The 285,398-nt window shown below is 50.6% G+C and overlaps 2 protein-coding genes across 5 annotated transcripts; one reads left to right on the top strand and one right to left on the bottom strand.

The window, feature by feature from the left end:
* Positions 1 to 56,033: 56,033 nt before the first annotated feature.
* CACNA1A (calcium voltage-gated channel subunit alpha1 A) lies at positions 56,034 to 260,966 on the top strand. Of its 4 annotated transcripts, none has more exons than XM_054563540.1 (47): positions 56,034 to 56,326; positions 95,083 to 95,188; positions 97,542 to 97,681; positions 147,977 to 148,068; positions 150,722 to 150,874; positions 154,754 to 154,947; positions 167,372 to 167,475; positions 168,744 to 168,859; positions 170,205 to 170,261; positions 171,248 to 171,337; positions 179,039 to 179,248; positions 182,516 to 182,628; positions 184,262 to 184,374; positions 184,517 to 184,648; positions 184,951 to 185,023; positions 186,710 to 186,827; positions 186,946 to 187,013; positions 190,312 to 190,418; positions 192,011 to 192,820; positions 200,739 to 201,202; positions 202,733 to 202,868; positions 204,454 to 204,583; positions 208,569 to 208,628; positions 209,322 to 209,428; positions 217,870 to 217,969; positions 219,652 to 219,812; positions 221,556 to 221,693; positions 223,185 to 223,386; positions 224,465 to 224,629; positions 226,876 to 226,986; positions 230,241 to 230,324; positions 237,721 to 237,837; positions 237,979 to 238,044; positions 238,214 to 238,329; positions 239,607 to 239,757; positions 243,493 to 243,620; positions 245,755 to 245,851; positions 248,238 to 248,343; positions 254,487 to 254,594; positions 254,726 to 254,826; positions 255,814 to 255,923; positions 256,019 to 256,157; positions 256,305 to 256,418; positions 257,686 to 257,721; positions 258,737 to 258,923; positions 259,195 to 259,439; positions 260,188 to 260,966. In XM_054563540.1, exons 1-47 carry the CDS (start codon positions 56,034 to 56,036, stop codon positions 260,860 to 260,862), a joined length of 7,443 nt encoding a protein of 2,480 aa, XP_054419515.1. In that variant the 3' UTR covers positions 260,863 to 260,966. The 4 variants fall into 4 exon arrangements, with proteins under 4 accessions (XP_054419515.1, XP_054419512.1, XP_054419514.1 ...); XM_054563537.1 differs by lacking the exon at positions 245,755 to 245,851 and adding an exon at positions 244,849 to 244,945; XM_054563539.1 differs by lacking the exon at positions 245,755 to 245,851 and adding an exon at positions 244,849 to 244,945 and having other exon boundaries at positions 170,205 to 170,262; positions 171,246 to 171,337; positions 260,193 to 260,313.
* A 22,314-nt stretch (positions 260,967 to 283,280) lies between these two features.
* IER2 (immediate early response 2) lies at positions 283,281 to 284,988 on the bottom strand. The gene has a single exon (XM_054563587.1). It carries the CDS (start codon positions 284,881 to 284,883, stop codon positions 284,203 to 284,205), a length of 681 nt encoding a protein of 226 aa, XP_054419562.1. The 5' UTR covers positions 284,884 to 284,988; the 3' UTR covers positions 283,281 to 284,202.
* Between the last annotated feature and the right edge of the window lie 410 nt (positions 284,989 to 285,398).

The following is a 285,398-nucleotide window of genomic DNA, read 5'->3' as shown; positions in this document are numbered from 1 at the left end:
TGTCTGAGTCCAGAGTCCGACCTCTTAAATCCTGTCCTTGCAAGATCATGAATTTGGAAGCGCCTGGCACACAGAGTGAACGAATGAACAAATGAACGAATGAACGAATGAAGTGTGATCATTAAGCTTTTCCCTGCTGTTTAGGAATTAAACTCCATGAAGCTGAGGTCCTTTTCTTATTGATCCTTGGATCCTTGTAACTGTTCAGCAGAGAGCTTTGCAGGTAAAAGTCACGCAATACCTGTTGAACTTGTTTGTGTCAAGTATGAGGCAAGCTCATAATGCAATGTATAAAATCCTGAAGGCAAGAGTGGCACATGTACTCTGGTCTCTGAATCCTGGCCGCTTGAGCCAGCTTAAAGGAGGCCAAACTGGGCAAAATAAAATGAAATGATTTCTTACATTCTAATATTTTCAGCTTGTTACAGCCCCTTTGGGGAGGTGGGCGGCAGTGCAGGTAGAAAATAATCTACAATCTCCCCAAAAAGCCACTTTCCAAAGCAGATATGTTCCTTGACATACCAAGAAGGCTGTTCTTGCCTTTTTTCAGTTGTTCTGGAGGGTCCCAAACATGGTACAAAGGACAGGATTGGCAGCAAAAGGAGCTGCCTTCAAGTCTCAGCCCATCCCATTAGAGCTGGGTGACTCCGGGCAAATGCCGCAGCCTCTCTGGGTGCGTGTGGCGTTGGGGGGTGAGATTATGGAAGTCCCTGGTGCCGAGTCTGGGAGGGCGCCCTGATGAGGCCAAGTTAAGATAAAAGGACCTTAGAGGATAAGTCAGCCTCGTCTTTCCCCTCCTGTGGTCTGAGGACACCCTGGGCAATATTTACGTGTAGTTCTTTCAGTCTGCATCTTAGATCAAGGGGTTCTGAATAAGAACCCACACAGCTTTGTGGCTCAGGAGCCAGCTTGGCTGGATTCATAGTCTAGTTTTTTTTACTTGCTGTGACCTTACACACGTGACTCCACCTCTCTGAGCTGCAGTTGCTACATCTGCAAAATGCAGAGTAGACTAGCACTAGCCTCACAGGGTTGTTACAAAGATTAAACATTTGAAAAATGCTTAGAACAGCGCCTGGCATGTTATAACCCACCCATGCCCCCTGCTGTGACCTCCAAAAGGGCACAGGCCCTATCTTATTGAGTATGTGTCACCAGCGCTTAAGCACATGGTAGGTGGTCAGTAAGGGTTGGATGGAAGCAAGATATGAGATGGGGATGAGTTTTTGGCTAAGAGATAAAGACCTGACCTCTAACTCTGGGGTATAAACTTCCGTAAGGAGCCAGATAGTGAACATTTTCAGTTTTGGAGGTCACTTGGTCTCTATTGTGACAACTCAACTTTGCCCATATTGTGTGAAAGCAGCCATTGAAAGTGTGTAAATGAATGAGCATGGCTATTCATTTACCAATAAAACTTTATTTATAAAAACAAGTAGTGGGCAGTGTCTGGCCTAAGGGTTGTAGCTTGCTGACTCCTGCTCTGAATCATAGTGAGAGGTTAGTGGGAACAAAAAGAAGATATTTCATGTGGTGTTTTCTGTAGAGATGGTGATATCAAAAGCCACCAAGGGTATCCCTTAAGCCTCAGATCAGAGGGTATATTTATTTACATTATTAATACTTATTAAGCACATATTCTGCTGTTTGCATTCCAATCATTGTACAGGTACTCTCATACTTTAAACAAATTCTTTAGAACAACCTTGGTAGATACCTTTAATTATTCTATTCTCCTTTTTAAAATCAGGAAACTAGAGCCCAGAGTGGTTAAGAAATTTCCCAAGGTCACACAGCTCAAAAATGACATTCCAGCCCAGCTGAATTAGTTTCCAAAGCTCTGGCCTTTTCCTCCCTGGCTAGAGAGGGGCTGGCGCCTTCTTTCAAAGCTATCATTTAAATGTCCCCAGCCACACGTGCACACCCTAGAAGCAAGCCTCTGATCAGCCAGACACAGACACAAATTCTCTGAGGCTTTCAGCAGACACACACAATGGAAATTCTTCACAAATGGGTGCGGAGCCTGTGCACTGGGTCTGTGGGTGGGCCTGCTGGAACATTCTGGAACTCTGGCTCTTGCTTCAACAGGGGGATGCCCTGTTTAAGAGAGGCTTCATCCAGTGGGATCAAGCTGAAGAACTCCTGGGGTTTCTCGGTCATGAAAGGTGGGACTCTTTCTCCCACATTTTCTTTCCCAGCCTTGACGAGAACCCTCACATCTACTGAAACTCCAGCGTGGCTGGTTCCTACAAGTGCAGCCACTTATCAGTTGCTGACCCATTCTCTTTTGCTCTGTGTCCAGAATCTCCAGTCCGGAGTTCGGCCCGTTGCTGGCCTCCGGCTGACCTCGGCAGGTTGCCAGGACAGCAGCCCACGCACCCATGTGGCCCTGGCCGTCCTGTAGGGTCCTCCCCTGCGGCCTTGAGCCCACATTGTCGCCCCTTGGAGAGCCTGTTAAAACACAGGTACTGCAGGGCCCACCCTGAGTTTTTGATTCAGCAGAACTGGCAGGGGCCCGAGAATCTGCATTTATCATAAACTCCCAGGGGCCGCCGCTGCTGCTGGTCCGGGGACCACACTTTGAGAAGCACAGCTGGAGGCCATTGGCTCCCAACTTCGGCTGCAGACCAGGATCACCTGGGGAGGTTTAAAAAATCCCAGTGCCAGGCTGCACATACCCAGTAAATCCCACCCTGGGAGCGGAGTCCCGGGCACTGGCATTTAGAAGGTTTCCAGGCTATCCGACACGTAGCTGGGCATGAGAGCCGACGGATATGTGCAGGTTGTCCCTGTGCTTTGCTTATGGCGCACTCAGGTGAGACCCCCACAGTTACATGTAACTTGGACATTTCAAATCTGCTGGGGGATGAATAAAAAAGCATGGTGTCTAATCCTTATCCTAAGCCAGGAATTATTCTCATATGATTCACGGTTTGGATCCTTATTCTTTTGGCTTCAGTGATCTCCTCTCCATGTTTTCAGAGCAGATATTCGGCTGGAACACATTGGTGCAGCTGATTGTTAAAATATTAAAATATTTACATACCAGTTAGTCAATAGCTGTGGCCTGGAGTCTCCCCCGCCCCGCCCCCCACCCTCCCCCGGAGTGAGCTTCCCTGCCCACCAAGTTCCTTTCCTGGGCCCTCCCTCGCCTTCTGATGACCACGCCCCAGGGGTGGTGCCTCTTGCTGGCTGCTGGAGTATTTTAAAGTTCACCCCAGGGCATTTGACCTGCTCTCCCATGTCTGTGTCTTTAATTTTCATATCTGAATAGACAGGTATCTCAAATATGTAGGAAGTCGGTTTGCAAAATTAGGAGTACAGTAACACGCCTCTGTGTTTTGAGAGGAGAGCGGCGCTGTTTCCCATCTTGGTGGTGACATTGACCAGCTGGGGAAGTCGTCTAACCTCTCTGTGCCTCCGTTGGGTCGAATGAGGCTTATGTAGAATGGATTCATGGACAGGTCTTCGAAAGGGGCCTGACGTGCAATTAGCATCAAGTGCTAGTGTGTTTGTATCAGTTACCTACTGCTGTGTAAGAGATGGTCACAAGCCATGTAACACATTACCACAAACTCAGCGGCTTTCAATAACACACATTTATTATCTCAGCTTCTGTGGGTCACGATCTCTGTGGCTCAGCTGGGTCCTCTCTTTCTGGATTGCTCACAAGGCCGTAATCAACATGTTGGCCAGCATTGGGTCTCATACGAAGGCTGGATGGGGGATGGATCTGATTCCAAGAACCTCTGGTTCTGGGCAACGTTAACTCCTTGCAAACAGTTAGGGCCTCAGTTCCTAGCTGGCTGTTGACCACAGGCCACCTTAAGTCCCTCCCAGTTTGGCAGCTTGCTTCATCGAAGTCGCCTTAGGGAGAGAGCCTGCTGGCAGCACAGAAGCCAGAACCTTTTGTGATGTAATTATGGGAAGTGGCATCCCCGTAACACTGAAGTAGCCCATTGCTTAGAAGCAAGTTGCTCAGCAGAGGGGGTCATGCAAGGCTGTGGCTGCCAGGAGGCAAAGACCACCTTGGCCCTCTCAGGAGCCGGCTGCCGTAGCAGCATTGCTGTGTTCATTCCTAGATGTAGGTGATGTGACCTCGGTCATCGTTGCTGCCTTTAGGCCATGGGTTTTATGCAGCATCAGAGCAGCCAGAAGCCCCTTCTGTCATCAGTCCACCCTGGTTACCTTTGAGACCCTCCTTTGTCCCATCCTGCAGGGTCCCCTCAACTTAGAGACTCAACTGCTCCTGAGACCAGTAGGGAACCCTGGCATCTGAATCCTTCCTGAGGGTCCAGCCACCCCAGGCGCCCCCTGTATCCTTCTGCTCTTGGTTCCCTCACCTCTGTGTCCTCCCACATGGTGGCCTCAAAGGCACCCTCTTCCCTCTGTTCTTGAGCACAGCTGGTCTAATTTCCTCAGTGAGATCAGGGTGTCCTAAGAGACAAGAGAGGCATGAACTTCAAATAATGTTTGTTCTGAGACAGAAGACCACAACTTCTTATAATAGAGAGTGTTGTGTTAGCGGGATGAGTAAAGTTGAGGGGGCACACAGGTTGGGGAGATCACCTGGGGAGTTGGGTGGGTCACAGAGGTGGTGATGAGGGTTTCTGGGACAGGACATGGGGCGCAGGGCTGGGGAGATGTGCCACAAAGGAGGACCAGCAAGAACACACCTGCCGGGGTGGGGTGGGAGGGCAACTTTGCGGATTCATCAACTGAGGAAGAAGTGAGTGCACTGAGGATAAGGCTGGCCAAGTTTTCAAAGCCATTTAAAGCAATGACAACTTGTGTGTGTGTGAGAGAGAGAGAGAGACAGAGAGACAGAGAGACAGAGAGAGATTCTTTAGGTCAGGCGTTGTTAGAACTCAGCCGGTTGGTTCCGCTGGGGTCTCTCACTTGGCTGCCTTATGCTGATGGCTGGGCTGGGCTGGACAGTCCGAGAGGCCCCGCTCACGTGTTTCCAGCGGCCTCTGTGGGGTGAGCTTGGGCTTCCTCAAAGCGTGATGGCCTCGGGGTAGTTGGACTTTCAGGAGGCTGGATTTCAGGAGAAAGCCTCCTGGCTGTTAAGGCAAAAGCCGCATGTCTCTAAAGAGAGGCTCCCAGGTTTGAAGGAGCTCATATAGCAGGTTGGGAGTGTGGAATTTAATCTGTTGGGCTGGCTATAGGAGGCCTTTAGGTAGGAGGCAACAACACCGTACTGGTGTTTTACAAAGCCATCACAGAAGAGAGGACAGTCCAGTGGGGGGGAAAAAAGAGGCTGGGGACAGAAACACTGGTAGTCTTTTTACTCTGTGTGACAACACATGTGCTATTTAACTTCCTTGAGCGCTCAGCAGTGTCCTCTGTGAAATGGGATAATAAAACCCCCACTTACAAACCTCATGAGGACAGAATAAGGAAGTATTTTGTAAAGTGCTTTGTAAAGCAGAGTCGGACAAACTCAATTGTCAGGAAACAGATGATTGGGGCAAGCTTGACGTAAGGTGATAAGATTCAGCGAGTGCTTCAGCTTCCATGCCAGGGAGGCAATAAGGAGTGGTGAGACCTGTGGCCGACTGGAGAGCTCCGGCCCCACTGGAAGGAGACACCATCATTCGATAAAAGCTGGTCAATGTCATGAGGGAACATGGGCCTAGTGTGGCTGAATCTTCTGATTTTATATGAAAAGGCAAAACTCCAATTTTATGTGTCATCTTTTGACTTGTTCTCAACATTTCTATCTTAAGATGTAGATAGACCAAGGAAGCAATTTGTGAGCTCTCCGTTTGTGACACCTGCTGTGAGGCCTAGTACTTAACGTATTCAGTATTAATTTTTGTCATGGAGTCTTAAACCTGGAAGACAAGCTGAGCAAGAGAAAGGAAATGCAGCGAGGCAGGGCAGAGAAGCGGTGGATGGGAGTTAGGGCAGAGCGTTGGGAGAGTGGGCTGGGCGGGCCCAGGAATGTTTCAGAAGGACAGGCCCTAGGGCTCACTCGCTCCTTGGCCGGGACACAGACTCTCAGCGTTTGCTGAGCCGTGGAGCCCTTTGCAGCCCAAGGAAGCCAGGAACCCTTCTCAGAGCGGTGGTTTTAGATGCATAAAACCAGACACAAAGTAGACTATAATGAAAATTATTTATCAAAATATCTTCAGCAATGGATTTGGGTACTGTGACAAACGTGTTTCTTTAATAACACGAAAAAACAAGATCTAGTGACAGGCTTAACAGTTTTAAGGTGGTGAGGAGAATCATGGATACTTCAAGATATTTGGAGTCATTGTAACGTGATATACAAATATGCTTTCTGTTTTTCACAAAGTCACAAGTGCTGCTGACGCTGTTAATAAAACTGCCATTCATTGCCTCCATTCATAATTTTAGCTAAAGTGAGTAAGAATGAAAATGTGATTTTTTTTTTACCCCAGCCAAAGTCACAGACACCCTGAATTAAAAACAAGTTGATTTTTCACTCACCTAGGGAGTGAGGGAAGCGGGGCTTCCGGGGGGTCCCGGGGAGTTGTAGTCTGGGGAGGGTCGGGGTAGAGCTACCTGGGAGACTGTAAGAAGTGAAAGGATAGAGCAGAGGGGAGCAGAAGCAGGTAAAAATAGAGCTGGGCAGGGTGGGGGGGGACGTTGTGAGCACTAGAGCAGAGTGACTGAGCCTGTGAGTTGGGAAGCCCAAGTACCTGGGTTCAAGTCACAGCCCAATTTTTTACCAGCTTTGTGATTGTAATGGGTGCAACAACAGCCCACTTCTGGTACCAAATCCAGGCTTTGTTGCCTTGTATGTCAGTGACTGGAACAACCTTTTGTGCCTCAGTTTACCCAACTATGAAATGGCGATGCCAATTGCATCGCCTACCTCCCAGAGGTATTATCAGGATTAAATGAGTTAATTAACACACGCGAAGCACTTTAAACAGTACTTGGCACATAGTGGTGTTCTATAGCCACAGCCATTATTATAGAAGTGATAGAAGTGGATGAAGTTCATTCATCATTCATTCAACACATATTCATTCAACACTTTAAGGCAGAGAGGAAATCAGACAAGGACTCTACTCTCATGGGGTTTAAATTTTATAAGGAGAGGCAGATAATACAAAAGTAAATGGATAATGGAGCAACTGTGGGTGGTGGTAAGTGACAATAAAACAGGGTGATGGAGTGAAGCATGACTGGGACAGGAGCACCTTAGAAAAGGTCATTAGGGATGGCCCATCTGGTCAGCTCACATTAGAGTTGAGTCCTAAATGAAGGGGAGAAGGCACCTGTGCAGAGGTCTTAGAGAAGAAACTTTTGGACAGAGAGAAGAGCAAGTGCAAAGGCCCTGAGGCAGGAGTGTTTGAGAATAAGCAAGGCAGACAGTGTGGCTGGAGTAAGGTGAGTGGTGGGAAATCATGTTGGAGAGGTTGGTGGGGGCGGCCCCTGTGTTATATATCAGGGATCTAAGGATGAATATGTCCTCATAGGTACCCTCAATGAGTTCAAGTCAGCTGTAGACTGTTCCAATGAGGTAGATGCTTAAGAGAGGCATAATCGAGGGATTAGCAGTAGCTTCCTAAAGGACTCATGAGATAAGACCAAAAGATAAGCAGGAAATCCCTGCCAAACAGAACAAGAAAGAATAGACATAGTCCTTGGACCTAGTTAGAAGAACTTGCTAAAGAGATTACGATCAAGTCAGGAGAAGGGGCAGGTCGAAAGAGTCTGGGAAGAAATCAGACACTGACCAAGTGGGGCGAGCAAGGCTCACAGTCGGATGATTCTGTCATGGGGACTGAGGGGGAGCTGCGTGAGAAGCACAGCTGTCTTCCGAGTCACCAAGTGTCAGGATACGAGAGTCATGCTTTGACTCATCTCTTTCTTCTAATACTGGGAATTGGTGTGTCATTGAGCACTTTCTGCCCTTGCTATGGAATGCCTTGCTCATCCGCCATTGGTGGGTATCTGAGATCCCTGCTTCCGAAGACGGAGTTCCGGTCTTCATCAGCCTGCATGCCGATGACGGCGCCGGCCTCTTTGCTCTTTTCTCACTTGGTTGCCTCCTTCCTCTGCTTATCACTTCCATTCTGCAACATGCTGCTGCCCCTTCGCATTTGAGTGTCCATCAGACATTTACTCTGCTCCTATGTTGTTCTGGGCGTCGGGGCAGGGATCGGATAGTGATTGTTCCCACTTATCAAGCAATTCCTGTGCCAAGTCAACTTGGATGAGGTTCTTATCCTTGAGGAGTTGACAGTCTAAAGGAAGAGCAATTAGGAAGGCAACAATTAAGATAGTCACTGGGGATCTTCAACACCAGGGATATTTCTGGCACTCTGCTCCCTGCACTTGGAGCATAGGTGTGGGCATACAAATTGCTTTCAACAAAAGATAAGTGGAGTGACTTGAGTCATTTCTAGGTGGGAGTTTAAAAAGCAAATGTGGGACATGCCGCATTTCCTTCTTCCTAATGTCACAAGATGGACTTCTATTATTCTGAGTCCAAGTCAGAGCTTCCTGTTGCCAGTGTTGGACATGCAACAGGAGCAAGAAATAAATATTTGTCTTGTTAAGCTATTGAGATTTGGGATGTTTGTTACAGCAGCAAAATTGGGCCATCCTGACTACGATCAGAGTATTTGTGACTTCCTCAGACACTGCACACTAGTTCTCTTTACTATATATGATCATATTCTTTTTTGCCTCTCATTCTATTGATTCTTTATAAATATTAAAGCCTTCTTTAAATTTTCATAACAATTACAACCTCCAGATCGCTATTTAACACCCAGTTGTTGACTGTGGTGGATACTTTGCCGTGGTTTCATAGGTTAGTCTTGTTTGACTATTATGGCCTGAATTATGTGTCCTGCCCCCCCCCCCACTCCCCTGTCCATCCAATTCATACATTGAAGTCCTAACCCCCAGAACCTCAGAATGTGATGTGTTTGAAGATAAGGCCATTAAAGTGGCAATTAAGGTAAAATGAGGTCGTACGGGTGGGCCCTAATCCAGTATAACTGGTGTCCTTATAACAAGAGGAGATTAGGACCCACATAATGCGATGACCATACGAGGACACAGGGAGAAGGTGGCCATCTGCGTGCCAAGGAGAGAGGCCTCAGACACCTGACCTCAGACTTGCGGCCTCTAGAATTGTGAGGAAATGGGTTTCTGTTGTTGAAGCCCTCTAGTCTGTGGTACTCTGTTACAGTGGCGCTGGCAAACTAAGGCTTTTACTATGCAGACCGTGAACTTGAATGCTGAGCCTTTGCCCTTTCCGTTCCCTCGTCCTGAAATGCTCTTCCCTCAGAGACCCTGATGGCTTCTCCCTCAGGGCTTTACTCAAATGTCATCTTCTGAGTGAGGCCTTTCTGACTACTCTGTCATTAGACCCACACACATTTCCTATTCCCCATTCCTTTGAAAAGAAATATTTTCCTTAATACTCAGCCCAGTCTAATACAGTATACATTTTACTTATTTATCCTGCTTACTGTTTGTTTCTCTCCACCCACACTTTAGCACATCAGCCCTCCCTAGAAAGGGCTTTGTTGTATCCTGACATCTGGAACAATGTCAGGAGTCAGTAGGTATTCAGCAAATATCTTTCAATGAATGAACAGATAAATGAATAATGAATGAGAGCTTTTATGGAACTTCTTTTAAAGCCCTCATATTGCCTTGTGCAGTGCAAAGTATATAGCAGTTGCTTAATAAATACAGACCTATTACATTAATGGCACCACAAGTTCTTCCTGGGAATGTAGATTTTTTTGAACAGAGACTTCTATTTGGAATTTTTGTCAGAGACCTGCTAATAAAAGTTGAGATCAGGAAGGTGTAGTATGTAAGCTGGTGATGTGAATGAGTCTGAGAAATATGGACACAGAAAATTGTGTTCAACATTGTGGGAAGCGGAAAACCCAAATTTTGGAATCAGAGGTATTGGTTATGAAGCTTTTGGCTGTGAGTAACAGGAAACCCAGTTCACACCATTGTTTTTGAAATTGAAGTTTAATTCATATAGTATAAACTTAACCAATAACCATTTAAAAGTGTACAGTTCAGTGGCATTTAGTACATTCATGATGTTGTCTAGTTTTAAAACATTTCTCTTACTGCAGAGGGAAACACCATGCTCATTATTTTTGGTTGGTTCCCATAAGCCTAGTGGGATGTGGGCTTCAGGCACAGTTTGATCAAGGGCCCAGCTTTATTTAACTGCCATTCTCTTGGTATTTGCCTCCTCTCAGGGGCTAGTTTCATTTTCACACTGGCTTCTCTCAGCCTGAAAGATGGTTGTTACTCCAGTTAACACATGTTCCCATTTACATCTAGGAAAAGGGAAGGAATTGGCTTCCTGGGGTGCTCTCTTTAGAGCTAGAAGCTTCCTTCCAAGAAGCCCCCATAAACCACGCTGGCCCACGCTGCCCATCCATAAACCAATTAATAACATTGAGGTTAAAGTCGACCATAATCCACTTAGATGAAACAGTTGGATGGTTTGGTTCTGGTCCATTGCCTGAGGTGAACCTGGGTTTGCATCCCTACTCCATCACCTCCTGGCTGTATGGTTATGCACCCATCACTCAATCTCTCTGAGCCTCAGTTTCCTCATCTGTGAAATGGGCATCAAATCCTACCTATCATAGAGTCCTCAGAAGGATAAAGTGAGCGATGGATACACAGTACCCAGCACAGTCCCAGACAATCCTTCCCACAACCAACAGCTGGCAGATAAATGCCTTAATCAGAGCAGCTATCGGCTGCTATTTGCACAGCGCCAGGGCACCATTTACATGAACTCTGCATGTGATGGTACTCCCTGGAATTGTACAGCTTGGCAGATTTGTGAAATGCTTTCCAAGGATGAACCTAAGTAACCTTACCACAACCCCACGAGCTAGGCATCATCATCATCCCTGTTTTGCACGCAGGGAGACTGAGGCACAGAGAGGTTAGGTCACGAGCCCTGGGTCACACAAGGCACAAGTGGCGTTAACCCAAGCAGCCCAACTGCAGACCTCGCTCCCCTGCAACCCCTGAGCTGTCGGTCTCCGCTAGCGCCAGCCCTCGTGCCCAGTCCCCTGCATTTCGTCTTTTACGGAAACCCAGTGAGGCAGAAATCTCTGTGCCCACGTTCCCGGGCAGGTCAGTGGCAGGGGCTGGGATTGAACCCACACCGGCCTGATCCCAGCTGGCAGCCTCTTAACCCCGTGCCGGCAGCCCCCAAAAGTCCCTGCACCAACCCGAGCTCCTGGGAGGTGACTAAGATGGAAGTCTGAGTCATTTTGGTGATGGTTGCAAAATATTTTAGTGAGTGGGTTTCAAGCACTATAAACAGGGTTAGTCTCCTTCCGCTCCTTTGTGAAGAGGCAGTTTACTCAGAGCAGAGGAACCCAAGCTAAATTTAACAAACCAGGCTGGTGAGTGACCCCAGGAGCCCTGAGGAGGAGCCACTGGGCAGCGTGGATAGATGGCTGGGGGCTTGGGAGGCCCCTGGAGGCTGCTCTCTCCCGCTGGCTGGTAGGGGTGCCGAGTGAGGTCCCCGTCAGAGACATCTCTATTGTCACCTATTGCTGGCAGGGGGGACAATCCTAAATCATGTAGAAGGGGCTTTCTTTCTCTCTGTCTCTCTTTTTCTCTCTGTCTCTTTTTCTGTCTCTTTGTCTCTCTGGTTTGTCTCACTGGTCTCTCTCTCTCTCTCTGCATTCCTCTTTTATTTTCTCCCTTGGTCTTCCTCTTACTCTCTCTCAGGGTACCTCTATCTCTGTCTCTTTCTCTGTTTCTCCCTCTTTCTGGTCTGTCTCTCTTTTTTGACGTCTCTTTGTCTCTATTCCTCTTGTTCTCCCTGCGTGTCCGTCTCTGCCTCCCTCCCTCGCTCTCTCACACACATACACTTTCCCTCGTGCCCTCTTTGCTCACCCAGTTTTTACTGCTCCCTCTGCATGGCCAGAGTGCCGTCCTGGCGGTGGGGTGGGCACCAGCACAGAAGAGGAGTTTTCGGAGTCCCCATTGTAGGATCTTAGCCCCTGGAATGGCACACTATGTGGAAAGCATGTATCTTGGGTCCAGTTCCCTGAAAGCAGAGCCCGAGATGGGGTTTCTGGGCGGGGGATTGATGGGGGGGGGCAGTTCTCGGGAGCGACCTCGGCAACGCCTCCCGGCGGCGTGGGCCACGCATTATAATAACCTGGGGAGGGTCTCAATGATGCTGCCGGCCCGCCTCACTCCTCACCAACTGAGTCAGAACCTGTGGGGTGTCTCCAGTTTGAGAACCAGAGCTCTACGCAAAATGAGGGGAGCAGGAGAGAGCAAGGGGAGAATCAGATAGAGGATGTAGGTTCAGCTCAAGTTCAGCCTCTGGAGCATGGAGGCCGGAGACCACAGACCTGACTCCACTCAGGGGCTAAGGGACTGGGCTGGGGGCCGTTAGCAGCCCCACGCGGCAGCCTGGGCATGAGCGGCCAGCCTGGAGAACAGGCTGACGCCCTCCTTTCAAGACATAAAAATAGGTTCGCTCATAGAGGGCCAAAGATATTCCAAGGTTTACGTGTTTGTTTTGGAGTCCTGTGCCTTCTGTCTCAGGAGGCATATGCTCTTGAACAAAGAGAAAGCCGAAGACGCTGATGGGGTGAAGTTGATTCATTTATTGAGTTCCCATGACGTGCCTGGCCCTTTGTGGAATTGACATCCTCACAGGGAAGACAAACAGTAAACAACTGATCCCAAGCGTACCCAAGCCGTTTCAGATAGGTGCTAGGAGGAGAGATGCTTTCAGGGGTCACCACGGGCGGGACCGGGGAGGGGAGCGACAATGCTCAACAGCGGGAGGGCAGAGAAGGCCTCCGGAGAAGGTGGCCCCGAGGCCTGAAGGAGGGGAAGGACAGGAGTGCCAGGCCGTGAGAACAGCAAGAGCAAAGGGGGCGGTGGGCTTGCTGCATCTCAGGAGCGGCAGGGAGGCTGAGGGTGCAGCAGGGGGCGCCGGAGGGGAGCCGGGGGAGACGAGGTCGGCGAGAATCCGATCGAGCTGAGAGGCCGGGCTCGTTTTCTAAGTGTAATAGGGAGCCACTGAAGGTTTGAAACAGGAGAGGGCCGTGATTTAATTTAGTATTTTAAAGATGTAAAGTTCAAGTAACATAAAACCAACCATTTTAAAGCAAATATTTAGCACATTTATGATGTTGTGCAAACACCACCTTTATCTCTTTCCGAAACATTTTTATTGCCCCAAAAGTTAATTCTGTACCTGTCAGTTAATTCCCATTGTTCTACCCATGCTGGCCCCAGGCAACCACAAACCTACTTTCTGTCTGTATGGATCTACCTATTCGGGACATTTCATGCAAATGGAATCATGTTATATGTGCCCTTTTGTGTCTGGCCTATTTCACCTGGCAAAATGTTTTCAAGGTCTATTCATGTTGTAGTGGATATCAAAGCTTCCTTCCTTTTTTCTGGCTACATAATGTTCCATTGCATGGCTGGGCCACATTTTCTTTGTCCATTCATCCATTAAGGAACATTTGGGCTGTTTCCACTGTTGACTCTTGTGACTAGTGCTACTATGAACATTCTTGTACATGAACTTGTTAAATACTTGTTTTCAATTCATCAGGTATTTCCCTAGGAGTGGATTTAAAATTTTTAAAAGGTACGGCTGGCCTCTGCAGGAAGAAAAGATCGTTGGGGAGCAAAGGCAGAGTGGGAGGCCCAGGAGGAGGCTATTGCAATGGTCTGGGTGAGCATCCACGGCAGCCTGGCCTTGGGGCGTGACCGTGGAGACGGAAAGATGTCAGTGGGTGGTACTGGGTGGGACGCTGGAGCTGCCAGGAGTTATCGATGGAGAAGATGTTGGGGGGAGCTTCTGGTTCAGTGAAGATCTCCCCAAAGGTTTCCTACGATTCTGAGGTAGAAAAGATCTGAAAGTAATGGGAGCAACTCTTTACTGAACTCCTTAGAGCCCTTACCACTGAGCTCTTCTGTCCCTGAGCAGAATTCTCCCAGGATTCCTGCGCCTTCCCGCTTCTCTGATTCTGTCTTGCCCACAGCCCTCCCTGTTTCCCAGCCTCCAGCCCCAGCAGCCTTCGTCTTGCCCCAAGATTATTCTGCTCCAGGGCCTTTGCACCTGCCACTCATTCTGCCTTGAGCACCACCCCCCACTTCCCGCATCCAAATGGCAGCCTCTTTTCAGTATCAACTCTGAAATCACCTGCTCAAGAGACCTTCCCTGGTCTTTACCATTCTCTACCCCTATGTTCCCATTTTTACCCTGAAGACTATCTTTATGGTATCTGAAATTTTCTTTATAAAATTTGTGGCTTCATTGATTGTTCTTCTCAACCCATTGAAACATCAGCTCCTTGAGGGCAGGGAGCTTTGCCTTGTTCACCGCTGTGCCCTCAGGCCTAGAACAGTCTGGTACGCAGTAGGTGCTCATTTGTTTTCTCTCCAACGGGCGTTTTGATTGATTGCTCCAAATAGTTCATTAGTGTGCATTGCAGTCTGCCCCACCTGAAGAAATCCAGAAGATTCCGAGTTTTTGAGTGAAAGAAGACCTGAAAACAGAGCTGAAGGAGCCAGTGAGGCCTACGCTCTCATATGACGGCTACGGTTCCGACAAGGGAGGCTGCGGGGAAGCCTACCGCCCTGGGAGGGAGGCTGCTGTGTGCACGGGAGAAGCAGAGAGCTGAAAATAATGCGCAGGCAGAATTTCTTGTTTCATGGGCAAGTGCGGTGGAGCAAGGCCGCCCAAGGGCTTTGTGGCTCCAAGCCCAGCTGCAGGATTGTTAATTGGCTGTGCACCTTGGGCAAGGTCCCTGGCCTCAGTCTCCCTCCCAGGCTTAATAGGAGAACCGTAGGAAAGACTCTTGCAAGAGTGTTTGGTGCATAGGAAATAAACTCTCTCCAAATGACGCAGTGTTGAATTACTTTTACATCCAAACTAATAATGGTTAGTAATGAATGTCCATGATAATTAATATTGGTATCATTATTAGACTGATCAATAATAGTATCATATCCATGATAGTAATAGGGGTAGCTCTACCACAGCAGTTCAGGACTGGGTTTGGGTCCTAACTCTGCCACTTACTAGCTGTGTGACCTTGGGCAAGTCACTTCATTTCTCTGGGCCTTGGTTTCCTCATTTGTAAAACAGGATCGTAATCTTAGCTACTTCCAAAGGTGGGTTAATACATGTGAAGTACCTGGCATGCAGAGGGTGCTATTTCCTATTTATTCTTATTCCTATTTTTGTCACTACTATGAGATCTGTCAAGTTTGAACCTGCCACAAAATTTGAGATATTTTCTCTGTGCATAAAAGTGGGTGGGTAATGTGTTAAAATAGCTCTTTCCAAAATAACCTTGTTGGATTGTGTCTACAGCCCTGAATGGTTTCCCTCCCGTCTCCTCCATCACTCCCTTCCCCTCCCCTGGTTCTCGGGAAAATGGTGGAGGTCTAAATGGGGTAGGAGGGCCCATGGAAGTAAGAGACCCACGCAGATCCAGCTGGGGCTGAATCAGTCTAACTAAATCTTGGAACAATTAATGCCTCTGATAGGTTTGCATTCACACAGCTGGTAAGGCAGTCGGCCATTTGTGCGTTTGGAAATGGTCACAGCAATTGTGACCAAAACATTGCATCCCCAGACACGCCGTGCCATGGTTCCTGAATGTTATTGGCCGAAAGATTTCCTTTGGATTGTCTATTTCACAAACCAGAAGGACACAAGAAACAAAACGAACAAGACCAAACTGGATGCTTTGTCAGCAGCTCAGCTTGAGAGATACTTGCCACCCACATCTATTTCCTCTACTTTGCTTCCATCTTGTGTCTTCTTTTTTTTTTTTTTTTTAAGATTATTTATTTAAAGACAGAGGAGAAGGGAGAGAGAAAGAAAGGGAGAGAAACATCAATGTGTGGTTGCCTCCTGCACACCCCCTACTGAGAACCTGGCCTGGAACCCAGGCACGAGCCCTGATTGGGAATCAGACCTGCAAACTTGGTTTGCAGGCTGGTGCTCTATCCACCGAGCCACACCAGCCAGGCCATCTAGTCTCTTGAAAAGAAACAAGAACTGTTTTCAAGGGGGTGGATGGGGCAGAAAGAACAGCCTGGAGGAAAGGAAGAAGCAGAGCCCAGGATGTGGGGCGGGGATGGGGTGGGGTGGAGAGGAAACAGCTCAGTGCCTTTCAACTCCCTGGGCCTGAACCAGTCCCATCCAGCAGCAGAGAGAGAATCCGCACTTGTAGTTGGGGAACCACTGGTCACAAAAATTTTTTAAATTTATTTTTAATCATATGATATAATTTTAGTTTCAGGTGTACAACATAGTGATTCAACCTTTATATATCTTGCGAAGTGATCATGACAATGTCTATAACCATCTGTCGCCGTGTGCAGTAACTACAGTATTATCGGCTCTATTCCCCGTGCTGCACAATATACCCCCCAGCTTCTGTTGTAACTGGAAGTTTGTATTTCTTAATCCCCTTCCCCTTTTCGACTCGTCTCTACCCACTTTCCCCCTCTGGCAACTATCAGTTTGTTTTCTGCGTCTATGAGTTTGTGTTTGTTTTGCTTGTTCATCTGTTTTCTTTTTCAGATTCCACGTATTAGTGAAATTATATGGTATTTGCCTTTCTCTGTCCAGCTTATCTCACTTAGCATAATATGCAAGATTTAAGTCATAGAGAATGCAAGGCAAGGCCTGGACTAGGGTGAGGTGTGGGAAGCATTCGTTTCGGGGGCAAACTGGAAGGGGCACCAAAAAACCCAGTCATCAAGGTAAATATTTTAATGCAATATTTAAAGAAATAAAAATCAATACAGAAATCTCTGATGTGCAAACTATCACAATTTTAAATATAGGCGAGATCAGTATTTCTGATTTTTCCTTTGGCTGCAGGCTCCTACAAGACTTGGCCAGTGTTATGGGCCGAATAGTGCCCGCCCCCAATTCCTATGTTGAAGTCCTAACCCCCAGGACCTGAGGAAACAGGGTCCTTGCAGATGTAATTAGTTATGTTAAGGAAAGGCCCACTGGAGCAGGGCGGGCCCTAAGCCAGTACCACCGGCGTCCTTAGGAAACGGGGAAACTTGGACACAGAGACGTGTGCGCTCAGGGAGAACACTGTATAAAGGCAGTTATGCTGCCACAGGCAAAAGAACCTTCAGAAGCTGGGGGAGACATGGGAGCAGATCCCTCCTTAGCAACTTCAGAGAGAAGGGGCAGAGAGAGATGGGCGGGCATGGGGGTGAGGTGGAAGGGGAGTGTTGATCTTGGACTTCAAGTCTCCACAACTGTGAGACAATCAATGGCTGTTGTTTAAGCCACTGAGTTTGTGCGCCGTATTATGGCAGCCCTAGCAAAATAATACAGCTGGTTGTGTAACTGTGAACTCTTGTGCTCAAAGTGGTGCTTTACTCTCCTCACCCTTATTCTAGTCCTACAGCCAGAGGTGTTAGGAAATGGGGTTTAGGCCTAATCCGTCTCTCCTTCCTTCCCTCCCTCCCCCTTCTTTCTCCCTTTTCTTCTTTCTTTTCTCTTTCTTTCTTTCTTTCATTCTCTTTCTTTCTTTCTTTCTTTCTTTCTTTCTTTCTTTCTTTCTTTCTAAATAAGTTTTCTTGACATATAATTCACACACCACAAAACTCACCCCTCTAAAGTATACAATACGGTGGCTTTTAGAATATGCATAAGGTTGTGCAACAATCCTTACCATCTCATTCCAGAACATTTTCATTTTCCCCCAAAGAATCCCGTACCCAGCATAGGCTGTTGTTTTCTGGGTTCAAAATGAAATAAAACAAAAAAAACTTAGCCCAGACTTTCCCTGACCAGTTGAGATAAGGCTGATGACACCCACTTTGGTGTCCCCGCTGAGGACTCACCTCCATGATAACCAGATCTGACACAGGCATCAGTCAGGTGCGTGGGGACTGTGGCTCTGGAGCAGGGCCCAGGGGCTCCTTGAGGTACCCAAGCCACCCCTTTAAATGCTGGATCAAGGGGAGGCTCAGGAAGCACCCGTGCAGCAGATGTGGGGCCCTCAGGGAGACCACGGAGGTAGTGGCGATTTATCAACAGGAATAAAAATATTTCACAACTGTTAACAGCCCAGAGGGTGAATGGTAGCCGTGATTATAATCTCCCGGTTGGTTTGGAGCTTTTCCCTTTAAAAACACCAGCCTCCCAATTACACCTTGAGATATCTGAGAGTGGAGGTTTACCCCTCAGTTATTTATGTGGCCTCACTGTGTGCGTGGCATACCATGGTGCTCAGTAGATGTGGAATTGAAATAGAAAGTCTGGAGAGTAACAAGTTTTGGCGGGGGGGATGATGGTAAGGCTGGTTTTCCCCATGAGGTGCTTGCAGTGAGAGGATTCCCTCACTGGGGGTATGGGGGGTGGCATAGCTTGTGGGACAGGGAAACGCCAGGATGGGAACAGGGAGTGAGGCTGGGGAGAGAAGGCAGCCCACGAAGGGAACGTCAAGCCAGTTACCACTGTGGGCAACTGGGGCTCAGTTCCACCAAAGACCCCTGGGGGGCAGCAGAGAGCACGCTCTCCACCAGTTCTCATAGGTTGAGGATGTTAATTGCTTCTGAGGATGTTAACTCCCCAGCACTTCTGGCTGTCCTCCCTCTCTCAAAACTTGTTGGGGGAATATTATGAGTGGGACACTGATGGCATCTGGCCTGGGGTCCTTCTGAATGTTTACTGAGATAATGCATAAAAACCGCAAGTCTTCAATGCTGGGTGCGGTTATCTCCGCAACTGTAGTTCCCAAGTTCAATGGAAAGAAGTTTGAGATGTTCATTAGGGTAAAGCCAGATTGCTGTAATGAAGAGGCCTGATACTAACCCCGTGCCTTAAGGAGGGTAGCAGTTTGTTTCTCTCATTCGTCACAGTCCAAGGTGCACCGTCCTTGCTGATGGGGAGCTGTGCTCCAGTCTCCTTCTGTTGTGCCTCTGCCGCTGTTGCAGACAGTGTGGTTGTTCCACCCACACCCCCCTTGCACTTACCATTCCTGGGCCTGCCGGCCTCATTCTCAACGGACAGCACCTGCATCTCCCCGCCTGAGAGCCTTTCCTGGCAGCTGGAGTTCAGTGTGTGTACCAGCAAGGCAAGCTAAGGGGCTGGGAGCTTACCCTTCCAGAGAACAGCCCCAGTCAAGGGCCGCGGAGTCCTGGTGGATAAATACCCCAACCCTCCCCGTTCGGTGGGGTAGTGCTGAGGTGTGTGTTCTGTGCTGCCTTCCAGAACTCTCCAGCAGGACTGAATCCCAGGTGCCCATGGTGGTCATGGTTCTGTCTCACTTTCTCGCCCTCCTACTGGTGTTTCCTGGGGTCACTTCATAAAGAAACGCTTACACTTGAATCCTTGTCTCAGGGTGTCCTCCCAGGGAACCTAAACCAAGATACCACCCTCTAGGAATCGTCATTTGCTGGCTCATCAAGGATTACAACCAAATGTGAAGAGATGTCCTTTCCCTTAAGGTCCAGAGTAGGGGCTGCACCTTTGGCTCTCATTTCATGGGTCCATGACCAGCCGGGATTGCATGGGCAACTGGAAATGTAGTCCATCCTCATGCCAGGATGTTGGCGGACATGAGTAATCTCTTCCACAAAGGTGATTAAATGAGAATGAAAACTCGAGGACCTTATTCATCAAGGGCATTATTCACTGGCAGGTAACGTCACGTTCACAATCACGTCTTCCTTCTTGGGCTAACCTAAAAGTTCCTTTCTGGCTCATTTCCAGGAACACGGCCAGTTCCCTCCCCCGAAATCTTGGTGCTGTAGCAGTTGAACAGTGAAGCAGACAGAAATCTGACTTTTTATCTATTTAGAGGACACATCTATGGATTAATCGCTTGGACCCTAAGGTGCTTGCCCCCACCCAAGCCTGCTGACCAGTCACAAAACAAAAAATATGCATGTGTTTCTTCAGTTAGGTTGACCTAGTATTTGTACCCAATTTTCTTGGGAACAAATTTTCTGGCTAAATTTTCTTTAGAAGGTTTTAAAACATTTTTAAAGTGAGATCTATTTTCTTTCTTCTTTTTTTATTTTGGTAGGGGGAGGGTTGTTGGTGAACCTTGCACATTGTGCCTCCTCTTTTCTCTAAAGGAGGCAGAGATGGGTGGGAATGTCTCCAGCCTGCCAGGCAGTGAATGCGCCAGAGCCCAGAAGAGCTGGCTCTTAATCCTTTTTGCCTTGGAAGCATTTTTTTTTTCCACCACCCAAGCATCTTGCCAGCCAGTTCTTCCGTGCTCTCTTCTTCCTCCCTTGACTTGGAGCCTTTTTCCAAAGCTCTCAGATTAAAAAGTGCTGAGGGCAGTGTCTCTAAGTGCTCTGCCCGCCTGTTGTCATGGCAAAGGGAGCTGGCAAAGATGGACTAACGCCTTCCCTCTAAGGGGGACCAGCAACCTGGGGCCGTGGTTCAACCTGGGGCTTTTGCCCCTTACAGTTTTCAACAGCAGCCCTCTTTTTTTTTAAATCCTCACCCAAGGATTTGTATATCAACTTTAGAGAGAGGGGAAGGGGATCAGGGAAGAGAGAGAGAGAGAGAGATCTGCTGCCTCCCGTATGGTCCCTGACCGGAGATGAAACCCGCAACCTAGGTATGTGCCCTGATCAGGAATTGAACTTGTGACCTCTCGGTGCATGAGACAAAGCTCCAACCAAATGAGCCACCCAGCCAGGGCATTGGCCCTTTTAATTATTAACAGCAGCAGCTTGTTTATGATTTTTTTTTTTTTTGCATTTTAAAAGTCTTTTTTAATTGAGGTGTAAGATGCATTGGGTGAGATGTATAAAACACACATGCCTTAAGTTTGTAGCTTGATGAGTTTTTACTGAGGTACACAACTATGTGAACATCACATTTGGAAGAACCACCCCACCCTTTACAAGGTTGCTTGGTGCCCCTTTTCAACCTATACCCCCTTATGCTACTACCATTGATATTATTCTTGAACTTCCAATAAAGAGAAACCCTCACTGTGTTCTTACTCTTTACCACAGACAGTTGCCATTTTCCTAGTTGTAAGTGTGAATTAAAACATCTTCAGGAAAGCCGGCTATTTTCATTGGTGTGGGACTTAACAACAACGGCAGCGAGCATTCACATAGTGCGTGCTGTGTGCCAGACACTGGTCCGCCCGCCTTGCATATATCGACTCTTTTGCTCCTGCAAGGTAGGTGCTAGTATCACACCCACTTTCCAGATGAAGACATTGAAGCACATGCAGAGAGTTAAGTGACTTGCCTAAGGTCACACAGCTGGAGTCAGCAGAGTTGGGAACAAAGCCCAGGCATTCCGGCTCTGGGTTTAACCATCAAACTTGCAGCCTCTCCATACAAATGTGAATGGTCCCAGTGATCCCACCTCTCGGTCCTCATGCCCTTGTGTACCTCGCTCCCCTGGTGCATGCTGGACCTAAAGATGACCTTCTCACAAGGTTACAGCGGAGCGATGGGACGTCACTCTTATTTGCTGGCACCTATGGAGCCTGCTGCCGTGTGGTGAGCTGCCTATGGAGAGGCCCCCATGGCGAGGAGCTGAGGGGGGCCTCTGGCCAGCAGCCCGGGAGGAAGTGGGTCCTGTCAACACCGTGTCAGTGAGCTCGGAAGGGAGTCCTTCCTCAGCTGAGCTTTCAGATGAGACCGTAGCTCTGAATGATGACATCCTGATGGTGCCTCAGGAGTAGAGGCAGCCGCTAAGCCGTGCCAGAAACTATGAAATCATACATGTTTGTCGTTTTACACTGCTGAGTTTTTACTTGTAACATAGTATCTGATAGCTTATTAAACAAATAAAAACACTGGAGTTGTACAAATGTGACTTCAAGACACAACCCCCAGTCCCAAATGCCAATCCAGTTGATGCTCCTAAGCCTTTCAGTGGAAACATTCCAGAGCTGTTTAAGCTTCAAGCCAAGTTTAATACAAAAGCCCAAGTCCACCCTCAACCCCAGTCGCTTGGTCCAACATTGTTAACAATCTGGCTGTGACGGTCTTGCGCTAAGGGGAGCAGAGAATCTCGCACGTGCTGTCCTTCTCCCACCGCATCATGTTTTACTATGAAGCCAACGAATTCTTACCTTTTAAAAAAGTCAGTTGTTTTTGAAATGTCTAAATTCACCCCTTATTTCCTCCTGAAATAATCCCCATTAATGGTGGGGATGCTCTTTCAGAATTTTTCCTATTTGTGAACTAAGATAAGCAAAATTAGCATCCTACATACCTATTGCTTTGAGACATGTTTTTTCCCACCTAATAGGAATGACAACGTTACATTTACGACGCAGGCTAGGGTTTCTATTGAATCGTCATTCCACGTTGTTTGGTGAGCACCTTCTATGTGCTAGTTTGTGGCCCAGAGTTTGGAGCCCATCCGTGCCCTCAACCGAAAATCTTCTTTTTGAAATCCCTGCTTTACTTTTCCTTCCCTTTCTCATCTGTAAAATAGGGATAAATGCTAGAACCCCCCTCAAATAGTTTTGAGGCAGAGGAACTGAGTGGCTGAATGTCCGGTTTTCAGCCAGCTGCCTGGCACACAGTAGGACCTGCATTTATTAGCTATTGCTATGACCATTTCTCCTCTATCTTTCCCCTTCTTTTCTTCCTCTGTCCACTTCTCCCTTGCATACCTTTTCCCTTTCCCTTTTTATCTAGGGAGGAAGAGTGGTTGAATCTGTCAGTGCTCTGTGTGGGTCCATGACCAGAGGCTGGGGAAAGAAGAATGAACTAAATTAGAAGATGCATTTGGCTAGCTCAGGGGGCAGTGGCGAAGAGCAGGAGCCAGCTGGCATGGAACGGACACTTCTTCCTCCCGATGCCCATCCTCTTCCCCCACCCCCTCCTGAGACAAATTATTTCTCATTGTTTCTGGAGATCCAGAGGGGCTGAGCATGGCAGGTGGGCAGTGGGGGCAGGGGCTGGCCCCACGGCAGAAGATGAAAGAAAGGCCTGCTGCTGGCAAGAGCCACCCACTCCTTTCTCTGCCTGTCTCCCGAGGTCCCTCTGCTTCCGGCCCACACACCTTGCCTGCTATTTAACTAGAGGAGAGAATGCATGCATCCGCCTTGCAGCCATCATCAGTGGTACAGCCTTTTGTTTTTTGTTTTTTAATCCTTTTTAAAAATAAATCCATTGTCAGAGGAAGGTGACACTTTACCATTTAATCATTCAGTTATTCATTCAACACAACAGCTATTTACCGGGGGCAGCTGAGGTCAGCGCTGGGAACACAAACATGGAGACGCCATAGTGCTTGCTCCTCTGTGCACGCAGATCAACAGTCGCCAAGTCGGGGTGCTGCAGGGAGAAACACTGGGCACTGGGGACCCCTGGATCTGCTCTGTGAAATCAGGGAATCCTTCCCTGAGGAGGAAGCATTGTGCCAGAGTGTAAGTGATGGGACAAAGCCTGTCAAGCCAGGTGTGTTTGTCTGGGGGACAGCCTCTCATGTGGCTGGGACAGCCCCTGAGCATTAGCCAGCATGTATTGCATGTATGTATGTATGTATTTACATTTATATTTTTAATCCTTACCCGAGGGTATGCTTATTGATTTCAGAGAGAAAGGAAGCAGCGGGGGGAGAGAGAGAGAGAGAGAGAGAGAGAGAGACATTCATGTGAGAGAGGAACATCTATCAGTTGCCTCCTGTACATGCCCTGACCAGGGATTAAACACACAACCCAGCTATGTGCCCTGACAGGGAATCGAACCCACAACCTCTTCTGGTGCTTGGGATGGCTGTCCATCAATTAAGTCATCTGGCCAAGACAGAATTCTTTTAGTTGTAAGAGATACAAACACAATGGCAACTGACTCCGTTTTTTAAAAGGGTGGTGGTGGAATGTATTGACTTGAGGAATTTAAGTGCGGTTTTCAGGATTGGCTGCATCCAGGGGCTGACATAAGGTCAGGTTCCAGGAATGGTTGCATTCAGGAGCTGAAATGAAGTCATCAGCCCCTGGTATAATAAAAAAATCATTTGATCTTTGTCCCCAGTTCCCAGAACAGACCTAGAACTCTCAAAACCTTGACAGTGATGCGTGTCTCAGGTGTGCTATTAAGACGACCCTCCGCCCAGGGGTTCCTGTTTGCCAGGAATGGTTCTAGATGGGAGGCCGGAGCAAAGAGAGTATGCAATCCCTCCTCTCGAAGGGCTTATGTCCTTGGGGTGGGAGGCAGCCCTTATGAGATCAGGTTGCCCAAGGACTCCAGGAAGGTCTGGCTGATTCTACTGAGAAATATTAGAGAAGAATTTGGAAAGCGTGTGATTCTTGATGTGGTATGGTGTATGTCAAACACTCAGGGAGAGAAAAGGTTTTTCCAGAAGGGAGGGAGCTTGGCACCCAAAGGACTAGAGATATGAAACTCTTAGGTATTGGAGGAATGGAAAGAGATTGAGCGTGGATACCCGAGCCTTTTCACGCAGTCTGCCCACCCGATGCTCTGGGTAACTCGGACAATAAAATGCCGATGCCAGGGACCCACCCTAGACCAACTGAAATGGGCCCTTGCAGGGTAGGTATTTTTTGGAGCCCCTTTACCCCGAGGACTTGTAATGGGCCTCCAGCTGGACTAGAGTTTATATCTCAAGGGGGATGCCACAAGATAGGGACCTGGTAGGCGAAAGCCAAGTCAAGTCTTCCGGCTTTATTTCAGTGGGCAGAGGGCAGCCTCTGGCAATAGTGTGGAGTGGCAACGGCTGAGTAGGAGACCTAGCGCAAAGAGGTTTAACTGAGAAGCAAAAGAGAGCCATCAAAAGAATTACCATATGACCCTGCAATACCGCTCTGGGGATATACCCAAAAGAACAGAAAGCAGCCTTGGCCAGTGTGGCTCAGTTGGTTGGGTGTTGTCCTGCAAACCAAAAGGTTGCAGGTTCAGTTCCTGGGTAGGGCACATGTCTGGGTTGTGGGTTGGTCCCTGGTCGAGGCGGGTACAGAGGCAACTGATGGATGTTTCTCTCTCACATCAATTTCTCTCTCTCTCTCCTTCCCTTCCCCTCTCTAAAATAAAAAAATTAAATTAAATTAAAAAATATATAGAAAACTGGGCCTCAAAGAGATATCTGTTCATAGCAGCATTATGCATAACAGCCAGAGGTGGAAGCAACCTGAGTTTCCATCCATAGGTGGATGAACAAATACAAAGTGATACATACATATAATAGAGTATTGAAAGGAAGGGAAATTGGGCACATGCCACAACATGGATGGACCTCGAGGACGTTATGCTCAGTGAAATAAGCCAGTCACAGAAGGACAGACAGTATGTGATTTCACTTACATGAGGTCCCTATAGGAGTCAAACCCATAGACAGCAAGTACAGTGGCGGGTGTCAGGGCCCGGGCGGAGGAGCGGAAGGGGAGCTAGTGTTTAATGGGGACGGAGTTTTTGTTGGGGAAAATGAACAAACTCTGGCGATAAATGGTGGCGACGGCTGCGCAACAGTATGAATGTACTTAATGCCACTGATCAGCACACTTACAATGGTGAAAACAGTAAATTTTATGTTATGTGTGTTTTACTACCATTTAACAAAGGAGAGACAGAGAGTCACTGAAGAATTTTGAGCCAGGGAGTTCCTTGATCAGCCGTGCAAGGTAGATAGAGCCCTCTGAGGGCAGCGTGGGAGGGATGGGAGCAGGGAAATGATGCAAGAAGGCAGGGAAATTAACAGGGAGGATACTGCAAGCGTCCAAGCAAACGATGCTGGAGGCCTAAACTGAGTGGCAGTGAGTGGAAGGGACAGGTGAGGGAGTGCTTGACGGTCACTGGTTGATTAATTGAGTAGTGGTGGTGAAGAGCATTTTGAATCTGTTTAGACCTAGTATTAATGTTTGTAAAAACTTGCATCATCTGGGCTTTTCCTCTCACTTTGAAGAATGAGGGACTCTGGCCCCTTCGGTCCCAGAGTCAGGTGTGGCTGGTGCAGTTGCCTGGGGCTGAGAGTGACGGCCCTTTCAGACGAGGCCTCTCAGGCCTGCGTTAGGGAATGGTGGGAAGTGTGGCAAACTGCGAGGCACATGCCCTGTCATTTACCAGGTGACGATGCCCTTGCCGAGTACCTGTGAGCTTCTTTGGCAACTTCAAAATTAGTTGCTATGTTTCAATAGTTTATATTGTACATGTACATGTACATTTCCTGCTCCTCCCCAAAGAGCCCCGTTCCCCTCCCCGCTTCCACCTCCTACCCCTGCGATATTTATCAGTGTCTTGTATGTCTTTCCAGAATTACTTTGATGCTAACACATGAAGTGTGTACAAAGGTAAATATTTATTTTAATCTCTCCTTTCTTACATAAAAGGGTATATATATGCATTTCAGTATGTTGCTTTAACATGTTCTTGGAGATCTTTCCAGGACAGTTTGGTGGGAGCTTCCTTATTCTTAGAATGGTAGTATTGCAACTGCATGGTTGAGAGTTCAGGGGTCACCGAGGAAGAGGGAGGAGCTGAGGCTCCCCCTTCCAGCCCAGTCCTGAGTATCTCCTTAGGGGCTTGACTGTGCTCAGAAGGTGACCTTACCCCGCCTCTTCCCCTGCTCACTGTCACTTGTTTTTCCTGTGCCTCAGACAGCTCCCTTGGTCTTCTTCATTTTACAGCCCCATAGCTGTTCCTGCTCCCAGGCCCTCAAGTCACCTCCTCTCCTCCCTGACCTGACCTGCCTTCACTTAGCTGTGTGATCTTGGACAAGTTACTGACCCTCTCTCGGCCTCAGTTGGTTCACCTATAAAATGAGAGGGTTGTGAGGATGCACCTGGTTCAGCTATGATGAATGAATACATATAACACATTTAGAATAGTGCAGGGCATGAAGTGAGAGACGTGTCTAAGCTATGATTATTATTTTTCATGTGGTGCTCTAGATTCTATTAAACCAGCTCTTACTGGTGGATATATGGGGTCTTGCATTTTGCAAGTTTTTACAAACATTAATACTAGGTCTAAACAGATTCTGCCATTATGTACAATGGTGCAACAAGTAACTTTGAACCTATGTCATTTTTAAAAACATCAAATATAATGCCGACAGTGGGATAAATTTGGAGACGTTGTGTTGGTGGGTCAAGGAGTAAAGAAAGGGGTCATTTTGATTGGCGCTGCTAGATAATCCTGCATGAGGCTTGCAGCAATTTCCACTCCTGCCAGCAATGGGCGAGACCGCCCGGTGCCCCTGGGCCCCACCGGCAAAGCACGTTGTCATGCCTTCAGGTTTTGCCCTTGTCATAGGTGGAAAATGGCACCTCAGTACAGTTTTAATTGTTTTTCTCTTATTAGGAGTGGAAATGGGCCCCCTGGCATCTGTTTAAAGGCCATTTGTATTTCCTCAGGCACCTGGGGGAAGTGATTGCTGAAGCAAAAGGCAGGACCCACATAAGAGGTTGACTGGTCTATTTTTATATCCCAGCCTCTACTGCCAGTCAACACATTCTGATTACCCTTTGGTTTCATTTTTGGTGTGGAGTTTGCAGCCTCACCTGCTTCATTTTCATCTCAAGGGCTTGAGGTCCGGGGTTCAAACATCACCTCCTTCAGTCATGTGTTGTGTGTCATCTAAACACACTATCTGGTTCGCTTGTGTGTTTTATATTGTTGTTGCTCCCTTACCATCTTCTACTCCCCTCCCTGCAAAGAGAATACAAACTATAAAAGCAAAAATGAGCAACAATGTCGCCTCACTGAATGTCTGGCTTTAGGGTTGTCAAAATGACAGCTATCTCTGATTTCCTTTGGACTCATAGATTCAGACTCGGTGTCTTGGGAGAAATTCTTCCATCCATCCATCCATCCATCCACTTATTGAATGATATCTTATCAAGCATACGCTATACATCATGTCCCATACTAGATTCTGTGCGCACAATATTGAGCAATACAGATGTAGTCCTTATTGGCCAGCATCCCAATCTAGCAGGTTATTGAAGTGCCCTGAATGAAGAGCAAAGTTTATAATTGCAAGGTCAAATGCAGCCTAACAAGCTCTAAGAAAGCTCCTTAGATAAAGGAGCATTCAAGCTGAAACCTGGAGAGTGGGTAGAAGCTCGGTGGGGAAGGCAGAGAGGAAGGGAGGGTGCATATAGCTATGGGGTAGTATTGCAAAGGTCTGAAGATGGGAAAGAAGATGGTATATTTAAAGGATTGAAAGGAGTCTGGGTCAACTAGAATGTAGAGCATGAGAGACAGGGGGCCAGATCGTGGATGGCCTCTGGGCCATGTGAACAGAGTTGGAATTTATTCTAAGAGATGATGGTGGCTTGAAATATGATGAAAACAATGGTGATGGAGATAAAAATGGATGGATTTGGGAGGTGTTTGGATGTAGGACCAGTACCTCCTGGTGACAGATTGAATAATGGGATGAAGGGGAGGGAGAAGTGAAAAATAAATCCCAGTTCTTTGCTTCAGCAACTGGGTTGCCTAGTGGTTAGAGAGCAGTATCACCAAGTCCAAAGTCATAGGTATGATGCTTCCAACGGGCCTTTTATCTGTCCCACAGCAGCAGACAACACCTCTGTCCGTTTAGACTGAAACGTATGCATTGTGCACCGTATTTCTTTGACATTCGAGGTGGAGACGAGGTCAGGGCAAAGACATGGAGGTGAGAAACAGCTTGGAAAGGATAGTGACAGAGATGGAAGTGCCTAGAGGATGGTAGAGATTCTGCACGAATGGTCTGAGTCTCAAAGGAAGATGGGCTTTTTCTCCGGGGCAGGAAAGTGAACGTTTAGAAGCAGAATTGGAGAGAGCATCAACTCTCCTCAAAACTTGCTGGCTACGCACACCATTATTGAAAGGATGTATTAAGCAGGATAAGCAATGCTAGCTGCTATAACAGATAATCTCTGAACTCTCACAATGAACACAATGAACATTTCCTTGCTCACTCAACTGTCCAAGATGAATGGTCCTCCTGGGAGCTTTTTCTCCAGGTGGTGACTCGGATATCCAGGGTCCTCCCATCTTGTGCTTTTGTCTTCTCCTGGGTAGGGCTCCTGAGTTCTCCAGTGGTTCTTCTGAACTTGGCTGGCAGATAAGGAAAGAGAAAGACATTTCTTATGCATCAGGCGTCACTTCTGCCTAAATGTCATTGACCAGAATGCAGTTTCAGAGCTCCCGCCCGGCTGCACAGAAAGCTATTTCCTTTTCCTCTTTGCTGTATGTCTAGGAGGTAAAGGAAATAGGATCTGGCAGACATGTAGCATTCTCTCTGCCACACATGAGACCAGCAAGAGAGGGTGGCTGGATAATCAAAATCCATCTCCGTGATTTACCATAATTGGAGAAAAACACACACATATAAATGGTGGCCGTTGGTGGTAAAGGGCCAGGAACTTATCTGTGAAGATGGATTGCACTTTAGAGTCAAAAGCCTTATTTCATTCTATCAAGTCCCATTTAACATCAGAACCGACTTTAGAAATACTTTTTTTGTTTGTTTGTTTTTTTGTTTGTTATTTTTTAACATACCCTCCTTCTGTACCGGCTCCAGAGCCTCTGCTTTGCCAGAGACCTCACACTGTTTTTCTCCAATGCGTGACTCCTAGGCTGATTTTTTCTTTCAAATGTCTCCTTAGTCCTTGGTCCTTTCTCCAGCAAAATTGGTTATTTTCTTTGCCAGCCCCCAGGCAAGAGAGAGGGAGACTGAGCAGTTGTGTACTAATTACTTAGCTATTATTGTTATTATTCAGCTGTGGAAAAGAGCATTCAGAAAACCCCAAATATAATTCGCCTTATTGACATCTCCCTCTGTCTTTCTATTTCTACCTCCCCTTCTCTCCCTCCCTCCTTCTTTCTCTCTTCCTCTGCCTTCCTCTCTGTCTCTCTCTCTGTTTCTTTCTTTCTCTGTATCTCTTATCTCTCTCCCCCACACCTCCTGTTGTATACTTTGATTGTATTACATGTCTTTCATTACTTTTGCCAACATTGTCATTTAGCTTTTATTGATGTGATTTTTTTCATTCATATGAAGATAAGGTCTATGGCCAGTTTTGCTCCTAATGCACCCCTAGCACAGAACAGGTGCTCAAAAATTTTATTAATTAATTGATGCACAGCTGTTAATACCTAATAATTAACATTCCTTTCTTAAACTTTTCTTATTCTTGTGATTTATTCCTGCCATCTGATTGGCTCTTTCCCTCACCTGCTTCAGGTGTCTATTCAAAGTCACCTTCCCTGATCCCAGCCCCCTATGTTAAATTGCAACTACTCTGCCACCAACAAATTTTCCCATCTTCCTGTCCTTCTTTTCTTTCTTTTTTAATTTTTATTTTGTTTTTGTAATTTACTAATATAAATTCATCTGATCACTCAAGCACCGATTTACTTATTATAAGGAAAAATTAATATAGATGCAATTGTTTTGATAAACATGTACTTTTGAAGTCAAGAGTTAAGATGCAGTTATATTGATCCACTTCTGTACCCTTTTGCATTTTTTTAAATTGGGCCACCCCACAGAAAATTTCACAGATCTTAAGTGTAGGGCTCAATGAATTTGAGCATGTGTAGACACTTGTGTAACCACCATTAGTTCATGATTAACGCATTTTCTATCACCCCAGAATGTTACCTCCTGCCCCGCCCCTGAGGCAGCAGCGGCTCAGATCCCTATCAGCATGGGTTGCTTTAGCCTGGCATCGTTGTGTGGATCAGTAGTTGTTCTTTTCCATTGCTACATCATATCCCATTGGATGGATACTCCACGACCTCTTCACAACCATAGATTAGCTGTGTCTGCTTTTGAACTTTAAATAAATGAATCATCTCTGTTTTACCTTTACCCTCAGTAATTGACACCCTCTCACATACTGTGAATTTTACTTATTTATCTTGTTTATGCTTCTTTTCTCTTTAGAATGGCAGTTCCCTGAGGGCAGGGTTCATGTCAGCCTTGTTCATCACTGTGTCCCCAACATATAGAAGTTGATGCTTTTTGAACGATTGAACCAGTGAAGCTAACATCTTTAGTGACAGATCCCACTACGCTTAGAGAGGAACCCTGCGCGCCACGGGCTTCCAGCCTGTGGGGTGCGGAGGGAGCGGAGCATGAGAAGGAGGAGTCAGGGGGATAGAAGGCATGTTGACATAGTGATTTATTTTTTGATAACATTATTTTTATTGTTTATTGGGATTTTGGGGTAGAAAACAGAGAGGACACATCCCCCATAATATGGATAGCAGCAAATTTTCATACTGTTATTTTAATGGCTCTATAAGTTTCCTTTCCTTAGAATAAACTTGATCCCCATATTGCTGGGCATATTTTGACATTACAAAACAAAATGTTAAAATAAAAATGCTGTAATAAAATTTTTACATACCTTTTGCCATCACTTGGATTATTTTCTTTGTATAGATTCCTAGAAGTAGTTGTGCTGGGTCAAAAATAAGACTCATTCTAATGGTTTCTAGAAGTTTTCTGTTGTTGTTTTTAATGTTTTTTGAAAGATTTTATTTATTTATTTCCAGAGAGAGGACAAAGGAGGCAGAAAGTGAGGAAGAGAAACATCAATGTGTGGTTTTCTCTCACATGCCCCCAACTGGGGACCTGGCCCGCAACCCAGGCATGTGCCCTGACTAGGAATTGAACAAGTGACCCTATGGTTTGCAGGCCGGCACTCAGTCCACGGAGCCACACAAGCCAGGGCTTGTTCTTGTCGTTTCTGATACATATGGCCAACTGGCTTTCCCACAGGGTTGTACCAACTCACCAGCAATGCTTGAGTCTACTCATTTGAATGCACACTGACCAGCATTGAGCATTAACGTTAAAAATATTTTTATTTTATTTTATTTATTTTGACTAGTATTAATAGTCAAAAAAGGAATCACCTTATTATTTGATTTTATTATTTTAAAAAAATCCTCACCTGAGAACTTGCTTATTGATTTTAGAGAGAGAGGAAGGGGGGGGGGAAGAGAGAGAGAGAGAGAGAGAGAAAGAAACACCGATGGGTTCCCTCTTGCATGAGCCCTGGCCAGGGACCGAACCCACAACCTTTTGGTTTATGGGGTGACGCTCCAACTGAGCAACACTGGCCAGAACCATCTTATTATTTTAATTCTGATTTGTTTGATGGTAAGAGAGGCCAGTTATTCCACAGAGATTTATTAAGCCACTTCTCCATGCCAGGCCGTGGGCTGGGTCCAGGGCACTGGCGAGTAAAGTAGCTGTGTGCTCTGTGCTCTTGCAGAACTAACACCTGGTAGGTGTGGTGTGTCTCAGGATCCAAAGAGGAAACAGAATTCATCCCCTGCCACACCGCCAGATGGTTCGAACGAAGAGGCTCTAAGGAGGCGCTTCCTTGAAGATGTGTAGATAAAGTTAAGGGAACCCACAAGGGATGGGGGCGCCCCCGAGCCAGCAATAGCGGAGAGCCCTTATCACCCTGGAGGTGAGAAATGGTGTCGCTAGCGCCAGGGAGGGCTGGGCCTATGGAGTAGGAGCTGCCTGACTAGAGGTGTCACTGTGAAGGGAAGGACCCAGCCACTGGCCAGAGGTCTGGCCCTAAAGCAGAGAGGGAGTTGGGAAGAAAAGCCGGGTCCTCTTTCTCCTCCTTGCCTCCGAGTTTCTGCTGGCGTCTCCCCATTGGCTGAGAGCCCCAGGAACCCAGAAGGCCGGGGAACTGGGGGTGCTCAGAGCAGAGAAGAGCACGGAATGACTGGGTTTGGCTTGGGTGGGGTGGGAAAATGAAGAACAGCCTTCTCAGGAGGAGATGCTCAGGAAAGAAATGAACAATTAGTTATGAAGAGCGCTATGAAGGAAACTAACAAGGCGGCAACAAAGAACAGCGAGCGCGGTGGGGGTGGGGGGCGGGGGGCAGTTAGGGGTGTGGGACGTAAGAGCTACTTCCCTAGGGCTGTCAGGCAATAATATTCACACCAGCAACTCTGAAAGGTAGCACTTACAATAGGACAGATCCCATTCTACCTCTTGTGGCTCTAGGGACTGATTTGATTTTTACAAAAAGTTAATCTGTGGGTACTGTTATTATTCCCATTTCACAGCTGAGGTTTTCCAAGGCTTTAGGAGCTCATTGTGGAAACCTCGTGTAGCGGGGGATGGACCCCAGTAGACATTTTGTCATTCAAAATCTGGCCTGCTGTTTTTCAATTGTAAAAGTAGAGCTACATCTTTCATTCACTAATTCATTTGCCATTTCTCGAGAACTTACATAGCTAAATAAAACTGGTTTTCGCACTCAAGTTGTTTTGTGCAGAGAAACGGTCAGGTAACAGGCAGCTTATTCAGACTCTTTGTGTGTGTCACCCATGCATTGTATTTGACTGTATAGAAAATAAATGCTATAGGCGCCCAAGGATGTCACAGCCAGGGTCTTCTTGGTCTTTCCCTTATGGTCAGTCTTAAAATGGCTGCTGCAGCCCCAGCCATTACGTCTGCATGTCAAGCAGGAGGGAGTTCAAAGGCCAAAGCTCAGCTGAGACCAGTGCCCTTACGTTTCACTGATCAGCATTGCTTACATGGCCATACCTCCCTGCAAAGGCCCCTAGGAAATATAGCTCTGTTTTACTGATGGAAAAAGGGCATGAGTAACTAATGGATGGGCACGTGGCTGTCTTTGAAACATTCTATCTCGATGTCTAGTATAATGCCTGGAGCTTAATGATTGTTTGTTAGAGGAATAAATAAACAAGCTGGAATACAGTGGGGCTGTCATTGAAAAGGCACCAGGACCGAGGCGGGTCTGCCCTGAAACCCCAGAATGTGTGGGTTCTTGACTTTGTGCGGCAAAGATTTCATAACATGAGTCCAAGTGATTTTGCGGGTATGTTTATCTCAGGACAATCACTAAGATAAAGGTCACTGCAAACAACAGACCTAGTGATGAGGACTCCAATCCAGCGCTGGCAGAGGGGAGGGGTGACGAGGGAAAAAGAGCGGGGCCTGCAGTGAGGGGAGGCAATGAGGTTTAATCTCCTCCTTCTAGTTTGAGGTGCCCTCGTTCAGTCTGTCCTTCAATTGCCACATATCCCACCCCCTCCACTTCTTGTGTTTCCCCCTCCAGTCCTTCTTCAGTTCCAGTGTGTCTGTCTTCATGTTCAGATGATCCGTGGTGTTAGAAAAGGCAGATGAAGGAATGATAAGGTTAAATAGATTCTCCCACGAGGCAGAGACTTTGCCTTTTTCCACATCCTCCCTGCCGGCATTTATTGGCTTTGATAGCTGTAGCAGCTTAGTTCGGGATTTTTTTCTGGCAATATTCCCAGAGAGCAGAGTTTATCTAGACTACCTAATATGCAGCATTTGCAAATAATTATTAAGAGATGTTTGCGTTCTCATTCTCTATGAATGCTGCTGAGGGGTGATTCTGTAATTCAAGGGGAACGTGGTAAGTGTAGATTGTCATCCTCACCAACACAACCCCTCCCTCAGTCTTTTCCACCTCAGCTGATGGCAGCTGTGTCCTTAGGCTGCTCACGTCAAAATCCCCAAGGCAGCCCTGACTGTTCACCTTCGCTCATCCCCCAGGTCCACTCTGTAAGAAATACCTGTCTGTTTCACCTTCAGAATATATGCGGAAATAACCCTCCCCGGCACCCGCGTGGTCACGGCCCCCATCGTCCCCATCTGGGCCAGTGCAGTTGCCTCTTCCTTAATCTCCCAGCTTCTGCTTTTCTTCCCCGCTGTCCTCGTGGCCCAGGGGGGGAGAGGCGAACACCTGAGTCAGGTCACATCCTGCCTCCGCTCAGAAACCCCTCATGGCTTCCACCTTACTCAGGATAAAGGCCAAAGTCCTCGCTGTAACCCACAAGGCCTTGCATGACTATCTTCACCCACTCACCTGTACATACCAAGCGTGTACCCACCTCAGGGCCTTTGCACTTGCTGATCCCTCAGCCTGGAATGTCTTCCCACAGATTTTTGATGGCTCGCTTCCTTCAAGTTTCTGCTTGAATGTTACCTTGCCAAGGGCCCCCTGATCACCCTCTCTGTAGTCCCCACTTTGGTTTTACTCCCTTGCCCTACGTTATGTTTCTACACCATGACTACAGTATTAAGTAATTATTGCTTTATTGTCTGTTTTTCCCAGTTAGAATGGCAGCACTGTGAGGGCAGGGATTTGAAGCTGTGTTGTTCTGGGCTGTGTCCCTGGTGCCTCGAATAGCTCCTAGCACATAGTAAGTGCTCAGTAAATATATGTATTATATGAGTTGCAGAAACAGCTCTTCAAATGTTTTTAAAATTATTTTCATTGTTATTCTGTTACATTTGTCCCAGTTTTTTTCCCCCTTTGCCCTCCTCCACCCTTCCTACACCCTGCTCCAGAAGTCACCTCTCACACTGCTGTCCGTGTCCTTGGGTCACTCATACATGTTCTTTGACTAGTCCCTTCTCCTTCTTTCCACCATTATCCCCCTCTCCCCTCCCCTCCGGTTCCTGTCAGTCTGTTTCATGTTTCCATTCCTGTGGTTCTATTTTATTTGTTAGTTTATTTTGTTCATTAGATTCTGCTTATAGGTGAAATCATATGGTATTTGTCTTTCACCGACTGGCTCATTTCACTTAGCATAATATTCTCCAGTTCCATCCATGCTGTTGCAAAGAACAGAAGTTCATTCTCTCTTTCTGCTGCATAGTATTCTATTGTCTAAAGGTACCACAGATTTTTGACCCATTAATTTACTGATGGGCACTTTGGCTGTTTCTAGCACTTCACTCTTAGGAATGTAGGGCTGCTATGAATATAGGGGTGCGTAAGTTCTTTTGGCGATTTGGGATTCTTAGCAGTGGAATCGCTGGGTCAAAAGGCAGCTCTATTTTTAGTTTTTTGAGGAAGTTCCACGCTGTTTTCCACAGTGGCTGCACCAGTCTGCACTCGCACCAACTGTATGGAAGAACATACTTGCTAATGATGTTTCAGAGAAAGGTTTGATCTTTAAATGTTTTGATGGCAGAGCCCATTTGCGCAGACAATTTGGAAAGACATTTGAAGTATGTATTAAGGATCAGGCAAATGCAGCAATTCCACATCTGACTCAGTAATTCCACCTGTGGGTCAATATCGTCGTGTTCGACAGGACATTGCTCATTGCCCTATTACTTTTAAAAGCATCTAGTTGAAAACATCATTAAAAGTTTATAAAGGGCCCTGGCTGAGTGGCTCAGTTGGTTGGAACGTCATCCTGTGCACCAAAAGGTTGCGGGTTTGGTTGCCAGCCAGGGCACAAACCTAGGTTGTGGGTTCAATCCCTGGTCAGGGAGCATATGGGGGGCAACCAATTGATGTTCCTCTCTCACCTCAGCGTTTCTCTCTCTCTTTCTTTCTCTCTCTCCCTTCCTTTCTCCCTAAAAATCAGTGAACATATCCTCAGGTGAGGATGAAAAAAAGTTCACGAAGGGGAATAAGTAATAAGTAAGTGATGGTTATAGTAGATATTAAGTGGGAGAGAGAGAAAACCTCTATTCTTTGACAAAGAGTGAGTTGAAAATTAATATTTTATCTGTGCATAATTTCCTACCAAACAATGGAGAAACCTCCTTCTCCTCTTTGACCTCTGTGTGCAATCGAGGGGTCGTTTTTGTGAACGTAGGCAGGGTCCTCATCAGTTTTCCCAGGGGACCTTTAAAATCATTTGCTCATCGGTTCATTTTCTTTTGAAGCATTTTTCCCTGTCGTGGCTCATTTTCTGCATTTCAGTTATTAGCAAGACTCACTTTACAAGTTCCTTACTTGTCAGCGGCACCCTTTGCATTGCAAGCGGTCACTTCCATTGACTTCATGAAATCCTCCTATCTTTTGCAGAGATTTCCAATTTTCACATTGCAATTAATACACATGGTTTCCAATTGTACTGCCGAATTTCAAACAATCATCAGCAATCAGAAATAAACATTGGCAAACACATTGATCTGATGGGCTCCAAAGTGATGTTTGTGTTTGTCTGGAACAGAGCATAGTGAAGTTGTCAGTTCATTAGTGAATATTTTCATGTTAGGATGACTTTTGCTTCCCTAAACTCATAACTGGGTGGATATCTGGATAATGAACCATGTAATGAATGCTCAGGTGATGAGGAACTATTGTATATAAAATATATTTACACTATAATTACCCCTGTAGATGAAATAAAAACATAAGAGGAAAAAACTAGACAGAAATACAAAATACTCACAATGTCCATGTTGTGGTAGTCACAGGATGGTGGCTTAAAATATTTTTTAACATGAAAACTACTTTTGAAAATGTATAAGAGCAAATTGAGAATTTAAAGTCTCAGACTTATTTGGGAAGAGGGGAATCTGTTTGGTAATGAAAAAATGACTCCAGATTGAAGGTAGTGAAAGTTAGTAACACTAACACCCAAGCTCTGCGTCTAACGCGCTATGTCACTTAATCATCACAACCAGCAATTAAGCCAACATTGGAATTTCCCCATATAAATGAACGCATTGACCCAGAGAGGTTGAGCAACTGGCCCAACGCCATGCAGCTCAACCACACATCATGCTGCCTTGTAACACATCTTTGAGATCAATTAAATCTCTTTTGCTTCTGGACCCTACAGGGTGACTGGTTTTTGGGGGGTTTTTTTTCTTCTCAATTTGGGAATTCGTAACACTTTGAGATGAGCATTTGAGGTATAAGAGAGAAGTGATTTCTGTTCGCGTGGGATGAAAGCATTTTCTGCAACAAAAGACACAAATGATGCTGGAGGAGGGTGTAAAAGAGACGTGGAAGTGAGGGGTTTAATGTTCTGTCCACTGTGGTCTCTCTGTGGGATGACATGCATTCAATGGCCTGCATGTAATTCTTAGGTGGAACTTTTATTCCCTTCCAGTGAGTTGTGGGGATCTCTTTCCTGCTACTTTTATTTGTCTGTGTCTCTGATGGGTCCCTCCTGCTTTTGCCTTCCTTGCTCCGGGAACATCAAACGTCTCCTTTGGACATGAGGTGCGATTTCACTGCATGCAGTGCACATTGTTATCAATTTAGCCAGCATCTGTCCTTCACTGCCCTGTGCCCAGCCACCCCGTGCAGGGTGCCCTTTATCCTTTCACAGTCCTAGGGGTGCATACTGCCCTCGCCCCCGTTTTGCCGGTGAAGGAAAGGAGGCTCGAGACATTAAATGACGGGTCAAGCTCACGCAGTAAAACGTAGCTTGGACATTATTCCTTATTGTTGCCGTGTTGTTTCTAAGTGAGGAAACCGCCTCCATGGTTATCATTTCCTCCTACAGTGAATATAAAAATTACGAATAAGACATTTCAGGTGTTCTTCTTCTAAGTCTTCAAAATCTGCTACATATTTTTATACTTATGTCTTGATTTGGACCAGTCATGTTTCGAGTGCTCAGTGGCCACACGAGGCTTGTGCCAACATTTCGGAGAGTGCAAGTCCCAATCTTTTGACAAGGAGTTCTAGGATTTCTTTATTACACAGGGAAACTGGGGTAGTACATCTACTGGGGAGTACCTGACGTATACCCAACCTCTACCCCACAAGCCCCGTAAACAATTTTTTTGAAGAAGGAAGGGAGAGAGAGGAGAAGGGGGACAAGGATGAGGAAGGGAGAAGGAGGAGGTGGAGGAGGAAGAGTAGGTGAGAAAAGGAAGGGAGGGAGGGACGGAGGGAGGGAGGGAAGAAGGAATCTTTCACTTGCCTAAGATTTTTAAATAACAGAATCTTTCCAACTCCATTGTCTTAGTTTGGGTCCCCCCTCCCCAAAGTAGATCTGGAAGCAAGATAATTCCTTTGGGGAGAGATTCTAGGACACACTGGAAAAGGAGCAGGAAAGGGAAGAACCAGTGATGGACGTGCCATCAAGCAAGTTAGAACTGTGAGCAACTGGGACTCAGTACCAGTGGGGGCCTCTGGGAGGCAGCGGAGAGCCCATTCCTTAGGGTGACTACACCCTAGGACCAAGGGAGCTAGCTGTTTGTCCACCAACTTCCACCAATCAGTGGTTAAATGATGCTCAGGAGCATTTTTTTCTAGCACCCCAGCCTGCTGAGTGGACACTGCGGTGGCCAGAAAAAGATCCCCCCGGGGTCGGGGGTACTGGCAGCAAAAGTCAGACATCTGTGCACTGAAGTAATCAGGTCAAGGCTGGACAGTGACACCCACACGTGTGACACACCTACCTTCTCATAAATGCAAAAGGCTTTCTTTTTCATCGTGAGCATTCCTTAACTTCAAGCGCATTAATTTTGTGACAGTTGGGAGCCACACGGAGCGTGATCTTATTTAACTGTTGTCATCTCGGTAACAGAGAAGGCCGAACAGCTATGGACAGACATCACAGATAAATGCACATATTTACATGAAACCTTGCAAACGCATGTGTGTTCCCATTCATGCTGTCACCAGGCTTAACTCTTACCACATTCTCTGTTGTGTGTGTGTGTTCCCTGCTCTTTTTAAGTCATTGAGCAAAACAGAAGAGAATAAAAGGAGTAAATCCATGTTTCCCAGGGAGATAAGGCTGATCTGACTCTAACCAGGTGTCAGGATCGGATCCCCGCCCCGCCCCCGCCCTGCTCTGTCCCCAGCCCCATTCTCTTGCTCTCCTTATTGGGAAGTCTCTTGCACAGGTCTCCAACTTATCTTTTGTTTCTTCTTAAAGATCTGAGTGAATGTTTTGATATTTTCATGAATTCTGCTTTTCTCCCGCAAAGGTAGTCCTTGTCCCGCACTCCTCCGCAACGTGTCTTGCCACTTTTTGAGGCATTGGGCCCCCGTTTTGGCCTCCCTCGGTTGCTCAGGCTGGAGCCATGAACAGGACAGGCAGGATCTTGAGGTCCTGGGACTCCAAACATTTTAAAAGCCATGATGTGACTTCTCATTCTAAGAGGAAAAGTCTTTTAGGCACGTTTCGTAAGATAAAGATATTCACCATGTGTTCTGGATGCTTTGAAGTCTGAACCTGGAGGGACTACCCCTAACAGCGTTGGCCAGTCTCTTGGGACAGTAAAGGGCCCGCCCGTGAGCACCCATTTCAAATACCAAACAAGCAGCTCAGGGCCCACACCCCCAGGTGCCTCCTCCGACAGGCCGTCACTCTCAGGGCCACTGTCCTGCCCTTGTCACCCCTTAGCCCGGTGCCCCAGAGCTGCCGAAATCATTAAAACTAGCCCAGCCTAAGCCCACATGCATGCCTCGCCTGTTCCTTCCTGGGGAACCATAGGACGGCTCCGCCCGTGTGTCCCCCTTCGTCCCTCTGCTTCCGGACCAACCCCGGTGCTTCCCCATGTGGCTCTGCGTGGCATGGCGGGTCCCCTCCTCTGGGATCTGGACGTAGAACAAGCTATCTTTCCTTTTCTTTTTTCAAATTTTCCTTTTCAGTAACAGTTGACATTCAATATTACTTTGTATTAGTTTCTACTGTAGATAGTCGTATGTTTTACAGAGTGGTCCTTCCAATATTTCAAGTACCCACCTGGCGCCGTACATAGTTATTGCATTATTGACTATATTTGCTAAGCTGCACTTTACATCCTCGTGACTGTTTTGTGACTAATGATTTCTACTTCTTCATCCCTTCTCCTTTTTCACGGACCCTGGCCCCCTGCCCCCGCCCCCAGCAACCCTCCTCCCCCCTGGCAACCGTCAGTCTTAGAACAAGCTCTCTTTTCAACGGTCATTGTTTCTTCATCTGCTGGCCTCATAATGCCTGAATAATAATAAAGCCCATGTTTTATAACAATAAAGGGCCAAGCGGGGCAACAGCCCCGCCTTGCCCATCACCTCCCTCCCTCGTCTCCTCTCACCCACCGTCCCTCCACTCCAGCTGCGGGAGCCTCCTGGCCGCGCTTCAGGCACCCAGGTACCGTCCGCAAAGGCCTTCGCCGTCCCTGTGTCCCCCGCCTGCAGCGGTCCTCCTCCCGGTGTCTGCATCTCTGTTCCATCCTCAGGTCCTGGCGTCAATGTCTCCTTGTCAGAGAGGCCTTTCCAAAATAACTCCCATTCCCCTTTTTCCTGAGCCCCCGCCTGCTCTGTTTTTTCTATAAAAACAATCTCTTATTTGATATAAGATAGATCTAACCAAGCTGACTCATTTTTTTTTTTTTTCCTGGATTCTCTGTCCTAAGCATGAGTTTCTTATTTTTTCTCTTTGTGGCTGTATCAATCCCCAGTGCCTGCCATAAGGCCAGAAATGTAACGGCTGCCCAATAAACATTTGCCAAATAAATGAATAAGTGAACAAATGAAACTGATCGTTTTTCTCAAGCATTCCAGGTGAAATGACACATTTGATTCTGTCATCTGTGACTTTTGCCTTAAAATATGGTAAAACTTGTTATTTTGCAAATTATGGGAACCTAGCTTGGTTTTCAACTCAAGAAAAACCAAGACGGGAGTTTCTATAAGCAGATGAGGTTCATTTGATTAAATTTCCCTTGCTAACTTTCCAGGATCCACATGACTGTATAAGTAAGCATTTAATCAAGCTCCTGACTTAAAAGAGGGGTGAGATGCTGAGCATAATTTTTAATTACTTCAGAATATAGTAAGGCTGAGTACTTTTGTTTTCATAATTAATTGTGAGGTACTTGTGGCAGTGTGAATCACGAATAATTTAAGTACATTATATGAAAAGATCTTTTTCTCTTGGAAAAGTTCAAATATATACAGAAGGGGAGAAAATCGAATGATAGCCCTCCCTGTTCCTATCACTCGTCTTCAGTGATTATCAACTCCTGCCTCTTCTTGTGTTACTGTATCCCAACCTTGAACATAACTCTGCAAATTAAAACAAACTGTTAATGTGCTTTAATACAACCTTGGGTTATGTTCAAGCAAATCTCAGATATCATATGGTTTCATCTGTACATATTTTAATATGTACTTCTGCAGCTGCTGGGGAAAAATGGTCTGGAGAGTCCTCAAAAAACTAAACATAGACGAATCCCACGACCCAACAACCCCATTTCGGGATGTGCAGCCCGAAGAACTGCGAGCAGGGACATTAAGAGATGTGTGCACACCCATGTTCACAGCAACATTGCCCCTAATGGCCCAAAGGCAGGGAGCGGCCCCGTGTCCACGGAAGGGTGACTGGATAAACAAGCGTGGTCCTCTGAACATAGAATGTTATTCAGCCTTGAGAAGGAAGGCAGTTCCAACACCTGCTACAACGTGGATGAACCTTGAAGACATTACGCTACGTGAAAAAAGGCAGTTACAAGAGGACAGAAACCGTGTGATTCCACTTACATGAGGTCCCTAAGCAGAGTCAGGTTCATAGACAGAAAATAGAATGGTAGGTGCCAAGGGCCGGGGAAGGAATGGGGGTTAGTGGTTAATGGGGATAGAGACAGAGTTTTGTAAAGTGAAAGGAGTCCTGGAGATGAACGCTGGGGATGGCTGCACAACAATGTGAATGTGCTTAATGTCACTGAACTGGACAATTAAAATAGTTAATGTGGCCAATGTTGTGTTATACATATATGTACGTATTTTACCACACACACGGAAGCTAAGCGCTCATTTCAGACACCATGACTGTAGCGCTATCATTACATCTGCGGCAGGAGCACGGCGGTATCTTTCAGTCCTTGCCTTGCTTCGGGTCTGTCAGCGTTTAATACCGCCTGCCCCACCCCCGGGACTTTCTGTGGCTCCGCCCACCCGGCTTTCCGCCCACCTCCTGCAGGGTGCCTTTCCAGCCTCCACGAGGGGCTTCTCTCTTTCCCTGCTCTGCCCTTAAAGGCTGGCACCCCTCAGGGATCCTTCCTAAGACCTCAGCCCTCTCTGGGGCCATTGTTCAGGATGATTTCAGCCATTCCGAAGGTGTTCGTCACTGTGTGTGTTCTGAAAGCCCCCGTACTTGTCTCCTGGGGAAAGTCATAAAGAAAATGCCTGCAAACTAGGTAGCTTAAAGCAACAGGAGTTTATTCTCACTTTTCTGGAGGTCAGAAGTCCAAAATCAAGTGTCAGCAGGGCCGTGCTCCCTCCAGATGCTCTAGCAGAGGTGTCTCGTCTTTGGGCGCCTCTGGGCTGCACTGAAGAAGAGTTGTCGTGGGCCACACATTATATACAGAAACACTAATGAACACTGATTTAAGATTTTGTGTTGGGCTGCATTCATTGCCACCCTGGGCCACATGCAGCCCACGGGCCACAAGTTGGCTCCCCAAGTCATTCCTTGCCTCTACCTTAGCTTCAGATGTTGCCTGCAGTCTTTGATAGTCCGTGGCTTACATACGTATCACTTCAATCTCTACCTGTGTCTTCACATCACTTCTCTGTCTCTGTGTCTTTTCTTCTTCTGTCTCTTAAAAGGACACTTGTCGTTGCATTTAGGGCCCACCCGGATAATCTTGGATGATCTCGTCTCAAGATTCTTGACTTGATTGCATCTGCAAAGATATTTTTTCCAAATAAGATCACAGTTTTAAGTCCTGGGAATTCAGAAGTGGGCATGCTTTTTGGGAGCTACCATTCAACCATGACAGCCCCCAAATATACAATATCCCTGTTGCCACATCTCTGCTGAGTCTAGAGCCATACATCCAACAGGAAAATTTCCAATTTTCCAGCTGCCAATCCTTTCCACAAGGAAATCCCTCTCTGTCTATCCAGACTTTGTTCCCTTCTTCCTGAGGATGGAGCAGTGAGGTTAAAGAGGTCAGGCTGCCTGGATTTGAAGTCCAGCCCTGCTCACTGATCATGTGAATATAGAAAATTTACTTAAGCTCTTTATGCCTCATTTATAAAATGCAGGTAATAATAGTAACTATCTCATCAGACTGTTGTGAGGGTTAAATGAATTAATACCTGTAAGACCCTTAGAACAATTGACTAAAAATAACAATATTAATATTATAATAAAATAATAAGGCATCTAATTAAATTGTCAGTATCTTGAGAAACTACCATACAATTTTGAATCTGTCTTTCCAAATTTTATTTGGGCTTTAAGAAGCATTATTCTCACATGACACCTCCCCCAGGAAGCCTTCCCTGACTATGCCAACCTCACTGATCTCCCTCTTCCAGCCTGTTTGTAATATAGTCCGCAGTGTAGGACTGACAAGGGCAAGATGATTTAAGAGGAGCAGCCTAGCCCGAGACCCCTCCCAGGTTAACTGTTAATCATTGCTTATCTGTTTCTGTAGCCCGTTTTCACATCCCTTCCCCCACCTGGATAGCACATCAATCTCCCACCTGAATGCTAATCCCTTCCCCCACCTGGGAAGCCCATCCGTTTCCCACCGGAATGCTAGGGCTTATAAACCCCTATCTAACCCCGATTTGGGGCTCAGAATTTGGAGACTGCCTCCTCTGAGCCCGCGCGTGTGAATAAAGGCTTACTCCGTTCCCTGAATCGTGTCTTGAGTCTGGCTTTCCGTAACAGGACTTAATGATATAATCTGAGTATCATACCAATGTACATGTTAAATGGAACATTCATTAAGTTTTCCCCCCTTTAATATCATAAAGCCCCTCCAGTAGGACAGGGTCTCTGTTTGTTGTTCAATTTTTGGTTGATTCACCGGGTAACTGGGTTAGGAAATTGGCATCAGAATCATACTTCCAGTCATTTTAAGGCAGATGCCGACAGAGTGATTTGCTGACATCTGTGAACGAATAGGGTGCCACAGATTATGCTGCAGTTACAAGAAACCCCTATGTCCCTGCGGCTGTAAAATGGCAAATGGCACATGCTGATTTCTCACTCATCCACCATGTCCTCAGGGGTCAAACGGGGGCTCTGCTCACGGTGGGACCAACCCTGAAGGGCAGTCACTGTCTGGAGCTTTGCTGGCCCTTGGGCAGGAGACGAGCTCTCCGGAGCCACGCTGCCCAGCAGAGCGTCCTGGGTGACAGAAGCATTTTCTATCTGTGCTGTCCCGTAAGGTGGCCACTAGCCACATGTGGCTTCTGAGTACCAGGAAATGTGGCTTGCATAACCGAAGAATAGAATTTTCAATTTTTGTTTGATTGTAATAGTCACAGGTGGCTAGTGGCTACCAACTGGGACACTGCAGCTCTAGAGAGATTTACGCTGACAACCAAATGCCCCAGCACTTTATTTTCAGTGAGAGCTCACTGGCCAGAACCGTTCGCATGGCCTCAGCAAACAGCGGGGCCCGGAAATGCCATTTCACCATGAGCCTGAATTTGGAGAACGGGGACTATTTGGTGAACAGCTCTCATGCTGATCTCAGAGAATAAGTTTTGGGGGGAATTCAGAAACATGGGTTGTTTTTGTTTTGGAGGAGATAAGAAACACGGAGCCTTGATGTAGTAGTTGTGTCTTGCTACATGACAAACTGCCCACACCTAGCAGCTTTAAATGGCAATTGCTTATGATCTCACAGCTTCCGTGGGGCAGGAGTCTCTGTGCAGCTCATCAGGGTCCTGTTTCAAGGTCTCTCACAGGGCGACAATCAAGGGGCAGCTCAGCGGGGCCTCTACTCTCACCTGCAGGCTGCACCGGGGAAGGCTCCCTTCCCAGCTGGACCATGTGGCCGCTGGCAGAATTCCATTTCTCGTGGGCTGCAGGACTGAGGGCCTCAGGTCCTCGCTCAGTTCCTTAGTTTCCTGGGGGCTGCTCTTGGTTCCTTGCCACGTGGGAGTCTCCACAGGGCAGCTCACAGTGCGGAGCCTGGCTTCCCTCAGCGTGAGCAGGAGACAGAGCTGGAGGGGGCATGCAAGAGGGAAACCTCCGGTTTTTGGTAACCTCATCTCAAAAGTACCATCCAGCCACTCTTGCACATTTTGTTCATTAGAAGTGAGTCACCAGGTCCCATCCGCTTTCAAGGGCAAAAGGATGACACAGGGTACGAACACCAGTAGGCAAGGATCGTCCGAGGCATTGTCAGCAGCTGTCTCCTGCATTTAGAGATCAGAATTAAAAAAAAAAAAAATGTTTATTGATTTGAGAGAGGGAGGAGAGAGAGTGTGTGTGAGAGAAACATAGATCCATTCTTCCCATACACACCTCAACTGGGGATCAAACCCACGACCTAGGTATGTGCCCTGACCTGGGATCGAACCCCCAACCTTTCGGTGTATGGATGGCGCGTCAACCAACTGAGCCACCTAGCCAGGGCTAGAGATTGAAATTTAAGTGATATTTAGTTGGCAAGTTTTTACTGAAGGTGAATGGATTGAATCACTTGTACTGCTTTGCATAACATGCCTCACAGGTGTGTTTGACTCTAATTGCCAATGGCTGCATTCTTTATCACCCTTTCCTACTTTGTTCTTTTCCTTAGTACTTAGCACCTCTGATGTTCTATGTATTTTTCCATTTGTCCTCTGTCTCCATTCAGCTCCACACCTTATGGGTTTTTATCAGTCTTGTTATGTGCTTGGGAAATCACCTGGCACATAGCAAGTGCTCAGTAAAATGAATGAATGAGTGAATGAAACTTGTTCATGCGTAACTCTTTGCAGCTATTTGTTTATTTTAACTTCGTACTTTGACAAAATTTCAGACTGACCAAAGAGTTGTAAGAACGGTACAAAAAACTCCTGTTTGATTTTCATCCAGGATCCCAAATATTAACACTTGACCACTTCCACTTTATTCTCTCTCTCTTCTTGTACCATTGAGAATGACTTACAGACACAATGGCCCTTTAATCCTGTTTACTCTAGTGCGTTCTGAAGGCATTCTCTTACATAACACAGCACAAGATCAAAATCAGGAAATCAGCGTTGATTTCCTATTATTAACTAATCTATAGACCTCATTCAGATGTTGCCAGTTGTCCCAGTAACATCTTTTGCCACAAAAGAAGACCCTGGTCCACTTGTTGGATTTGGTCATCAGGTCTCCTTTAATCTGGAGAAGTTGCCCAGTCTTCATTTGAGCTTCCTGACATGAACACTTTCAAAGAATGTAGGCAAGTTATTTTGTAGAATGTTCCTCAGTTTAAACATGGTATGATTCAACTCATTCAAATAATGCCTTTTCCGCAGGAGGTCCCCAGAGGCCATGTTGCATCCTTCTTGGTACATCACACCGAGAGCCATGTGTTGTCAATTTGCCCCATTACTGGTGTGGTTAGCCTTGATCGTTTGCTCGTCTGCCAGGGCACTCCACTGTAACGTTACTAACCTTACCGTTGAAATGAACAATCCTCTGTGGGGAGTGACTTGGATACTGTATAAATTTCTACTCCTCAAACTTTCACCCATGACTTTCAGGATTCCCTGACAGTACTTGTCTACTTTTTATGGTGGTTGCCAAATTGCTTGCATCTGTAGCTTTCACCAAAATAAAAACTAAAAATGGCACTTAGTCCTGAGATCCCTTCTCCAAGGAAGGGAACCAGAGCGCCTTGGAGAAATGGCGAGTTCTAGGGCAGGGAGGTTAAAAATGATCCTGGAGCCTCAGGGAGTGCCAGAAAGTAAGAGAGCTTAAAACACATATGGGGACCTACCAAAGGGACAAAGGAACACATCTGAAGGTGCTCCCAATGGCCGCAGCTGGTAATCCAAAGAATACAATAAATATATGAATCTATATTGATATTAATAAAAGGTTGAATGAATGAATGAATAAGGGAGAAGAGACAAATCATCCTTACAAAAGAATTCTAGGAGAAACCCTTTCCTCCAGAAGATGGAGCTTAATCTTCTCCTCTCTTCCGTTAAGTGCGGTCCGAACTTATTGACTCCGTTCCAAAGAGTAGAGTGGGGAAGGGGAAAAAGAGTAACCCGGCAGTGGAGACACCTGGGAGACACCACCTTAACCACGTGGTCAAGGTCAACATCACAGTAGTAAGTCATGCAGATGTCAGGGATCCCTGATACAAAGCAACCAAGAGAGCATTTTACCTCTGTGGTCCTCCCCCAAATCCATTATCTAAGGGACAGCCAATCATGAGAAAATGACAAAGCCAAATTGAGGGACGTTCTACAAATATCTGAGCAGTACTCCTGAAAATTATCAGGTTGTGAGAAACTGTCACAGACGAGAGGAGGCTCAGGAGACAAGATGGCCCAATGGAATGTGATATCCTGGATGGGATCCTGAAGCAGAAAAGGATATTAGTGGAAAAACTTGTGAAATCTGAATACAGTGTAAGGTTTAGTTAATAGCATTGTACCAATGCCGACTTCCTAGTTTTAACTAAGGTACCAGGGTTACGTAAGACATTACCGTGAGGGGAAGCTGGGTGAAGGGCATATGGTAACTCTCCTGGACGATCTTTCCAAGCTTTCTGTCAATCTAAAATTATTCCAAAATAACACTTTACTTAAAAATTTAAAATAAGCCAATATTGAATCCATCTCGGTGAATGATATTCACAGACTTGGATTCCAGGTCTGGAAGATTTACCGTGTGACTTTTAAAAAATAGACTACAATTTTTAGGGCAGTTTTAGGTTTATGGCAAAATTGAGCTGACAGTACAGGAATTTCCCGTATCCCCCTCTGCCCTCCGACGTGCACAGCCTCCTCCATGATCAGCATCCCTCACCTGAGCGGCGCATTTGTCGCAGTTGATGAAGCTACACAGATGCATCACGATCACTCAAAGTCTGCAATTTACATTAGGTCTCACTCTTGGTGTTGCACATTCCATGGCTTTGGACAAGTGTGTAATGACATGCATCCATCATTACAGTCTCACGGAGTATTTTCACCGCCCTAAAATCTCGAGCCTATTCTTTTCTCCGCCCCGCCCCCAACTCCGCACCGACCCTGGCACCCACTGATCTTACTGTCTCCATAGTTTTGCATTACCCAGAATGTCATATAATCGGAACCATACAGGAGGTAGCCTTTTCAAAGGGGTTTCTTTCACTTAATAATATGCACTTAAGTTTCCTCCATGTCTTTTCGTGGCTTGACAAGTAATTTCTTTTTAGGGCTGAATAATATTCCATTGTCTGAATGTATCATACTTTATCCATTCACCTAGTGAAGAACATCTCGATTACTTCCAAAATGTTGGCAATTATGAATTAAGCTGCTCTAAACAGCCTTGTGTAGGTTTTTGTATGGACATAAGTTGTCAACCAGCCATGTCCAACCTGCGGCCCGTGGGCCACATGCAGCCCAGGATGGCTGTGAACGTGGCCTCACACAAAATCGTAAATTTACTTGAAACAGTATGAGGTTTCCCGTGATTACATGTCGCAATGTATCTAATGTGTGGCGCAGGACAGCTCTTCTTCTTCCAATGTGGCACAGGGATGCCGAAAGGTTGGACACCCCTGTTCCAGTTCCTTTAGATGAATACCAAGTAGTGCCGTTGCTGGATCGTGTGGTAAGGATTACTTTTGTAAGAAACCGCTAAGCAGTTTTTCAAAGTGGCCACGCCATTTTGTATCCCCACCAGCAACAAATGAAAATTCTTGTTGCTCCACATCCTCGCCAGCATTTGCTGCTATCAGTGTTCTGGATTTTGACCATTCTCGTAGGTATGTGGTGGTATCTCATTTTAATTTGCATTTCCCTGGTGACGTATCTTTTCAGGTGCTTGTTTGCCACGTATGTATCTTCTATGGCAGGGGGTCTGTTAATGCCTTTGGCCCATTTTAGAATCAGGCTTATGTTCCTGATTGTCGAGTTTTAAGAGTTCTTTTTGTATTTTCTACAGCAGTCCTTTATCAGATGCATCTTTTACAAGTGTTTTCTCTCCCAGTCTGTGGCTTGTCTTTTTATTTTCCTGATAGTATCTTTTGCAGAGCAGAGTTTTAATTTTAATGAAGCCCACCTTATCAATGGTTTCTTTCATGGACTGGGCCTTTTGTGTTACATTTAAAAAGTCATTGCCAAATCCAAAGTCATGTAGATTTTCTCCTCCATTATCTTTTAGGAATTGCATGGTTTTGCATTTTATATTTAGTCTGTGATCCAGTTTGAGGTAACTTTTGTGAAAAGTGCGAGATCTGTGTCTCAATTCTTTTTCTTTTCTTTTTCTTTCTTTCTTTCTTTCTTTTTCTTTTTTTTTTTGCATATGTATGTCCAGTTGTTGCTGTGGCATTTGCTGAAAAAACTGTCTTGGCTCCATTTCATTTCCTTTGTCAAAGATGAGTTCATTATACTTATGTGGGCCTATCTTTGGGCTCTGTATGTTGTTCCACTGAGCTATTTGTCTATTATTTCACCAATATCACACTGTCTTGGTTTTTGTAGCTTCGTAGTAAGTCTTGAAGTCCACAGTGTCAGTCTTTCAGCTTTGTTTTTCTCCTTCAATACTGTGTTGGCAATTCTGGGGTTTTTCTTCTCCATAAAACTGTAGAATCAGTTTGTCGATATCCACAAAATAACTTGCTGGCATTACATTAACTCTATAGATCAAGGTGAGAAGAATTGGCATTTTGACAATACTGAGTCTTCTTTTCCATGAACATGGAGTGTCTTTCCAGACTCTGCGGATTTTTAGAAATCTATTCGCCATCATTTTTGGACTGCTTATTATGTGCCACTCATTGTGCTAAGTGCTTACGTGTTCGATCTTAATTAATCCTTACAGCAACCTGTAAAGAGTCATGTCTTCATTTCACAGAAGGAAGCTTCATTTCCCAAGAGCACACAGCTAGGAAGTGCTAGAGCTAGGATCTGAACCCAGCTCTGCATCCAGAATTAGGGTCTGCCTCATTTGTTTTTGGAAATTTACAGGGCATGTACTTCTATGCAGTTGTATGCCTGGAGCGACAGCCACATTCCATCTCTGTATCGCTCTTGAGTGCCTACATCATGACCTGCAACTGTCTGGATTATCAGATTTGGTTTTTGTAATTTATACCCTCCAGCTCCCAAAGATCTTGGTATTCATTCCTGACCGGTATCCAGACCAGAAGGCAGAGAGCAAATTGTCTTTTGGCTGATTCATTCTTGCAACTCAGCGTGACTGGATTAGCTGGTAATTGTCTTAGCAGCCAAATGAATGCAATCTGCGGTTATTTTATTTGGGGCACTTATTTCAGAGATGCTAGCCCTGTTCAACGGAATGACATTCTCAAAGCCAGGATGGTAATGCTGCTGATGATTGATAAATTAAACTTCCAGCTGGCAGATGTGTTACAGATTAGAACCGAGGGCCGAGACTGATTTTTGGAGGCCTGCTGTTAAACTGCTTCTGTCTAGGATGCTAATGAGATTCTGAATCTTTCTACCTGGTCAACATTAGTAATTTGGACGAATGGGGAAGGGGCGGCAAGGGGCTGCCTACTTCAGTCATTTGATGATCTTATGGAGATTTCTAGCTCATCCAGATTTCAATATTAGAGATTCACTCCTTTGGCCAAATAAATGTTGGTAATATGTAAAGTGAATCCATAATGATAATGAACCTGGAGCCCTGTCACACATTAGGTGAATGAGTTGAGTTCTTTCTGGAAAAGTGTGATGGAGCAATTGGGGGTTGGTGGACTTGGGAAAATTCTGAGGAAGGAGATGGAAACCCCAACATGTCAAACTTCATAGGCAAGCTGCAGGAATGCTGTCTGCTGGGTGGAAAGTATAGACTCCCCTGCCATTTAATGGGGGGTTATTTGTAAATGTATGTGGATATCCTTGCTTGTCACAAAACTGGGGGGTGCCACTGGCATTTAGTGAGCACACGCCAGAGATGCTAAACACTTTACGATGCACAGGACTGACCCGAATAGCAAGAACTATTCCATAAAAAATGCCTACAATGCCACCATGGATAACACTAGAGGATGCCAAATAAGGTTGGTAAGTTGGCCCCTTGCAGAGCCGTGATTACCGAAGCTGGCTGTACCCCGATGAAAATCAGAGGGAGGGAGAGCCCAGGAATTAGAATTTTTACAACAACTTGCAGGGCAGTTCTGATAGGCAGCCTGCTTGTCTGCTCTCTAGCCATGGCTTAGGGCAACCTGGTGGACTACTCTTTGTCTTCTGGTTAAAAAAGAAAAAGGCCAGTGTTTGTTGTAGGGACTTCAGGATGCAATTATCACAGATCGCCCTGACAAGTGGCCCTACCAGGGTCTAAGTTCAGGAGCACTGCAAACATTTCCTATTGAAGTTCAACCCACACAGAAAACTGCACAGGTAGTAAGTGTGGAGCTCAATGAAAATGTACAAAATACACAAAATTAACAAAGCAAACACACTTGTATAATTATCGCCTAGATCGAGAAGTTTCCAGAAGGCCCTCTCTAGCCCCAAGGGTGACGACTACTTTGATGTCAAACAGCATAGATTCGTTTTATCTACTTTGAACTCTATATAACAGGAATGATATACTATGTTCTCTTGTATGTTTAATTTCTTTGGTTCAAAATCATGTTTGTGAGATTCATCCATGTACTTGTACGCAGCTGCAGAGGGCTCCATGTGTGAGCGTTACACAGTGTATTGATCTCTGCTATTGAAAGACATTTGGAAGGTCCCAATTTTTGGCTAGGACAAATATGCTGCTTACACATTCTAAGGTATGTCTTTTAGTGGACATATGTCTTCCTTTCTCCTAGATCTATTCCCAAGTGTGCCAGTGCTGGGTCATAGGGTATTCAAATATCCAGCGATGGTAGAAATGGCCAGTTTTCCAAAGCAGTTATACCAAATTACACTCCATCCAAGAGACTAGGAGAGTTGGAAGTGGTTTCAGATCCATGTCAGTGACCCAGGCAAGTTTTTAAACCTCTCTCAGCCTCAGTGTTTTCATTTGCGTAATAGGACTTCCGTGAAGACTCAGTAGAAGCTTTACTGTGGAAGTCACTCTTTTCTGAAAAGCTCCGAGGTCTGTTAGAAGTCTCTGCAGGTAGTGCTCATGCACAGATACTCAGCCATCTTCCCGGGAAAGTCCATCACAGCAAATTGTATGTCAGTTCAACTTTGCATGGTGAAGCCTTCTCATGTGACTGGCTGTTTGCATCCATTCACATGGGATTACTTTTTGTCTCATAGTAATTGCCATGTATCTTTGAGATAGGAAGCAACATCTAATACAAAACTCATTAATATTTGTTGAGACTTGTACACACCCCATCTCCTTACAACTCTGATCGCTCTTGGTTTCATCATTTTGTTTCTACCTTGACAAGTTAGAAAATCTTGGAGGTGTTGTAGGCAACCTCTAAAGGCTTACCCACAGGCACAGAATGGAGAATAAAGATATATAATCTTTTCCAGAATGTTCCAAATGAACCTAAATACTGATAGGGGAGGGTATTAACTGGGACTCAACTGGCTAAGACTTGAAAAAATATTTGTCTTCTTCATCCTCTTCCCTTCCCCTCTCTCCCACCCCTGCCATCCAGTCTGCACATTGCTTTGTGAAAAATTCAGGGGTTTCCTGGCAAATCTACTTTGGAGGATAGGTCAGTGATATCTTATGAACCCTGTGACATACAAATTTCGTGCCCAGGGCTATTCCTACAGAGATGCAGCTTAGAGGCACCAGAAGGCAGGGATGTTTAAGAGCCCCAACTGGAAACAACTCAAATGTCCACCAACAGGATAATGGATGGTCAAATTGTAGCCTACCTTCCATGGAATACTATATAGCCATGAAAATGAATCACTTGCAACTGCATGTGACAACAAATGAATCTTCAAGACATCATGTTGAGCCAAAGAAGCCAGTCCTCACACAATACATACTATGTGATTCCATTTAGAGAGAACCCCAAAAAGATGCAAAATAGAACTGCATTGTTTAGGAATACACAATGAATTGGTGCAAGCATAAAGAAAAGATAGGTTGCTAATACCCTAAAGTCAGGATGGTGCTCACTGCTGGGGGCGGCGGTGTGTGTTTATGGGGAGCTGGCAATGGTCCGTGTCTAGCCCTGGACTTGAGTGTTAGTTTTATGAGTGTTCGTTTCACAGCATTTTCTTAAACTGTACATTTGTGCTTTAGCCATTTTTCTGTGCTCACACATGGAGCCCTCTGCAGCTGCGTACAAGCATTTTTCTGTTTATTCAGTTTCACAATATAAAAAGGGGAGCGGGAAACAAATTGCAGTGGCTCTGGAGAGAAGCAAACACCCTGCGAAGTGTGCCACCCAGAGGCGCCCGCCCGCCCGCCAGCCAGCCCGGCCCTGGCCAGTGCTCTGCTCCTGGCAGTTACGATCTGCCCCCGCTGTGGTCTTTTCAAAGATGGGGTGAAGCATTTTAAAAAATATTTTTCACTTTTCAATAGCAGTTCATATACAATATTAGATTATTTTCAGGTGTGATGATACATTTATATAACTTATATATAAATGTGATAGTGATGAGACATTTATATAACTTACAAAGTGATCCCCAGATAAATCTAGGTCCCATCTGACACCATACATAGTTATTACAATATTATTCACTGTATTCCCTGCGCTGTACCTCACGTCCCCACGAGTATTTGTATATGCCAATTTGTACTTCTTAATCTCTTACCCTTTTACCCAGCCCCCTGCAACTCCCCTCCCATCTGGCGTATCTATGAGTTTGTTTCTGTTTTGTTTTTATTCCACATACAAGTAAAATCATATGGTATTTGTCTTTCTCGGCCTGACTTTTTCCACTTAGCATAACACCCTTTAAGTCATGTGTATCTTTTATTCCAGCTTGTGGGCCTGTGTGATATAAAACTTTGACAGAAGTACCCCCAAACCATTCTTCCAGTTTCCAAATTTTGTCTTTTGCTAAATAGACCACACTTGTGTAGAGATGGACTAATTGCACCTCTAGACACCAAACCCCTTCTTTTTCTATCTTTAAAGTTGTTTCCCCCTTTCCTCCCTCCTTCCGCTCGCAAGATGCCGGGTGCGTCCGGTTGTCTGCAACCGAAGTGGACGGAACCCGTTGGAAAACAAGGTTTCCTCCCCAGGGAGGAGGAATCTGTCGTCCCAACTTCCCCGCAGCCTCCCGACCATCCTGCTCTCCCCCACAAACTCCGCGGAGCCAGGTCCCCTCGCGCCTCCGCAATTGGTCGCGGGCCATCATGTGTCGACACTCTGGGTGGGTCCTTCTCGCGTTCAACTCATTAATCGCTCCTCTTTGGAGCCTGGCTGCCCAGTGGTTCAGACCTTTGCGCCCATTTCTCCCCTTCCCTTCCTCTTCACCCACCCCTTCGCAGCGGTCTTATTTTAGCAAAACCAGGAGAAGGAGGAGGAGGCTTTTGGGGTGGGGGGGAAGGGAACGCCAGGCATTGCAGCATCCGGGAGCAGCTATTGAGTGGCTAAGCGACGGCGCATACCTCTCTCCCTTTTTTTTATCTCTGTTGGGAATTTTCAGGATTTCATTGCTGCAATTTAACCCCAGGATGAGGCACGGTTGAGCGAAGCGCTGCGCGCACATACACGCACACCCAGCAGAAGAGGCAGCCGCTGGTGATTCAGGAAGGAAAAAAAATCACCCGGACCCCGCGGCCTCAAGACTCCTTAGGAGCCTCCCCGGAGCTTCCCCTCTCCTCCCCTCCTCTCCTTCCCCGTTAATAGTCTTCACTTTGATTTTATTTTTGGGCTACGGATCTTTCAGCATTTTTAAGGTCTAGGAACTCAAGCAAAACAAAAAGGGCGATTTTTAATTTGGGGAGCTGTCCTCCTCCCAGCAAAGACCTGGTTTTTATTTTTTTCTAATAAAATTTTTAAAATGGGCCGAGCGCACTCCTTTTGCAAGATGCCAGCCTGACCCGTACCTCGGAGGAATTTGAAGCTTCCACTGCGTCCCGGGGGGGCGTCCTTTGCAAACCGCTTGCGTCTTAAAGGGGGTGTGCGTTGGTTTTTTTTTTTTAAAGTGCCTTTTTTTTTTTCCCTTTCTCTCTCGCTCTCTTTTTTTTCCGGAGTGGGTGGCCTGGGGATTGCCTGGATTCCTTCCTCGGTTATTTTTTGCCTCGCTTCCCTCTCCCCTCCCCCTCCCGGCCCCCGCGCCCCGCCCCCGCCCCTCCTTCTCCGGGGTCAGCCAGGAAGATGTCCCGAGCTGCTATCCCCGGCTGGGGCCGGCCAGCCGCCTGGTGAGCCCCCGACCCGAGGCGCCGCGCCGCCGCCCGATGGGCTGGGCCGGGCAGCGTCTCCGCAGTCGCAGCCCCGGCCGCCGTCTTCGCAGCCCCGGCAGCAGCAGCAGCGGCATCGGCGGCCGCCGCGTCTTCCGCATCGTTCGCCGCAGCGTAACCCGGAGCCCTTTGCTCTTTGCAGAATGGCCCGCTTCGGAGACGAGATGCCGGCCCGCTACGGGGGAGGAGGCTCCGGGGCAGCCGCCGGGGTGGTCGTGGGCGCCGGAGGCGGGCGAGGAGCCGGGGGCAGCCGGCAGGGCGGGCAGCCCGGGGCGCAAAGGATGTACAAGCAGTCAATGGCGCAGAGAGCGCGGACCATGGCCCTCTACAACCCCATCCCCGTCCGACAGAACTGCCTCACGGTCAACCGGTCTCTGTTCCTCTTCAGCGAGGACAACGTGGTGAGAAAATACGCCAAAAAGATCACCGAATGGCCATATCCTTTGCCCGAAGCCCGGCGGCAGCTGCGCCTCCCCCTCCTCCCTGGCTTCCCCTCTCCCAGGCTGGGAGGGAGACCCGGGGGTTGATGGGAGGTGGGGGGGTCTTCCAGGGGCTGGGAGAGGGGGCACCGGGGAGGAGTGTGCAGAATCTCTCCACCCCGAGCTGGGTTGAGCTACCGTGGAGGCTTGGGGTGGGGGGACCGGGGGAGTGGATTCCTCCTAAGGACCTGTTCCAGACGAGGGCTAGGCCCTGGGGTCGTGCAGGGGCCTTGGGGAGGCCTTTTGAGACAGTTCCCGAGGGGTCAGAGTTCTCCCGAATGCGCTGGGACCGGGACCGGGGCTGCGGCCTGGGTGCCCTGGCCGGGGCAGGGGAACCACGGGGGCCTCGGTTGGGCTTCCTTAGCCTCTCCTCACCGGAATTCGTGGTTCCACCAGAGCCAGAACCCAACTCTAGTTCTCTGGCCCCTCCCCAAGGTGGGAGCTGCACTCTTAGGGCACGTAGGGGTTCCCAGGGCCAGGAGTGAGGGGGAGAACATGAAGCCTTCACACGGAGGGGCCGGCACCGGCCTGAGTGGGCCACCGGCTGGACAGGTTGGGGGGCACTTATTCTCCTCATGTCTGCAGGTCCGTTTTCCTCCCACCTTGTGGGGTATAGAAGACATCCCAGTGGCCCCATCTGGGGCCCTGACCTGGAAGACCCAGGATGGGCTCTTTCAGTAGGAAAGATGGGCAGGAAAAACGAGCTGTTGGGTCCTTCCTAGAGGGCCGTGTCAGGCCTCGGGTTGGATTCCGCTTCTCCCACCGTTGGGAGCCGCGCGGGCACACCAGGAGAATCAGCACCCATGTGGACATCTCGGGCAGGTAAACTCCTTTTTTTCTAAAAAAAAAATAAAAAAAAAAATCAAAGATCCAGAGGAAGGTGAAGACCACATTTTCCTCTATTCAGATGCTACAAAATGCAGATACCCCCTGTGTTTCTTTAAATCCGTGACTGCTTGAAATAAACCTTGAGGAGGGCTTAACATCTGTTGAGATGTAGGCAGGCAAGGGTGGGTAATTAGCCGGGCTTTCTAGCAGTTATCTAAGCATGACCCAGATTCCAAGCAAGGGGACGCACCCTGCCCCCCAGGCTGACCGGCCACCGTGCCCAAATGTGCCGCTTCCCGGCAAGGTTCCAACTGGCTGCTCTCGGTGTAAAAACAGGGCTGCATGGGTCCCCGGGGCTCAGCGGTGAGCCCCCACCCATTTTGTCTATGGTTTTGACTGTTAAATACTCAACAGGGCCGGGCCCTGGGTGGTCCTGGAGTTGGTTATTTGAGGAGCGTGGTGGTGGGCGGATTCACTTTTAATGGGGCTGAGGATTGAGCCAGACTTTTGGTTTTTGGGTGCTTAAATTATCACAGAGGGCGCTGAGGTTTTGGAGGGTGTGAACAGTCTACTTTGAGGGTGGTGAAAATTAAGAGGTTCAGCCGGGGCCCTTCCAGAGGGGTGCACCCCTAAGCACGATGGGTGCCCAAAGCTGGAGCCAGGGCTCTGCCTGCTAAGTTCCAACCTCTCCGAGGTCTTGTGATCACTCTGCCTGCCCCCCTCCCTGGAGGGCCACTGGGAGCTTGGAGGATGGCAAGATGTCACTGTGGGTACTGCCTTGCTAACAGGGGGTGTCCAGGAAGAGTTCACTGGGCTGACAGGTTTCCAAGTCGAAAATGGCTTTAGATCGCCTTCTGGATCGTGGATTTGGCATCTTCTACGAGGAAAGGCAGGAGGTGGGAGTCCTAATGTGTCCTTAGCTCACCCCAGTCCAGCCTGCATCCTGCAGACAGGGCTGTTGGGGAGGCAGGGGATTGCTCAGGGGAGGGGTACAGGTGAACTGGGAGTGTCGGTGAGTACTGAGAATTCCTTTGGCTTTCATGCTCTTGATAGCTTTGTGATGAGTTTGTGCATTTTGCTCTCCGCAGTTTTTGTTCTCTCTTTGGCCGGAGGCAGCAAACACATCGTACAGCCCCACTCTGGAAGGGAAAGCTCTCCATCCCTCAATCTGTCACGGAGCAGGTCACCCAGGACTGAGCTTTCTCTGGGGAGGCTGAGAGGGGTGGGGACAGAGAACTGGGGGGCTGGATAAGGGAATTCAGGCCAGTACCAGGCGGTGGAAATGCTGCCGAGTTGGTGTACCAGGACAGAATCCAAGTACCTATGCCATTTAAAAAGCGTGTTTAAGTACTTTTTATGAACTTTTAGAATAAAGTCTGATATGTGTATAAGAGAGTACACATGCTCAGTCCCCTTAACAAGTGTTCACAAAGTGAACACACGCGTGCAGCTGGCTCCCGGGAGGAGGAAAAGGCCGTGACCATCCCCCCCAGCGCTGCCATCATGCCCTCTCCCATTCACTTCCCTACAAGCGGAGCTGCCAACCTGACATCCAACCCCCGTAGACTCTTGTTGCCTCTTTTCGAACAGCCTGTAAATGGAGTCATAGTCTGTATTATTTTGTATTTGGCTTCTTTCGCTCCACAAGATTCATCCAAGTTGCTGCCAGTCGTTCTAGGTTGTTCCTTCACATTGCTCTGTGGTATCTGATTGTGTGACTCAAACACAGGTACTTATTCTCTCTGCTGAGGGCCACTGGGGTAGTTTCCAGAGGGTGCTGTTGGGAACATCGTTGTACATGCCTTTCGTTGAACTTTTACTTTGCATTTCTTTTGGGTCCGTACCTAGGAGTGGAATTGGCCCTGTCATTCTTTCACACGTGTGTAGCAGGACATGTTTTTGGAAACAGCATGAACTAAGGATTGCAGCTGAATTTGGAACGCAGCTTCCTCCCTGTCTTTGGAAGATGCGTGAGTGCAAGTGCCATGAACTTGGCCGTATGCTCGTCGGGCCTCAGTGTGACTTGCAGAGGCCACTTCCAGCGTGGCGCGCCGGGGAGGGTGCAGCCTTGCTCTCCCCATGCTCACGGGCACTTTGCCGCCGTGATTCCTTACTCTTCGGCAACACTCCCCCTCCCCCCGCCCACAGCAGCACAAACTTGAAGCCAGCAATGAGAATTAAAGTTCTCATTAATTTTATTTTTCTCTTCCTAAATAGGAAAGCCAAAATGGAAGTCTCGGATGTTCAGATTTACACGGCTGCCTTTTTCTCTTAGAGTAGGCTGGGCAGCAAGCCATCTTGACCACACACCTTGGTTTCGTGTTTTTGTTGATTGGAAGCCTGATTTAAAGATGGCTGTGACGGGCTCTGACGACAGCCTCTGAAGAGCTCAGATCTGTCGGCTCAATAAGGCGCATCTGTCAGTCTTCCTGGAGCCCCCACTTAATGCCACTCGCTCCTTCTGATGTGCCACCAAGTGCCACTGTGAATGTCATCTTCCCCCAGTCCTGCTGATGCCAGCAGATCTCCCACGGCGCAGGGTGTTGGCATTTGGGCGATTGCAGGTGCCGCGGACCCCGGTCTGTGTGTTATCACGCTCGGTCTCCTGAATCGCGTGCGGGAGTCCCATCACGTCGGGTAACTGTGGGCTTCGGCCGCCTGGCATTCCCCCAGTTGTTTTCTTTTTAAATGAAAGGCTCTTTAAAAACAACTTTCCTGCCTGAGGAACAGAGGAAGCTCTGGGAGAAGTTGGAGCCTGTTATCGGACTCCTGGCCCATCCTGAAAAGTAGAATGTGCTAGAGAGCAGGACAGTATGACCCATAGATCCTTCTATGAGATCAGCGTGGCTGGTATTTTCAGAAGAGCAGAATTCTGGGAAGTAAGAATTAGTGTGGCTTTTTCCATTTTTTTTTTCTTTTTTTTACAAGGTGCCGTCCCTTCTCTGAAAAACCTTAAACTGGCTGTACTTTATAGTCTTAACGTACAATCTGAATTTATCTCACCTCGTGTGCGTTTCGGTGTGTTTCCTTGTGGAAACGTTAGCCATGCTTGATAATGGGGTACTTGTTCCAGCCCCCCTCTGGGTATGTTACATGTACACTGCTGTGCTTCTCAAACTTTCATGGGCACGAGGATTATCTTGTTAAAGTAATGATCCTTGTCCAGCAGGTTTGGGGCGAGGCCTGGGATTCTGCTTTTCCAACACCCTTCTAAGGATCGCCCATGGGGCTAGTCTGTGGGTTATACCTCCAGACAGGTCACATCATAGATGCATCCTATTACCCTTTTTTTCTTTTTCTTAAAAAGTGGGTTTATTGATTGCCCATGTTAGGTAGCTCAGTTAGTTAGAGCGTCAGCCCGATATGCCAAGTTTTGAATTTGATCTCTGGTCAGGACATATACAAGAAGCAACCAATGAATATGTGGGACAACAAACCGATGTTTCCCTCTCCCTTCCTCTGTCTTTCAATTTTTAAAAATTTGGTTTACTGAGGTAAACTTTGCTTATAGCAAATGCACTCCTTTTAATGTACATTTCTGAGTTTTGACAAATGCACTCAGTCATGTAGCCACCACCAAAATCAAAGTAGGGAACAGTTCTGTCCGCCCAGGTTACCCCCCAAAGCCCCTTTGAGCCAGCTCCTCACTGCCCAAGTCCCTTGCTGGCACTATCTGTTCTCCATCTTTATAGGTTTGCTTTTTCCCAGAAGCTTATATAAATAGAATCCCACAGTGTAGCCTTTGAGTCTGGCTTCTTTCACAGAGCCTTTGCAGTCCATTCATGTTGTTGTGGTGCCGGTAGTTGGTTCTTTTTCAGTGCTGCGTAGTATTCCATGGGACGGGTGGACCAGAATCTGTTCATCCATTTCTCAGTTGAGGAACACTTGAGATGCCTCCTGGTTGGGTGATTGTGAATAAAGCCACTATGAACACTGGCAGATGGGTTTCAAAGGGAGCATTGGGAACCTACATTCCCCTTCTCTTGGGTAAACAAATACCCAGGGGCAGGATTGCTGGGTTGTGCGGTAAATTTATGTTTAACTTTGTAAGAGACCGTCAGACTGTTTTTCCAAAGTGGCTGTGCCATTTTAACATTCTCACCCTTGTTATTCTTCTAAAAGCATCAAACTCTAAATGCCAAGGCACATGTGGCCTCAAGGGTATAGGATAAAGGATTGTGGGTAAATAGAAAGTGGTGGAAATGGGAGCATTAAGGCCGTTCAGAGAAAAAGGGGGAGTGAGGATGTTGTTCGGAGCCAAGCATGAGCAGCGGTTTGAAATGCGGGGCGAGAGGGGAGTCTCTGGCGTGGGCACGTGGGTTCCGTTGCCGGGCAGTAGAGAGTGCGGCCCTGAGACCCAGGCCCGCTCATCGCTGCGGCCCCACCGTATCTGGCAGCATCTCGCTCCCTTCCTCTCTTTCTAAAATCAATTGTTAAAAATCGGGTTTATTGAGGTAAACTTTGCTTACAGCAAATGCACCCCTTTTAGCGTACATTTCTGTGAGTTTTGACAAATGCACGCAGTCCCGTAGCCACCACTAAAATCAAGGCAGGAGACAGTTCTGTCCCCCCAAGTTACCCCCCAATGCCCCTTTGAGCCTGACCTCACTGCCCAAGCCCCATAATCCCATAAATGTTGGTCCAGAGAGTGGGGAAAAGGACCCTTCTGCATCGTTTGCCAAATCATAGAGAGCTGATTCAACCTTGCCAGCTCTAGTGGAGGGTTTTGGTGGGTTTTAGTTATGTGGCGGGGGGGCCGGGGCAGTTGTGCATGGGGTGACCAGACCAGGGCAGGTCTATTGAATTTTAGTGCTTGAGAAGTTAGGGAGCTGTGGCCCCTTGCCAGCAAAGTCCTTCTTCAGGGCCTGGTGGGGGGACGACTGTGGGGTGCTTGTGGCTTATGTACCCCCTGTGACCCCCCCCAGTAGCAAGCACATATATGCACTCCCTCGATGACGGGAGGTACCACTGGGAACGTGGGCTCAGTGCGGAGATGGTCAGGGCCCCAAATGCTCTGTCGTTAGGACATTTGTGAGAACGCTAACTCAGCTTCTTAGAAAGGAGCTGGGATAGACGGCAGAGAGCAGGGGAGAGAGCGCTCCGGGCTCTGGGTCAGCCAGGCCCAGGTTGGAATAACTCAGTTTCCTCATGTGCATCATGAGGATACTGCTTCTGAGAGCATCTCCCTCAGATGGCTCTTGGTGAGCTTAAATGGGGTCATGTGTGGTAAATACTCAGCACTGTGCCCAGCATGGAGAAAGCCCCCAAGGTACATGAGCCATATTACCGGAGAGCACTTTTTCTTCTGTCCTTATTAGGAAAGTTGGCTTTTTGGGAAATGAGGCCCTCAGAGCAAAGGGCCCCTGTAACTGGCCAATTTGGATTTACTAATCCAAGTGTGGCACTCTTTAAAGCAACCCTTAGGTATTTTGCTTTCCTGTTCTCTCCTGAGATTTTGGGGGGGGGAGGGAGGATAAATCGTTTGGGCCCTTTTGACCCATTTTTCAATTCCCTTCGGTCTAAGACAAAATCGTAGTCTTCCCCTCCTTTGATTCCTCCCTCTGTGGGTGACAAGGTGAGGGACTTTTAAAGTATACACTTAAATTCCCCCCTCTTCCCCCACAAACCCATCTCCTTTTGAGCTTGTCAAGAGTCCAGCCCAGGATGGAGACCACAGGCCTAGGCACCTGCTGTGGCCCCCCCAGGCGACCAGTGAGCGTTAACAGCAGAACCCTGCTCATCTTTGGGGTTAGCATATGTCACCCCTCACACCTCCAATTTCTCTCTTCCTTCTCTTCTGGAAGAATAGAGAAGGCAAGTGACATTCCAGGAGAGGAAGTCAGCAACGGGGTTTCAGAAACACCCGAGCATGAGTTCTTGTCTGGGTGATCAGATGTCCCAGTTTGCCCAGGACTGTCCTGGTTTTAGCATCTCAAGAAACCCAGCAGTTCTAGGCAAACTGGGATGTTGGTCACCCTAGTTGTGAGCTCTTAACACCGAAGGGGAGGGGAGCAAGAGATGCTTCCATGGTCTAGAAAAGGAAAACATAGGTAGCTTTTTCCCTCTGAAAAGCCAAGACTTTTGATCAGAATGAATTCTGCTTTTGGAAGCCACCCATCTAAGGCAGCTAATACAAAAACGGTCTCTGCTCTGAAGCAAATTTCCTGAGTTGAGTCCAGATCATATTTTGTCGTCTCTCTTGGGTTAGACATGGCTTTATTTTCTGTTCAGACTGGGAACATCCTTGAGGCTTCCTTGAAGGGGCTCGCTCAGTGCTCAGGTTGGACCTGGAATTCAGAATTAGCAGCCGTTCCCCCCGACTAACCCTACTCAAGGGGCAATGAAGGAAACTGAACTTGGTCACCCACCTGCCAGTAAATAATATTCACACAGTTAAGTTCTATTTTCATTTTAGTCCTGTGTTATATATATATATAATATTTAGCAATTTTAAAGTAGTTTTATATAAGCAGAATTTGCAAGAGGGTTAAGCCTGATCTCAAGAATAAACTTACAGATTTGTCTGCAATGAGACACATTGGCGCTGACCTGAAATTTGCTCTAGGGTGAGAGTTACATGGTTCCTGATCTCCCGGAACCTGCCTTATTCTTTTATCTCATTGACCTTTGTTACTTTCTTTATTAACAATGGGACTGGGGAGTAGGGGACCTTCACGTGCTGCTGTGAAACGTTTGTGGCACATTGCGGAGTCCATGCAAGTATGTGACTCTGGGCAGTGGCAGGAGTGGAGGCTGAAAAGAGGAGAAGTGGCAGGGAGAGGAGGGCTGATGACCGGAGGCACAGCGCACGGGGCTTGGAGACTGGTGGCTCAGCGGCAGACCTCAGCTCCAGTTCACGGTAGTGGAGCCGCGGTCTCTGCTCATCTATAAAAGGGGCATAGTCCAATGTCCAGGGAATTGTGGGAAGGTTAAAAGATACTGTGCAGAAAGTATGGGGCATGTATAACCACCATAAAAAGCAGCAGGACAGAGGGATGTTAGACTTCATGATGGCAAAGGTCGTTGTGGTCACCACTCTGGCCCTGTGCTTGGCACCTACGGGGCTGAATACATAATTGTGGGGTGTTTTCATGCACATCAGTTTTATAGCCCATTGCTTTAATTCTCTTCTGGGTTTACAGCGCACCCTCAGTATTATCTCTCTTTTTGCTTATTTTTTCTTATTTTAATAGAGTATGGAAATACTGGTGGACCAGCTGTCTAAGTTAAGAATTAGAATGGTGGTCCTCAGAGTCAGCGTCACCTGCTCTAAGGCAAACTTGTCACACTTGAGCGTGCCTCAGTGTCACCTGGAGGGCTTTTTAAAAAAAATATTGATTGATTTTAGAGAGCAAGAGGAAGGGGTTGAGAGAGAGAGAGAGAGAGAAACAAACATTGATTTGTTGTTCTACTTTCTGATGCATTTATTGGTTGATTCTTATATGTGCTCTGACCAGGGATTGAACCTGCAACTTTGGCGTACAGGGATGACACTCTAACCAATTGAGCTGCCTGGCCAGGGCTCATCTGGAGGGCTTTTAAACACAGGTTGCTGGTACTCAGCTCCTGAGTTTCTGATTCAGCAGATTTGGGATGGAGCCTGAGAATTTGCATTTCTAGCAAGTTCCCAGGTAGCTCTGATGCATCTGGTCTGGGGAGCACATGTTTGAGAAACCCTGGACTAGAACATGACCAATAACTTCTGCCTGTAATTTTCGACCTGCCTTTTCTTCATCCTCTTCCCCCACGGCACTCCCCCAAAGGTATTCGCTCTCTCTTAAATTATGTGGGTCTTATTTTCTCCCTCCCTCCCCTTCCTTCCTTCCCTCCCTCCTTGTTTTATACATGTGCCTTAATATGAATTTAACTGGCTTGACTTCTGAGCTTGTTAGCCTTCTCAAATATGTACTTGCTTTTTCCACTCAACAGTACGTTTCTAAGTTTCATCTCTCTTGTTGAGTGTAGCTGTAGGCCATTTATTTTTCTTTGTATAGTATTGCATTTTTTTATAATACCACAATTTATCCATTTTCCTGGGTGGTGGACGTTTGGGATGTATCCAAATTTAATTTGTTTTATTTTTTGCTATTATGAACAGTGCTGCTGTGATGAATAAATAATTTTTGAGTGAATGAAGTCAAGGTGTTAATTTTAGCTTGTGTACTTGGGAATCTAGCTTGAATAAATAATTTTTGAATGAATGAAGTCAAGGTGTTAATTTTAGTCTGTGTACTTGGGAATCTAGCTTCAGTTAGAATCAGCTGAGATTCATCAGCATTTATGGAAACGCCAGCCATCTGACAGGCACTGGCGAAGGCATTTCAAATTCCACTCATCATCCTCTCTAAGGGTCAGCCAGACAACTCCCGTTCTTGCTTGTTTTCTGAAAGTCAACCTGTGGTTTAGACCTCTTGGTTTGTAGAGAAGCTGCATGGCCGAGTTGAGACCGTGGACTTTGGAGCAGGGTGACTGGGGTTCAAATCCCAGCTCTTCTGGTCACTAGCTCTGTGACCTTGGGCAAATCACTTAAGTGTTGTGTCATTTCCTAGTCTGTCTTGTGGGGATTCTAATAGCACGTACCTTGAAAGGTTAAAAGAGTTAATACATGTTATTCTTAAAATAGTGCCTGGAACTTAGCACTGTATGTGTTTATAGATGGATGGGTGGGGAGTCGGGAGGAAGGAGAGAAGATGGATGCATGGATAGGATGGATGGATGGATGGATAGATGGATGGATGGATGGATAGAAGGAGGGAAGAATGGATGGATGAGTGGACTTATTATGGTGGCCATATTTGGGCCTCTTTGACCCAATGCTTGGCATAGTAATAGTATATGGCACATAGTAGATGCTACAGAGTATTAGTTATTATTATTATTCTACCTTTTCTTGCCAAGGTTCTCAACTTGTTTGACCTCTGTTTTTCTTTGGTATGTATCTTGTTAACCCATTCTCCTAGATGATTAACTCAACCCCATTGCTCCAAGGGGAAATCAATCACAGGGTCCTGTTGATTGTCGATAGTAGAATTTTATGATTCCAAGGCCCAGGCAGGATTTTCCCCATCTCTCAGCAATCCTTTCCTATGTTCCTAATCATCTTCCTCTCCCATTCTCTACGCCCTCACTGACAGACTCTCTCCAATGCTAGATTCCCTCCGATCTCTCCGAAGCGCCGCCTTCCCCTAACTATACTGTACTCTCTGGCCTTGCTCTAAGAGCATCATTGTTGAAGAAATTGATTACTTCAAACCAGTGAGAATAGGCCAGCTTCCATGAGGGTCTTCCAGGGACTCGGAGCATGTGGGTGTTGCACAAATTGGAATAGGCAAAAATATTTATGGCCATGAATTATTTTTGGAAGAGTTGTTAGAATGCAAAATTTTAACACTTTGGCCTATTCCTAATCACAGTGCAGTCTTCTAAGTTATGGATCATGGATAGATGTTTATGAAAGAGAGTGGTATCACATGATATTGGTGTTGGTTGAGTGGATGGATGGATCTGTGGATGGTTAGACAGACAGATGGATGATAGGTGGGCAGATGACTGGGTAGAAGAGAGAAAGGAATGAAGGGAGGGAGGGAGCGAGGAAGTGAGGGAAGATGGATGATGTTGAACAGATGGGTGATTGGATGGGTAGGTGGATGGATTATAGGTGGGTGGATAAAGAGATTGGTGGATGACTGGGTGGGTGGGTGGACACATGGATGGATGGTGAAAGGGAAGAAAAAGGAAGGAAGGGAGGGAGGAATGAAAGAAAGAAAAGAGAAACATGGGTGATGTAAGAAAGAAAGGTTGGATGGATGGATGGATGGATATATGAGTGGAAGTAGATGAGCAGATGACTGGATTGAAGGATGAAAAATGGAGGGATGGGAGAATGGGTGGATGTTGGGTGTGAGAATGTATTGGAAGGGAGGGTGTCCATGTTGGGTCTCTCTAATATTTGGTGTTCTTATTGGTTTGAGAATGACTGAGTTCCTCCACTTACTACCATAGTAGGACCTTTCCTAGTGCCAGGTGAATCTTGCATGCGTTTGGTGAAAATAAGGTCATATGCTTACATCTTACCTCTCTACTTAGAAAGCTCCTGAGGGTAGGAGGCAATAATTTACCTTCCTCACATGCCCAGCTGTTCCTGCACTATACTGTTTGTCAGTTGAGTAATGATGAGAAAAATAATGTTGTTGACAAAGATTATTAAATTTCTGGAAACACCTGGTTTTGTTTATTTTAACATGAGTGTGAAGGTAGAATTTCTTGGGTTTTGCTCCAAGATGAATAGTGGTGGGCTAGAAAGATAGGCACCTCTCTTCTGAGTAAGTTGGGTATGTGCCCCAGATTCTTACCCACTGGCCAGAGATTACCGATCAGATGTACCGGGGACCTTCATGGCCCCACTTTATCTGGTCCTTTTTTTGTCTTTGATTTCATCTCTTCCATTCTCTTCCCTTTCTACTCTGCCTCAGCCCCACTGGTGCTTTTTGCAGTTGGCTGTACCCTCTGCCTACATCATAGTTCCCCTGGTCTCCCCGTAGCCGACTCCTTCTCTTCATTTAGGTCTCAGCCCAAAAGTTGCCTCTTCCAGGAAGCCTGTTCTATTCATTTATTGAACACCTAAAGTGCAATGAAGAATATTAAATGTAGGTACACTCTCCTATCCAGAGAGAATCTCTGGAGACATTTTAATATATTTTATTCCATACCTTTTTATGGATATAAGCTTTTTTTGAAAAGATTTTATTTATTTTTAGAGAAAGGGGAAGGGAGGGAGAAAGACAGAGAAAGAAACATTGATAAGCAAGAGAAAACATCAATCGGTTGCCTCTCACACACCCCCAACCAGGGACCTGGCCCACAACCCAAGCATGTGCCTTGACTGGGAATTGAACCAGCACCCTTTCAGTTTGCGAGATGATGCCCAACCCACTGAACCATACCAGTCAGGGCAGATATAAACTTTCTTGAACACATTTCTATGCCAGTAAATATCCTTGGTAGCATCAAGGCTATCATATATAATTGCACAGGCTGTACACTACAAAAGGGTATCACATTTCATGTCATGGGCATCATAGAACTATACATTTATTATTTAAATATCCCAGTTGTAGATGCTTAAGTAACTTGTTCTAGAAAAATGATATTATGACCATTTTTGACAGATGGATAACAACTTGGAAAAAAGGGCATCTTATTGAAATTCACATAGTGGTCTGGTACAGGTTGGCAGCAACCCCGGAAAAGACTGTTGTTAGTATCTGATGATACTGTACCTCATGGTTGTATCATACTTCACGTAACAAGCTCCAGTTGTTTTGCTTACAAGTAACAGTGCGTGGAACATCTTTGTACGTGCACCTCTGTCCGAGGGTCCGATTATCCTCAGAATAAAATTCTGGTCTAGAGATGGGACTCAAGTCTTGAAACTGTTGCCACCACTTTCCTGGAATCTGTAAGAGAGTTTTTGAGACGAGGCGACTCAAAATTCAGGAAGCTGAGGAGGAGGGGCAGAGAAAGAACAGTGGATTAGTTTGCAGTTCTTCCTGGGCTGCATGGAGAGCAGTGCTTTTGAACTGGGAGTGATTTTGCCCCACGGAGGACTTTTGGCAATGTCTGGAGACATTTTTGGTTGTCACGAATGTGGAGGGAGAGGTGATGCTGTCATGTAGTAGGTAGAAGCCAAGGATGCTACTGAGTGTCCTAAAAGTGCACAGGACAGCCCCCCTTCCACCCCAGTAAAGAATTATCCAGCCTGACAAGATGTCAGTAGTGCCAAGATGGAGAAATCCTGATGTAAAAGATGCCATGGATTTCTTGGAGGGGAGTGGGTGGATTTAGGGTTTTTGGGTGACTTAAATTTAATTTACAGTTTCTCTTCTTTGCTGGCTGTTGAAGCCAGCTTTCTGTGAACTTTAGATCCTACACGATCAGCAACAGCGTTGCTACCAACTGATTCGTTGATGTAAATATAGACAAGTATATAGAAGGAAATCTCACCCGGAGTTGGAAAAGGTTGGCATGAAAGCTGCTGTGGCCTCCGTTTCTCCTTTCTTCTCCTTCTGGTGCCCAGTTTTAAAATCGTGACTCACTTTCTCTGGATTCCTGGCATGGCAAATGCAGCTGGTATAGATTGTGGTTTTCTGCTCCCTTGGTCCCCATGCCGGGGCTGGCCTTGGACACGTACCGGATGCAGGCCCATGGGGCACGTGAGCTTAGAAATGTGACGGGGGAGTGCATTCATTCATTTATGATGCATTCATTCATTCATTCATTCATCAGTGTTTATTGAGCACCTACTAGGTGCCAGAAGGGGTGCAGGGAGATGAGGGCAAGAAGGTGACAAAGGTAGATTTTGTGCAGAGCATTTTTGACCACGGTGAGGACTTTTTCTCCAAAGGAATTCCCATATTTTTCCCTAGCACACCTATATGTTTTGTTTTCCGTAGCAAAAATACGGTCATTTTGGGTGCTGCTTTTCCACCAATACGAGAGCCACGCTGCTGTGACGCTGCTCCAGCCAGTGATGATGTCTTTGCACACATCTATGACTATTTCCTTAGGACAGAGTCCCGGAAATGGCATAGCTGGGTCTTGTGTCAGGCTTAGGATCATGAAGCATAGTAAGTCTGTGCCCTCCAAGGTCCCTTTTCCCTGATTATGGGGCCCAAGGGGGTGCCCTTGATTTAATGCCCTGAAGATGATGAGCCTTTTCCAGATCCGTGTGGACTGTCTGCATCTCCTTCCTGATTTCCTGGTCACATCCTTTGCTCAGTTTTCTCCAGGGACATTCTGCACAGATGTCTTTGGTGGCGGGCAAGGGTGGTTGCACCAGGTTCTGTAGACACTGAGGTTCTGTGGCTCTGTGTTGGGTTTCAAGCAGTCTAGCGTAGTGGTGAAGAGGGAGGGCTGTAGAGGCAGGCTCCCTGGGTTCAAATCCCCACTCTGCTTATTTCCAACGACACCATCTTGGCAACTAACTCACCTTGTTGGGCCTCCGCTTCTTCATCTTTAAAATGGGTATAACATTGGTGTCTGTTCCATGGGGTTGTTTTAAGGCGCAATCAGTACTCCAAACAGTGCCTGGCAACCAGTGTATGCTGAATAAGAGTATCGCGCCCGCCCCATTCTTGTTACAGGCCAGGCATTAGCTTCCTCTCTCCTCAGTGCAATAGTGTGTGTGTTTCTGTGTGCCTCTCCTAGTGCTGAAGACCCCTTCATTTCAGGGAGTCATAGCTCTGACGTGATTTCACGTGAGCTCTCCCAGCCTGAGTGCCGACCAGGGCTCTTCTCACTGACCAAACTGGATTCCCCGTGCCCCCAACCTTGATGGAAAGCAGCTGGCCCATTTTCCACACTCACGATGGGTGGCCCTCCCTCGGTCCTGTGCTTGTTCACATCCAGGGTTTCACTGGAGCTCCAGGAAGCGTGGAAACTGACTTCTCTGAGTGAGGGCTTATGAGCCCCAGACTTTCTGAGAACCTCTCTGTCCGACTCAGTCTTTATACCAGGCCCACGAGCTCCGTGGGTTTATTTTTGCTCCCATGTCACAGATGTGCAATGGAGCCTCTGAGAGCTAAAGTCGCTGGCCAACATCCCACATCGGAAAGGGGGAACCTCATGGGACAGGTGACAGCACAGCAGGGACAAAAACCCAGAGCTTGGAGTGACAATGGGCGAGAGACGGCACAGGGAGCACAGGTGCATGTGGAGATACTGCGGGTCTGGTTCCAGACCACCCCCGTAAGGCATTATCGCGATAAAGTGAGCCCTGAGTTTTTTTGGTTTCCCGGTGAGCATAAAAGTTATGTTTGCACAACACCGTATTCTATTGTATTAAGTGTGCAATAACATTGTATCTAAAAACAATGTATATATCTAATTAAAAATACTGCTAAAAAAATGCTAACTCTCGTCTGAGCCTTCAGTGAGTTGTAATGTGTATGCTGGTGGAGAATCTTGCCTCGCTGTTGATGAAAATGGAGTATCTGTGAAGTGAGATAAAGTAAAGCCTGTAGCCAAGGGGCAGAGTTGGAGGTCAGCCAGGAGTAGGTCCCTCAGTGGTGTGACCTCTGGGAAGTTCCCTTCAGGGATCCTCAGTTTCTCCACCTGTGCAATGGGCAGAATAGCACTTTCCTCTCAGGGATGTTGTAAGGATGAAATTGATGGTGCATGTAAAATGCCGCTTGGCATGTAGCAGGTGCTCACCACGTGGTGGAAGCACTGTTTCCTCCTTGGTAGGGGCCCTGGGACACAGAAAGACCCACACAGATGCAAACGCATGCTTTGGCGTGGCTGCCGTTCTAGCTGGAGAGACAAACCGAGGGCCAGATGACGGGTACAGTTTATGCGGTGTGAGGGCGACAGCGCAGAAGTAAAGCGGGGCGATGCGGCGGAGGGTGCTGGCGCCGAGGGGCTGAGCCAGGCGACCTGAGGGGACATGCGCTCTGGGTTCAGTGGGCTGGAGCCAGCCGCTCTGGGGAGCAGTGAAGGGGAGGGGCAGGTGCGGTGAGACCAGGGGTCTGTTTCCTACGTGATGGTTCTGCCAAGGAGTGGAGGGGGTTGGCTGGGAAGACCCAAGGTGGGGCCGGTGAAGGGACCCGTGAGGGGCCTGAGCAGGTGGGCGGTGCTGGGAAAGGAGGAAGGGAGAAGGAGCCGAATGATTTTCTAATTCCTTCCTTTCTCCCTAAGGTGTTTTTCATCTTTTGTCCCAGGTCTTGGGTCACTTAAAGATACAGAGCCGTGACTGGTGTGGCTCAGTGGATTGAGTGCCAGCCTGTGAACCAAAGGGTCACAGGTTCGATTCTCATTGTAGGGCACATGCCTGGGTTGCAGGCCAGGTCCCCAGCAGGCAGTGTGCGTGGTGCAACCATACATTGATGTTTCCCTCCCTTTCTTCCCCTCTCTAAAAATAATTTAAAAAATAAATCTCTTTTTTTTTTAAGATGCTGACAAAGGACCAAATTCTGGGTTATTTTTAAGGCTCTAGATTATTTATCAAAGTTCTAGGATATTTTTCTAACCGGTTGGATATCTCATTTCTTTCTTTCCTCAGAGCTTGTCTAGACCTGCACTGCCCAATAAGGTAACCACTAGCAACATGTGACTATTTCAATTTTAAAATTAATTAAAATTAAATAAAACAAACAAATCAGTTCCTCAGCCACACCAGTCACGTTTTAGGTGCTTGGTTGCTGCGTGTGGCTAGTGGGCACTGTACTGGACTGTGCAGATCTAGAATATTCCATCATTACTGGAAGTTCTAGGCAATTCTAGCATCAGCACCTCCTGGGAGCTTGTTGGAGGTGCAGCCTCACCCCCACCATGCTGGGTCCCAACCAGCCTCTCAGCATGATCCCCTTGTTGATTTTGGCTTCAGTGGAAGTCACTTGGAAGCCTGAAAAATGCGGATGACCCAGGCCCCACCCCCACAGATGCTGGTGGGATTGGTCCAAGGCTGGCCCTGGGCTAGGGAGCCGCTCCTGGACGCTCTACTGTTCATCTAGAATTGGCAGAGAGCCCTCTGGGTGGTTAAGAACACATGGAAGGCAGGTGGACTGGAGTTGGACCTGTGTGACCTCGGGTAAGCCACTTACCCTCTCTGAGCCGCACGTTCTCTCACTAGAAAAGCAGGGACTTGCTGGCGGGGCTGCAAGGAGGAAATGATGCGCAGGTTCACAGTGCTGAGCAGGGGCCTGGGATGTGGGTCGTACGCACTCCCTACATAAAACATTGTTAATTTTTAAAAACGAGGCCAGCAGCCTTAGAGCTAATAGTTGGGGTGGAGGAAACTAAACTCTTTTTTAAATGGTTTTTAATATTAAAACATTGAAGTAAAAGTCGCATAACATAAAATTAACTGTTAACAATTTTAAAGTGAACAATTCAGTGGCGTTTAGTACATTCACAGTGTTATGCAGCCAGCACGTCTGTCCCATTCCGAGACGTTTCTGTCACCCCAAAAGGAGACGCCATCCCCATGAGCAGTCACTCCTTGGTCTCCTTCCTTCCCCAGCCCCTGGCAACTGCCAGCCTGTTCTGTCTTCATGGATTTGCCTATTCCGGCTGTAGAGTTTTTGACGTCTCCTCCCCCAGAAGAGGACTCCTCAGCATCCAAGTGAAACTGGGGGAAAACGCGGCCGTCTTCCGGGCCTTCTTTCCCGGGCACAGGGCTGCCCCGACCTGCATGCGCCTCGGCACCTGGTGGCAGTGGCTGTGGTTAATCCCAGCAGCGCAGCAGGCCTGTGATCTGCTCTCCTGGGGCCTCCGCAAATGAGAGGTTTCATGTCAGCTGGGTTTCTCCCAGTTAAATATTTAATAAATAAGACCTACAACTTGTGATGCTGGGAGTGTTTGATAGTGAAATTAATGAGGGGGAGAGAGTAGCAGGTGGCCCACAGCCCATGCCTGAGCCCAGCGGAGGGTGTCCCAGTGGCACAGACCTGGGTAGGCATCTGGGCCACCAATGTTTGGTAACCACGGTGGGCCACGCCATCCATGTCCCTTGGCTGTGCCTTCCTCTTTCTCAATGTTTTTTTTTTTAAAAGATTTTATTTATTTATTTTCAGAGAGAGGGAAGGGAGGAAGAGAAACATCCATGTGCGAGAGAAATGTCAATCAGTTACCTCTCACACGCACGCTCCAAGTGGGGACCTGGCCTGCACCCCAGGCGTGTGCCCTGACAGGGAATCTGACTGGCGAGCTTTTGGTTCGCAGGTCGGCGCTCAGTCCACTGAGCCACACCAGCTGGGGCCCTTCCTCTTTCTTTAGCACCGTGTCTGGCCCAGAGGAACCACTTGATGAAGATGTGTTAAAAGAAAGAAAGCGGGAGAGAGAGGGAGGGAAAGAGAGAAAGGGAAGATGGAGGAGAAAAGGAAGGGACCGAAAGATGAGGGAGAAAGGACAAAAATAGAGACAGACAGAGATGGGGGGAGGGAGGGAGGGAGAGGAAGGGGAGAGATGAGAACCAGATGGAAGAGGGGAGGGCTGGAGGGAGGGTAAGGAATGCAGCGGTGAGAGGGAGAAGGAGACAGAGAAAGATGGAAGGGATTGGAAGGCGTGAGGGGAGAGATGGAGGAAGAGAGGGAAAGAAAGAGAAAGTAGGAGTACACAAAAAAAAACAGAGAAGACAGAATATAGTTTCTTGTATCTTTTTTCTCCCCATTACCTCACCCCCCCTTTTCTGCCTCCCCTTTCTCATTTCCTCACTCTCTCCTGCTTGCCAGTTCCTCATCCCTTTTCATTTCCTGTGTCTGTTATCTTTTCATCTCTGTCTGAGTGTTTGCCCTTCTTCTCTTTCTCTTTATGAACCGTCCCTTGGCGTGTGTCTTATTTTTTTCTGGTCTGTCTCTGGCTGACTGTGTGTGTGTGTGTGAGAGAGAGACAGACAGACAGACAGACAGACAGGCAGAGAAAGTGAACCTAAAGAAGGATATAGGAACATAGATTATCATTTTAAAGATCAACCATGAAGGGAACATCCACTGTACCCAGGTGAAGAGCCAGAACTACCACCATCTCCCCAGGTTCTCCCACATGCCCATCCCCACCTCTCCCCCACCCTCCCCCTTTCCTTCTTCAATGAACCACTGTTGAGGATTTCATAGGAGTCACCAGCTTGCTTTTCTTTGTGGTTTTACCACCTAAGCACGCCTCTCTAAGCAATATAGTTAAATGTTTTGTGGTTTTGAACTTTATATAAATAAAATTATGTGATATGAATTGTTTTGTATTTTGTTTCATTGGCTCACAGTTATGTAAGCAAGATCCATTCTTATTGTGGTCACTGTGGCTCCTTCCTGGTCGTATTTGTTCACTGATGATGAATATATGAGTTTGTTCCCCTTTGGTCACTGAAAATAAGCAGGATTGCTAGTTGTTTATGGATTTTGCTGCCCATGGGCAGGAGTCTCTCAAGAGTACATGCCTTGATGCAGGATCGCTGGATATTAAAATTAGTGCATTTTTAATTTGACTGAATACTGCCACAGTGTTTTTGCAAATTGTGTTCATTTACACTCCTGCCATCAGTGGCTGAGCATTCAAGTGGCTCCACACCCTCACCAACACTTGGTGTTGTCAGACTTAACTGCAGCCTGTCTAGTGAGTATGTGGCAATTTTGTGCTACCCAACTGCAAAGTAGGTGAATGTATTTTATTATATTTACTGGCTACTCATGTTTCTTCTTTGATGAAGTGCCTCTTTATGCCCTGTCCTCTTTTTTTATTGGGTTGCTTGAGTTTCTTTCTTTTTTTTTTTTTTCATATTGATCTGTAGGTGATCCTTATGTTTTCTGGAAACTGGTCTTTCATCATTATATGCTGTGCAATATCTTCTGTTGGCTTGCTTTTGATTCTTTTTTATGACTCCTTTTGATCAATAGCAGCAGTTCTTAATTTTAATGTGGTTGCATTTAGAAATCTTTTTCTTCACAGTTTGTGGGTTTTGTATCTTATTTAAGAAAGCCGTTTCTACCCCGAGGTCATGGAGGTATTCTATACTATTTCTAAACGTTTTGCAGTTTTGCTCATGGTATGGCTTTAATCAACTTGGAATTGATTTTTATGTATGGTGTGAGGCAGGGGGCCTGATTTCCTTTTTATTCCATAAGCATTGTATCAGCACTATATATTTAAAAAATCCATCCTTGCCTCAATGATCTACAAGACAACCTCTCTGACTGTTTAACTCTCACCTCCTTTGGTCTGGTCTGTTTTTGTACTCGGCCAGTCAAGCCACAAGTATTTATTGAGTGCTGACAACATACTAGGCAGTGGCTACAGTGATGAACGTTGCAGATTACTCATTGCTTACATGGAGCTTACAGTCTGGCAAGGATGATGGTTAAGTGGTTATGGTTACTTAATTTACAATTACAAATGCTATAAGGCCTTAGGAGGGACAAGTCCAGCATGCTCTGAGGGGAGCATGTAAAACAACCTCTCCTGAGAAAAGTGGTGATAAACAGTCTTTAGTGGAACCCTGCTATAGTGGGGCAGGAAGAGTGGTGAAGATACACTGACCAGAGGGAGAGCAGTTGCAAAGGCCCTGTGGCAGATGCTTAGGAATCTGGGATTTATTCTAACGGCACTCTCTGGCCTCTTGAGCATAAATATGAAGAGATTGTCTGTGAATGGCCCCTTTGACTGCTCTGCGGAGAATGGCTTGGACAGGGGCAAGGATATAAGCCACGAGATCAGCGCGGAAATGATTGTAGTCCTTCAAGGAAGAGACAGTGTCCCTCGGAGTGGGAGGTTGGTTGTAGAGATGGCAGTCATTGGTTATATTGAAAGATATTTTGACTTGCTCAGATCCAGGATCACAGGACATCATTAAACCTCAGTTTCCAGGCTCTGCTTTTTGAAGTTGATTCCATTCCCCATGTGGATGTGACATGCCATTTGGTCCTCCCTAGATCATATCTAATGCGATTCTCTTCCTTAGACATCTTCCCAGCATTCTCAGCAAATGGCTTATTGCTTTTGATTGGCCCATCTGGGGTCATGTGCTCATGCCTGAGCCAATTACTGCAAGGAAATGGGAAGTGTGGAAACGGGTGCTCTGATTGGCTTAGGCTTGAGTCACATGATCATGGTTTCTCGTGTTGGGGGTGGCGCTAACGTGGAACAGGGAGGAGCGATCCCTTTAAAGGTGTGTTAGGGTATGCCAGCTGCTGTAACAGAAGTAGTGAACCTCACTTCCAGCAGCGTTCTGTTGACAGGAATTTCATCCCATGGTTTATCAGTAGGAAACGGAAGACACACATCAAGAATTGAATTAAGAGATGTGTGAAGAAAAAAAAAAGATGTGGACAGTTTAAAACAGAGAGAGAAGGATACAGGGACAGAAAGACAGAGATGAAGATAAAAATAACTGGTTGGCAGGAGCTGCAACTTGTGGAATCTGGCAGAATACCCCAACTTCATGCCCTCCCCAGATCTCCTGCCAGGGTTCTCCACTGTTCAAACCCATCTGGAAGCCAGAGGGGAGGTTGCTCAGTGAAGCCGTCAGCTTCTCTGGTCATGGCCGGTGGAGGAGGAAGGAGAGTAGATTCTGCATCATTGAAGACAGCCGGTACCTGTGGCCCACAAAAGCTGTAGGGGAGGCTGGAACGTTTAGTCCATGTGTGCATCTGGGAGGATGAGGTTTGGTGGACACATCACACTGGCTTTCCCGCAAGGACAAATCAGATTCCCAGGTAGCCAAAAAAAAAAAAAAAATCTACTTTGCTGCTGTTATTATTGGTGGTGGTGATTGTTGGATCTTTCTCCATGCTAGTGCCTCCTCCTTCTCCTTTTCCCTCCCTCACTCTGCTTAGAGAGTAGTGGGAGTCTCAGCAGCCTCTGGAAAGGCCCTTGGTTTAGTCCGAGGCTAAGGATGGGTAAATTTCCTGCCTGAAGCAAGTGACCATCTTGCTGAAGGTGAAACCTGGAAGAAACCCTTCATGGGGAAACCAGGGACATGGATTGGGTCCCGGGGGCAGGAAGCAACCCCTTTGCATTTTTCCCCTGCTCCACCCTCTTTAGAGCCTGTCTTGGCAGCAAGAAGTAGAATGCACGCATGAAATTGTAGCCCAGACATGTTAACAATGACTTGTGGCCCCCCCGACCCCAATCTGGTACAGCTGTATTAGCAGTGGATGCCAGTCTCCTGCCCCCTCCAGGGCCAGCCCAGCATCTGTAACAAAGACCTGTCCCCTCCCAGCCTCGCCCACGTCTTTGAACTCCTCCAGGGTTCTGTAATGATAGGTCCTTACTCTCTTGGCTTCCTCCATTCAAGCTTAACTGGCCTTTCCCCACCTCCATGGAGAGCGGAAGAGCACCCCCTCAGTGATTCTGGCAGCGGACCAGCCAGGTCCCCGCCTTCCCACCGCTCCAAGGTCCAGGACATGAGGAGAGAGGTAGACAGACCCAAGTCCCCCAGGGCCATGTGCTGGGTCCATCTCTCATGAGCTTCATGGTTCCTGGTTTTCATTACCCTATTCCCAGCCTTACCATACCCTTGCTTCCAGCAGTGATGGCTACACAGGTTCAAATCCTGGCTTGACCACATGGGCAAGTGACTTTACTGCCCTGTGCCTCAGTTTCCTCAGCTGTCCAATAAGGACAGTCAGAGTGACGAGTTCTGGACAATAGGGCAAGCACCTCACTGCATCAATTAGGTTCGTCCTCTCAACACCTGGAGGGGTGGGTGACATTGTCATCATCCTGTGTGACAATGAGAAAATCAGAGCAGAGAAGTTTTGTAGCTTGTCTGAGGTTTCACAGTCTACACGCGATAAAGGTGGGATTTGAACCAAAGCTGTTTGGCTCCAGAGTCTGTGTTCTGAATCAGTAATAATGTCAATTCAATGAGCTGTTGAACAGATTTAATGTAATAACACAGGCAAAAAAGCTTAGCCCAGTGCCCAGCACACAATAAGCAGTCAATGTAGATGTTGCAGTAGTAGTTATTATATCATTTTACATTATATAGTTACATATTAATATAAAAATAAATTATATACGTACTTAACATATTAAAATGCAGTTTATGCTATTGTTAGGGTTCAGGGGTCAGCTCACTTTGGGCAAAGGACTAGACAGCAAAGGCCTGAGGCTGGGCGGGCCGTGCGGCCTCTGTCAGCGCCACCAGTGCCGCCGCTGCAGCAAAGGCTCCCACATGGTGGCTGTTTTGCAATAAAACTTTACTTACAAAAACATGCCACGGCCTGAGGTCATATGTGTTGTTATACATCAGCATTTTTTCCCTGCGTTCCTCTGTTTATATTCTTTGCCCTTCACTTTTTGACAAGGCGGGCCCTTTTCTCCTTTGCTCCTGTCTTTCAGGAAAGCGTGTCGGGGCAGGAATTTGTGGGCTCTCCCAACACGGGGCTTGTCTGCCCAAGACCTGGGAGTGATGGCGGTGGGGCCTCCGAGCGCAGGCCCCTCCTCTCTCTCCCCTGCCTCATCCCTGCGCTACGAGTCACCGTCTCCCTTGCCCATGGCGGACGTTCTCTGCCTCGGGAAGCCCGCGAGCACGCCTGAGCTCCTGTCCCACAGTCCCCCTCCCTCATCTGGCTGCCACCATGCTGGCCTCTTTATTCTTTTTCAAACACCCGGCAGGGTCCTCCTCAGGGTCTTCGCCCTGGCCGCTCCCTCCGCCTGGCTCCTCCTTCCTGCAGGCAACCCTGTGGCTCCTCCCTCGCCTCCTGCACATCTTTGTTCAAAGGCCACCTTCTCAGCATCCCCCTATTTTAAATTGCACACCCAGAATTTCCCCCGCTCCCTGCTTTATATGTCCCTTTGGCACTCTCTGGCTGTCTCCCCACTTTACTGTGCCATCCACAAGGTCAGCAGTTTTATTGGTTTCATCCACCAGTGTGGACTAGAACAGCCTAGAACAGCACCTGGCATATAGTAGGTATGGCTTCATTCATTCCTATTGCTGACGAACATTTGATCGTATAGAAATCCCACAGTTTGCTTATCTATTTACCTGTCAATAGACTTTTGGATTTATTCTTGTTTTGGCCATAACAAAGAAAACCACTGTGAAATTCTTGTACCTTTCCTTAACTCTTCACTTGATGAATCCTTATAACCCCTTTAGGTTTCTTTAAAGGGTACTTCTCCAGAGAGCCTTTCCTGACCCAGCCCCTGCTCCTGGTCTAAATTAGGCCTCCCCCTATCATTCCTCACGGCACTTACCACATGCTGCGATACGCTTCTGTTGTAGGGGTGCGGGTGGCTCTCTGGCCAGAACTGGCCACTTCCAGAGTGAGAGATGGAAGAAATAAACCAACACAAATATTTGTAAAACAGATCCCAGGAGGTACTCAGTTCTCGGACTTCCAGGGACGGAGAGATGAGGATGCGTGTGGGGAGGGAAGTCAGGGGTGGCTCCCTGAAGGAGGCGGCTCTTGGTGCCCGGTTCATCCGCGGTCTGCAAATGTGGGATAGAAAACTGTCACAAGGACTCTGAGCTCTTGGAACTCATGGCTGATGGTGAAGGTAACAGGATCGATCAACCCTTGTTTTCTGTTGTCATAGGATGTCACGGGGTGTCACACAAGGGCAAAGAGTCATAAGGCTGGCACAGCAACACTGTGTGGTGGTGGCATAGATTGCACGGCCAGTGCATTTCTCAGGGCGTCTCAAACCGTGCAGCTGCTGTCGGAGCCAAATGTGAAGGCGGGTGAGAGTTGGGGCAAGAGGGAGCTGAGCCAGGTACAACGTCACCTCCGTGAGAGCAGAACTCTTATCTGTTTTGTCCTGTCATATCGCCAGCGCTTAAAATGCTGCTGGGCACGTAGTAGGTACTCAGTTCATTGTTGCTGCATGGCTAATAATAAGGAGCCGTCGTGTGGTTGGGAACCCAGGCGGTGAGCTCAGAACGGGTTGGGTGACTGCCCACCCACGACTCGCTGCCTGCCTGCCAGGGGGCCTCAGTTCTCTGCTCCTGTAAAGGGGACGGGCAGTAGCCTCTGCCTTGCGGCGCTGGACAAAGGATGCAGACGGAAGTCCTTGTCCTCATAGGCTTACATCTTCTTTGGGAGAGACATGGGATAAACAACAAACAAAATGATATGTTGCATGGTACTTTAGAGCATAAGGGCAGTGAGGGAACAACAACAAGGAGAGGGGGTGGGGAGGCCAGTTACTCTACTAGGTGCCGCCTCACCGAGGAGCTGGAGTCTGAGCCAAGACTTGAAGGAGGTGAGGAGGAAGCCATGAGGATATCTGGGGGAAGAGAGAGCAGCAGATGCAAAGGCCCTGAGGCAGGGTCATGCTTGGCCTGTTGGAGGATCAGTGAGGAGGCCAGTGAGGCTGAAGGGAGTGAGAAAGGGGGAAAGAAGGAGGAGGCGAGGGCAGAGGGGACGGGGAGCGCCTCGCGGCCTGTGGAGAGGTTCTTGGTTTTTGCTGTGTGTGAGGTGGGAGCCGCGGCATCTTCTGAGCGAGGAGGGTGTGCCTGGACTTGGATGTTCACAGGCTCCCCTGGCTGCTTTGCAGAAGTGGGGAGGGGCGGGCTTTGGAGGATGAGAGCGGAAGCTGGGGCGGGGGAGGCGGTGACGGAGCTGGTCCAGGCACGTGGGGCAGGACCAGCGTGTTGGCTGAGGAGATGAGGAGGAGTGGTTGGGTTCTGACAGTTTTTAAAAATGTTATTGTGGCGAAATACATGTAACAAAATTGACCATTTTGAGGTGTACAAGCCGGTGGCCTTTAGTACATTTGCAATGTGGTGCAACCACCACCTCTATTTAGTTTCACATTTCATCCCCCCAAAAGGAAACCTTAGACCTGCTAGTGGTCACTTCCTGTCCCCCCCTTCCGCTAGCCCCTGAAAACCACTATTCTAGATATAATTTGAAGGTTGACCAGGAGGACTTCTGGACAAATATGTGGCAATGGCTCAATGAATTAACATCTAGAAAGCACTTAAGTGGCACGTAACAGGTGCTCAAGACTGAAATGGCGAAGCTGTGTTGTCGGTCATGGTAAAGCACTTTCCAGAAGCCTTGCTGTAATGCTAAACTGGCCTACGCATCGTTTTGAAATTCCCACCTGCAGCAGAGCCAGCATCTAGTCTGGCCTGGGCAGGGGTGGCAGAGGAGGAGTCAGAAGGGCCAGCCAGCACCATCCATTCTGGAACATCCCCCAGCTTCAGTCCAGATTTCCCAGAACCGGGCAGGAAAACATCCAGCTGATGGGAGCCCTGGCACTCGCTGGCCTCAGCTTCCTGAAGCTGTTTTGCACCATCTAGCATTGGTTGGACCTTCGTCTGAGCCAAGAGAGCAGCTTTCAGGGGAAGAGCAAGAAGCTTGCAGGTTCTCTTTGTGGTTGGACCCCCCACTTCCTTATGTGGCTTTGTGTAATTCCCTTCTCAGTCTCTGTTATTGTTGACCTCTCTCTCAAAGGAGTGTGAAACTCCCTACCCTTTCCCTAATGTTTGTCATATGTTTTAGTTACTAAAGATGAGACCCCTTTATGGGTGCTGTGCTGTAGACCTGAGTCCTTCCATCTCTCCCTTAATATATTGTTTTTTCCTCATTCCTCTGCCCCCTCATGCCTCCACTGATATTTCTTCTTCTTATTACCTGAATTTGATTCTCACCTCCTGCCGTGTGCAGGGCAGTAAAGCTAAAAGACCATGGACCATAGAGACCTGAATTCTGATCCCACTTCTTCCACCTTTGATGTTGTTTGACTTTGGACGAGTCTTTAAATCTTCCTGAGTGAAAATCTTTCACTTTGCTCAGTTAATATTTCTAGGTTTTCTATGGCCACGTGGTAGAGAGTCTCTTTCTCACGTCCTTGAAGTTAGGCACAGCCTTGTGACTTGCTTTAGCCAATGGAATGCGAGGGGAAGTAACACGGGTCACTTCTGGGCAGAGGCTTTAAGAGTCAGTGTATAATTCACCATGTTTCCTTTTGCCTGCCTCCACCATCCCATGGACACAGAGATGGAGCCTCCCTCAGACTAGGTGCTGGAGAGAGGAAGGCATAGGACAGAGGCCCATCCAACCTGCAATGGACCCACAGCATCAACAAGAAAGCGGACCTGCAGTGCTCTCAGCCACCGAGATTGGGGGCCGTTTGTTATTGCTGCAGGATGTAGAAGCTGGGGTCGTAACATCTCATGCCTTGTGCCTGGGGGCTAATCCATAAGCTCAGTGCACGGTGTTCTTGCAAGGGTTTTGTACACTCACATTGAACTTCTAGCTAACAAACATTACTTACCTTCTATTTTCTTCCTAGAGGACCTCTGTTTTCTCTCTCTGTTCTTCAATCTTGGAAAAAAATGTGAGAAAAAAATTGTTTGATTTTTTCCTTTGAGGAGGAGATGGTTTCTGAAGCCCTGGGCATTGATTCATTCACCCTCAACCTCATTCTTCCTACAACCTTTTTTTTTTTCTTCCCTGATCACTTAGCATCTGCTGAGGATTGAAGGAGTCTCTGTTTTAACTCCTTCAGTTTTAACTCTTGTCATTGTCATCTTCTCTTTCCTCCTCACCTGCACCCTTTACCTGCTCTACTCCTGCTCACCCCACTGGGGCGATTATACTCAGGTTCTAGAACCTGCAGTGTTTCTCTGGTGTCCAGTTTCTTGCTTACTTAGGCACCCCTGGGAATCAGCCGTAGTAGCAAATTAACAAATAGCTCTGAAGCGCCTCAAGCTTGAAGACATTTACTTTTGCTCACCTAAGCAGGATCCTGGAGCCATTGCAAATATCCTGTCCCCTACTGTAACTCTTTCTTCATCGTTGAGAGAGGCCCAGGCAGGGGCAGTGCGGACCAAAGCGGGAGATCTTGGCCGAGGCTCCTTGCGCGCCGGCCTCACTGGGTGTTGTCATATTGATTAAGCTCCTGGGACTGCTGCCAGCAGCCTCTAGGATTAAATCAATAGAGTTTGCAAAAGTAAAAGCTTCTTTTGGAGGCACAGAAGATGTTGGTTTATTTTTTAATGATAAAGCTTCAAGGAGAATCTTCACGAATGGCAGGGCCAGCAGAGTAAAGGCCCGGCAGACCCAAATATTTGGGGAAGTGCACGGGGAGCAAAAGAAAGCAGTTTCATTGGGGGATTTAGGGATTTCTGGAAAGGTCTGTTTAACGTGGGTTGTCAGCGCTACTGCTGGGAGATTGGGAAGAGAAGGCGAAAGATGCTAAAAGGGCGGCTGCTGGGATGTAAAGAGAAATGAAGTAGCTGTGGATTCAACAAGTATTTACTGGGGTCCTACTATGTGCCAGGCACTGGGATGGACTCAGAGGATGGAATGGTGAGCAAATTCTATGATGTGTTCTTAGAAGAGAAAGAAGGAGAGAAGGCCTTGTGAAGATGGAGGCAGAGACAGGAGTGATGTAGCCACAAGGCGTGGATGCCTGGAGCCACCGGGAGCTGGAGGAAGCAAGGAAGTCTCCTCCAGGAGAGCCTTTGGAGGGAGCTCGGTCTTGTTGACACCTTAATTGTGGGTTTCTGGCCTGTGTAACTGTTAGAGAATAAATTTATGTTGTTTCAAGCCATCCAATTTGTGGCAATTCGTTACAGCAGTCCTAGATAATGAATACAGATGCTCCTATGATGTTCGAGATGCTTTGGAGAAGGCACAGAAGGATGTGCTGTAGTCGTCACCAGAAACTCACTCTGCGGCAGGGAGAAAATGGGGAGGGGAAACACCCGAGTTCCTCCTCCTTCCCTCTGGTCTCCTGCAGGTGCTTCCCACTGGCCAAACCCACCTGGAGGCAGGAGATGAGGGAGGCTGAATGACACAGTTCACAAGAGGCAGCCCTGCCTCTCCCAGGTCACCAAGCAGAGTGATGGGTGGCTCTTTTGGGGGAAAGGGCAGCAGGAGAATGACAAAACACATCAAAATGCATGAGACTTCTAGAAGGTGGATATAGTTCAAGAAGGGAAGGTTATCTAGGACTGATCCCCAGGGGAGACCAGCAGTTAATTTAGTAGAAAGGGAAGAGTGAAAGAGGAGCCAGAGAACTAGTGACAAGAAAGGTAGGAGGAAAACTAGCAAAACCCAAAAGGAAGACATGGCCATGTCATCTGAGCGAAGAAAAGTGGCCCAGGCATTTGGTGGCCTGGAGGTCTTCGGTGACCTTCCCTAGAAGAGTTTTGGTTGCACAGTGGGCTACAGGGCAGCCTGGAGGGGAAGGAGAATTCGAGATGAGGAAGTGGAGGTAACACATAGAGTCAACTCCTTTTTTATGAGCCAGAATGAGACATGAATTGGTGGCTGGAAGGACATTGGTGGTCAGGGGCGAGGTATCTGATATTGGGAGAATATTCATTTCTCTGAATTGGATCGTTCCCAGGAGTGTACCAATATATTCCGTTGTCTGCTCCCACCTAGGATGCTGGATATCCCGCACGCCCACCGGAGGGTTAGGATCGTGATTTTAACGTCATCAGCACAGATCATTGCTCTCATTCAGGAATGGTCCTCTGTACAGGAACCAGGAAGGCAACGAGTTGGGATCATCCAGGGATGGGCTTTTTCCAGGAGGGAAAGAGAGGCAAGAGAGTGATATGTAACCAACCTGTGTAAGGCTGGCAAGGAAGGAAATGAAGGCAGCAGAGGGTGCTGAGAAATGGCGGTGTGCGTGGGTGGCAAGGCTCAATGGGCCGGATGTTGGTGTGCGTGGAAGAGAGTGAGTGGGAGGAGGAGAATGGTAGCCGGAAATGGATGTTTTGGAGGTGGCTGACGTTGCTTCTGAGCATGTGTGACTGGAGTGGGTTGGAGTTGGCATTGGTCATTGATGAGGAGGTATGGATGTCCTCCAATGATCAAGGAGCGAAGGGACCAGCAGGGACAACGGTTTCCTCACATGGAACTTGAAGGTCATAGGAAGTAATAGGCTTTACCAGAGTCTCATTACCAGCTTTTATTTTCCTGGGGGCCTCAGCATTTTGGCTGCTGGGACTGCCTTTGACTTTGGACTTCCCGCTGAGCCCAGTGGTGCTGGGAGGCACCTCCGTGGACTTGTCCGGTTTGGGTTAGGGGTGCTTCTTGGCCTTACTGCCTTTCTTGGGGCCTTTTCCGTGCTTGCATCTAATGAGAGGGGGCATTCTTCACTTTATCTGGTCTGTTGGGTACCTTTCTCACCAGCTGCTTTGGGAGAGTCCATCTTTGTCTCAGTTGCTTTCTCGGGGCTCCTCTCCTTGGCTTCACTGAGTGTCTTCAAGGCCAGCATGGCAGACAGCTCTCTGGGCTGGATTATCCTTTTATGCTCAGGAACTAATTTGAAGCTGCTAGCGGCTCCCTTGGCCTTGGAGTTGATGGTTTTCAGAGAATTTCCAGGTTTGACTTTGAGCCAAGGTAGATGGCGTGTATAGAGAAGATGAGGAGAAGGGGAGGATCTCAGTGACCGCTGCACAGGGGCGGCGGCGTGGGCTTGCAGTGAGGCGGGGGAGGACCTCCTGCCAGTAGAGTGAACATTGTCAGGCAACATGGTTGTAAATTGGACCCGGAGACAGACTTCACACCACTTAGATATCCCCGGGGAACTTCATTGTCCTGATGAAAAAGAGACACCCCAAGTCGACCAACATCTTCTGCTCACAACTTGTTTTGGTGGGGTTTTTTTCTTTTTCTTTTTTACCAAAGAAACTTCATTTTGCTTGTGTGTGTGTTTTCTATGAGTCATGTTAATTCTTCCTTCTTTAAACTTTTTGAGATGGAGCAATTCTTACGTTTACTTATGGGTTTAATTTCAGGAGGAACACACATACACACACTGACCTCACTTTTTAAAAACTGGAAGATGTAGCCCTGTGAATTTCCAGAGTTGATTTGGCAGTATCAGTGAGAATGTCAAGCGTGCACCCCTCTGACCCAGCAGTTCCGCGTGTTGGAATTTATCCTGCAGAAAAAATATCTTCACAAGTGCACAAGGAAGCTTGGTCAGATTATTCATCACAGTTTTGCTTGTAATAGAGACAAACTGGAAGCATTTAGGGGAATATTAAATAAATGATGATGCATCCATTCACAAGAATACTGCACAGCCTTTTAAAAGAGGGCGGTCCAATTAAAAAATAAATAAAAGAGGGAGCTTCCGTGTGCTGATATGCCCGGTGTGATGAGAGGCACGGCAAACTGCAGAAATTACCTATGATCCTTTTTTTTTTTTTAAAGAGAAAGGGCAGTTTTGTGTGTTTGTTTCCATTCACTCAGTAGTATTTATTGAGCACCCACTCTGTGTTGGGCACTGTTCTCATTAATGGGGGCACAGCTGAGAACAGTCAGGCAAACCCTTGCTCTAATGGGGCTGAGATTCCAGTGAGAAGGACCACTATCAATAACAGATAAATAAAATACCTAGTCTGTTTGATGTGAGAAGCTGCTAAAAACAAACAAACAGGGAGGGTTGAGATTTGAGATCTGGTAGCCAGGGAAGATGATGCTTCAGTGCAGTCTGGGGGGCGGGGGGGCGGCAGGGGGGAGGAGCCCTGCTCAGAGCCAGGGAGAGAGAGCAGCCAGCGCAGGGTGTGCCGCCGACGCTCTGGGGGACCCAAGCTAAGCTGTGGGCGGTGCTTATCTCTGGGAGGGGGCAGTAGTAAGGGTTTGCCACTTTTTAAATGATACTTTATAAATTTCAAAAATTAAAAACAAAAGAATACAATAAGTACATATTCCCTTTATAACTAAAATCATGTTATTTTTTAAAAAGGGGATCTCAAGGGCTGTCCAGGTGGTGCTTCCCTTTATGGTGAAGGCCCCGAAGAAGGAGCCCGAACAGTCAGTGAGTAAAGCCATATGATGGCAACTTAAGTCTTGAGACTTAAGAGGAAATAAGGGAAGCAAAACTAACAGGGATTTTTAAAAACTGAAATGAGATTCATATAACATAATTTAACCATTGTAAAATGAACAATTCAGTGGCATTTAGTACATTCACAGTGTTGTGCAGCCACCTCCTCTATCTAGTTGCACGACATTTCCACCACCCCCAAAGGAAACCGTATCCCTTTTGAACATTTGCTCCTGAATTCCCCTCTTCCTCCACCTCCTGCAAGCGCCAAACTGCATTCTGTCTCAAAGGCCTGTGCTAGATCCCTAAAACACTGACATAGCCCAGAAGTCCATCAGTGAGTGAGCTGATAAGCAAAGGGTAGTCCTTTCATACAGTTGACTCTTACTCAGCTGTGAAAAGGAATGAAGTATTGATGCAAAGACAAACCCCAAATACATCATACTGAGTGAAGCCAGACACAAGAGGTCACTTCTTTTATGATCCCATTTATATGAAATGTCCAGTGGAGATTTTACAGCATTTACTTTGAGCCTGATATTCATGGAGTGGACCACATATACATTCACCACTTTCTGTTCTTAGAATTATTTCTGGTTCGAGAGAAGGCCTCGTCAGCTGTAGTGAGAGTGGAGAGAAGGGACTGAGACTTACGTGGTAAAAAAGAAATAAGGAAGTTAATTCTAGCAGCAGCAATTGTAATAAAAACAATAAAATAAGCATTGATCACATGATCGCAATGAGATGAACCCGATTTTATGCTTTCCTAAGATTATTTAGTTTTCTAACCATCGCGGGAACCAGAGTAAACAATAGCAAAACACTTTTATTGAGTATGTAGTATATGCTGAGCCCTGTTCTAAGTGTATTGAGTTTGTCCGCTCATTCCTTTCTCACACAGTCCTGTGAAGTAAGGGCTAGCTTTTCACATTTTATATGTGAGGAAACTGAGGCTCAGAGAAGGAAACTCTTTTTGCCCAAGGTGAAAACCATGTCTGACCGCCAAGCCCTTTTACCTGCTGTGCTGTATGATTTTTCTTGCACATGTTTCCAGTTTTCAGAGCAGAAGCACGATCTAGCTGCCCTGGGTGGACTTCTTTTTTCAGAACCAAAGTGTTAAAAAGCCTTGGATAATATTAAAAACAAATGACATCAGATCTATTTGGTGTCAGGTTTTTAATTTTCTCTTCATTGAATTTTCCTGCTGACATAATTAATTCGGGGGGGGGGGCTGCTTTTACTCTGTATGTGAAATGTAGATCTTTTCAGTGTCCTTGAGAGCGTTAGGACTCGAAGCTGGATTTGCTTGCCCTGCCCCAGACTTGCCTGGGATCTGGATGTGAAATGAAACTCGCGCCCCTTTGTCGCTGGCCGTGGTGCTGAAACATCCCAGGCAGCGCCAGAGTTGCCCTTGTTAGCATGTTGTCACTGCGGGAGTCTCATGCTGGTGGGCTGGTGGAAAGCTCTTTTCTAGGCTTGATTTTCGGTTGTTACTGTTTGTTGGAGAGTGTGAAGCCCAGATCTGAAAACTTCAGGCCTCAACTGCCAGGATTATTGGAAGTTGAAATACTTATTAATACGATCCCCTTGGAATGGGTTTTATGAGGGTGGGGGCTAGCACGCGGTGGTTGATCGTCCCTAAATTGTGGCAGTTGGTTGATTGAGATTCAGGTGAGGTCTAATCCACTTGGTCTCATCCACATGATTAAGGCCCCAGATATATGCCAACTCCAATTTTTAAATAAAGGCAAAACCATCCACCTTTCAATAAGGGTGAGCTACTAAGGGGCCTGGGAACCAACAGCTTAACAGCACGGGCCTTGGGGTGAGCCCTAGCTCTCCCATCACTTCCCATATGACCTGGAGCAATTTGTTATCCTCTCTGAGCCTTGATTTCCTTATCTGGGAAATGAGGCTTGCAGCAGAACCCACCTTATAAAATTGCTACAAGGAATAAACTGAAATAATGAGTGTAAAGGGCTCAGCACAGTATCTGCACAACAAAGTGCTCAATAAATGGCAGCTCTACTTCTGATTGTTGTTTCTGTTAATGGCCCTGTAATAGTTTATCATATTGCCAAGTTAAAATATGGCTTGTGTTTAGCAGAGCAAGGGATAAGTCCTACACCAATATATCTGGAGCCCTGATAGCCCCCACTTTTTCCTGATAATTGTGCCAAGCGTGGAACTAACATGAAAATAAGGTCTGTTTGGATTCTCCCCACAAGCTCAACTGCTTGGTTGACTTAATGAAGTATCTGTTTACTCATAAAACACCCATCAGGCAGCCCCCATAGTAGAGACAAGACCTTGATAAGTTAACAAACCTAATTGGATTTTCACACCAACAACGGGAGTTTGAGAATGAGATGGAGGTGGGGGCACCACAAAAAGAAGGCTGAATTATTTGGATATTCTGCAAGGTCTTGCTAAGGGGCTGGAACCATCAGCCATGCCTACTTTGCAAATTGATTTTCCTTGATGTTCTGGATCTCAAGAGCAGTTCCTGTTAGCAGATGCATCCCGCCCTCCCTCCCTGGGAAGAATTGCTTGGTCGTTTCCAGTGTCGTACAGAGCCCCTCTCCAGGGCCCCTGTGGGTCCTTATCAATTTAATCGAGGCGGGAGCTTTGTGCATCTGCACTTGCCTGCAGGGCTGTTTGCTACCCCGCCTTCCATGAGCCATTTCAGGAGCCAGCTTTTCCTCCCATCAGGGATGCTTCTCTCCTTTCATCTCCACCCCCCTTCCTCCCCTTGGCCTCTTCTGCTGGCTGATTATTCTGGATCCCGCTGACACAGGTGCTTTTTCACCAACCAATCCGGAAGCAGGCTCAGCTCAGCTAGCAGAGGCATTGCTCACCGCAGCTGTGAGTTAGAACCCAGGCTTTCTAAATCAGGAGGATCGAGCACAATTTGGGGTTGGGCTGAGAAAGCCTCACCTCCCCCTGCCTGGACTACCTTTGACTTCTGCCTGGGGTGAGGCATCTCTTCCCAAGCCAAAAAGTCAGTACTGGCCAATCATTGTTTATTTCAAGGAGCTGGATGTGTCTTAAACATGCCCACAGAGATTTGACATGAGATGGGGTGGGAGGGGGGTGCAAAAGGCAGGACCTGCTCACCCTCCCTTTCTTGCACAAGTGTTTATTGAGCAACTACTATACTATATAATATATGCTCTCTTGGGTGCTGAGACCAAAGCAGTGAACAAAGTAGACAAAAATCCCTGCTTGCATAGAGCTTACAGTCTAGTCGGGGAGACAAACTGTGAAAGAGATAAAGGAGAAAAATATAGCAGATGTTTGACTAGGGACAAAGACCAAGGGAAAGAATGAAGCAGGGAAAGGGGGTTGAAGGCCTCGCTGAGGAACAACAGATGCAAGGGCTCTGGGGCAGGAACCTCCTGGGGTGTCTGGGGAACCCGGAGGTGACCAGCGTGGTTGCAGCTGAGTGAACAGGGAGAATGGAGAAGATGAGAGCAGAGAGGTGATGGGGCAAGTCATGCAGGGCTCTGCTGGCTGCCAGGAGGGCTTGAATGTTCTTCTGAGTGAAATGGGAGCCGTGGGGAGGCAGTGACCACTTCGATGTGCATTAAGTCATAGTTTTCTTTTTGCTTATTAGTCTTATTCCAGCATTGCTCTTGTTTCATCACGATCTTGGGTTTCTTATCAGCCCCCTTGCCTGAGTGGTGGCAGAGGTCAGGACTGCTGAATTCTTCTCCTGGGGTCGGAATGTGGAGGAGAAAGCTTGGGGGAGAAAGAAAAGCCCACACTTCTTTTGGGATGACTCAGAGCCACAATTACCTGGGCTCCTCCTGCCCCTGAAATAGATCTAAAGCAGCACTTGCCGAACTTCGGTGTGCACACAGATCCTCTGAAGCTCCTGCTAAAAGGAAGTTTCTGACTCAGCGGCCGGCCTGGGGTCTGAGACTCTGCATTTCAGCAGGTGCTGCCTATGCTACTGGTCTTTGGACCACAAGGGTCTGAGGTCGATGTTGCAGGTTACCTTTTGGGGCATGTCTGTAGATATTGGCAGGGTCTGTGGGTGCACAGAGGCAGAGGTAGATGACATTTGATAGCCAGTGTGGCCATGTCTGACAAGAACTAAAAAACAGAAATAAGGGAGGAAGGGGCAGCCTTATTCCATTTGCCAGTATGCTGACTAAGCCTTCGTCGCCATACCCGGCGAGCTCTGGGTCTGAAATCCAGGCGACACTGTGCACCTGAAACCGTAATAATGCGGTCCATAAAAGTGCTGCTTGCTGTCGGCTCTCTGGGACGCTTCCTGGAACCTCAGCTCGAATCTGTTGCAGAGGAAGTCACATCCCAGCTGTTTAGGGGCAGAAGGCCAGGGGGCCGGAGGATTGAGAAGGCAGCTTAATGCAGAAGCAAGCAGAGAGCTAGTTGGCAGGGAGGGGAAGCGAAATCATCAGATTCAAATCATGATTTCAGAAGCCTCGGCAAGAGAAGGCCAGGGAAGGGCTTGGCGTTGCTTCTTTGTGTACAAATATTGTCTCTTATTTTCCAGGCTGCAGGGTGAGGCAGAATGGAGTATTTGTGCAACAGAGCCCAGCTTTGTTCTCTGTGCTCCTAATGACTGTCAGCTCGGAGGCAGGAAGCCAATCAGAGACGGTCGTCGGCAAGGCTGGCTTTTGTTGGCTCCCCAAATTGCCCTGAGTCTCAGATTTGCTTTTTAGAGTGTGCATGAGTGCAACTCAGCTGCTTTCAGCTGGAGGCAAGGGCTGGAGCTGGTGACAAAGAAGGCCTGGTTTTCTGACTTCCGTAGACTTTTACTCTCAGGTTTCCTATATCAGACTCTGTATTCCCACCTAGAAAGTGGGTATATGCCCCAATTCCTCCAGCCTGTAAATTCTCTTGGTTTCACGGAGCCTCCAAAATGCCAAACCTAACTGTCAGGCCCTAGGGGAGACTGAAGCCAATTAAGTTCCCAAGGGAGAAAGCTGAGAGGAGGGCAGCGGTTTAACATGGCCAAGCTCAGGACACGCTGTTTGATCCTTCTGCCCAGCTGTGGATTTCAGTGTTCCCAGGAGACAGTTGGCCATGTCTGGAGGCCACTTTTGGTTGTCATAAGTTTGGGTTATCAGAACTGGAGAGGAAGGGGTGCTACTTGCACCTAGTGGGTGGAAAACAGGGGTGCTGCTCAACACCCTAGAGTGCACAGGACGCGCCCACCCCAGAGAATGATCCGGCCCCAGATGTGAGGCTTGCCGAGGTTGGGAAACTTTGCTCCAGAGTAAGCAACACTTCGTGCTTTCTCCCCGTAGCATCCATTTCTTCACACCTAAACCTCCTTCTCAGAGCTTGCCAGCTCCATTTATTGAGGCTATTGGACGGGGAGATGCTTCTGCAAGTCAGACAGGAGGACAGGGGACATTCTCATTCACCAGCTGATCGGGGGACCAAGCCCTAAGGAGAACTGAGCAGGACAGACCCTTTCTAAGTGCAGGCTGCCCAGTGGGACTTCCCGGTGAGTTCCTGGCAGGCAGGGAGGAGCTTGCCTGGAGGGACCGCTGTTTCTGCAACTGCCTTTCCCTCCCTCAGGTCTTCAAAGGTCAGCTTCTCTGAAGCCAGCCCCAACTCCGCATTTTATTTTTTTATTGAGGTGAAATTCACAAAACAATATTAGCCATTTTAAAGTGACTACTTCGGTGGACTTGAGTTCATTCAACGTTGCTACCGCTATCACCTCTATCTAGTTACGAAACATTAAGCAGCCACTCCTGGCCCCCCCTCCCCCAGCCTCTGGCAACCAACCACCAGTCTGCTTTCCGATTCTGTGGATGTGCCCATTCTCGACATTTTATATCAGTCGAATTTATACTCTCTGTGGTCTTTTGTGTCTGGCTTCTTTCACTCAGCAAAATGTTTTAGAGGTTCATCCATATTGTAGCATGTGTCAGTGCTTCATTTTTATGGCTAATGTGCCATTTATGAACATATGACATCTTGTTTAGCAGTTCATTAATTGGTCGACATTTGGGTTGTTTCTACCTTTCGGTGATTATGAGTAGTGTGCTGCTGTGATGTACAAATACTTGTTTGAGTATCTGTTTCCCATTTCTTTTGTTCCTGTACTTAGGAGTGGAATTAGTGGATCGTACAGTAATTCTATGTACAACTTTTTGAGGGACCACCAAACTGTCTCCCACGCTGGCTACACCATTTTACATCACCACCAGCAATGCACAGCAGTTCCGATCTCTCACATCCTTGTCAGTACTTACTGTTTTCTGATTCTTGCATTCCTAGGGGGTGTGAAGTAGTATCTCATTGTGGTTTTTTGATAAACATTTCCCTAGTGGCTAATGATATTGAACATCTTTTTATATGCTTGTTGACTATTTGAATATCTACTTTGGATGAAATTTGGAGAAATGTCTATTCAAGCCCTTGGCCCATTTTTTTCCATTGGTTGTTTGTCTCTCTGTTGTTGAGCTGTGTTATTTATATATTCTGGACACTAGACCCTAATCAGAGATATGATTTGCCAGTATTTTCCTCCCATTCTGTTGTTTACCTTCTCGCTTTCTTGATAATCCTCTTTGGTGCAGTCCAGTTTATCAATTTTTTTCTTTTGTTGCACATGCTTTTGGTGCCATATCTGACCACCATATTTTATTTTTTTAATTTTTATTTTTTATTGCTGACACTGTTACAAATGTCCCCTATTTTTCTCTCTTTGCCCCTTCCCCCCCAGCCTCTACCCCCCAGTCCTTCACCACGCTGCTGTCTGTGTCTCTGGGCTATGCATATATGCATGTATGTTACTAGACTAATCTCTTCCAGTCCCTGCCCGCCACCCAGGCTGATCTCAGAGGGGGAAAGGGTGGGGGCGCTAAAAGAGATTAGCCTGACCACTGTATTTTAAATTGCAACCCACAACTTTCTTTCCTCCTTTTTCTTTCCCTTGCGCTCACGGACTATATAAAGTGGCTGTCTCACTCGCGTCTCTTCCCCCAGGGCAGAGTTTTTTTGCCTGTTTTACTCTCCGCTGTGTCCCCAATCCCCAGAATAAGGAGATTTCATATTTGTCCAATAAATGTTGGAGGTGAGACGGAGGAAAGATATCCACATTTTTCTTTTTTTTTAAAGATTTTATTTATTTTTAGAGAGGGGAAGGAAGGGAGAAAGAGATGGAGAGAAATATTAATGTGTGGTTGCCTCTCAATCGCCCCTTACTGGGGGTCTGGCCCACAACCCAGGCTTGTGCCCTGACTGGGAATTGAACCAGTGACCCTTTGGTTCACAGGCCGGCACTCAATCCACTGAGCCACACCAGCCAGGGCCACGTTTTTCTCACAGTCATCTGCTGGATCCCTAGGGCAGTGAACTTACTCTGTATGAGACTGTCATAGTGGACACATGTCATTATACATTTGCTTAAACCCATGGACTACTGAACACCAAGAGTGAGCCCTAACATAAACTATGGACTTTGACTTATGACGTGTAGGTTGATCAGTTGTAACAAATATACCATTCTTGGGCGGGGGGTGGAGGATATGGATAGTGGGAGAGGTTGTGCATGTGGGGGGACAGGGGGCTTATGGGAAATCTCTGTACCTTCTGCTCAATTTTGCTGTGAACCCAAACAAGCTGGAAAGATTTTTCCTTAATTGCACGATACTCCCTTTGAATACATGATTTTAGCCACCATCATAGCAAACTGCATCGTCCTCGCCCTGGAGCAACACCTACCTGACGATGACAAGACCCCCATGTCCGAACGGCTGGTAAGTGATACCTCTTCTACAGGTTTCTCCTTCCTTTGGGGCCAGACCAGTGTGGCAGTGGGAGTAGAGGGCAGATCTTGGTCTTCGAGCCAAAAGCTGGATCATGAGCCCCTTGTCTGGGGAGGCCTCAATTTCATGCACCCTGATAATCTGGGGAGAGAGATGCCCTCACTGCCCATTCCCCACCCTTGCTCCCCACCAGCCTGGCATCAACCGGGAGAGGGGTGGGTGAGAGTGGTCACACTGTCCATGAAAATGTCCCATTCAAACAAAATCCTTGTGAAAAACTTGGACCATACACCAAAACACCAAGAACAGGACAATGATCCCTCCCTCCCCCCGCCAATGAACCCAGCATCTGGATTCAACAGTTGTCAAGACTTTGCCTCATTCGTATTTTCTGTCCTTATTTACTATTGTGGTTTGTCTGTCTTGGCCAGTTTTTAAAGGCAAATCCCAGAAAAACATGTCAGTTTGTGGCCGTATACCTAAGTTTGCACTGCTAAAAATATGGACATTTTCTGAGGTCACCACAGTTTCATGTTCATACCCAAAACAATGAGCAGTGCTTCCCTGAGATCGTCTAAGACCCGGTCACTAATCACATTTCCGTGATTGTCTCGGAAGTGACTTCTTACAGTTGATTTGTCCAATACCCAAACATGGTCTAGATTTTGTTATGTCACTTAAGACTTTTCATCTAATCTAGAGCAATATATTCTCTCCTGTCATTGACTCATTGCAGAAACCAGTCCAGATGCCTTAAGGAGTGTCCTATGTTCTGATTTCTGCCTGGTGGCTTACTTAGGATGTCATTTAGCTTGTTTCTCCATCCCCTGTGTTTCCTTATACACGGATGTCAGCTCTGGGGGACAGTTGAAGTCCTCACTGAAATTTGCTCATTTGGTGAAACTCTGCAGAGCTGAAAACTACCATCAGGATCCTTCTTGATCGCCCTCAGTGCCCCCCCAACCCCAGTTCTGTGGGTCCCCTCCTGGCTTTCTGACAGTGCAATGGAGGAGACTTCTACCCTTTTTCACTTTTTAAGAACCAGTTGTAACAGTCCTAGGGTGGGGATGGGGGGTAAGAATCCACTGGTTTCTAATCCATACAGTATTGATGTTCTCATGATTTTCAACTTTTTTCCCAAATATTTTATTTATTTATTTTTAGAGGGGGAGAAAGAGAAACATCTCCCCTAGAGAGAAAGAGAGGGAGATGTGAGAGAAATACGTTGATAGGTTGCCTCTTGCACTCCCCCGCCCAGCTGGGGACCCGGCCTGCAACCCAAGCCCTGACTGGGAATGGAACTGGTGACCTTTAGGTTTGCAGGCCAGCACTCAATCCACTGAGCCACACCAGCCAGGGCAAGATTTTTAACTTTTAATAGTTATGCATTATAATTTGTATTCCAAAAAGATAGAACTAGCCTAGCAAAATTACGATTTCAAGACTTTTTCTTTTTTATTTTTGCTTGAAATGAAACTAAGTGAAAAGAGGCCATTGAAAGAACAGTCAGCAGATAGCAGTGCCTTGGCAAGCCCATAGCCGCCAAGTGAAGGCAGAATGCAAGTGATTGAAGCTTGAGAAACATTGTCATAACAGATGGGAAAAGGTCCACGTAGGGGCTCTGACGGAGTGGAGCTTATAGCTTCACTTCAGCTCCTAGAGACTATCCTCTGGGAGCCAAAAGTGGCTGGAGGTCCCGTGAGAGGCTGGGGGCGGAGGCCCTGGCCCTTGGCCAGCCAGCGCAGAAGTATTATTCCAGCATTTTAGCAACCTGGACATCTGTGCTGGTGCATACCAGCTGAGACGCATCATGAGGGTCAGATTGGGGGTGCGGCTGGTGCACAGGGTCCCCCCGCAAAGGCCTTGAGTGATGTGTACGACAGGTGAACAGCCTAGACCAGCATTTTCTGGTAGAATTTTCTGCAGTGATGGAAATGTCCTTTGTCTGCACTTTCTAATATGGAAGCCACTGGAAAGGCAGCTAGTGTGACTACGGAGCTGGATCTTTCATTTTATTCAAATTCATTTAGATTTATTCAGATGTAAGCAGCTACACGTGACTCGTGGTTGCTGTATTGAACAGCGCAGGTCCAGACAGTTCTACTCGGCCAAGTGGTTTATGAAGCTGACCAAAAGGAAAGAAGGAGGGTGTCTTCCCCTTGAGTCTGTTTCTCTTGAAAAAGGCTTCAGACAAGAGAACCCCAGGAAGGATGCGTTGGGGTCAGTGAGTGCTGGAGGGTGGCAAGAGGCTAGGGGAGGTGGGTACAAACCAGGTGGGCTGATCCCCGATGCTGCCGCCCTCTGCCCAGCCAGTAACCCTGACCTTGCCCTGTCTTCCTTCCAGGATGACACAGAACCGTACTTCATTGGAATTTTTTGTTTCGAGGCTGGCATTAAAATCATCGCCCTTGGATTTGCCTTCCACAAAGGCTCCTACTTGAGGAATGGTTGGAATGTGATGGACTTCGTGGTGGTGCTAACAGGGTAAGTGGAGAGTGCTGCATGTCCCAGAATTATCTTGAATTACAAGGACTTTCGAAACGCCATGTTTGGTGTGGTCCAGGCTGGGCTCAGGGAGGCTTAGCCCCCCTGTTCTCCTGCCTCCTTTCACCCCATCTCCAAACCTCAGCTGCATGTTACAGCGGATGCTTTCTGTTACAATTAGAGTAATAGCTTATTAGAGTCGACTGCTTCCAAAGTGCTTTATGTGCATTCTCTCATTTAATCCTCCCAACAACCCAATGAATTAGGAAATATTAATATTCCCATGTGACCACTGAGGAATCGGAAACACAGAGAGGAACTTGCCTGAGATCCCCCAGCTAGTAAGTGATAGGCCTAGGATTTGAAGCAGAGATTATGTGCTCCCAGAAGTCAAGTTTTTTACTGTCTTGTATGCATGGTCCTTTTGCTTTGCTTGGGGATGTCTTGCCCCTGTTTTAAATTGGTTAATGTTGTTGAGGACTTTTGGGTACAAGAGATTATGGTAGAACTGTGGAGAAAACCAGTCTAGATGAGGTGCAGTCACCGTCTTCAAGGAGTTTTCAGGTCTGTATACAGTGAACCATAGTTGAAAGGTGGATGTGTGTACACTTTCCATCAATGACCCTGTATAAGGTAATGTTAGCTCCTATAACAAAAAATTCAAAACTAGGTCATGATTTAAACACAACAGAAGTTTATTTCTCACTTATTTTAAGTCCAAAACAGCTGTCCCTCGTTGGCTGGCTTCTCTCCTCCGAACAATGATTGAGGGGCCCAGGCTCTCACTACATTGTGGTTCCTCATTATTAATCCTCAGCTTCTAAGAACTCAGTGCTTGCCTGCCTGGAAGGGGATGCTTGGGAGGCTTATGAGCGTGGATGGGACTTGGCACATATCCCAGTCTTATGCCTTTGGCTAGAAGTCAGTCACGTGTCCACACATCACTGCAAGGGGTGCTGGGAAATGTGAGACTGCATAGAAGGGAAGAGAAATGGATTTGGTGAATAGCCAGCCAGTCTTGGTCACAGACCCGAAGCCCTTTATCAGATCCCTGTGTGGACATTACTACTTTGTGTTGATTTCTGCCTCCTCTGCCCAAGCACTCCTCTCCCTTGAGCTAAGTGTCTGGCTCTTCTCTTCTAAGACCCCTCTTTGTTAGGAGGTCTTCCTTATGGTTCTCCTCTGTGGGGTCACAGTCCTCGGTGGGTTCCTATTTCTCTTCCAGGCTCTGTTGCTGTTCCAGGTGTTGTTTCTCTTGGCCGATGTCCTGGGTCTCAGCACTCATCCTGTGTGGGCCAGGCTCTCACTATTCAGGTTCTGAGGATGTGCGTTGTTCAGAGCCATGTTGCTTCTCACAGCAGGAGCCGTGTTATATGGGGCAGCTTCAGTAGAGCAGTCAGATGTGAGAGGTCTGTTTTGAGGATTCTGGGGTAGCTTGTAGCAGGTGAGTATTCCCTGAGGGATCTCTGTTGGCTGTGCCCACAGTCCTGTGGCTTGGGACCTTGGCCGATTCCAGAGATATGTCATGACATCGGGCACTTTTCTCTTAGCTTGCTCGGAGACTCGTCTGTAAAAAGTGGCTGACTTAGTTGTTTAAAAAATGTAAAATAAAAATAATCAGACATTCAAAAAGAAGTAGAGGATAATATGACAAATACCTGTGTATGCAAATATTCATTCAGTGACTATCTGGTGTACACCTACTGTGAGTCAGGCTCTAGGACACAGCAGTGAACAAAACAGACCAAAGTCTCTCCTCTTGTGGAGTGGGTATTCTAGTGGTGAAGAGAGGAAGGAAGGAAGGGAGGGAGGGAAGGAGGGAGGGAGGGAGGAAGAAAGGAAGGGAGAAATGTCTGATGTGCAGATGGTGGTGAGGACTACAGAGAAATAATAAATCAGCAAAGAATGGGATGTCTGTCGGGCAGAAGGGGTAGAAGCCAGGTAAGAGTTCATTGGGATGGTGATACTTGCATGAAAACCTGAAGTGGGTGAGTGAATGAGCCATGAGGATAGCCGAAGGAGGAGAGTGCCAGACAGAGGGAACAGCAGGTGCAAAGGCCCTGAGGCTGGACTGTGTTTGATGAACAGTGGAAGCCAGGGTGGCTGGAGCAGAGTGATGGAGGGAGAGAGCAGAGGAGGTTAGGGCAGGGAGGTGATGGAGCAACCATCAAAATGAACCTTTCTGGTACAGTGTCTCTGTGTTCCTTTTCTTTTGGCCCCACTCTTCTCGATTTCCCATCCAGAGGCACTTTACTGAATTTTGTTTATCATTTCCATGTATGCATTTATGTTTTTGTTATGTAAATATATAAGAAATGCATACATATGGTACTGTTTTGCATGCTGTAGGTTTCCCTGTAAATATTTTCTATAATCTGCCCCTTGCACTCAGCATGAGATTAATCTGACTGGCAAGACTAGATCTCATTCACCCATTTTACTACTACATAGTATTCGGCAGTATGAATATTCTACCAGGTATTTATCCACTGGGGTTGTTTCCAGCTTTGGGCTATTTTGAACCAAGCTGTCTCCTTGTTCTTGTGAGTGGATTTCTCTAGGGCGTATACCCAGGAGTGGAATTGCTGAGTCGCAAACCATACACATCTCCAGCTTCACTAGATACTGCCAAATTGCTCTGCAAAGTGGTTGTGCCAATTTATGTTCCCTGGGGGCTGACTTTTGCTGGCAGGGACTGGCTTGACCTTGCTGGCAGGGAGGAACCTTAAAAACCTCTGTTGTTTTTTTTATAACATGGTTCTTGAAACACCTAGGGAAGCTCATCTGCCGTTGAGCATGTAGTGGGTCTCACTAAGTGATCGGTACATTAAGAGGTAGCCATTCAGTGGGTCACTTTGCCAGTTGGATGTTTGTCTCTGCTCCTTGATTACAAGGTGGCCTTTTTTTCCCCCTAGTTTTACACATCTCTTGGGCCTCTAGAGGAGAAATTTTTCATCTGGGGCAAATACATCTTAAGCATGGAAGCCCATAGGTGTACCCATAAATCCTTTAAAATTGCATGCAAATTGTGTGTGTGTGTGTGTGTGTGTGTGTGTGTGTGTGTGTGTGTGTTGTGTTGTGTGTTTCTGGTCTTTAGTTTTCATTAGACTCTCAGGAGGTCCTGGTCCTAAAACCACAAGGAGTCACTATTGTAGGTTTCTATCCTTTCTTACCCTCTTCTTTCCTTCTTTCTTTTTCCTGCATTCTTTTCTCTTGCTTTTCTTGCTCTTATTTCTCCAGCAATCAGCCACCCTTCCTTATTGTCTGGTGGTTCTGTCTCCTTCAAAAACAGGCACATAGCTCAAATTTCATTACTTCAAATTCCAAGGGGCTGTTCAGTCTCCTGTTGGGTTATAAGCTAGGAACAGGGAGAGGAGACTAAAAGCTCTGCAGGCCTAGCCGTCTGCTCAGCGTCAGTGCCGGGGAAATGCAGTAAACTCTCAACTCCATGTTCCAGGGGGAGGGGACGCGAGTGTATTAATTTGACATTGAGACAAAGATGATTTTAACGAGTACTTTCTGTTTCATTGTCTTCTTATGTTTATAAGTGAATCACAGCGTTAAAACACCACTCATTTTTTCCATGAATTACCAAGTTTTTTGCCATATTCTTGTGTAAAGTTTGGTGGGAAAGATCTTACCCATGGATTTTTTTTTTTTTGGCTTGTGCTCAAGGCCTCAGAGAAATTCTTACTTTGTAATTTAATCAAACCCCTTTAAAGTGTTCTTTCATTGTATTTGAAGGACTGAATCGAACTGAAAATGTGTAAGAGCAATATTTCAGAAGGCTGGCTATATTTCTGAGATAACAGAACTTTTACTGTAATGCTCAAATATATGTAAACATCAGAGGGGTCAAATAATACAATTGTGCAAGAAAAGAGACTGAACATTGTCAGGGTAGGAATGAAAACAATTGTTTTTGTATTCATGGGCTTAGCAGCTTACCTGCTCTGTAAAATAAATGGTGGTTAAGCTGGAAAGTGCTAACCCTTCTGATCACCAGAGTGTCCTGGGAAAGTCGCCAAGCTGTTTAAGGAGGTGGGGACCATTGCGCTGATAGAGATAGTCAAGCATTCCAGACGGTTGTGACAGATACCCTGACATCAGCTAAGGCAGGGAGCATAGGAGCTCTGGGTCCTTGCCAACTCTGACCTTCTGTGATTCTGTAAAATCAAAGGTTCTTTTTTGGAAGGTCCCATGAAGTACCCCAGGCTTTGGGCAATTTTGTTGAGGATCAGCGTGAGGAAAGACCCAAGTATTTGGGGACCAGCAGAGGACACTGACTTTGGTTTCATAGAATCATTGAATTTTAGGGCTCAGTGGACTCCAGCAGGTCCAACCCTTTATTTCACCCACAAGGGGGTTCAGACCCCCAGGTGGGGGGAAATCGGGAATCCTCCAAATTCAGAATGTATGTTTACATCAGGGAGCCTATAATCCTGGTTGGCCGGGGCAGTGGGAATGGTGATGAATGCCACCCCTCGGGTTAAGCCACTAGAGCTTCCCTTCTCTTCCTTCTTCCTGTCCCCCAGCAACCCAGCCTGCGGCCCCTTTCCAGAGAGAAAGGAAAGGAGTCTCAGAGAGTAGGCCCAATACCCCCTTTTTTCTTACCTAGCTAACCTGAGGTCCAGAGGGCTCTAAATGACTTAACCAGAGTCAAACACTTCTCTGCCTCTCTTTCTGTTTTGATTAGTTGATCAAACACATGTAGTCAGTCCTCAGCTTCTCTTCCCTCCTTACCCTGCCAGGCAGCTGTTCCGAGTTGCCTGCAAATATAAACAGCTATCTGAACACAACAATAACAAAACACAACCAGTGTCCTAACTCACGAGACCAACTAGCAGCTCCTATAAATACCAGCTGCATTTTATTTTAACATCTCCCTGCATTAATTCCTCCCCCAGTGGATCAGTCACCTTGGATAACAAGAAGATTTCCCACTGTGGTACAAATGCTTTTTATCCTACAGAGAGTTTTATTATTGACAGAGCATCGGTCTTTTTATTGTTCAGAAGATTTGCTTGTCACGATATTTGCCCAACCGTGTTCCATCGGGAACCGCCTCACTTCCCAGCAGAAGGAGCTAGTTTCTCCGTCTTGTAACAGTGATGATAATGATGTTGGCTGCCATGGTTGCTCTTCTCACCATTTATTGAGCACTTATTATCTGCCAGCGCTATATTAACAATTTTGTGCGCATTACCAGTTTCACAAGCCTTTCTTAGAGAGGAATTTGAGGCTCAGACAGTTCAAAGTATTTGCAAGGGGCCCCATAGCTGATAAAGGGTGGATCAGGATCTCAACCATTCTACTAAGACACTCCCCTAAAAGCAGGATCACCCTGGACCTGAGCTAAGTTCAAAGAGCTATATTCATCCCAGTATCCTTTTGAACATAATGCCTGTTATCAATAACAGTGGCAACATCGTCAAATTAGAACTTACAAGGCACTTACAACATGATATACCATACATGTATATATGCTCAGTTTATCCATAAGCACTCTTAGTTAAGTACCATTATCATCCCCATTTTATAGATGAAGAAAGTGAGGCTCAAAAGAGGTTAAATAACTCGTCCGATGACACCCATCTCACAAATAGTAGGTCCAGGATTTGAATTTGGGCAGATCTGGATCCAGAATTTTCTTGGGTCTTGCATTATATCCCTAAAGTCAAGTTTTCCAGGGAAATGAGGGGGATCCTTTCTTTTCTCCCCCGTATTAGGTTCCACTGTGGCAGAAAAAAAGTGGGCAAAAGAGATTTTCCAGAAACAGGAGATTGACAGAACCCAGTGGTTAAGATCTGGGCCTCAGGGTCAGAGGGGCCTCTGCCAGTGGTAAACCTGAGACTCAGTTAATCTCTCTGATCCTTGGTTTTCTCACCTGGAAAAGGGAAGTGAGGATGGTGTCTACCTCCTCAGGCTGTGGTTGGGATTAGGGGAGGCAGTATACGTGACAAATACTATGAACTGAGTTCCTGGGCTGTTTTTAGTGCTTTGTAATTAGGAGTTGGTGATCTAAAGGGAAAATGAAAACACATTCCTTTGGAGGTGCGTGGTTGATGCTGCAGATACTCTGCTTCATATTCATCCTGCTCACCTCTGAGCTACCTGCAGCTGTGTTGGGCAGTTCTCACGCAAGCTAACCTCTTCACACCACCAACACCCTCCTCTTTGTGCATCGCCATTGGAGGCTCTTCTGCAGCATGGCAGGTGCTTGTTCAGACCACATGGCAGATGCTGAACATGCCCAGGAGTAGCCCTTAACCAGTGAGCAAGGGAGTCAGTGTGTAAATACCCTTGCTTCCCTATTGCTCAGTAGAAAACTCAGAGGTGTGTTCTACAGCTTCTCAGAGGGTCCCCTGCAGGATGAATCCAAGTTGCTCCCAACGAAACTCATTCATTAATGCACCCTTTACCACCTTCCAGTTCATTCCTTGTGATTTCCTGGATCGCCTCCCTAAAGTCTTTGTCTTGGATCTGCTCTCAGAGATTTCAAAAGTAACACAAGGAGCAATGGGGTGAGAAGCCTAGTGCATTAGAGGTTTCAGCACCCTGGACAGCGCACGTTACTGTATAAAGGCGTCCTCCTTTCTCCCTCTACGCTCCACCCCCTCCCCCACACCCGATGGGGTTGGAGAGGGACTGAGTGAGGGCCAGATGGCCGGGTGACGTTTTGTTCATACTGAGCTTCTTGGCCATTTCCCCTGTGTGGCTGGAGAAGACCTTGCCATCCATCTCTCTGCAGGTTTAGGGGCTGATTGAGGTCTTGTCCTCTCGAATTGCTATGACAAACTTCAGCCTGCCTCCAGAGAGGCATCTGGCCACTGCCTCTACAGTTTGCAGGGCTACCGACTCCCTCTTTTCTGACCAGGGCAGGGAGGCGGCTCCCTGGCGGGCAGAGGAAATCTCAGCGGAACAGGAAGCAAGTGGGCACCTATGGCCAAGGCAGAGGCTGCCAAGCCAGAGATATTGTGCTTAGCTTTGCGCGGGGGGAGCTGAGGATCTGAAGATGCTGTGTTGTGACAGCTCTCCAGGGAGGACCTGGGCCTAACCCAGGGGTAGAAGGCCCTTACTTTCAGTGGGGTCATGCAGTAGAGTGCGAAAGCTGAGGTTTAGGGGAGGGGGGAGTCCTAGGAAAATGAAAGCCCCTGTTTTCTTGACTTCTCTGGCTATAGCAGACCCTCTGGGGATTTCATGCAATCTCAAAGGTTTAAATACCTTCTGTGCTGTCATTTCCTAAACTTAACATCTCCAGCCTGGAGTTCTCTCGAAGTCTCCACTTAGAGAGGAATTCACAGGCATTCACACTCTAGATGTCCAAAACGGAACTCCTGAGTATCTTCCTGGTATTTCCTCTTCCTGTCTTCCCATATCATTGGATGGCAGCTCCATCCTTCCAGGGCCTCTGGCCAAACATCTTGGCACCTCCTCTCTCTCACACATACCCCGTGACCAATCCTTCTGCAAAGTCTATAGATTCTTTAACATACACACGGGGTCTCACTACATCTCCACCCCAAGCTGAGCCGTCACCATCTCTCAGCTGGGCTGTTGAAGCAGCCTCTGCTTGGGTCTCTCTGCTCCTGCCCTCCTCTCCCACAGCCTGTTATCAACACAAGCAGCCAGAAGGATCCTTTTAACACATAAATTTAGATTAAATCACTTTTCTGCTCACATCCGTCCCATAGTTCCCATCTCAGTGCAGAAGCCAAAGTCCTCACCACAGTCCACAAGGACCTGCACGATCTGTCCCCATCTCCTCCCACCCCTATCGCCCCCCACCTTCCTCCTCGCTCCCTCGCCGCCAGCCGCACTGGGCTTCTCACTCCTCCGTGAACACTTCGGGCAAGTTTCTACCTTAGGGCCTCTGCCTCGTATGCTCCTCTCCCAGACACCCACTCATGTACAGAACTTTGCTCCACTGTCCCCTGGCCCCTTTTCTACAATTGCAGCACTCTCCCAACACTTCCTGTTCTCTTCCTCCTATTTACATTATTTCCCATGCACTTACCAGTTTCTGACAAACTAGATACTTCACTTACTTATTTTGCCTGTCTCTTCCCCTAGGTCACCTCCATGTGGGCAGGGGTTTTGTCCCTTTGGCTCATGGTTGTATCCCCCAGTGCCTAGAATAGTGCCTGGGACACAGCAGGTGCTCAGTAAATATTTTTGAATGAATGAATGAATAGATGATACCTATGGCTTGTCAATGTTGAAGGCAGTTTTACCGTAAAATAAACTACTCTCAAGGCAGAGAGGCCCATGACTGTCTCTGATCTCGATGGTGCAGTTGGGAGTCTGGACTTAACCATTGCATGTCCTGTGGCCAGTATAGGCCTGCCTAGGCTTGTGATCCCACCACAGGACTTATGGTGTGTCTCAGGTCTCGGAATACTAAAGCCTTTTGGAGTCAGCTTTCTTAGCTGCTTAGCATTAATAAGGTGACACAAATCCGCACAGGTTTGTGTGATGCGGGAATGTCTGGCAGGGCTGTGTTCTCAGGCCTGCTGTGTATGACTGTCAGGTTGCACATTTAACCAGGCGGCTGGAGCATACTTTTTAAGTGTGCAAGTCACCTATTTGTAAACTTTTTTTGGAGACATCATTGGCTAAAGAGCATCAAATACTTTACTCCCAAAAGTCTCTTCAGCCCTAAGAAGCTTTGATTTTTAGGAGTCAAAGTTTTGTTTGTTTGCTTGTTTTGTTTTGTGGAGGATTTTTTTGTTGACTTTTTAGGAGTGGAAGTCATACTGAGGAGGCACAGGCCATGCAACATTTTGTTTTCACTGATCACAGGCACATTTGAAGGCCACCCACTGAATTTCAGGACAGAAAACTCTGGCACCAGGGACAGAGGCAGGAAGGAAGCCTGAGACTCTTAAGTCCTGCTCTGGGCACAAAAATGTAGTTGGTGCTGTTTTCCCTGCTTCATGTCGGTATTCCAGGAAAGTTAAATAGAACGATTGTAAGATTGAGTGGACAGGAGGGATCAGACGAGGAGGTCTTTGTGAACTACACTGAGGAGTTTAGAGGGATCAGACATTTTCAAGGCCAGTAAGTACTGTAAAGTATATAGCAGAATTGCATCCTATGCAAATTTGACTTCCATAAAATCATTGATATGTAATTGGCACAAATACAAAAAGAAAAAGGAAAGATATAGTAATTAAATTGTGTGGTCATTTCTGCCTACCGTGCCATTTAGTGAGCTTTTTCAAAGGGACATGCATGATACGTGTTCTGCATAGAACCCAGGGCAGAGAATGCTTTTCTCTGCAAGTAACAGAAGAGACAGCTATCTAGAAGGGGCTTTAGCATTAAGTAGAGGTTTGTACCTCCTGACTTAGAAATCCATGGACCAGAATTAGTTGACTAACCTAGTGATGTCTTTCTGTCTACCATTCTGCCTTCTTCGGTGTGTTGAATTTTGACTTCATGCTTTGTCACCTTAAGGTTGCAAAATAGCTGCCACATTGCCTCCTCTCACAGCCTCATCCAAAAGCAAGAAAGTAATGGTGGGAAAAGAAAACTTTCATTGGAGGCTTTTCTCTTTTTATCTAGAATGAAAAATCTTTCCCAGGAGTTCCCAACAGACCTCTCTACAGCTTATTGGCCACACATAGGTCACATGACCATTTCTAACCTCAGGGAAGACCAGAAACATGAGTGTCTGGCATTTTTGCCTTTTTATGGGAGGGTGGCTCTCCCTCTAGGTGAGATGGAAGAGGGAAGTGGCCTTGGGGACAATTAGCAGTGTCTGTCACATGTGGCATACTATTCTCAATCTTTTATATCACCTATTACTGTACCCATTACACACACTATTACTCTGCAGGCTTAAATACACAAAACAATGTATACTGTACTTTATGGATGATTTAAGGATTTGTCAAGGGTATTTTTGAGTATATGTAATTTTTCATCTGTGCACTGACTTCAGAACCAGGACATAACTCTCCCATGTAAGATATACCATTACTTTGGAGAGGTGGGTTCAGATCCTGACTCTGCCATCCTAAAGACATGACTTATGGGCAAATGATTTAGTCCCCCTTGTTCTTAGTTTACTCATCTGTTAAATGAGGCTCACATGAATGCTTACCTCATTGGGCAGAGGGGAAGATTAGATGGGATATTTCTTAGTACATCGTATAGGCTCAATAAAATATAGTCAAGAAGAGGGGGAAGGGAGGCAGATTCCCAACTGGGATGGAGTTAAGTCATAGAATCAAAATGATTTGGGAAGATAATGGAAACAAGAAGGAAAAGATGGATTTTAGGGCTGTTTCACCAGAAAAAAGGAACATTCCAGAACATGACAATCTACTATTGACCGGTATAATGGTGGTGCCCTTGCAGGGGCATGGGGCACGTCTAGTGCAAACTTATTTCAATTGTATTGGGGTTCCCGAGAGACATAGAAGTTAAAACATTGCTTAGCAGGCAGATGGAGGAATGGTGAAAGCTTAACTGGAGAGACATCCACAAAGGCGTTGGTTAAAGCTGGAAAGTGACTGAGCCCTAGAGGCACGATGGTGGGACAGGCAGGAACTCAGGGTCAGAGAAGCACCCACACTCGGGCTTGAGAGGGAGGAGAGGATCAGGGAAGGAAAGATGCGGTAGACAGGCAGTTAGGAAGGGAGGTAAGCGCGGCCAGTTCTGTGGATGGAGGCAGCAGGGTTGTCCAGAGGGAAGTTGGGGATGCATGAAGCCTTGGTGGCAGAGGTCTGACTGAAAAGGAAAGAAAGCAGGACGTCTCACCCCATCCCCAGTTTGGGAAGTTTGGCAATGACAGGAAAGAGGAAGCATTTGGTAGTTTCTACCACCTGGACAGAGATATGTTGGGTTAGGTGGTCCTATTTGGGGAACAGTTTGATTTCCTGGGTCTTTTTCCTCTCTTCTACAACAAAAGTTTTTTACAAGAGTGAGAGAGTGGGCATGTTTAGAAACATGAAGAAAATGGACGTGATGTATTTGTATCTCTCCATAAATAAAATTCTGGTTATGTCAGACCAAAATACCTGGACAGCTCCTCATGAAACTGGAGAATATGTTTGGGATGATTGTATTTAGTAATATACAAGAAATTCACTTGAGAAGCTCTCTCAGAAGTAGGATATGATCCACCAGGATGGCAGAAATTGAGGTACAACTCTGAGTGATCTCTTCTCGGGAATGACATGTCTGATTTTATTAATGGTTTCAAATATGAAACCCACATTAACAGGTATAAGGTAGAGCCTTCAAGTTGTTGCAACATTGCTGTGCAACCCAGTTGCCTCTTGTGCGGGCAACTTTAGATGAGGGAGCAGCCAGGATACGCACACCCTGTTTAAGACCATGGGCTTTGGAATTTGAACAGGTTCAAAACCCAGCTCCATCATTTCCAAGCTGTGTGAACTTGGGTCGGTGACTGTACCTTCCTGAATCTTAGTTTCTCATCTGGAAACCAGGAGTAATAATACTCCTTCTCTTGTAGAGTTGTTTTAAAAGTTTAGTAAGTTAACGTCTGATACATGGTGGTTGAGGTTAATGATGGTCTCTACCAATGCATGGTCTAAAGTAAGAGCAAGGAACATGGTGCTTCTTTGGGCCTCAGTTTCCTCATCTATGAAATGAGAATAATAATTCTGCCTACTCAGAAAGGAGGATTCAATGAGTTAATACCTGTAAATCACTTAGAAACTGGCACAGAATAAATGCTTAATGACTATTAGCTATTATAAGACTAATGACTATAATTATAATGATGATGATAATTATTACTACTTCTCCAGGCCCAGTTCCATAGACCAGTTAGTTAACTGTAAAGAACATTTGCTCTTCTTGGTTGGAGACCCAGCATCCGATTTGGAAAGACTCTGCCTTTATGTGTTACACTGCTGGACTGCAGGACCCTGGACTCACTCCCAGGGTGAAGCTTGTATGGGAGGGGCTCTCCCGCCCTCCATCCCTCGGCAGAGAGGGCAGGGGACTGGAGCTCAGCAGTCACATGCTTCCCCACCCAGGAGTCTGAAAGCAGAGTAAGTGACTCAGAGAGGAAGGGACGGCTCCGGGTCGATGGCCGGGGGCAGCCTGCTGCAGGGGGGCCGTCCAGCTGCATTGCTCCTGCTTGTCTTCCGAGCACACCTCCTCTGGCCTCCTCCTGTTGATCAAGGAAGCTTCCTAAACATCCCCTTTATGCCTAAAACAGCCCGTCGGGCTCTAGATTTTGCAACCCAGAATGCAAACTGACTCTGAGACAAAGATTTGTGGACCAGTAACGTGGCGATCCCAGGAAACAGAGAGTGGTGAATAGAGGGCTAAGAGAGAGAAGGCAGCCAGTAAAGGCTGCATTAGTGAACGAGTCAGTGCTGTAGGCAACTAGCACTTGCTTAGTCTCTCTGGTGAACTCAGAGAGGCTGAGTAAAACAAGGTCAGCCCCGCTAAGCTGTGAGGGAGTTGGGATGGGGCGTCCTGGTGGGGCAGGGGTGCTCTGGCTCTCCCAGCTCGCCCTGTGAGCACACTTCTGTGGCCAGAATATCATAGGTGTTTGTGGAGCGCAGGGCAGGATACAGGCACGGCATGTGCAGCGTCAGGCTTGCTGGTTGCCCTTACCTAGGTCGGCCATGAGGCATTGCTCCACTGCTTGGTTCCTGATGAAGCATTTTGAGAATCAGTTCACCTCTAGGCATCAGCCATGAGAAGGAAATAAAGCTCATCCTGTGGGCCCCAAATAGGAAGTGAGAACAGCTGCTCTGTAGGGAAGGGATGATGAGAAGCAGCTGAGAGCCAGACCCTGGACCTTCGGGGAGTTTGGGCTCCGCTGATATTCCAGGGACAAAGCGCTCCCTCCTTCCCGGCCTGGTGGGTCGTTGGATCTCTGTGCAGGGAACAGCAGAGGTCGGAGCAAATTAAGGGCAAGGGAATTCCAAGCAGAAAAGCCAGACAGGATCTAGGTGGGTTCTAGGACCTGGGGTTGGGTAAATTAGCAACATTTTTTATTGACTGTGACTGGCAACAGTGAGCAGAATTTGGTCAGGGAAGGGAGGAATGAGGAAACCAGGCTTCTCTCGCTGTGAAGTGCGAATTGCATCAGCGGGGTGGCCTCTCCACTGAGCTCGGCACAGCGGCCTGTGTGTTCGTGCCTGAAAAAGAAAGGAGAAATGGGGTTCCTGGAGCCTCATGGTGGCGTCTTGTGTGGCCCCAAAATGGGGGAGTTTTTGAGAGATGTATTTGAAGTGTATTCAATGGCAAGTTCTAGCAAATAGAACTTGTGGTGGCTTAAACAAACAGGTGCTTATCTTTTCAATGTTACAAAAGCCTTTGGGGTGGGTTCCAGTGACATGGCTAGCATCTCTGTGAGTCATTTCGCCTTTACCTCAGGGATGCAAAAGAGTTGCTGGAGCTCCGAGCATCATGTCCGCATTGAAGGCAGAAGGAAGCAAGGAGGAGAGGGCTCCAATCAGCTCTATCAACCTTTGTTTCAGGCAAAGCAAAATCTTTCCCAGAAACCATCTGTTGAGCTCCTACTCACACCTCATGGCCAGAGGAATGTCCCGTGGCCGCCTCTAACTCCCAGAGAGCCCAGGAAAGTGTTTACCTTTTCTAACCATTCTAGAGACTATTTTAACTTTTGATTTTATAAACGATTATAGGGCAAATTTAATATCATAACATTCTATTTTAAAACTCTGTCTTAATTCACCTTAGAACCCTCTTTTCTGTGTGCCGCTTGTATCACTTATGTATTGTTACAGCGCCGCATAACAAACAACCCAGAAACCCATTGGCTTAAAGCGAAAAGCATTTATTGAGCTCATCCTGCAATTGGCAGTGTAGGCGAGGCTCAGCGGCTGCTCCATCTGGTCGCAGATTAAGCTCATTCATGCATCTGTGGTCAGTTGTGGACAGTGGGCGCTTCTGAGTCTGCCTGTAGACTGGTCTGGGGTGGCCTTGGCTGGGACCATTGTGCTCTGCGCTGCCTGGCGTCTCATCCTCCAGCAGGCTAGCTTGGGCTTGTTCACATGACAGAAACAGGGTTCTAGGAGAAAGAAGAATTGCACGGCCCTCTGGAGGGCTAGTCTCAGGAACGACGCACCCTCCCGTTGGCCACTGTTGAGACCAAAGCAAGCAGTGAGGCCAGGGGTGGTGCAAAACAACCCCTCTCTTAGTGGGAGAAGCAGTGCATCACCTCGCAAAGGGCATGTGTCCAAGAAGTTATTCATGGGGGTCACTGGGGCCCCAGTTCCTGTCCCCAGAAGCCTTCTGCCCCGGCTTCTGTCAGCCAGTGCTGCCACACCCTCCCCTTCCTTTTCATTCCTGACTCGTAGCAAGAAATAAGGATGATGGCGTGTTATTATTACTGCGTCGCTCCACAGTGAAAGGGACAAAAAAATGCCCTCAAAGCTTCTGCTGAGAGCCCAGGGCCCGTCACACAGCCACCTGGGAAATAAAAGTGGGCAAGATTATACGGCCCCTTCAGATGCCTTCAGCTTTTATCAAATCTCAGCTTGATATCTGAGCCCTCACCCCTCACGAGCAGTTGAAGCAAAGGAACAGATTTCTTGCCAGCCACGTCGACCCGGCATAGTTCACAGCCACAGCCTGACTCCCCGTGTCAACTGGGGCTTTTGATTTTTTTTTTAATGTCACCCACTCCTGATCAGAGCCAGATGGAAAGCTTGTTTTGATTTTGTTGCCTCAGGGGACAGAGGCCAGGCTGGTGGGTGTCCAGTGGAGGCTTTTACTCCACCTTCTCCTTCCTTTCCCAACTCTTTCTCTGTGTTTCTGCCTTCTTTTGTAGCTACGCCTCTTCCCTCCTGCATTTCCAAGTTTGTGGAAATTCAGGCCAGTGGGGGAGGTCAACTTCCGAGGAGGAAGTTGGCATTAATTGGGCACCTACTGTGTACAAGGCCCTTTATGCACCTTATCACCTTCAAGTCTTCCCGCAGCTCCAATGATATTGTGACAGATGAGGAAAATTAGACTCAGAGAGAAATCACTGGTCCAAAGTCACACAGGCAGGAAGTCCTGGAGCTGGGATTTGGATGCAGGTCCACCCCACTGCAGAGCTAGGCTTGCTTCTGTTCACTGCCTCATTTTAGAGGAAAAGGGGGGAAAGGGGTGGTGATCCCTTCTCTCTCTGCAGCATCAGCTCATTCATCCCAAGGATCTTTGCACATGCTGTTGCCTTGGTCTGGAGTATGCTCACTCCTATGTGTCTGGCTAATCCTTGCTCTGATATGATATTTAATTTAACATCCAGGGTGGCACGGGCACTGACTAATTTAAAAAGAGGCTACCCCTCAGAATAAGTGGCTTATTTTGCTTCAAAAGGCCTCTTAGACATAGAATTTACATCTTTAAATATTAAAATTATAAACCACACATTGAGATGCTTACACTCAAAGTTACATGGGAGCTAAGATCAATGGAAGGATATCAGATTGATGTTGTCTGTCTCACATTTACGCAGAAACATAAATAAATTCATTGACTGGAATACCAGCAAGACTAGAAAAGCAATGAATACCATTTAAATTCATTGCATCTCTCTCTCGTTGCCCCAAGGTTGTATAGCTGCATTTGTTGATGATCAGCAGCGGCCGGATGGGACTTCACTAAATGCACCAAATGTGCATTTCTGAGTGTGGAAGTTCCCCTTCACCCGTTGTTTCGCTTTCCGAGGTTTGAGTTACCCATGATCTACTATGGCCCAAAAATATTAAGTGGAAAATTCCAGAAATAAACAATTCATAAGTTTTAAATTGTATGCCATTCTGAGTAACTCGATGAAGTCTCCCGATGTCCCTCTCTGTCCTGCCTGGAACGTGAATCATCCCTTTGTCCAAGGTGTCCAAGCTGTAGACGCTCCCTGCCTATTAGTCACTTAGTAGTTGTCTTAGCTGTCAGGAGCCCTTATGTTACTCTGTAACGGCCCCAAACACAAGAACAGTGATGCTGGCAGCTGAGCTATGCCAGAGAGAAGCCATAGTGAAAAGAGCAAAGTTTTTGACTTAATAAAAGAGACCACATTCACATAACTTTTAATTGTTCTGTTTTATTAGTTACTCTTGTTATATCTTGCTGTGCCTATTTGTAAATTAAACTTTATCACGTGTGTATAAAAAGTATAGGAAATAACATAGCACATACAGGGTTTGGTGCTGTTTATGGTTTCGCCATTCACTGGGGTCTCTGACTGCATCCCCCATGGACAAGGCGGGGGCTACTGTGTGTGTTTCTGCTCCTAAAAAGTTTCTAATGAAAAGGGAAACACTTTGGCTTTCTGATGATTACATGAACAACGTTAAAACCTCTAGAAGTTAATTTAGGAGAATGTGTTTGGAGTAAGGACAAAAAAAAAAGAAAGGAGGCCCCCCCGCTTTTGCCAGCATCATGGTGAAGTCCAGAGGTCTTACAGGGGACTGAGGCGCTGGGGGACCACTCACAGGATTCAAGGAAATACGTCTCTGCTGGTACCGTCTTTGTCCCCAGAAAGCCCTCCTGCCCTCCCATCCCTAAGCGCACCATGAGGCCAACTTAGGGTCCCTCTTTACGGGCATTGGGTGGCAGCTGTGTGAACCCTCCCACCCTTGTTTTTTGGGTTAGTCACCCATCTCCTTTTGAAGGGCAAAGACTGAACCCAGAGTCTAGTGCACGCCCTGAGAATAGAGCTCAATAAACATTTTTTAAAAGATTTTACTTATTTTTAAAGAGAGGGAGAGAAACATCAATCAGTTGCCTCTCGTACGCACCCTGACTGGGGACCAAACCCGTAACCGGGGTATGTGCTCTGTCTGGGGATTGAACCGGTGACCTTTTGCTCTGAGGGACCATGCTTCACCCGGTCAGGGGTCTTTAATCTTTTCTAAAGCAGTGGCAGAGGCTTGCATGTGTTTAAATTGTAGGTTCAGTGACAAAGCCCGGTGATCAAGAGCAGGACCCAGGGGTCAGGCTGACCCCGGACCCCCAGCACCAGCTGTGGGACCTGCAGCAGGTGCAGTTAACACTGGCATTCCCTGCAAACTCACGTGCCTGGCGCTGTTCTCAGCGCTTTGAGTAAATTATCTCATTTAATCTTCCTGGTGTACCTCTCTTGGTAGGTGCGGTCCTGTCCCCGTTATGTGGCTGGGAAGGAAGGACAGGCCAGGTTAGGGTGAGTGCGGGGCTGGGAGGTGAACGCAGGTTATTGCAGTTTTTTGCAGGGCAAATGAAGGTGACAGAAATAATGGCAACTACAGAGATGTTTTCTATAGCCGGGCCTCTGCTCCAAGGACTTCACGAGGACCGTCTCCTTCAGTCCCCGCTCCTTCCTAAGGTGTGAGCTGTTGTCATTCCCATTTTGCATATAAGAACCCTGGCTCAGGGAAGCCAGAGGGTTTGCCCCACGCCGCATGGCTGGGAAGCAGTGGAATTGGGATCTCAGTGCGGAAGCCTGGCTCCGGGATCCGTGCTCTTAACCGGCTGCCCTGGAGGCTTTAGCTGGATACACAGCCACCCTTCTCTTGCTAATGATGATAATTACTCTCAGTGGCCGCACACTAGTCGTGTAGGGGGGTGGGGGGCTGTCTGGACCCTTTGCGAGCTCTCAGGTGCCTCACAGCGATTCTAAAGTTGGCGCTGTGAGCGCCCCATGAAATCCCGAGGCCCAGGGGCCTTACCTGCTCTCCTCGGCCAGACCACAGCCACCCTCGGGCCCTGACCCAAAGCTCTGGGTACAGGCCAGTCTCTGCGTCTCCAGGGCTTCATCTTCTTCAGCTGATACTGAATCAAGTGTGGCTCTGACAAAAGAACCCTGATCATTGTCATCCAAACCTGCCACTTTGTCCATCTCAGTAAAAGTGGCTTCATCCTTCCAGGTGCTGAGGCCTCAAAGCTCAGGGTCCCTCACTCCACTCTTTCTCAGTCCCCTACATCCCGTCTGTTAGCAGACCTTGTCGACTGCGCCTTCAAAATCTATCCAGGAGCCCCCCCACAACTTCTCACCACCCTCACGGCCCCACCCTGGTCTGGCCCCCAGGCTGTTCTCCCAATAGCAGCAGGCGGCGGGCGGCGGGGGGGGGGGGACGCGCCTGGGGCCCCTCAGCTTGGGCCCAGTCCTCCTCTGCCCAGAATGTCCACAGCTCCCACCCGACTCAGAAAAGGCCCAAGTCCTCCCCGTGGCCCACAAGGTCCAACGTGTTCTGCCCTGTCCCCTGTCAGCCCTCATCCACCCTAACTCTTCTCACTCCTTCAGCCGCAGCCGCAGAGGCCTCCGCATCGTTCCTGAAACGCACCAGGCCTGGCCCACGGCCTGTGCAGGGCTGTTCCTTCCGCTTCAGCCTGCACGGCCCTCCCCCGGCTCAGCCTGACTCCACCCTTATTTTCTTTGGGTCTTTGCTCAAATGCCCTTCAACACTGTGACTGCCCCACCCTCTCCTGACACTCCCACTCCCCCCACATCCCTGATGAGCACGTGCCAAGCCACGTTTTTTTGATCTTGGTTATCATGGGTCTCCCCCAGGAGAGCGGGACTCCTGTCTGTTTTGTTCACTGGTGTGTCCCAGAGCCTAGAACGGGGACTGGCACACAGTAGGCGCCCAGTGAATCGTGGATGGAGTGAATTGTCCCAGGTGATGCCCCGGAGGCAGCCAGCCCCTGCCCTGGCTGGCCAGCAGGGTGCCCGCCCCTGCCCAGCCTCCAGGGCACGCGCCCTCCTCCACTGCACGCCGGTTCTGCTTCCTCCTGACCAGCGGGCCTCACTGCTCTTTCTTTTTTCAGGAAATTTTAATTGTGGTAAAATACACAGAAGCTAAAATTTACCATCTTAACCATTTTTAACTGTCCAGATCGGTGGCAGTAAGTACATTCACATTGTGGTACAAGTACCCATCTCTAGATCTTTCTTACGTATCCAAACTGAAACTCTGTCTCTATTAAACACTGACTCCCATTCCACAACCCCCACCGCAGCCCCTGGCACCCACCATCTACTTCCTGTCTATGAAACTTACAACTGTAGGAACCTCTTATAAATGGAATCACACAGTATTTGTCCTTCTGTAACTGCCATATTTCACTCAGCATAATGTCCTCACGTTCAGCCATATTGTGCATATGCGTCAGAATTTTCTTCCTTTTTAAGGCTGAATAATATTCCATTGTATGGAGGGACCGCATATTACTTATCCATTCATCCACTGATGGGCACTTGGGTTGCTTTCATCCTTTGACAATTGCAAATAATTCTGCTATGAACACAGATGTACAAGTATCTGTTTGAGTCCCTGCTTTCAGTTCTTTTGAGTGTAAACTCAGAAATAGAATTACTGGATCACTGTTCTCCCATTTTTTAAAAATCAAGATTAATTCCTGGGGGGCCCCAGAGGTCTCTTTCCTCTGACATTTTGAAACTAGAAATAGGGGAGAGGGTACAGGGGGGCAGACGGCTCTTGCGTGTCAGCTTTTTTTAAACACACCGGCAGGCACATGTGTGAAATCCCTCCCTCCCCACCCGCTCCTGTATCTCAAAATACCCCTTGTTTTAGGCGACGGCTGTGGCATCAGGAAGGCAGCGTGTGGCATCTGAGACACAATATCGCAAGTGGCTGGGAGCCCAGAGAGAAACCAGGACAGGCGCGCTGGGAACGCGGACTGGAGATGGATCTAATTTTAGTGGCTGAAGAGGCTGCAAGGAGAGAGAGAGCGCTCAGTGTCAAAGGCTTCGAGGAGAAGTTGCTGGCTCAGTCAGCCTGGGGGAAGTAAAAGTAACAGGCAGAGCACCCAGCCCAGAGGGCAGTAAAACAAGTTGGAAGGTGTGAACCCTGAGGTCAAGGTGGACAAGAGAAATCGAGATGGTTGCATTTATGCGGCTTGGTCTGCGTGAGGCACCGTTCACTCACCCTGACGGCCCTTCTACGAGAAGACCATTATTATCCCCCATTTATGAGCAGGGAAACCAAGGCACCCAACTAAATAACTTCTGTAGGAAGCAGGAAGTGAGCCTAGGAGAGAGGTGACTATACAGGGTCGAAGGAGAAACGGAAGTAGAAGGAAGAAGGCTCTCAGGGCATGTGAGAGCTGCGAAGTCCATGGGACGGTCAGGTTGAAGGGAAGAGGCCAAGTGGCAGACAGAGGCTGAGCACTTGGGTTTGGGAATCAGGGTGGATGTGGTGAAAACTCTGGTTCTTCCACTCACTGACTGCGGGGCCTCTCTGACCCTCGGTTTCCTTATCTGGTGATGCCACCCGTCTCCCACTCTTTGACAAGGATGTCATGTGCCCAACTGGGGGCCTGTTCCAGGGTAAATTCTTGCTGAATGGTAGTCAGGGTTTTCATTATGTGTAGGGGTGGTATTGGCAGGTAGAGGGGAAATGTTTTATGCAGTCAAAAATCGCTTACTGAGTTCTACACTGTGCCAGGCCCCACGCAGCGGTCAACGAGATGGGCCCAGTTCCTGCCCTTATCGAACCTCAGTCTAGACGCACTGCACTCGGCGGGCTAATAATTCTCCTACATTATGATAAAAATAACTACTAGCACTTAACTGTAAGCCAGGCACTATTCTGAACCCTTTTCAAAATATTAACTCATTTAATCTTCACAAAGAACCTATCAGGCAAGAGCTGTTATTATCCACATTTTATGTGTGTGGAAACTGAGGTACAGAGAAGTTCGGTAACTTGTTCAAGATCCTGCAGTGAGGACTCTGGGTTGCAGATTTGGGATGGCCTCGGACCCTGCATCCCCGCCCCCCGTGGCTCGCACGGAGAAGCGAACCCTCTTTTATAGGTGCCCTCATTCCATTTTTTTCTTTGTCGAAGGATAAACACCCCAAATCCCTTCACTGTAAACTGTAGACACAATTAGCTAAAAGAAGGTAAATGCTTTAGAGATGGAAATCATTGTGCTTTTCCCCCCCTAAGCATTGTTCCCTGCATGCTAAAGCAACACAATGCCTTTCTTTCAGGCATTTTAGACAAATTCTATTTTCCTCAAAATATTTTGCCAAAGAAAACATTAAATGGGGAAGAAATTCAGACACAGGCAGAGAGAGGAAACGATTCTCTCGGGTTTAAATAAATGGCAGAGTGGTTAGCAGCATGGATCTGCAGTTAGATGCCAGTTTGCAATTTACTTCCAGCAAGCAAGATGCTGGCCCTGTCTGTGCCTCAGTTTACCCATTTGCCAAATGAGGAGAATGACCGTCCCTGCCTCTTTCTGGTTTGCACAATCTTTCTTTAGCTGTGCCCAATCTGTTGTTAACCGCACTCATTGTGTTTTTAATTTCTAGCATTAAGTTTTTCATGTCTGTGAGTTCTGTCTGCCCCTTTTCAAACTTGCTTCATCCTTTGTGGTAGTTCTGTTTTCCTACACTGAGTTTCCCAACCGTGGCAGCAGTGACATTGGGGGCCAGGTGACCCTTTGCTGTGTGGGCCCGTCCTGTGGTCCGCAGCGGTGCTGCGCGGCACCCCTGGCCCCCACCCCCTAAATGCCACTGGCATCTCCCCTCCAAGAGTCACAATCGAAAATGTCTTCAGATAGTTCCAGCTGTCCCCTGAGGAGCAAAACCATCCCTAGTTGAGAATTTCCTTATAGGTATTTTCAAATGCATCTTATATTTCCTTAAACATAATATTCAAAGAATTGTCTTATAATCAGCATCTAATAACTTAAACATCTAAACCCTTTATGGCTTTTTTCTTGCCACCTCTTGTTTCCTTGAGTGTTTTATTATTTTTGATTGTGAGAAGCTCCCTTTCCCTAGAACAATGCTGGGGGGTACACTTTGAGGCTGAGATGAAGGTGACCTCCCAGAAGGCCTACATATACTCATTCCGGGTTCCTGGGGCACTGCCCTTCCAGGGCCACCATGAACTTCCAGACCACCCATGTGTTGAGGATTTAGGGGGCCAGTGTTTGCAAAGACCAGCTCCCAGTTATTATTTCTCCGAGGCTTTTACTTCTCTCCTCTGCTAAGTGCCAAAGTAACTTCCCTCAACATCTCTCGGGATGGGAAGGATGAAGTAAGTTTACTCCAGGTTTCTCATCCTAAAGCGGTAGCCTTTCGGGGGTCCATCTTCACTCAGGGGGTCTCCTTTTAGACTCTATCTTAGGAGGGCCCTGAGCTTTGCCTTCCAGCCCTGCTCCCGAGGAGGCCAGGAAAATTGAAGTAACATTTTTCTCCGTTAGGGACATGGCCTCAGCAAAATGGCTTTGATGTTCTGCCTACCTCCCGGAGGTTCCTAATTTCCGTTAAACTGGGGGTGGATAATGATCTACTGAATTGTCTGGCCTTCAGCGCTTCAACAAGAGGGTCTTAGGGTTTTATGCAGGATTCGAGATTGTTTTCAGCAAGAGGGTTAGTCTGATTCCCCGACCTGCTGTATCGCCAGAAATGGAGGTCTGTCGTGTGGATTATATAAAATAGCAGAGCATCTAGCGCAGTGCTTGCTTGGCATATGCTGGCTATTTTGATTGTTACTAAGGATGGTGTGAAAGGGAAGGGAGAGCAGTGAATTCTTGGTTAGGGGCCTTTCCTGGAGGGTGGGAAAGTCAAGAGAGTATGATACAGATTTCCTTGGACAGTGTTTCAGATTTTAGCCAAAATTGGCAAGGAGCCTCGTTTATTTCTTGGAGTAGCTCTGCGTACCCAAAATGTCGCATTGCTCCAGGTGGAGTTTCTGAAAGAAAATTCTCTCTGAGCTTCAGATGTGGCCCATGCAGCGCTGGCTGCCCCATTTTGCCTCCTCCTCCCCTGAGATACGTAGTGTGCGCGCGCACACATCCCACGCCACCAGCGTAATCCGTGAGCTAGATACTGGGAATTGTCCCCAGCCCTAGCCAGAAGCTAAAGAAGATATGAGCCCATGTCCTGGCCAGTATGGCTCAGTTGATTGGAGCACCATCCCATAAATAAAAGGTTGAGGGTTTGATTCCCTGTCAGGACGCATACCTGGGTTGCAAGTTCAATCACTAGTCAGGGCACATATGGGAGGACCAATCAGTGTTTCTCTCTTGCATCGATTTTTCTCTTTCACATTGATGTTTCTGTCTTTCCTTTCCTCTCTCTTTAAAAGGAATGAAAAAATGTCCTCAGGTGAAGATTTTAAAAAAAGAAACGAGCCCCCAGCCCTGCATCACACTTTCTGCCGTTAAAATACTCAGCATACCGATTTGATCTCCTTTCTGTTTTGCCCTCTCTCCTCTGAGTTACCTGGAGACAGGCAACAGTTTTGTCTTTCAGGTTTTACTGAAGTCCTGTGCCTGGCAAGCAAATATGTCAGTCAGAGTTGCTTTCTCTTGACATGCAATTAGAACAGGAATTGTATTGGTCTGAGGCAGATTTAAGGTCATAAGATTATGTGTCACATGTCCCCAAGACCACCTTCAGGTCTGATGACTTGCTGGAAAGGCTCGTAGGACCCAGTTATGCTGTGGTACACACAGTGTATTACAGTGAAAGAATACAGATGTAAATCTGCAAAGTGGAAGGTGCTTAGGGCAGAGTCCGGGAGAAACCAGGCACAAGCTTCCTGTTGTCCCCTCCAGGGGAATTGGGTGGACAGTGTTCAATTCTCCCAGCAATGGCGGGTGACAGCAGCATGGTGCTCTGCCAGCCAGGGGTGCTCCCTCAAGCTTTGGTCAAGGGTTCCTGTTGCAGCTGGTTCAGAGGCGTGGAGCGGCCATGTGACTGGCTTTACCTGCTTGGTCACCACCCCCAGGGATCAAACACATACAGCATGGCCCAGGGCCTCAGGTGAACACAAATAGGTGTTCACCATCAATCACGTTGTTAGCAGAAACTGCCTGCCAGGCCAAGACCCCAAGTGTACAAAGGCGCTTATCAGGCAGGATGTGTCAAAGCCCGGAGGTGATCTCCCAGACGCAAGTCAAGGGCCACTCTTGTCTTTGGAAAGTGCAGGGTTTGAACACTCCAACCCAGCTCAGTTAACCCTTAACTGTATGGAGTAGAAATCTAACCAAGTTGACCGCCTTGTAAAGTCCTCCTAAGGTGATGTGGTTCTCTTAGCAGGACACTGGAGACCCTGCGTCATCTGGCCTTGCCTACCTCACCTGCATCGTCTCCAGCCAGATTGAACTTTTCCTTAAGAGCCTCTCGTTGGGAAGCCTTTTCTCACAATTCTGGAGGCTAGAAATCTGAAATCCAGACGTTGGCAGGGCCTTGTTCCCTATGAAGCTCTGGGGAGAATCCATTCCTCGCCTCTTCCAGCTCCTGGTGGCTTCAGGCGTTCCTTGGCCTGTGGCCACATCACTCCAGTCTTGGCCTCTCTGGTCACATGACCACATCCTCTCTTTCTCAAAACTCTCTGCCTCCCTCTTATGAGGACATATGTGAGTATATTTAGGGCCCACCTGGGTAATCCAAGAATAAGCTGCTTCTCTCAAATTCATAACTTAATCACACCTGCAAAGACACTTTTTCTACATAAGGTCACACCCACAGGTTCCAGGGATTAGGACATAGATCTATCATTTGGGGGAGAAGGGAGGTCACCATTTAGCCCACTATACCCAGAATGCACTTTGGAATTCACCATCTGACCTCTTAAATACAAGGACCCGCCTTGTATTTAAGGCCTGGATCAAACTGCCCCCAGCATTTTCTGTGTGACCTGGGAAAGCTGACTTCCCAGGGGCGTCATTTCACTTACAATGTACCAGTCACTGTCATACAGACTTTACTTATAGTAACTGATTTCATTGTCTTCTGTGGAAAAAACCACAGAGGAGTCGAGGCACAGCGGGGTTAAGTAACTTGCCCAAGGACACACAGCAAGCAGCAGAGCTAGGACTGGAACCTGTCTAATCCAGCTCTGCGTGTGTGCTCTAACCACCTCACAAGAGTTGTTCAAAATACTTCTTGAGCTTCCGTTGTGTTAAGTGCCTGGAATGAAGAGACCATGGGACCAGGAGAGCCCGTGGCAGAGTTGGGGCCGAGGGTCTGCAAGCCCACGCCAGTCCCCCAACCAGAAAGTCAGGCATTTGCCTACAGATTTGAACAGGAACAGAGCCCCTGCCACGGGTCGGATGGAACCTGCCTTGCTACCTCCAGAATGGACTCTCGGTGGACTGTTCCATCTAGGGAGCCAGGCACCCCCACTCTCAGCTGTTGGCCACTCACTCTCTCCTGCCATCGCCACGACAACCATCGGGCACGCGTGACAGCTTTCCTTTCCTCACCCTGCCCAGTGAAGTGGAAACCCCCCAGGACCCGGACACGGAGCGTGTGCAGCAGCGCAGACCTGCACGGCGAAGGCACGCTTCTCCCGCAGCCCTCCGGATGCAAGCTGACAGATCGGTGGCTGGCAGACTGCCATGGTCCAGCAAGTTCTTGGCAGTTGCTTTTTGACTTGGACAAGTGGCTGCCACCTCCTAAAGCATCTATCATCCTTCTCAAGAACTCTTTCCATTTTGCAGAACTGAAATACTGTTCCCATTAAACACTAACTCCCCATCCCTTCCTCCCCCCAGTCCCAGGCACCCCCCATTCTTTCTGTCTCTATGGGTCTGACTACTCTAGGGACCTCATATTAGTGGAGTCATATATTTGTCCTTTTCTGACTGGTTTATGTCACTCAGCATAATGTCCTCGAGGTCTATTCACGTTGCAGCACATGTCAGAATTTCCTTCCTTTTTAAGGCCGAATAATATTCCATTGTATGGATATACTAGAGCTTTTTATTCATTCATCTGTCAGTGGACACTTGGGTTGCTTTCACCTTTTCAGTATTGGGAATGATGCTGCTATGAACACAGGTGCCCCACACTCTCAAGTCCCTGCTCTGAATTATTTTGGGTACTTACCCAGAAGTGGGATTGCTGGATCATACGGTAATTTTTATGTTTAATTGTTTGAGGAACCACCATCCTAAATTTTTAATTAAGTAAAATTTAAAATTCTGTTTCTCACTCACCCCAGCCACAGTTCAAGTGCTCGGTAGCCACACACGGCCAGTGGCTGCCCCCTGGGACAGCTCAGGTAGAGAGCGTTCCACCGCCCCAGGGCTCTCCGTCAGGCAGCGCCGCTCCTGAGTCCGCCGGGGAGCAGCACAAGGCGGTTGACACGAGCCAGACTCCTGCAACTCAATAGCAAAAAACCTAATAACCCGATTATAAAACGGGCTAAGGGCTTGCATAGCTATTTCTCCAAAGAAGACGTACAAATGGCCAATAGATATGTGAAAATGGTTCAACATCACTATTCATCAGAGAAATTCAGTCCAAACTACAATGAGATATCATCTCATACCTGTCAGGATGGCTGTTATCAAAAACAAAAAAAAACAAAAGACAACAGGCATTGAGGAGGATGTGGAGAAACTGGAACCCTTGCACGTGGCCAGCGGGAATGCAAAACAGTGTGCCCACTATGGAAAACAGGTTCCTAAAAAAGTTAAAAATGGAACTGATGTGATCCAGCAATGCCACATCTGGGTCTTTATCCACAACAATCAAAATCAAGATCTTGAAGAGATATTAGCATTCTCATGTTTATCACAACGTTATTTACAATGGCCAAGAAGTTGTAACAACCTAACTATTCATTGACAGCTCAATAGATAAAGGAAATGTGGTATATACATCCAATGACTCGTATTCAGGATTTAAAAAGAAATTCCGCAGTATGCAGCAGCACGGATGAACCTTGAAGACAGCATGCTAAGTGCAATAAGCCCGTCACAGGACCACTACTGCATGATTCCACTTGTATGAGGTATCTAAAAAAGTCTAATTCATAGGCTTGTCAATTAGAATGCTGTTTCCCAAGGGATGGGAATGGGGATGGTTGGGGAATTATTAACTAACAGACGTGAAGTTTTAGTTAAGCAGGATGAATAACCTTTGGAGCTCTGCTATACAACATTGTACCTACCATTGACTATACTGTATAGTCCACTTAAAATTTTGCTAAGAGGGTAGATCTCATGCTAAGTATTTTCACCATAGTAGAATCAAATTTAAAAGAAAAAGAATTCTTAGAGCAAAAGAGATAAAAGAGAGGAACACTATTTGAGAAGTTCCTGGGAGGATGGATTTGTCATCAACTAAGATGGGATGGAGGTGGGGCGGGGGGAGACTAGGGCCTCAGCTTCAGACACACTAAGTTTTACCCGCCTGCTCATGAGTAGAGCTACCGTACTGGCCTTTGAATATTTGGAGCCTGGAGTTCAGGAAGAGAAGACAGGGCTGGAGGTGGAAATGCAGGAGTCATCAGCCTGCAGAGGTTATTTATAGCTGTGAAACTGGATAAGGAAGAGGATGTAAAAGGGCACAAAGGACTGAGCATGAGGCTGGCTCTCCCTCATTAAAGTAGTTGGAGTGATGAGGAGGAAATAAGAACGGAGACTGAGATGGCGTGATGGGAGGGAGGGGTGTGGGCCCTGGACACGGTGTGAGGAAAGTGTTAAAACTCTTTGAGTCAAAGAGAATGATCAGTAGTGTCAACTGATGCCAACGGCTTGATTCAAATGAGGAATGAGAATTGGCCATTAGATTAAGCAGCGTGGAAGTCTTTGGCAGTCCTGGCCAGAGCTGTTTTGAGGAGGGGTAAAGGGGAAGGACTATTGGAGGGATTACTAACAGTTCTTAATAAAGAGTCTTGCTGTGAGCCCTGGCTGGGTGGCTCAGTTGGTTGAATGTCGTGCCATACACTAAAGGGCTGAGGGTTTCATCCCCGATCAGGGCACATACCTAGGTTGCAAGTTCGATCCCTGGCTGGAATGTGTACGGGAGGCAACCGATAGATGTTTCTCTTTCACATCAATGTTTCTCTCTCTCCCTTCCTCTCTCTCTAATATCAATAAACATATCCTCGGGTAAGGATTTAAAAAAAACTTTTGCTGTGAAAGGTAGAGGGGGAGAGATGAATTGTTAGCTGATGGGAAAAGTGGAGTCCAGACGTTTGTTTTGGTTTTTTGAAGATAGGAGACTAACAGCAGATTTTATGCTGATGGGAATAACCCAGTGGGGAGGGAAAACATGATGTCACCAGAAAGGAAGGAAAGGGTTGGCAAGAGGACATCTCTCGGTGGGCAGGAAGGAATGGCATTTGTACAGGTGGGAGGTTTCACTTTAGGCAGGAGCATACACAAGTCACCTATGGAAACATGAGGGGAGGTACTATGTGGGCACAAATGCTGGTGGAGTGAGCAGTAAATACAGTGCTGGTGCTGCTGGACGTTCTAGTGTAATGCTTCTGGGTTTTGTTTTGTTTTTAACAATTTATCAGGGTCAGGTTCGTGAGCAACAAACTCTAGCATATTTAGTAATTATTTGTAGGATAATTTTACTCTATTAGGCACTGTGCTGAGTGCTGGTGTACAGCTGCCAACAAAGGCACATCTGAGCACCTGCTCGATTTGTGCTGTGACTCCAGTAGAAGACATCCAACATAACACGCATGGGACTGTTCAAAAGCCAGCCATCTCTGATGGCAAAATCAGGAATGATGTTCTTCTAGTCCTTCCCCCCACCTTCCACCACCTCATCTTCCTCTTGCTATATTTAAGTCCTTAGACCCCAGCTCATCCCAGAACCCCCTGCTCCCCACTTCCTTACCATGATCCCATTTCTACCCTAAGGCCAACACTCCATCATTCCAGAAAGCAAAGTTCCAAAAGATCAAGATTGTATCAATGGGCCTGTCTCCATGGCAACAGTCATGAATGAGCCAAGCAAGGTAACCGTGGAGATGGCGTGAATGAGAAGTGGTCCGTTGCCATGGAGATGTGCTGAATGGAAAGGCCCCCACAAGCAAGGCTATGTCATGAGATGGAACAGTCAGAATGAAGTTAGTGTGCCTATTTTCAACTCAGTTACAAAAATACATTTTAATAAAGCTCATGATCTACCTCATTCCTCCTCTCTGCCTCCCACCCCTTCTTTAACCTTCATCCTACAACTTCACCCAGCTTTACCAGGTCTCCTTGAGATCCTTCAAGGACATCCTTGGGGCTGTTTTTTTGCCACATGCCTCCTTCCCTGGGCCAAGTTGGTACTCCTCTGACCAAATATTAGTTTCCTTTAGGGACCAACAGTATTTTCAAAAACCATGAGCTGATGGAAATGATACTAACTACATTCTACATTCCAGTTTAACCGCTGATAAACTGGACCAACTCAGGTCACAGCCATGAGGGTTATTTCATTGGGTAGACCGCTTCTCCTTGGAAAAACGGGCATAGTACCCGCCCCTGCCCCCGACAGTGACATAATCTGGTCACACCGGTGATGTTGAACATATATCCTTAGTATTACATGGAAGCAGTTTGTAAAAGTGCAAGACTTAGTGCCTAAGAAGATATCTGAACAACTTTGAATCCCTGAAGCTTAACCCAAGTCCTCTCTATCCTGCTCAAAAAGCATTTCTTCCTTCATTGGTTCTTTTGCTTGTTCAACCATATTATTAAGCATTGTTGTAACAAAAGGATAGATAACTCATGTTCATCATGGGGAACTAGCTATTTAATAAATTAGGGGACATCCATCCCATGGGGATACTATGGAGGCACTTTATCTTATTTTTTTTTATTCCTCACCTGAGAACATGTTTGTTGATTTTAGAGGAAGGAAGAGGGGAGAGAAACATCGATGTGAGAGAGAAGCATCGATCAGTTGCCTTCTGTATGCAGCCTGACCAGGGATAGAACCTGCAGCCTTTTGGTGTATAGAACAATGATCCAACCAACTGAGCCACCCAGCTGGGGTGGAGGCATTTTTAAAAGGAAGAAGCAGAACTCTAGGTGCCAATGAGAGCTGGCACTTACAGAACGCCTGTTGTGTGAAAGGTACCATTCTAAACACTGTTCTAAAATGAGTATTAACTCATTTAACCCTATAACAAGTTGTAAGGTAGATCCTGTCATGTTCTCATTTTACAGATGGGAAAATAGAAATCTCTATATCCAAGATATACTGTCAGATAAGAAAGGCAAGTTTTATAATGGTACATGTAGCAGCTACCATTTGCCTATAAATGCATAGGCTATTTCTGGAAGATTCCATAAGAAACGAATAATTGTGTTTGCTTCTCTGGAAGGACACTGAGAGATTTGGAAATAAGTTTCAGGAAAAAAATCACCTTCCAAAATAAGTTATATATGTTTTTCTGAATTGCATACCATGTGTGTGTGTTATCTTCCACAGAACCAAATGGAAAGTGGTCACGGTCTCAGTCCGTTCAGGCTACTCTAACAGAATACCACAGACTGGGTGGCTTATAGCAACAGAAATTTATTTCTCTCAGTCCAGGAGGCTGGGAATTTCGAGACCAAGGCATTGGCAGGCTGAGTGTCTGGTGAGAGCCCACTTCCTGGACTATAGTCAGCTTCTTGCTGGGTCCTCACGTGGTGAAAGGAGTGAGGGAGCTCTCTGGGGTCTATCATATAAGGGCACTAATCCCATTCCTGAGGGCTCCACCCTCATGATCTAATCGCTTCCAAAAAGCCCCACTTCCAAATAGCAGCACATTGGGGGTTAGGATGTAGAAAAACATGGGGAGCAAAATATTTTAGTGATGAGGAAAATGAGACACAGAGAAGTTAAGTGACTTGCCCAAGTGGCAGAACTGGAATTCAAAACCAAGCAGTCTGGATGCAGGATCTACATGTGAAAAAAACAAAGTGTGATTGAAACTATGTATGTGTGTGTGTCATGTGCATTTTATGCATGAATGTGCTTGTGTGCTGGGAGAGCAACGTGGCAAGAGAAGAATCTACAGAAGGTCAGCAGGGTTCAAGCCATGTTTCAAGGGGTTGGGACTTTATTCTGAAGGCATGAGGGAGCCGCGGAAGGACTAAGGAGCAGTGATATCATCAGATTTTTATTTAGAAAGATCACTCTACCTGAGTGCAGTGGCCAAAATACAAGTGTATGTGAAGCACTCGCCCCACCTGGGTACGAGGATCCCCCCCACCCGCCCTCTCCATCCAGCACATTATCAGGTCAGGCTGAATGTGGCCAAGCGGAGGAGCCCTCCACCCCCGAGGCTGAGCGGTGACTATCGAGCGTATCAGCTTTCTGTCCTGCTCAAACCCGGAACTGAAGCTGTCCCACTAAGGCTGGGGGGCAGGGTCCCTGCTTGGTAAAGCTGGCTTTTGGAAAGAAGGCTCACCCAGGGGTGCTGATGTGGGCAGTGAAACAGGAAGGCAGCGTGGATGAATCCTGACTCCGCCACCTCCCCTGCTGTGTTACATTGAGCGAATCAGCCAGCCCCTCTGTGGCTCAGTTTTCTCATCTGTAAAATGGGGCCGGTAACACCTCACCTTAGAGGGGATGAAAATATTGTAAAATACACAGAGCATTGTTATAATGGTGAGGGTAATAAGGATGCCATGTTACCAGATGAGCTGGACTCTAACCACTTCCCCCTTTTGCAGGCTGTGTGACTTGGGGAAGGTTCTGCAACCTCTCTGGGCCTCATTTGTTTCATTTGTTCGCTGAGAATGCTCTTACTTCCTAGAGTTATGGGGAGAATGAATTGAAATAATCCATTTAAAGCTCTTAGAACAGTGCCTGGCTCCTGGTAAGCATTCAAGAGACTCTTGAAAGATGATGATGGTGATGATAATGACAACAGTAATAGTAATGCCTTTATCATCATCATCATCATCATCATCATCATCATCATCATTACTAGGGCCTCTCACTCCCTGCCCTGCAGTTTGCCACTTTTCTTGGCATGGAATTACTCACGCTTCCCCTCTGGGTGACCACATTTAGTGTCAATGGCCTGTCCCTGGGGTTTTGTTAGCTCATTTTCAGAAAGCGCTTTGGAGCTGCATGTGCTTTGCAGGCTTCAGACATCGCAGGGCTTTTCAGTACAGTTGACCCTTGAACAACAGGGTTTAAAGTGCACGGGTTCACTTACACATGGATTTTGTTTAATAATGTATTTTTTCTTCCTATGATTTTCTTAACATTTTCTTTTTCTCTGCTTACTTTATTGTTAGAATACAGTATATAATACATATAACATACAAAATATGTGTTAATTGACTGTTTGTTATGAATAAGGCTTCCAGTCAGCAATAGGCTGTTAGTTCAGTTTCTGGGGAGTCAAAAGTTATGTGTAGGTTTTCACCTAGGCAGGGGGTCAACAACTGGGCCTAAGCCAACACCAGATCCTGGCAGGCTGGGGACACGGGGTAGACTCACGCTTCCTTCCCTGAGCACCGCTGCTTTGCTGCAGGCCATTTTCTGTTCGTTTGGGGCAGCCTGGTCCACTTGTCACATTCAGCTTTCTGTGGAGCTGCTGCCTTCCCGGGCGGCGGGCCTGGAAGCACACCCCGCGCTGTTATTTAAAAAGCAACAGTTGCCTCAAGCATCAGCGCTGAGAAGCTCGTCCTTAAAGTTCCTGGAGTCTTTGAAAGGCCACTGTTAGCTCTTCTCACTAACAGTGTGACAACATGCCTTTCCCCAGGTGGCATGCGGCTGAATGCAGTGCAGGGATGGGCTCTGCTCACGGGACGGGGGTCGGGGGGCCTGCCCCCACTTCTGAGCTTCAGGCAGGAACTGTGGTAACTGTTTCTTCAATGGACACTTTATGGCACTTACTATGAACCTTGCTGTGTATTTGTGCACATATATGCCATGTGTTTGCACATGTGTGCATATGCCTATGAGCTTGTTCTGAACATTTTACAAATAATAATGAAATAAAAGTATTTCATCCTCCCAAGAACCCATTGTATAGATCAGCGACTTTCAGCCTTTTTCACCTCATGGCACATGCAAACTAATTACTAAAATTCTGCGGCACACCGAAAAATATATTTTTTTGCCAATCTGACAAAAAAAATAGGTGTAATTTTAATTTATTCACACCAGACAGCTATTGTCTTGTTGGCTGTTGTCATTTTTTATTTGACAGTCTAAGGAAAAAGAGGTCAGTGCCCCTGACTAATTAGCCAGGTATTTCATGTTTTAAAAATTCTTGTGGCCCACCAGTTGAAAATGGCTGGTATAAATGATGAGACTGGGGCACAGAGAAGCTACGTTACTGCCCCCAAACCACACAGCTGGCGACAGAGGGGCCGGGATGGATAGCATGTACCTCTGCGTCTTCACAGTGGTCACTGAGCACAACTTTATGGGCCTGGTCACATCCACACACCATATTCAACATAGCGTATATTTTCCAAACTAAACTAAACTGAACGAACAGCTCTGATTTTTCTTCTTGTCCAGAGTTAGTCAGCTCTGTAACATGTGCTCAAACAAAGCAGATTCCAGGAGACTTAGACCCAGGGACTGGATAGTCTGGGTTCAAATCCTGGCTCTCCCATTTCCTGGCTGAGTGCCTTCCTCACTGAAGAAAATGAAAACCCTGTTTTTTCACTTGTCAAATGGGAATAATTACAGTCTCCATTTTGTCAAACTATTGTGAGTGCAAAAGTGAATTCACATGTGTAAAGCTCTCAGAATGTTCCAGGCACAGAGCAAGCACTCAGTTCAAATCAGCATCTCTTTATTCATTTATTCATTTAGCACTTTATATGTACACTGTTCTATGTGATGGGGAAGACCTTGTGGCCGTTAATATCCAACAGGATAGGGAGGGACCGTGAACAGTAACAGCGGTGTGCCAGATGATGGGGTGTCAGGGGAAACGGTAAAGGTGGGTAAAGGTGCGGGATGCAGTTTTTAAGAGGGTGGTCACGGTAGGCTTCGTTGGGTAGGTAACACTTGAGCAATTGAGCAGACTACTGAGAAACTGACACATATTACTACCATCCGGTGGCACTGATAGAAATTTGGACTTCACCTGTGGCAAGCCTCACTTGTCCCCATTAATTAGCTGAGATCCAAAACTTGGCAGAGGGACCAGGACTCTTGGGTTCCCCCTAGTTCCTGTATCAGAGATCTTCGTGAAGATCCTGACATGCAGAACCCGTCCACCTCTCTACCCCCACCGGGAGAAGGGGCTTTCTCCCAGCTTATCTGCCAGATCATGGGGAAAGTATGAAGGAACATATTTAGAGTCATCTCGAAGATGGTCAGATGGTGAGGAGATAATGTTTACTGCTGAGGAAAGAGACTGCAGCAGATAAAACCAAAGATCCCCAGCTTAAGAGTATACTTGAGTGAGAAATGAACTTCTGAAGTACAATTGGTAAGGGGTGGGATGAGGTGGAAGTGCAGGTGGTACGACTATGGCTCTGCTCCATGCAGTCACTCAGCAATGCAGGCTGTTGGGGGTGCCACCTTCTCCAGCATGTGGTTTCCAGGGTTGCCCTAGGAGTCTGCATCCAGCAAGCAGGCTGGGGAAAGGAGAAGTGCAAAGGTGTTTATGGGCTAGGCCAGAAAGTGAGATCTCATTTCCACCGACATTCCATTGGCCAGAATTAGTCATGTGACCCCACCTAGCTGCAAAGGAGGCTGGGAAATGTAGTTTCTGACTTGACATCCCTATCTCAGCCACCCTATGGAAGGAGAGTGTGAGTCTTTATTGGGAATATTGGTACCGTATTTGTACTGGGGATTCAGTCCACTTTTCACCCCATCCCCAAACCCTACCTCATAAGTGCAGGCACTATTCAATGTGCTTTACACATTTCAACCCATACCATGCAACAGCCCTCTTTAGTGGGCACTATTATTAGTCATACTTTACAGCTGATAAAACTGAAGCCAAAACTGAAGAGTTGTTAAATAACTTGCCCAGAGTCACACAGCTAGGAAGTAGCAGAGTTAGAACTAGAATCCAGGAGGTCTGGCTGCAGAGCATCAAGCTTAGCATAAATTATTATAGTCAGAAGGAGACAGAGGGGCCCAAAAGTTGGCATCATCCACTTTTTGGTCACTAAGGAGCTGACCACTTGTAAGAGTAAAAGAGCTCACCCCAGAGCGGCCCTGGCCCGTCGGGCCCACGTCCCTATTGGCCAGGGTTAGGTCGGCGTCCTGGCCCCCGAACTGCATCCCCAGCTTCTGCGCAGTAGATCCCAGATCTCTCCACCCCTGATCACGACAGTCAAAACACGTGTCCAGGTATTTCCAAATGATCCCTGGGGGACGAAATTGCCCTTGGTTAGAACCACTGTTCTAGATTGTTCAATATCGTCCTATAATATAGTGCAAGTCCAAGGCAGAATGACTTTGAAATCGCCAGCCTTGCAAAGAAAAAAAAAATGCTGGGTTTCATACAGACTTGTGAGCAGGATGGTGGCAAACTGCTGAAACCACACCCTGAGACATTGACAGACAGGCCCGGACAGTGTTCATCTATTTAAATTTTGACAAGGACAATGAAACCACTAGCTCTTTAAAAGAGAATGGCTTGACTACCAAAGGGTCAAAACCAGGGTCATTGGTAAAACACCCTGTGAATTTGAAAATAAAGATGATCCTCTTGAAAATTCATGATGCAGAAGTCAGAAGTGAATTGTGGGATGTTACGTGCTATCGGGCAGTTTTGCGGGGAAATTGCACGCACACCCCCGCGCACACCCCAGCTTGAGTATGTGCGCCAGGCACCCTGCATCCTGTCTGCTCAGTGAGGGCCACCTCCCCAGCCGGTCTGATCACTTCCCTTAGGGTGACCTTAGGGGTGAGGCAGGAATTCTCGGATTGTTTTTTTCTAATGAATATTATAATCGCTGCCTTCTAGTGGGTGCTGTTCTTCATCTTTACTGCACTGTGAGTAGGTTCTTTTACTACCTGCATTTCACAGATAAGGACACTGAGGCTCAGAAAGATGGACTAACTGTCCCAGGCTACGCAGAGCCAAGATTCAAACCAGCCTGGCTCTGAGTGCCATGTTTTTAGCCAGTAGGCTCCGTGGATGCCCTGATTCTGAGGTACCCCCACTTCCCAGAACCTTCTACTCTCCTCTTGGTCCTCTCCCACTGACCAGAGGCAATCAGCTCTCACTCCTCCGTTAGCGATGAAACAAGATGTATGAATTCAAAGCAGGAGGCTTTGTGAGGGAAACAAGGCAGAAGGATGAGGATTTGAGGCTATTTTTGGCTTGGTGAGGAAACTGCTGTTGCCAAAGGAATCAAGAGGTTGTTGAAGCTTGTGTAGGACATGGGGCGCCTGTGGGTCCGTGCATAAACGAGAAATAGAGAGCTATGCTCCCTAGAGGGGTTTGGCTCGTTGGCCTTGGGTCAGGAATTTGGGGACTTTTCCTGTGTCTCAGAAAAAGGATAAAGTGTCTCAGGTTTATTTTGATGCTGCTCTCCCAAGCCCTGCTCCTCTTTTCTGCTTTTTTTTTTTTTTTCCTCTTCTCATTTTTGAATCCAGACTTCTGCTGACTCATCTCTCCGAGCAAAGAAGGAGGGAGGAAGTCAGAGTTGTTCATTGACCATTTTCTTTCTTCAGTGACTCAGCTGTGATTCACATTTTAATTAATGGAGGAGAAAGACCTGATCAGTCCTCAGGCATGTGTCCAACCACCCATACCTCCAGGCTGGCGATAATAATAAACCCCCCAAACGTGGGATGCCCCAAATTAAACTATGGCGTGTTTCCTGTGTTAGACCTGAGGACTCACCAGGCTGAGTTACGGGTTCCCCGTGGGACCCTGACCCAGAGGCAGCCGGCCTGAGCCCCGCAGCAGGGGGGCTCGCTCTGCAGTCAGACCGAGGTCAGGGTGAGAGACACGGTCCTGAGCTCTCCTGGGACAGCCGGAGCATCACGGGAACGGAAGAGCGGTTTCTGAGTTGGTCTTTGGCCATCGTCCCAGGCTCGAGCCTTGTCTCTCTTCTCCCCCTACACCTTGGGGCCTGAGATTTGTCAGAGCCGATTGCAGGGGCCGTTTCTGAGCTTTCGGTTTCCCCAGAGAATAAGAAAAGTTCAGCCCATCATGGCCGCTGCTTCCTGAGGACTCAGTCTGCGTCAGGCAGTGTGCTCAGCGCTTTTCATGAATGGCCACATTCAATCCTCCCGCTGTCCACTGAGAGGAAAAGCTTTTCTCTAATTCTCCATCGTCCCTGGGAGGAAACTGAGGTTGGGAGCTTGCCCGACATAGACAATTAGTGAATAATTTGGCAGGATATAAACCCAGCCCCTTCCCTCCTGAGAGCCAGAGTTCACATCTGCTACACTTTTCTGCCTTTCACCCAGCTGGAAGGAAAAGCAGAAGCTGACGGCTCATTCACCAGATACTTTCTGATTGAGGCCAGCCATGTACCAGGCTCTGTTCTAGGCACGGAGGGTCCAGCAGTGAACCAGAGACAGGCCCATGGCCTCGTGGAGCTGAGATTTTAGCTGCACAAGTGTATTGGTCACTGTGTATGAGATAAGCATAGTCACTATAAGTAATATATTAGATACTGCTTGCTGCTGTAACACAGAACCACTAACGTATATAAGGGCCCAAATACAATAGAGGTTGAGTTCTTGCATACATAAAGCCCTTAATGGGTATTCTGGAATAGTGGATGGCTCCCCTCCAAGCAGGGAGGCAGGGTCCCCGTCTCCTACTAGATTGTGGTTGCTTTCCTTAGCCAGTGGCTTTCAAGGTTCCTGTGCTCCTTGGTATGAAGCCATGGGGAGGGGAGCACCTGGGAAAGGGTTCTGGGCCCAGCGTGGAAGTAGTCCACCTCCCTTGCACCTTGCCCTGGCCTTCCCTTGGCCAGAACTTGGTCACATGGCCACGCGTACCTGCAAGAATGGGAAATGTGGCCTAGCTGAGTGCCCAGGAAGAAGAGACAGAAAGCAGTTCAGCCATGGGTCCTCACTGAGAATCAAGTGCCACATCTTGGTCTGTGTCGCCCCCTTACAAGTCTCATCTTAGGACAGCTTTAGGAGACACCCCTGACCATTTCTACCCTCCTCCTCTGTTTCTTGGAGCTCCTGCTCTAATACAATGGGAGGAGGCGAGAACCAGGCAGAATGTTTTTTCCCCGATTTGAAGTCTTATTGGGAAAAGGCAGCAGAGTATCCCTGCCTTTAGAGGTGAGGGATCCTAGAGTCAAATTCTGCTTCTCCAGAGACTTTCATCGCAGAAACTGGGGGGTTTAGAAACCCTCAGATGGGCAGACTTCATGGATGATCTGTTCATCCTACCTTTTTTCTAGTCAAAGTCCCTACAGGAAATACAATTTACCCACCAGATGGTTTCAAATAAAGAGCAAGTCATGAAGAAATTCCTTAAAGAGATGGGGGCAAGTCAAGAAACTTGCTAAGGGATATTGAGATCCCAAAGGGAAGCCATTGCTATCCGTACACTCCTGGAACCCAGCAGAGGCAGAGCCAGGCAGGAAGGCCTGGGTTAGAACCAGGGACAGAGCTCGGAAAGCAAGACTCCGTCTCTCTCCCTCATCTCCTGCCAGCGCCTCCCAGTGGTCACATCCAACCAGGAACCAGAGCAAAGCACTCTGGGAGGTGTAGTCCACAGGGATTGATCTGGCTGGGCACAGGCAAGATGGAGAAAGGACCTGGGGAACAAATGGAGAGTAACCAGCATGCACCAACGGCATGCCTTGATTATGTAACCCACTCTATGATGCTAGCCACATGGCTATTTAAATATAAATGTAAATCCATTAAAATTAAATCAAACAAAAAATGCAATTGTTCAGCCACATTTTAAGTGCTCGCTAGCCATGTGTGGCTGGTGGCTGCCATATTGCAAGCTCAGAATAAAATGTTTCCACCATGGCAGAAAGCTCTCTGGGCTGGCGCAGAAGCAGTTTTGAAGACAGAGCTGAGGATCTGTAGGGAGCAGGTTCTCTGGATAAAGGAGCAGAGGAGGTTGAGTGAGCAGCTTCACTGGGATGGAGGCTTGGCTTCAGGGGCAGAGTAGAGGCAGAAGGCTTCAGTTCAAGGTCAGCTCTGAAACTAACTCTCTGTGATCTCAATCAAGACACTTGGCCTCTTAGAACCTCAGTTTTGCTCATCGGCACCGTGGGTATCAGCCCTACCTCCTGTGGTGATAGTGCCCACGAACAAGGCTATGGAAAAGTAAGACTGTATAAAGTGTTTGTTGTTACCATGTCGGGAAATGCTCGTTGAGGCCAAAATGGCACAAGAAAACCAGTGGGTAGGCTTCCTTCATCTCCTGCATGGAGGAGTCTCGTTAGCTGGACCTTCAGTACCCCTCAATGTTTTGTAAGTGTAAGCCTTGACAGTTGCTTTCTTTTTTTGTAATGCAAGTGCCTAAGTTAAGCTTGGATTGCCAAGACGTACCATTTCAAAGACAGCCATCTCAATACCCACACTGCCTGCCACAGGGTTGGATAAAGAGCCAGGTGGCCTTCTCCCTCTGACCTCCTTCGTTTTAGAGATCTTGGTTGATTTCAAAAACTGACCACTGTTTTTTCTTGTTTGTTTCTCTTTCTAGTACTTTAAATTCCCACTCTTGCCCTGGCTGGTGTGGCTCAGTGGGTTGAGCACTGACCTGTGACCCAGAAGGTCACTGGTTCAATTCCCAGTCAGGGCACATGCAGTGTTTCTCTCCCTCTCTATCTCCCTCCCTTCCCCACTCTCTAAAAATAATCTTTTAAAAGAAATTCCCACTCTTATGTTTTAAGTTCATCCATAAAGAGTGAGCCCTCGAAACCCGAAGGCCCCACTCTCGACCCCAGTAAAAGCAAAAGCCTTGGCCGGTGTGTTCTCTTTCCCCTCGCTGTGGCTGTGTGGCCCCAGATGCGCTGTGTAATTTTCAGGTCATGTGCATAAAAAGACTTTATTTTTCAAAGTTCCCTGATGATTACTGTTAAAGGGGGTCTTGCAGTCATAAAGATACCACAAGGACTGGCCCAGCCACAGTATTGGTCATTGATAGGCGGAGACCGACACAAAACCCGCGTCTTCATCTTTAGTCAGTGCCTTTATTAAATTCACCCCACATCTGCTTCCAACCTTCTCTCCCTCCTGGGGATCTTGCCAACTTTTTCTTAAGACATTGGTGGTCATGTTTATGAACTCCCCTTCCTTTGAATTTCCTCAGTTTCAATTTCATCATCTCCCTTTTCTTTTTCTTTTTTCCTCTGTCTCAAAGAAATCCATGAACCTTCACTTTTCCAAGCCTGGAAAATATTGCAGAGCAATTAGAAACGAATGGGACATGAGGTCAAAACGCAGCTCGGCTGTGGACCAGCTGTGTGAGCTTGGAGCAGTGGCTCCACCCCTCTGGTCTGGGAGGAGAGGGAGTGACAGGCCCTACCTCCCAGGATCGTCTCGGGGACCGAATGAGACGATCGCACTGCCTGGCCCACAGCGAGCCCCAAAAAGCGTTAGCTTCTTTCTAAATCTGTCTAATTTTATACTGATGTGTAACATACATACAGAAAAGCACACACATGTGGGGACAATTTGAGTAAATTTCAAAAACTGAACGCATTAATGTCACCAGCACCCAAATCCAGAAACACAGTATCCCCAGCCTCCAGAAACCCTCTCCTTCCCGCCAGTCACCATAACCCCAGCCGTAGATTAGCCTCGCGTGTTGATACGTGAGATCCTACTGCGTGCTCTGCCTGGCCTCTTCCGCGTGGCTTAGTGTCTGTGAGCTCCACCCTGGTTGTTGCTGTGGCTGTAGGTGATTCACCGTCATGGCCGTGGGCACTGTTATCCATGGCACAGGTGGCGGGCATTTGGGTCATCTCCACTTTGGAGCTCTTACAGAGAAAGCTGCTGTCCCCACCCTTCTACTTGTTTTTTGGTGGTTCCTGCTCACATTTCTCTGGGAGGAATCAGTTTCACTTTGGTAGAAACTGCGTAAGAATTTCCCGTTGGTTGGACCAGTCTAACTGCCATCAACTGTGGGCTGGTGAGAGTTTAGTTATATTTTGCTTCAGGAGTGTTTCTCCCTCCCATAGGAGGTGCCCAGTCAGTGTCTGAGAATTCCATTGAAAACATGGTCGTCCGTTTCCTCAAGAGTTTCACTCCATCAAACACCCGGAAGGGACCCACGGGCCCTGCTTTTTCGCTGTGCTCTTTGCTGGCAAATTTGGATGACTCTTCTTTGTTGGGAAGATGCTGTGCTCCACCCCGCTCGAATCACCACGTCATCTTTCCCCCCTCCTCTCTTCCTCGTCTCTCAAGGAGGTTTTCCTTCCACTGCCCCCTTGAGCAGTATCGGCAGGGTAGCGCGCTCTCTCAGGAGGCCCTAGACCTGCTAATCTCCAGATCTGCAAGTCCGCTCTCAAATGCTGCCTCCTTATTGCCCAGCTGTATTCAACCCGTCTTTTCTAGAATCACTTACCTGGCACTTTCTGGGGTTTTGCATTTGGTCCTGTTCCTTTTATTTAAGAAAACATCACACTCGAAGAGAGCTTCATGAGTCACCCAAAATAGAAATGTCCTTTTGTGCAGTGGAAAGTGTCCTTTTGTGCAACCCTCTACTTTAAAAGTCAAGTAAGAGGAAGCGCTGCTCAGTGCAAAGGTCCAGTGCGAGGTGAGAACTTCACATGAAGGGAGGAGAATATCTGTGCAGCCCGTGGAAGACGAGGACTTCGTAAGTAGAACTTGAAAAGTACAAACTCTAAAGCAAAAAAAAAACAACCCTTGAGTACATGGTAACTAAAATACTCAGTTCAAATAAAGACATAATTGGGCAGACAGGAACCAGATCCTGGTCTTTCCGTTTCCTATGAATCCTTGGGCAAATTACTCAACCTCTTTGTGCCTCAGTTTCCTCATCAATAAAATGGAGAGAATATAATCTACTTATCTGTTGTCAGGAGTTTAAAATGAACTAATATTTATAAATCGTTTAAAATGGCACCTGGTACCTGGTAAGAACTAAAGTAGTGCTGGTAAATAGCGCATAGAGGGGTAAAAGAAAAACTAGTCAGGGATTAATAACTAACTGCTGTCAGCACGGTAGCCCTTAGCCACATGTGACTAATTTAAGTATAAATGAATTAAAAGTAAATACCGTTTAAAACTCAGTTCCTCACTCACACTAGCCGCATTTCAGTCACTCAATAGCCACGTGTGACCAGTGGCTACCATATTGGGCAGCACTGATCAAGACTACATGAGGGAATGTCTGGGAGTCAACAAGAATAACAGCAACCCCAATAGGAAAACAGGCAAAATATGGGATTGGGCAGATGGGGAAAGAGATCTCCGAAAAGCTAATCAGTATGACATGGTACTCAAAATCATTTATAATCAGAAAGAAAAAAATTAAAATAGTGAGTATTTCTGGATGCCTCTTATAGTGGGAAAAAATTGGAAAAATGGGTAAGATGCCTTAGTCAGGTGGGAACGTAGGGGCAGACGTAGCTCTGGCCTCGCTCAAGGGCCTGTGGCCTGGGCAGCCGCTCCGAAGGCTCCGCGGCCGTGCCGAGTGAGGTTAGGCCCAGACCCACCAGCAGTCATGCCATCAGTCGCCCCTCCTGGGGAGGTTTTCACTGGGTCTCTAAGCGGAGGGTACAGAGATGTCCACTCCAGCCCCGTCTGTGGAGGAGGAGCTGGTGGCCGTCTGGGGCCCCTGCCTGGGGGAGGGGACGTGGGATGTGGCAGATGTGCCTATGGATCCCCGGGCCCAGGGACTGCCCCAGGCTGCACGTCCAACAGGCCATCCTGGACGGGGCTTCAAAACGGAGTTCTGGCCCTGGCTGGTGTGGCTCAGTGGATTGAGTACTGGCCTGCAAACCAAAGGGCTGCTGGTTCGATTCCCAGTCAGGGCACATGCCTGGGCTGCGGGCCAGGTCCCGGGTAGGGGTTGCATGGGAGGCAACCACACATTGATGTTTCTCTTCCTCTCTTTCTCCCTCCCTTCCCATCTTTAGAAATAAATTTTTTAAAAAACAAAACAAAACAAAAAAACATAGTTCTGGGTGAAAACAGAAAACAACAGAATATGCCTAACTTTGTGCCACATATGTAAATTAAAAATATACACACTCAAAACAAAGCACATGTTTTATCAGAACACATTCCAATAAGACCAGAGTAAACATTCTATTGGTTGGCTCTTATGGGGGAAGAATGAAGTAGAGTCTGAGGATAGAAGGGAATGCACGAACGATCAATCAAGACAGGGGCGTTGCACAGACCAAACGTGAAAATATGCCATGAACTGAGGAAAGCAATTAACTTGATTCTCTGCATTTGAGGGTTTCAAAAGAATTTAGAAATGGTTTTCCCAAGAGGAGCTATAAGCCAGGTGATTTCAGAATGAACTTGAGGAGGATCGGCACAGTCTGTGAATGGCAAGAATACAGGCTGCATGGGAAGCAGTTATGCTCCCAAGCACCCGTCTCAGGAAGATCTGACCTGTATCTCCAAGGGCAGGTGCTGCTTCTAACCTAAGGTCAGGGAGTCCGTGGCAGCCCCCATCCTGCCCGCCGCTGCCCAGCCATGCTAGCATCTTCTCACTCTCCTGGCCTCTGTCCCCCGCTTCTCAGCTGGTAACCTTAGTCTTTACCATGACATCTCTCCAGCCCCAGGGCTTTTGCACATGTTCCCCTCCTCCCCACCCCCGCCGCTGCCGCCCGGCACATGGTAGTTGTTCCTCTGCAAATATTTACTGACGTCCGGACTTCCAGAGAGCAGAGAAAATAGAGCTCCTCCCACACTCATGTTAGTGGGGACACGAGACTGGCTGACGTCCCAGGAAGGAGTTCGTGGAGCGGTGACGTTACCCAAGGGGCAGCACAGTGGCACTGGCAAAGGCAGACCCAGGACCCAGGCAGCCCATGTTAGCTGTGTGATGCGGGCCAACCCCTCTGGGGCTCCATTTTCCTGTCAGTGAAACGAGGGAAGAACACTTACCTGGTAAAGATACTGGAGCTTAAAATGGGATCTCTGTATGTAAAGCAAACAGCCTGACAAAGAATAAACTCAATGGCGTTGCCTTTATCAGTTAGTTCTGCTATAACTTAGCTGCAAGGAACAAAATAAAATAAAAAGGCTGATGAAAGCAAGCGTTTGTATAGGCCTTAGTAAATTCCAAGCGCAAGTGTAAGCTTATCACATAAATTCCCACACCTATAAGGGAAGTACAATACTATTATCGTCTCCGCCTTACAGCTCAGGAAACTGAGGCACAGAGGGGTTGTGTGATTTGCCCAAGGCCACACAGTTCGTGACTGAAGGAACTGGGATTTGACTCAGGCTGCCTGGCTCCTAACCGCTAGGAAGGATGTTTGTTTTCCAGGTTACAAGAAGTCAGGAGCCAGGGCGGTTGGTTCCACAGGTGAGCAACGTCTCCAAGGAATCTTGTCCATCTTTCCAGTCTGCCATCTTTAGTGGAAAGATTGTCTGGTGACTTTTACCACTCAGGGTCCCAGGGTATCTGCCCAGCCATCCCATGTAGACACAAGAAGAGGAGGGACTGTCTTCTGCCATGTGACCAGAGCTCCCACTGCAAAGAATCCTGGGTAAAAGAGACTATTGGGCAGCTGCTTCTTTGATGGAAGACAGGCTCCATCTAGCAAGGGAAGGGGTGGTGATGGCTGGGCGGGTGGACAACCAGCAGTGTCTTCCATGATTCTTTTCCTAGTTTGAGGCAAGTCCTGTCTCCTACCCACCCTTCCATTTCTTCTAAAATCCACTCTGTTAGTTATCCCTGTGCTAACCTACATTTCACTCCAGTATTTCTTCATGTATTTTTTTCAACAAACATACTGTATACCAGGGAGACTTGTAGGTACTGGGGGTACCTAGACAGATGAACAAAACCATTGAAAATTCCCGGTCTAGTAGGGTGGACATGCTAGAGCAGCACCATCCAATGGAGCTTTCCACGATGACAGAAATGTTCTATGCACTCAGCCGTCCACCTGTGGCTGTGGAACACTTGAAATGAGACTCATGCAACTGACTGTCTCATTTAAGTTAAATTAAGTATATATTTAAATAGCTATGTGTAAGTGCAGCTGATACAACTGAGAAACTGAATGTCTAATTTAATTTAAATTAAATTAAGTGCACATATTAAATAGCTATGTGTCGTGTGGTTGCCGTATTGGGCAGGGCAGCTCCAGACACCGAGAGACACATCACTGACTTCTCTCTCGACATATAAACATACTCCTCTCCCACCCGGAAAGTCCTTCTTCCCATACCCAGGCCCTCGTTTCCATTTCTTCTCCTCTTGTTCTCTCCAGCCATCAGCCTTGGTGAGACTCTCCTGTGTCCTGGTGCCTCGCATAATGGATGCTCTCCATCCGTTGCCTCATAATCGTCTCTGTGCTGCCCTGGAGACCAATGACCTCACTTCTCTCAAAACACTTTTGAACTTGATCCCCAGGGATGACACTCTCCACCAGGTCCCCTCCCACCTCTTTGATGTCTCCCTCTTTGTCATTATCACTTCCCTCTTTGTATTTTTTAAAATGTTGCTTTTCCCCCAACATTCCGTTGTGGCCTTGGCTTTTTTCACTTTACCTGTCTACCCTGGGATACCTCGTCTACCATAACCCTGTCCTACGCCACGCCTCACTCATTTACTGGCTGTTTAGTGTGTACCTGCTTGGTCATGACAAGTGTTTCAGGTACTTTAAAAAATTTTTTAAAGGTCTCGGTGCTCATGGAGCTGACATTCTAGAAGAGAAGGTGAATAATAAGCACAACTTCATGAACAACATAATTCCAGAGGGTGAAGGGTCTCTTTGGCCGTAAGAACCAGGGAAATCCTCTCTAGAGGACAGAAGGTGAGCTCCCGCCTGCAGGATTTGAAGAGAGCCATCCAGGCAAAAAGGGAGAGAGAGCTGAGGGGATGGGCAAGCACTTGAAGTAGAAGAAATAGCCAGTGTATGATTCCCAAGGTAGGAAAAAGCTTTTCCTGTTGGCAGAACAGAAAGTCAGAGTGGCCACCGCCTGCGGGAGCCAAGTCACGCACAGCCGTGTGGTCACAGTAGACTTTGGATTTTACCCTGAGCCTGATGGGAGCCAGGGATAGGTTTTAACGAAGGAGTTACAGAAAACTGGCATCTCAAACTCAGTGTGTCCACAGCCCAGCCCTTGACCTTCCTCCAGACTTGTCCCTTCCTCTGTCTTCCCATCTCAATTGACAGCAGCGCCTTCCTTCACAGAGACCAGGCCCAAACCCTGCAGTCGCCCTGAATTCTTCTCTCTCCTGCCCCGCGCTCACTCCGTCCATCGAAAGCCCTGGTGGCTGCCATGTTGCTCTCCATAGTACTTCGTACCACCTGACCTACCATATGTTTTCCCATTGTCACTTTGTTCACGGCAGCGTCCTCAGGCCCTACCTGAGTACCCAGCCCCTCGTCGGTGCTACTCAACCCTTGTTGAGTAAATGAATGACTGTCGCTCGGTGGTTCTGTCGGAACCAGGAAGCCGTTCTTCCCTTCTCTGTCGTCCCCGCCATCGCCCTCGCCCCACCCAAGGAGCCACGCGAGGTGGGGAGCCGGGCTCTGGGGGGCTGGTGTCCTAGGTTCACGTTCTTACTCGGCGGCATACGTCTCCGTGCGTTTGCAACGTCTCTGGGCTTTAGTGTCCTCCTCTGTAAAATGGGACTCATCCTGCTAACTGCTAAATACTGGGATGCAGGAAGGACTTGACGAGCCCAGGCAAGCTCCCTGGTGCACAGCAATCAATGGCAGCTAAATATAAATCAGGGCCTCCTTTGTACTCCCACTGCCTTTGTCCTACTTCCAGCCCTCCTGACGCCGGCCTGCTCTGCGGCTCCCTCCGAGCTCTGCCTCCATCACCACCAATCTGTCCTTTCAGCTGTCAGGCTTGTCTTCCGAACGCCAACCCCAATCACATCCCTCCCCTGCTCCGCAACCTTACATGACTCCCACTGTCCACACGGCAAGACCCACCTCCTCAGCCTCCCGTTCCAGCCTCCGCCGTGCAGCCCGCTCGATTTCTTATGCACCACATATCCTGACTGAAGCCTCCTGCCTCCGAGGGCGCTCTGGGCCAGACAAGCCCCCTCCGCTGCTCGTTTTCTTTCCAGTTCCTTCTCCCCTTTCCAGGGAGGAGATCAGGAGATAGTACATATTGGGTGCTGGCTGGGAAGGCAGTGGGCAGGAGGGAAGTAGGAGTCTCTGCCGTCCCGAGGCTTAGGCAAGTCTGGGCAAAGGCCGCGCCATGAGAAAACACAGGGCTAGGGTTTAATCCCAGGTCTGAGATTTTGTGCAGTTTGGTGCCATGCTGCCTCCTCAGACTTGGACTTCGCAATGCTGCTGTCCCCAGCCCTCCCACCTGTATTCATTTCCTCCTCATTGCAGCCTCCTCCAGCTCTGGGACCAGAGGGCCTGCACTTGCATCTTTCCTCCACCTACTTTCGCGATCGTCTGAGGGCAGGGTGGAGTTCATCTCAGTGTTGTCACTGCGTCTAGCACAGCCTGGTCTGGACCCATTATCACTCTCCGAGAACAACGCAGTCGCTTCCTCCCCAGTCTCCAGCTTCTGACCTTGTCCCCAGAGGGATCTAATTTTAATATAAGTCATATCATGCCCGTCGTCTGCTCAGGACCCTCCCTAGCTCCCGTCTCACTCAGAGAAAAAGCCAGAGTCCTCCCCGTGGCGTGCAAAGTCTCATGGCCTCCCAGTGTCACTTGGCTTGCTAGGCTCTAGCCAAGCTGGCCTGCACGCTGTTCCTCAAAGACACCAGGCATAGTTCTGCCTCAGGGCCTTTGCACTGGCTACCCCTTCACCTAGAGTTTCCTCTGACATGTTCACGTGGCTCACCCCCTGTCTGTCTCCACATCCTCAGTGTCTCTCTCCCTGGACCTGCACTGGCCGGTCCCTTTGCCGCTGGTCTTACGCCGTCATTAAGCATCTCCGTTGAGACGTAAGTGGAGAATATGCGCCAGATTTCAAAGTCTTAATCCAAAGAAAATAATGTATAAAATGTCTCATTAATAAATCATTTACATTGATTGCCTGTTGAAATGATCACACTTTGGATAGACTGGGTTAAAGAAACTATGTTATTAAAATTAATTTCACCTGTTTCTTTTTACTCTTTTAACGTGGCTGCTAGAAAATTATAAATTGAACATGCAGCCCTGATTAAAGTTCCGCTGGGCAGTGCTGGTCCGAGCGTTCTTATCTCTGAACCCCTTCCCTGCCAGACGGTCAAGAGCGGCTGCCTTCACCCGCTGATGTTAACGTCATCGCTGCCCTCCTCCCGCTCCGTGTCACTGGTGTTTCCATTCCCCAGTCCCCACGTTGCTTTTCTCCCTCGTGCCCACCCCCCTGCATTCAGCATAGTTATTGGGCTTATTTTCAGTCTCCCCCTGGACAGGGGTTCCTGTGGCTCGCGTCTCCGGGACCTGGGCAGCCTCCACACACTGTAGGTGCTCGGTTAATGTTTGTGAAGGGAATAAATGAACCCTCGGATGATGCCTGTTTGCTACGCACATCCTAACCAGCCATCCGCCGGGAAGGAAAGAAGGGAGATGTATAAATAGGATGGTGACTTACAAAATGGAGTTGGAGGAACCCAGAGGAATGTGAGAAAGTTGGTGGAGGAATAGAAAAATAGAGTAAATCGAAGTAGGAGCTCTTTAGGGTCGGGCGGCATGACTCCATCCTGTTCTCCAGCTTCACGGCACCTCCCAAATCCCTGCCGTGGCACCTTCGCATCCCTCGAATTTGCCAAGCTCCTTCCCGCCCGCACTGTCTGTCTCAGCCATTCCCAGCCTGGAAAGTTCTTCCCCCACTGACCAGATTCCTCCTCCTCATCCATGAGACCTCAGCGTGAGACCGGTCCTCCCTGGGTCCCAGACTAGTTGACAGGACCTGCTGTGTACCGTCGGAGCTGTTGTCTTCCACCCTCTCTAAGGATGCGTTCATGCCTGTGATGGATTCATTCATTGTGTGCATTTTTTTGTTAAGCAGTTTCCTTCTGCATCAGCTCCATGGGCCAGGGGGAGTCTCATGTGTTGCTCTGCCTGGCACATGGGACATACCCAGATGCACACTTGTCAATGGTGGAAAAATAGGTCAGTGCAACCTAAATTGCCCATCTCTGCTCTAGGAGTAGTCTTGAAAAGAGTTGGAAACAACCCCTGTCTTAGTTTGGGGTGCCCCAGCATACACCCTGCCACAAGGATTCAGGTGCAAGTAGTTCATCTGGGAGGTGACCCCAGGAAAGGTCTCTGCGGGGAGGGGAAGGGCAGCAAGAAAGGATGATCGGCTGAGCAGGCGGTTTCGGTGGGCGGCTGGGATCAGTCCCTCTGGGAACACATCTGAGAGCAACCTGGAATGAGGGGCGAGGGGGCTTGGGAACTGACCCACCCAGTCCCAGCAGTCTTTGGCTGTGGGCTGCTCCCACAGGGGACTGTCTCGATTTTGGAGGAAGCCCTCAGACAAAGAGATGCAGATACTTGTCACAGACCAGTGTGGTAAGGTCCAGACCTCTGGACAAGACTGACGACACCATCGAGATACTTGCGTGGCCGCCCTCCACTGGTGTGCAGCACCCCTGTCCATTGTCTACGGCCGTGAGGACAAGTTCATGTGTTGAGTGGCTCCATGGTAGCTCATTCTGCATTACTTGCCTCTGGAATGGACTCATTCGGGAAACACATCAGGGAGTTTCCCCACGGTGCCTTAGGAGGAGGGGCTGTGGGAGCCCTTGCCTCACCAGTAACACTTAACAAATGAGGTCTTAGTTGCGGTCCTTGCAGGTGTGGGGGTGGAGTTCTACAGAAGGCTCATCTCACCTGCATTTGCAAGAGTGGTTCAGGGTCCATGCGAACTGGTCCACACCATCAGGGCCACACTGATGGTTCTTGTTGGCTTGTTTCTTTTCCCGTTCATTGATGAGCAGCTAAGCACACTTCCTGCGTGCCAGGCTGTGTGCCAGCTGCTTCACAAATACCAGTTCATTTAATCCTCACAGCTCTTTGAGCTGTATACTGTTGTTTGAAGTGTAGTGTTGAGGTGTATTATACTCTGGGGTACTGCTGTTATCCCATTATACAAAAGGGGAAACTGAGGCATGGAACAGGGAAGTGACTTGCCCAAGGTTTCCCAGCTGGGAAGTGGCAGAACTGGGGTATGAACCCATGTGGTCTGGGCTATCACACTGAGCTACTTTCCTGCCAGTTGGTAAAGAACCCCAAGTCCCGAAGGGCCTCCCACTCTCCCCCACAATCCATTCTGGTTGTGGTTGTGGAATGTATTGAACATCACCCCGACCGTGTGCCCTGGAGGATCTTCCATTCCTCCCAATCCAACATTTATTTTCATCAACCATCCACCTGCTTGGGATCGTTGTAAATCCCCTCTTACCCCATAAAGCAGGTAACGTTAACACTGTTTTACAGGTGACGAAACAGTCCCAGCAATGTAACGTTCCCTACCCGTGGTCACCCAGCCAATAAAAGACAATATCAAACTCCAAGCACCCCGCCCATCTGTCCGACCCTGACCCTGAAACCCACCCTCTGTTTTCCATTCTGGTTTCTTTCTTCCAGCATCTTGGCAACAGTTGGGACAGAGTTTGACCTTCGGACGCTGAGGGCAGTTCGAGTGCTGCGACCGCTCAAGCTGGTGTCTGGAATCCCAAGTGCGTGAGTTTCCAACCTGGCAAGAGGTCTGCTCGGGGCCCTGGTGTCTTCAGTTTCCCCTCTGCCAAGCCTCTCAGGAGGGGCCCCGAGTGCTGCCCTAGCCTATATCAAGGCAGGCTCCACTTCGGGGAAGCTCCCCGGGGGACCCTCCGGAACCTGGCTTCGGGTCTGGGTGAGCTCCTGAAGGCGAGCCGGGAAGCTTATCCGTGACCACAGCCCCCGTTTACTGAGCGCCGAGTGTCTCTCAGGAGCCATGCGAAGCACTGCCCATCCCCTCAGTCAGGACTCACAGGCAACCCTATGACGCTGCTAGTGCTGAAATCTCCATTTTATAGGTGGGGAAACGGAGGCTTAGAGCAGCTGAATCATTTGATCAGGGTGCCAGGGCTGAGATGTGGCAGAACTAGGAGTTAGCAAGTGTGCCCCCAAGCCTGGGCAGTAACACTGGTGTCGATAACTGTTACCATTGGTTGAGTGCCTGTGTAGTACCAGACACTGCCGAAGTAGTTTTGTGTGCATTATCTTAGTTCATTCTTGTAATCCCCCAGTGAACCCATTTTACAGATGAAAAGGCTGCGGCTCAGAAAGGCCGAACTGCTCACCTGAGTGCTTACAGCTTTTCAGTGACAAGCTCCAAAGTCCGTGCTCATTCCACGTGGCTTCCTCGTTCTGCAGGGATGCTTCTGCTCCAGCCTTTGGGGGCGGCTGCTATGCTCAGGGTCAGGATCAGGTCCAGCTGCAAAAACAAAACAAAGCACAGAGCTGGCCTTTTTCTATCCGGCCTTTTTCTATCCTACTGTATTGGATAGAAAATATGATGACGATGATGACGACGACGATGATGATGATGATTATGGTGTGCCAGGCAGTATTCTAAGTATTTGCCATTTTTAAACTCATTTATCCTCATAACAAGCCTGTGAGGCGCATTCTGTTTTCATCACCACTTTGCATATCATTGGCTTCAGACTTCAGGTTCATTGCTATCCAGATTTAAAGAGCAGGATTTTCCAGAAGACCACCACCAGGGTCCTTTTGTAGAAAGAAGGCGCTTCTACTCAGGTGTCTATAAGATTCCAGCAGGAGGCTGCATCATTTTAAATGAAACGCCATCCTTGAGTGCCAGCCTGTGAACCAAAGGGTTGCCGGTTCGATTCCCAGTCAGGCTTCATGCCTGGGTTGCAGACCAGATCCCCAATAGGGGGCACTCGAGAGGCAAGCACACTTTGATGTTTCTCTCCTTCTCTTCCCCTCTTCCCCTCACTCTAAAAATAAATAAATAAAATCTTTAAAAAAGTAAATTAAGGGCGATCCCAAAGCTAATCCTAGTAAGAGTCTGTTTAATGACCACCTCCCACACGTCAGGTACTCTGCTAGGTATGAACTCTCATTTAATTGTGAGAAGAAGGTACCATTGCAACCCTCATTTACAGTTGAAGAAACCAAGGTTCAGAATGGCTGCTTGACTTGTCCAAGGTCACATTGCTAGTAAGCAGATGACTAGGTCTGTCTGGCCCCTTAGAAGCAGACTTAAATAGGTGTTCAAATGCACCTCCTTCAGTGTTGGGGGGTGGGAGCGGGGGTCAGGAGGGAAAGAATGAGAGAATGGAGTGTGAGTAGCACCAGAGCCATTCTCCAGCCTGAGTCAAGGAGGCTGGCCTTTAGTACTTCTCTGGTTAATTATTGGGGGTGAGAGATGGGGCAGCTCCTGATAACCAAGGGCAACCCAATGGAGAAGAGAGGAGCTGGGAGCCATTAGCAGCCAATGCTCACAGCAGCCGGAGGGCAGATACACCCACAGTGAAGGAGTCTGGCTTAGGCACCAATAACATCCGGTGTCCGGATCCTTCACCACTCTGCGACCCTATCTCCATCAGCATTGCCTTCCATGTTGGACCCCTTGGTCCATGTGGACGGTTTCCCTCTCCTGCTAGGGTCTCCACCTGTCAGGAGGCGCCAAGCAGAGTTCTAATCAGAAGCAAGCCCCAAGTTATATGTTGGAACCCTAATTTTAACCATAGACTTTCCTAATATATAGCACCGTGGTAACAAACGTAGGCTCTGACGTCTCTCAGAGCTAGATTTGAATCCCGGCTCTGTTATTTCCCTTGTCCTTGAGCAAATCATGACATCTCTCTGCGCCTTGCTTCCCACCTCTGCAAGATGAGGATCAGGTTACATGTGCGCCCACCTCATGGTGGGGTTGTGCTAGAAGCCAATGAAATTATGTCTGGTTTTCCTGGATTGGAACGGGGATTTTGACTGCTTGCCCGTGCAGAGTTGCAACTTGCCTACATGGTGCCTTTGCACAAATTAGCAAAAGGCGCCCTGCTCTGGGTGAGAGCCAGCCAGCACCCAGGACCACGGTTCAGAAAGCAATGGATTTCCACTCCTTTTAGCCCAGATGTTCATCAAATGACACAACATATGTCAAATGCTTTAAAAAATATTTTGAAATAGAAGTGCTCTTACCAATGAAGAGAGGCTGTTCCTGTCACAATGGCCAGCCTCTGTGTGTCCTTCCTCCGCCTTCCTGCACCACTGCCCCATCCCCCGCCTCCGGGTGCTCCGGGTTCGCTCAGGAGGCGTGGGGGGGGCAGGGTTTGGGGGTGACCGCTCACGGCCGTGGGGCCCCTCTCTTTGTCTCCCCAGGTTTACAAGTCGTCCTGAAGTCGATCATGAAGGCGATGATCCCCCTGCTGCAGATTGGCCTCCTCCTGTTTTTTGCAATCCTTATTTTTGCAATCATAGGGTTAGAATTTTATATGGGAAAATTTCATACCACCTGCTTTGAAGAGGGGACAGGTACGTCCGAACATCCTAATGTGTGTTTTTTTTTTCCCCAACCTTGCTCCCACTTATTTTCCTGCCTTGGGGACAAACTCCTGGAAGGGCGCAGTGGGCTTACTTCTCCTGGAAGCTTCCAAATGCACTGCAGGCGAGCCTGGGCGTAGCAGCACCCAAGGTCCTGTTGCTAGGGCCTTGTGTTGGGGTCCCCCGGGAGCTGTCCCAGGCCTAGGTGATTTATTTGGGAAGAGGTACCAGGAAGTGCCATCGGAGGTGTGAGGAGGTCATACGGGGAAGTGAAGGCTTCTCATAGAGGGAAGGCTTCTCAAGCAGATTACCCCTGCGGGCAGCCGGGGCTCGGTCCCATTGGGCACCTCAGGAAGACAGCACAGGACGCACACCCCAGCGCCAGGCCCCCTGAGGGGCGAGGGAGCGGGGTAGTTATTCACTGACCGCTGTCCGTCACTGATGAGGAGGGCTCCTGGGGGGGCGTGACAGGTGTTTTGAGGCGGGGGTGGGCAGAGCAAGTGACGGCAGGACATGGACAGGGAGTCCGGTGCCTCTGCCTGGTCACTTTGCAGCGGCCGCAGCCATGCTGGGTTCTAAAGCCAGAAGAGGAGGGGGCCCCCTGGCCAGGAAGGAGGGGGTTTAATTGCTTTTGTGGGTGGTGACCTAAAGAAAAGGACAGTGGGTGATAGCTTCTCCCGGTCTCGCCCAGAAAGTGCCCAAAGACACTCCAGCTGGGGGTCCTGGCACCCACCAGGCAGAACTCAGTGCAGGCAAGGTCCTGGTCCCTCTCCTCTGCACACTGTGCCGGTGCCAGTCCCCTAGTAGCTGGCCCAAGACGTGTGGGTGGGGGGCAGGCAGGAGGCCCTTCGCCCCGGCGCTCAGCTCTGAGTCAGCGGCGTGGCAGACGGCGTCCCCCACATTCCACACACTCACTGGCCGGTGGCTTCCAGATACATTTTCAGTTAAATCCCCTGCTCTCCAAGCTCTTTCGCTCTCTGTAGCCCAAGAACCAAGTGGAATCGAATAAGGAGGGAAGCCTGTGCTTCCGTTGTTGGCACCACGGGCCGTCTCACGCAGGCAGGCTGAATGGCAGCGCTGGTCACGGTCAAGGGCGCTGGGAACTGAAGGCTGGGCAAGAGGGCCCACGTGGGAGAGGAAGGAGGTTTTAGGCGTGTCTTGTTGAGAAGAGATTCTGTCCCGGAGCGGCTTCCCACCCCACTTCTCTGTCCTGTGACCCCTAAGTGGCTCAGGCCCCTCCCCAAACTCCCCCCCCAGAGGAAAGGAAACCCCCGTAGGAAAGGTTTATTTGAGATGCTTTTTTTTTTTCCCTTGTTCCTCTTGTCTCCTTCTCTCCTGGGCTTGTGAAGTTCACTCAATATGGGATGTCCTAATTATTTCTTTCCCCGATGAAGAAGGTGTTAATTGAGGCAGAGCTATTTCTGCGCCTGGCCTCGTCACCAGGCGGAAATTCGAGAAGGAGAGATACAGGGCAGGGCCCCTCGGAAAAACAGCCAGGAGCAGGGAAACCAGGACTCCAGGATCCTAGATTTGGTGGTTTTGTTGGGTTGTTTTTTTACCTTTCCAGCCCAGAAGACACACAATAGGCTTGGGTCTGAGTGGGGTTGTGAGGGGACAGACGTGGGCAGGGCCACCAGCAGGTGGAGAGCCTCCATTTCTGACTGAAAAGCTCACGATTAAAATTATAAGGCGTGTGAGTAAGAGACAGTTATATACAGACACCCAGGCAGCAGGTTAATTTTAAAATATATTTATAACCAAATTCCTCAGACTCTCTGGACAGTTGCTTTTCTAGAAGCTGCACTCAGTATTTCACGACAGGGGGGCAGGGAGTTGAGGAGGGATCGGAATCAAGAACGCAGCTGGGCAAAGCTGCTGAAGATAGGCAAGTTTTCCGTTGCATTTTCCTCATCATCATGAACCCAGTTCGTGTGCGCCCAGCACTGTGCTAAATGCTCCAGAAACTCCAAGATGAAGTGGAATTCTGCTGCTTTCCAACTGCTTCCGAAGTGGTTTAAGGGGACAAGAGTCCTCATTGGTTGATGGCAATGAAAACTAACGCATGGTCTTATCCCCACACTATGAACATGCGAGAGCTACTGTAGTAGCCTCAAGGAAAAGGAGGGACAAGTGTTCAGTGAGGTCACACGGGAGGTAGGAATTGAGCCGCACCTGGGCAGAGGGTAGGAACAGGGAAGGTTCCCAGCGGACAGTGGTTCTCCTTTAATATGGGAGCCATTGATGTTTTTCCCCCCTGCCCTGAGCCTGATGGTTAAAAGATTTTGCCTTCCAGCCTGTATTTATTAAATCATAGCCCCTGCACCAAGTCCAGCGTGAGCGGGGAAGGCGTTTCCAGCCACTTAAACTAGCGGCCAACGTGGTCATTGGTTCCTGAGAAGTGGGTGACCCCCTGAGAGCAGTGGGCATTGCTGTGCGTGATCTAGACTTTCTGTTTAACCGAGCTTCAAAGGCCAATTAGATTCACACACTCTGTGCCCTTGTATTTCTCTTTGCTGTGTTCCGAGTGGAGGCTGCAAATTGGTGCTCAAAGCCTGGAGCGCATACATTGGGATATATTTTCATTTAGTGGGAAGCTTGAGTGTACACACTCAGCTGTCTGTTTTCTTGGTGGATAATGTCACTCTCAGAAAACCTTCAAAAGTGTCACTCCCAGAATAGGGTCCTCTCCTATCTGCTGTTCTGGTCCCCTGGGGACATACCCAGGATGACGTGTGCTCCCCTGACTCCGTGTGTTCATGGAGCCATCTCTCCTCCCTCCCGATCAACCCCTTGGAAGTGAGACCTGACCGTTAGCGCCCAACCCAACTTTGCTGAGAAGCTGTCTTTGGTTTCCAGCAAAAGGGGCATCCTGTGCCCTTGCCTCTGGTTTTGTGGCATTTTCACAATCTGCCTCCTGCTTTGGGGGGAGAAAGCTTAGCTCCTGTGCGTGAGGGTAAGTGTTATGTGCGCTGGCCCTCATTGCACGCAGAACAGCTCCCTGAGCCCAGCACATCCCAAGGGGGAAAAAAATCAGGCTACACAAGAATAACACAGTGTAATGAACAAATTTGTCCTAATGGAGTCTAGAGAATACTGCACCCAACTACCTCACAATGCACACAGCGCCTTTCCCAAAATTGGCTATATTAGGAACCGTAACACACATCTTGACAGACTTCAAAAGACTGAATATTACAGAATGACCACAATGCAATTAAGCTGGGAATCAGTAACAAACCCCTCTAAATGTGTTTGGAAATTAAGAGGTATGCTTATTTGAGGATGAAATAATAAGATGTCTGAGATTTGCTTTAAAAATATTCCAGTGGCAAAGTGTTGGGGCGGGGGATGTAGATGAAACCAGGGTTGCCCTGCGTTGAAGAATGTTGACATCAGTAATAGACACGTGCGAATTCATTATACTATTCCATTTTGTATATATCTGACAAGTTTTTTTTTTAAGAGAAATACTTTCTGGTTATCCGTGGGTCAAAGAAGTAATAATGGAAATTGCCAAATACTTTACTTGAACAATAACAATGCATGGCAGAATTTGTGAGGTACAGCTAAAGCCACCCTTAGAGAGCAGTTTCTAGCTTTGAAGGAAGTTAATCCATCTTGAAAATTTAGGAAAAGTAATAAAGCTTAGAGAAGAAATTAATGAAATAGAAAACAATGAATAGGTCAACAAAGGGAAATGTTGGGTTGGTTGTTTTTTGTTTTTTAAAAAATTGATAAATTCATCCCAATAGCTTTTTTTTTTTTTTTTTCTCCAACAGCCAATACTGAAAAATCTTCTTAGGCCCCTATTTCTCAGAGCTGTTTTTCCCAGCTCCTTCTTCCTGACTCCTCTCCCCTCCTCTTCCACAGATGACATTCAGGGTGAGTCTCCGGCTCCATGTGGGACAGAGGAACCCGCCCGCACCTGCCCCAATGGGACCAAATGCCAGCCCTACTGGGAAGGGCCCAACAATGGGATCACTCAGTTCGACAACATCCTGTTTGCAGTGCTGACTGTTTTCCAGTGCATCACCATGGAAGGGTGGACTGACCTCCTCTACAACGTAAGTGAGGGGCGCTCGCAGGGACGTGGCCCTCCGGGGCCAGCCAACTCCTGAGGCTGCAGTGGAGGGGCCCTGAGCCAGGGGGCATCCTGGGGACAACTCAGCGTGGCCCCAGAAGAGCAGGCCTGAAGCTTGGGCCTCGGAGGATGGGGAGTGGGCATCCTCAGAACTGTTTAAGTAGGGAAGACCCCTCGGGACGTAGAAATCCAGAGGGCACACAGATGTTGACTAACTTGTCACTGTGCAGGTGTTTAAATATAATGTTAGGTTTTTAAATACAGGCATCCCTTGCTTTTATTGCACTTTGCCCATTGTGCTTCACAGACATTTGGGGGTTTTTTTTACAAGTTGAAAGTTTGTGCCAACCCTGCCTTGAAATGCAAGGCTCTTGGTGCCATTTTTCCAACAGGCTCAGATGCTCGTTCGCATTTTTTAGCCACAAAGTATTTTTAATGAACTTATGTACATTATGTTTTTTTAGACATCATGCTATTGTATTTAAGAGACCACAGTATCTTGTCAGTGTAACTTTTACGCACCCTGGGAAACCAAACATTTGTGTAACTCACTTTATTGCGATACGCGCTTTATCGTGGTGGCCTGGAACCCAACTGCAGTGTCTCCGAGGTCTGCCTGTACATAAAGCTTGTAAGATTCAAAACCCAACGTGGGTAAAAGTAGTGTCCTCGGACCTATGCAAGGGAGCTCTGCACTGCGACTCACGGACCTCCTCCAGCCATGACCCTCCCCGTGGTGTGAGTTGTCCGTGGGGCAGGAGGACATGTCTGCCGAGTGCCACTGTCACCTCCATACTCTCGAGACCGCATCCTGAGTTAGCCAGGATTCTGGAATTCTCTGTCCGAGCCCAGATTCCGTGGACTTGCATTAGATTTTTCCATCTGTTCTCCAACTGGACCTCCCATTTGTACCCTCCAGGAGCCAAGAGTGTCCTGAGGGTGGCTGTTGGCACAAATGGGGCTGGGGCTGGAGCTCGGACGTGCAGACGGGATTTTCTGCACATCCCGAGCTCCAGGCAGGACAGAAGCGGGCATGGGAAGAGAAGGCGGCAGGCCGTGGTCGTGGCGCAGGGCTGGCTCCTGCCACACCGTGATCTAGTCCAGGTGCCCAGGTTCTGACCTTTACCCTGACCGTCCCAGTGCTTATGAAGGTATGTCTGTAAAGGACAAGCGTCCAGCATATTTTATTTAGTGGCTTTTAAATATTTACGCACAGTATGTGGGCCTCTTGTCATTACACTTGTCCTCAGTCTTGAAAATGGTACGGATAGGTCTGAAAAGATGTACGGCCCTGCCTGCGCCCCCTCCACCCTGTCGCCTGCCGCCCACCCGGGGCTGCCCCACACAAGTACTGAAATTGCTGGGCAAGGCTCTGCCAGGGCTTGGCCCACTGAGGAGCAGCACCAGACTCCCCCCTGCACGCAGAGGAGCCCAGCTCCCCTCCCAGTCACGGTGTGTGCTCCTTAGGAATTTCCCCACTGGGAGCAGAGGGAACCTATCCTGTTAATTAGTGGGTCATTTTAGGGTGGGGTCGAGAGTGCCACTTGGGGGTGGACAGCAAAAAGAGCCACCACGGGCAGTTGTACATGTCACACACTGCACAAGTCACCACATTTCAGGAATGCCGTTCATACCACACACAACATAGATTTCTGCCATTGTTATGATAACTTGTTGACAAACATAAAGGATGTGGGGAAGGGACTTGGTGTTTTAATTTCATGAAGCCCTTGTCCGAGCATAGTGTCTCTAGGAACAGGGAGCAGACCTGCTAAATGCTTGGGCTGTCTCTTGAGCTTCACCTGCAAACAGCTTGGGCAAAAATTGGCCAAAGCGTCCTGACCAGTGTGGCTCAATTGGCTGGGCATCGTCTCTCAAAACCAGGTCAATTCCTAGTCAGGGCACACGCCTGGGTTGTGGGTTCAATCCCTGGTCAGGGCCCATATGAGAGGCAACCAATCGATGTTTCTCTCCCTCTCTTTCTCCCCCCTTCCCCCTCTGTAAAAATAAATAGATAAAACCTTTTTTAAAAATTGGCCAAAGTTTCCCAGGGGATCATTTTAGGTTCTGGGCTTTTACTTAGCAAGGCTGGTGTGAGAGAGAGCTTCGGGGGGGGCAAGGAACGCTCCTGGGAGTGGAAGAACTGGGAGGTGACTGACGGACTAGGGAGAGCAGGGTGGGAGTGGGAGGCAGGAGCTGAGAAAACTGTGAACGTGAAAATTGTGTCACGCACTGGATTGGGTGTCCAGAGAAAGGGTCCAGAGTTTCAGAGGAAGACACTGGGGGTAGGCTCAATGGTGAGAGAGGAAATGTGAGCAAAACCACGAATTTCCAGAAGATTCTACACCATTATTTGAGGGGATCTTTGTCCTAGAAGCCCAGAGCTGAGCTGCTTCAGGGGAAACAAGCTCAGAGGGAGTGGTGGAGAGCACAGTCAGACACCAGGCTGCCTGGGTTCCCGTCCCAGCTCCACCACTTTCTTGCTGTGCAACCTTGAGCAAGTCTGTTGGCCTCTCTGTGTCTCCATTTCCACTTTGCAAAATGACCAGAAGCACAGTCCCCTCTCACAGGGCCAGAGGACTGAGTAAGATGGATATGTGGGAGGCATTTAGAACAGTACCTGGTACTGGGCCACTATGGGTAGGCCAAATTCTCCACCCCAAAGTGCTCCTGTTAGACATATGTGTGAATGTTTAATCACAGAAACTCCAGCAGCACCTGAGGACGTGGTCTGAGCCACGTGTCCCTCTTCTTTCCAGTCCTCTCCCTGCTGGCAGCTGCCTCGAACTCTGAGTCGCCATTTAGAAGCTTCTACACACTTATATCCCACTGTCGTCCTTTGGGTAGAAGCCCAAGCCGTGATTTCAGTCTGATGTAAGCCTAGAGCAGTTATAAAATACCATAAATTGGGTGGCTTAAAACAACACACATTTATTGTCTCACAGTCTGGAGGCCGGAAGTTCGATATCAAGGTGTCAGCTGGGCCGCGTTCCCTCTAAAGGCTCGAGGGGAGGAGCCTTCCTGACTCTTTCAGCTTCTGGTGGCTGCCAACAATTCCAGGCTTTTAGGTTCTCTGCCCTCTACTCCAATACCCCACCTTCACGTGGCTGTCTTCTTATAAAGACACTGGTCATCTTGGACTAAGGCCCACTCTAATCCAATATGACTTCATTTTAAGTAATTATATCTGCATTGACCTCATTTCCAAATAAGGTCACATTGTGAGGTCCTAGAGGGTAGGTCTTCAATATACCTTTAGGGAGGGGACACAATTCAATTCATAACACCTCCCAAATAAACCTCTTGTACTTGAGCCTTTGCCTGGGGCTGCCCAAATTAAGACAACTCCCCTACCCAGCACAACCACCGGCTCCTCTCATTGCCAAGGGCGGGGGCTCAGCTGGCCCTCTTTGAGTTTCCGTTGGCAAGGGCAGAGCTGTTGCTTTCCTGGACTCACCTGGGCCCTGCCCTTGTGCTCTGCCATCTGCCAGCCCTGCCCAGGCCTACACCCGGTCACTCCTTGCTCCCTCCGGCCACAGGCAGGCCCAGGATCTGCAGAGCCGAGGGCATGGACATGGCCTTGCCAGCCACTGGCACATTCCAACACCTCTCTCCATGGGGGAAGAGTCTAGACACACCTGCTCCGAGCATCTTAGAATCCACAGGCTCAGATGCCAAATGGATGCTGCTCTCCTGGGTGGGTGGCGCCTTACAATTCCAACATCTCGTGTATTTTCCCAATGTCATTGAAATCCATTTGTGTGTTCTGTAATTATTTATTGAGGACCTACTCTGTGTCAGGAAACAGTTGACTGGAGACACTGCAATGAAGATGACACACCAAAAAAAAATCCCACGTGGTAGGGAAGACAGACATGAACAATAAACATGATAAACAGTAAACTACTCCGCAAGTGGGAGATGATAAACAAATGCATGATATGGGACGTGGTGACATACCCTTTGGAGACAAAAGCAGCCAAGAGGACAAGTGATGCAGTGATGGGGGCTAGTCTAAGCCAGGAAATCATGGAAGACTCCTTGAAAGAGGTGATATTTTACAAAGAAGGAGGGAGGTAGGCAGGTATTTGGGAAAGAGCATTCTCGGTAGAGGGAACAGCAGCAGCCCACCTACACGGCATATTCAGGCCCATTCCAGGTTTTCCCATTTTTTATTTGTCTCTTATTTCTCACTTGGCTTCCTAGTTAAAGTGCTTTTTGGAAAAAAGCCTAACCCAACTAATCAGCAGTGCAGTTGAAAATTTACATCAAGATGTGCACCCCAGCATTATTTATAAACAGAGAACACAACTGGAAGCAACTAGTTACCATTATGGTCTCTCTATAAGATAAAATAGCATGTCATTAAAAATCATCTGTCTGGAGAGTATTTAAGGATGTGGGGAAATGCTCACCATATAATGATAAATGAGGGGAATTGATTTTAATTCTCACTCAAGGATATGTTTATCGATTTTTGAGAGAGGAGGTAGGGGGGGAGAGAGAGAGAGAGAAACATCAATACTTTCCCGTTCCCGCCCCAAACAGGGATCAAACCCACAATCCAGGTGCGTGCCCTGACCAGGAATCAAACCTGCGACCTTTTGGTGTATGGGGTGATGCTCCAACCAACAGACCCATCCAGCCAAGGCTCAGAATGTTTAAAAGCAGATTTGTAATGTAGTGTTAGAGTTTATAACACATTGCCCACAGGACCTGGTGACAGGTCGGATCACTCCTGTCATTTTATCATAGTTGTTAAGCTTAAAAGAGTTTGTGCAGTATCTGTAAACTACGTAACCTCTGTTGGTGATGAGCGATACCGGTTCTGTCTGGACAGCTGCCGTTTGGCGCCTCCCTTCATAACAGCAGAAAATGCCCGATTTGTGTGGCAATATGGGGAGTGAAGGGCGGACTTTTCCTATTCGAATTCACAGACTCCTTGAATTCTGTCCTCAGGATCCCCAAGGATTCCCCCTACCACCAAGAGCTGAGATTAAGGGAACCTCACAACAGACTTCTCCCCTCTCTTTGTCTAGAAAACCCTCAGAGGGGGTGATAGTTTAGGTTACAGGTGGGGTCCTCATGATGGCATTAGTGCCTTTGTAACAAGAGACTCCGGAGAACTGAGTGTGTGTGTCTCTCTCCTCCTCCTGTTCTCTTTTCCGCCTCCCTGTGATTTTCTCTGTATGTTTCTCTCACTCTCCTTTCTCTCTCCATTAATTTAATTAAGAAGGCAACAAAACAGTGTTTAGTTGGTGATGATAAACACATGCCCTTTGACAAGTAGTCATGAGTGGTTGAAGCTGATCTTTGCCCTAAACCCTTTTCCATTCGTAGATGTTCCTTGTGGCCAATATCAAAGATCAGATTTGGGGAGGCGGTAGATCACACATTCATTCAACAAACTTCCATTGAATGTGCCCCGTGTGCAGGCACTCTCAGGCATCGGGGATAGGCAGTGAACAGAGGTGACAAAAATCCCTATTTGCGGGGAGTGGGCATTTTAGTGTGGAAAGTAGGTGATCGACAAGATAATAAAGAGATACATATTTTTATATATTCCTTTCAATTTCTATATGTAAAAGGCAGATAATATCTTAACTATTTCAGGCCTTGTGGGCCATGCAGTCTCTGTTGCAACTACTCAGTCTTCTGTTGTAGCACAGTATCAGCCAGAGAGAAAACACGTAAAAATGGGCATGGTTGTGTGAAGATAGAACCGTAATTTAACAAAAACAGGCGGTTGTATTTTGCTGACTCCTGTGTTAGAAAAGGATTAAAGTTCAGGAGAAAAATAAAACAGTAGAGGAGTGATGGATCATCAAGGTGAGAGGCTGCGGTTCTTCCCGTAAGGCCTGAAGGAGGCAAGAGGGAGCCGTGTAAGGGTAGAGAGACCGAGGCTGATGTCCAGCGCAAAGGCCCTGAGGCAGGAGTGAGCTTGGCATTTGTGAGAAGCAGCAAGACAGCCCACGTGGCTGGGAGTAAGGGCTGGAGGGAACTGATGAGGCCAGGGGAGGTGGCAGGCATCCCCCAGGCAGAGAGAGACTGTAACGTATCGTTCAAACCAGGACAATGTTGAAAGCAGATGGGGAAAGGAGGACTCGAAAAATATTCAGCAGGCATTGCATGATCTATAACAGGTATAAACTGGGACATACGACCTTCCTCGTGGCCACTGTGGGGCTTTATTTCCTTCACAGTCAGATCTAGCCCATTTTTATTTCATGTACTGTGGCATTGGGTGTTCTCCTGAGCTGAGTATTTTTTACATCCTCTATATTTTTTCTGAATGAACCATGCTAAAAAAAAATCAGAGGAAAATAAACCATGAAACAGAAGGCACTTAAGGATTTTACTGGGACTCAGCCATTAATTTGTTTGACGAGTATTTATCGAGCGCTTGCGAAGCGCCAGGCGCCACACTAGGCTCCGGCGGTGCTGGAATGAATCAGTACCTCCCTTCTCCCTGAAGGCCCTTGCGAGCCAATCATTATAAACATGAAGCGCTGTGTAAGTGCAGCCAAGGGGTGAGGTCGGAAAAAAATCAGGTACAGGCCAGGATGACAGGTCTAGCCCCAGCTGTGCCATCCACATCCTTGTGAACCGGGCAAACCATGCTGCCTCTCTCAACCTCAGTTTCCCCATCCACTAGGTGTGGCAATTGTAAGAATCAAGGGTGTTTTGTCAGCTCAAAAGGGTTCTATGAAAGCAACCGTCGGTGTCCCGCCTGCCTCTCCATTCCCAGGAAAACCACCTGATCACTGGAACGTGGGAAAAGTGTGCTTCCCTGTTATTAGCATTATTTAAACAATCCACCCACAGGGACCTCAGGATTATATGCATTCACCAGGCAGCCAACATTAGTGAGCACCTACTGTGTGCCGAGTGTTGTTCTGAGCACTGGAGAGCTGACGTTTTAGGGAGCAAATGATCTGCAAACAAGTAAATGCGTAAATCGACAACCAATTCAAAGTGTGAAACATGCTGGAGAGGGAATGAGATGTCTGGCTGTGTGGAAGGTTGAAGGGGCCCAGGGGAGCTTAAGGCCAAGCGAAGGGAACGAATCAACCAGGCCAAGATCTGGGGGAAACTGGGCTGCAAGCAGAGGCGCAGGGAACAGGAACAACTAGCTCGTTGCAATCTTGAACTTTACCTTTTGGTTACCAATTTCTCCATCAGATGTACAGGGGATGTTCTTTTTCCCCACCTGCTTTATGAGATCCATATAAAGGTCAGTAAGAAAGTGACGATTGAGAAGCACCTGAAGGAGATGAAGGAGCAAACGAGGCAGATACCAGGGCGTATCCATCAGGAAAGCTGTTTATGCCACAGTAACAACCATCCTCAGAGTCCCTGGTTTTAACAACGAATGTCTTCTCTTGCTCACATTATCCAGCATAGGTTGGAAGTGGAGAAGGGGAATTTGCTCAACTTAGTCACTTGGGACCTAGCTCGCAGAGCAGCCACCACGTAGAACATTGCCACCTGCTGTCATAAGAGGAAAGAGAGCCCTGGAAGGTCTCACACTGACAGTTCAGTGTTCTGGTCCAAAAGTGACACAGGTATTTCCGCTCACCCCCTGTTGGCCAGCACATACCACGTGGTCCTCGGCCACCCACAGTGAGACCAGGAAGGGCCGTCCAGCCACAGCACTAGAAGCACGTAGGGACTGCACTAATGGGAAATAGCGTTCCAGGCAGTGGAAGTCTTCTAAGCTTTCAGAAGAAAATCAAGGCGATCTTGGGAGCACATCCTTCCCAGTATTATTAATTTCAGCAAGTGAGCAAGTTTCCCAACCCCCTCCTCCCCGCTGCACCCAGGCTCACGCACACCCCACCCTGGGCTGCAGCAGCTCCAGCCTTTCCACTTCGGAAATACATTTCCCATTTCGCTCCTGAGCCAACCCCAAGGAAAGCCCACCTCCTACTTAAAAAAAAAAAATTTGTATTGAAGTAAAATAAACATACAGACATACAGAAAACCCCACGGGTCCTGAGTGAGGAGCTTCATGGATCAGAATGACGGGGCTACCAGCCAGAGGGCACCAGAGGCCGTCAGCACGTCCCCAGGGCTGGGGACAGGCTTGCCAGACCCTCCCCCACCACCCCAGCAGGAACCAAACCTGCCAGCACCTTGAGCTCGGACTCCTGGCCTCCGGACCGGGAAGCACTGCAGTTCTGTTGTCTAAGCCGCCCGGTTTGTGGCGCTTCGAGAGCAGCCACAGGAAACTCCTGCACCATGTCACCCTGCCATCGGCAGCATGTGAGGTGAGGGCTCCAGGCCCTCCCTCCCCAGACTCACCCGATGTTAGAGGGCCAGCGACACTTCTGACCAGTTAGTACTGCTATCTAATGAATGATCAGCAGTGCTATCACGGGAAGACCTTAATCAAAAGGAGGGAAATGTAAACAACAGTATAAATGGAGCCACCCTGGAGGAGCTGCCTTGCACTCTTAACCCCTCCAACCTCTGGAACGTTGAAATGGCGAAAGAACCTTGGGGCTGGGCTGAAGCAGCTTGTTCCCAAAGAGCTGTTTGCAAGGATAACAAGAAAACATATTACAACTGCTGGCCTGATGTCTTCTAAGAAACTTTATAACGCCCCTTTCCCTCCTCCAAGCAGAACGTATCCTCTCTCTCCTCCCGAACGTTGACCTCCTTCAGCAGGAAATAACTAGAGGTCATTGCCATGTTCTCAGAATTAGATGAATGTAACTATACCACATAACAAACCAATTAAAACGTCTATCACTTGCCCTGGCTGGGCTGCTCAGTTGGTTGAAACATCATCCCGTACACCAAAAGGTCTCAGGTTTGATCCCTAGTCAAGGCACATGCTGGAGGCAGCCGATCAATGTTCCTCTCTCATGTCCATGTTCCTCTCTCTCTGTCCTCCTCCCCTTCCTCTCTCACTAAAAATCAATAAACATATCCTTAGGTGAGGACTTAAAAAAAAAAAAAACAACTTCTATCCCTTAAGATTGAGGGATTTACAAAGAAAAGGGGAGATTTGTAACAAAGTCCCTTGTGATTTTAATGCCCCTAGTACTTTTGGCAGCCAGAATTGAATAATTAAATTCTTAATCAGAGCCCTTGCTGGGTGGCTTGGTTAGTTGGAGTGTTGTTCCGTACAGCAAAAGTTGCCGGTTCAATCCTGGGTCAGGACATACGTGGGAGACAGTTGATCAACGTTTCTCTCTTACATTGATATCTGTCTGTCTGTCTCTTTCTCTCATGAATAAAAACATATCCTCAGGGGAGGATTAAAAAATATTCTTGCCCAGGTTGGGTGGTTCAGTGAATTGAGTGCCGGCCTGCGGACTGAAAATTCGCCGGTTCGATTCCTAGTCAGGGCACATGCCTGGGTTGCAGGCCAGGTCCCCAGTAGGGGGCACATGAGAGGCAACCACACATTTATGTTTCCCTCTTTCTCCCTCCCTTCCCCTCTCTCTAAAAATAAATAAAATCTTTTTTAAAAATTCATAATTATAATATAGGGATAGACTTTAACTAAACATTTGAATTGCTTCATTTATCACATTGCTTATAGTCAAAGACTAAGGAAGTGTGGTGGTCGTGTTCTGAAGAACTGCCCGTAAAGCAAGTTCCAGGAAAAATGTTTAAAAGTACACTTTGCCTGAGAGAACAGAAAAGTACAGCTAGTTAAGCACAAAACAATGATAGCTTAAGCAATGGCCATAGTCACAAGATGTCTAGCTTCTGCCTTAAAGATGTCACTGATGCACAATTACGAGGTGTTTTGCAGCATCTCTTGATTCTTCAATTCAGCACCCCTTGTTCTCACCGTATAATTTTGTGTTGCTGATGTACTGTTTCCTTGTCAAGCAGGAGATAATTCCAGGGCCACAATGAGAATTTATGTTTGTTTTGCAGGAGTAAATGCCTTTAAAAAATTGTGACCAGCCCTGACCTGGTTGCTCAGTTGGCTGGAGTGTCATCCCTTGCACCAAAAGGCTCTGGGTTCAATTTCCAATCAGGGCACATAAGGGAGACAACCAATCAATGTTTCTCTATCTCTCTCTCTCCCCCTCTCCCCTCCCCACTCTCTCCCTCCCTCCCCTCCCTCTCTCTCTTTTTCTCTCCCCCTAAAATCAGTAAACATATTAAAAAAAAAAAAAAAGGAATAAAAAAGAAAGCTGTGACCCGCTGCTGACACCCAGGAGTCTGATATGCAAAGGCCTTATCTCTGATTAAAGAAACACCACTTTCTCGGTTCCCTGGAACTCCCCCTCCCCTACTCCGTAGCTGCATAGAAACTGCCTACTTTTGCTTTGGGGGGATGAATTTGGGGGGTCTCGCTCTCCTGTCCTCTCGCTTTGGCGGAATTGAAGACCTTTCTCTAGCGTCACATTCCGCCGGCCCTACGTTTGGCCTCCTAGCGCATCAGGTGCGTGAACCTGAATTTGGGGAGGTGACTTGGTAACAGTCTGGCAGTGCCAGTCTTCCTCTCTCTCTTTCCTTTTTAATTTACAGAAGTTTATTACACACCTAGTTGGCTCCAGGGGAACGGAGTGCTGCCGGGCTGGCTGTCAGCTCCCAGGGCAGCTGCCAGAGGGAGGCACACACGTGCACCTGTGCGCACACAAACACCCCGACCCCGCAGTCCCCCACACTGAACCCCAGACAAACTGGGGAGGGTCTGGGCACCCTATGGAAAGGTGCCTCTTCTATAATCTTGCTTCCTTTACACAGCAACTGCTGAAAACAGGATTCCACATGCAAAATGCCTAGTGACACTTCCACAGAGAAACATTTACTCCAGGAAAGAGGCACAGTCCCTTTCTCCCCATGGAAAATTCTTCCCTGGTGCAGCAGGGCTTCTCAGCTCTCCGCCCTGGCAGCACACCAGAATACTTAAGAAGATTAGAGAGAGAGAAAGATGCGTGATAGCCCCAAACCGGAAACAGCCGATGTCCACCGTGAGCAGAATGGATAAGCGGGTTGCGGCACATCCACGCAGTGCAAAAGAACAAGCTTGAATGAATTTCAGAAGCATTATGCTGAGTGAAAGAAGCCAGCACTAGGACGTGTCCAGTCTGAGTCCATTCATAGGAAACTCTAGAGGCAGAAAACTAATCTGTACAGACAGAAAGCAGATCAGTCGGTTGTGCAGGTCTGGAGGTAGAGATGGACTGCGAAGGGGCAAGAGGGATGTTCTGAGGTGACGGAAATGTGGTTACATGTTGTGAACGTTTGTCAGAACGCACCAAAGTGAACACACTTAAAATGGGTGCGTTTTACTCTATGTAAATTATGCCTCGATAAAGTTGCTTTTTAAAAATACAGATGTTCAGGATCCCCCAGAGACCAGTTATCAAATTCTCTGGGCTGGGGCCTGGCCATTCGTGTTACCTGGGAGGCCTCCAGGCGGTCATTATTTGCAGCCAGAGATGGGAGCGACTTAGTCTTTCTCATGTTAGCCTTGCTGCTGGGCAACAGCAGCACCGAGCGCGCTTCTAAAGGGAAGCTTTTAAAGCTGTGGGTGGGGGCACCACCTTCTGCAGATGCCTCAGAGCTGGCGACGCACCAGGAGGCCCCCCTCCTCTGGCTGCTGAAGTGAGGTTTCCCCAGCCTAGAAGTTAAGTCCACGGGCTCTGGGGCCTGGCCTCCTGGTTCAAGTCCCCTGTGCACTGTCTAGCTCTGTGACCTTGGGCTGACAATTTTGTCTTTCTGGGCCTCAGTGTCCTCAGTTGTAAAATGGGCGTGATGTTAACATAGGAGTATGATGAGGATTACACGGGCAGATGTAAATTAATGTGCTTGGAAGGCTCCCTAATACATAGTACGCACTCTGTAAGTGCTGGGTCTCTCTCTTCTTGATTTTCCTCCTCTCCTCTCACTTCTGTCTTGCTGCAGTGTTCTCTCCTCCATATCAGAGAAGAATGTTCTATTTGTGGACCTCTCCCCCCTTGAAAGTTGAGCTGGGCGCTTCCAGAGTGTTTTGTGTGAGGAAGCAGAAAACAGAGGAGGAAAAGGCTCACCGCCCTGCCGCCTGCCTGGGTGGTTCCAACCCGCCATCAGCGCCCGCCGTCAGGCGCCCCTTTTGGGGAGAGTGGCTGGGCCAGGGAAAAGGAAGGAGCCAGGGGCTCATTTCTTTGTCCCAATAGGCTCTGATTTTTCATTCTCCTCCTGGAGCCCCCTGAGTGCCACGCTGGTTTCCGGGCCCTCTGAGCACTGCATGGTTAGGAGGGGATTTGTCCCCCCACTGGTCGCTCCTGTGCTCCGTTTTCCTCTCTGGGCTGCCAGAGCTACAGGGCTCCACAGATTAAAGACATTTGGGGAACGGATCCCCAGGAGAACCAGGACGCCCCCTGCCCCCGCCTGTCCGGTCAGACCTCAGTCCCACTCAGTGTTCACCCGCCTTCCCTCCTTTCCTCCCACAGAGCAACGACGCCTCAGGGAACACTTGGAACTGGTTGTACTTCATCCCCCTCATCATCATTGGCTCCTTTTTTATGCTGAACCTTGTGCTGGGTGTGCTGTCAGGGTAAGTCTTGCTGCGCTCCCACCCCACTCTCCCTTGTCGCCTTCTTCCCAGGAAGAGACCATCAAAGCTTTGTTCTCATTCTCCAGGCAGAGAACAGGCTTCTGCCTCGGGTTAGCCAGACAGTTGTGAGCAAGCCCCGCGTAAGCGCGTAGGTTGGCACCGCCAGGGTAGCCGAGTGCAGGGACTCACAGGGGCTGAAATCCAGCCCAGACTTGACTCACCACAGTTTGTCCCTGGCATTGAGCTGTCTCTTCCCAATGCGGACCTCTCATTCAGAAAATTTTCCCGCCCTGGCTGGTGTAGCTCAGTGGATTGAGCGCTGGCCTGCGAACTAAAAGGTTCCCGGTTCAGTTCCCGGTCAGGGCACAAGCCTGGGTTGCAGGCCTTGATGTACCTCTCACACATCGAAGAGTGTTTTTCTTCCCTTCTTCCTCCTTCCCCTCTCTCTAAAAGTAAATGAATAAAATCTTTTTAAAAACACACACAAAACAAAACAAGGTTTTCCCAAATTTTTCAGACCCACGACCCACTGATAAGAAAATTAGAGCTTTACTTCTGTAGTTAACATTTAAAAAAACCAGTAGGTTGGGTTTCCAAATATATAATTACAGCCTACAGTCAGACATGCATTTTCATGATACATAGAGTTCCCTGTCCCCAGGATTGATTTTTTGTCTTAATCGTAAATGAGTTTGATTTTTCTTACCAAGAAGAAGTCTGGGGACTGGTATGGGGGCTCCATGGTGCCATTAGGGACCCCAGTTCCTTTTAGATTTCTACTCTTGACATCCTTACCAGAGACTTTAATTCTCTAGCTGCCTCATGGTCTCAAGATGGCTGCCTCATGCTCCCACAATGGTCATCCCATGTTCCAAACAGGACGAGGAAGGAGGGAACTACGAAGGGGTGGGGCCTGTATCCGGGATATGAGACTGCTGCAGAAACCATCAGCTCAGGTGTCGTTGACCTAAGTTAAAGCTGCTGAAAATGTTGTGTAGCCAGGACCACAGAGAACAAGAATGGAGCATGCAGCCAGCAGTGCTTGGCATGGCATGGCTTATGGTTTTGCAGTTGCTGGGAAATGTGGGAAGCTGGCAGAGATACCCACTCCTACAATATTCCAATCTTCTCCCAGAAGACTGATCCGACTTGCTGAAATCCTTTGCCCTCCGGAAACTTCTGAACCTCCAAATACACACACATGGAGACTCCCTACAATTTCTAAAACAGCCAACCCTGGCCTTTTTGTGCTTTTTGTGCTTTTGCAGGGAGTTTGCCAAAGAAAGGGAGCGGGTGGAAAACCGGAGGGCTTTCCTGAAGCTGAGGCGGCAGCAGCAGATTGAACGAGAGCTCAACGGGTACATGGAGTGGATCTCGAAAGCAGGTGAGGCCCCTTCACCCCGGGGCCCAGGGCCCGGCATTCCAGGCCACGGCACACACGGAGGGGCATGCGTGCAGTTTGAAGATGGAGGAGGAGAGCATGATCACGGGAAGAGAAAGGACTGAACTGGTGGTCCTAATCTTTAGCAACAGGAATCCAGGATATGATAGGAAAACTTCTGTGATCAAGCCAGAATAGGACAGTGCATAACGGTTACAGCTCTAAAACCAGACTTTGGTTTACATCCCAGCGCTGCCACCTCCTAGCAATGCACTTCGTCTCCCTGTGCCTCAGTTTCCTCAGCTGTTAAAGATAACTGTAGTACCTACCTCATCCGGCTGTTTGGGAAGTCAGTGAGACAGTCCCAGCTGAGTCGCTTAGAAAGAGCAGTGACCTCCACACAGCGAGCACATGTCCATTAGGTCAGCCACTCTGAGAACACTTATGTGGCACCCACTGTGTGCAGCCGCTGTTCTAGGCCCTGAGAAAATTGCAGTGAACAAAACCCAGCAAATCCCTGCCCAGAGGGCTCTTATATTCCAGTGAGAGAGGCAGAAAATAAACAAAGACATAGAATGTTGGGTGCTGCCAAATGCTACGGACAGAAATCAAGTCGGGTCGCCCCGACCAGCATGGCTCCATTGGTTGGGCATCATCCCACAAAGTGAAAAGTTGCCGGTTCGATTCCCAGTCAGAGTACATGCCTGGGTTGCAGGTCCCGTCCCTGGCAACCGATCGATGTTTCTCTCCCTCTCTTTCTCCCTCCCTTCCCTCCCTCTAAAAAATAAGTAAATATTTTTTCAAAAAAGAAAGCACAAAGTAGGAGGCAGGAAAACGGTCAGAGGAGGCAGGGTCATCAGAGAGGGTCCCTCTGAGGAGGTGCCCCCTGAACAGAGACCCAAAGGCTATGAAGAAGGAAGCAGGTGGGTGTGTAGAGGAGGGGCGTTCCAGGCGGAGGGAACAGCCAGTGCGAAGGCCCTGAGCTGGGCGCAGGGTTGAGTCATAGCAAGGAAGCCAGTGCGGCCGGAGCCAAGGCTGGGGAGAGTGGGAAGAGAGGAAGGCCGGGAGGTGACAAGGGCTGCATCAGGCACGGCCTTAGAAGCTGTGGTAAGGATGCTGGTTTTATCTTGAGGAAGGTGAGGATAATTTGGCTATTACTGCCTTTGCTAAAGTGAGGCTGGGAGTCCGAAATAACTGAGCGACACGTCTCTGGCTGTTGAGCTGTCGCCGTGAGCAAGCGGGGAGAGGAGGTGGCCGGGCAGACCCTTCTCCTTCCTGGTCCAAGGGAGCCCGTCCCGGGGGGAGTCCCCCAGGCACCAGAGCTTAACTGTGTGCTCTTCCTCCTCAGAAGAGGTGATCCTCGCCGAGGACGAAACGGACGGGGAGCAGAGGCATCCCTTTGATGGTAACTGCTCTGAACCTGGCTCAGGGTGGGTCCCGGGGAGCCTCCTGGTCCTAAGGGGTGTTCAGGGAATGGATGTTCAGGGTCCAGGTGATGCCAGGAACAAACATGAGACTGGGTCAGGGTCAGGGAGATACGGGGAACGGCGGCGATGTGCTTCCTTGAGGGATCCCAGGGCCTTGGCGGAGTTTGCGCCGTCTGGCCTGCCCTTTCTGCCTTACCCATGCGCTCCGCTGCTTCTGCTTTGTGCCTCCTTTTTTCTCATCTGCAAAATGGGCACAACCATAAGAATACCCACGTCCTTGGGTTGTTCACAAGGGTTACATCAGTTGTTCCAAACAGAATGCCTAGAACAGTGCCCAGCTCAGGGTCAGCACCCTTTGTGTGTGCTAAATTTAAGAAAACTAATGATAATAATTTCACCAAGAATCCCACTCACAGTTAAGGACAGCTGTCCCATGTGTGAGAAATTTGGCTCCATGGAACAGCTTCCAACGGAAAGAACCAGGAGTACGAGCTGGGGCTCCACCCCCGTGGGGGTGTCTAGGCCACTTTATTGGAATTGGAGGCTTCAACTCGTCACCCCTGGTGGGCTCTTGGGGGAGTGCGGACGAACATCCCCACCTGCCGAGCAGGTGCGCTGAAGTCAAAGGTGTGCTGTCTTCACCGGAGTCGCTGTAGAGCCGGTCCCAGCGCTCCCACGGGGGATGCAGCGCGAGACCCCAGACTTAGACGGAACAAGACTCGATTCTCATCTTTACCCCTCAAGCAAAGTCATGTGACCTCCCTGAGCCCCAGCCTGTACATCTATAAAAAGGGCATACTGTTACTTCCCACCAAACTGGATTGCCAGAAGGGTTACATCCAGCGACACCTAGAATGTCCCTGGCAGAGCGCTCAGAATGGCCCTGAGGACATACTCGGTTGATATCATTGCTATCACAAAAAGGGTCACGTCTTTTTCTCTTGCCATGTTTCCATTGTTGGAGCTCTGCGGAGAGCCACCATAAAGAAGAGCAAGACAGATCTGCTCAACCCCGAGGAGGCTGAGGATCAGCTGGCCGATATCGCCTCTGTGGGTGAGTTTTTCGCTGATCGCCCACGAGGCGGGAACTGAAGGCTCGCGCACCAGGTTGCCTGCCTTGCGCAGATGACAGGATGATGGAATAACAGCGGTGTCTGTCTTCTAACGTTGTTGGGAGGATCAGACTAAATGATCCACAGTAAGCATTTAGAACAACGCCTGGCAAAAAATAAGCTGCCAATAATGCTGTCTGACATTATTCATTCATTATTCATGATAATATTATTATTCATTAGGACTCATTAAAGGGCTGCTCTTGTTAGGTGCCCAGTTGTGAACAAGACAGAGACCACATCCCTCCCCCATGGAGCTTGCCATTCAGTGCAAGAAATAGATAATTAAGCAACTAAACCTGTTGCATTCATGGCACCACAGAGGAGATACCCTGAGCTTGGCACGCCTTAGGAGAGTAGGTGTAGTCAGAGAAGCCTTCTTGGAGGAGGTGACATCAAAGCTGAGAACTGAAGACTAGGTAGGAGTTCACTGTGGCAGTGCAAGCAAAGAAAAGCACGTAGAAGACTGTGCTCAGACCGTTGTCGCTGGTTACCACGTAGGGCAGAGTCTGGAGTGGGAGGGTCCCTTACCCTCGCCGGGCTAACCCCTCTTGACTGAGACCATTACTTTTGACCCTCTTCAAGGAGAATATCTTATTTTTTTAAATAGGTTTTAAAGTTCCAAGGATGTACGGGGTGGTGGGAGAGCATCCAGGCAGGGGAGATAACACACAACTCAGAAAGAAGAAAGCGTGTAGGCTCCTGGGGGAACTGTGCAGCTGGAGCAGAGAGGAAGAAAGGATGGGGGAGAAGGAAAGGAAAGAGAGAGTTCAATATATACACCTTTCTAACCCACTGGCCCCAACTATTTTATACTTCGCTTTTCTCACTCAACCCTGGTTTATCCCCTTGCTGTTGAGTGTCCTGCTCAGTAAGGGTGACTGTGCTAGAGCTGCTTCGCCGTGGCTCCCTTACACAGTGCTGGGGCTGTTTCTGGTGTTTGCCTGTACAGGGAGCACTGCTGTGAACAGTTATGTACAATTACTCCCCCCACCCTTGGGCGTGTTTCCTTGGGGATAATTATAGGATCAAAGATATTAACAGCTTTTCAACTCATTACTCACAGAGCCCTTCTGAGTTTCAAAAACACTGAACCCACTTATAAACCTGCCAAGAACCCATACGTTCACGGATTCCCCCCTCAGCCATTGCATGTTACCCGTTTCCTTTCCTTTCCTAGTGAAGTTGGTTTGTAATGATACCTTAAAGCTTGTTTTCATTTGCACTTTTAATCTCTAGCCAAAACGCTCTTTCCCTTAATGATGAACTCATTCTCTTCCCACTTGTGGCTACATCTGTCTCTCTCCTTCCAGCAAGTTCAGGGACTGCAGCGTTCCATTGGTGCCCAGTGTGTTTGATCTGTCATGTCTGTACTACGTTTTCCCAATTAAGGTGTCTCCATTTTGTAATCTGTTTTGTTATATTTTGATAGGTAACCTCTTTTTGTTCATATCACATTTATTAAATGCCAGGCACTAAAAAAATTGGGGTACCCAAGTCAGGATCTTCTCTATGAATAAGACCAGATACCTGCTCTTAATTAGCAAGGAGGTGTTATTTTTGATCAATCATACGAAAGAAGATGAGAAATGGTACTACCCAGTGTCAGCAAGGGTGTGAGGGAATGAACATTGTCATATGCCATTGGCAGGAATGCAATTTGCAGTGTATGGTTTGGCGTTATTTAAATAATTTGGAAGTATATGATTCTAGATGTTTTTGTTCTCTGACCTAGCATTTCCACTTCAAAGCATTTTTTTCATGTGTGCAAAAGATCTATGTATAGCCTCTGCTTAGTAGCACGGTTTCTGGTGTTCAAAAAAGTAAAAACCGTAAACAACACACATGCCCAAAAATGGGAAGTTAAAGAAAGTGCATGCAGAGGAATACTATACAGCCAGGAAAAAGAACGAGGTTGCTACTGGCATGGAAAGATGATTGATATATTTTTCATTGAAAAAAGCAAGTTGCACAGCTAATATAAAATGCACGATCCCATTTGAAAGACAGTATTAAGGAGCATGCTGGTGTAAGGAACGTCCAAAGCTGTAGAGAATTTTTATGAGTTTATCTGAGCCAAACTGATGACATTGCCAGGAAGCAAGGTCTCAAATGCTCTAAAGAGTGGCAGTTTGCAGCAGCTTCTCTTATGCATTTGAGATTAAGGAGGAAAAGTAGGAAGGTTTACGTGAAGGTGAGAGAAAGCAAGACTGTAATTGGATTACAGGATAGTTAACAAGATTGTACGCTCTTTTGAGTGCGATTTTGCCTCCGAGGGGTCTGAGAAAGATACATTTCAAAGGTCTGTTAACCTGGATGCACAGAAACAATGGACAGGGCCTGCTTAAGGCAGAGCTAAACCTGTCACTAAAGCTGTGTGCCTGGGGTGTGGCCACCTTCCATGAGCTGATCTGCCCAAGGAGGAGTTTATGATCAGATCGCCCTGTGAGGTTGCTTTCGGTTAGATTTATTATAGCACCCTTTTCTCATCCACAAGCAGAAGAGGTACTTAAAAGATTTGCATATTGGAGGACTGGAAGGATTTTTCATGTTTTAGGTGATATTTTTTCTGGAATGTGCAAATGAGTGGCATGTGTTACTTTTGAAATCAGAAAAGTAATTAGGTAAGTTTAAAGTTACTTAAAGCAGTGGAGATTAATTATAAGGAATCTCTTGGCTCTATCAGGCAGGGAAGAATTTGTTTGGCGGAAAAACAAATGGAAGGAGGCATTTCTAGACTGGGCTTTACGTGGAAGGGGGAGAGTATATTAGTTCTCTCGGGCCTCCATAATAAAATAGCACAGACTGGGTGGTTAAACAGCAGATACTCATTTTCTCACAGTTTTGGAGGCTGGAGGTTTGAGACCGAGGCATCGGCAGGGTTGGTTTCTTCTGAAGCCCCTCTCCTTGGCTTGAAAATGGTCGTCATCTCCCTAAGTCTTCACATCATCTTCTCTCTGTGTGAACACCTGTCTGTCCTAATCTTCTCTTCTTATAGGGATACCAGCTGCGCTGGCTGGGTAGCTCAGCTGGTTAGAGCATCATCTAGATACACCCAAGTTGCACATTCAATTCCCGGCCAGGGCATGTACAAGAATCAAACGATGAATGCATAAATAAGGGAAACAACAAATCAATGTTTCCCTCTTCCGTTTTTTAATGTTAAAAAAAAAAAGAACACCAGTCATACTGGATTAGTGCCCAACCTAATGACCTCCTTTTAATGTAATTACCTCTTTCAAGGACTTTCTCCAAATACATCACATTCTGAGGTCCTGGGGGTTAGGACTTCAACATAGAGACTTGGTGGGACACGATTCACTCATAACGGGGTGATCCAGGAAGCCATGAGGGATAGTCACAGAAGGTATGTCTGTGGGAGACCCTGCTCTTGAATTTGTGGCTGACATAAGAGAATTTTCTACTTGGAGAACCCAGATTTCAGGCTGACATTTGGTAAACGTGTGATAAAGGACAACAAGAAATTGAAGTACAAAGCTGTCAGACTGAATAAGATGTGACGGTGTCCTGGGGCACCTATTAAGAAAGCAGGTGGCTTTCAGCTTTCTAAACAGATCCAAAACAAGGCTATAACTTGATCTCCAGGGACCAAGTTTGCTCCTGGCAAACATGCCAAAATCCAGTTCTTTTGCCCGGTAGCTCAGAAATGCACAGGAAGGAGCCCCCATTCCAGCCAGTGGGTCCTGAAACCATACAGAAAGAGACCTCTAGAATTCTCTTTACCTTTATTTATTCCTGTAAAAAATAAAACAATAGTAACAATTCCAATGAAATGTTAAATCAGTTGATAAACACATCGTAAAGTGGCCTCATCTGTAGCTGATGAACTTACAGACCTTGAGTCATTTAAAGGAAAAGTTGAGCCATGACTGGAAGCTTCCATCGCAACGCTATTTCTTTAAAGAAATCAGATTTTAATGACATACGTTCCATGGGGGCTGTATTTGCTTCCTGGGGCCGCCATCACAAAGTACCACAAACTGGGCGGCTTAAACCAACAGAAATGTATTCTCCCACAGTTCTGGAGGCCAGAAGCCTAGACCAAAGTCAAGGCGTTGGTGGGGCTGCGCTGGCTCTGGAGGCCCTGGGGAGAATCTGTCCCCTGCTTTTCTCTTAGTGCCTGGTGTTGTTAGCAGTTCTTGGCGATCTTTGGCTTGTCCCTGCGTCATCCCAGTCTCTGCCTCTTTCATCACATGCTCTTCCCCTGCAAGTCTCTGTGTCTCTTCTCTTATACAGACCTACGCATTGGATTTAGGGTCCACTCTAATAGGGTGTGACCTCATCTTAACTTGACGGCGTCTGCAAAGACCCTATTTCCAAATAAGGTCACAGTCACAGGTACCAGGGGGGAGGACCTCAGCACCTCGTAGAGAGACACAGTTCAACCCACAACTTGGGCAGCACCTATTTCAATTTACAGAGAATTTTAAAGGTACCTAAATGGCCAAAAATCCCCAGATTAAGCCTTGATGGTGGCATATTGCTGTCCTCACCAAGGAACTTTCCAGACTGGCACTGGCTTCCTCTGGCTCGTGACTCCTTGAATGTGACTTGAATGAGATGAGTTTCATAATAACGTACTAGATTTGGAAAATTTAGTACCCCCCTCAACAAAAAGTGTGAAGTCTTTCTTTAATATATTTCTATATTGATTCCATATTGAAATGATAATATTTTGGAAATACTACCTTATTAAAATTATTTTTATAATCTAAAAATTGCCTGCAATTATAATTCCAGACCACAGAGGAAAAGTAAACACAAGAATGTACAGAAAAATAGAGCGTGGGTCAAAGTGAATGTGAAATGCAATCAATATACGTGACAGAACGCAACTAGTATGGGGGCCTGGCACATAGTAGGTGTTCAGTTAATATTCACTTCCCTCTCCCTTACCGATGAGTGGTGGGCCTGTTGTGGGCGGGATATGTCTCGAGACCTGGTGATCAGGAAAGACTTCCTCAGTGATTTAGCACATGGGCTGTTTTGACTTCAGCTCCGGGGGTCCGTAGGAGATTTTAGGCCTAATAGCCATCATGTGCCAGCAACACACTGAGGCGTATTAACCCCTGATTCCTTTGACAGCCCTGTGAGGGAAGAGTGTGGTTGTGCCCCATTTACAGATGGAGACACTAGAGTCCCAAGATGCAAGGTGACTTGCCCAAGGTCACTCACCAGTAGGTGATGGAACCAGGTTTTCAACGTGGCTCCAACAACAGTGGAGGTCGGGGGCTCCGGCCCACTGTGAGACCCCCCTCTCTCGTTGCCCATGGAACATCTGTTCTTGCCCCTGAGACCTTCAAGAATCTCGCTCCCCTTTGCCACGCCCTACGGGTGCCTGCAGGTCTGAGCCCATCTCTGGGAGCAGCAGAGACCAGAAATACCCTAACTGGGAAGGGCCATTTGGAGCCCCCCGGGGGTTCTCAAGTCCTATGAAGTCAAGCAGGTGACAGACACGAGGGAGGGGTCCAGCCACTGGGCCTGGCCAGCTGCTGCCAGGTGGGAACGTGGCCCCTCCCCACGGCCATACGTCCCAGGAGTGAATGCAGTGTGATGGCCAAGAACATGGGCTCCGAACCGTCTCAGCGCTTCTTACCCACCTCCAGACCCCTCTCAGCCTCCATGCCCGTGGCTGTAAAATGGGGTTAACAGTGGTTCCTGCTTCCTGTGGTTGCAATGAGGAGCGAGCAGGTTTGTGGGAAATGTAACCCCCACCGTGCCGGGTGCCTGCTAAATGCCCAATAAAAGCCAGCTGTTATTTTCTTTCATAAGAAGCTAAAATCTATATTTTTATGGAAAATCTTCCAGTTTTTAAATATAGACCCATAATTTCAACTTTTACAAACTGGAGGTAAACCGGTGTGGTTCCTGGGGTGCCAGCTCGCGACCTCCGTTTAGAATTTTGCTACCAGGAGGTGGCGTCCTGCAAGATGTTTGCTCTGCCCCAGGCCTGGCTGGTGGGATCGGGTTGATGAACGTGCTGGAAGGATGGACAGGTGAATAGATGGATGAATAAATGAATAATGGATAGATAGATGAATGCATAAATGGGTGGATGAATGAATGAATGAGCAAAGGTACACACCAACAAATGAATAAATAAGTGCACTGATGAATGAACTAAGGAATGAATGAACTATTGAGTGCACTAATGAATGAACAAACCGATGAATATATGAAAGAGTGAATGAACAATAAATAGACAAATGAATGCAATTGAAGGTTCAGGCATTTTAGAAGATACAGTCAGCACCCAAGTTGAGTTCCGTCCTTCCTCCCAAACCTGCTCCTCAGTGGATGGGAGTTCTGCCGCTCCAAGTGCTCAAGCCAAAAATCTGAGCTCCTCCCTCTCTCTTACACCCACACTAATCCATCAGTAAATGCTGAAGTTTACCTTAAATGATGTGTCTCAAATCTGCCTGCCCTTCATTCTTCTCAGCCATGACAGAGTCCAGTGCCCGTCATCATTTGCCGGGACTAGTGCAATAGCCTCCTCGATGACTTCAGAGTTCCTGCCGTGCCCTCTAAAGCCTGTTCCTCCCACAGCAGCCAGAGGGCGCCTGTGAGCACCTGGGTCAGGGCACCCTCCCTGTTCTGAACCCTCCCTGGCTCCCACCTCACTCAAAGCAAAAGCCAAAGTCCTTCCTGAGACACGGGCCCTTCATAAACCACCTTGTCACCTCCCTGCCCTCACCTCCTCCCTCTCTCTTCTCAGCCACTCCACTCTAGCTATAATATCCTCCTTATGCTGTTTGCCAAATACGTCAGGCAGGCACATTCCTGCCTCAGGACCTTGGCGCTTGCTCTCTAATCAGCCTAAGATACTAAGGTGACTTAGGTCAATACCTCAACCTTGGAACATTTGAATTAATAGTGAGCCTTCCCTGTGGTCCCTCCTGGGGCTCCCAAGCCCCTTACTCTGCTTTACTCTTTATTTTTTCCAAAGGACTTTGCACCTTTCATTACACTATTAACTATTTTTATTATATTATGGTTGCTGTCTATCTCCCCCACTGGAGCATCTGTCCCAGGATGATAAGACTCTGTCTGTTAACTAGAGTATTCTGAGTAGAGCCTGGAACACAGTAGGTGCTTCATAGATGCTTAAGAGCCAAAACCTGTGCAGGCAGAGAGCACAGCTGGTTCATTACTCAGCAATCATTTCTAAAGTGAAGAGTCCATGGAAAACTAGGGTCCTATCCATGCCTCCTCCTGGAGGCTTTCCAGGCATGCTCCATGCAGTTTTGTTTTCTACCCCTGCACTGGGGGTCCTGAGCAGAGGCTCTGCCTCATCCTGCCCCATGGCATGACTCCCAGAGGCATCAGATGTCGCCAAGAGCAGGAGACACAGAAGGTCGGGTATGGCAACGAGAGCCATCAGGCCCCCTGCTGACACCCTGAGTTCTCATCGGTTATTTCCAACACCACTATTTCCAGGGACGTCTCCTTCTCGTAAGCTCCATCTCTGGAAAGCTAAGGCCTTGGGTCACTATGGTTCCATTGGGCCAGAGAGCTTGTTGGGGAAGCTAATGGATCCCCTGGCCACAGCCCGTACTTGGGCCACGCGTTGGTTTATTTCCTCCACAGGAACACCCTGACACTCTCCATCCTTTCCCTGGCAGGGTCTCCCTTTGCCCGAGCCAGCATTAAAAGTGCCAAGCTGGAGAACTCGACTTTTTTTCACAAAAAGGAGAGGAGGGTGCGTTTCTACATCCGCCGCATGGTCAAAACTCAGGCCTTCTACTGGACTGTGCTCAGTCTGGTAGCCCTCAACACGCTGTGTGTTGCTATCGTTCACTACAACCAGCCCGAGTGGCTCTCCGACTTCCTCTGTGAGTACCCCCTGGTCCTCCCGCCGCGGGCTCTCCGGCCCCTTCCTCACGCCTGTTTTCCAGCTCCCCTTCTCTGGCAGTGTGTGTTCCTTCTTTGGTCCTTGATGAATCTGCCTTTTCATTTGTCATGTCTCCAACTCGGTTTGGTGCTGATGTTGCTGCAGCCACAATGACAGGCTCCAACTTTTGGGGGCCTGAGAGCTGGAAACTGGAATTCAGGCCACCAAACGCTTCTGTGATCCCTTTCTAAGAGAAACACATAGGGGTGCTGGTGAAGAAAGTCTTGGAAGGGAGGACAGAGAGAGGTAGAGACTGCAAGCCAAAATAGAGATAAAAATATACATGTAATTCCTAGGTGCATCTCTGGAAATGTTAAAATAAGTAATTTGTGGTTGAGAGACAGGGGTGTCTTAGGGACAAAAAGTGGATGGATTTTCTCTGCTCGTTTCTGACTCTGCTTCTCCCCTCTTCTAACAAACCTCCTGCTTCTTTCCCCTTTCCTCTCCTGCTCTATTTTACTTTCTTGTGTCTGGGATTCATTCCTGGATGAATCCATTTTGTTGGAAGATGCGTTCCAACAAACGTAAGAGCATCTTGCTCTCTCAGTGGGTACCGGGACCCCCAAGGCTTTGCCCTTCTGGGCCTATTCCCAGATTCCAGGAATTAGCTTGAGATATCAAAATTGATGGCCAGGTGGGATTGAACAGAAGCTGTGAAAAGTAGGGAGACCTCTGACCAGGATTTAAAAAGTAAAGAGCTGTGAAAAATCAATAAGAGGCTCGTGGCTAGGCAGCGAGAAAGGCAAGGAGATGCCCTGGCTCTGTCTTGTGGGCCCTGAGTGAGGACCTCACAAACCATTTTCCCTGCTGGCTGCCCTTGCCCTGCATCTGCTGGCTTTTCTGACTCAGGTCTATGGATTCTCTGCCCTTCTGGCGTTGTTCAGACTTGACCCAGACAGCCACTGGAGACAGTCGGGTCTTCAGCCTAGAGAAGCCTAGGAGCCTGGTCCAAGTCACCGTCTCCTTGTCACCCTCATTGTTTCCAGTCACGTTGGCTGACCTTCCCAGGACACCCCCCCAGGGGCCAGTTCTCCTTCCGAGAGCCCTGACCTAGTTCCAACCTTAGTAATTGCATCTAGTCCCGCTAGAGTCTCTTACAAATGAGGACTCTCTACTTCTAGTCTTAACCTCCTCTGATAGTCTATTTTTAATCTGCCATATTCTCCCCGGTAAGCACCTTGCTCTGTCTGTCCTGGTTCAGGGAGAAAGGGTTGGAACTTTCTGCCCTGGGCTGTGTCTGTAAAGGTGCTTTCATTATCCCCAGTTGAGAAAACTGAGACACAGAGAAGTTAAGTAACTTGCCCAGGGACACACAGCTAGTTTGAGATTTGACCTCAGACTCCAAGCTGTCTGATGGCAGATCTCTGCCCTGGCCACCAGATGACCTGGGTTCTCAATGGCTGCCTCTAGCTTGCCCTGTGACCTCGGAGAAGCCATTAACATATCCATCAATAGAAGACATCTCCGATTATAAGACACTCTTTTATTTTTTGCACCACTAAGAAAGAAAACAATGCTGCTCTTTAAACCGGGACTTGCTGCCCTGGCTGGTAGCTCAGTGGATTGAGTGCCGGCCTGTGGACCAAAGGGTTGCTGGTTTAATTCCCAGTCTAGGGCACATACCTGGGTTGCAGGGGGCACGCGAGAGGCAACCACACATTGATGTTTCTCTCCCTCCCTTCCTCTCTCTAAAAATAAATAAAATCTTTAAAAAAATAAAATAAACTAGGACATGCTGATTTTAAGATGCACCCCAATTTCAGAAATATCAGAATGTGAACAAAAATGTATGTCTTAGAATCAATGAAGTATAGCAGTTTCTCTGAGCCTCAAACTCCTCATCTGTACTTGGTGGAAATTGGATTCAATAGCTCAGAAGTTCCTTCCAGACCCACCAACGCCACGGACAATTCTCTCAAATCTTAATGCATCACCAGCTATCATGTTTCCATGGTAACTGGGGAACAAGCATCTTGGAAACTCTTAAGTCTTCGCAGAGTTGCATCTGGTGGTTCTTGGAATGTACCAGATGTTACAGACAGATTTTCCATACTGATATTTTCATCTTGGAGGTGCTGGAGACCCTAGACTTTCCTTCGGACATTAGGAGCTCCCTCGAGTCCTGGAAACTAAGGGAATGTTTTGGTAAGATGACTGGATAGGACTTGTCAATTCGGACCATCTCTCAAAAGAACGATAAAACAAACACCCTTGACCTTCAAATAGAATTAGCTCTGTGACCCAAATTTAAATTCTTGGAAGGGTGAGTCCTCTCCCTTCCCTTTTTGCATGCTATCTTCCCCCAGAAGCACTCGCTGCCTCTGCCTTCCATCTGTTGGATGAGTACCCACACCCTCCCTGAACCTTCATCTTCCTGCCCCACTAAGAAGCGCTGTCAGAAAAAGACCTAATATTAGACATTTCTTGGCCAGTGAAAAAATACCCATGTGCTGTCTCTCCCACAGGCATTTTCACCATGTGCTTTCTCACCCAAAAACAAAAGGCTTTGTCCTGCTCCCGGCTTTTAGGCATCAGCAAGACAAGAGTCCCAGGGGATGTCAGGCAGGCTTTCCAAGTTGGGAGAAGCCCCTCCTCAGACTAGTTCCCTGTGATACTGCAACTAAATCTCTAACACAAGGGACTTACAAATAGGACACCGTTATGGTTTCTATTTCTATGATTTTTCCTTCAGAACTCAGGCATATAACAGTGGACATCATTCTTAGATTATGACATACTGGCATTGTAGGCCAGCCATTGTTATTTTGTTAGTTAGCCAGTTAGTTAGTTGTTAGTTAGCCAGTTACTTCATTCATTTTTTGTTCGTTAGTTTTTAAGGTGTAGTAAACTCCCAGGAACCAGCCACTCAACACAAACCTAGGTCCTTAGCGATAACCTACATCCAACTCTTCTCATCGAACCAGAGCAACAACTACAAGATAAAGACCTGCTGAACTATGTCTCCTTTTAAGATTGGCCTGGGGTTGGCTGGTTGCTGGGTGGGGGACAGTTGCCACTCCTCCCCATTAACAGAGGGGTGGGGGGACTTTCGTGGAAAGGAAGCCCTGCGTGATCTTTGGCCAAGGCCACCAAAGACCATCCAGGCAAGGGACAGGTCGGTATTGACAGGAAAGTTAGAGCCACCTGACTTTGTAACCCCCCTCGACAAAACTAACCTCCTGTCTGTTTTCCCCCCTCTCCCTTGTAGACTATGCAGAATTCATTTTCTTAGGACTCTTTATGTCCGAAATGTTTATAAAAATGTACGGGCTTGGGACACGGCCTTATTTCCACTCTTCCTTCAACTGCTTTGACTGTGCGGTGAGTGCCCTGGTTTCTAAGGAATTCATTTCTCCTGCTCTTGCTGAGCATGGCTGATGCCTGGGGACGTCGGAAAGGGAGAAGCAGGGTCACCCTGGGTGCGAGAGACTCGGCTGCATGCAATAGGAATAAGAGGACCGCCTCAAACATTGGGCATAGGCCCCTAGAACTGTCTGCCACTGCCGGTGGAAGGGCAGATGTGTGGCCTGTCTTTGGAACGGGGGTGGCCTGGCCATGCCACTGCTGGGGATCCACCCCAGAGAAACTTACACAGACGCTCCGGAGACACAGACAAGAATGTTCTGTGTGGCCTTGCTTGTAATTGTCCCAAACCAAATGACCCCAAATATCCCTTTGCGGGAGAATGGTTAAGTGAGTGGTGTCGTAGCCGCAGGGGGAATTCTCCACAGCAGTGAGAGGCAAGCCACCTCGGCGGCTCCCGTGGGCCACACCGCGCCACGGGAGGCGGCCCCTGACGAAGGCGGCCCCGACCGTGTGGGCCGTTCTGCCTGGCAAGGGCCCCGTGGACAAAGCTCTGCTGGATTGGTTGGGAGTGACACTTGAATACTTTAAAAAGGCAAAGACCTCCAAAGTGTCATGATAAGCAAAAGAAACTGGACACAAAAGGTCACATATTGCATAATTCCATTTATATGAAATATCCGGAACAGGCAAATCCATAGAGACAGAAAAGAGATCAGTGGTTGCCAGGGGCTGGGGTCTCCTTTGAGGGTGATGGAAATGTTCTGGAACTAGAGGTGATGATTGTACAGCATTGCAAATAAATGTTGCCGAGGAATTGCACGCTTATAATCATTAATTTTAGTCCTGGCTGGTGTGGCTTGGTTGGTTGGAGCATCGTCCCATCCACCAAAAGGTTGAGGATTCAATGTGTCTCTCACATCAGTGTTCCTCATCTTTCTCTCTGTCTCTCTCTCTCTCTCCCCCCATCCCTTTTTCTTTCTCTCCAAAAGCAATTTTTAGGAAAGGTTAATTTTATATTATGTGAATTCCACCTCAACTTTTTTTAAATCAAGGAAATGGTTATTGCAAAATTCAGGATGGTGCCCTGGCCTGTTGTGGCTCAGTTGGTTGGGCGTCATCCCGCAAATCAAAAGGTCACGGGTTCATTTCCCAGTCAGGGCACATGCCTGGTTGTGGGTTTGATTTCCGGTAAAGGGCACATGCCTAGGTTGTGGGTTCATTCTCCGTCCAGGTGCCCACGAAAGACAACCAGTCAGTGTTTCTTTCTCACATCGATGTTTCTCTCCCTCTCTTCCTCCCTCCCTTTGCCTCTCTCTAAAATCCATAAGCATGTCCTCGGGCGAAGAGTAAAACACAAATTCAGGATGGTGCTAATGTCTAAGGGGTCCCTAGAGGCTTCAGGGTGCTGACATGTCCTATATCTCACATCGGTGGCGGCTGCATGGGCACTCATTTTGTAATTATCTGTTTCGGGAATTCTTAGCTCTCCTCAGCTGTTAATAAATAAAAATAGAGAAGGAACGAGGTGTGTCTGAGACTGTCACCCTGCCTGCATTTGAGGATGGGAGTTGGGTTGGACTCCTGCAAGGTTCAGGCCCAGGGCACATTTGCAAGGACTCTGGACTTGAGAGCAGATCCTGTGTTTTAGGTCATCATCGGGAGCATCTTTGAGGTCATCTGGGCCGTCATAAAACCCGGCACATCCTTTGGAATCAGCGTGTTACGAGCCCTCAGGTTATTGCGTATTTTCAAAGTCACAAAGTAAGTCTTTGGTGGGAGGCAGGGATGGGCATGGGGGCCAGCAGGAGTGGGGCACCTGCCACATGTTGGGAAGGGCAGGCTCAGCTGCTGCCACCCTGGCCCAGCCTAACCTCTCACCCCCACCCCCGGCCTCTGTTGGCAGGTACTGGGCGTCTCTCAGGAACCTGGTCGTCTCTCTTCTCAACTCCATGAAATCCATCATCAGCCTGTTGTTCCTCCTCTTCCTGTTCATCGTCGTCTTTGCACTTTTAGGAATGCAGCTCTTTGGCGGCCAGTAAGTGCTCCGCAGCTTCTCCGACTTCTGCTCCCCCGGGGTCTGGCCCAGGGGCTCCTCCAGCCCCCACACGCCAAACTCAGCGCGTCCAGAGACGCAGGCCTGCCTTCTTCATGCCAACTGCCCTTCTTGTGGCCCGGCTGCCCTGTGCACTCACCCAGACGGGCAGGGCCCTGGCTACCACCCAGGTGTCCTTCTGGGGGACAGAGACTGGAGATGTTGCCCTGGAAACAAGATGCTGAGCCACACCCTCACAACGCCTAGGGCGGGGCCCATGGGAAATGTCTGCGTTCTCCCCGCAGGTTTAATTTCGATGAAGGGACTCCTCCTACCAACTTCGACACCTTCCCAGCAGCAATAATGACGGTGTTTCAGGTATGACCTTCACCCAGCCCTGCGCCGCGCAGGCCGGAGAGCGCCAGAGGCCGGAGGCAGAGGGAGAGGGAATGCAGGCAGCGCCCTTGCTGGGGTCTCCACAGGAAGGAGTGGGGAGGCAGGGGAGCAGGTTTAGGATGGGCCAGGCTGAATGATTTCAGCCGCTCAGGGGCGTCGATGCTGTCCTGAGCTGTCTGGTGCCTGGCCCTGGGGTGATTCGGGCAGAGAACGCTGGCTTTGAGTGTAAGAGCCTGTAGAGCAAGTGGTTGAGGTGCAGGCCCTGGATTGGTTAATGTGTATTTGAAAAGTATGTGCGTGGGCAACTTGTTCGCTGTCTCCAGGAATTAGCTAGCCCTGACTCCCTCCAGAGTCAGCAAGGCCCCAGATGCCAGAGCATCAGAACATAGAAAGTAAAAGACACAGCTACCACCCCATCCTCTCCAAGATTTCCAGAAACCCCATTCCCATATTCCAGAGCAAAGATGTTGACCCTGGGAGATCTCCCCAAGCCAGCTCCACACCCATGTGGGCACATGTCCTGAGGACTGGGACTGGCCCGGTGGGACCTCCGGAGCCTTTCCAGTGTGTTCTGTCTCCTTAGAGGACGGACAGTGTATGGAAAATGGGACTTGACCTGCCCCCTTTTCCTGTGGGGTTAATTTATAAATGAGACCCCAAATGGGGTTTAGAAAGAGGACCATTCATGAAGTGAAGTTCCGGCCCCTCCCATTCATGATTCGGTAGTAGTCACCGCTACCCACAGATCCTCTGCACAGCGGTTCTGGCCCAAGAGCGGTTCTGTCCCCCAAGGCCACTTGGAAGCATTTCAGGTTGTCACAACTGCAGGGGTGGGTGCTACTGGCATCTAGTGGGAGGAGGCCAGGGCTGCTGCTCGATGCCCACCCCAGAGGGTGATGGCCCCCAGTGTCGGCATTGCCGAGGCTGAGGAACCCTGTGTTGGCAGATGGGTGGTTCCGGAGTTCTTTCACATTGACTCGATCCTCATGGAAATATCATGAAGGAGGAGGGAGGAGGCCTTTTTAACGATCATGTGGACATCAGACATGTGTCCCCTCAGTCTTGCCATAAGCACCTGCTGGCAAAGCCTTCTCCGGTCGCCAGCACCCGCCCTGCCACGGGCACAGCAGCCCAGAAGGACCAGTGCAGATGTTTCTTAAACCACAGACATTTCCTTCTCACAGTTCTGGAGGCGGAAAGTGATGGTCAAGGTGGCCGCAGGATGGTTCCCAGTGAGGAGCCTTTTCCTGGCCAGCAGACAGGCCTTCTCGATGTGTCCTCACGCAGGAGACAGAGCGAGAGAGGCAGCGAGAGCGCCCGAGCTGTGTGGTTTCTCTTCTTACAAAGGCTCTAATCCCATCGTGAGGGCCCCACCCTTCTGCCCTCATCTAACCGTAATTACCTACCATTTCTAGATATCATCACACGAAGGCTGAGATCTTCAACATACAAATTTAGGGGGCACAGCTCAGTCCCTAGCAGTTCCCCCCGTCACATCAGTGAAGACAGTTCCCAAAGCCTGTGACTCCCCCAGGGGTCCCCTTTTCCTAGAAGCTGGGCTGAGAGCCCCTCACTGCACAGATGGCCAGGTTTGGACCCCACAGCTGCGTCTCCAAGGGGCCCGTGGCTGAGGGGGGGGTTGGCTGTGTGTTTCTCTCTCCCTTTCAGATCCTGACAGGCGAGGACTGGAACGAGGTCATGTACGATGGCATCAAATCTCAGGGCGGCGTACAGGGCGGCATGGTGTTCTCCATCTACTTCATTGTGCTGACGCTCTTCGGGAACTGTATCCTCCATTGGGGGGCCATGGGGACACGCCTGGGTGGGAGCGCAAGGGAGGGGGTCAGGAGACCCAGATGCCAGGGACCACGTGGCAGTGCTTTCCCTGACTCTGCCGTCCGCAGACACCCTCCTGAACGTGTTCTTGGCCATCGCGGTGGATAATTTGGCCAACGCCCAGGAGCTCACCAAGGTGCAGTTGGTGGGAGAATGCTTCCTTGGCAAAGTGACCACCTGCTCGTGGCAGATCAGGACCATGCTGGGCATGTGGGGACAGGGACAGGGTCAGAGCTTTTGCCCTGGATGCACGGTGCCAGGGAGGAGGCGCTGCCTCCCCACTCAAACAGACTGTCCCTAGTCAAGTGGATTCGGCAGCAGAGGAGGTGGGAGAGGGTGAGGCACCGGGGTGGCAGGAAACAGATGGCAAACTCCACCGAGTACCCGTGGGTAAACAGCAGACAGTCTCGGGGGACCTCCTAGGAACACTGCAGCCCCCAGGCTCACGGCACTGTCACTCTAGACCTGAAAGGATGGGACAGATGGAGAATAACCCACACAGGGTCCTGAGGCTTGATGTCTGTCCCTGTGAGCCTGGCAGCTGGCGGACCTCGCCACTGATGGCTAGCAGCGAAGCATGCTGATCCTCGTGTGGGTGCCAGACATTGCTGTTACCACCTTTTTGCAGAAGGGGAAACTGAGGCTCAGGAAGACAAAGTCACCGGTCCCAGCTAGGGTGATGATAGCAGCTGCTGTTAATGGCATTGCACGATGCATGGCAGGTGCTCAGCACAGTTTCTGGCATGCATTCAGTGCTCACTAAAAGGAGCCTTTGTTAGTCACTGGGCATGAGCCAGGCCCTGGACCTAGAGCTCTCATTTTATGAAGCTGGTAAAGAGGAGGCTGGGACTCGAACCCAGGCCTGGCAAGCTCCAGAACCCAAGTTCTTGACTTACACACCCTGTTACTTTCATTCAAGCCCCAGATGGGCAGGTAACGATAAAAATAGTAACAACTCCAGAAGTGCCATTGTCCTTTTATGCCAGGCACCAGGAAACATGACCGGGAGTTACTGTTGCCCCATTTCACAGATGGGGAAACTGAGACCCAGAAAGGTTAAGTAACCTTGCTACATAGCTAGGAACTGAAAAAGCAGCCATGTGACCCCCCTCAAAGATCAGAAAAGAGAGAACAGAGGACATTAGGTCAAAAGAGAATTTAGGGGGTGGGGAGTGAGAAGCAGCCCAGTTTTCCCCCACGGTCGGTGATGATGAATTCTCAGGGGCAAACCTGGTGCCGGGTGCCCCTGTGGGCAGCCGGGTCCACCTCACATAGGCACAGAGGAGGCAACACTGCCCCCGGGGACACAGCTCACATCCCCGGGGTAGCCCACCAGCGGCGCCGCGGGAATGGCCTCGCAGGCTGCGTGCACAGCGGAAGCCGAGTGCCTTCTTGCAATTTGAGGAGGGGGCGGAGTCAGGAACAAAGGCATGTTAGGAGCCAGCAGCGTCCACCCTGAACTTTTCCCCAGCGGCCCCATCCCCTCAGGAGGACGTGTCCCGAGCCTTCCCCCCTAGCCCAGGAGGACCAGGCCTGGGGCCTCCCGCAGCTCCTGGCCCCAGCGCCTCCGCCCGAGGTGTCCAGGATGTGTGCATGAAACTGAACCGGGCTGAGCAGACGTTGCCAGCACTCCATCTGCTGAACCTGGCAGGAGGGAGAGAGAGTTTCCCAGGCCCAGCTCCGACTGGGGGTGGGGTGGGGGGGAACGGAAGTCTCCACCACTACAAACACACGGCCCGGGCCTGGCCACCAGGGAGCCAGCCGGCACGGCTGCTCTGGGACCTGATCCAGCCATGAGCTCATCCAAGTCACTGGGGAGAGGGGACGCTGGGGGCGGGGGAGGGGGGAAGGAGCAGAGGGAGCAAGGCAAGCCCATCACCTGTGAGGTATAAGCATTCCCTGGGCCCACGTTCTTTCCTTCACTTATTCTACGAGCATATCTTAGGCGTTTACTATGTGTCAGGCGCCCACAAGCCCCTGATAAGTTTTTAGCTCATTTCATCCTCACAGAAATCCCAGAGCCCCTTCTCAAAGCCCCATTTTATAGCACTTGTCGTTTATTCAAAAGCATTTATTGGGCACCTACTGTGAGCAAGGCCTGGTCTAGGGATACAGCCATGAACAAAATAGGCAGAAGTCCCTGCCCTCATGAGGCTGATATTTCAGTGGAAGAGACAGACAAGAAATGAATTTGTCAGGTGGTGGTAGGTGCCAAGGAAAAAAGTGAAGTAGAGAAAGTCAGAGCTGAATTCTTAGATACGGATGGTGAGGCACAGAGAGGTTAAGTGACTTGCCCAAGGTCACACAGCAGTAAATGGTGGAATTGGCATATGAATCCAAGTGGGTCTAGAATTTGTGCTCATAACCACATGCATTGGTACTTGAGCGTGTTTCCTTCTCACCTGGGAGCTTGTTGAAAATCCAGGTTCTAGGTCCCGGCCCAGGTTCTTTGGGGGTAGGGGGACCGGGAATCTGTATTTGCAGTGTTTCTGAGGAAGGTGGTCCAGGGGCCCAGCTCTGAGAAATGCTGAGTGTGGAACCGGGAGGAAGGAAGGTTTGCGGGAGCTAGGGGTCCGGCTGGGTCCCAGCGCCGCGTTGTCACTGACAGAGCGTGTCCTGATCTGACCTTTTCCAAGCTGGTGAGATTGCCCCTTGGCCCAGTGATCCCAGCACAGGGAACCAGGGCCCTAGGGCCCCGCGACTTTCTTATTGGCAGGCTCATCTCTGGCGATTTCTTTCTCGTTGCTTTTTCTTTGCTTTTTCTTTGTTGGCTTTTCTGTTTTACGAATGAGGCCCTACATGAAGGCTGAAGAAGGATTTAAGGCCCCAAAACATCTTTTTCTGTATGTATTTTTAAAACATCTTCCCCATCCTCCTCCTTTCTGAACCTAACCGGCTGAGAATATAAGTTCCTCTCCCGATTTCCTTCCGGAAGCTGTTGGCAGTGCATGGGAAGGGCCACGGGATGCCAGATATTTCTGCACATCGGGGCTAGTCAGTGTTTTGGGGGTTGTCTTTTTTTCCCCCCAGTCTTGGTCCAGAGAGTTTAAATGGCCTGGGAAGTAGAATGAGAGGAAAATCTTTGCATTAATTTTCAGCTTGTTGAAACAGGGTGCAGAAAAATCTCCACTATGGAAAGGGAAGGGAATCTTTTTTTCTTTTCTTTTTCCTTCTGGCTGTGCTAATGTAGGGTTGTTAATAATGAGCTGAGGATCCAGCCTGTGCCTACGATAGTATACTGAACCGACCTTGGGCGTCTGGTGTCACTGACAGGGAGTGTCCTGACCGAAGGGCCTCAGCTCTGATTGGTCAAAACCAAGGCCAAACCTGTTTATAAATATTTCCAAAGGCGCCCCTGGTTAGCAGTAGGGTCAGACGTGAGGCCCCAAGGCCCAGTTCATGTTTTGTAAACAGGGATCCTTTGTGCCTTTCAGGATGAACAAGAAGAAGAAGAAGCAGCCAACCAGAAACTCGCCCTCCAGAAAGCCAAGGAGGTGGCAGAAGTGAGTCCTCTGTCCGCGGCCAACATGTCCATAGCTGTGTAAGTGCCCCTGGCTCCGGCTCGCTCCCCGGGCTCTCCAGCCTCTCCATCCGCCTAGGCAAGGGTCAGGGGGCAGGGCGGTCCCTGACAGCGCTGAGCTTTAGGAAGAGGCGCCCTTGCCCTCCCACTCACTTTTACACAATAAATAGATAACAGGTACCCACTTAACTGTGTGCCCAGCACTGTTCTAGCTGCTGAGGATACAAGTGTAGTGAGTGCTGAGGACGAAGAGAATTGTGATTTTTAAATATAGTTGTCAAGAGAGGCTTCCCTGAGCAGCTGACCAGGCCTGAGGGGAGCAGGTCTGAGGGAAGAGCACCCAGGCCGTGGGGACAGCGTATAGAAAGGCTCCGGGGCAGGAACATGCCCGGGGTGTTTAGGAGGCCAGTGTGACTGGAGTACAGTGAGCAAGGGGGGAGAGTGGGAAGAAATAAGGGCAGAGAGGTGACAGGGACAGATCATGCAGGACCTTGTGGACCATGGAGAAGACATAAATTTTTGCTCTGAGTCAGGTGGGAGCCACAGTGGGTTCTTGGGCAGAGGGACAGGACCTGACTCAGGTGCTCACAGGTGCCCTCTAGCTGCCATCAGGGGAACGGACTTGGGGTGGGGGCAGGAGCCAGGAAACCAGGTTGGGGTGACTGTGCTGGTCATGCAAAAGAGGCGGTGGGGGCTGGACCAGACTGGTGGCCAAGGAGGTGAGGGACACAGCTGAGTTCTGGACCGATGAAGTGGACAGAATTTGCCAGTGGATCTGAAGTGGTGAGAATGAAGGTGTCTTGACAGGGAGGTTTGTTGACACCAGTATTCTTAATGGTGCCGTAGCGGGGTGCCCCGGGGATCCTGCGCACTGTGGGGCAGTGCACCGTGGGACAGCGGGGAGGGGGCTTTCCTTCCCAAAGCAGAGGGAGGTGGCCGGGAAAGGGGAGCCCAAGAAGGTCCAGGCTCAAGCAGCCTGTGGAAGGTTGCTATCAAGGCGCACAGAGCCGCTGAAAAAATCTCTGCCCCGGGCAGGATGCCCGCCTCCCCAGCGCTCCCAGCATGCTTTGCCCCAGCGCTAAAGAGGCACTGCCTGTCGACTCCCAAGGGCCCACTCTGGCTCTCCTGGGACCCTGGACTTCCTGAGACCCAGAACTGAAGGGTCCTGCAGGCAGCGCAGGGGCCTCCCCAGCCTGCTCCAGGCCAGCGTCCTTTATGATCGGCTGTCTCGGAGGTTAAAATATTTTGGACATCAAGACTGCTTCCCAGGGTCATGTGCTACAATATACAGAGGACAGTAGGGACACCCACCCGGACTGAAACCTCCCCCTCCATCAACCAACATGCCCACCTGGGTCAAGACACCTCTGAGACCAAAATGTCCAACCAGGTTGAATTTTCCACACAGGTTGAGATAGCTACTTGGGCTGAGATTCTTACCTAGGCCAGGATGCCCATCTGAACAGAGGCGCCCACCTGGACAGAGACACCCATCCTGGTGGAGATGCCCACGTGGAACAAGACACCTACCTGGGTTGAGACTTCATAAACCCAAGTGTTCCATCAGGTGCAGCACCCAGCAGTGCTCTAACCTGTGCGCCCTTCCCTTACAGGAAGGAGCAACAGAAGAACCAGAAGCCAGCCAAGTCTGTGTGGGAGCAGCGGACCAGCGAGATGCGGAAACAGAACCTGCTGGCCAGCCGGGAGGCCCTATACAACGAGTTGGACCCCGATGAGCGCTGGAAAGCCACCTATGCCCGGCACCTGCGGCCTGACATGAAGACCCACCTGGACCGGCCACTGGTGGTCGATCCCCAAGAGAACCGCAACAATAACACCAACAAGAGCCGGGCAGCCGAGCCTGCGGTAGACCAGCGCCTGGGCCACCAGCGGGCCGAGGACTTCCTCCGGAAACAGGCGCGCTACCACGACCGGGCCCGGGACCCCAGCGGATCCACGGGCCTGGACGCACGGCGTCCCTGGGCGGGCAGCCAGGAGGCCGAGCTGAGCCGGGAGGGGCCTTATGGTCGAGAGTCAGACCACCACACCCGGGAGGGTGGCCTGGAGCCACCAGGGTTCTGGGAGGGTGAGGCTGAGCGGGCCAAGGCTGGGGACCCCCACCGGAGGCACACCCACCGGCCAGGCGGCAGCCGGGAGAGCCGCAGCGGGTCCCCGCGCACCGGAGCTGACGGGGAGCCCCGCAGGCACCGGGCCCACCGCAGGCCAGGCGACGAGGCCCTGGAGGACAAGGCCGAGCGGAGATCGCGGCACCGTGAGGGCAGCCGGCCAGCCCGGGGCGGCGAGGGCGAGGGCGAGGGTCCCGAAGGTGGCGAGCGGAGGCGGCGGCACCGGCATGGCGCTCCAGCCGCCTACGACATGGACACGCGGAGGGAGGACAAGGAGCGCAGACACCGGAGGAGGAAGTAAGTGGAGGCCACCTCAAATCTGGGCAAGGACAACGGTAGTAGTATCAACAGTCCAAGTGGCACCTGCTGTATACCTGCCACTCTCCTGAGCAACCCAGTCCTACCAACCCCGAGATAGACCCCACTGTCATCACCCCGGTTTGCAGATGGGGAAACTGAGTGGTGGGGCGACTGACCCAAGGTCACACTCCTAAGTGGCCTTGACGCCAGGCCATCTGATGCCAGAGTGGGCAGGCAGGTCATCATGCCCTCCTGTGTCTCAAGGAGACTCCACAAAACCCCCCAGAGGTAGACGGCTGCGTGGCCTTGGGCAAGTGACGTCACACCCTGGGCATAGTTCTCTCAGTCTGTAAATGGCGTCGTGGGAGCCCATGGCATAATGGGTCATTGCTGGAGTTAATGAGGCAATGTATGTATGCAAAGGGCCTGAACAGGCAGCTGCCACCTACGTGCTTGGTCCATGGAGACCATTTTTAGCTGTTAATGAGCAACCATCTTTTTACCTGACACTATTCCTGGGGGGATTGGAAGAGCCACTCCAGGCCCTCATCCCTGAAGGGAAAGCAGGACGTGAAGCTTTTGGAGGCACCTTCCGGCCAGCACTTTACCCAGACAGAAACAGCAGCCTTGTTTTTATAGTAACGCTTTGTTACACCCATAGACGGTCCTATGGAGACGCCACACCTAGCAGCCCAGGGACTTACATGTTGAAACTAACATTGTTCTTTTATTAATTAATATCCTCTTAGTCGTCCTTTAAGTCACCGGTATGGCATCCTATTGACTTTTTAAAGTGGTGTTGGAGTGGTTCTGTTACGTGACATACACAAGAGGCCAGCACTTCTCAAAATCAGGTGTGTGCCTGAGTGCCCGGGGATCAGGCTAAAACACAGGTCCTCACTCTGTAAGTTCAAGTGCAACCTGGGAGGCTGCATTTCTAGAGAGCTCCCAGGTGAGGGCGGGGCTGCTCCGGGACCCTCCTGTAAACAGTGAGACCCTAGAGCGCAGAGTGATGTCATTCTGAGGCAGGAAGCTGCGCAAGTCCCCAGGAGTGCTACAGGTGCCAGTGCCAGGCGGCTTGGGCTTAGGCAGACAACTCACGTGACACAAGAGCATTGCCATCGGTGAGGTGCTCTTCCCCAGTGGGGGCCTGCGGGCCAGGGTCCGTGATGACTAGCTGTCTCACGGTGAAGTTCCTTATGAGATAGAGTCTAGTCTTCCCTAATTGATCCAACAGTTGTACTCACAGAGAATGCAAAGTATATTTAAAACGCGCAGAACTACTTTCTGCTCATACAGAAAACAGAAATAGGTTAAAACTAAAGGCACAGATCATTGCGAGCAGATCTTTCATCTGTGTGAGGGCCATGAGAAAGCCGTGAAGGAGAACGGCTTCTCCAGGTGAGACTGCCCTGCATATGCTAAGGTGTCAGTGGACCTGCTTCCCAATTCCGAAATGCCCGCAGCGCCCGCCTCCACAATTTTGATAGCATTACGTCTCCATGCATCTCCACAACAGCCCCGTGAAAACCACTGTTCCAAGGCGTTCCCGCTCTAGGGTTTTCTCTTACGCGTTTATTCATTCGTTTCTTCAATGTGTACTAAGTGCCTCCTAGAGTCTAAGCCAGGGCCGTGGATTCAATCAAGTAACTGCAGGTAACATGCAGGTGACAGGCTTCCAAAAAGAATTAACTGGAGAAGGAAGTAAAGTGTGCTGAGCACAGCGAGTGCAAAGGACCAGGAGGAGGCCAGTTTGCCGTTTGGAGGGTGAGGAGAGACAAAGAGCTGGGAGGGGCAGCGGCGGGTCGGTCAGCAGGGCCTGGGTGCTCGGGGCAGTGGGAGGCCGCTGAGGTGATTTTAGGTGGAATAAAGTATTTAGCACAGCGCTGCATAATAAGGACCAGTGCATCGCTGTGACTATTATTTTTACTACTAATAATATTACTATATTATTATAGTAATTATATCTAGTTGGTCTTATATCTACTCCCATTATTGAAAGAGACAGAAGGACAAGGACAGAATGACAGACTGATGGTGCAAGGCCAGGGCTCTGGGGCTGGAGGTCACTCTCCTCCCTCTTCACTTCCTGGCTGTGTGACTTGCAGTATGTCACCTCCCCTCTCTGGGCCCCTGTGTCCTCATCTGCACAGTGGGGATAAGTATGGCATCTACCTCCTTGGGCAGGCATGAGGTTCAAATGAGTTAGTACATGTAAACGCCTCAAATAGCACCTGGCTTGTAAGTGTTCAGTAAATGTTAACTATCATAAGTATGAATATTATTATTATTATTATTATTAACCACTCAATAGATGTTAATTATTTTTAATAGTAGTAGTAAACAATTAATAAATTAATAAATAATAACAGCTACTACTGTTATTATTATTAAGACTAACAGACATTAAAAACAACTGTAGATCCGTAGTCTTTAGATTGTTTGCTCCAATGCCTTCTTACAGATGGGAAAACTGAGGCCCAGAGAGGAAAAGGGACTTCCCTAAGGGTAGCCAGCCCCCGGCAGAAGTGTGACAACCCAGCTTCCTTGAGTCCCACAGCTGGCCCTGTGCCCACCTCCTCTCCAGAGGAAGAAAGTACCTCCCCGCTTCCACACACAAATGCTCGGCCGGTTGGGCGCCCGTCCTAAACCAGAAGGGCACCACTCACTCCCTTATTAATAGACATGTCAGACACCCTGGCCAGGAGAGGCACTATTCATTTGGCTGATAAAAAGGTTCTAATGCTCTTTGGAAATAAAACTTCGTGAGGATTCAGGCACTTTTAGGGGAAAAAAAATCCAAGATTGAACCATTCATTTGCTTTAAGAAAAATAAGAATGACAGAGTTAAAACTTTATTCAAGAATATAATACAGTGTGAAGACATCGGGCTCCATGTCACAGTGAAGCTGGTGGTCCCCCCAAGAGCCGCGCCTCCTGCGTCCTTCCTCTCGTCATTCCTTAGGCCTTTCTTTTCCTGGACGCGCTCTGTGTTTTTCACCCTCCAGAGTGTTGATAATACATGCGATTGTCTTCTTTCTGTTCCCCCTGCTTCTCCCGACTTGTACTTCACTTCCTCTCCAGGTGCCCCTCCTTCAGGTGCCCCCTCCCCAAAGCGCTCACTGGCTCACCCCAGCGAACAGTGAGTGGAAGCGCATCCTGTTTCATATCACCCATCGTTACTGGCCCCGGCTCCCCCACGCCAGTGGCACCCCAGGGCCACCAGAGTGAGGATGCAGTTTTCCCTAACTCCCCGGAAAAACCTGGGTCGCAGTGCCCACCACTCCCCACAGCAGCCAGGCAGTGGGGGGCTCTGCCAAGACCTGCAGTGCCCCTGGCCCCCAGAATTAACCTCTCAGCTCTCCCCGCCCTGACAACCCACTGCCCAAAAGGAGCCAGAAGCAAGATACTGGTCTCCTGAGCCCCCTAGTTTATCCTGCATGGGGAAGCAGGGGGATGCTTCATCCCTAACACCCCAATTCATACAGCACCTTAGTGGGCCTTAGCCCCATTCCATGCACCCCAAATTATCTATCACCCTGATATCTGTACTGAGTGGCATTGTACCTTAAAATCTCTAGGCCTAGAGTCCAGCTCAGCCCTTTACCAGCTGCGTAGTACTGGGCAAATCCCTTTGCCTCTCTGGGCCTCAGTCTCCTCATCCCTAAAATGGGCCTGATCCTAATACCATCTCCAATGGCAGTTGTCGTAGGGATTAAATAAGAAATGCAGGTAGGTCCTTAGAACAGTGGGGGCGCGAGGAAGCAAGACGAGGAGCGTGCCCCGGGCGGCTGTCCAGCCCTTGGCACGGGGGTGCCTCTGTGATCAGCTGGCAGAGGGCTGTGGTGCAGGGTAGGCACTCTGCAACCAGCTGCCTATTCAGGGCAGGGGATGGCGAATCCCCAAGAGGGATGGGGGAGGAGCCTGACTTCAGTCTTCTGCCCCTTTCAGCTTCTCCTTGGAAACATTTAGAAATGAAACCTCAGGGAGATTGATATTAGGCCACTGCCAGCTGAGCTTGTTAAAACTCCGCGGCACACAGAGCCAACAGAAGCAGCGAAAAACAAGACAAAGCGAAGGCCCGCAGGCCCTTCTTCCACCTGAACGAGGGGCTCCTGGTCCCGCGCATGGGGCTGTGTGCTCCGGTTCTGCTGTGCTATTTAGTACAGCCCCTCTGGAGGGTGGCCACAGCGTTTAGATTCTCATTGAAAGGATAGCTGACCTCCCGGCCTGCTTTTTGATAGGGATGTCTATTTTTAAACGTGTATAAATGAGGGAATGTTCCCAGCCAGATTCTCATCTGATGGACAACATCTAAAAAAGCCCCAGCAGTGGGTTAGAATTAGGAACCCATTTGTGGTTTCACATTTATTTCACTCGATCCACAGCGTTACAGCTGGCTGTTGCCGTCGGGCACAGTGTGTTTCCTAGAGCTGCTGGCGGTTCTTGGTGCTCGGCCTCCCTTGGCTGAGAGACGCGTCGCTCCAGTCTCTGCCTCCGTCTTCTCGGGGCCTCCACCTCTGTGTGTCTCTGCTCTTCTCTTCTAAGGACACTTGTCACTGGATTTAGGGCACCCCTCCCCCCATCCAGGACGATCTCATCTTGTGATCCTAACTTAATTACATCTGCAAAGACCTGTTTTCCAAATAAGGTCACATCCACAGGTTCCAGGTGGACATAATGGTTTGAGGGGCCACCGTCCGGCCCACTGCTGTCCAGCCTCTAACTCTGCCCCAAAACTCACATCCATCGCATGTGCAACATACATTCTCCCCAACCCCATATCCCCACAAGTCTCAAATTCCCCTCCGTCTGTGAACCTGAAAACGAGAAAACAAGTTTTCTGCTTCCAAAATGTGTTGAGACAGGCACAGGATAGACATTCTTGATCCAAAAGAGAGAAATTAGAAGGAACAAAGGGTCACTGATCCCAAGCAAGGTCTAAAGCCATCAGGGCAAATTCCACTGTACGTCTTGGCCTGAGAGTAGCTCCCTAGCCCCCAGCTCATTCACACCTTCGTTCCCCACAGTGACTCGGGGAGTCCCTGTGCCCACGTTATGGGTGGGAGACAGGCTAACTCACCCGTGGTTGTAGCGCAGATCAACACCAGGATCTTCACTTTCCTCATGAAGTTACAGAGAAGGCTCTGCTCCCATTATTCCCAGTTTAAAGACGAGGGACCTGTGGCTCAGAGAGGCTATTCAAACCACAGAGGGCCCCATAGCTGGTAGGTGGCACTGACGAGGCCTAAACCAGGTGTCAGCTTGCGACCTAATCACCTGCCAGAGAAGCAAGAAATCCTCCCAGACCTGCCCGTCTTCCTGTGCGGCTGAGAAAGACTAGTTTGAAAATAAAATGCCTGGTCTGTCTTCTCACTAAACACCACCATGGCCTTTTGCAAGAGTTAAAATGCAAAATGAGGACAATGGTGCCGGTGGAGGAGCCCGGGGGAGGCCCCGCCGCAGAGACCAGCTTTTTTTTTTAAGTGTCGGGGAGTTGAGGCTTCCGGGTTGGGCCTGGGGAACCAGCCTGGCCGTCCAGGGGCTTCGGTTCCTGCAACTGCATCTCACTGGGCACTGAGTGAAAGGGTGCAACCTGGATGCCGCCTTTTGCTCGCCCTGGTCTCTTGAGTGAGCGTATGTGATGGCAACAGCCTGGCAAAAACCCTCTCCTAGTGTGACAGCTTCTCCGGGCCTCAGTTCCCTCATCTGTATAATGGGCGCAGTCGTGATCCCAGCCTGACACAGATTGCTCAAGAAGTTAGTGAGCTGGGGTAGAACAGAGGGTGGCCCACACTCGTGGCCATTGCAGTCAGTGCCAAGGATCCCCATACCCAGCGGCTATGGGCCACGCCGCCTGGGAGGGCTCAAACTGCTTCGTAAGCCCTGGCTGGGCGGCTCAGTTAGTTGGAGCATCGTCCTGTACACTAAAAGTTCGTGGGTTCTATTCCCAGTCAGGAACCATGCCAAGGATTCGGGTTCGATCCTCAGCTGGGGCACATGGGGGAAGCAACCAATCAATGTTTCCCTCTCACATCGATCTCCCCCTGCCCTCCCCACGCCCCGTTTCCTCTCTCCCTAGCAATAAACATATCTTCGGGTGAGTATTTTTTAAAAAACCCTGCTCTGTAAGAGGGTGCGGTGTCAAGTGGGAGCCAGCAGCACGGACGCTGGACCCGTGTTGTCTGGGCTCCAGGCTGACTCTGCCACCGGCCGGCTGTGTGGCATTGCACGAGGCACCCCCCCCCCGGGTCTGGGCCTTGGCTCCCTCATATCTAAGATGCAAGTAACAGGACCACCCCCTTCCCATGGCTATTCTGAGAATTGAACGAGCTGATCAGGAGTAAAACGTGGCACACAGCAAGGGTCCAATACGCGTGAGCCGTGGTGAGGGCAAGTGTGTGGAGGGCACAGGTCACAAAATCAAGGGCACTTTTAAGAGGAGCCTGAGAAAGAAGGCTTAGACTGCAGAGCCCTCGGGAGAGGGGAGTCACTGAGGTTAAACACCAGAGGTCCCTTTTTTCCGGGGCACAGACTTTGCCAGGGCCAGCGAGGGCGAGCGGATCACACTCAGCGGCCAAGCCTCGGGGAGGTAGCTGGGAACCAGGTCCGCCTGGATCCACACGTAGGCAAGCAGCGCACCCGATGGGCTCCAGACCCCAGCCACCCTCTCCAGGGCCACGGCTCCTGAGGGCCTTTGCCAAGCTGGGGGTGAGAGTGCAGGTGGGAGGTGGCTCAGACCGGAGGGAGGTCTGGACCTGTGGGACTTTCAGGCCTCAGTATCCTCATTTGAGAAATGGGGGTGTCCATTTACCATTTGACAGGAAGTGACCAAGCATTTGCCTAGCGCTCATCTCATCCCCTGACTCCACCTGCAGCTACACCTGCCTCCCGAAACTCAGCTGGCTTGTCGCCACCTCAGGGCCTTTGCACCTGCTGTTCCCTCTGCCTCCAATGCTTTGCCCCCCACATTTGTAGCCAAGTGAGAAATTATCTCATTCATTTACCGGGTCTGTTCCCTTGGGCAAGAGACCTAGCCTCTCTGAGTTTCCATTTGTCTCATCTGCAAAATAACGCTAGTGATTGTCCCTCTTAGAGCTGAGGATGAAGGGATTATTGCAAGTCAGGTGCTTAGAAAGCTCCTGGGAGTTTATGTTGCTGAAATGTCTGCCATTATTTTTTGTTGTTGTTGTTGTTTTGCAATATGTTTACGTGCACATATTGCCGGCTTCCTGAGTGGAATACTGGGAGAGAACACACATACTACAGTCATTTAACGCCGTGAGGCAGCCCCACTCCTGAAGAGACGGCATTTCCTGCCCTGGCCGGTGGCGCAGTTGGCTGGCACATTGCCCCGTGCACTGGAGGGCCGTGGGCTCGCCCTCCGGTTGGGGCATGTACAGGAGGCAACCGATCCATGTCTCTCTACCCATCCATTTCTCTCTCCCCCCACCCCCACCATCTCTCTAAAATCAATGAACACATTCTCAAGTGAGGATTTTTTAAAATTGTTTTTGAAAAAAAGAAAAGAGATGGTGTCCCCATGTCTGCTTTTGCCGCTCCTGGGAACACTGTGTATCCAGTGCTGCCGGCGCGCTGATGGGGACGCACAGGCGGGTGGGGGAGCCCTGGGCTGGGCAGTGCGGCTCTGGCAGGAAGTCTTTCGCCTGACTCCTCGTTCCCCAGGAAACTGCCGTTCTAGGGGCAGGAGCAGCACGCTGACACCTGGGGAGGAGGGCGGCGCCACTCACGTGGGGACCCAGAGTCTCGGTGCCAGGCGCTGGGGAGCTCTGGGACTCGGCCTCTCGCTGTCCAGGCTGCACCCTTGAATGTGGGCATCTTGGGCAGGATCCAGACATACCCCTGTTATTCTGACTCCATCGTGGGTTCTTTTTCATTGGCCTGCCTTCCGCAGAGACACCCAGGGCTCCGGGGTCCCCGTGTCGGGCCCCAACCTGTCGACCACCCGGCCGATCCAGCAGGACCTGGGCCGCCAAGACCCGCCGCTGGCCGAGGACATCGACAACATGAAGAACAACAAGCTGGCCACCGCCGAGGCGGCCAGTCCCCACGACAGCCTCGGCCACACCGGCCTGCCCCAGAGCCCGGCCAAGATGGGGAACAGCGCCAACCCCGGCCCCACGGCGGCCCCGCCCGCCATGGCCGCCAATCCCCAGAGCACCGCCGGTCGCCGGATGCCCAACAACCCGGGGAACCCGTCCAACCCCGGCCCCCCGAAGACCCCAGAGAACAGCCTTATTGTCACCAACCCCAGCAGCACCCAGACCAACTCAGCTAAGACTGCCAGGAAACCCGACCACACCACGGTGGACATCCCCCCCGCCTGCCCACCCCCACTCAACCACACTGTAGTCCAAGGTGAGATCCCCCACTCTTGTGCGGCCTCAGTGTCCCTGGGCTCCACCCCTGGAGGCTCAGCTGGGTGACCCTGGACAATGACCACACCTCTCTGGCCCCAGTTTCTTCCTCTGGAAAATGGGTATCGATGTAGTTGCTGCCCCACAGGCTGCTGGGAGTGTTAAGTGAGATCGTATGCGTACAGTGGCCCACACACGCTCACTAGGGTCAGTGGTAGTTCCTGCACCCGGAACCCCCACGAGAAAGCCAGGAAGTCACCGTACTTGAGGAGCGGTGGATTCTTCTGATGGAAATTTGGGGAAGTCAGGTGATTCTCTAAGCCAGCACTGTCCACAAGACATGCGACACAGGCCAAGTGTGTGATTTGAAAGTTTCTAGTAGCCATATTAAAGGACAAAGACAGAAAAGAGGGAAGAAGGGATAAAGGGACAGAGAGAGAGGGAAGGGAGGGAGGGAGAGAGGAAAGAAATGGATGAAAAATTTAAAAGAAATGGGTAAAACTAAACCAGTAATAAATTTAACCCAAAATGTTACCATTTCAGCATGTAACCAATATTTTAACAATTACTAATGAGCTGTTTGATGTTCTGTTCTCACACTCAGACTCAGACATCTGGGTGTGCTTTGCGCTCACAGCCCATCTCCGCGGGGACTGGCCGCGGCGCAGTGTTGCGCGGCGCAGTGTTGCACGGCGCAGGCCCAGGCCCTGCAGGGACAGGGAGTTCTCACCCCCTCACTCCACCCCCACCTGCGATTGGGTGCAGGGAAGCTCTAGGAATTTGGAGACAGCCCCGTGAGCTTGTTACCTGCTAAGATGGGAATAGTAGCCCAGTGCCTCTGGTGTCAGTTCCATGCAAGAGATTTCCGTGAGCTTGTGCCCTAAACGCCCGGCACAGCCCTACAAGGCGGGTCTTGTCGTTGTTCCCATTTCACAGACGGAGACACTGAGGCTCAGAGCGGCTCAGCCCACCCATGGACTCCTAGTGAGGGAACGCTGCAGAATCTGTGTGGGGAGGGTGGCGACTTCTCGCCCTGGTCAGGAGAGGGACGTCAGGGGGCGCAAACCCTGCGGTTTGACTGTGGGTGAGCCCGGCATCCCCACCTGTGCGGGGGGACCCACCAAGCCGGCCTCCAAACGGTGGCATAAAGACCATCAGAAGGTGGGGGCAGGTCTGCGTTAATATCCTGTGAGGGTCCCGCCGGCCTCAAAGCTGTAGAACAGTTGAGAGCCGGCACCCTGGGGCCAGGCTGCCCGCATTCAAATCCCGGCTCGGCCCCGCCCCAGCTGTGTGACCTTAGACAAGTCACTTCACCTCTCTGTGCCTCAGTTTTCTCACCTGTAAGATGGGGGTCATAAAGTACCAACCTCATAGGGTCATGTGAGGATTAAACAGCATAACACGGTGCCTGGCACGCAGTACACACTTGGTCAGTGTCACCTGCTTCAAATCTGCTCTGGGGAGTGAACAGGAGCCCAGAGGCTTGTGGGAAATTGTGGCGGGAGCCCTGTGTTGGTTCTTGTCCCAACAGTGAACAAAAACGCCAACCCAGACCCACTGCCAAAAAAGGAGGAAGAGAAGAAGGAGGAGGAAGACGACCCCGGGGAAGACGGCCCCAAGCCCATGCCCCCCTACAGTTCCATGTTTATCCTCTCCACCACCAACCCGTGAGTATGACCCCAGCTGGGCGGCGGGAGCCAGGCCAGAGAGCAGAGCCAGACAGAGGGCACCGGGAGAGCGTGACCTCCAAGGCCCCTCTCAGTCTGTTAAGGGAACGTTGAGCAAATTTTTAAATGATGCCCTTTTCTTGAGTCACCTAAGATAGAAATTTGTCATAGAGCACTGATTTTGTTGGCAAAGAGCCACTCCTGCCATCAGCTAGAAAATCATTGTCTTAAGCATCAAGTCTGCGCTGCCTGTAATGTGAGAGGCGCCCCTCAGCAAGGGCGGCCTGGGCGCAGCCCGCACACCAAGCAACCGAGCGCGGCCGCCCTGGTGCCAGGCCCCTCCCCCCCCGCCCCCAACCTCTGCTCACGAGGGTCTGGATTCGGACCAGATGTTCCCTGAGTCCCACGGCCCGCTGTCTTGGGCATCCTCAAGGAGGATGGATTACGTAGGAGAGAAATTTGTCACGTGTGTCAGGGTGGCTCAGCATGAGTTTAGGGTTATATTTTTCCAAAGGGTATTTCTTGAAACTCTGGTCCCTCTAAATGCTTCTCAACAAAGAAGAATCACGTCAAATAACCAGGTGGGGATAGGGGCGACTGCTTTCTCTAACCTGCCTCCTGGGGACTCACCCCATGCATTTACTTTTCTATTTTTTATGTAATTGACATTACCTGTTTTACTAGAGAAACATAATACTTATGCGACCTTTACTTTGTGCCTGGCATGGTTCTGAGTGCTTTACAAATTTTTTTTAAAATTCTCATAATAGTCCTATGGGATTGGTACTGTGCTTCATCCCATTTGACAGATGAAGAAACTGAGGCTCAGAGAGGTGAAGCCACCTGCCCAAAGTCAGATGGCAGCCATTGGGAGGGGGGCCCAGAGACAGACAGACTGACTCCAACACCCCCGTCCTCAGTCACCCATGCCTGCCTCTGTTCACACGCCTGTAACATATTTATTATTATGAGCTCCACATAAAAAGTATTGTACTTAAGTGTTATTCCGTTAGCACATTGAAGGCTCTAATAAGGCTTGCAATTTGTAATTTCAGTAATTAACTTTTTGGAGCCTGGCCATTTAACTCTTTGATTCCCCACCGTCTGGTGAGTTAGGCCCTGTTATCACAGCCACGTCACTCAGGAGAGCACAGGGGGGTAAGGAAGTGGCCTGAGGTCGCTCAGCTCATCTCTCTTTAAATAAATTTACCTAACCCAGAGTTTCCCAGTTTTCTTGGACCACAGGATGTTTTATGCGTGAAAAACCTCTTCATCTCCTACAGCAGGAAAAGTAGTATTTCTTCAATCCAGCCTGGGAATCAGGCATTCCAAGAGGGTTGTTGGGAACAATAAGAACTTATAAACAGGGCATGGGAATATCTTCCCTAGCTGGGGCCCCCCTGCCTTCTTGGGATGTTAGGACCCTTGGAAACCCCCGGATGTAGGAGGCTGATAGTTTGTAGGGTGTGCGACTTTGGCAGTGAGCGCTCGCAGGTAGCGTTAGATGACAAGGAGGTGACAGAAGGAAAGGGCTTGCGAGCCCGTGGTCTGAGGGGACCTCCACACTCCCATCTGTTCCCGACAGCCTTCGCCGCCTGTGCCATTACATTCTGAACCTGCGCTACTTTGAGATGTGCATCCTCATGGTGATCGCCATGAGCAGCATTGCGCTGGCGGCCGAGGACCCCGTGCAGCCCAACGCTCCACGGAACAACGTGAGTCCTACCCAGCCTCCCCAGCCCAGCTCCTCTGTCTCGGGCCACTTTCTCCTGCCTCCACAGCTCACAGCCAGCGTGGAAGGGACACGGGTCAAGAGGGGCAGCTCCGGCTCTTCAGGGAGGCTCTGGAGAGCAGGGTGTTCCCAACGGGGCCGTGGCCCTGTGCGCCTGGCGGGGAGGCGGCGGCGCCGAGTGGCTGGGGCTGAAAGTTGCGAAGGTCGCTGGTCGGGGCGGTGAGGCTGGCGGGGCGTGTAGTTTTGCGTTCCCTGTGTGAATGCGGGGTATGCTCCGGCAGGGCATGCGCCATGGGCCATCCCCCAGGCAGCCAGGTCTCACCAAGCGGACTCTTCCATTCAGACACGGAGTTTTGAAGGGAAGGACTATTTGTGCTCAGAAACACAGCCTAAACTTTTAGCTTTTTGGAGAGCTAAAGAACTCCCCCTTTGGGGGGTCCAGGGACTCAGCTCCTGTTAACTGAGCTCTTGCTGTGATCCAGGCGCCACCCCAGGGCATGGGACATGCAAGCCCTCCCACGTACCTGCACTGGATACTTGGGGAAACTGAGACTCAGAGAGGTCAGGTGACTGGTCCAGGGTCACACAGCAGAATTCTGTTTGACCTCCCCAAAGCCCCCGCTTCGTCTCTCAGTCCTCTCCGCTCACTGAGCACCCACTCTGCACCCGGCCCCCCTTGAAGCCTGACAAGCAGAAACAACGGTGTGCCAGTGATTGAGAGGGGAAACTGAGGCACTGGCAGGCAAAGGTGTGGCAGAGGCCGGACTGGCAGAGGGGCCCTCTCCCCCGGCCCCTGTCCCCTCTGCTCCGCCACCCAATGCCCCAGGTACGCTTTCCACTGGGAGTGAGGCCCTGTTGCCCCCGCTGAGTAGGTAAGAGCCCGGCGCAGCTAGAGGGCCCCATAAATCAGTGCCTCCTGCTGGCAGCTTACCTTGCACTTTCCCTTCCTGTGCAGGACTGGCAGGCCTCCTGGGGACCCTACAGCAGGGGCGGGGGCGGGGCAGGGCGCAAATGGAAGGAAGTAATTAGAACGCGGCTCCTGGAAGGAACCAGCTCCAGGGCTGGGCTGAGGCTCCACTCGGTGGTCTGCCCAGCTCCCCAGGGCCTCGGGGACCTTCTAGAGGATTCAGCCAAGCCTCTGCCACGTCTAGGAGACCAGAGGCAGCTCTGGCTCCTGCAGGGAGGGGACGGGAGTGTGGGGCACTGCAGCTCCCAGGGCTTTAGGAACCCAGACAGGGCTCTGACCAGCCCCTGCGGGGTGATTTGCAAAGCGTCTGTTCCTGTGCCCTCTCACAGCTGGAACTTCTCCCCTCAAAGCCCTCCTTCCCTTGTCAAGAACACGGTGGCCCCATACTGCCATCCGATGCTCAGGGCCCCCTCCCAGAGTTTTCCCTATTAGCTAAACTGGAGCAGGCCTCGGAAAAGTGCCTAGAACACGTGGGATCCATTCATCAAGGGTTTTAAAGCGCACACACCCAAATAACCACCACTGGGCAGGAAGTGGGACAGAACCGCCCCAACCTCTGGAGCCAACTCCATCACCCCCTTCCTCCCTCTGGAGGGGCGTCCACAATCAGGGACAACGCCTGGAGCCGAGTTTGATTGCCGAGACCGGGGGCAGGCGGGGAGGGCCGGGGACGCAGCCCATCGCCCCGTGTGCCCTGAGGTAGCTCCCAGCAGCGAGTGAGCCAGGTCCACAGTAACAAGCCTGGAAAACCCTGCATCAGAGGAAACCATGGCCCCACTTCTGGAAGGAGCATATCTTAGCTTCCCTGGCTTTCCTACCTGTGCCTGCATCCTTAAACACTAGGTTTTGTTTGTGCCCATTTCTAACAGTCAACACCAATGCCCTGTCCCCCAGCACTGCGGGCCGTCAGGTGAGCGTGCGTGGCTGTGGGTAGCAGCGGCCATGCGCTTCCCTTGCTGTTCAGTATCACACCACGTGGCAGGATTCGTTCAGCCACCTTCCTGTTGGCGAGCCCTTGGCGTGCCTCACTTTAGGATGACTGCCGTCCCCACCCTCACCCTTCACCAGGCCCCCACCCCTGGCGTGTCTCTGGGGCACCCCAGCCTGACTCTGCCCAGGTGTAAAACCAGAAGTGGCGTTTTTAGAGGACAGAATCTGCCCGGGTTGGACGCTCTCCCCGTGACCAGACGTGTTCTGGACGATGCTGTGGCAGTGGTGCCGGCAGCGTGTGGGGCGCCCCCTGCTCCACAGTCTTGTCAACACTGGTGCTGGCGGCTCTTTCATTCAGCCGACGCTGTGGGTGTGGAACGGACTCCCGTGGGGACTTTGGTTTACGTTGCCTCTGTGATAAACGAGACTGAGAACCTTTCTGGATTAGATTGAGCCACAGAAAATTGCCATTTATATAGGTCAAAAGGGTATAAGTATGAGATATGGTTGAATCTGATTTATCGGACTCTTGGTTTCTTCTTACCCAGCTTCCTCAGCTCCCCAGAATTTGATTGACCTGTCCGCCTGGCTGGCCCTTCCTCCACGCCTTTCCTCCCTTCCATTCATTGCTTTATTTAGTGGTTATTTAATGAGCAGCCACTGTGCGCCAGGCACGGAGTGAAATCACGGATTGACAGGGTGTGAGAGGTCCCCGCCTTCCCAGAGCTCGCAGGGCGCCAGGCCTTCAGCCGGGCCGTCCCCTCCGCACGGCGCACCTGAACTGCTCTCCCTCCACCATCTCTGCCAACACAGATCCTCCCCGCCCCTGCTGCCTGCTGCCCGCTCCACAGAGTTAGTCCCGGGCCACGCTGGTCCCTGCTGGCCCCGCAGCCACCACGCATCATGGGAATGTGAGTTGGGACCTCACAGCCACAGAGGCCGGCTCCTGCGGGGCCCAGTACAGCTCCAGCTCTTCGTGTACTCATCGAGCAGCCACTCCCTGAGCACATACTATGTGCCTGGCCCTGTACTAGGAACGGGCGGTCCCTGAGGGACAGAAAAACATCCCTGCCCTCAAGGGGCTGGCATTGGGGTGGGGAAGATGGACCATGAGATTATTAATAACTGTAACAAGGCGTTTGTCCGGAAATGATAAGTGGGAGGGCGGTGGAGGAGCGGCTAGGTAAGGAAGAGGGCAAGTGCCAGGAAGTGGCATTTTAAACAGGTGGTCAGAGAGGGCCTCACCGAGAAAGTGATACTGGGCCAAGCCACAAAGGAGAGAGGGAATCGGGAGCACGCGGGGAAGAGCACTTCAGACAGGGAACAGGCTATGCAAAGGCCCTGAGGTGAGGACATCCAAGGTAGCAGGACCTGAGCAAGTAAGAGGGAGAGTGAGAGAAGATGAGGACAGGGGGGTGACCAGGCAGATGGTGCAGGGCTTTGGTGGCCTTGGGGAGAACTTTGGTTTCTACCTGGAGTGAGGTGGGAGCCACAGAGGTTTCTGAGCAGAGAAGGTCCCTGACCTGACTCGGGGTGCTCAGTCGCCCTCTGGTGGCTGTGCTCTGTAATTATCGGCCCTTTAACAAGAATGATGGGAGTTCCCCCCACCACCACCTGCACTTAACACCTGCTAGGCACTGCACCTACACAGTCACACCCTCGCAACAACAGCGTCACACCAGAGACGTGCTATGGTGTGGCCTGGACAGGACCCAGGCTGCAGGACATTGTTCGTCCAGGCAGACCACCTGGCCTTGGCAAATAAAAAAGACGCTCTTTCCTTTGGTAAGCAAACCAGCCCCACAGTGATTTTGTTAGGACTTTGCTGCCATCTGCTGGACAGTTTCACAACACACAAATTACACTAGGAGACAAGGTGGGAGGCACCCTTGTGCAGAACACGCCCTGCCCCTCCGTGCAGGACAGCGGAGTTGCTTCCTCTGGGTGGAGACTCTCCTCCCTGGGGACTTCTGCTGGAGGCCGCACACCCCAGGGGTCCCTCACTGGGTTCACATGGGCTCTGCTGGAGCAAGCCAATGACCCACTGCCACCTTGCTCTTACCCCCTGCAGGTGCTGCGATATTTTGACTACGTTTTCACAGGCGTCTTCACCTTTGAGATGGTGATCAAGGTGAGTGCCAGGGGATTCTGCCCCCTCAAAAATGGCACCCTGGCACAGGAGGGCTTTAGAAAAGTCCAGTGTGTTTGACAAGCAGCCAGTGCGATTGGAAAGACTGAAAAAGGGGAATGGAGGGAGCCAGTGCAGGGAGGTGAGAGCAGGGAGGTGGCAGGGACAGGTCGTGCAGAGATTTGGTGGCCACAAAGCAGACTTTGGCTTTTACCCCAGGTGAGTGGGAGCCACAGAGGGTTCGAAGCAGAGGGCCGTGACTGGCCCCCATGTGCTCACAGGCGCCCCCTGCTGCCTGTGGAGAGGAGGCTCGGAGGGAAAGGGCAGGGAGGGTGGGAGCTGGGAGGAGGAGGAGCCAGGCCGGGTGGTAGCAGATAAGGGGGCAAGAAGGGGGCAGATTTTTGAAAGATTGGGAAGGCAGAACGAACAAGGATTGCTAGTGGGGTGTAAGATAAGGAGAGGTTAAGAGGGACCCCAAGGTTTAGGCTTAATGAACTACCTTGCATGGGATGGAGATGGAGAGGGGCTTCTCACTCCTCCCCAAGGCCCTCGGGCCTCCGTCCCATCCTGGCGGGTAAAGTGATGCCGTTGGCGCCCACGCCCCTTCCTGTTGCCTCTGCTTCAGAGGCTGGGGGCGGGGGCTGCTCCCCAGGGCGGGGCCGAGGGACCTGAGCGCTGTCTCTTCCACCCCCGCAGATGATTGACCTGGGGCTCGTCCTGCACCAGGGCGCCTACTTCCGCGACCTCTGGAATATTCTTGACTTCATAGTGGTCAGTGGGGCCCTGGTGGCCTTTGCCTTCACGTAAGTCTCTTCTCAAGGCCTCCACTTGCCTCTTCAGTCCCCTTATCCCCAGCCTGGGGGCCACCCAAGGGGTCAGGGGACGTGTTCTCACGGTGGGGAGACGGGAAGCGTGGGCTCGGGGCGGGGGTGGGCATCGCATGCCACTGAGAAGAGCTTCGACTGGCTTTTGCATGACGTCCACCGTGGAGGAAGAAGGAGGAGGCACCCCACCTTCTGCCTCCTCACATCGTGGCCCCTCGCTCTGCTGCTTTCCGTAGACTAGCCCTGCCAGGACATCTCATCTTCCTTCTGCTTCTCTAAACTCCACCCAAACCACTGTCTCTTTGGGGAGCCCCTAAAAAGACAATCAGGAAACAAACGTGCATGAGAATTCGGACCCCCACCCTGTGCCTGACGGCCCCATAGTTGTAGACTTGGTGACTCCCTTGTGTGTCTTTTCCTTCTCCTGGTCATCCCAGAACATGTGGCCTAGATAAGGACCATGCAGCTTCAGGCAGCTCCGAGGTGGCACCCGAGGGCTGAGCAGCCATTAGCACTTAGGACCCTGCCAACAAACTTAGCGTGTATTCCTCAAGCTGTAGGCGATTGGGTCAGGATGAAGAGGCCTAATCCGGAAACAAATCACCTTGGGGTCCCTGTCTGCCCCCATCACGGTGGCGCGTTCCCAGAGAGTCTCTGAGGCATTGCGACCTACATCACCCCCCAGAGCGACAAGCCAGGGGCTCCCTCTGTGCCCCTTCTCAGCAGGTCTGCAGGGGGCGCTTGGATGGACCCCTGACCAAAAATAAGGGCTTGGTTTGTCGCGAGGGCCAAAGCGAAGGCCCGGTTCCAGTTTAAGGGCTGAAGTGGGCCACTCCCCACTTCGCTGGGAACGCAGCGAGGTCAGGTGTTCACAGAGCAGGAAGTGGCCAGAGCGGTGGGCGCCTCTGAGCCGGTGCAGAGGCACCGTGGGGGCCAGGAGGGTGATTGGGTTTCTGACTCTGGCCAGACCTCCCCGCCCCCTCTTTATCTTCTACTTTCTCCCCATCTTTCTACCTCTGCTCTCTTTCTGTGCTCACACCTTTTTTTCCTCCTTCCTTTCTCCCTCTCTCCCTTCCTCTTTTTTATACATTTTATTTATTTATTTTTAGAGAGAGGGGAAGGGAGGAAGAAAGGGAAGTAGGGAAACACTGACCGTCGCCTCTCACACGCCCCCAACCAGGGACCGAACCCGCAACCCAGGCATGTGCCCCGACCGGGAGTCGAACTAGCGACCTTTGCAACCAACTGAGCCACACTGGTCAGGGCCTAGCCTCTTTTTTAAGTAATTATTTATTTGAGCATTAGAGCAACGGAAGAGATTGTTTTAAAAAATCAGGGTTTGGCTACACTATCACTAAGATGTTCTGTAGGTGAAAATAATAATAATAAAAATAAACAAAGTAAAATTGCTTTTTCTATATTCAGGTTTAATATAGAGAAAGCAATTACAAACCAATAAGAAACATTGACCCTCGAGAGATAAAAATGAGCAAAGGATTCAAACAGAAATTTCACAGAATGACAACTAATAAAAATGGGGGGGGGAAATCCAACCTCATTGGAGAAATGTAAAACACAAACCAGATACAACTTATTTCCCATCAATTTAGCACCAGTTTCTTTGGGGAGGAAAAAAGGCTTTAAAAGATAATACACAGTGTCCGTGAGAGTGGCAGGGAATAGACTCCTCCCTCCCCCCTCTCCCCCCCCATCAGCTATTCGAGCGGCTCCCCCACGGTGCCAGGTGGGCACCTGGCCAGGCCCGGAGAACTTCGAATGAGGAGGAGCCAGACATTTTAGTGCCCTCAGCCTGAGGCGAACCCTCCGCACATCCCCTCCCCCCTTGCTCCTGTTTCTCTTTTTCCTTCTCTTCCCCTTTTTTCTCTTGTTCTCTCTCTCTGGTTCCTTCTTCTCCTCTCTGTTGCCCTCCCTCCCTCCCCCTCCCCCTCCCCCTCTCTCTCTTTGTTTTTCTCCATCCCTCCCATTTATCTTTTTTCTCCATCTATCGCTTTCTCTTTCTGACTCTCTCCCCCTCCCTCTTCCTCATTTTCTTTCTCCTTCTCCTCCTCCCTCTCTATTCCTCTCTCCCTGTTTTCACTTTCCGTCTGTTTCCCTTCCTCCATTCCAGCCGCCCGGCGTGTGTGCCGGCGCCTCCTCCCGCTCCTCCCCGCACCTCTCTCCCTGGCCCATAGCCTTCGGCGACGGGAGCCTCGCCCTCTGCCCACCCTGAGAGCGGCCTGGAGGAGGCAGATACCCCACCGTGCGCTCGGGCTCCAGGAGGCCCAGGCCCCTCCTCCTCGTGCCTGGGGAGTGGTCTACTGACGGGCAGGGGCGGCTCCGGCAGCCACCCGCCCCAGGCTCCGCCCCCGCCCCGCCCCCCGCCCTCCGGGATGACCTCTGCCCGGCAGCTCCAGGGTTCCCGTGGTGGAGGAGGAGGGCGGCCCTGTCAGTCATGTCCATCAGTTCACAGCCATCCCCCGGGTGGCGGGTCTGCCCTCGGCCGATCGTGCGGAGCCCACTAATGCCCGATCGGTTCGCCCTTGCTCTTCCTCCCTGACCTCTGTAGAAGGTGACCTGCGTCAGCTCAGAGGAGGGGCCCGCGCTGCGTTGTCCCACCTCCTTCCCTCAGTGTGACCCTCACAAGTTTGAGGTCTTCAAAGACCCAGAAAGGAGCGTTTCGGCCACAGAGCGACCGGCCACAGTTCGCGCTAAGCTGTGTCTGGGCCCGCTGGACCTGTACCGAGGGCCCACTTTAAGCAGACCTGATCTGCAGAAACAAAGTTGGTTTTCCACCAAAACCAATCAGCGGAATGACTCTGTGCTGCAAAAGAATCTGCTGCAGGGAGCACATTTTTTTCCTCTAATTTTTGAGGGGCTTTTTTTTGTGTAAAGTTATACAAAGGTATTCTAAATGAGCCTACAGCAATTTGGCAACATTGTTGAGTCAACCTTTCAAACTGGCTTCATGAAGTCGCTCCAGGCATAAAGCCAGCCAGCTTATGACCTTGAATATCCCTGTTTAGACTTTTTTTTAATCCTATGCAAGGAAAGGGTCCGGACAGAGATGTAAGGCCGTCCTGTGAGCGGCAGTGGGCTCGTAAATACCACGAGAACTAGGGGGAGCGAGATGTTGCCAATGGATTCCTGAGAAGCACCAGGGACTCCTACTGGGACTTGGAAGAGCTGACAATAATGGAACCGCCCTCATAGGATGGGCATAGGGGTGGAAGGACAGACCCAGAGACCCCAGCCCCCGCCTCACTGCCAAGAGGCCGTCCGGTGCGGCCGCTGCCCCTCCAGGTCAGGGCAGCTGGCCGAGCAGCTTGACCAAGCCACTCCTGCGTGCCCGGGCAGGGGGCAAACCTCCAGAAAGCGAGAGCAGGAGCCCTCAAGCTGCTGCTTTCTATCCCAGAAGAGCTTGAGAACCCTCCCGCTGGTGGCAGGTTTCTGACCTTTTATGCCCGAGAAGGCCTCGTGCCCTACGAGGACTTTGCTCACTGGCTTGTTGTCAGCCGGCTGGCGCTCCGGCAGGCATAGAGTGCGCTCGCGGGGGCTCAGCCTGAGCGCCCAGCCCCAGAGTCCTTTGCTGCTTCCCTGTCTGGTCGTTTCACTTGCTTTATCTGTCCCGCGTGCCCCTCTCCTCACACACGAGGCTGAGAACCCCAGCACGTGTTAGGTTACCCTTATTGTTCTAGAAAAAGGTTCCTGCAAATCTGTCTGGTTTCTCTCTAGATATGCAAGTCCATTAGCCACTCTGTGCCTCAGTTTCCCCCATAAAATCGAGAAACTCGACTTGGCAATAATGATACGGTCTCCATTTATGTAGTCTTCATGACAGCCGCATGTGGGAAGCCCTTCAAGTTCCCATTTTCTAGATGAGGAAACTGAGGCCCAGGAGGAAATGAGTCTAGCGAGTTCCGCTGTCAGATTCGGGGCTGGTGCCCACCTCCCAGCCCCGATCACCAAGGCTTTCAGAAGTTGACACAATCAGACGTGGTAGCCCAGCAGCCCGGGTTCCTGGAGGGCCCAGCAAGCCCCAGAAATCCAGGGGAAGAAGGCATGAGGCTGTTCCCTTCCTCGTTGAAAGGAATCTTGCTGTTCTGGCCTTTGGGGTGGAGGCAAGGATTCTGCTCCGTGCTGTGACCGTGGCCCCGTCTCGAACACGAGAAACGATCCCTGTGGTCCTCCAAGGGATGTGTTGAAGCTCGCCTGACAGTTTCCACCTCTCCTGCACCTCGCCCGAATATCTGTGTGTGTGTGTCCCGCTCCACCCACTGACCATGTTCCATGTCCATGTGACCGTAGTTAATGTACCACCTCATGAGCCATCACACATAATATCACGCTCTGTGCCCATGCATCAGGGTGGCCAACTGACATTTCTCAGCAGCTGGCGCACCACAATCCTGCCCTCACTGCCAAGAGTCCATCTGGTGCCGCCGCTGCCGCTCCTCCGGCAAGGCTTCCCGGCACAGCTGGTGCGGCTCCTTGATCAAGCCGCTCCTGCAGGCTCAGGAGCTGAACTGCCAGGAGCCAAGGAAGGAGCCCTCAGGCTGCCACTTTTTTTATCCCTATTTTCAAAACCTGCCCCCGCCCCTTGAAGGCATTATTTTTCTTGTGTGCGGTGAAATGGAGAGACTAGAGCGCAAGACATACACACCTGGGTTTAAATCTCAGTCTGCTGCTTCCTGCCGAGGTGGCCTGGGGCAAGTCACCCTCCCTCCTTGGGCCTCAGCTTCCTTATCAGGGATGCGGGCACTATGGTGTCATCTTCCCGGAGGCAGACACAGAGACATTTAGAAGAGTTAACTCTTAAAGTCAGTGTGTTAAGTAAAAATCACTGTCATTGAACGATTCCCTTAATCGTCTACAAAGGAGAATCTATGCAATTCTGCATATGCAGTAATTCCTAGATACTTTGAACTTTGAGAACCACTGAGCTCACAGAAGGGGAGGGGGGAACCCCGTGGGAGCATTTGTAGGCATTTACACCATTCTGTGTCTTTGAAGATAGCGCTCACTTCAAAAGGGGCAATGGGTGGGAAATCCCGCAGAGGGTCTGCTTGGCAGTGGGCCTTCAGTTTGGCCAGTGGCCAGGTTTGTCTCCCCCTGACCTCGGCTCAGGGTCGGAGGCTCCCACAAGGCCAAGCCTGGTGAGCTGGGCGCAGGCCAGTGCCTGGCCCCGAGGACTTTCCTGGGCCCGCACTTTCTCAGAGGGCCCTTGAGAGTTGCCCTACATTTTCTCCCAGGTTGGAATTCTTCACTGACCCTTTCTTCATAACTTAAGGGATAAAGCCAAGACCACAGCTACTGTTCATTGACCATCAGGGTCCCAAACGTCTGCTTTGCAGATGAGGGTGATAATTAGGAGCAGAACCGGGATTTAAACCCAGGACACCCATTCCCAAAGCGTGTAACCTCCAAGGCGCTCTAAGACCTCCCAGCACCAGAACCTCTGGAGAAAAGTTCCTTCTCCACCTCTTGGCAGTGACCCTCAGTGGTAACTGATGACCTTCCGGCTGTCCTGCTACTTGGAAATTTGGCTTTCTTGGTGTTCTTGGGCAATGCCAGGGGCCTGCCAAGGGCAGGGGACTGAGCGGGGGGCTTCCAGATGGAAGGATGGACATCAGCTGGAGCCGCGAGCCTGAGCCTGCCCCTCCTGGCGCACAGGCAGGGCAGGGGGCACTCAGGGGTGTGTGTGTGTATGTGTGTGTTCTGTGTTCTTTCTTCTGAGGCCGCTTACGATCTGTCTCTCCTTCCGACGCCACCTCACCAGGAGCAGCACACGGTAAAGTCTCTCAGTCTCTCTCTCTCTCTCTCTCTCTCTCTCTCTCTCTCTCTCTCTCTCTCTCTCGTCTGTCTCTCGCTCTCCATGCCCTGGTGCAGCCGTGTTGGTTCTGGGCCTGTTTCCATGGCCTTGCGTCCTTGCTGCTGTCCTGTCGCTCGCAGTGACCAGAGCCCCCCTCAGCCTGCTCCCCAAGGAGGAGGCGCCCTGAGGGGTCTTGGCCACTGCCCCCCACCGTTAGCCCCGTTCTTGGTGAAGAACAGAAAGGCAATGGGGGCACTGCTCCGGGGTCTGACTTCAATGTGGCAGCCGACCTGGGTGGCAGTTACCAGAGGAAGGAGGGTGTCCCCCTCCCAGACGGGAGAAGGGTGAACAGTCCAAACAGCTGGACTTGGGGTCTGAGAGGAGAGAGAGCCCCTCCCCGAGGGTGTCTACACTCTGTGCAAAGCGGCCCCACAATCTGGTGGTTTTCTGTCAGAGCACCTTGATCCAGCTCCTTCTGCATGCCCAGGAGCCAGACTGCCAGAAACACTCCCCTCGGTGCCTCAGTAAGAGGGTTGTTTCTCAGCCTTTCTAGGGGGCATAGTGTCTCGGAGAGAGACTCCCCACAATGGCCATGGGGTTATTTTCAGATGAGTGGATGTACTCCAGGGAGCATCTTTCCAAACGTCAGCTGCTCAGCACATCAGGATTTTAGTCAGTTCCACATGCAGCCTAGACATCCAGTTGCTTGACATTTTTTCCTCCAACACATAGTCTAAACTTCATTTTCGTTTTGCTAAGAAACTTTATATCCTCCCTTTAGAACCAGTGTTACCCGCCCCAGACAGAACCACAAGGGCAAACATGAATCCAACTGGAATGAAACAGTTGCGTTGCAAGTTGTTGCGTTCAGGCTGGGTTCTTTTGTTCGGAATGCCGTCTGTGTGCGCCAGGCAGGCGTTTACAGACCTGGAGCACAAACCAGGAGCTTCCTCTCTGGCCAAAGCAGGAGACCTGAAAGATGCTTGCTGAAGAAATAACTTTCTCTGCATGACCCAGTTATTTGACTGTGTCCCTGTTCTGTCTAAAATGATCTTAGTGACGCTCTTGAGCTGTGTCTCAGACTGCGGGGGCACAGCCTTGAGATAATAATGACGACTTTGGTTTAAAAGAGAAAACACATGTTCAGGCTGCTGAATCCCGGAGCATAGCTAACGTCCGGTTCTCCTCTCTGTTCCCTGGAAAAATAAGAGAGGGAGGTCTAAAAAAAGCAAATGGAGTGCAGAATTATGTCTCTGCACCTGGGTACCCAGGCACACCGTGGGGGCGTCCCTGGAAGAGCTCTGTCTCTGATCCAGGAGGTGACTGTAGGATGATGATTACTAGGAGGACCGCCCCCCCCCCCAACATTTCTGATCCGAATCCCCTCACATGTGTCCTGAAACTGCAGACCAGGTGTTTGCTGGGCGCTGGGACAAAAACCAAGATTAAAGGGGAAATGAACACATAGAAGAATAAATCACAGTTTAAGCCTTTGAGAGGTTTTCTGTCTAAAGCCAAAAGCAAAAACAGAAAGACGAGTCTGAAACAGCATTCAGACCTGGCAGTCGGGAGGCTGTCGCATGGAGGGCCGTGCACCCCGGTGGCGGCGAGGTGCAGGGAGGGCATTTCCGGCCGTAGGAATAGTGCGCGAAAGCAGACAGCGGCAAAAGCGTGTGGCTGGGGTTTGGGGTGTGCAGGTTGATGGGGATGCAAAGGCTAAGGTAAGTTGGGCTATATTTCAAAGAGCATGGAAGGCCACACTTCTAGCAATCAGATGCTCCAGAAGGACTCTGAGCAGGAGACGGACGTAGTCATTGGCTTTGGTCAGTAAGTGCAGAAAAGATGCAAGAGAGGCAGGGAGTGAAGGGGAAGCTGGGAGATGGGTAGCAGGGGTCCAACCTAAGGCGGTGGCCAGGGACAGACGGTGCTGTTCTGGAGGGCGGCCGCCAGGGACGGAGGACGGGAAGTTGACCATGACTCTTGGGTTCCCGGCTTGGGTGACCGGGTGGGTGGTGTGCACCATTCACCACAAGCCTCAACGGCCATACTCAGTGCCCGCCTCCCGGGGGGTCCGAGACCTGGTGGGTAAAGGGGCCCCGGCCGCCCCAGGGCCCTGGACCTCCGTGCAGCCGTCTGACGAAGTGGGGCAGGGAACCCCTGGAGGAATGAGGCACCTGATGTTCGGGTTCTTTCCACTCCTGTGGACTCAGGGAATATCGGAGTTGGGTGGGGGCGGGGGGGTGTTAATTCAAGGGCTGCCTTAACCATTTCCTGAATCCTGTTGGAAGGGTGAAAAAAAATTTATTTTCTGAGAGCTCGCCAAGGGCTCCTCCAAAGAGAGAACGCGGGGCAGCCAGCTGCTCGGGCCCAGACAGATGGTGGAGGCACCGCAACAAGCCCCGACCCCAGAGCCGCAGAAGGCCATCTGCTCCCTGGCTCCCGAGCCCAGACGCAGCAGGGAGCTGGGCCACCCTTCCCCGGCCAGGACAGGGCTGGGCCAGGCTCACCCCCGACTCCAGGGGTGGGGTCCTGTGGAACTGTGGGCCACCCACCGCCCAGCCTGACCTCTGCTCCCTCTCTTCCCCTCCCCCACCCTAACATCCTTCCACAGCGGCAATAGCAAAGGAAAGGACATCAACACAATCAAATCTCTCCGAGTCCTCCGGGTGCTACGACCTCTTAAAACCATCAAGCGGTTGCCAAAGCTCAAGGTGAGATTGGGGCATGTGGGAGGCCTGGCAGGGTTGCTATGTACAGTTGAGCAGGTTGCCCACTGGTTCTAAGTGCTGCATTGAAAGGGAGGCTGAGTACATCACGGCCATTGTATGACTACGTGGGTATGTGTAGTACAACAACTTTCCAGCAGATGGCAGTCAAGTGGATCTAACAAAATCTATCTATGATGGCAATTTTCCATTAGCTGAAATGTCTCCTGCAAGGTCGGAATACCTTTTCCTAATTCACATGAAGGCACTGTGTGGATAAAACAGGGTATAACCCTAATCTGGGAAGCAGTACACTAGGTTTCTAGCCGTACATAGTCTTTGACTTTTCATCTATCTGTTCTAGGCTGCAATCTCCTGTTCCAAAATATGAAACAGCATTCCCCCCAAAAGTTTATCGTCCCAAAAAAGAAGGAAAGAAATGAAGTGAAACATAGACTTTGGAGCACATCTTTTCAATTTATGCTCCACCTGAGGATGTTATCTCTTCATGTTTCTTTAACTCATTTACTTTTTACTTAAGTGGATTTATTTTAAAAGGAAATGCTATCTCCAGTTTCTCAAGTTGCAAAACCAGAACCCACTGTTAACAGAAGGTAAAATTAAATACGTGTCCCAAATAACATAAGATAATGCTATTAAAATCTGGCCAAATGCAGTTGCCCGACAAAGGCTTTCAGCGTGGATGCTGCTTTCATGATTAAAAGGAAAAGCATCGATGTTAGGAGTTAACATAGTCGCAACTAAGGAAGACTTTCCCCTTCAATGAAAAGGATTGAAGGAGAATTGGACCAGGAATAACTCTGTTACCACGTGATTCAGTGGCCCGTAGTGTTGCACTCCTATAGGACCTAAAAGTGTGTCTGGTATCACCAGGGGTGTGCCCCGCCTCATGATTTTGAAAGTAGTGACATGAATGCTAATATGCTGAGGAATGTGAAAAGAGATGAAAAATGGCTGCCTTTCCAATGTGAAGGTGGAATCGCAGCAGGATTCAGCTCAGTGGTTCTTTGCCATTTCCTGAGTCACAGCCCCCTTTGAAAGCCCCGTGAGAGCTATGCACTCTCTGCCCCTGGGCAAGGCTGGCAAAGTCCGCCTGTGATTCCAGCAGGTTTGCCCACTCATGGTTAGCATCCGGTGTGATAAGCAGAAGGGGGTGGGGGACACTCCAGACCAGGACCCCCGCCTTCTCTGGGAATTGATGGAAGGGTTCCATCTTGCCCAGGGCAGAACCTCTAGGGTACAAGAGGTCGCCTCTCAAATCCAGAGCGCCCCCAGCTGCTCAGCGGACAAAAGGGAGAACAGAACTCCAGGTGATGGGGGACAGGGAGTGGCGAGAGGCAGGGACACAGAAATCACAGGAAATCACCTCTCCGTGGAGGACCTTTTCTCTGGTCCTGAAGAGCCGTGCGCTTAACCGGGAGAGGCTCCGAGCAGCATCCCCATGTCCCAGGGGCCAAAACTGGGCGTTTTAGGTACAGAGACTCTCAGAATTGGGCCCAGCCCCAGCTCGTGCTTCTCAGAACTTCTCAGAACTGAGTGGCCGTAACTTGGCTCATGTCCTGGTCTGTAAAGTGGGAATAATGACAATACTCCGGTATCATGGGCTGCTGAGGGGGAGGCCAGGCAGGCCCCCGGCCCTCACACCCTCTCTCAACCCCACCCATCAGGCTGTGTTTGACTGTGTGGTGAATTCTCTCAAGAACGTCTTCAACATCCTCATTGTCTACATGCTGTTCATGTTCATCTTTGCCGTGGTGGCCGTGCAGCTGTTCAAGGGGAAGTTCTTCCACTGCACCGATGAGTCCAAGGAGTTTGAGAAAGACTGTCGGTGGGTCTCCCCTCCCCTAGGCGTCCCCACGGGGGCGGGCAGGGTGGGGGAGCAGAGGCGCCAGTCTTGATTGGGGAGCTGCAGCGGGGGCGTGGGAGGTGACCCCATTGCGTCCAGCTCGAATCTGGAGCGGAAGCGAAAACCAGTTTGGAATTTAAGTCTCTGTCCATCAGTTTGGGGTGAGCCATAAACTAGTTGCTTCACTTTTCAGCCGCCAGCTTTGTCGAGGGGGGGGTGTGAATACGCATCCACGTTCCCTTGTGTGAAGCCTTTGCAGGCAGATGTGTTTCAAAACCAGAATATTCTGAGATGGTAGAAAGGCTGCAGAGTGCCTGCCCCACATGGGACATAACGCCCTCAGCTGGATCCCAAGCAGCCCTGCCCTCAAGCTCAGTACGCCTGCCAGGAAACGTAGCTATTTGCACCAGATGGGAGACATAAGTATCAAGAGCTGGGCATCCAGTTGCCTCAAGTTTTGCTGCCAAGCAAATGAGATCAGAGATGGGCAAACTTTGTCAAGGGCCAGAGAGTCAATACTTCCAGCTCTATGGGTCCTACGGTCTCTGTTGTGAGTGTTTGATGCTGCCATGCAGTTCAAAAGCAGCCAGAGACAACTGGCAATCCAAAGTGCATGGCTGTGTTCTGAGGAAACTTTTATTTGGGAAACTAAAATGTGAATTTCATGTAGTTTTCACTTGTCATGAATGATTTGTTTTCAACCATTTAAAAATGTAAAAAAAGGTCTTGGCTGGTGTGGCTCAGTTGGTTATAATGTTATCCCGAGCACTGAAAGGTTGCAGGTTCGATTCCCAGTCCGGGCACCTATCTGGGTAGCAGGTTTGATCTCCAGTCCTGGTGTGTACAGAAGGCAGCTAGTCGATGTCTCTCTCACATCGGTGTTTCTGTTTCTCTCTCTCTCTCTCTGCCCCCACCCCTTCCCCTTCCTGTCTCTCTAAAAGCAGTGAAAAAATTTCCTCAGGTGAAGATTTAAAAATATATACTATATTTTTATATTTTATATAGTATATATACTTAGTCTGTGAGCTGTACAGAAACTGGTCCTTGTTTGGTCTCTGTGCCATAATTTGCCCACCTCTGAGTTAGGAGAGACGTGTTTGGTTTTCAGAACTTTCTGGACTTCGGAATAGTGGGTAAGGGACTGTGGACCTGAAGACCCCTCATTTGGGGCCATCCTCCCAGTGGGAAACTGCGCTCAGCTCAGGAAGATGCTGACTGAGCCTTTCACCTAGGCGCTGGGTAAATGTTGCCATTGTTGCTCAAGAGGCAACTTTCAGCCTGTTGTTACTTCAGTGGCCATTTCCCGGAGCTGGGAGGATTGCAGGCATTTGGCTGGGAGTTGGCAGCTCAGCTTTGGTTTCTGTCCTGAAAGCAGCAGCCACCGCCCCCTTTGGCCTGATAAATCCAGGAATGTGCCTGTCTCTCTCCCTGTTCTCATCCCGTCCCCCAATCTGAGGCTCCCGCTCAAGACTAGAAGTTTTCCAGTGGGAAGAGAATGCGGGACTCTGAGTGGGCTCTCCCGCAGGCTGCAGGCAGCATCCGCGGGTTTGTCTCCCAGCGGATACACACAGCCTCCAGGGAGAAGCAGGGGTCGCTGCCTCCCGGGCAGAGGAGCGGCAGTGTGGGCCGGCGGGCCTGTCTTCTCGCCCTCGCATCTGCAGGAGCCACAGACACGTGTCCGGAGCCCCTCCCTCTTCTCACTAATGGCCCCACTTTCTGTGGCAGAGGGAAGTACCTGCTCTATGAGAAGAACGAGGTGAAGGCCCGGGACCGAGAGTGGAAGAAGTACGAGTTCCATTACGACAACGTGCTGTGGGCTCTGCTGACCCTCTTCACCGTGTCCACGGGAGAAGGCTGGCCACAGTAAGTGGCCTGGCCAGCGAGCCCGCAGAGGGACTCGGGGCCCCAGGGAGCATGCGAGGAAAGGGTCCGAGAGCCCAGTGCTGAGAAAGCTCTGGAAGGGGGCAGGTCGCTCCTGACTGCCCAAGACGGGGACCCTGCTAGATGCCCGAGGGGCTGCCACCGGACCATCAGCCTCCACATGTGATTGGGCTTGTAGGGGCAGACATCCAGCCCTTAGTTCACCAAGCCCTGAGAGCTGCAGTCCCCACAGCCCCCAGAAGGGGCACTGTTTCTAATTTACTGGAGGGCTCGTGTACACAGGCAGTCACATCCTCTTAACCCGCTGTGTACTGAGAACGCAGATCTCCCAGACGGGCTGCGGGCAGAGCGTTGTCGAGTCTGACTGGGACCACTCTCTCCCAGAGAGAGGGCCGGGCCCGGGGGAGGCGGGGGAGGCTGAACCGTGCGAGGGCAGGGTCGGACCCTGTCTTTATTTAAAGTTTTGATATGCTGTTCATCATGGGCTTTGGAGCATTCATTTTGATTTATTAAAATATTGCAGTAAAATACTATTGACCTTGATTATTGAGGATGCTGGCCTCACTGTCCTCGCCCTGGTCCAGGTTCTCGCCCTAGGTATCTCGGAAATGCCGGGTTGAAGGCGGGGTAGGTCCCTCAGCGTCCTCTCCTGCCTCCTTCTCGAAGCCCAGTCGCCAGCCTGCGCATCCCTCCTCTCCCACGCACACCCTCAGCGCCCACACACATGGGGCCAGTGCTAGGCCAGAAGGCACCTTTGGGTGAAATTTTTAAAGATACCCCTTCCCCAACAGACTTCACTTCCATCTGTCAGAAAATCGTTTGCAATATTCTTAATGATTTTGCTCAAATAAGACAGTTTATGGCCGCCTGCCAAAAAGTTGTCATCACGGATACACAAATCTATCATGTCTGTAGTATGAATGGCACCCCTCAGACACAGCGCCCTTGAGCAGTGCACAACCTTTGCAACCGTATGGAGCAGCTGTTCCCATACACACTGTCAGGCGCATCCCCAATGCACCTGCTCAGCTGCCGCCGCCCCCTGCACTTAAACACACACACACCTGCCTCCGTGACCCCTACTCACTCCCATTTGAAACCAGCACACGCCTGCTTTCCAGTCTCAACTCAGGCACGTCTGAGTGGGTGATCTCTTCGTCAAGTCACTTTAAATTGCTGACCATTAGTGTCCTTGTGTGCAAAATGGAGCCAGTAAGACCCTCCCTCAGAGGGATGCTGGGAAAATAAATAAGTCGTTGAACATCTTTTCTGGCACGTAACATGCTCGTGATACATGGTGGTAAAAGTAACTGACGTTGTTAACACTCCTTGCAGACCAAGGAGGTGGGAAAAGTAACCATGGTAACTGAAGTCAGAAAACAGGGATTATTTTTTGTCCATTTTCTCTTAATATTTCTCTCCATTCCTGTTTCCTTGCCCCGCCTGCCCCTGTGCCCACCCTGGTCCTCAAAGGGTTCTCAAGCACTCCGTGGACGCCACCTTTGAGAACCAGGGTCCCAGCCCCGGGTACCGCATGGAGATGTCCATCTTCTACGTCGTCTACTTTGTTGTGTTCCCCTTCTTCTTCGTCAATATCTTTGTGGCCTTGATCATCATCACCTTCCAGGAGCAGGGGGACAAGATGATGGAAGAATACAGCCTGGAGAAAAATGAGGTACCACTTTCCAGTTGTATCCCCCTTTAAAAATGGACATGCTTCCCCCCTCACGTACATACACACGGAGGAACCCACTTCCGGGGGCGTGTGGGGAGGGAACAGCAACATCCTCCGGCCAGAACCTAGTCTGCAGGGCAGCCCTTCCTGTGGTTTTCAGAGAGAAGTAACATCAGACAGATGGGTGTATCAGTCCGTTTACACTAGGTTATGCTGTAGTAACAAGTAGCCCCAGGATCTCAGTGCCAGATAGCCATGAAGGGAGTGATCTCTTGCTTACCTTGCACGTCCAAGCCATTCTACTCTGGATCATTGTTACCCGGGTTCCCTCTGAGACACTTCCGATAAAAAGGAAAGTATATATAGCAAACCATCATCCAATTCTTGAGACTTGTGACTAGAAGTGACACAAGTCACCTCTGCTCACATTTCTTTAGCCTGAATGAGTCACACATCCACATGTGATGTCAGTGGAGTGGGAAAGTATAATGTCCCCCAGGGAGCATTTTTTTAATGAAAATCCAGTACACTGGCATATATTAGACATGGTCCTTTGTCTTTCTAACATCATCCAAGCTGGGTGGAGGACCTACAGTGCATCTGTCCTCTACTGTGTTGACCCCTAAGAGGTCACAAGTACGACTCCTCTCTCTCCCTCCCTCCCGGAAAAGAAGCAAAGTATTTAGTAAGAATGGTTAGGCTTCAAAGTGAAGCTTTAGTTTAGATTTGGGTTTGGCCCATGTGACAGCTGTGCCACCTCAGGCAAGTGCCTTAACCTCTCTGACCTTCTACTGTCCTCATCTGCAGAGTGGGGCTGTTAACAGTATCCACTTCCCATGTTTGCTAAGGGGTTTCCATGAGATAATAGGGGACACGTCAGCACCACTTCCAGCAGACAGTGACTTCTCATGGAGCCACAGCCATTGGGAAAAGAGAGCCATCGCAGGGAGCCTGTGGGGGCCCAGGGATCCCCGCTGGGGGCAGGGCGTGCCGGAGAGCCGAGCTGAGTTAGACGGAGGGTGCTCTGTGTCCAACCTCTTCTCCTCGGGCGCTCACGCCACTGGCCTCTCTCGCACAGAGGGCCTGCATCGACTTCGCCATCAGCGCCAAGCCCCTGACCCGGCACATGCCCCAGAACAAGCAGAGCTTCCAGTACCGCATGTGGCAGTTCGTGGTGTCCCCACCCTTCGAGTACACCATCATGGCCATGATCGCCCTCAACACCATCGTGCTCATGATGAAGGTGAGTCCCGGCCCCATTCCCTGCCCTCCGCGTCTCTGCCCCTCACGCCTGCCCTCCGCCGGCAAAATGGAACCGTTGGCTGTGAGGCTTCCGGACAGACTACACTGTCACCGCCCTGCCCCCGTCTGGCCGGCCCCTTCCTACAGGAAGCCCTTAGATTTCCCAAGACGGCACAAGGGGGCCGTCTTTGCAAGCGCCCTGCGGCTGTCTCGCGTGCCCTGCTATCCGTGCGGGTTGCCCATCAGTCTCCCCCCACAGCCTGGGAGCTCCGAAGAGCCAGACAAGTCCTAGTCACCCCCGAACTCCTAAGGTTCAGTGAGGGTCTGGCTCAGAGGTAACAAGAAGCCCTTGATCAACGTTTGACAAATGGAATGAGGAAGGAGGGACAGGTAAAGACCTTGCCGCCCTCTTCAGGGTGCAACCTCCCACAGTGACCCATGACTCCAGGGCTCAATTTCCCTGTCAATGAAATGGTGACATTAATCATGGCCCCTTCCTCCCCTCACGTGGAGAGGAGGAGTGAATGAGAAAATGCACGCAAAGACATGAGCACATCTCTCCACGCTTCGGAAACACTCAATAAACTGGGCTGCAAATGTCCGAACCAGTGACAAAGCAGTGCCTGTTTTCCCTCAAAAATCCTTCTCCATAAGCAAGTTCTTTTTTTTTTTTTTTTTTTAACTGTTAGGATGATGAACAGTTTCAAACAAGCAGAAGGGAGCCGGACCACCTGCAGAGCTTATTAAAGGCAGGTGCTGGCTCAGCAGGTCTGGGGTGGGCCTGGGACACTGCATTCCCAGCCGCACCCGGGACCACAGCCAGCGGCCCAGGCCTCGGGGACACCCAGGGCCCGTCGCCTGTGCTTACCCAGCTGAACCGCTGTACTCTGTTAACTTCCATCTCTTTTTTTTTCTTATTTTTTTAAAATTGAGGTGAAATTTACATAACATAAAATTGAGCACTTCAACGCGTGCAGTTCCGTGACATGTAGTTCCTTCACCATGTTGTGCCGCCGCCGCCTCTGTCTGGGTCCTGCACATGTTCGCCACCAGAAGAAGGCCCGTCCCCGTGGCCGCCCGCTCCCTGCTCCCCCGTGCCCGCCCCTGGCCGCCACCAGTCTGCTCTCTGTCCCTATGGCTTTACCTATTGTGGACACTCCATCTATGTTTTTTAAGTATTTTAAATTATAAACACCACACTATTTCACCCTTAAGTTCCTCAGTTTGCATGTCTTAAAAACAACATTTTCCTACATATTCTTAAGCTTGACAAGATGAGTGATAATTCGCTAAGATCCATAGTGAATTGTCTCCAAAATGTCTCTTGTAGCAAGTTGTTTTCTGAGCCAAGATCTGAACGGCCACACAGGGCCTCCAGTTTTTGTCCTTTTAATCTCTGTCCTCCCCATCTATACCTTCCCCCCCGCTAACACACGCACTCGACTTTTGGAGGAAACCGGACGAGCCAAATGAAAACGGTTCCAGCTCTGGGTGCCTCGGTCCCCTCGGGGGTTACTGTGGCTTCTTCCTCCATCTGCCGTATTTCCTGTAACCTGGTAGTCAGGTCTAAAGGTTAGAGATTCAAGTCTGACCAGTTTGGTCAAGAATATTTCATAAGGAGTCAGAAGAGCAGTTGCCTCTGGCACGGGTGATCACCTGGGAAGGGAGGCAAGGGAACTCTTTGGAAGTGTTGTGAACCTTGTTCTGGGGAGTGTACAGGTAGGAATAAAAAGAGAGGCCTGGGCTCTGGCCAGCATGGCTCAATTGGCTGGGCGTTGTCCTACAAATCAAAGGGTCGCCGGTTCGATTCCCAGTTGGGGCACATGCCTGGATTGCGAGCCTGCTCCCCACGTGGGGCACATGTGAGAGGCAACCCATCGATGTTTCTCTCTCACATCAGTGTTTCTCTGCCTCTCTTTCTCCCTCCCTTCCCCTCTCTCTAAAAATAAATGAAATCTTTAAAAAGAAAAGAGAGATCTGGGAAAACAAAGTACTGCAGAGAGCCTTAGACGTCCTCGCAAGCCCTGTCCAGCGAGGCTGTCCCAGGATCTAAGACAGGATTCAAGAAAAGTGTTTTTGTTTTGTTTTTGTGTTGACGTGAAGAGCCTGCCTGGAGTTGGCTCCACGGGATGTCACCAGGGACTCCAAGTGTGAGTCCTGTCTGGCCTGGGGCAGGACAGCCACAAAGCCGCCTCCCCAGACACTGTCACCCACCAAGCTCAGCACCTTCCTTCTTTCCTTCTCTAGTTCTACGGAGCCTCCCTGGCTTATGAAAATGCGCTGAGGGTATTCAACATCGTCTTCACCTCCCTCTTCTCTCTGGAATGTCTGCTGAAAGTCATGGCTTTTGGGATTCTGGTAAGTCCAGCCTTGGGGCTAGAGCTGTGGGCTGGGAGGAAGCCTGGAGGGGCACAGGGTGCTGGGTGGTGGTCTACCCAGCAGCCCCAAGACCCCCAACCTCGGTGGTGGCTTGGGCTTCCCTCCAACACCCACAGACTCCACTTAGACGTTTTTGCGCTTGCCAGGCAACACCGATGATACCCAGCACGTGTTGACTACTTCTAAGTGCAAGGCATGTATTTACTCAGTCGTTGCCCAAAATGACCCAGTGAGTCATCTGTTTTAGAAATGAGGAAACTGAGATCCAGACAGGCCAAGTCCATGGCATTCAAACTGTTCTAACTGCGGTCCACAGAAAGAAATGCATTTTGCAGTGGAGCCTGGCACACAGACGTGCACCTAGGCGCCGAAATGAAATTTTCACAGAATCGGTGCCCTGATTTTCCTTATTGTGTGCCCTGAACTCTGAAGTTGTCTATTCTACCAGATTTCCATTTCCTTTTCTTTGAATGCAGTTTAGAACGCACTCACTTGATTTCATCTCCCAGTAATGCCACTGCCTTAACCTGAGGCCCACTGGCCCACAAGGGGCTCTGTGGGTTGGGGGGGGAGGGCCTATGGAAGTACATGTGAAAAAAGTTACGTCTTTATATTTTGCTGGACTTTAGCATTTCCTTCCATCTTGAAGGCAGACAACAAGCCCCTGCAGTATTAACAATACAATCTGTGTCACCGACAGAAATCACATATCCTCCCAGGGCATTACAGAGGTTGCAGAAACCTCAAAATTCAGTGTGCACCCATCGTCGCTTCAAAATGCTGGTGGTCATTAAACCTACAGCTAGAACTTATTTACTCTGTTAATGAAGAAGTGCATTCATCACTAGATCACCGTTTAAAAAATGTTTTGATCATCGTGTTTCAATATAACAGGTGTCTTGCAATCCTGGGTATTTTATTTTATGCCCTTATAAAGCTTACCCTCGGAAGGTCTTCCCAGGTGGTCAAGGAAAGTCACAGCACCAAAAAAAAAAAAAAAAAAAGGGAGGAAGCCCTGAGCGTCACAGGTTGTAAGTTGGAGTGACCTCGAGAAGGTCCCCAGGGAGTGACCGAACTGAGACTTGAAACAGGTTGTCTTGTCTCCTGACCCCCACTCGCCTGTTTCTCTGAAGAGAAGGACCCGCAGCCTGTGGTCCGAGCTTGGTCTCGGGGGCGGGGCCCAGCTCTCACCTCGGCTTCCCCAAGTGGTGAAGGGCTTTGGCTTTGGCACCAGAGAGCTCTCGATTCAAATCACATCGAGGCTGCGTCACCTCCTCCCCCCTTCTCCATCATGAGAAAGGCCCGTCCTCTGCCTTTCTTCTCAGCGCAGCTCTTGCAAACCCTAAACACAGATAAAGTGTTCCTGGGGCCCGAGGGTGCAGCCTGGGTGCAGTGAGCGCACGGCCAATGCTCGGAAGGGTTACAGTAAAGCGCATGGCCCCTCCTTTCTCCTCCCACGCAGTGGCTCCCAGCTCTGCCACCATTGGAAGTGCTTGGGGAGGTTTTTATAAATTGAATCACGCCCCAGACGCACTCACAGAGACTCTGATCCACGTGGTCAGATGGGGGCCCCCGGATCTGTGTTTTCAATGAGTTCCCCCAGGAGCCCAGGGTCCAGCCCCTTGTCGGCCTGAGGCAGCAGAGAGCACATCAGCGTGATTCCAGTCACCAGGGCGGAAGCTGGGTGTTTATCCTCCAGTGCCCATCTGCCGTAGTCAGCGGCTGCTCCCAGGGGAGTTGTTAATTCCCCCAGCAAATATGCAGCCTGGAAAGCCCCGGGGCAGAGTAACGAAGGTACACAGTCAAAATATGAGGGGACATGAACAGCGGCCCAGCAGCACCTGCTAAAATACGACAAGTGCCAGTGGAATCTGAATTGTGTTTAGGTAATTGTAAAACAACACCCATCTATTGAGCACCTACTGTATACCAAATCTTCCCCCCACCCCGACTTTTATCTGATTGCTGTTATACCCCTATCTTCCGTAAGAGGGCACCAAGGCACACAGAGTCCAACTCTAACTCAAAAGTGCTGAAAGAATTTGATCCTGAGGAGCACAGCCAGCTCCTAAGCCTGGGCCCTTCTCTCTGAGGCAGATGGGCTGCTACCGGGTCAGCTGCTCAGGGGAGGAGCTGAGCACTCGCAACAACCTGACTTGCGCTTTGCGAGGATGCTTGGGAAGGCCTCTGGTTGGCATGGGTCCCAACCAGCCTTGCGGGGAGAGCCGCCTAAGCCAGACCCTTAGATCCAGGCAGGGGTACTGCTCCATGTGGGCTCAGATCATGTGGAATATTTCAGTGTTTTAACAACAGTGCACTGCACCTGTATGTCCCAGTTGAGCCAGCACTCAGCCAGGGAGGTATCAATCAGGACCTATCAAGTTATCTACAGTAACAAACAACTCCCCCATCTCAGGCGCTTCAGTCAGAGGTTTTGTTGACGTTGGGCAGGCAGGCTCGTTGTCTGTAGTTGCACAGGGGCCCAGACTCTTGGAGCAGCCCCCGCCTGGAATGTTGCAGGTTGCCAGGGTTAAGAGGGTTCTGACAGTACCGCACTGGCCCAGAAGCGGCTCACATTGCCTCTGCTCACAGCCCACCCACTGGAACTAGGAACACGGTCCTTTCTAACCACTAGGGAGCCAAGACAAGCAGGTTGGCATGTGCCTAGGAGGCCTCTGCACCCTTGTTACTGTCCCCTTCTCCAGAGGAAGTGGAGGCCCAGAGAGGTTAAGTCTCTAGCCCACAGCCACACAGCTGGACAGTAGCAGAGCTGGGATGTGAACCCAGTGGCCACTGCCTTTGAGAGGGTGCCATAAACACAGTCCAATCCAGGAGCATCCTGAACATAGACTCTGGACTCAAAGTCCAAGCCTGAGGTCAGATCCTCACCCTTCATTTCCGTGCTGCTCACCTACCAGGCGAGTGAGGCTTCACGCCCTGAGCGTGCTGCCTTGTGTAAAATGGGCGGTAATCCTTGCTTCCAAGGGTCCTCTCCCCAGCAGAGCTGCAGAGGCTCCTGGAGGCCACGCCCCTCGGGCCAGGCGGGCCAATGGTAGGCTTGGAGTTCTGGGTAAGGGACTCAGAGGAGGCCTCTCAGGAGCATTTTGCTACTTAAATGACCAAGACTGTCCCAGGCACTTGGGCTGATCGGCAGCTGTGCCCCGGGCTGGCCACGGAGGGGGCCGGGCATGGAACTCTCCGGTGGCATCTCTGTCCTGTGGGTCCCATTCTAGAATTATTTCCGCGATGCCTGGAACATCTTCGACTTTGTGACTGTTCTGGGCAGCATCACCGACATCCTCGTGACTGAGTTTGGGGTAAGTTTCCCACTAGCTTCTTTCTGGGAAACTCCTGGCTGGGAGGGGAGCGGGTGCGGGGGGGGGCAGGGGAAGAGGTCATCCAGAAGCAGCAGGTCCCGACAGCCACAGCTGGCTCTTGCCAGCACTTGGCCATGAGCAGAGAGGGAGAAGCAGGGCCCCCAGAGGCAAGGATGGCCCCTCAAGAGGGCAGTTCAAGAAGACAGGGATGCCCAAAGCCATGGCCACGAGGCCAGCGCTGCAGCGCAAACTGCCCTGTGTCGTTGGCTGATGAATAAACCGTGTGCACTAAACTGGGTGCACTGAGAGAATGGACGCCCTTACAGGGTCCAAAGCGGAGCCCCACACCAAACCCCACACAGTGCTGGGGCCCAGATAGAACCAGCTCCAAGTGCTTCCTGCCTGAACTAACAATTTCCTGTCCGTAGGCAGGAGGGAGCCCTGGTCCTTGGGCCAACAAAGAGACACCGCTCCCAGAGCCTTCTCTATCCCCAGACCCGGGGGCTTCCCACGCGGGGGTCTCTGGGCCTCCCTGGGGTGGTCCCACATTATCCTGCCTCCTCTTAAAGACTCGGGGCCCCAGCATCCCTGTTCAAGAACCCCTCCTCGGCCATTTGCCAGTGAGCCCAGGCTTGGGGACCCTCGAGAGGTTGGGGGGAGGGTAGGAGATTCTTGAAGAGGGAGCAAAAGGGCAGAATGTATCAGAGCCAAGGGCCAGGAATGGTATGCACCCCGCAATAATAGCAATAAAAATAATGAATTGAGAATGCTGGCAGGAACGGGGCATTTGCCGTCTGCCAGGCCCTGTGCCAAGCATTTTGCATGGATAGTTCATGGTATAGGCCAGTGGCTCAGCACATAAGAGAACTCCCTCGGAGGGTTCAACTGACGGAATGGGAGAGTGAAGACCACTCATGGAGGAGGCGGGAAGACATCCCAAATGCAGCCACTGGGGGGAGCTGTTACCTGCCCAGATGTTGAAGTGGGGAGGGAACCTGACCTAGATCAAGGAGGGACTGTCTGGTGGTAGCTGTGGACAAGGAGGAACGGAACCACTAACACAGAGGGAAAGGCCAAAGCTGGAAAGAGCCTCTGGGTAGAAATACTCCAACCGGTTTCTCATCGCGCCCTGTCTCCTGCCAGCCCCTCCTGGCCAAGCCCAGCCCGCAGGGAGCCAGAGGACCCGGATCCAGGAGATGCTCACAGTAGGCGGGAAAGAGCCAACAATAGATCTGGGTGGGGTGGTGCCCAGGAAAGAGGGTGTTGTACCATTTCACAGATGGGGAAACTGAGGCTCAGTGCTCAGGGAAGTGAGGCGCCTGCCCAGGTTTTCGCAGCCAGGGCTGGTGACTCCTGAGGGCACATTGGTGTTTCCTGGGTGTCCCCCAGTGAGCCCCCGGCAGCAAGGGCCCATGGGCCCACGCTCCATCCCGGGAGGCCGTGGGGCTGGGGAGCCACACAGAAGCGGGGGCCGCGCCCGGTTCTCCCCCCAGCACCCTTCCCCGCATGGTACCCTGGCCACGCCTCTTTGCCTTCAGCTCCAGGGATCCAGAAGTTCCCCCTTCCCCCCATCCCACCCCTGGCACTTAACTCCGGAGAGGGCATGCCCACCTGGGGTCTGTCCCTTTTGGGGTGCCCCCACCTGGCCACTGTCCCCTGGCAGAGGTCCAGAACCTAGACCTTACCTTTGTCCTAAGTTTGTACGAGGTCTGAGCTCCAGCGGGCGGTCAGAATATCTCGCCATACAGCGGAGCTCTAGACCTCTTTGACCCAATGTCCCTCTGGGTCAAGAGGCTGAAAGGAGTGGCCTGGCCACCCCAGTGAGGCGTGTGGAGGAAGCTGGTTCTAACCTTCCGTTGCCAGTAAGAGATCATAGGGCTGGACCCCAACAGCCTGTTGTCCTGGCTGCAAGAAGGAGAGGCCAGGAGGGTGGGACAAGGGACCCGATTCAGAGGCAGCAGGACCCCTGTAGTCGTCAGACGCCCTCCCTACGAGCTGTTTGACTTTGGGCAGTGGTGTCACGTCTTCTTGACCTGTGTAGGGGAATAGTCTTCATAACTACCCGCTTCAGATCTTGCAAGCCTCACATCCATCATGCATTCAGTGAGCACGTGTTGAGCACCTGCTGTGTCAGTCATTACGATAGGTGCTGGAGACAGAGCAGTGAACCAATCAGAGTTTACAAGATTGCCTGCCCCGAAGGGCTGACATTCTAAGGAGAAAGGTCTGCTTTTAACAAGTCAGAGCCATCCGTGTGAAATGCTTGGCACAGAACCTACCAGAAAATAAATAGTTCATAAGTGGTGGCTATTATTACCGGGGTTACTTGGAATTTTAGTTAGCCGGCCTGTCCCCCCGCCGCCGCCCGCCCCTCGCCAGCTCTGAATTAGAATCATTGGAGGGACAGATAGAGGGCGGGTGTTCGGACCCTTTTAGGGACGATAAACTCCCCACCTGGAGTCGGGGGGCCTGCCCTGCCAGGCCAGGAGCCCCCAGTCACCCCTTCCTGCCTCCCAGGTAAGCCCACTAGGTCTGAGGCAGGAGGAACCAGACCCTTGGGAGGGCGCGTCCCCAGGGTGGTGGGGAGAGAGCATGAGACCCACTGGGCCTCAAGCTGCTGCCCGCAAGTGTCCGGGGTGATGTGGGTTTGCCCTGCGTGCGATGGATAATGACTGTGTTTCTTGTCTTGTCTCTTTTCATGCCTGCTCTTTAAACTGTATATTGGCACAACGCCGTCTGAAAAACTCATCCAATCAAAATGCACTATGAAATTCATTTGTTCATCCATGACGTGGTCTGTGTGTTCATACACCAATGACTATCTCCCAACCCACCACCACCACCCCCACTCCCCGCCCGGGGAACCGAAACCCATTGGTTTTTTGGCACTGGTTACAAATCAACCTAAAAAACGCTGAACACGCCTCCCCAACTGCCCCCGCCCGCCCGCTCCCCCTCCATCTTCAACATCTGCATCTAGAATCCGGTTGGTCTTCCTTCTTTCTGAAGTCTAAATGCCTTACATTAACTGCGAACGCACCTTCTCGCATCAGCATTGCACGTCACGCCCTGGGCCTTCTGACTTGGAATGCCTGACGCACGCCCCTCTCTCCCGTCTGTCCGCCCTCTCTCCAACCCCAACCGCCCCCTCCCTCCTCTTTCCCACTGTTCTCTCCCTTCCCTTCTCCCCTGCCCCGCCGCCTCTCTCATTGTTTCCATTGGGTTCTGAATTGGGGTTCTCTGTGTGCCTTGGTTTGCATCCTTTGCAGAGAGCAGGATGGGTTTGCCGGGACACGTCGGCTGGCCGGGCCTCCCGCCCCACTGCTTACACCCATCTGACACTCGGAACCCTCAGCTGCCCTCACATCACCCCTGTTCCCTGTTCAGCTCCACGGAGCCTGAGCCCCAGGAAGGCTCCACCCGTCCCTCACCCCATCCTAAGCCCTCGAGCCTTGTGGGCTTGACCACCAGAGACAAATCTCCAAGTCAGATGGAGGGGGTCTGGGGCGGGGGGGGCAGCACGCCATCAAAGACTCTCAGGCCAGGGAGACTCAGCGCGGCTCAAGCTGGGCCTGGCTGCCTCCAGGCGGGCCGGCCAGCGCAGGCCTCTTCTGAAGCCCTGATCTGCACACGCACGTGTGCCACACATACAGGGTCACTGCACGCACATGCCGTCTTCTCTTTTGGGCTCCATATCTGACCTCCCCTTCCTGCTACACACACACACACACACACACACACAATTCCTCCTCTCTTACACCCATCCACCCTGCACACCCATAGCCCCGCCTCAGCACACACCGTCTCCATCTCTCCACACTTACTCAACTCCTTGCACTCTTGCACACCTCTTACCCTGTCAAATCTCATCTGCCTCTTCCCTCCCGCCCCTGAGCCCCTCTGAAGAACCCCCAATGGCATCATTGCACCAGGATTCCTCGCCTGCTAGCAGTACACACGCATTCATTCACCAAACATTGAATGAGCCCCAGTTCCGTGCCCCGGGTGGAGGGGTAGGGTGGGCAGCGGACACCACCACTGCTCCCCTTACGTGCAGCCATGTGCTCGAATCACTCCTCAAACCCACTTGAAATTGTAACTGCTGCAAGCTGAAGGGAGAGCAGTGTTAACAAGACGGAGAAGGGAAAAGGGCTTTCGAGGCCCAGGACAGCACATGGAAAGGTCCGGTGGCGGGAGAGAGCATGCAGGGGGCGGAGTCTACAAGTGAGGGGACGTGGCTGGAGCAAGGAGCAGAGGAAGGCTCACCCAGAGGAAGTAAAGAGGGCAGAAGGGGGCAGGCCTCTGGGCCTTGCTGTGGGAGCCTGGGAAGATTCGGAACAGGGGAGTCGCAATCAGAAACGTGATTAGACAAGGTCACTGTGGCTGCAGAGCCCCGAGCGGCTTGGCAGAGGCCTGGGCTGGAGGTAGGCAACAGGAATCTCAGCGAGGGGCGTGGAGGAGGCCAGCGGAGGACTGGCCATCCGAGCCGGGGCCTCTCCGGGGCCCGGGGGTGGGCTGTGGGCGAGAGAGGGACCTGGAGGGACTCGCGTCTGGCCTGAGCCAGGAGGCAGAGGTTAGGGACGACCAGGTTGGGGCGGGGGGTGAGTGTTTGAGGTGCCCTAAGGACACCCTGGAAGAAGTCAAGTCAGCAGGTGGTTATGGGGTCTGGAGCTGAGGCCAGCTCTGGGCTGGAGGTGGCAGGATTTCCTGCAAGTGGCAGGACTGCTCTGGAGCCACTGGCCGGGTGGGTCCCCTGTCCTGAGCACTCACGCCCCTGAGCACGGCCAGCCTTTCGGGGTCTGCGCCCCGCCCCGAGCACCCTAGAACCTGGATGCACAGGTCAGGGTCGGAGGAGAGGACAGCTGCTCCTTGTGGCCTGTGGACGGAAAGATGGAAGCTAGGAAGAGGGAAGTTGCCGGAAGTTCTGTGAGCCCTTGAAGGACTCGACGCAGACCTGGGAAGAGGTGGAGGGGTGGTCAAGGGCAGGCCTGCGCCTCCCCCTGCCCCGTCACCCAGACCTCTGCCATCTCCACCCCGCCTCCCTGTGTGTCTCCCTTCCCCCTCGGTTCCAAGAAGGGCAGCATGCTCTCTGCACGCGTCTCCCTGCGAGACCCCCTTGCTTCTCCCGCATGGTGGCAGGCGCCCCCCGCTCCAGCCCGAGCCCCGAGGCTGCTTCCAGGGCCCCCTGCCTCTGCATGCCAAGCCGAGTCCACATGTTATGTTCCCACCCCAGGAAGGGATGGCTTGTACTCTGGGGACGGATGGGAGAAGGCCGGGGACACCTGAGCCATCAGCCCCATCCCCAGGTGGCGCTGGGTGGCCAGGCCAGGCTGGAATTCAGGGCACTGGGGCACAGAGTGTGACTCTGTCTTACTCAGCTGGGTTTGGGGGCTTATTCAAGGAGCTTGGGACAGTGTCACAACAATTGGGCCCAGTAGGGTCAGGGTAGGACCTTTCAGTCCCCTCTCCCATCCTAGAGACCTAGGGGCCAACTGCTATGTCCCAGACAGTGTCCTAGACTTGGCCAGCAAATCCAGAGGCATTTTGCCAGCCCCAGAGATCCCTCGGGCCCCCGTCACTGCCTCGGCTCCCAGGCCAGAGGCGGAGGAAGAGGCAGATCGGGTAGCCAGGCAGCCCTCAGGAGCCTCCACGGAGGTGCCCATGTAATTCATTGCCCGACCCAGAGGGGTGCCGTGGCTGTCGGCACAGCCTGTATGGTCATCCCCGTGCCTTTTGGGGATGAGGGCTGGGCCAGCCTAAATCTTGCCCCATGCCCACGTCTCGAGCTCTTCCAAGTCCCATAGAGCAGGGTCCAGTGAGGGCCTCTCCACCTCTCCACGCCCCTGGGTGATGGAACAGCAGAGGCTCCCGTGACTGCCTGAGACCAGGGTTGCCAACCCACAATGCCTCTGGGGGCCCGTCAGGTGCCATAAACTGGGAAAGCAGGTGCTGCCTCTAGAACGTGGGGCCTCTGGCACGTTGGAGGGCATGCGGCCCGCTTCGAGGCAGGCGGCTGCACCTGCGCCCCAGCGACTGTTGCCAGGACCAGGTCCAGGGTTTCCACAAAGCCAGATTTTGGTGGGTGGGGGGAGGATCTGAATTTTAAACAGCGGCAACCATTTTTAACTAAAAAACTGCTCGGGCCCAACAAGATGACTTTGTCGACCAGGTGGCCAGGGTTGGTCCATTTGTGACTTCCAGCGCCTGGTCTCCCACCAGGGCCCCCTGAGGCTCCAGCTCCATAGCGCCCAGGCCCCGCCCCACCATCTCTGGCTGGCTGCCTCCCGCCTCCCCCACCCCCTGCTGTCGCCCCAGGTTCTGGCTTGGGCGGGAGGAGGTAAAGGCAGTAACTAGATAGGGGTCTTTGAACAGAGGCAGGGGCCACCCAGGGAGGTCCTGGGGGCAGGGACGGCCCACCTCCCCGCCCCCAGCACCGGCCCCTCGGTGGGCCTGGGCTGATGGCCAGCTCACCCACCCACGGGCGCTGCGTACTTCCTGCTCCCTGCAGGCCTGGTCCCGTGCTACTCCACCCAGCCCCAGAAGCTGAGAAGCCATCCCTGAGAGGGGGGAAAGGGCCCCAAATGCATCTTCTCCGACTCAGCGGGCAGCGAGGACTCGCCCTGCAGCCGAACAGCCCCAGCTCCCTCCCGTCCTCCCCATGCCCGCTCGCCAAGGGGGTAAGAAAAGATGCTCTTCCACTTCTCCAATTGGCTCGAGTCCTCTTGGCCGTGGGGTGAGGTCAGGGCGGGCAGGAGCGGGTGGGCCGCTCGGCAGGGCAGGGCAGGGCAGGGTGCCCGGTGAGTCCCACGACAGATGCATTTCTGGCCTAGAGCGTAACATGCCCTCGGAACCCGCACGCGTCCACCAGGCCTGAGTGCGCTGGCTCCCCCACCCTGCCCTGGTGTTTGTGCATCGTACACGTGTGATGGATTCGGCAACTTGACCTGCTTGTGTCCTATCGTCTCAGTGCATTTGGTTGTTGGGAGAAACAAAAACCATCTCGATTTTTTTCCTGATTGGATGATTTGGATATATTTTCTTTTCCTTGTTCTTTTGTTATTTCTTCCCTGCCCGGCCCCGCCCCATTCCTTTCCCTTCCCTTTTCTTTCCTTTTCCCCTTTGCTGGTGGGGCTGGCCGGGAGGGGTTACGCTTTTTGAGTTGTTGCCTCTTCCTCCTTCCCGCCCTCTGCCCCCACCCCATCCACCCCGCCCCTTTTTCAAGTTTTTTCCTCTGCACCACTGCATTAATAGTGCTTTCTCTCCTCTCCCTCCTTATTTGGGGTCTGGCTTGCTTTTTCCTGTTGGTTGGCTTCATGTAGGGTCCTCTGTGAGTGGTGATGGCTCTAAGTCCCTGGGGGTGGGTGGATGGTCACCCCTTCTTCCTCCATTTCCCCAGAATAACTTCATCAACCTGAGCTTCCTCCGCCTCTTCCGAGCTGCCCGGCTCATCAAACTCCTCCGTCAGGGTTACACCATCCGAATTCTTCTCTGGACCTTCGTGCAGTCGTTCAAGGTGAGCCACCGCCCTGCCCAGGGCGGAGAGGAAAAGCGGCCCACCCCCCACGCCACCCCCGATGGAGGGTGGCAGTGCCTGCCCGCCGCGCCTGCCGAGAATGTCGTCTGCAGGGCTCTCGTCTGACTTCCTTCCCACCAGGCGCTGCCCTATGTCTGTCTGCTGATCGCCATGCTTTTCTTCATCTACGCCATCATCGGGATGCAAGTGAGTGCTGCCCCCTACCATGTTCCCCGAGCCACCCAGGGGGGCACCGCCCACAGGCAGAGGTGGGGCGGGAGCCCCGCTCAGACAGGCAGCCGTGGGCACTGAGCGGGGCTCCCCTGAGCCACCGAGGGGCACGTCTGTCCCTGGTCATCACCCTCCAATCCCTCAGGTGTTTGGCAACATTGGCATCGACGTGGAGGACGAGGACAGCGATGAGGATGACTTCCAAATCACTGAGCACAACAACTTCCGGACCTTCTTCCAGGCCCTTATGCTTCTCTTCCGGTGAGAGGGGGGCAGTGCTTTCAGCCTCCTTTTCTGGTGGGGGAGGGCGGAGGGGCGTGTCCTCAGCCTTCTGTGCCCTCGAGGCTTCGGGTGGGCTTGGGGGACCCAGGAACCCTGGGAGGGCAGTTGCCAAAGGCCCTGGGATCACACGTGAAAGGCGTTTTCCAGCCTTTTCTCATCGGCTCCTGCTGACCATCCTGTGAGGTGGGGGTTCTTGGCAGCGGCACCTGACTAATGAGGAAACTGAGGCCGATAGACTCCGAGGCTCGATTCCTAATCCTGGTTGCCTGTTAGGGTTCCTTCCTTCACTCATGGGAGCTTTACTGGGCACCTGCCGTGTGCCAGGCACCGCTGTGGGTGCGAGAAGAGACATTCTCTGCCCTCTGGAAGCTTACATTCCTGTGGCAGAATCAAATTTTAGAGGACACGAGGAGATAAAATTTAAGATTAAGAGGGACATGAAGGGACAAAAGAACAATGTATGATTGTACTTGTATGAAGTACCTCAAATAGGCAAACTCAGAGAGAGAAAAAAGTGGAGCAGAGGTCGGTAGGGGCCTGGAGAGGGGAGAACAGGGAGTTCATATTTAATGCGGACAAACTTTCAGTTTGGGAAGATGGAAGGGTGCTGGGCGAGGGTCGTGGTGACGGTTACACGGCACTGCCATTGAATGACAGTTTAAAGGGCTTAAATAATCGGTTTTATGTTATGTATATTTTGGCACAATAAAAAGTTTTTTCTCATCTAACAACAACAAAGAAAGGAACAGAGGACTGGTGGGTCATGCCTCCCTGGGGTGGGGGGTGGTATCTGAGAGAAATGGGCGCAGGGGGCAGCCGTGTGGGTACCCCGGGAAGCGTAGTCCAGGCGGTGGGAGCGGCAAGGGCAGAGGCCTCGCGGCTGAAGCGTGGCCGGCTGTGGGAGAGTCGGGGCAGCCCAGTGCGCCCGCCGGGAGTAGTAAAAGATGACGAACCCCTGGAAGGAGGGAGGTCTTTTAGGCACACCTGTGTCCTCGGGCCCCGCCCAGACCAACTGAATCCAAGTCCGTGTCAGTGAAGCCACGGCATCAGTGCTTTTTCGAAGCCCCTCCACCCACCCATGGGCTTTAGTGCACAGGCGAGAATGAGTCCCCTCCCTGAGCTCCCAGAGAAAAGAGGTGACTTTCCTGGGACTCCAGCCCACAGCCCAAGAGCTCGACCTCAGATGCTGCCTCCCTGGGCGGCGGTGGTGCCCAGGGCTGGTGCCCAGGCCCCTGACGCCCCCTCTCTGTCCTCAGGAGTGCCACCGGGGAGGCGTGGCACAACATCATGCTTTCCTGCCTCAGTGGGAAACCGTGTGACAAAAACTCCGGCATCCTGACTCCCGAGTGTGGCAATGAATTTGCTTATTTTTACTTCGTTTCCTTCATCTTCCTCTGCTCGTTTCTGGTGAGTCTGTGGACATGTGGGGTGGGATGCCCAGAACTGGCTCCCTCGTGGAGGTGTGGATCTCTCTAGAATGTGGCTGCGTTGCAGACTTGCTCCCTCCAAGGCTTCGTTGAGCCGGCCCGCTATCAGGCCACCGGGGTCTCTCCCCCGCAGCCCCGTCGACGTGCCGGCTGGGTCATTCTCCATGGCGGCTCCGTCCTGAGCATAGTCCTGAGCATAGCGGGCTGTTTAATAGCATCCCTAGGCTCCACCCACTAGATGCCAGTAGCACGTGCCCCATTACCCTTCCCCTTGTGACCACCAAAAATGTCTCCAGAACACTGTCAAATGTCCCCTAGGGAAGAGGGTCAGAATTTCCCTTACTTGAGACCCCCCAGAATATCCTGAAGGAAAACGTAGTAGAGCTGAGAGCTGGTCCCAGGACCCATTCTGTGGAGCTGAAGGTAACTCCCACCTGCTCTCCAAGAGCTGGGTGCCTTCCTGTGTACCAACAGGAGGCAAGAAAAAGTCAGCCTCATAAACATTCTCTGGGAGCTTGGGCCTTTGCCAGGGATTGAGTGGGTTTTCCATAGTAAAAGATAGCACTGATCGGTGTGGCTCAGCTGGCTGGGCATCGTCCTGCAAAGTGAAAGGTCACTATTTTGATTGCTGGTCAGAGCACATGCCTGGGCCCTCGCAAGAGACAACCAATCGATGTTTCTCTCTCACATTGATGTTTTTCTCCCTCCTTGTCAACCTCCCTTCCCCTCTCTCTAAGAATAAATAAATGAAATAGTTTTTAAAAAACAGTAAGAGAGAAATTTGCTGGAAGGAGAAATCTCATAAGACCCAGGGATAAGAAACACTGCAAGAGATTGAAGCCAAGAACCTGGAAAGCAAAAACAAAAATGAGTGGATAGATAGGTGGAAAAAGGTTGGAGAGAGAGATCAGGAGCCACCGCAGCTGCCCGCTCCTTCCCTCTCACCCCAGGCCTCGCCACCGTCCCCCTCGCTGTTCTCTGCTGCCCCTGGAGCAGGCACAGCGCACTGAGACCAGACACTGTCCAGGGGTTTTGAGCAGAGGGAAGTATATAGGGGATTGGCCACACAGGGTAGCAAGAGGAGACAGACAGTGTGGCAATCTCCAGGGATTACCGACTGCAGGAATGCCAGGGATGGGGTATTGAAAGGAAAGGAGGGTGTTACCCCCCCAGCTGCTGTTAGCAGCCCCAGGGCAGGGCCAGCACCCTAGCTGTCTGCTGCCCCTGGACTGCTGCATATGGTACTTGTTTCCTGTGGCTGCTGTGACAGAGTTTCACCAGCTTGTGGCCTAATACAACAGAATTGTATCCTCCCTTCCCTGGCTGGTGTGGCTCAGTGGACTGACTGCCGGCCTGAGAACCAAAGGGTCGCAGGTTCGATTCCCAGTCAGGGCACGTGCCTAGGCTGCAGGCCAGGTCCCCTGGTGGGGGCGTGTGGGAGGCAACCGATAGATGTATCTCTCACACACTGATGTTTATCTCCCTTTTTTTCTCCCCTCACTTCCCCTGTCTCTAAATTAAATAAATAAATTCTTTTTAAAAAAAGAAAAGAAATGTATCGTGCCACAAATCTGGAAGCTAGAAGTCCAGTCACGGTGCTGTCGGGGCTCTCCTGCCTCCAGGGCCTCTGAAGGGGGCCTTTCCTGTTCTCTTGCAACTTCTGGTGGCCCCAGGCGTCTCTTGGGTATGGCAGCATCTCTTGGGCCTCCGCCCTGTGTGTTGGTGTCCAGATGTCCTCCTTACGAGGACAGCAGTCACACTGGAGTCAGGGTCCACCCTAGTTTAGTTTGACTTCATCTTAACTTGATGATGTACACAAAGACCCTTTTTCCAAATAAGGTCACATTCACCGGTACCGGCGTTTAGGATCTGAACATGTCTTTTGAGGAAGATACAATTCAACCCGCAACACGGGCCCTGGGAGTCTGCTCTCCCCGCCCTCCCCTCCCACGCCTGGCTTCCCAATTGCGGCCCCCACTCGCAGGCTGTAGGAAGCCAATGCTGAGAGAGGTGTGGTCTGTAGGTCTCCTCCCAAGCACCAGCACCTGTCAGCACCAGCCAGCACCAGCCAGCACCAGCCCCACACGCCCACCCTCTCCAGGCTAGTGACCCCGCACCAAGACCTGCGGCCTCGTCTCTCAGCCACCGACCCAGAGAGGCCATTGCCCGGGTCCGGATTCCCAGGAGAGAGAGTCTGAAAGGGCCGGACCAGCCCCTGGTCAAATAGCCATCATTGTCCAAGCAGCTATGGGTGCATATAAGGACAAGATTTTATAATGCAGCCTATCTGGGAAGGGCAGGCACCCTAGAAAATACCAGCAATACTTGCCCATCAGCCCCCACCCCCGAAGGCAGGAAGTTCTCTTTTGTTCACTGCTGTGTAACCAGTACCTAGGACAGTGACTGGCACGCAGCAGGTGCTCAATCCATGTCATGAAACGATGAGTTAAAAATAGAGTCACTAAAGTTAGGGACATCTAAAATTACAGGTCATTTATTAAACATAAACACCTGTTATGTTTACATCTAAACGTTTGTTTAATACCTGCTACATGCCAGACCTTGTGCAAGGCACTAGGGGTATAAGGAGAGAACCCAGTTCCCTCAGTCTTCAGGGGTGATGGGTAGACAAGTCAGCACACAGTAGCGCACAATGTGATATGTGCTTTGATGGGGAAAGTTAGACTGAGAGAAGGAAGATTTCAAAGAGTGGCCCACAGGGATTAGAACACATATTCCTCAGATTGGTTGTAAGTAACAAAAACTGACTTAAGTGAAATATGCAGTTAATTAACTTGTGTAACTGAAAAGTCCAGATGAGGCTAGATGCAGGCAAGCAGACCCCGTCCTCTTTGCTGTTCTCTACACCAGCTTTATCTTCGTATTTCCTCTTTGTAGATGGCAGCCAGAGTGCCAGAAAAATCCCAGGGAAGGCTTTCATTGGCCACCTTGGGTCATGTGCCCCTCCCCAACCAATCACAGGCCTGTGGAGCCATGAGATGGGAGTTAGCCACACCCAATCACAGCATCTTAAGTTTGGGGGGTTGGTTAGCCAAGTGTTGTTACCCAAAGGGAGAAAAATCATGACATTCACTAAAGGAGCAACTTTTGCAAAGGCCCAGAGGCAAAACCCATGCAAGCTCTCTGTGTATTAAGGACTAAAAAAAAACAAAACAAAAAAAACCACACAAGAAAAGGAGCTACCAGATACAGATGAGGGCAGAAAAATTCATCCATCCATCCAGGGTGGGACAAAAGTAGGTTCACAGTTGTGAGTATGTGAAACAGGTTATTATTTGTGTTTTTTATTATTTTTTACCTAATTATTTTCCATGTGAACAACTGTAAACCTCCTTTTGCCTCACCCTGTGTTTGCTGAGTGTTTACTTTGTGCTGGGACCAGGACCACAACAAGGTCCCTCCCCGCACAGAGCCTTCACTCTGGCCTTTTTGGAGGCCAGGTATGGGAGGATTTGGGGTCGTGCCGATCCCTCTGTGTTGGCCACCGTTTCTCATAGCCTCTCCTCCCTCTCTCCAACCCTCTGTCTCCATGTCTCTCTATCTCTGTCTCTGCCTCTCTCTCACATTTTCATTCTCCATCTGTCTGTCTGTCTCCCTTCCCCCACATCACCTTTCTCCCTCTCTCTCTCTCTGGGCCTCTGTGTAAATGTGTTTGAATGGGTTTCACTTTCCCCCGCCACTGGGGTCCCCGCAGATGCTGAACCTCTTTGTCGCCGTCATCATGGACAACTTTGAGTACCTCACGCGAGATTCCTCCATCTTGGGCCCTCACCACCTGGATGAGTATGTGCGTGTCTGGGCCGAGTACGACCCCGCAGCCTGGTAAGGAGCCACCCCGGGTGCTGCAGCCACACTGCCCGCCTTCCTCTGGCACTGGAGCCCAGGCTAGGTGAGGCCCCAGGCCTCGGGTCCTGGGGTTCCTGAGGAGCTAGCGGGACCTCAGGGGAGTCAGTTTAAGGCAGGAAATGAGAATCAGCACCCTCACACAGCCCAGGCCAAATGCTTTGGGTGCCACCCCCACCCAAGCCTCAGGCTTTGTGGGAGCTGAGGGAGGGAGTCAACCATGAGGAGCTGGTCTGCTGGGAGTCTCTCCTGCCCCTCACTGGGAGGCCTCCACATGGCGAAGACAAGTCCACTAGGCCCCAAGGAGGAAGATGCCCAAGGCCTCTCAGCCTCGTTGTCCTGGGAGTGTGGGGAGAGGAGCTGGCTCAGCTCCCCGACACATGGGACTGGCTGCAAGATGAGAGTGGTGGAACCCAGCGCTCTCTGGGATCCCAGGCCCCTGGAGCAGGTGGCCACACGAGGCCAGGGCAGAGGACACAGAACCTCAGTGGCCTTTGCCTCTTCGTGGTCACGAAGGGCATGAGCTCTCCCACCTCCGCGGGCACCGGAGTGCCTCTTCCAGGCTGGCAGGCGGTGGTTTCAGAGCGTCAGCTGCGCATGTGTACTGAGCGCCTGCTCAACGCCAGGCACTTGCAGGACACTCCGAGGCGCCAGCATCATGCTCAGAGCCCACGAGCCGCTGACTGAAGATTCTAGTTCAGGCTGAGCGTGGGGCCTGAGAACACATTAATGGGCAGCCTGGGCACCGGGGGGAGGCTTTACGAGAAAGGGGGAAGGAGTCGGTCCTTACCACCCCTGCCGCCCAGACAAGTCCTCCGTGAGGCCAAGAGGCTGGGGGGAGCCGTAGGTCTGGGACTTGACTTTCCGCTGGCTCCTAACTCTTCCTCTTTTGATTTTAGGTCACAGCAGTTGGATGCTGTCCCCTTGTCCTCTATTCCACGAGCCCCCCCATCCCAGTGTAGCCCATGTAGACTGTGGACGAGGGAGGTGCAGAGAGAGCCCTGGGGGAGGGGCGCCCAGCCCAGAGCTCCGGGTGTACCCCTTCTAAAACCCTCTGCCCCAGAATCTGTGAGTGTCACTCATCCTAAGTCTCCAAGCCAGGGAGTCCCCAGCCCCTGGCGTCATGACCTCACTGTGTATGCAGGGACCCAGCGTGAAGGCAGCTTGACCCCTGTGCCTCCACTAATCCCCTCTCTTCTCCTTTCAGCGGTCGGATTCATTATAAGGATATGTACAGTTTATTGCGCGTAATATCTCCCCCTCTCGGCTTAGGCAAGAAATGTCCTCATAGGGTTGCTTGCAAGGTTTGATTTCCACTAAAACCTGCTAGCATCCATGGAATGAGTGTGGCTTGGGGTTCTTCAATATATATATTTCATATATATATATATATCTCCAAAAAACAGAGCCATCTCTCTCTCTCTTGCATTAAACTAGAAAACTCTCTTAGCCAACAGAATGCAGTCACGTAGACTTGATGAAGCATGGAACATACCTCTCCGTTCCCTTCAGCCATTCTGCTTGCTCTTAGCTGAAGCTGCCCACCCCAGGGTCTCAACGGCGCCCCAAATCAGACACCCATGGGGATCGTAACTTTGCTTTGCTCCCCCACCATTACCTCCACTCTCTCCCCCTCCACCCTTCACCTCCTGAAGCCCCCAGCCCTCCTCCCACAACCCCCCAGCCCCCCTCCCCATTTGGGCCCCTCAGAGACCAGCCTCAGCCAAACCAGAGAACTTTATCCGGTTCTGAAAATAACATCCAATCAAAGCGTTGCTTCACCCTCCAAAATGAGAACCGCCCCTTCCCTCCATACCGCACCTGAACCACAGCTCAGAGTCAAAACTGAACCTGACTTTTCTCTTTTCTCTCTCTCTCTCCCTGCTTGTGAGCAGTGAAATAATATTTTTTAATTACCTTTTCTTCCATTTTTTCTCCTCTTTTCCATTTATTTGAAATACCTATTTTACCGTTCTCTGCATCTTTCTCTCTATATTTTTTCGGCTCGTATGGTTTTGGTTTTGGTTTTTTTCTCCCATTTCTTCCCCTCCCTCTTCCCGCCCTTCCTTTGGTTCTCCGTCCCCACTCCCGTTTTTGTTTTCGGTGCTGCCAGGGGCCGCATGCCTTACCCGGACATGTATCAGATGCTGAGACACATGTCTCCGCCCCTGGGTCTGGGGAAGAAGTGTCCGGCCAGAGTGGCTTACAAGGTAGATTACCTTTGCTGACCACCGACGTCCGGGCACTGGGGATTTTTCAGTGCTGGCCAGGAACAACCAGCCAAGTCTCTTTCTCCAGCGTTCCTCTTCTTTCTTTCTTTTTTTTCTTTTTTTCTTTCCTTTCCTCCTCGAGTAAATGGATCATGACCATTCCTTGACTCTAAGGAGCACACTGTGTCCGTCCTTTCTGATGAGTGTGTCTTGGTGTTTTGAGACTCCATTATGGCCGACATGCTGGGGGGAGGGGTCGGGGGCTCCCAGTCCCCTCACACCTGGTTTTCTGGAAACCAGATTGGACACAAACACACTTCAGGTAGTATCGCCAATGGGCCTCCTTTCTGTCTACCCAGAGTGGCCCCCACTCCCAGGCTGGGGCAGGTACCTTTTGGCAGGGGGCTTGGTCCCCAGAAAGGCGAGGCCTTGGCCCCGTCCAGCAGCCCCCTGACCCCCGCACACCTGAAGCTGATCTCTGACCTAGGGCCTGGGGGCACCCAGGACCTCCTGAGGAACACCCACGGCCCCTCCTCCCCGCGCCTCCCTCCCCCTGGAGTTGTTTCCCCAGCCCTTGTCCCAATGCCTCCCATCTGCACCCCCGAGACACCCCAATATGCCTCTCCATTGTTCCAGAGTGGGCAGGCGGGCCGCAGCTGGACCCCTGGACCGTGGCACCCTGACGCAGGCCATGCACGCTGCCTTGGCGGGAGCCTGGGGCGGGCAGGCGCCATGGCCGACGGGGGGTGCGGTGGGGGATGGTGCATGCTGGCTGGAGGAGCGAGGGTCGTGCCGCCAGGCGGCCGGACCAGGCCACCCCTCTAGACCCGTGTCCCGGAATCTCCCTTGGCACCCAAGGACAGATGCTCTGTTTCCCCCAACTCATCGAAGAGAAGTTCAGGGATGACCTTTGACCTTTAAAGTGCCCCCCTAAACATAGGTTACTCTGTCCCATGCTTCCCTCGACCTTGGCCCACCCCAGGTCTGCGAGAGGCCTCCCTCCCCTTCTCTCAGTGCTGGTCCTCTCTCCCCCCTGGGGCTGCCCCACCAGCCTCTCGAAGATCCCTGTGCCTGTCCCTCCTCCCTGTGGTTGTCCTCTCATCCTTCTCTCGGTCTCGGCTTGCCTGAGTGTGTGAGTGTGTGCATGTGTGCGCGTGCACACACGCGAGAGAGAGAGGGACAGAGCCCTTCCCTCGCGGCCTCTGTGCAGGGCCATTGTGGGTCTGTAAGGCACCTTTGTGCAAATTTGGAAAGAGCACCCTCTCCGCAGAACACTTTGGCTGCTGGAAAATTGTAATCAAGCCATGTGGTGAGAAGCAGACACTTTTCTGCTGGCAGCCGGGAAGTTGTTTAAATCCACAAGGCTACGCGTCCGAAGACAGGGACCCTCCGTGCGATGCGCAGCGCGCACGGCTATGCACAGCGGCCCAACTGTGTGTTCCTCTGTCCACTGCCTTCCTCCTGCCCTGTCCCAACCCACCTCTTGTGTTCCACCCTGGGTTCACCAACCCTCCCCTTGTCCAGCTGTTTCCTGCTGACATGTATCTGCAACTCCCTCCGTGAACCCCAAACTCACCCTCAGCCCCCATCTCTGCACATGCCACAGAAGCCTGGGCCGGTGCCCACCAGCCCCACATTCTGGCCACATCACCAAGCACAGGGGACAGCCCCTGCCTGGGACACGGGGAGTCTTTTCTTCCCTGGGCCACGGGAACACCCTCAGCCCCTCCCCCACCATCACACAGAGCCAAGATGCAGACATGCCCTGAGATACTTTCCACGGAGCTATGAATGAGTCTCGAGATTCCGTCTGCATGTGCCTGTCCGCTGTTCTGTGTGTTACAGCCTGGCCTCGCTGCATGTCTGCGAGGGGCCACCCCATCAGCGGGGGGCCGCCTGCCTGCCGCTTCTCAGAGAAATGATGTGGTCTGTGCCCGTCTGGCCTAGTCTGGGCCACTTGGGGGAGGGGGGAGTCGGCGGCCCCCACACGGTCGTGGCCGTGGACCCCTCTGCCTGGCTGTTGCATGTCTGCTCTGAGCTGGCTTGTACGCTTCTTCTTTGGGGTGAGAACGGAACGGAGCCTTCCAGAAGAACTCTGGGGCAGGGTGAGGAACTGGGCCCACCCTGGAATTGCCAGCTCTAGGGCCTAGCGTGCGGGAGAGGGAGGGGCAGGGGCTCCCGGCATGGGAGAGCCCCCAGTGCCCTTCCTACGGGCCACCAAGGGAGATTGGGAAGGGAGGCACTGGGACAGGTAGCTGGGGCAGGGGGGCACTTTAGCTGCTGCCTTCAGAGTTCTTCCTGGAGCTCCCCGGACGGGGTGGGTCTGGCTCACGGGGGACCAGGCAGATGCTTGGGAATGACTGCCCTTCCCTTCGGTTTTCCGCAGAGGCTCCTGCGAATGGATCTGCCTGTTGCCGATGACAACACTGTCCACTTCAATTCTACCCTCATGGCTCTGATCCGCACAGCCCTGGACATCAAGATTGCCAAGGGTAAGGGGGGCAGGGGTGGGAGCTGAGGGGTAGGACAGGGCGGAGGCAGCCTCGAGGGGCTGAGCAGCGGGCAGTGGAGGAGCCCCCTCCCCACCTGAGACCGAAGGAGCCACTGCCCGCTCCTGACCTGCACTTACTCACCCATTCCCTCACTCGGCAAACCTCTAGTGCACCGGCCACCACTCTAAACGTGGGGGCACAGCAGCTTACAATTCCGGTGGCGGGGGCCTGCTCTAAGAGGTTCTGAAGGAGGTAAGGTGACGAGTCACATGGATACCGGCGGGGGAAGAGCTCCAGGCAGAGGGGCCAGCAGGTGCAAAGGTCCTGAGGTAGGAGGCCACCTGGGGCTGTATTCGCACTGACTTGCCCTCTGAGTGAGGGGGGGTGCCATGCGGCATTCAGAGAAGAGCAGGGACCCGACCCTACTCATATCGGAGCAGGCCCCCTGTGGGGGAGAGTGGAGGCCACCGTCCTAATCCAGGCGAACGTAGGAGCGCGGCTCTGACTGAGAGTGCGTGGAGTGTTCAGGTCCTGGATGTTGACTGGGATCCAAGCCAACCAGATCGCCAGTGGATTAGATGCGGGGCATGAGGGCAAGAGAGAAGCCAGGGCCACCCTCAGGGTTCAGGGCCATCGCCCGAGACAGGGAAGGGGCCGGAGGGGCAGGCCAGGGGCAGAGGGAGGCCAGGAGGGCGGCACTGGCTGAGGCATGTGAGACACGGAGCAAGCAGGGGACTCTCCAGCTGGTGCTGCCAGTAGGGCGCGGGGGCCCCCCGAGAAGTCTCGAAGGAGGCGAGGTGAAGAGGCTTCAGGCTGGGCTGAAGATGGAAGTCGGGGCGCATTGGGTACTGACAGGTTTTAAGTCAAGGGACTGGACGGGCTCTCCAAGGGGTGAATGTGAACTGAGAGACCCCCAAAGACCAAACTCGGGACCACTCCAGCGTCAGAGGGGGCTGATGCAGGGGCGGGGAGGTGAGCCAAGAGCTGGGCAGCGTGGGCTTCTGGAGGGCATTGTCAGAAAGAGGGGACCAGCGTGTCAGAGGCTGCCCAGCCGCCAAAGATGATGAGGACTGAGAGTGACCAGTGGATTTTGACAGATCTCCCCTGGTCACTCTGAGCAAGGCATCTGTGGTGGAGGGGTCAGTGTCCCCTGCCTCGAGTGGGTTTCCGAAGCCTGACCGTAGACCAGATGCCACTTGGCAGCTGGTGAGACAGCAGGGCAGAGAGAGGCCCTGGCCAGCAGCGGAGGAGGCCGGGAGCGGAACGGCAGGGGGTCAGGGCTGCGCTCTGCTAAGGCCCTGGCGTAGCAGGAGGGAGGCAGGCCGGGCTCCAGAGGTGCGCCCCGGGTCCGGAGGCGGGGGGACGAGGGGCTGAGGCCAGAAGTTGCTGGGGAGGCGGGGGTCTTGGGGGAGGGAGGTCAGCAGCTTCCAGTGGGACAGTGACCTGTGGAGGGGGGCACGTTGAGGACGGATATTGTTGGGAGTGAGAGACACGCAGGTGAAGGTAGAGGGTCTAGGAGGAGCCACCAGAGAGAGCGAGAAAGAATCACAGGGGACAGAAGAAGTGGAGGTGTGGGGATCAGACTCTAGCTAGACACACAGTGGAAGTTTCTTTCTCATGCAACAAGCCAGCTGGGCACACATCACTGGTCAGGCCCATGTTCCGTGCACGTGGCTCTGCTCGCCCCAGGCCGCTCCCTCACGAGCGTGGTTGAAGCCAGACCAGGTCCCAGCCCAGAAAGGCGAGGAAGCAGGAGTATAGGTAGCAGCTTCCTTGTGACCAGGTCAGGGAGTCACCTTGCCCATCTGCCTGGTCTTCACTGGAAACCTTGGCAGACAACCTCACCCTCGCCAGGCTTCAGTTTATGTATTAGCAGGTTATCGCATGTAACAAATGTCCACCGATTTAGCAAGCTTAGAGCTCACCTACTTATCAGCTCACAGTTCTATAGGGCGGAAGTCCTGGTGGGCCCAACGGGGCTCTCACAAGGTGAAAATCCAGGCATCAGCCTGGCTGGGACCTCCCCCCGAGGCTCCCTCCCGGGAACGCCTAAACTCGTGCCAGCTGTCCTCGCTCCTGCCTGGCACTCTCTGTGCCCATCCTCAGCCCTGCCAAGCCACTGGTTGCAGGGGGATCTCAACTTCAAAAAACAGGAATGCCTTTTGCCGTCATCTTAGAAGGGGCCAGGTCCCGGCGAACCCCACCCAGAGCCAGCCCAGACTCTCGTCCAGGACTCCACATGGCTGCACAGCCCAGGGGCACTGTCTTGTCTTTTAATCCCCAAAGACCAGGCTCTGTCTGAAGGTGGGGTCCGCAATGACCGGAAGGTTCTGGGGTGGACATGATGGCAGTTGACAGGCTTTGACGTGCCTGAACCAAAGAGGGGTGTTCCGGCATGTGGCTATCGGCCTGAAACGGGGGGCCACGTTGGCCATGGCTCCTGGAATGAGAACATTCATCGAATGCCTGCTCTGTGCCCCGCCCTGTGCCCAGCACGTGGGTCCAGGCCGTGCAGGAGGGATGAACCGCCAGCGCGGCTGCAGGGAAGCAGGGAGCAAACAATAAAGGCCAAAAGTCAAATGTGTAACATGTTCAAAGGTGGGAACTACTGTGGGAAAAGAGAGAGCAAGGTCAGGGCTGGGGAGCAAGGTCAGGGGTTGGACCTTAAGCCAGCATTTCCCAACCAGTGGCCTTTCTATCCCCAGGGACACTGGGCAATGTCTGGAGACATTTTTGATTGTCACAGCTGAGAGAGGACTGGTGCTAGTGGCATCTGGTGTCTAGCGGCCAGGAGGCTGGTGTTGCCAAATATGCAGAGTGTGCAGGACAGACCCTGTGACAGAGACTCTTCACCAAAAAGGCAGCAGAATGAGATGGGAGAGGGGAGGACCTTTGGGTGGCAACTCTGGGACGCCACACGTTCATGAGTAACCGTTGCCCGCGTACAGGGGACCTCCTGTTCCGAGGAGCCCCGGTGTTCGTCATTCTGTAGCTTTAGGAGGAATACGCCTAGGGTTTCGCCTTGCGGGGCTCTCATGACCCTAGGGAGGGCCACCTCTAAGGGCTTTCCCTTCTTTAAATGTGAATGGCCCCCTGAGTGCCAGGCTTCCCGGTGAACTGAAGCAGGAAGACCCTAAGGTGGTGGTTCTCAACCAGGGTGGTTTTGTCCCCCAGGGGGTACTTAGCAATATATGGGGACAGGTTTGGTGTCAGAACTTGGAAAAGGAGGTGCTGCGCGCATTTAGGGGGTGCTGCTCAACATCCTACAGTGCGCAGGACAGCCCCGCCATCAGCGACCGGCCCCCAAGAGCCAGCAGTGCAGACCGAGGCCTAGGAACCCCACCCTGAGCCCCTTACCTAACTCAGAAGCCAAGAACAGGAGTCTTGAGTCAACTCAGGTGGCTATAACAAAATAACAAAGACTGGGGGTCCTAAGCAACAGGAATTTATTTTCTCACATTTCTGGACGCTGAGAGTCCAGGTTCAAGGTGCTCCGGACTGGTTTCCCCTGAGGCCTCTCTCCCGGGCTTGCAGATGGCCCGCCGCCTTCTTGCTGCACCCTCTGTGCACACCCACCCCTGGGTCACTCCCTCTCTTACAGGAGCCAGTCCCGTCGGATTAAAGACCACCCTCATGTCCTCGTGTAACTGCAATTACCTCCTTAAAGCCTCCATCTCCAAATGCATTCACGTTGGGGCTTGGGGCTTGGGGCTTCAACATGAATTCTGGAGGGACACAATCCCGTCCATAACAGCAGGTGTCTCCTTTTTCTCTGCTAGAAACAGGGAACATCTACACTGTAAGGAGAGGGGCTTTTAACAAGAAGTGTCATGTTCTCTTCCTGTGTGTCTGAGGAGACCACCCCGGACACTCACTCAGCTAGAGTGGACAGGAGACATAGCTCTTATTTCCCACTGTTTGCCGTGAAGAAAAAAGAACTGTCATAGGTTGGTGGTGAGGGTCTTGAGCCCAGTTACAGAGGATTTTCCCAAGTGTTTCCCACAATAGTCTTGACCTCCCGGTTGTGGCAGGGCCACAGATCAGCTCCACCGGCTGCAGCCCTGCCCGCTGCAGCTCCACCCCAGTGACTTACAGCCCCCAGCATCGGGTGATGAAAAGACAAGACCAGACCAAGGAATGCGCCCTCTAGTGGGTGAGATGGGAAACAACATGAAAGGATACGTACTGAGAAGAAAGCAGGACAAAGTCATAGAAGGTGAAGGGGGGCTGACTGTTTTAAGTATGGGGCGGCTAGAAAGCTTCTCTGATAAAGGGTTTGAGCAGAGACCTGAAGGAGGAAGGGAGCCATGTGGATGTTTGTAGAAAGAATGATCCTGGCAGAAGAAACCGCCCACGCAAAGGCCCTGAAGGAGACTGTGGCGGGCATATTTGAGGAGCAGTAAAGAAGGTCAATGTGGTTGGAACAGAGCAAGTGAGTGGGGGAAATAGAGGGGACAAGGGCAGATTGTGCAGGACCCTGCAAACTTCGGCGGTCGCCCTTGATGAGGCAGAGACAGGAGGTCTCTGAGCAGAGGAGCCACCCTACAGACTCAGGCGCTCACAGGTGCCTTCTGGCGGCTGTAGGAGGGACAGGAAGACCTGGGCAGAGGCGGCTGCGCAGTCCAGACAGTTCACCTTCCCGTGAACTCAATGTCCTCTGAGCTTAACCTGCAAAAAGGCCCTTCAGAAGGATTTTTCCCAAAATAAAGAACCTGTCTCCAGTCACGTGGGCAAAAATAAGTGAAAGTTCCGCAGAGTGCCTGGCAGATATCTGCTTTGACCCACATCTGCTGAGAAGGAGAAGCTGGGCGGAGCGGTCAGAGGTGGCTCCAGGCTGGACCTGGGGAAGGAGGAGCCAGGGAGGCTCGGAGAGGAGGGGCCAAGGCGCGATGTCGGGACTAGCCTGGCAGAGCAGTTACTCAGCCTGGGTGCCCCAGCGGATGGTTGTTAAAACACTGAAATGCTTCTCTAACGGCTGGTAGCCAACCTCTGCCCTTCCCCCAGGTCTCCTGGCCCTCCCCCACCACACACACACATAACAGAATCCAACAACTACAAAGTTAATGTTTGGCCCAGCAGGGAACCTTGGGACCGTTGCTCTAGCTCTGTTATCAATGTCCCTTCCATACCTGCTGGTGTTTGGAACATGCCCTTGTGTCCAGGGTTAGGAGCTCTGAAGGGGAAATAAAGGTGGAGGCCAGGCTGGCATATTACTCAGGATGGACAAGGGTGTGCTGCTCTAACAAACAGCCCCACAGTCTCACACCACAAAGGTTCACTTCCCACTCCCATTAATGTGTCATTCCTGGGTTGGCAAAGGGGCTCTATTCATCAGTCGCTTAGGGGCTAGGCCTGACAGAGCCACTCTCCCTAATGTCACTAGCCATCATGACAATGAAAAAGAACCCAAGAGGGTCATTCACTGGACATTGAATACCCAAAGTGACACCTCATTCTGCTCACACCTCATTGGTAAGAACTCATCACATGGCCCCAGCCAATTACAGGGTCCAGTATGTGTCATGCTACCATGTACTTAGGAATCAATGGGACCAGGAATCACTGGCAAAATGACCACCATGGCAGAGGTGAGGGACCAGGGATCGGCAATGGCCAAAGGTCACATCAATGGAAGGGGAGAATTGGCTGAGGGAGAACCCTCTACATCAAAATTGGCCCCATGGCATCCCAGCCTCCGTGGGGCTCCCCCCAGGGCCGATGGGCTGCAGGGTAACAATTTGATGGTAGATGCGGTCCTCAGGCTGCAGACACATTAACTACTTTAATCATCAAAGAACTCAGTGAGGCAAGTTCAGCTGCTGTCCCCGTTTTGCAGCCAGGGAGGCACAGAGCAGCAGACTAACACCTAAGTTGCTCAGCTGGGAATCAGGTTTTGACCTGGGCCATCCAGCTCCTCTCCATGCTGAGCTGTCCCCCACGCACCTGCTCCACAGCCCTGTCCCTGCGGAGGACCAGAACCCCCGTGGTCAGTCCTCCTCTGGGCCAGTCCCACGGGGCACTGGGACCCATGGGAACCAGGACTGCAGAGCGCTGAGTAAGCAGGAGCTGCTGGCTTGGCGGCTGCCCTAGAGGCCGCGGGCGCCCAGGCCGGCCATCAGGGCCTCTCTGTGCCCACGTTGCAGGAGGGGCCGACAAACAGCAGATGGACGCCGAGCTACGGAAAGAGATGATGGCCATCTGGCCCAACCTGTCCCAGAAAACACTGGACCTGCTGGTCACCCCTCATAAGTGTAAGCGCCCAGACTGGCCTGGCCCCAGGCCTTGATCCACCAGGGCAGAGGGGGAGGGGAAGAGGAGGCACGGGGTTGGGAGACTGGTGCATGCAGGGGCGCGCGTCCCTGAGCCCGCTCTGTGCCCCTAGCCACGGACCTGACGGTGGGGAAGATCTATGCGGCCATGATGATCATGGAGTACTACCGCCAGAGCAAAGCCAAGAAGCTGCAGGCCATGCGTGAGGAGCAGGTACGGCCCAGGCCCTGGCAGCTGTCTCCTCCCATGTTCTTCCCTCTGGGGTCACCCAGGCTGGGAGACTGTAGCTGCTTTGTGTCACCATGAGGGCCATCCAGAGCAGTGGGGCGCCGCCAAGCCCCATGATAGGTCACTGAAAAGTAAGGCTGTGCCGAAGAGACGTAACCTGGATTAATTCACCTGCTCCACCAGTACTGGGGGGCATCTACTGTGTGTTGGGTGCTGTTGTCAGCCCTGGGGTGCAGTTATGAGCAAAACAGACCAGGAGCCCAGTTGGGGAAATGCCAAGAGTGGCAAATGACTAAATGACAGAGCATGGCAGAACGTAGTAAGCACCGTGAAAAAGAGTGCCTGGGGGGAGGGTGCAGATTGAAACAGGTAGTCAGGGAAGGCCTCCTTGAGGAGGTGACTTCTGAGCAAAGATGAAGGAAGATGAAAGAGAGTGGGTTGAGAAGATACCTGGGGGGAAGAACATTCCGGACAGAGGGAACAGCCAGTGCAAAGGCACTGAGGCAGGAGTGTGAGTTTGGGGAACAGCAAGGTCATGTGGCAGAACAGAACAAGCAAGAGGGGCAGTGGGGAGGGACAAGTTGATGAGTATGCGGGCCATGGGGAGAACTGTGACTTTTGCTCTGAGTAGGGGACTCCTCAGGGAGACTCTGATGCTGTGGGACAGAAGAGGGAAGTGGCCAGGCAGGAGTTGCTTCGTGCCCTCTGGTGGCCATGGGGAGTAAGGGCTGGAGCGGGGAGCGCTGGTTCAGGTGGGAGATTATGGGGCTGAACTTTGCAGGGGGCCATGGAGGCTGAGAAGTGATCCAGTTCTGGATAGATTTGGAAGAAAGGGGCTAGTGGGCTGACTCATGGATGAGACCCGAGTACGTGCTCCCCCACAGCTGAGCGTCCCCTCCGCAGCTTCCCTCACGTGTCCCCCTCCCCCCATGCACACACACTGTGCACACATGCTGCTCTCTGCCTCCCCAGAACCGGACACCTCTCATGTTCCAGCGCATGGAGCCCCCGTCGCCAACACAGGAGGGGGGGCCTGGCCAGAACGCCCTGCCTTCCACCCAGCTGGACCCAGGAGGAGGCCTGTAAGTGTCACTCCGGCTAGGAGGAGGGCGTGCCCGTCCCAGATACAGATGCCTCCGGAGTGCCCACTACCACCTGGCCCGTGTCTCACATGCAGGATGGCTCACGAAAGTGGCATCAAGGAGAGCCCTTCCTGGGTGACCCAGCGAGCCCAGGAGATGTTCCAGAAGACGGGCACGTGGAGCCCGGAGCGGGGGCCCCCTACCGACATGCCCAACAGCCGGCCCGACTCTCAGGTGCCTCTGTCCTCCTGCTGCCCCGCTGGGCAGCACAGGAAGGCGGGGTCTGGGCTCCCTCGCCTGCAGCCCCGTGCGCATCCGGCTGCCCCTGGGGTCCACGGGTCCAGCCCCGGGGCTCACCCAGCCTTGCCATCTGCCCTGCAGTCTGTGGAGATGCGAGAGATGGGCCGAGATGGCTACTCGGACAGTGAGCGCTACCTCCCCATGGAAGGCCAGGCCCGGGCTGCCTCCATGCCCCGCCTTCCTGCAGAGAACCAGGTGAGGGCTTTTACCCACCCCCCTGAGGTGGACCTGCCTCCCTAGGCCCCAGGCACCTCCTTCCTCCTCCAGACCCTCGTCTGGATGGGGTCTCCTGCGCCCTCGGCGGCAGCAAGCAGGCCCTGCCTGGCCACGCCGGGGGCATCTGGAGGCCCTGGTCCTCTTAGCTCTTCTGATGAAGGGCAGAGAGAAAGGGGCTCCCCTGTGCAGGGTGCGGTAGCCACTGCCAGGCGGTTTGTCTCTGCCGTGCTTGGGGGTGCTGTGGCCGGAGGGTGTGGAGGACACGTGGGGGTGTAGAAGGAGATGTGTGAGATTGCAGTCAAGAATGCACATACACGCGCGCACATAGGCATGGCCACACGTGCACACACACGTGTGTTCTTGCACACACATGCACGAGCGGGTCTGCTCTCAGGAACCTGGCAGGCCCTAGGACCTAGTAGCAGAGTCTGGGGAGGACCTGGGACAGCTGGGGTTCGTCCTGTCTGGTCTCTGTGGGGGCTGCTGGGGAGGGGGAGGGGCGTGTGCCTGATGTGTGTCTGTGTGTGGCTGCTTTATCCAGCTGCGGGGCCCGGGAAGGGGGAGGGTATGCGGGTCCTGCTGCTCCAGACCCCAGGGGACTGAAGCCAGAAGCATGGCTGGCTGCCCCCGGCCCGAGAGAGGGGCAGCATGTCTGACTGTGGAAGCTGCCCGTGCGCTGTGCGGGTCATGTGCACGGGGTGGGCGGCTGCGCTGTGCTGTGGCTGGGCCGGGGCCGCCCAGGGGCCTGGCCTCTGGCTGCTGGGAACTTGGGTGAGAAGCGCCCAGCCTGCATGTGGCTGCCCAGCCCCGCCCTGCCAGCCTCTGCGCCCCAGGACCTAGCTGCTGGGCCCCAGGAGAGGGTCGGGCAAACCCAGCTGATGGCCACCCCCTCCCAAGCTGCCCGCCCCCAGCTTTGAGTGTCAGCCAGAGCCAGGGCTGGAGGCATCGCATGAGGCAGAGCCCAGGGCCGGAGGGCTGCGGCCACACCGTCCCATCTGTCTGTCTCGAGCCTCTGCCATCTGTCTGTCTACGCTGTCTCCTGTCTGTCTCCTCTGTGCCCCGGAAGGACTTCCAGCTGGGCCAGGGGCCATCTGCTCACCAGGGACTTTAACCTCTCTTTCCCTCCCTTCGTTCTCCCCCTCACTCCTCAGGTCCATGTACTGCCTCTCACTCCCTCTCTTGGCTTTTATATTTATTTTCTTCTTTCTGTTTTTTCTGTGTGCACCATCCCGTGGGGCTGTGACAGAGGAGAAGGGGCCGGCCACGTGGGAATAACCTCAGTGTATGTACCGCCCGCCCTCCTGCCACCCAGCTGGGCTCCGGCCCCCTCTTCCCGCCCACCCCCCCTCGAGGGAGTCCTGTCATCTCTGCCCTCCCAGACCCCACTTTTCCTTTGCAGACAACACCCTCTCGCACCCTGTGGAGCCCTATCCTCGTGTATCCTGTTATCTGTGTGCCCTGGGGAGCTGGCCCTCCATCCCTCCTCCCCCTCCCCTCCTCAGAGCCCCACGCCAGGGGGCCATCATTTCAAGAATCCCGACCTCCTCCCCCCACACACACCTGGCCCACTCTTTCTCATTTCCCTGACCACCCCTGGCCCTCTGGTCCTATAGCCCTGTGTCCCTGAAAACTCCTCCCTCTCAGCTGGACAGGGCATAGAGGACTTCCGCCCAGCCCTTCTCCCCTCCCCTTCCAGCTGCAGAGAAGCGCAGGCCCCTCTCCAGGAGGCTGCCCCCGGGGGCTGCAGCACTCCCAGGGGCCCCGGCTGCAGGCCGAGGCTGAGCAGGAAGGTTCCCCAGGGCCTGCAGTGCCAGGGCAACCCCTCAGGTGGGCAGGAAAGCCCAGCCCCCCCGCCCCCCGCCCCGGCCAATGAGGACAGTGAGCTGGGGCGCTGGGTGCCTGGTCCCAAGCCTGTAGGCCCTACAGCCCGAGAGGCAGAGGCCTCTCACCCTCCAGGAGAGCAGGCAGGGTGAGAGCGAGGGCGCTGCCCGGTGCCCGGCTTCCCGGGCGTGCACGCTGGATGAGCAAAGCTGTTCTCCTCAGCCGGGCTGCGTGCCCGTGGCTGGACACCCGGGGCCTAGAGATACCCCCGGGGTGGTCCTGAAAAGCGGCAGGGATGGACCTGACAGACCCCCTGGCCAGAGCCCAGGATGGGCCTGGTTGATCAGGAGCCGAGCTCCCCTGCCTAACCGTGACCCTGGATGGCCACACCTCATCACTGACGGCTGACAGGGCAGGACAGATCGGGGCCACTGGTACCAGCCGCTGACCCCAGCCTGCTGGCCTGTCCTCCCCAGACCATCTCAGACACCAGCCCCATGAAGCGCTCAGCCTCCGTGCTGGGCCCCAAGGCCCGGCGCCTGGACGACTACTCCCTGGAGAGGGTGCCACCCGAAGAAAACCAACGGCACCACCAGCGGCGCCGCGACCGCGGCCACCGAGCCTCCGAGCGCTCCCTGGGCCGCTACACGGACGTGGACACAGGTGGGCTCCCCACAAGGTCCAGAGCCAGAGAAACCCGGGGACAGGGAGGGGGAGGGGGAAGAGAAAGCAGAGGTGGGTAGACCCCGATAGAAGAGGAGACCTGGATGGAACCGAGTCGCCAAGGGGACCTCAGGACCGGACCCCTGACACCCATCAGGTCCTCTTTGGTCCAGAAGAAGGCACCGCTCTCCAGGGCCCCTTGGCGGCCTCCTGGGTGCCTGTTCTGCCCCACCTCATGGCCTCCTTTCTGTCTGACACTCACCCGGCCCAGGCTTAGGGACAGACCTGAGCATGACCACCCAGTCGGGGGATCTGCCGTCAAAGGAGCGGGACCAGGAGCGGGGCCGTCCCAAGGACCGCAAGCACCGGCAGCACCACCACCACCACCACCACCACCACCCGCCCCCCGACAAGGAGCGCTATGCCCAAGACCGGCCTGACCACCGGGCCCGGGCCCGGGACCAGCGATGGTCCCGCTCGCCGAGTGAGGGCCCCGAGCACATGGCACACCGGCAGGTGGGTGCGGCAGGAGGTGCCCCCAGACCAAGCCGCGGAGGACCGAGAGAGGAGGGGGCCCACAGGCACTCTGGGCAGGGTCCTCGCTCCCCACTGTGACCTCTGACCCGGCCCGCCGTTGGGCTCCTTCCCAAGCCAAGGGGCGGCCTGGGCGAGGATGGACACTGCCTCCGGCCACTCTGCCCCCCAGCCCCCTGCCCGCCCGCCCCCCGCTCCCCGCCTGCAGCTGCTTCCTCTTTGGTTGTGGATCATGTTTGAGTTCTGGCCAGCCTGGCCCTTACGGCTCCCTGCAGCGCTGGCTGCCCGCTGCCTTTCGCTTTCCTTTAACCCGGCTTCCGTTTTTGTTCCAATTATGATTTCTGTCCTCTGGACGCCTGTGAGTAATTTTTGAAACTTCTGCTATTTTAACCCCGAAACTTACAAAACTCCATTTCTCATTTCTCTTTTCACTTTGTTGTGTTGGTTTTTTACTTCCCCCGCCCTCCTTGTCTCCTTCCCTCCTTCCCCTTCCCCCCCCCCCACCCTTCTCCTTCTCTTCCCCCTCCTCCTCCTCCCCGTGGCTGTCGCTTTTTTTCCTTTTTTTCCATTCAAATGTCCTGTGTCCCCCACCCCCTCCTCCCCCTCCTGGCCCCACTCCTGTCCTCCTTTGGTTTTCCTTTGCCCCCCTCCCTGTGTCTCCTCCTGTCTCCTCCTGGTTGATTTTGTTGTATCTTTTTTTTTGATTTCCTTTGTTTCAATTTTCGTGTAGGGCAGTAGTTCCGTAAGTGGAAGCCCAGCCCCCTCAACATCTGGTACCAGCACTCCGCGGCGGGGCCGCCGCCAGCTCCCCCAGACCCCCTCCACTCCCCGGCCACACGTGTCCTATTCCCCTGTGATCCGCAAGGCCGGCGGCTCGGGGCCCCCGCAGCAGCAGCAGGTGGCGCGGCCTGGCCGGACGGCCCCCAGCGGCCCGCGGAGGTACCCGGGCCCCGCAGCCGAGCCTCTGGCAGGGGAGCGGCCGCAGGGGGGACACAGCAGCAGCCGCTCGCCCGCGATGGAGCGTCGGGGCCCGGCCCGGAGCGAGTCCCCCAGGGCATGTCGCCAAGGCGGGACGCGGTGGCCGACGTCTGTTGCGCACGCTTCCGAGTGGTCCCCGGGCCCCCGGCACCACGGTTACTACCGGGGTTCCGACTACGACGAGGCCGATGGCCCCGGCGGCGGTGGGGACGATGGGCCCTACGACGCGCCGCCCCCCGCGCGACACGCGTGCTCTCCCAGGACTCCTCGGGCCGCGGGCCCTGCCTGCGCGTCGCCTTCTCGGCATGGCCGGCGACTCCCCAACGGCTACTACCCGGCCCACGGACTGGCCAGGCCCCGCGGGCCGGGCTCCCGAAAAGGCCTGCACGAAGCCTACAGCGAGACAGACGACGACGACTGGTGCTAAGCCCGGGCGAGGTGGCACCCGCGCCCGCCCGGCCCCCTCCCCACGCACCCCACGCACACATCCCACGGGGAGGAGCCGCGGCCCGGCCGCGAGGCCACCTCGCTGCCACCTGCCCAGCACACGGGGGAGGCCGGGGAGAGGACCTGCCGGACGCCCCCGGACTCTGGAGGGAGTCCCCAGGGCCAGGACACACCTGGGTGTCTCACAAAAGCCCTCGGCGCCCCCCACCCAGCCCCGGCCCCCTATGAAGGGGGGCCCGCGGGGACAGACAAACCACACAGCCAAGGGATTCGAATTAACTCAGCCATTTTTGGAGAACCTTGGGGAAAATGGAAATTTAAAAAAAAAAAAAAAAAAACATTTTTAAAAGAAAAACGGGGAGAAAAAAAATCGCTTCTATTGATGAGTTTTATCATCTTAATTGAATCTTTCCTTCCCCTGATGAACGCGAGCTGGTGGCCAGTGTGTGGCAGAGAACCCGACAGACACCCAGCGTCCCACACAGACCTCTGCCGGACGCGCTCGCACCCCCACATCCGTTCTCAGACACACACAGGAGTGCTTGCTGGTTATACCAAACCCTACTATTACTGCCTGCAGAAATCGATTTAAAAAAAAATAAACAATTTTAAAAAGGACAAAAAAATTAATGATTGAGAAAAGAAGCATTTTTTCCTGACATTTGGTCCTGCTCGAAATAACAAAAGAAAAAAAAAACAAACAAAAAAACACCACCACCGATTTCCTTTGCTTCTTTTTGCCTTTTTCCTACCTTGTTTGAAAACTGTGGGCTTGGGACTGTGAATTATTGCATGACATTCAAAAATTAAAAAAAAAAAATAAAAATAGTTGAATCAAAGGGCTTATGGACTGGAGTGGTCATTGCCCCTCTGCAAAGTGTCCCCCAGGTGTTTTGAGGGGAACCATGTAAGGAGGCGATTTGTCAGTAGCTAAGAATGAGGAGGTCAGGGCTCTCCCGTCCTGTGTTCTTTGCAGTGCCTGGGGGTTGTTCCAGACCCAATGGAGACCAGGGCAGATACGCTCCACCCTCCCGGCTTGGTGGCCAGAGCGCCAGGGATTCTGGCTGCCTTAGCAGGCCCGGGAAAGCCAAGGCCAGAGATGCTTAACCAGGTCCTTGCCAGCTGTCCAGTAAGAAACTAGAGAGGATTGTGTCCCGTCCCCCACCACTACCGTTTACATTCAAGAGAGGGTTTTAACTTCCTAACCAGGCAGCTTGACTAATCACAGCCTCCACAGACTTTCCAACCAGCTGCCTGCTCAAGGCAAGTCTCACCTCTGTCAAAGGTCCTCTTCCAGGTGCTGGAGCTGTTCAGGAGAGGGGGAAGGGGTATGTAATTCTCTCCAGAGCCAGGGACGCTGTAGTCATTTGTCTGCCAGGGAATGAGGTCCACTGCTGGAGCCCCACATACCCTGGGACCCAGAGGCCAAGCCTATAGCTGGGTGCCAGGAGGCTGGACCCCAGGCCGGCGCAGCCCGCACCTTCAGGCAGGAGTGAGTATAAATTGCCCAGTAGACACAGATCGGGGGAGAATCAGGGAATGAAAGAGGCCAAGGGGGACTTGACTTTCTCCCTGGCTGCATCTCCTCAGGCCCAGGCCTGGGCCACTTCACTGGGAAGCCTAGAGAAGGGCCAAGGGACAAGCTCTGAGGGCCAGGGGTGCTGTGCAAACGCCCTGGGCAGCGCCCTTCCGGGGGCGCAAAGTTCCACGCCACCCGGGCTCCATTTCAGGCACGTCCTCAGGGCCTCGAGGAACTGCTCCCCCTTCCCTGCCACACACGGCCTCCAGTCGCCACTTCTCTGAGTCCCAATGTCCTGTCTGTGAAATGGGACCCTCTGCTGTGTCAAGGAGGCAAAATTTTCCTCTGTCCTCGTAGGCTCAGTGACCGAGACCCGTGAATTAAACAAGTGACACACCAATGGGAGAAAAAGCGCACAATTTTTATTAATATTTACAGAAAAGGAAAGTCACAGAATAAAAGTGAAATTCAAAGAAGCACTCCTTTTAACAGGGGATTTGGGCTTCAAGGGACTATAAATCATGGGGGAAATGACTAGGAAATAAGTGGAAAAACTAAAGAAATGTGCAGGCTATGATAGTAAGGTTTGTTGAGACTGATCCATCTCAGCGCTGACGCTCCATCTCCCCTGATAAGATTCACTCTCCTCTTCCCGGTAGGGAAGGCGGGGCACCTTCACACAGAGAAACTCAGGTCACCTTCTGAAAGGGAAATGTGTTCCCTGCTTTTAGTCAGAAAGGGGGAGGGCCGACAACTCCCTGCGTCTCTTGATTCTCAACTTCCTTCAGCTCAGAATCATCAAAATATTTGGGGTGCATGACCCAATTGCCATCAAAGGGCTCAGGGGTCATGACGGATGAGGGTTCCCCTCCAGGGTCCCTGGGACAGACAGGTCTGTGCAACTGGCCCCAGGGGACTCGGACAGCACTGAGGAGGCCTGATTTGAGAGAAACAACCAGCAGGGGGAGTGCGGGAACAAGGCGCTCAGGCCCGGGGCTGTTCGTGGCCCTCAGATGAAAAACCCTCACCTGCACAGCGAAGCCAGTATCTTACAGTGACCAGTGCTTACAGTGATAAAACGTTTAAGTTTAAAAACTTTTACAAAATTAATGAAGTCGTAGTACTATTGGCCCCCCTAGGGCCACCGTAACAAATTACCACAGGCTCAGCAGCTTAAAACAGCAACGTATTCCTCACAATTCAGGAGGAAAGACGGCTGAGATCCGTCTAGGTGTCAGCGGGGCTTCAGGGCCGCACCGAAAGCCCCGAAGGAGAATGCGCTCCCCCACCCTGACCCCCTGCTTTCTTCCAGTTCCTGGTGGCAGCGGGCATTGCTTGGTGTCCTCCGCTTGAGACTGCCTCACCTCAGTCTCTGCCTCTGCCTTCACCCAGCTGTGTTCCCTGCATCTGTGTGTCTTTTTCTGTCTTTCATGAAGACACTTGCCCTGGATTTAGGACCCCCCTCAGTCCAGTTTGATCTCATTTCCACCCTTACCTCAATTATATCTGCAACGCTCCTATTTTCAAATAAGTTCCCAAGTGAGAGATATATTTGGTCTTTGTCTTCAGTTCCTGGCACAGAACTCCTATAACCCTTGGAATTCCTGAGTCGTAGGCGTGCCTTTTGTTATCCATAAGGAGCCCCTTTATTTATTTATTTTTATTGATTTTGAAAAACATCGATTTGTTGTTCCACTTATTTATTGCTTTTTTTATTTATTTATTTTCAGAGAGAGGGGAAGTGAGGGAGAAAGAGACGGTGAGAAACATCAATGTGTGAGAGAAACATCAATCAGTTGCCTCTTGCACACCCCCAACGGGGGACCTGGCCCGCAACCCAGGCGTGTACCCTGACAGGGAATCGAACCCATGACCTTCCAGTTCACAGGCCAGCACTCAATCCACTAAGCCGCAGCAGCCAGGGCTGTTCCACTTATTTATGCATTCATTGGTTGATTCTTGCATGTGCCCTGACCAGGGATCAAACTGAAACCTTGGTGCATTGTGGGTGATGCTCTCACCAACTGAACTACCCTACCAGGGCATAGAGAGCCTCGACAGATTACACCTGAGTTTATGTTAATAGGGTGGCTTAGGGTGGGGCACCCTAGGTAGCTTTAGCGTGAGGCCTGGTCTGCAGAAAGACCATGCTGACAAACACATCCAGGTACCACAGTGGGAGGATGGGACATCCTAGCTTCACAGAGACAAAAGCTTCTGCTCTCGGGGCCTCTCCGGACCTTGCTTCATGTACCCCTTTCTCGGGCAGTTCATCTGTATTCTTTATAATAAGCCAGTAACATCAAAAGTGCCTTCCTGAGACCTGTGAGCTCATCCACAAAATGGTTAGGCCCGGGGAAAAGGAGAGTCCTAGAAACCCTCCATTTATAACTGGTGGTTCAGAACTGCAGGTGGTCCGGGACTTGGGCCCGGGGTGGGGCCCTGGCTGGTGTGGCTCAGCGGATTGAGCACCAGCCTGTGAACTGAAAGGTGGTTGGCTCCGTCCCCCGTCAGGGCGCAAGCCTGGGTGTCCCCGGTTGGGGGTTTGTGAGAGGCAACCCACTGATGTTTCTCTTCCTCTCTTTCTCTCTTCCTTCCCCTCTCTCTGAAAATAAATAAAACCTTTAAAAAACATAAAGTGGGGGCGGGGCTCAGCCTTTTAACCCAGGTAGATAAGGTCAGAACTGAATTGTTGGACACATAGTTCTCGTCAGAGAATTGGTCGGCATAGGGGAAACGCACGCAGGGGCATCAGCAAACGTCCCCGCGCTGTCATGAGGTCCCCCGTGGACACACATTTTGGAGAGACGCCACTCAAACCGTGACAGTAATACAAGCAATAAAGTAGATATGAAAAAACTGAGAAGGTGACGGTGTTACTGAACAAAAGGACCCCTACCAAAACAACAACACCCTCCTTCCCTGGGACCCCTCAGTTGTGGGTCCTTCGCCTGCCTGCCCTTGGAATTATGGCTCTGAATGGCAGAGTTTGGTGAAGAGGAAAAGGAACTATTTATTCAAAAGTTATACAGGTTTGATGAATGGCTAAATGTCACCCTTAAACCTCAAAATCCCTTCAAAACAATCACCAGCACACACACCGTCCTGCCTTCCCCCCCTCTGCCCAGTGAGGCCAGTGAGGCCAGTCGGGGTACCATCCTTCAGAAGAAAAAAAGGACAGGAGCCCGGGGCTCGGCCAGGCAGGCCTCTCGCAGGTCTCAGCACCATCCGCTGCGTCGCCGCGATCTCCAGCTCTTAATCCATAACCATGTGGCACCTTCTCCCGGCCCACTAGCAAGAGTCCTTCCCCCCTCTTTCTTCCCGCGTGGTCTTCACACTGTTCCCCAGAGTCTGTGTCCCTTTGTCTCTCCTGCAGGCCCCTGTCTCTCCTCCCTCTCTCCCAGTTACGTTCTGTAGAAAGTCTTTGAAACCTTCCTGATTAGCTTTGGTGATATGCAGAATAACTCCCTTTGCATATGAGGAATGAAGCTATCCTGTTATTGACATACAAAATGACTCTCAGTGGCCCTGCTCAAGGCTCCCATCCCCCATGGCGGTCTGCCCTGGGGTGGGGAGAATATATTTTTCTTGGACACCCCAATCTCTGGACCCCGTTACAAGTACACTTTGGGGGGCCCTGGCTGTGCCCCGTTACAACGGTGTTGTGAATGACCGAAATATGGGACACAGTCAAACAAGAAAGCCACTGACTCTGGCTCTGTCACCCACTCTGTGTCCCACAGGAGCTGACCTCGCCCTGAGCCTGTGTCCCATGGGTACAGTTGGCATGACGAGGAGTCAGCCCTTCACGTGCCGCGCTGCCCGGTGCTCAAGGCTGAAAGTGCACACCCTCTCAGAACCGCCTTGTCGAAATCCCAACTCCCAAGGGTGAAAGTATTAGGAGGTGATGAGGTCACGAGGGTGGAGCCCCCACGAATGGGATTGGTGCTGTTCGTATTGTTAAACAAAAACCGGTAACTTCTAAGGCTGAAAGTCTTTTTAAAAGACTTCCTCAGAAAGAGCCCCCTGGAAGTTAATTTAATAATTCCAGCGTACACTAAGGAGTGTGAGCAGTCTTTAGTTGGTTTTGCACTGCGGTTGTTAACTGATTAACCACTTTTTGTCTCTTCCTCCTGATAAGGGAACTCAAGAGTTCAAGACTTTAGCTTCAGTCAGAGTTGAGAGGCTTAAGTGATTAATGCCTGTGGAAGGCTTTTATTCCAGGAACTCCGGGGACTGGAATGCGTGACCACGTGATTTGAGGAGGTCGACAAGCCATTTATCCTTGAGCCCCGGGGGTTCTGCAAGCCTTGGAGATGGTATCTGAGCCATGGTGTTCCAGGGAGGGAACATCTGCGAGGCAGATAAAAGATTGTTGATCAACAGATAAAGAAGAACTAGGAAAATTGCCTCCAGACTGCAACTCTCATCTGATTAACCCTTTTCCCAAACCCCTTATCTACCCTGCTCCTTATAAGAAGGACCGCTTGAGATGAGATGTCAAGGTGGTTTCTGAAGCCACAGAAGCCACAGTCTTCTCAGATCACCCACATCTGAATAAAGCGCCCATAAAGATCCAATTACTGTCTCCCCTTCCGGGTTCTGGTGGTGACAGGCAGCACGAGCCCTGCCGGCTTTTCCGATTTCGCTCCCGCCCTCTGGCCTGCTGTCCTTTAATCTAGGGCATCTCAGAAGTTTCTCCTTGTCGGAGAGCTGCCTTGTCCCTTACACCATGTGAGGACACAGCAAGACGAAGCCATCTATGAACCAGGAAGGGGGGCCCTCACCAGACACAGAATCTGCTGGCACCTTGATCTTGGGCTTCTAGCTTCCAGAATAGCAAGGAATAAATGTCTGTTGTGTATAAGCCACACGCAGAAGTATTCTGTCATAGCAGCCCAAACGGACTAAGACAGCTGAACACCTGCTGAAGGCCAGATGGGGGTGCTGCAGTGGATGAGCTAACAAGGGCTGCTGGCTGGAGTAGAGTCTGCAAAAGGATTGGACATGAAATTGCTGTCATTCCACCCGGCCCTGGATCTGCCATGACAGCCCCATTCGCTAAATGTGACACCCACACGCCATCTGGCCTCCTGTCCTTGCCCAGAACAGTGGCCCGTGCCCCTCTGCAGTTCCTGTCACAGCCACCACCTTGCACTCAGCAAGCTACACAGCTTCAGTCCCCCTCCCAGCTTCTGACACCGTTCTACCCAAGGCCCAGCTCCCCTACCACCTCCCGACCCCTCCCGCCCACCCTGCTCCAGCTCTTAAAAGAGAGAAAGCCCTGGCTATCCATGCTCCTAGAAAGCAATCTGAGCCCCGGGCAGGTAGCTCAGATGGTTAGAGCATCGTCCCAATATGCCAGAGATGCGGGTTTGATCCCTGGTCGGGGCACATACAAGAATCAACCAATGAATGCATAAATGGGTGGAACAACAAATCAATGTCTGTCTCTCCCCCCCCCCCATTTCCCCCCATTCTCTCCCCCTTTCAAATCAATAAAAGATACATATATAAAGAAAATGATCTGGAAGGAAAATACAAAGTCCCTGTGGATGGCACTTACTCCCAGGAAGAGCTGAGAAGCTGCTGAGATAATTTTCAAAAACAATCACTTTTGTAATTCGGAAACCATTTTTAAAGGTGTCCAGACACCTCCAAAAAGTAGTTCCTACGCTCCAGGTTATCCTGGCCAATCAAAGTTCACATCATAATAATCAGTTGGACAACTAAACTTGACTCGGAGCCCCCAGAACCAAGGCCCAGGCCTTGTTCAAGGTTGTGTCCACAGCTTCTGGCCCCGAGTACAGCTGGTTGAGCTGAGGCTGCACAGGCAGGGCCAAGTTGCACCAAGCAGGCAGCGCCACCTAGAGGCCAGATGATGACTAGCCAAAGGCATGATTGCAGTAACTGGTCAGGGAGCTGGAGTAGGGGCGACCAGAAGAAGAGGTGCGTGGGGTCAGAGCAGCGCCACTCACTGCTTCAGGGACAGAAGCTGCATCAACCGGGACATCACATGTGTAAGTGTCTATCAAAAGAACTTCCTAACGACTACTCAGAACAAAGCCACTGACTCAGGAAGACAGAGCATCCTGCTGGAGACCCTGCCAGCCTCTACATGTCTGCCCCCAACTTTTCTCAGGAATTGCCCAGAGGAGAGGGCAGGCCAGCAGAGGGGCTCTGGGAGCGCGGTGGGAGGAGGGGCTGCTACGAGAAGCAGGAGAAAAGGGAGGCACTTTCAGATCAGAAAACTAAGGGTCAGAACGTTTCCCTCATTTGCCCAAGGTCTTGCCCCAGGTCATATAGGATAAAGGATAAGACCTTGAATCTGCAGCCCATAGGGTTCCCTTTAGTCAGCTCCTTGCCTCCAAGGGGGTAAGGATATGCCCGTCTTGGCTACAACCGAGTAACCTCCTGCCAGCTGCATCCCTACCCCCCATGGTGCGGCCCCTTTTCTGGTTCCACCATCCTCTCAACCCACTCCCAGGCACCACTTCCTGTCCACCAGGCCTGCTTAGAGTGTAAACTGCCAAACCACCAAGTGGGAACACAGTCTCTAGGTCTTTGAACTTCAGCCGTCAAAAGTTCAAGGTGGTTCGAGGTATTGCACAAATCTCCATTCTCTACCCATTTTGCTGGTCAAGGTGAACAAGGTCATGTTGCCTCATGATTGGAAGAGTGAACCAAAAGTCCCCTGGTGGAAAAAAAAATTGTTCAGTCCCCTGGTGGACAGGGTGGACAATTAGAGCTCTCCTCCCCACCTGCGCCCCCAGGACAACTCCGTCTGGCCCTGCTTTGGGCCAGCTGCGACCCTGAGGATTTCACCTGCTGGGCAGGGAACTCAGACATGACCTGATTCCCCTGGAGGCACGGTGGTCTAGTCCAGGCCCGTCCAACAGCAATTTAAAGTGAGTTGAGTCATGTTTAAATATTCTGCTTCTCACAATGAAGAAAGTAAAAAGGAACAAGTGAAAAAAAAATTTAAGACTTTATTTATTTATTTTTAGAGAGAAGGGAAGGAAGGGACAAAGAGGGAGAGAAACATCTATGTGAGAAGTTGCCTCTGCACCCAGATCAGGGACCAAACCAGCAACCCAGGCGTGTGCTCTGACTGGCAATCGAACTGGTGACCTTTGGCTTTGTGGGACGGACAACACCCAACCAACGGAGCCACATCAGTCAGGGCCAGATGACATTTTATTTTAGTTGTTTTTTTTTTTTTAATAGAGATGAAATTCACATAGAATTAACTGCTTCAGTTGTATAATTACAGCATTTGGTAAATTCGCAATGTTGTGCAAGCACTACCTCTCCTAGTTTCAAACTATTTGTACCCTCCCGAGGTAAAACCCCATCCCCATCGTCAATCACTCCCCATCCTCCCTATGGCGGCCATCGGCAACCACCAATCTAATTCTGGTTTCTCTACATTTGCTCCTTCTGGACATTTCATATAAAAGGGACCATATAATATGTGACCTTCTAGTCAGGCTTCTTTCATTCAGCATAATGTTTTCATGGTTCATTCACATTGTAACATGTATCAGGACTCCATTCCTTTTTACAGGTGAATAATAGTCCACTGAGTGGATGGACCACATTTTGCTCATTCATGCATCTGTTGATGGATATCTGGGTTGTTTTTACCTTTTGCCGGTTGTGAATAACGCTGCTATGTATATACATGTACACGTTTTTGTTTGAACACCTGTTTTCAATTCTTTTGGAGTCCAGACCTAGGGGCGGAATTGCCGAGTTGTATGATAACTCTCTGTTTAGCTTTTTGAGGAAGATAAAAATTACTTTATTAATACATTTATTTAACACAACATAACCAAAATATAATTTCAACATGTAACTAATGTGAACATTATTGTAACCCTTTACATTCTCTTTTTCTTACTAAAATCTTTGAGACCCAATGTGTATTTAACTCACAGAACATCTCAGTCAGGGCCAGCTACACCGCAAGTGCTCAGTTGCCTACTGTGGCTCACGGACACCGTCCCGACAGAGGCCTAGCCTCACATCCCTCGCTCTGGAACCATCCTCAGGCGTGGTCGTACCTGACATCGCCCCCACCACTGCCTGCTGCTGTCCGGGTGCAGGACCCCACTCGTCTGCAGGCCTTGGCGCTGGCGTAAGTAGGTGACAGCTGCATAGTAGTGTCCTCCCATCCCTACTCTGCCACCTATAGACACATGCGTCCTGCCATGAACTGAATGTTTGTGTTTCCCAGATTCATATTTGAAACTCAACCCCCCATTTGGAGGTGGGGCCTTTGGGAGGTGAGTAGGTCTCCAGGATGGATCTAATCACCTCGTGAATGGGATTAATGCCCTTGTTAGAGAGGCCACAGAGAGCTCCCTCGCCCCTCCCACCATGTGAGGACACAGAGAGATGGTTTCACCAGACATCAAACCTTAATGCTGGACTTTCAGCCTCCAGAACTGTGAGAAGTATGTGTCTGTTGTTTGTAAGCCACCCAGTCCATGGTATTCTGGTACAGCAGCCCAAATGGACCAAGACTTGTCCCAACCAGAGACTTCTAATCAATAAGCTTGGAGTAAGATAGAGAGAACATATGCATGCAGACTCCCGGGGGCTACCAGCATTGTGCGTGTGCACACGGAGGAGGTGGGTGTCTTAAGAGTCCCACAGGAGTCACCTAGCTGCACAGGCCACCACACATGTGTAGGGAGCCACCGCTGACCTTCAGCTCCCTGAGCTGGCTGGCGCAGAGCTGGGTCAGGGATGGGGGAGGGTGGCTGGCCCAGGTCAACAAGGACCCAGATGGAGCTTCTGCAGAATTGCTTCTGGGGGAAATGTTCCCAGTTCCTTGGGGCAGACTGAGCCAGGCTTTGGGGCCACACTAGGCATGCCTCTGATTCATTCATCCCGGTGAGGACCCCACAGTGGAGGTGGAGAAAGCAGCCGTTAAATATAGCTCAGCACCATCTGATGCTGCAGAGCTACTGGAAGGAAGCCAGCCGCCGCCCCTGACCTGGCCAGCCTCCCTCCAGATTGGGTTCACACACCACACCACCCCCTCCCCACTCCCCGCCTCTCCGCTTTCCTCCCCTTTCCTTGCAGCCTCAGACAGCCTGTTCTGCCAGGCGCAGGCTCAGATGTTTAGGCTTTCTCTAAATGTGAGATATAAAAAGAACCACAGAGTGGGTGCAGGGGTGGGGAATGGCCACTGGCTGGCTAAAAGATGCCACCCCCACACTGCCCCTAGCACCGCAAACACACCCCCTCAGAGAGAAACAGGCGTGCGCTTACAGGCAGACACTGTGACAAGCCGGCATTTGAAATCAGGCATAAGGAGTCAGCCATTTGGGGGAAAGCCAAGTCTGACTTTATAAAGGCCTCTCTCCTCGGCTGACTCTGGGCCCTGGAAACTGCAGACTGCGCTGCCCGCTGCCGGGCCCAGCGGAGGCGGGTCGAGCCTGCCCCGGGAAGCTACCTCCCTCATGGAGGACCCGGGGCGCAGCCCTGGCTTGGCCTTCCCAGGCTCTGAATGCGCATGCTGGACAGTCATGGATGAAGCAATACCACACACACCTGCCCCTGGGCTGCGCCTCCACCTGACCCCACTTCCATGCCCCCTGTGCCCCCACCAGGGGAACTGCCCGCGCCCACTCAGCCGGCCCCCAGGCTCTCTGCTTAGGCGCCCACCTCCCGCCTAAGTCCACCCACCTTCCCGGGGACTCAGTTCACCCTCCGGCGCCAGCACTTTCTCTGTCCCTTCAAGTATGCATTAAGCCGCTCTGTTGCAGGCCCAGGGGCTGGGGGTGCACAGCGATGACGGCACTGTTCATATCCTCATGGGCTCGCAGTCCGACAGAGACGGCAGAGAGCACATCAACACTACATCGGCAAACCGAAAAGAAAAAGCACACAAATAATGAATGGTGACTGGGTGAGGGCTGTAGAGGAGCAACCCAGAGCCCTGGCTGGTGTGGCTCAGTGGATTGAGTGCTGGCCAGAGAACCAAAGGGTTGCTGGTTCAGTTCCCAGCCAGGGCACATGCCTGGGTTGTGGGCCAGGTCCCTAGCTGGGGGCCTGTGAGAGGCAACCCACTGATGTTTCTCTCACAGTCTCGTTTGCTTTCCTGCAGGTCTCGGGTCCGTCCCTAAGCCCTAAGCCGTCATAAGCCATCATGCAGAGTGGGGGCTGCATGAAGGAGAGAATGCACGCGTAAACGTGCCAACAGCGTGCTGGCTTTGCAGCCAGCCTGGCCAGGGAGCCCCTCTTTCCGAGCAACCTCCCGCTGTAAATGATCCTAGTCAGAAAAACTATAAACGCACCTGGCACTGTGCACGGTATGCCTTCACTTCTAGAACTCTTCCCGGTTCTTCCCACTCTCCATAGCTCCCTGGGTCCCTGGGGAAACCGGAGTTCTCTGACTTTAAGAGGGAGGCAGGGAGAAGGTGGGCCCTAGCTCAGTTGATTGGAGCATTGTCTCAATCGATAAGGTACAGTGGCAGTTGAGGGTTTGATCCCTGGTCAGGGCACATACGAGAATCAGTCAGAGATTACATAAACAAGTGGAACGACACAAATTGATGCTTCCCTCCTCCTTTTCCTCTCTCTCTAAAAATCAGTACGTAAACATTCTGAAAAATAAAAGAGGGAGGAGGTCGGAGACCCCCCACACTGGCTAAAGGCCTCAGTCCTTGTGTCCGGAAGCCGGTGCTGGGGCTGCTCCTCTCAACCACACACACACACTCTCGTCTCGGCCTAACTATATTGCAACCCAGTCAGTCCATGGTCTACACTTCCTGCCCTAGTGGGGTGCCAAGAAAAAAATAAATCCCCTCCAAAAAATGAAAAAAATAAATCCCCATGGAGCAGGGGGGCCAGGGACAGGAGGAGGAGAAGGGAGAATCCATGTGACAGGTCTCCCCCCACCCTGCACTCTCTTCAGTTCAGCAGCTCTGAGTCACCATTCCGGCAGCTGCTGGCCCAGGGCCAGGGCTGGGTGGGACGTGAGGCCAGGAGGTGGGTGGGGAGACCTACTTTAGCTTCTGGTTTCTCCTCCCAGCCCACAGGGGCCTTGGGTCTCAGAGCCCACACCCTGGCCCACACCCAGTTAATCCCGGAATCCCCACGCCCTCTGGCTCCCAAGGCCACTGCCTCTACCCCTGTCCACCCCTGGGAACCAGGAAGGAAGAAACGGACGGCCTGTCTCCTCCACCCATTAGAGATCTGCTGAGGCTACCAACCAGCAAGCCCGCCCACCAGGGCCTGAGAGCCACCAACCCTTCCTCTGGGCAGAAGGTATTCTTTGGCCCAGGCTAGTGGTCCTGGTGGTCCTACGGACCCTGCTGACCCCTCACTTAGATGGTAGAACCTGCCATTCACCCCCACTACCAGGACCCAAGCCAAAGTTGGAAACACACACGCACATCAACAATGTTATTTTGCAACAAGGCACGTGTAGAGGCAGGACAGTCAAGGCACTCCCCCAGACCACACCCTGCCGTGCAGCCACATCTAGAGACATTTTGGGTTGCCGGGGCAGTAGAGGGAGGCCCTGCTGGCACCTACGGGGTGGAGGCCAGAGATGCCGCTCGACACCCTCTGAGGCATGGGGAAGCTCCCCCTGCAGAAGGTGATCTGGCCCCCAGTAGCAATAGTGAGCAATGCTGGCGTAGGCCTGGGTTCAAATCCTGACTCTGGCATGTTTTAGCTGTACAGACTCTATATAGCACACACACTATCTAACCTCACTGTATCTCAGTTTTCTCAATGTGAAATGAGGACAATAATGCCACAATAAATCTTTGTTGCAAGGACTCCATGAATGCATACAAGTGAACTGCTTAAACCAATAAACAATAACTGCTATGGTTATTATCATTCTTAAACTCTTAGGCTCCAAGTCCCACTTACCAGCTAAACTTGGACAAGTTCCGCGGCTGCCTGTCTTGGGGTTGATGCACAGCCCTGGTGTATGCTGGGCCACAGGGGTGCTGAGTAAACGCTTGCTGGCTCAGAGGTGTCTGAGCCTGGAAGGAGCATTCAGGGGCACAGACCTTCTGGTCTCCGGGTGCCACAGAAGTGATGGGACTGGATGAGCTCAAGCTGCAACAGGAGTCAGAGGAAGAGATTTGGGGAAGATTCAGGCTGGCCTTGAGCGGGAAGCCTGGTCCACCTGGGGTCCAGCCACCAGGAAGATGGCAGGAGTGTCTAGCTGAGGGTCTTCCCCAGTTTTCTAGAATATACAAACTTGCTACAAGAAGGAAGTCACCGAGCAGCAAGCGTTGGGGACGAGTACCCAGGGTAATCCAGGACAATCAGAGGAAACTTCAGCCCTTCGGAGGGTGGGCCAGAGAGTTTCCCAGGAACCCGTGGTGGTGTGTGCGCGTGTGTGTAACCCCCGGGCCTACACTCAGCTTAGGGTGTTGAGGTCAAGCCTGCCTCCCTGCCTGTCCAGTCTGACTGGAAACGCAGGTCCATGAGTGGGACATGTGACCCTAGAGGTGGACCTTGGCTCCAGCCTTCAGGAAGAGAGCTGGCTTTAATCTCAGTGGAACCACTGGGAGGTTGGGCAACACATATGCACCTTCCTCCCTCAGATGTCCAGAGAGTCGTGAGAAAGAGGGACAGGCCTGAGGAGTGAGGGAGAAGGTGAGGGAACTGAGGATACCCAGGCTGCATTGGGAGACACAGAAGTGCTGCTGACTGCAAAGTCCCCAAGGCCCTCCCTTGCATGCTCCCTCCCCACAGTGGCCTCATCTCCAGCAGGGATAGGAAAGAAACACCACCCCTGATTGAAAGGAAGCTTCGGTGGTCCCAGGGCATCCCCCTTCTCCAAGTCTCGGCTTCTGACCCGCTTCACAGCCATCCTTCCTGGAAGGAAATGCCTTGTTCCAAACAACAAGACAGTATTTTGAAAATTCCAGTATCTTCTTACGAGGCAGTATTTGTGGGGATTCAAGGGTAGCTAGGGGATCCCTGGAACACAGTGCGGCAGATGGGCAAAGGGGAGGAGCTCCTGAGAGCCCCATCGCCACCTTACGCTGAGTCTGATGGCGATAGCCACCCGGGCCCTGGCAGCGAGTAATTGCAGGCTTGCTTTGGCCTTCCTTGAGGCCAAAATAAGGTTCATTCTGGGCGGGTGGGCCAAAACAGAAGAGGGGAGGCAGCGAGGCGCCTCAGGTGGAGGCTGGGAGGCAGTGGGCTGGCCGGGAGCCCAGGTGCAGGCCGCTCTGGCCTCTCACCCTCCCCTGGCTGGGCAGGTGGCCTCCGGTGGGCCCTCCCCAACGGCCCTGGAGTCTAAAGGGCAAAGCACTGAGCTACTTCCTGTTCCAGACACCAGCCAGGGGACCAGGCAGCAGCCTTTCCAGTCTAGCAATTTGATTTTGCTCAGTAAATAATGATCACACACCCACACACACACACAGCACACACACAAACCGCCTTTGTCTTCCTCAAGCTCCTGGGCGGAGGGTGCGCAAATTGGCCCCTGGGGATGTTTTCACCTGAGAAAGGAGGAGAAAAGATGGTGAAGTCACCCAGCCAGTGGGCCTAAAAATACTAAAGAGGGGAACCTGGCTGGCAACCTGGTGGGGGTGCTGAGCCATGGACTCAAGGAGAGAGAGAGAAAAGGCTGCCCACATGTGGCAGAAATCTGGGCTCTCTCTCCTTGTTTGTGAACAGGAGATCAGTTGCTGAGTATATATATAAAATATATATTTATAAATAAATTGTGTGTGTATCTATATATATATATTTTTTCCCATCAATCTCAACAAAGATCTCTGCCCACTCCCTCCTCTTGTGCCCAAACCCAGGAGGGAAAGAAAAAGAATGGATTTTGTTTTATTAGAGGTACATTTTCTCTGTGCCTCATTCCTTCATCTGTAAAGTGGGGCTAGTGAAAGTGGCCGCTTTAACTCCGACCCAGGCTTGCGGGAGGGTAACGAAGTGAATACAAGCTGCACACAACACCTAGCTGCTGGCAGTCAGCATCAATTTGTGTCTCTTCTTAGAAAAGCCAGTGTCACCTGGTCTGTTGCTAACCAGAAGCCCTGGAGGCCGGATGCTCCCAGAACCTTCTGCAGGCGCTTCTCAGGCTGGCTGGGTCCACAGCAGGGACTTTGCATGAAGCCTCAATGAACATAGCTGCTTTTCCCCAGCGTGTCTTCCCAGGGCTCCAAGGAGGCGCAAAGTGTTTCCAAGACCCTAACTCGCCTCTCTCCAGCCCCTTAGGGCCGCCCTGTGCTCCAGTCAGGCCCTTGGGAGAACTTCCCAAACTGAGAAGTAGTTAGGAAAACTGAAGCCTAGACCAAGGAGGGAACCCAGGGGACATGACCCCCCCCCGCCCCCCCCAGATAACTGGGCAGGGCAGCTAGTGTTGGCAGACATAGCTGTGCCTTGCATTTACCTGGGACACTCGGCTCCCCAGACTGAGCCCCAGAGCCCCAGGGATTTCTCAGAGCTCAGCGCGGAGGCTTCCCGTTGAGCCGTGCCCGTCCCCTGGCTTCACACCCTCAGCCACGGAGGGCAGAAGAGCCCGGCTCCGGGAGGCCAAGGACGTGAGCGAGGTCTTCATTTGCCTCACCATTTCCCCATCACTCATGCAAACGACATCTGAAACAGAGGAGACGCCGTGGAGGGGCTGGCTTTGCCAATCCCCTCGCTGCCCTCAACCCCCTCAAAACGGGCCAGGCCTCCGAGGTGCTCCCGGCAGCTGCACCTCCAGGAAAGGGTTAACAGGAAGCGCCTGGCGTCCTGCAGCCGCAGAAGTCCATTGTTCTCCAGCAGTCCCCTCCCCCTAATCCAGGAAGACCCTCCGGGGAGTCCCTTCAAAAGGTCCAGGCCGGTGTCTCCGGGCCGACAGCCAGCCCTCCGGAGGGCCGGCCGTGTGAGCACAGGAAAAGGAAACTCTCCTAGCGAGAGGGCTGGGGCGCAGCTGTCACCGCCAAGTCTCAGGGGGTTTCCGAGGAGGGGAGGCTGGGCCGCGCGGTCCCTAGAGGGGCAGCCCTCCCCCACAGTGCCCATCTGGGAGCCAGAGGGCTTGGATCTGGAGCCTTGAGTTACAACTTAAGCTCCTGCCTCCTCTCCACCCGATTCCGATTCCCGGCTTTGTACCCTCCAGCAGCATCTCTGGGTCAGAAAGTTTCACACTCCACCCCTCCTCCATCTGATTTCAGATCTTCCCGTCCTGTCAGCTTCTGGTTAGCAGACTCTGGTGGAAGGGGCTGTGGGCTTTGGCGAGGCAGCCTATATTTGGGGGACACAGGAAGGAGTAGAGCTGTTAGCAATTCCCCGGGAGACTCTGGGGGGCGGGCAGGGTGAAGGCGAGCAGCTGGCAACCAGATGTGGGCGGAGAGACTGAGGAGGAAATTAATTGGTGCCAGTCAGGTGGCAGGCAGGGAAGGCAGGAACGTAGAGAGCCCTGGAGCTCGCCGAGGGGCAGGAGGGGGGGCGGGGAAACAGTGAGCGCTGAGACGATTCCTCGGCGCACGGTGGACCGTGCGCGGCGCTGGGGTGGCTTAGCCTCGGGAGGGTGGGCCGGGAGCCTGGAAGGCTGCTGGATTTCTGTTGGGAGGGGCTCCATCCAAAACGTTCAGGCCTGAGGCCAGAATGTGCAGGTGGAGGGCCCGGCTTTCCTGAACACAAATTTGGGGGGCCTCAAGTCCTTCGAACACAAAGTGGGTGGAACAACCCCGTAAGCTGAGCCTCAGGAAACGTATAAAGTGCCCTCCTAAGAGCAACCCTGGACGCAGGTGAGGGCGGTCTGGGGCCCCCGATCACAGGTGCGGGGGCTCTGGGCTCCCGGAGACGCCGGTGTGGGGTCCTGGGCTCCCCCGAACACATGTAGGGGGCTTCCGCATCCCGCCCTTAGGGCTGCTAGCTTGAGTCTCAAACGCCAGCAACGCTCATTTTCCTTCCTCTTCTTCCTGATTCTCAGCCCACCCTCAGCTCCAGACGACCCCGCGTGCTCTCCGCCTCCAGGCGCGGGCCCTACGCCCCGCCCCCGCGTTCCTGGAGTTGGGGCTCCGCCAAGCCCTGAAGGTCTGTACAGAATCCGGAAGGGACCGGTTTGCGGGCCAGGGGCGTGGCCTGGCTCACCCACTTTGGTGGGAGTCCTGGCCAATCGCTCCGTGCAGCGCGCTCGGGAGCGAGGCCGGGTGGGGGTAGGAGCGCGGGGCCGGGTGAATTTGCATGCCCCGCCCCTTCTGTAATTGACACTCATATCGCTCCCCCACCACCCCCCTCCTCCGCCCACCACCACCGTGGCCAGTGACTAACCCAGAGCTCGGTGCCCGACACTTAAATTTCCTGGCGGAGATCAAGTTCCCGCCCCGCTGGCCTGGCAGCTGGGCCAAGGCCGGCTTCCCCCCACCCCTCCCTTCTTGGGCGGGCAGGCACTCGCCCAGGCTCCTGGAACCGGGTAAACCGGTCTGGGTGCTGCTTCTGGGGTGGTCCGACCTGTGTCCCGGTCCTTTCCCAGCTCTGCCGGGGCTGAGCAGGGACGGGTATTTCTCCCCACCCCCAACGCACAGCGAAGGCGAAGAGGGAAATCTCAGGATGGGGAACACGCAACTAGAGCTGTCCCTTATTTGCTCCCCTGCCGGGCGATCCTCTCTGAGCCTCAGTTTCCAGCTCTGCAAAAAATGGACGTTAGAAGGACCTCAAAGGAAAGTTGCATCATTCATTCACAAAAACTTGACTTGTCTCTGCCCTCTTGGAGGCCACAAGCCAGGAGACAAACTCAGAAACAAACGTCAAATTGTAGTTGTGATAAATACTACTACTACTACTACTACAAAAAACAAAACAAAACAAAACAAAAAACACCAAAGTAGCTCTTGATCTGAGCGTTAATAGAGGGATCTTGGATCAAAATGGAGCGGGAAGGCAGGGGGAACAGGACAGGAAACACTTTACTGATGATACGCCTTTAAGCTGAGGTGACTTAACAAGGTGAATTAGGGAGGTACAAGCACTGTAGGAGAGAGCATGTACAATGGCCCTGTGGCTGGGAAGACTGGAAGTATGGGGAGCAAAAAGCAGGTCAATATGACATGACTGGAGGGTGATGCAAGATTAGGCCAGAGATGGACTGGGTCCAGAGTCAGCAGGACAATGATAGGGTAGTTGTTCATCTTTCAGAAGCAGAATTTTCCTAACTCGGGCAGTGGGCAAAGGAATTCAATGTTATTTAAATAACATGGAATGCATCTCTCAGCCTCTTTTTACCTGTTAGTCCCAGCTAGTTCTCTGACTTAAGGATAGTCTTCCTCCTTTGGCAACAATGTGTCTTTAACCTTGCTAATCTCTGTAACTAAAAGCTGTCTGGAACCTCACACTGGCTACTGTTTCAGCAGGATCTCATGACAGTGTTTCCTTTTCATTGTAACTTTTATGAACTGTTACCTTCTAAGTATGGTGGATAATTAACTCACCATTAAGTTTTAAAAATTAGATAAATAATAGTACAACTGTTACACAGATCTGATAAAAAAAAAAAAATCCTGACCCTCAACTGTCTGAAGTTTGGGAAATTCTAAGACCCATGGGAAGCCACTGCTTAAATGAGATATAAATATTTAGCACTTAGCACCTACTTACCTCAGACAACCTCATTCACTCATTTTGGCCTGGGCTGGGCATTCATTCATGAAATGGACATTTGAATGGCAGAGCAGAGGCTGAATAAAACACAAATATATCTTTTCAAGTGGCAAGCAGTGTTCTAAGGAAGCACCAGAACGGCAGTGTGGGGTTCTGTTTTCAATCAGGTAACCAAAGAAGACCTCCCCAAGAAGGTGACATTTCAGCAGAAACCTGAAGAAAGTGTGGATGGACATTTGGGTATCTGGGAGAATGGCATTGCAGACAGAAGGAAGAGCAAGTGAAAAGGCCCTGGGGCTAGAACACACTTGGCCTGTTCTGCAAGCAGAAAGTAGGCCAGTGTGGAAGAAGCAGAGAAGAGCTGGGAGAGTGAAATGATCAGTTTGTGTTTTATAAGATGAGCAGCAGCAATGAACCGGGGGGGGGGGGGGGGGTTAAGGGAAGGGAGGAAGCCCCTGCCCTAACCTAGGTGGGAGGTAACAGAGCCATGAGGTTGGGGAAAGGCTCAGAGTGGGATGATAGGTCAAGTTGACAGGCCCTGTGACTGGATGGAGTGTGAGGAAAGGAGAAAAAGGGATTTGAGGACGATTCCTCGGTTGGAAGGCTGGAAGGAACCAGCAAGAATTCTCTTTGGCTCCCCTTCTGTTTGGAATACCTCAGGCCCCCAGGAAGAGACTGGGATGGGAGTCAGCACAGAGGTAGCATTTAGAGCATTAAGACTGCATGGGGCTGCCAGGGGCGAATGCAGACAGAGAGGTGCAGGGCCTGATGCAGGAATCACTGGTAAGGCAGAAGGAACCCATGAGTGTAGGCCCTCGGTGAGGGGGGAAAAATATAGATAGATAGATAGATAGATAGATAGATAGATAGATAGATAGATAGATAGATATCAGCCCTGCCAAGTCACTAGAACATGGTCAAACCCTGGGAGGGAAGGCAGACCCATGTTCACATTGAGTTACTGGAGAAGGGGGGGGGACACTATTTTTCAAATACTCTGGGCTTAACACAGCATCTGCACACACTTTCCCGTATACAGTGGTACCTCGGCACTCCTTGTTCACTCCTCCGGAGGAGTGGCGGGCAAGCGACGATTGATGAAGCACTAGCAAGTGCTAAAAGTGGCAGGCAAGTGCCAAGTGCCGAAACATTTTTTTTTCCTCATCGAAATGCAATGAGTACCAGCTTTGATGAGTTCTGGAGCCGAGGAGCACCAAGGTACCACTGTGTATATATTTATAGTGCTGTATGTGTTTTTAAATGGCCAGGACTGTTGTCATCCTAGCCTCTCACAATAAAAATAAATAAATGATAACACTGTGTGCCCAGCACTCTATATGTACTATCTTGCTTAATATTCCCTATGAACCAAAGAGGTAAGGACTATCATTTTCCAAAATTTACAGCCAGGGAAATTGAGGCCCAGAGAGGTGAAGTAACTAATTCGAAGTTGCACAGGAAGCAAGCAGAACTGGCTGGCTGGCTCAGAAATCTGTGCTCCTCACCCACAACTTCTGCAGCTGGACTTCATCCCCAGCCTCATGGTTCTGGGTTATTGTTGCCTGTGTGTAGACCTGTCAGGCTCAGAGTTTTTACTTTTGGGAGGGGGAGCCACAGATAGTTCACATTCTAGCAGCCCAGCTCAGTTAGATGGACATGCAGCTTGTTTCATATCTGCCCATTTCAGACAACACTGTGGTGAACACCCTTCTGGAATCTCCTGCTGGTTCCCTGGGAAATGCACTGGTCACAAGATGTGTGATACTTCATAGTTTTCACACAGACATTGTCCAATCAATTACTCCCCAGAAGACCTGCCTCGATAACCAAGTGCCACGTAATGGACTGAAAACTCCAGGCCCCATCTTTATCAGTTACTGTGACAAATTTTCGGCGTTGCCTATCCTGATGGGTAAAACGAGGTCTCCGGGAGGAGCCTATCCCGAGGGTGTGAGTGTGAGGTGCTGGTCTGTCTCCCAGCTCTCATCCCCAGCCCCACTCCCCCGTGGCCGGCACCGGAAACGCCCAAGCAGCCCGCGCGGGAGGCGGCCAAGCCGCTTCCCGCGGAAGGAAGGGCCCGGCGGTTCCTGCGACAGACAGGATGCACAGTGAGGCCCCTTCCCCAGCAGCTGGGGACTTCCTGGGGCCGGTCAGGTTCTCAGGGGAGCGGCTCCTACGGGGACACTGGAGCCACCGTTAGGGGTGTGGGGCCCCAGTCCTCCTAGGTCCCACTGGGAAGTTCTGGGTCTGGCCGTGGAGTGGGTGGCGCTGTCTCCCACCTTTCCCGGGAAGGGATCGGGCAGCCATGCAAGCTAGCTGGCTTGATTCCCCAGGGGGAGGGGAGGCTGGGGGAGGCAGGAAGGGGTCCTGGGGTGGTGAGGGGAGCCTGGGGGCGAACTGGGGTGGGTCTGCTCCTCCACGGCATCTTCCTCCTTCCCCTCTCCCGCCTCAGGGTCAAATCGCCCCGGGTCCTGGGAAGCCTGCCGCCGGGAGCTAGTCGCCTGGAGGTGGGGCGAGTGCTTTCCCGCGCCTCCCTCCACCCTCACTCCCCACACCTGCGGCTCCTTTGTCCTCCCAACAGATAATCTCTGGGCCAGTGCTGGGTGAATTGAGGACTTTCACCCTGGGGGTGGCTAACCTGGAGCTGGGGCGCACCCAAGGCAAATAGCAAGGGTTCCCTGAACATTTCTAAACCTACAACCTCCTCGTGCAGAAGCTCTTTAAAGGCAGACTCCACAGATGAGGGAACTGAGGCTGGGAGCTTGCCTCCCGGCCTGGGCCACACAATTTCTCAGATTGGAACAGGGCATGAAGAGCTCTTCAGAGCTCACCTGAGCCACCCCACCCCCACCCCGGGGCGTAGGACCCCCGCCAGAGCTGATTCAGTTGGTCAGGTGCCGGCAGGAGTGCGGGGAGGGGGAGGACCGTGCGAGAATCTGCCACGGTTCCCCTCAAAAGGAGGCGTGGTTCCCCAACTAGGCAAGGGGTACGCTCCCCAGCAGTACATCCCCAACGTCCGAACTCTGAAAGTCCTCTTACCCCCAGACTTGTAGGGGAATTTCTAAGGAACCCTCAAATGTGCGGCCTTAGAGCCGGCGCTCCAGGGCACCCAGCGCGGAAGTGTTCCGGCGGAGAAAAGGGTTCTAGCCCCCTTCCGCCAACGTGGGAGCCGGTCAGACCGGTTTCTGCGACCCCCAGCAAGCCGCCCCCAGCTCCTGACCTCTTCACCCTGCCCTTCCCCCTCCAGGGAAGAAAACCAGACAGCCGTCCTTTTATTCAAACGGTCTTTATTTTCGTATCTGGCATCTCTAGCAAAAGGCCATATAAACGGAATTAAACAGAACCCACCAGAGTAAATAGACCCTCAGAACGCCCTGGCTGCAATCTCCCCCTCCCCGAACTGCCAAGTCTCACCAGCAACTGGTCCTAACTCATCCTTCTCGCACTCTGAACACGTCCTTCCCCCATTTTTGTGATTCACACCAAGATCTTTCTGGGTTGGTCATGTCTGTGTCGGAGGGAGGGTCACGTTTGAGGCTGCGAACATACCCCCCATCTCGAACGCACCAAATGAGAAAAATGTTAACCTTAGATTAGCTTCCCCCTCACCCGAAGGCATAGGGACGCAGGGTGAAGCACACCGGGGCCGAGTGACTCAGGCAGCCCTCCTCCCAGGCCCCACACCCACGCAAAGGCAACAGGAAGCTCCCCACGTCTGCCCCATGACGCAAAGATGACCGCTTGCATAAGTATGTCACTGGAGGGGGAAGAACAGTGCCTGGAATGCTCCGAGTGGGGAATGCGAACACCAACTACTGAAAAACCTTGTAAGGGCAGTACAGCCCTCAGTAAGAAATAAAGTCCGACCCTGAGGAATTTCAGGAACCAAGCCTCCCTCTCCCAGTCCCAGAAGGAGACGGAAAGGCCACGTCCCGGTTGGTTAAGAGAGCACCTGTGGGCGCGCCAGGTCTCGGAGGAAGGCGCCCGAGCCCTCGGCTCAGGCTCTTTGGCGCCGCGGCTGCACAAGGGTGGCGACGGCTCCCCGGGGGCATAGTCCCTCTCGGGGCCTCTCAGCAGACCCGGCTGCGGCTCCTCTCCATCGTTTCGCGGGCGCTCCCGCGGGTCTGGCCTGGCCTGGCCTCAGGTCTCTGCACTCGGGTCAACGGTTTGGCCCGTGCTCTGGGCTCCCGTAACGCCGCTCGGGGTCCCTCAAAAAGCCACCACTGCCCGGACAAGCACATTTAGCATGCTGTCCGCCGGGCGGCAGATCGGCTTTGCCTCGCATGCCGGCGGCGGCGGCACCGTCTGGGGGGCAGCCGGGTTGCAGTTCAGAAGACCGGAGAAGCGCCTCTGTAGGACGCGCGCTAGGTTGGGGAAGGCGCCCTCCGCATGTGCGGGAGGGGGCTGCAGACGACTGGGGACCTCCGAAGACTCCCGTTCTTCCGCGTCCTCCTCTTCTAGTCGGGCTTTCTTGCTCGGGACCAGTCCGGCGTCTCTGCTGTTGCTCAGGCTGCTGCTTCGCCGCTTGCGGCTGATTTTGGCGGAGCGCGGGGCACAGCGGGCAGGGGTCTCCTCGGCTCTTGGCGCCTCCTGCGTGTCCATGGGCTCCGGGCAGGGTTGCTCACCATCAGGGGACGCTGCCTCCGCTCTAACTTGAGCTTCCCGCGGTGGGTGTAGGCGAGGGTCAAGGGAGCAGGCGGGCGGCGAGGGCACCCCGTGCTCCTCGTGGGCTTCCACCTTGGCCGAGAGGTAGACCTCCCGGGCGCTACGCATGATCAGCGACAGCTGCAAACTCCGGTGTAGCCGCAGCCCTCCGCGTTGCATGCGCGAATGGTACATCTTCCACACCGACAGGGTCATGATGCGCTGCGCCTCCTTCTGCACCTCCATAGCGGCTCGACGGCGGGGACTCCCCTGCTTAGCAGGTGCACTCTGGACAACGCACTCGCTCACGCTTCCCCCAAGCCAAACAACGCCGTAACGCACCTAGGACGTTCTGCCCCAGCACCCGCCACCGGGGCCCATTTGTACCCGAAGTAACGTCATGAACACGCCCCGCCCAATCAGAGCGCTCCGTCGGGCTTTCCACCGCGTCCGGGCAAGACACGCCTTAAAGCGACAGGGAGGAATTTACCAGACGGACAAAAGGGCCGCTTTGCCGGACGTGGAGGAGCGTTACCCGGTCCCCTCTGAGCTCTTGAGGTGGTCTCCTTTCTCGGCTTCTCCCTCCTCCCCCAATGCGCCCGCGCACCGGCCCAGGGGAGCGGGGCCAAGGGTGACGCTCGGGGCCCACCCACATGCTACAGTTCGCAGGCCCCAGCAAGTCGTAGGCGGCTAGTTTCCCTTTGCTCCAATAACGATGGTAACACTTACTAAGCGGTTACTACGTGCCAAACGATGTTAAA

The sequence above is a fragment of the Pteronotus mesoamericanus genome, unplaced genomic scaffold (assembly GCF_021234165.1).
Source record: "Pteronotus mesoamericanus isolate MK-2021 breed Mesoamerican mustached bat unplaced genomic scaffold, CSHL_Meso_final scaffold_827, whole genome shotgun sequence".
In the NCBI taxonomy this organism is placed as follows: Eukaryota; Metazoa; Chordata; class Mammalia; order Chiroptera; family Mormoopidae; genus Pteronotus; species Pteronotus mesoamericanus.
Note: the sequence above shows the minus strand (reverse complement) of the source record. Positions and strands in the feature narration are given on the sequence as shown.

Bases quoted from the DNA above. Each gene is read 5' to 3' on its own strand.
- CACNA1A (XM_054563540.1), top strand. From the start codon at position 56,034: ATGGCCCGCTTCGGAGACGAGATGCCGGCCCGCTACGGGGGAGGAGGC. The intron at 243,621-245,754 runs GTAAGGAGCCAC...CGGTGCTGCCAG, and splicing joins GAGTACGACCCCGCAGCCTG to GGGCCGCATGCCTTACCCGG. The intron at 255,924-256,018 runs GTAAGTGTCACT...TCTCACATGCAG, and splicing joins CTGGACCCAGGAGGAGGCCT to GATGGCTCACGAAAGTGGCA.
- IER2 (XM_054563587.1), bottom strand. From the start codon at position 284,883: ATGGAGGTGCAGAAGGAGGCGCAGCGCATCATGACCCTGTCGGTGTGG.